General features: G+C 36.6%; 2 protein-coding genes and 1 pseudogene across 15 annotated transcripts; all 3 read right to left on the bottom strand.

The window, feature by feature from the left end:
• Positions 1–34393: 34393 nt before the first annotated feature.
• Positions 34394–35340, bottom strand: CPXCR1 (CPX chromosome region candidate 1). The gene is given in 2 exon segments (XM_026016780.1): positions 34394–34608; positions 34611–35340. Coding segments are annotated over 2 exon segments (945 nt in total).
• A 78307-nt stretch (positions 35341–113647) lies between these two features.
• LOC140596158 (cyclin-dependent kinase 2-associated protein 1 pseudogene) lies at positions 113648–114728 on the bottom strand (annotated as a pseudogene).
• A 22400-nt stretch (positions 114729–137128) lies between these two features.
• Positions 137129–287485, bottom strand: KLHL4 (kelch like family member 4). 14 transcript variants are annotated; one of them, XR_011998365.1, is made up of 13 exons: positions 286887–287457; positions 210018–210185; positions 209503–209639; positions 206102–206298; positions 199700–199912; positions 196617–196803; positions 177135–177359; positions 175359–175521; positions 173208–173420; positions 151811–151926; positions 139665–139836; positions 138305–138388; positions 137129–138182 (listed from the first exon to the last, which is right to left on the bottom strand). XR_011998365.1 is itself a non-coding variant. In XM_072745037.1 (12 exons), exons 1-12 carry the CDS (start codon positions 286922–286924, stop codon positions 138123–138125), a joined length of 1833 nt encoding a protein of 610 aa, XP_072601138.1. In that variant the 5' UTR covers positions 286925–287223; the 3' UTR covers positions 137129–138122. The 14 variants fall into 14 exon arrangements, 8 of the variants coding, with proteins under 8 accessions (XP_072601138.1, XP_025872524.1, XP_072601142.1 ...); XR_011998363.1 differs by lacking the exon at positions 138305–138388 and adding an exon at positions 205005–205064 and having other exon boundaries at positions 286887–287223; XR_011998364.1 differs by lacking the exon at positions 138305–138388.
• Positions 287486–288358: the final 873 nt, after the last annotated feature.

The raw sequence follows: 288358 nt of genomic DNA, 5'->3' as shown, positions 1-288358 counted from the left end.
TTTGTTCTGTCTTCTGGGGGAGGGGCCTGCTATGTTATTTCTCAGACACACTTGCCTGAGAAAAGCAGTACCAGTAGAGATCATAGGGGCAGGGCTTGGTGTAAACAGTTTAGGCAGCCAGTGTTGGTGCTGTACTGTTTACTGAAGTTAGTTTATGCTGACAGATGGGGAACATAAATGGTACTAGCCAGCTTCTTTGCCCTGGAGAGGAATTTATGCTTGCTGCTGTCAGGGAAGCCCTCTCAGAAAAACCTAGCCCAAATGAATATTAGGTATTTTTCAGATCACTGTTTTCACACTGTGTCCAGGTTGCTTGCCTGCCTGGAAAATTGCAGTGCACTTTGGGCTCCTTACCCCATCTAGGTTGGCTCACTTAAAATTCCCAACTTTAAGCACCTGATTTGGCTGGAGCCTTCACTAGTCTTCTGGGGCAATGTCTCGCCACACTGGGATTGATTCAAGTTAGATGCAGAAGGGCAGTTACATCAGAGTACAATGACATGGGGTTTGGAACAAAGCATACTAAAGAGCCAGTGTCCAGGTTGGCCACCTTTGGGAGGTGTCTCTGCACCTATGCTGAAAGGTGGAGGGGAAGAAAAGGTGTCCACACACTCTTTTGTCCCAGAATAGGAAATGGCACCCCTCTCTGATGTGCTTCAAGAAGAGGTAACCATCTCTTCCAGTGTGTCTTAGGTGATCCTCAGATCTTTCCATCTGTCTGAGGTTACCTGCTTGCCTTCTCTACAAGAACACTGAAATGCCTTCTGGGGTCTATATCAGCCAAGACATAGACGTCTAAAACCCCAGCCTTTGAGCCTTACTGGTGGCAAAATCTCATGAAAATCATCCCCTCTAATTTCCTCAATGTCTTTGGGGAAGTGTTTTCCTTGTGTGATCCCCCTGTGTGCTCCTCTCTTTCTCTCCTCTCTCCCTAATCAGTGCTCCTTCCCCTCTGTAGCACCCTTGACACATTTCTTCCCCACACCATTTCTCTGCACCTCCTACCTTCCATGATGTGGTCTCTTCTCTCCCTTTAGTTGTGTAGTTTGTAATGTCAATCCTCAGAATGATTTCTTGTGTATTCAGAATATTTTGATATTTATCTAGTTGTGTTCAAGGGATGATAGAAGCCTATGATCCTCTTACTAATACATAATCATAGCTACTCTCCCTAAGTTACATATATCTTAAATATATATTAAAATGAGTTTGGGGGGCATGTTGGTGGATCAGTCAGTTAAGCATCTATCTCTAGCTCAGGTTGTGATCCCGGGGTCCTGGGATCAAACCCAGAATTGGGCTCTCCATTCAGCGGGAAGCCTGTTTATCCTTCTCTTCCTCACTCATACACTCTCTCTCTCAAATAAAGAAACAAAATCTTTAAATAAAAATAACATGAGTTTTGGCACTTATATTTATTTCCTACATACCTAATGCAGTTAACCACTAATGAGGTTTCTATCAATATAAATCATTTTGTCACTTCTAGATCTTTATGTAAATGGAATAATGCAAAATGGAGTGATGCAAAAGGCAGTGCTTTTTAACTGGTTTCTTTAAACATGTTGTTTCTGAGATTTATTCATGTTGTTATATGTATCAGTGTTTATTCATTTTTATTGCAATGTAGTTATGGCTATACTAGTGTCTTTATCTAGTCATCATTTGATAGAAATTTAGTTTCTAGTTTTTTGTTATTATGAGTAAATTAGCTGCAAACATTTGTTCATAAGTCTTTTGTGTTTACCCATTTTTTATTGAGGGGAGTATAAAAGTTTTTATATGTTCCATATACAAGACTTTTGTCATATATATTTTTTATATGTATTCACTTTCATGAAGCAATTGTAATCTTGGAAAACATTAACAAACTGGTCTTGTTGAGGGTAAAGGCTAGTGTAACAGATATTTATACCAAAGAAAACCACAAGGCAACATGACATTTTCTGCATAATGAAAGTGTGAGCTTTGCTCAAGGTTGCAGGAAAAGGGGACTGGAGGGAATAAAGAAGTCATAATAAGGTAGATAATGAACTAAAAAAAAGAAAAAAAACAAACTCTCACTATTTTACCATATTGCCTGTGTTTTTTATTCCACCAAAATAAATTAATACTCATTTATCTGAATAAAACTTCTATTTATTTCATGTTTTATACTGTCCCTTCCTTTTGACTCTTTTTACAGAAGGAACAAAATGGTAGGTGCTTCTCCTACCACAAATATATATTTATGGCATAACTTTTGCCAGTGAGAAAGGATGACAATACATTTTAGAGTCAAAGACACAGACTTTAAACTCAGAAATATTGCAATTTTAATTATACTTCTGCTATCTTAGATGTGTGACTTTGTATAAGATACTCAGTATCTTTAACATCTAGGATTTCATATGTTTTATGATAAAATCATATAATGATTACATATAAAGCAGGGTAGTTTCAGGATTTAAAAATGTGTATTTATAATTTGCTTAGCTATTTTGATACATGATGATTTTTTGTCAGTTCCTTAATTATGGGGGTTATTTCATAATAAATAATATAGCTTTACATGCTCATAATTAAAAAGGTTTAGGATAGGCCAGATATTGCCTCTGATGCTATACTTCTGGCAAGGCCTCTAATATATCATCATCTTTAATTTAGAAACTGAAAGAGTTACATAACCTATAGAATTTATTCCTTTTAGTCTACTATTCACTTATTGTCAGGTTTCTTACAGTTTGAAGCTCCTTGAGGAATAGGATTTATCTTCACAGCAATATCATTGATTAATCAGCAGCAGAAGTAAGAAATCTGGCCATTTTACTCATTATTTGTTCTTTAATAATGAGACTCAATAGATATCTTTCCCTAGTTTTATTTAATTCTTATTACTTTGAGATTTATATATTTGCTTTTTTATTTGTTTATTTTCCATCTTTTACCACTGGAATATAAGCTCCATACTGCCAAGATAATTTCTGTTGTATTCACTTTCGTTTATCCAGAATAAACAGTGTCTGATGCATAGTATCACCATAGTACATATTTTTGATAAGAATAAATGATTTAATGCCATCTTCTAGAGTTTATAATAGAAAAGTCTATTAGGTAGTTTTTACAATACCTTATGAAGTTTATGAATAAGAAAATAATCCAATGAAGTAGAAACATCAGTTTATTTTGCATAAATAATGTGCTACTTTAAAATTCTCCTTTTAAAACTTGCTTCTGAGGGCAATCTGAAAAAGTACACCAAGAAAGATAGCTAAAGATTTTTTAAAATTTGTATTTATTTGAGGAGAGAGAGTGAGCAAGAGAGAAAGAGAGCATGAATGGGAGGAGAGGAAGAAGCAGACTCCCTGCTGAGCAGGAAGCCGAGTGCTGGGCTTGATCCTGGCCCTCCAGGATCATGATCTGAACCAAATGCATTTTAAAGTAATCACACTCAACAAAGGGCTGAAACTCACAGCCCTGTAATCAAGAGTTGCTCACTCTACCAACTGAGCCAGCCAGGTGCCCCACCCCCTAAGAAGGGTAACTTCAGAATATTTCCACTTTGTCTTCAATAAATATTTAATGCCAAGGGAATAATTTTATTATTTCCTATTGAGTTTTTTCCAGTGAAATTAATACTGAATTGTTTCTTTCCTCAGAAAGAAAAGGTAGCAACAATAAAAATATGGATTTATATCCCTTTCCAGTAAAAATCGTCTAAAGTTCCAAAGTGTTGGAAGAGAAGCTGGGAGTGGTGGTGTTGACTAAAATGTTCAGTGAGTACAAGAACTGTGAAACAATATCAAACTCCACTTAACCTGTGTTCTAAAGAAAAGACTTCTGGATATGTAGTTTGAAAATCAGCTGTAGTATTGTATGTGTGACCAAACCTTTAGTCACTTACTTAATTTTCCTAATTCACAATTATTTGTATTACAGACTCTTAAAATGAGTGAGAAAACCCATGGCTCTCTGTCTTTTTTAATTTAGTTAAGGAATGTTTATTTAATATACAATGTTCTTTTTAAAGAATATGACAAGCTCAGGCACCTGTGTGGCACAGTCAGTTAAGCATCTGACTCTTGGTCGTGGCTCAGGTCATGATCTCAGTGTCATGAGATACAGCCCCATGTCAGGCTACATGTTTAGCATGGATTCTGCTTCAGATTCTCTTCTTCTGCACTTTCCTGCTGTTCTCTCTCTCTCTCTCTCATAAATAAATAAATAAATAAATAAATAAATAAATAAATAAATCTTTAAAAATATGATGAGCATAATACAAAGTATTATCTATCATTTAAAGTATTGATTTTGCTCATTAAAAACTCTTACTAAACCTTCCAACTCTGAATTGAGCTTCCTGTTTTGATTCCTTAACTATCTCAAACCTTACTGCTTGTGAGCAGCTAGTCTATCCTTTTATACCTCACTCCTCAAATAGCATTTCATTATTGTTGCCCTATGAGTTAATCAGTGACACCAATAAAGATATGTCATTATCAATACATTTTATTCTCTACAGGTGGTATGTACATAGCATAGTTGAAGCTGACTAGTGATGGCTCTGTTAAGAGGGTGTGAGGAAAAAAAAGTAGTAAAAATTACTAAAATTCCCTTGGTTTCAAGGATAAGTAGAGTGTCATAGAGTGAACATTTGCATCATTAAATATACTGAAAGTACTTATCAGTGATTTTGAAGATGAAGGATTTTTTTAGCTTTTCATCTGTTTCAAACATAAGGATAAGATTATCAAATACTTTTCTAAAAACTTGCAAAATTCCTAAATTCCCTTTTTAAAATCTTTAAGCCATGTTCATCTTCTGTTTTTTTAATGTTATTTAAGAGGACATGTTCCTTTGAAAAATAACCCTGCTATTTGGTTAATTTTATATTTCCTTGATTCTTCACTCATCTTCAGTCTTTTTTCATCTCTAAACTCTCTTCATTCCTTTCTACCATCAAATATATAGTGGGCCTATGAAAACAAACAAACAACAACGACCAAAACAAAACAAAACAGAAAACATTGCTGTCATCATTCTTAATACCTAAATGTACATTTTTAAATCTATCTTCTTCCTTTTATCAACAAACATATGAAAAGAATAAGTTATACATTTATTTTACTTTAAGATAAGATTTCCATCTATGTGATTTTGAATTCTGCCTTTATCACACTTACAGAAATTGTTGTCTCAGAAGTCAGCTAGAAAACCCTAAATAAAAATTCAAAAGCCTATTCTCAGTACTTCACATAATCTAAATCTGGAATATATCACTCTAATGACAAGCCACTTTTTGAAAATTTCTTTCTCTTTACTTTCATTGACTGTGCACTCTTCTATTTCTTATTCCACCTCTAACTTGTTTTTCATTCTTCACTGACTCCTCTTTGTTCATTTTCCCCTTATATCAAAGTTGTCTTAAAACTACTGCCACAAGGTCTTTTCTTGGCCTCTGACCCCTGCCCAACCTGAGCAAAATTTCAATTGTCACATTTCTATGAATACGAATCCACATTTCCAATTCTGTTGTAAGATTTTGTCATGTATTTTCAATTGCCTTGAATACTGCCGTATTGATATTTAGATATCAGCATGTGCAAATCCAAATATATATCATTATTCTCCCAAATGTATAATTTTTATTATGTGTGTTTGTAGAACCATTTTTTTTATTTTTAAAAAATATTTAATTTTTGTCAGTAACCTATATACCCAATGTGGTGTCAAATTTACAACTCCAAGATCAGGAGTCACATGCTTTATCAAATTAGTCAGCCAGGTGCCCCAGATCAGAAATTTTCAAAGTTACAACAATATATTAATTATCTACTATTGCATCAATGGTATTTCATCTTTCCTCATAAGTTTATGAGGCAGATAATACTCTCCTTTTATATAAAGGGATGTGAATAGTATTTTATCACTTGTATATTCATATGACATTAGGTGTTAGATTCAGAATTTGAATTAATTTGTCTCAAGTACATTGCATTATGACATGTTAACTCCCAGTCATATTCAAAAATGTGGAGTTGGTTTTAGTTTTTTTTTTCTTTTCTCTGTTAGCCTCAATCCCGTAACTACACACTTAAGAAACCCCAGGAAATTTTAATTCTGAAATGTTTCATGTCTATACCTCTTTTCAATTTTTTAAAAATTTTCCTTGTCACTGCTAATGCCCTAATACAGGCCTTCATCATTTCTTACCTTGATTGCAGAAATTATGGTAACTGCTGTCCCTTTTTCAGTCTAATTACATACTCAATTATATTCTATATGGTCATGGAGATGATCCTTAAAAAATACTTTGCTGTTTGTGTCAATACATTGTTACAAGTTGCCTGAAAAGGAAAATCAGAAGAGAACATCATATTCAAGGTAATCCAAAACCTTATATCAATCTAACAATCCAATTACTATACTTGTATTTGTGTTTCCACTAAACCCATATCAGGTTATTTTTACTATTCCAAAAGGGTGGGACTTTACTTTTATCCCCCTATACCTTTGCTCATAGATTTTCCTATATATTTAATGCATTTCTCTTTGTTAAAAAATGATGCAAATCAAGAAACAGATTTACATATAAATAGGCAGTTCATTTAAAACAAAAGTTCAAAGCAAATTGATGAAGAATCAATAGTCTTTTCGTTAATGGTGCTGGAAGAATTGGATATCTCTATCCAAAATAATTAAAATAACATAATATAAGGTAAACTTGATTGAAAACTAATATTATATATACACACACTGTCTCAAAATGTTTCAGCAACCAACAATCATAAAACTAATAGAAGAAAGCAAAGAGAAAATTATGTGGCTGGATTAGGAAAATATTTATAAATATTTAACAAAATTATATTCACAGGAGAATAAAAATAAATCATGGACATCATAAAAAAAAAAAAAAAAAAAAACCTGTTCTCCAAAAGACATTGCCAACGTAATGAAAAGACAAGCTACAGGGATGCCTGGGTGGCTCAGCAGTTGAGTGTCTGCCTTCAGCTTCACGTGATCCTGGAGTCCTGGGATCAAGTCCCACATCAGGCTCCCTACATGGAGCCTGCTTCTCTATTTGCTTATGTTTCTGCCTCTCTCTCTCATAAATAAATAAATAAATAAATAAATAAATAAATAAATAAATTCTTTTAATAAAAAAAGAAAAGACACGATACATATTAGGAGAAAATATTTATAAAACATATGTCTGATAAAGGACTCATAACCAAAATATAAAAATAACATTCAGATATCAATAACATACAAACAATAAACTTACAAACAGGAAGAAATATATTAATAAACACTTAACAAAATATATGGATGGCAAATGAGCACACAAAATAATCATTTTCAGTTTTCATGGAAAAGCAGGTGAGAAACACAATGAGATATCTCTATACACCTAAATGGTTTAAATAATTTTTAATGATATACTAAGGGCTTATGAATTTATGGAACCAATCAGAGCTCTCATACACTGCATATAAAAATGCAAAATAATACAGTCACCTGAGGAAAAAAAAACGGTTGTTTCTTAAAAACTTGAACATGTACTTACCATGTGATCTGGTAATCCCATTGACAGGTATTTTCCCATGTAGAATAAATATTCTACTTCACACAAAAACCAATACAATGATGTTTATAGCTAATTTATTCATAATTATGAGACACCAGGAACAACACAAATACCTCTGGAAACCCATGAATAAATGAGTAAACACAGTGTAGTACATGCAGAGTTGAATATGACTCAGAAATTAAAAAAAAAATAAACTATGAAAAAACTAAAAAGAAAAGACTATGAATACATTCCATTGTCAAAATGCTACATTCTAGGGAAGGGCAAGATGGTGAAGTAGCTGTCTCAACTCATCTGGCCCCACAAACTTACCTAGATAACTTTCAAAATATTCCGAACACTTACTTACAAATTCGACCTGAGATTTCTTTCTCTGTTTTTTTAATATTTTATTTATTTATTCATGAGAGATGCAGAGAGAGACAGACACACAAGCAGAGGGAGGAGCAGGCTCCATGCAGAGAGCCCAGTGTGGGACTCAATCCCAGGTCCTCAGTATCACACCCTGGGCCAAAGGCAGCACTAAACCGCTGAGCCACCGACTGCTCGACTGCTCGTTGACCTGAGATTTCAAGAGAGAACATCTGGAGTGCTACAGAGAGAAAATTTTTCGCTTCTAACAAGGTAGGAAGGTGAAAAAAAAAATGAAAAAGAATAAAGTGGGGGAAGGGTACCGTGAGTAGCCCTGCTAAAGCAGAGCAGGAAAGCCTCCAGGGCAGGAAAGTTCATCCCTGGAGAAGGGAGAACTTTAAAAATCCATGCCAGAGTTTTCCCTGATGGAAAAGTGCTAAGCAGGGAAATTGGGCAGAATTGCAGGAGGGACAGTGAAGCCCGAAGATTCCCGAAGTCACTATAAGAGGAGGGGAGACCAGGGGAAATCTCAACGCAAACCTTGGTCAGATATAGGTAAAGGGTTGGAACGCTGCAGCCCTCTGGGGCATTTGGGAGAAGCCAGTCAGTTAGGCGAGGCTGCTCTGTTTGGAGGTGGCTGTGCCCCATTCCCTTACAGAGAGGCGGTCCCCTGGAGCACAGTCCAATGGCACAGGGAGCCCAAGCACACAAAGCCCATGATGCATTCCCCCTGGGACAGGCAGAAGCAAGGAGGGCACAGGACAGTGAGAACTCTCCTGTCGCTGGGTGCCCCGTGAGCTGTGCCAATCAGTGCACTGGAATCGGCCCTGGGAGCATCTAGGCCAGTGCGGACTGGGAGACTGCAATTACCCGCAGAGAGCTGGACTCCAGAGCTGGAAATCTGTTTGTCGCCATTGTTGTTTTCCCTCTTTGATTCACCTTGTGCCTGGGAGAGGCAGGGCCTCTAGGGAACAAAGGCCTCACAGGATAAACAGCTCATACTGAGTCCAGCACCTGGCAAGGGGTGGGGCATCTCTGCCTAGGCACAGAAACTTGAGAATTAGCACAGCATAACTTTCCCCCAGAAGACTAGCTGGAAGAACAAGGGAAGACCAATTTATTGACCAAGCAGCACTGGAAAGCTCCAGAACTGAGGGAAAATACTATATAAAACTAGAGGGTCCTTTTTCTTTTTTTTTTTTTTAGGTTTTTTTTTTCTTTTTCCATTCTGAGTCATTTTTTTAATTAATTTTATTGGTGTTCAATTCAATTTACCAACATACAGAAAAACACCCAGTGCTCATCCCGTCAAGTGTCCACCTCAGTGCCCGTCACCCATTCCCCTCCAACACCCGCCCTCCTCCCCTTCCACCACCCCTAGTTCATTTCCCCGAGTTAGGAGTCTTTATGTTCTGTCTCCCTTCCTGATATTTCCCAACATTTCTTTTCCCTTCCTTTATATTCCCTTTCACTATTATTCATATTCCCCAAATGAATGAGAACATACACTGTTTGTCCTTCTCCAATTGACTTATTTCACTCAGCATAATACCCTCCAGTTCCATCGACGTCGAAGCAAATGGTGGGTATTTGTCGTTTCTAATTGCTGAGTAATATTCCATTGTATACATAAACCACATCTTCTTTATCCATTCATCTTTCGATGGACACCGAGGCTCCTTCCACAGTTTGGCTATTGTGGCCATTGCTGCTAGAAACATCGGGGTGCAGGTGTCCCGACGTTTCATTGCATCTGAATCTTTGGGGTAAATCCCCAACAGTGCAATTGCTGGGTCGTAGGGCAGGTCTATTTTTAACTCTTTGAGGAACCTCCACACAGTTTTCCAGAGTGGCTGCACCAGTTCACATTCCCACCAACAGTGTAAGAGGGTTCCCTTTTCTCTGCATCCTCTCCAACATTTGTTGTTTCCTGCCTTGTTAATTTTCCCAATTCTCACTGGTGTGAGGTGGTATCTCATTGTGGTTTTGATTTGTATTTCCCTGATGGCAAGTGATGCAGAGCATTTTCTCATGTGCATGTTGGCCATGTCCATGTCTTCCTCTGTGAGATTTCTCTTCATGTCTTTTGCCCATTTCATGATTGGATTGTTTGTTTCTTTGGTGTTGAGTTTAATAAGTTCTTTATAGATTCTGGAAACTAGCCCTTTATCTGATATGTCATTTGCAAATATCTTCTCCCATTCTGTAGGTTGTCTTTTAGTTTTGTTGACTGTATCCTTTGCTGTGCAAAAGCTTCTTATCTTGATGAAGTCCCAATAGTTCATTTTTGCTTTTGTTTCTTTTGCCTTTGTGGATGTATCTTTTTTTTTTTTTTTAATTAATTTTTATTGGTGTTCAATTTACCAACATACAGAAAAACACCCTTGTGGATGTATCTTGCAAGAAGTTACTGTGGCCGAGCTCAAAGAGGGTGTTGCCTGTGTTCTCTTCTATGATTTTGATGGACTCTTGTCTCACATTTAGATCTCTCATCCATATTGAGTTTATCTTTGTGTATGGTGAAAGAGAGTGGTCCAGTTTCATTCTTCTGCATGAGGATGTCCAATTTTCCCAGCACCATTTATTGAAGAGACTGTCTTTCTTCCAATGGATAGTCTTTCCTCCTTTATCGAATATTAGATGACCATACATTTCAGGGTCCACTTCTGGGTTCTCTATTCTGTTCCATTGATCTATGTGTCTGTTTTTGTGCCAGTACCACACTGTCTTGATGACCACAGCTTTGTAGTACAACCTGAAATCTGGCATTGTGATGCCCCCAGCTATGGTTTTCTTTTTTAAAATTCCCCTGGCTATTCGGGGTCTTTTCTGATTCCACACAAATCTTAAAATAATTTGTTCTAACTCTCTGAAGAAAGTCCATGGTATTTTGATAGGGATTGCATTAAACGTGTAAATTGCCCTGGGTAACATTGACATTTTTACAATATTAATTCTGCCAATCCATGAGCATGGAATATTTTTCCATCTCTTTGTGTCTTCCTCAATTTCTTTCAGAAGTGTTCTATAGTTTTTAGGGTATAGATCTTTTACCTCTTTGGTTAGGTTTATTCCTAGGTATCTTATGCTTTTGGGTGCAATTGTCAATGGGATTGACTCCTTAATTTCTCTTTCTTTAGTCTCATTGTTAGTGTATAGAAATGCCATTGATTTCTGGGCATTGATTTTGTATCCTGCCACGCTACCAAATTGCTGTATGAGTTCTAGCAATCTTGGGGTGGAGGCTTTTGGGTTTTCTATGTAGAGTATCATGTCATCGGCGAAGAGGGAGAGTTTGACTTCTTTGCCAATTTGAATGCCTTTAATGTCTTTTTGTTGTCTGATTGCTGAGGCGAGGACTTCCAGAACTATGTTGAACAGCAGTGGTGAGAGTGGACATCCCTGTCTTGTTCCTGATCTTAGGGGAAAGGCTCCCAGTGCTTCCCCATTGAGAATGATATTTGCTGTGGGCTTTTCGTAAATGGCTTTTAAGATGTTGAGGAAAGTTCCCTCTATCCCAACACTCTGTAGGGTTTTGATCAGGAATGGATGCTGTATTTGGTCAAATGCTTTCTCTGCATCTAATGAGAGGATCATATGGTTCTTGGTTTTTCTCTTGCTGATATGATGAATCACATTGATGGTTTTACGAGTGTTGAACCAGCCTTGTGTCCCGGAGATAAATCCTACTTGGTCATGGTGAATAATTTTCTTAATGTGTTGTTGGATCCTATTGGCTAGTATCTTGTTGAGAATTTTTGCATCCATGTTCATCAGGGATATTGGTCTGTAATTCTCCTTTTTGGTGGGGTCTTTGTCTGGTTTTGGAATTAAGGTGATGCTGGCCTCATAGAACGAATTTGGAAGTAGTCCATCTCTTTCTATCTTTCCAAACAGCTTTAGTAGAATAGGTATGATTTCTTCTTTAAACGTTTGATAGAATTCCCCTGGGAAGCCATCTGGCCCTGGACCATTATGAGTCATTTTTATATCAAACTAGAAATTGCCAATATTTTTTTCTCACTTCAACTATAATATTTTACCAACTCTTCATTTTTAAGGTTTTTTTTTTTCCTTTTTGACTTTCACATTTCTACAACTACATATCTTAGATACATTTTTCACTTCTGGATTCTGTTCAATGTATTCAATTTAATTTTGGGAGATATATGACATATGAGTATTTGCTTTGTGTCTTTTTGCTTTTTCTGCCTCATTTTGTTTCACAATAGTGGAAATTAATATCTCCTAAAACATGACCAACATACACCCAGAACCAAGTGGTTCTGTTTTGGTTCATTATGTGAAATTATATTATCTCCCATTCTGCACCTCCCCTTGTTATCTTGTTTATGTTTTGGTGGTCAGTGTTGGGTCTTTATATAAGTATGGCTGGTTTATATAAATTTTGGATTGAGCATCTTCTAACATAAGGAACAAAACACTCAGAACCAATAGGATCACCCTCTAGGACCCCCTCAGGGAGACTAGATTTTCTCTCCGCTACCACTTACTCACCACCACCATCCTCCCTTTTTCTATTTCTCTTTTTCCTCTTTTCTTTACTTTTTTTTCTTTTTCTTTTTTCTTCTTCTTTCTTTTTGTTTTTTTGCTTTTTATTTTTACTACTATGATTTGAAAATTGGTTTTCACTTTAGTGGTCGTTTTGTTTTACTTTGTTCTGTTCTTTTTATTCTTTTATGTTCTGGTCTCTGACCTCTTTGGAATCATCTAGGGTGTATTTTACTTAGGTTGTGGTTGATAATTTTGACTCAGACCACTCATACAGCCACTCTCTAATAGACAAAAAGACTAAAAGGAAGATTTCACCACAAAATAAAGTACTGGAAACAGTATTCTCTGCCACAGAGTTTCAGAATTTGGATTTCAATATGGTGTTAGTAATTCAATTCAGAAGTACAATTATAAAGCTACTGGTGGCTCTAGGAAAAAAAAAGCATAAAGGACTCTAGAGACTTCCTTACTACAGAATTAGGATCTAATCAGAGCGAAATTAAAAATAAATTGAATGAGGGCGGGGCAAGAGGGCAGAGGAGTTGGGTCCCCAAGTCACCTGTCTCCACCACCTTACCTAGATAAGGTTCAAATCATCCTGAAAACCTACAAATTCGGCCTGAGATTGAAAGAGAGAATAGCTGGAATGCCACAGTGAGAAGAGTTCACTCATCCATCAAGGTAGGGAGATGGAAAAATAAATAAATAAATAAATAAATAAATAAATAAATAAATAAAAACATCCAGTAGGGGTGGGGCCCCCGGGAGGAGACCAGCTAAGGTCAGGCAGCGAGAGCCTCCAGGACAGGAAAGCCAGTCCTGGAGAAGCATGAACTTTACAAATCTTCCCAGACAGAAAGGCACTCCCAGGGAACTCAGGCAGGACCACAGGAGGGGCAGTGGAGCCCCCAGTTTCCCAGGGTCACTAACAGAGGAAGTGCAACCCGCAGGAGAGCGCACCACACAACACCCGCCGCCGAGCTCCCTAAAGGGCTGGAGCGCATGCCGGGTGAGGCCTCGGGAGTGGCTCAGGTGAGGGCTCAGGCGGGGACTCCGCATGGAGGGGGCTGAGTGGCCCAGGAGCACGATTCCAGCGGCCCAAGCCCTGGAGCCTAGGCCGCAGGGGGACAGAGTCCAGGATCCTGCACTCTCTCCCCGGGATACGGGGAGGCCTGGAGGGCACAGGACAGTGAGGACACTCCTGCCACCACCAGCCTGGAGCTGTAAAGATCAGAGACCCCGCCCCTGGAGCACCCAGGCCAGTACGGACTGGGAGACTGCAGTAGCTACTGCCGGAGCTGAATCCAGGACTGGAGAGCTGGCCGCCACAGCTGTGGTTGTTCCTCCCTGTGTGACCTTGTGCCTGGGATGGAGAGGAGCTGCCAGGGAACAGGGGCCTCACAGGATAAACAGCTCCCACTGAGCCGTGCACCTGGCAGGGAGCAGGGCAGCTCCCTCAGGTGCACACACCTGAGAATCAGCACAGCAGGCCCCACCCCAGAAGACCAGCTGGAAGGACAGGGGAAGAGCAAGTTCTTGGCTGAGCAGTGCTGGAAAGGTCCAGGGGAAGTCGAGGGACTTGTAGTGTATAGAATCAGAGGATAACCCTTCTTGTTTTTCCTTTTTCTTTTTCTTTTTTGTATTGTTTTGTGTTTTTGTTTTTGTTCTTTGTTCCCCCCCTTTTTTTCTCTTTTTTTCCCTTCCTTTTCCAAATACTTGTTTTTAGCCACTCTGCATTGAGCAAAATGACTAGAAATAAGAACTCACCACAAAAGAAAGAATCAGAAATAGTACTCTCTCCCACAGAGTTAAAGAATTTGGATTACAATTCGATGTCAGAAACCTAATTCAGAATTCACAATTATAAAGCTACTGGTGGCTCTGTAAAAAAGCAAAAAGAATTCAAGAGACTTCATGACTGCAGAATTTAGACTTAATCAGGCCAAAATTCAAAATCAATTAAAGGAGATGCAATCCAAACTGGAGGTCCTAATGACGAAGGTTAATGAGGAACAAGAATGAGTGAATGACATAGAAGGCAAGTTTATGGCAAGGAAGGAAGCTGAGGACAAAAGAGAAAAACATTTAAAAGATCATGAGGATGGGTTAAGGGAAATAAATGACAGTCTCAGAAGGAAAAATCTATGTGTAATTGGGGTTCCAGTGGGTGCCAAAAGGCACAGAGGTCCAGAATGTGTATTTGAAAAAATCATAGTTGAGAACTTCCCTAAATTGGGAAGGGAAACAGGCATTCAGATGCAGGAGATAGAGAGATCCCCCCTAAAATCAATAAAAATCTCTCAACACGTCAACATTTAATAGTGAAACTTGCAAATTCCAAAGATAAAGAAAAAATCCTTAAAGGAGCAAGAGACAAGAAATCCCTAACTTTTATGGGGAGAAGCATTAGGATAACAGCAGACCTCTCCACAGAGACCTGGCTGGCCAGAAAGGGCAGGTAAGATATATTCAGGGTCATAAAGGAGAAGAACCTGCAGCCAAGAATACTTTATCCAGCAAGGCTCTCATTCAAAATAGAAGAAGAGATAAAGAGCTTCCAAGATAGACAGAATCTGAAAGAGTATGTGACCTCCAAACTGGCTCTGCAAGAAATATTAAGGGGGACTCTGTAAAAGAAAGAGGAAGTCCAAGGAAACAATCCACAACAACAGGGACTGAACAGGTATCATGATGACACTGAATTCATATCTTTCAATAGTACCTCTGAACATGAATGGGCTTAATGACCCCATCAAAAGGTGCAGGGTCTCAGACTGGATAAAAAAGCAAGACTCATCTATTTGCTGTCTACAAGAAACTCATTTGAGACCTAAAGACACCTCCAGCCTGAAAATGAAAGGTTGGAGAACCATGTAATATTCAAATGGTCCTCAAAAGAAAGCAGGGGTAGCCATCGTTATGTAAGATAAATTAAAGTTTATCCCAAAGACTGTAGTAACAGATGAAGAGGGACACTATATCATACTTAAAGGATCTCTCCAACAATAAGACCTAAAAATCATGTATTTTTATGCTTCGAATGTGGGAGCTGCCAAGTATATCGATCAATTAATAACCAAAGTTAAGACATACTTAGATAATAATAAACTTATACTTGGTGACGTGAATGCAGCACTTTCTACAATCGACAGGTTTCTAAACACAACATCACCAAAGAAAGAAGAGCTTTAAATGATACACTTGACCAGAGGATTTCACAGATATTTTCAGAACTTTACATCCAAATGCAAATGAATACACATTCTTCTCAAGTGCACATGGAACTTTCTCCAGAATAGAACACATAGTGGGTCACAGAACAGGGCTTAACCATTACCAAAAGATTGGGATTGTTCCATGCATATTTCCAGATCATAATAATTTATAAGTAGAACTAAATCACAAGAAGAAGTTTGGAAGTATTTCAAACACATGGAGGTTAAGGACCATCCTGCTAAAAGATGAAAGGGTCAACCAGGTAATTAGGAAAGAATTAAAAAGATTCATGGAAACTAATGAGAACGAAGATACAACTGTTCAAAATCTTTGGGATACAGTAAAAGCAGTCCTGCAGGGGAAATACATCACAATACAAGCATCCCGCAAAAAACTGGAAAAAACTCAAATACACCAGCCAACCTTGCACCTAATGAAACTGGAGTAAGAGTAGCAAATAAAACCTATACCCATCAGAGAAGAGAGTCAATGAAGACTGGAGCAGAACTCATTGAAATAGAGACCAGAAGAACTGTGGAACAGATCAACAAAAACCAGGAGTTGGTTCTTTGAAAGAATTAATAAGACAGATAAGGCATTAGCCAGCCTTATGAAAAACAAAAGAGAAAAAATTCTAATTAATCAAATCATTAATGAGAAAGGATAGATCACCACCAATACCAAGGAAATACAAATAATTTTAAAAACATATAATGAGCAACTGTATGCCAATAAATTAGGTAATCTAAAGAAATAGACGCATTTCCGGAAAGCCACAAACTACCAAAACTGGAACAGGAAGAAATAGAAAAAGGGAACAGACCAATAACCAGGGAGGAATTTGAAGCAGTCATCAAAAACCTCGCAAAACACAGAAGTCCAGGGTCAAATGGCTTCCCAGGGGAATTCTATAAAACATTTAAAGAAGAAACCATACCTATTCTACTAAAGCTGTTCTGAAAGATAGAAAGAGATGGAATACTTACAAACTCGTTTTATAAGGCCAGCATCACCTTAATTCTAAAACCAGACAAAGACCTCACCAAAAAGGAGAATTAGATACCAATATCCCTGATGAACACAGATGCAAAAATTCTCAACAAGATACCAGCCAATAGGATCCAATAATACATTAAGAAGATTCTTCACCATTATCAAGTGGGATTTATCCCCGTGATGCAAGGCTAGTTCAACACTCATAAAACAATCAATGTGGTTCATCATATCAGCAAGAGAAAAAACAAGAACCATATGATCTTCTCCATAAATACAAAGAAAGCATTTGAAAACACACAGCATCCATTCCTGATCAAAACTCTTCAGAGTGTAGGGATAGAGGGAACATTCCTCAGCGTCTTAAAAGCCATCTACGAAAAGCCCACCAAATATCATTCTCAATGAGGAAACACTGGGAGCCTTTCCAATAAGATAAAGAACAAGACAGGGATGTACACTCTCACCCCTGCTATTCAACATAGTACTAAAAGTCCTAGCTTCAGCAATCAGGCCCCCCAAAAAACTAAAAGGCATTCAGATTGGCAAAGAAGAAGTTAAACTCTCCCTCTTTGCAGATGACATGATACTGTATGTAGGAAACCCAAAAGACTCCCCCACAAAATTTCTAGGACTCATACAGCAATTCGGCAGTGTGGCAGGATACGAAATCAATGCTCAGGAGTCAATGGAATTTCTACACACTAACAATGAGACTGAGGAAGGAGAAATTTATGAGTCAATCCCATTTACAATTGCACCCCAAAGCATAAGATCCCTGGGAATAAACCTAACCAAAGAGGTAAAGGATCTATAACCTAAAAACTACAGAACATTTCTGAAAGAACTTAGGAAGACACAAAAAGATGGAAAAATATTACATGCTCATGGATTGAAAGAATTAATATTGTGAAAATGTCAATGTTACCCAGGGCAATGTACACATTTAATGCAATTCCTATCAGAATACCATGGAATTCCTTCACATAGTTGGAACAAATCATCTTAAGATTTGCATGGAATCAGAAAAGACCCTTAATAGCCAGGGGTACATTGAAAAAGAAAACCAGAGCTAGGGGCATCACAATGCCACATTTCAGGTTGTACTACAAAGCTGTGATCATCAAGGCAGTGTGGTAATGGCACAGAAACAAACACATAGATCAATGAAAAAGAATAGAGCATCCAGAAATGGCCCCTCAACTTTATGGTCAACTAATATTAGACAAAGCAGGAAAGACTATCCACTGGAAAAAGAGTCTCTTCAATAAATGGTGCTGGGAAAATTGGACAGCCACATGCAGAAGACTGAAACTAGAACATTCTCTTAAACCATACACAAAGATAAACACAAAATGGCTGAAAGATGTAAATGTAAGACAAGCATCCATTAAATTCCTAAAGGAGAACACAGGCAACACCCTTTTTGAACTTGGGCCCAGCAATTTCTTGCAAGATACATCCATGAAGTCAAGGGAAACAAAAGCAAAAATGAATTATTGGGACTTCATCAAGATAAGAAGCTTCTGCACAGCAAAAGAAATAGTCAACAAAACTAAAAGACAACCTACAGAATGGGACAAGATATTGGCAAAAGACATATCAGAGAAAGGCTAGTATCCAAGATCTATAAAGTACTTATTAAACTCAACAGCAAGGAAACAAAGAATCCAATCATGAAATGGGCAAAGACATGAACAGAAATTTCACAGAGGAAGACATAGACTTGGCCAACATGCACATGAGAAAATGCTCCGCATCACTGGCCATCAGGGAAATACAAATCAAAACCACAATGAGATACCACCTTACACCAGTGAGAATGGGGATAATTAACAAGACAGGAAACAACAAATGTTGGAGAGGATGTTGAGAAAGGGGAACCCTCTTGCACTGTTGGTGGGATTGTGAACCGGAACAGCTTTCTGGAAAACTGTTTGGAAGTTCCTCAAAGAGATAAAAATAGAAGTTCCCTATAATCTAGTAATTGCAGTGCTGGTGATTTACCCCAAAGATATAGATGCAGTGAAACGTTGGCACTCCTGCTCCCCAATGCTTATAGCAGCAATGTCACAATAGCCAAACTGTGGAGGAAACCTCTGTGCCCATCCTAAGATACATGGATAAAGAAGATGTGGTAGATATATATACAATGGAATATTACTCAGCCATTAGAAACGACAAATACCATTTGCTTCGACATGGATGTAACTGGAGGGTATTTTGCTAATTGACGTAAGTCATTCGGAAAAGGACAAACATTGTATGGTCTCATTCATTTCGGGAATATAAAAAATAGTGAAACGGAATAAAGGGGAAAATAGAGAAAATGAGTGAAAATATCAGTGATAGTGACTGAACATGGGAGATTCCTCCCTCTGGATAATGAACAAGGGGTAGTGGAAAGGGAGGTAGGTGAGGGATTGGGTTACTGTGTGATGGGAACTGGGTTATATGCTATATATTGGCAAATTGAACTCCAATAAAAAATAAATTAAAAAAATTAAATGAGATAAAATCCAAACTGGATATTCTGTTAGGGTTAATGAGGTGGAAGAAAGAGTAAGTAGCATAGAAGCTGATGATAAGGAAGGTAGCTGAGGATAAAAGGAATAAAGAACAATTAAAAGCTCATGAGGAAAGGCTTAGGGAAATTAATTATTGCTTGAGAAGGAAGAATATACATATACTGGGGATTCCAGAAGAGGCTAAGAGAGAGAGAGAGGACCACAAATACTTGAGCAAATCATAGCTTAGAACTTTCCAAATCTGTGGAAGGAATTAGGCATTCAGATTCAAGAGATAGGGAGGACCCCCCCCCCCCCAAAATCAATAAAAACCGTTCAGCACCTTAGCATTTAATAGTGAAACTTGCAAATTTTAAAGATAAAGAAAAGTTTCTTAAAGCAGTGTGAGTCAAGAGATTCTCAAATTATATGGGGAGAAATATCAGATTAACATAAGACCACTCCACAGAGACCTGGCAGGCCAGAAGTTTCTGGCATGATATATAAAGAGTACTAAATGAGAAGAACATGCATCCAAAGATACATGACCCAGCAAGGCTGTCATTCAGAATAGAAGGAGAGATAAAGAGCTTCCAGGATAGACATAACTGAAAGAATATGTGAGGACCAACCTGGCTCTGCAAGAAAGATTAAGGGGGACCCTGTAAAAGAAAGAGGAAGTCCAAAGAAATAATCCACAAAACAGGAACTGAATAGGTATTACAATGCACTAAATTCATAACTTTCAATACTTACTCTGAACATGAATTGGTTAAATGATTCCATCAAAAAATGTAGGGTATTGGACTGGATAAAAAAGCAAGACCCATCTATATGCTGTCTATAAGAGACTCAATGCAGACCTAAGGACAGTTCCAGCCTTAAAATGAAGGGGTGGAGAACCATTTACCTTTCAAATGGTCCTCACAACAAAGCTAGGGTATGATCCTCATATCAGATAACTTAAAGTTTACATCAAAGACTATAGTAAGAGACGAAGAGGGACACTATATCATCCTTAAAGGGCCTACCCAACAAGAAGACCTAATAATCATGAATATTTATGCCTCTAATGTGGCAGATGCCAAATCAATCAATCAATTAATAACCCAAATAAAGAGATATTTAGAAAATAATATACTAATAGTAGAAGATTCAACATGGCCATTCTGCAAATGACAGATCTTCTAAGTAGAACATCACCAAAGAAACAAGGGCCTGGAATGATACAGTGGATGAAACAGATTTCACAAATATATACAGAACATTACATCCTAATGCAAATGAATACACATTCTTCTCATGTGCACAAGGAACTTTCTCCAGATTGGACCACATACTGGTCACAAAGTAGGTGTCAACTGATACCAAAAGATTGGGATTGTCCCCTGCATATTTTCAGACCATAAAGCTTTGAAACTTGAATTCAATTACAAGAAGAAATTTGGAAGAAATTCAAACACGTGGAGTTTAAAGATCATCCTACCAAAAGATGAATGGGTCAACCAGGTAATTAGAGAAGAATTCAAAAGACTCATGGAAGCTAACAAAAATGAAGATAAAACCAAAATATTTGGGATGCAGTAAAAGCAGTCATAAAAGGGAAACACCTGTCAATACAAGCCTCCCTCAAAAACTAGGGAAAAAAAACTCAAATACACAAGCTAACCTTGTACATAAAGAACTGGAGAAAGAACACCAGGTAAAACTTACAGCAAACAGAAAAAGAGAAATAATAAATTTTTGAGCAGAACTCAATGAAATAGAGACAAGAACTGTAGAACCGTTCAACAAAACCAGGAGTTGGTTCTTTAAAAGAATTAATAAGATAGATAAACCATTAACCAGCCTTATTAACAAAAGAGGACTCAAATTTATAAAATCACAAATGAAAGAGGAAAGATCGCAACCGTTACCAAAGAAATACAAACAATTTTAATAACGTGTTATGAGCAGCTATATGCCAACAAATTAGGCAATCTAGAAGAAATGGATGCATTTCTGGAAAACCACAAACTACCAAAACAGGAACAGGAAGAAACAGAAAACATGAACATGCCGATAACCAGGAAGGAAATTGAAGCAATCATCAAAAAACCTCCAAGACACAAAAATCCAGGGCCAGATGGCTTCCCAGGGAAATTCTACCAAACTTTTAAAGAAGAATACCCATTCTACTAAAACTGTTTCAAAGGATAGAAAGGAACAGAATACTTCCAAACTTGTTTTATGAGGCCAGCTTTACCTTGATTTCAAAACCAGACAAAGATGTCACCAAAAGGAGAATTAGAGATCAATATCCCTGATGAACACATATGCAAATATTCTTAAAAACATATTAACCAATAGGATCCCAATAGTACACTAAGAAGATTATTCACCATGACCAAATGGGATTTATCCCTGGGATTGAAGAGTGGTTCAGTATTAGTAAAACAATCAACATGATAGGTCACATCAATAAGAGAAAAAACAAGAACAATATGACCCTCTCATTAGATGCAGAGAAAGCATTTGACAAAATACAGCATGCATTCCTGATTAAAATTTTTCAAAGCATAGGGATAGAGGGGCATTCCTCAATATCTTAAAAGCCATTTATGAAAAGCCCACAGTGAATATCATTCTCAAAGTGGAAAAGCTGAGGGCCTTTCCCTTAAGATCAGGAACATGACAGGGATGTCCACTCTCCACTACTGTTCAACATAGTACTTGATGCCCTAGCCTTAGCAATCAGGCAACAAAAAGAAATAAAAGGCATTCAAATTGGCAAAAAAGAAGTCAAACTCTCCCTCTTTGCAAAGGGCATGATACTGTATATGGAGAACCCAAAAGACTCCATCCCAAAATTGCTAGAACTCATATAGCAATTCAACAATGTGGCAGGATACAAAATGAGTGCGCAGAAATCAGTGGTATTTTTATACAGGAACAATGAGACCAAAGAAAGAAATTAAGGAATAAATCTCATGTATAATTACACCCCAAATCATAAGATACCTAGGAATAAACCTAACCAAAGAGGTAAAGGACTTATACCCTAAAAACTACAGAACTTTCAGAGTTACCAAAGAGGTAAAGACTTATACCCTAAAAACTACAGAACTTTCTTCTGAAAGTAATTGAGGAAGACAAAAATAGATGGAAAAACATTCCATGCTCATGGATTATAAGAATTAATATTGTGAAAATGTCTATGCTACCCAGAGCAATTTACACTTTCAATGCAATCCCTATCATAATTTCTTGGACTTTCTTCACAGCGTTAGAACAAAGGACCTTAAGATTTAGACCCTGAAGAGTCAGACAAATATTGAAAAAGAAAACAATGCTGAAGCATCACATTGCCTGATTTCATGCTGTAGTACAAAGCTGTGATCATCAAGACAGTATGGTACTGGCACAAAAACAGACACCCAGATCAATAGAACAGAATAGAGAACCCAGAAATGGGCCCTCAACTTTATGGTTAATTAATTTTCAACAAAGCAGGAAAGAATATCCCCTAGAAAAAATACAATCTATTAAATAAATGGTGTTGGAAAAATAGGACAGCCATGTGCAAAATAATGAAACTAGACTATTCCCTTACACCATACACAACGATAAACTCAAAATGGATGAAATATCTAAATGTGAGACAAGAATCCATCAATATCCTAGGGGAGAACCCAGGCAACAACCTTTTTGAACTTAACCACAGTAACTTCTTTCAAGATATATCTATAAAGGCAAAGGAAACAAAAACAAAAATGAGCTATGACTTAATCAGGATAAAAATCTTGTGCACAGCAAAAGAAACATACAACAATGCTAAAATACAACCTACAGAATGGGAGAAGATATTTGCAAGTGACATTTCAGATAAAGGGCTAGTATCCAAGATCTATAGAGAACTTATGAAACACCCAAAAAACAAACAATCCAATCATGAACTGGGCAGATGACCTGAACAGAAATTTCACCAAAGAAGATAAAGACATGGCCAACAAGCACATGAGAAAATGCTCTGCATCACTTGCCATCAGGGAAATACAAATCAAAACCACAATGAGATACCACCTCACACCAGTGAGAATGGGGAAAATTAACAAGGCAGGAAACAACAAATGTTGGAGAGGATGCGGAGAAAAGGGAACCCTCTTACACTGTTGGTGGGAATGTAAACTGGCGCAGCCACTCTGGAAAACTGTGTGGAGGTTCCTCAAAGAGTTAAAAATAGACCTGCCCTACGACCCAGCAATTGCACTGTTGGGGATTTACCCCAAAGATTCAGATGCAATGTAACGCCGGGACACCTGCACCCTGATGTTTCTAGCAGCAATGTCCACAATAGCCAAACTGTGGAAGGAGTCCTGATGTCATTCAACTGTTGAATGGATAAGGAAGATGTGGTATATGTATACACTCCAATATTACTCAACCATCAGAAAAGACTAATACCCACCATTTGCTCTGATGTGGATGGAACTGGAGGGTATTATGCTGAGTGAAGTAAGTCAATCAGAGAAGGACAATCATTATATATGCTCACTAATACGGGGAATATAAAAAATAGTGAAAGGGATTATTAGGGGATGGGGAACATTAGAGAGGGACACAAATCATGAGAGTCTCTTAACTCTGGGAAACAAACAACGGGTTGCAGAAGGGGAGGTGCATGGGGTGTTGGGGTAACTGGGTGATGGGCATTAGGAGAACATTTGATGGGATGAGCACTGGTTGTTATAGTATATGTTGACAAATCAAACTTCAGTAAATAAAATTTTAAAAAAACCCTAAAGGCTACATTCTCTATAATTCTACTAATATGATATTCTCAAATAAACCAAACAATAGGAGAGGAGGCTAGAAAGATGTCAGAGTGAAGTAAGTATCCTAAGCTTGCCTTGTCTTATGGATGAAACTAGATACATACATAGCAGGGTAAATAACTAGAAAAATGACTGGAACACCAGTAGAACAAATTCCACTACTGAAGTAGAGAACATGCCACATACAAAAAAGGTAGGGAAGGTGAGAATGTGGTTTCAGAGCAAAAGGGAACATAGCTGTTCATTGTTGGAAGGGAGCCGGGGTTACAGAGAACAGAAAAATACAGATTATCTTAGCAAGGAGGCTGTGCAAAGAAGGCAAATCCCCATAACATGTGGCTTTAAAAGTGAGAGGGATTGAATTTTGTTATTTCTTGCAACCAGTTGGTCTTAGAGCTTGAAATTTTAAGAATCAGTGGGCTATTCTCTGACATACTACAGAGGAGGGCATTAGGAAGCTGAGTTCTTGCCCTTAAAGAGACAGCATGACAAACAGCCAGTAGAGATACAGCCTGGAAGCAGCAGTTTAAAAAATGCAGGGAGCAGATGAAAGAGAGAGTTATTTACACATTTTAATGTGTCCGAGAGAAGCAGGGGTCACTGAGACTTCTCTAGGAATAACGAGGCTACCACATATTATTTCCCTCTACAGCTCCTAAGTATAAACTCATGGTCACTTGTTGAAACTAGCATGGTGCCAACACTCACTATCTAACTTGCTTACACCAAGCCATATCACCATGCACTTTGGCAGATCCACACGTTCCAGCCATATTTGCCTCACTTCTGGCACTGAGAAGTCCCTCCCACAGAAGACCAAATCTTCTGTGCAAATCTCCCCAGCACCATTTTTCCCAACCACTGCCTTTTACAGGGCTTCAATTCCAGCAGCAGTGGTGGCAGGTGGCAGTTTGAAATCAGACTAGTTTATAACTTGTTAAAACGTGACTCCCCTAGCTGGTGACCAAACAATGCCAGCAACAGGCAAAGAGAGTCTCTGTAGACAACTTGACTCAAGGAGAAAGAAGCCAGAACTGAACAACAGGACACATTAAATACACATAGGAGACTCCCACTGAGGCACCAGATCCTGTAGGACAGGAGACGCTGCATTGCAGGACACTAGAGGACATTTTCTTCATAAGACCATTACCTTCAAGATCAGGAGACATAGATAACATTCCTAATACAGAAAAACAGATACAGAGATTTAGAGAAAATGAAGAAACATAGGAATATGCCCTAAATGAAAAAGCAGGGCAAAATCACAGCAATAGACCTAAGTGAAATGGATATAAATAATATGGCAGAAAGACTATTTAAAGTAACAATCATAAAGATACTCAGTGGACTTGAGAAAAGAGTGGAGGACATCATGAGATCCTTAACAGAGAGATACAATGATCAGAGATGAAGAACACAATACCAAATTTTAAAATATACTTGATGGAATAAATAAAAGACTAGAGGAAGCAGAGGAACAAAGTCATGATGTGAAAGACAGATTAATGGAAAGCAATCAAGCTGAGCAAATGAGAGGGACAACAAAATATGCAATTTGAGAATAGTCTTAGGAAACTCAGGGATTCCGTCAAGCATAACATTCCCCTTATAAGGATCCCACAAAAACAGAAATAAAAAGCACAGAAAAATTATTTGAAGAAAAAATAACTGAAAACATCCTTATTCTGAATAGAGAAACCAATATCCAGATTCAGCAGTCACAGAGATCGCCCACCCCAAAGTCAACCCAAGGATGCCTGCATTAAGACACATAATTAAAATGGCAACAAGTGGAGATAAAGAAAAAAATTAAAACAGCAAGAGAAAACAAGACAAATGCATACAAGGGAATATGCATAAGGCTCTCAACAGATTTTTCAGCAGAATTTCTGCAAGCAAGAAGATAGGGGTATGATATACTCAAAGTACCGAAAGGGAAAAATCTCTAGCCAAGAATACTTTATCCAGTAAGGCTATCATTCAGAATAGAAGAAGAAATGAAAAGTATCTCAAACAAGGAAAACTGAAGGAGTTTATGACGATTAACCCAGCCACACAAGGAATATTAAAAGTAATATTGTGCATGGAAGGGAAAGACAATAATGAAAAGTAAAAAAAAAAAAAAAAGTAAAAATAAAAAAATCACAAAAGCAGAAAAAAATAAATATTTCTGTAAAAATCAGTCAAGAAACTCACAAAATAAACTTATGTAAAATATGACACCATATACATAAAATATGTATGTTGGGAGTAAAAATGGTTTCAAATTTAAGCAAAAGACTCCAATATAATAAAAACTACTATTTACATAAGAAGTTATATACAAGCCTAATGGTAACCACAATTCAAAAGAAAGTAACAGATATCAAAGAATAAAAAGAATGTAATACAAGTTTTATCACAAAAGAAAGACAATAAACCATGAGAGTAAGAGAAGAAAAGAACAGAAAAAAACTGCAAAAATGCAGAGAACAAGTAACAAAATGGCAGGAAAATACATATCCATCAATAATTATTTTGAATGTGAATGGACTGTTTCCATCAAATAAAGAAGTGAGGTGACAGAGTGGATAAAAAACCAAGACCCATCTATATGCTGCCTAAAAGAGATTCATTTTAGACTTAAAGACATTTGGAAATTGAAAGTGAGAGGATGAGAAACATTTATCATGCAAATTAATGTCCAAAAGTGCCAGAGTAGCAATATTTATATAGGACAAAACAAAATTTAAAATACAGACTATAACTACAGACAAAAAAAGGGCACTATATAATTATAAAGGGGATAATTGAACAAGAAGATATAACAATTGTAAATACTTATGCAACCAACAGGGAAGCACCTAGATACATAACACAGTAAATAACAAACATAAAGGAGCCAGTCAATAGCAATAAAACAATAGTAGGGGACTTTAGGAATGCACTTAAATTGATGGACACATCATCCAAACAGAAAAGAAACAAAGAATGTTATTCAGCAACACACTCAAATGTTAGGGGGTGGGGAGTGGGAGACATCACAATTCTAGACTTCAAGCTGTAATACACAGCTGTAATCATCAAGATAGTGTGGTACTGGCATAGAAACAGACAGATAGATCAATGGAACACCATACAGAAACCATAAATTGACCCTCAACTTTATGGTCAAACACTCATTTGCAAAGCAGGAAGGAATATCCAATGGAAAAGACAGTCTCTTAAATAAATGGTGCTGGGAAAATTGGATAGCCACATGCAGAAGAATGAACCTGGAGCACTTTCCTAAACCATACAAAAAAATCAACCCAAAATTGATGGAAGACCTAAATGTGAGACAGGAATCCATTAAAATCCTAGAGAAGAACACAGCAGCAACCTCTTTGACTTCAGCTGCAGAAACTTCTTGCCTTACACGTCTTCAAATCAAAGGGCAACAAGAGCAAAAATGAACTATTGGGATAGCATCAAAATTAAAAGCTTTTGCACAGAAAAGGAAACTGTCAACAATGGAATAGGAGAAGATATTTATAAATGTCTTATCATATAAAGGGCTAGTATCCAAAATCTATAAATACTTACCAAACTCAACACCTACAAAACAAAAAGTTCTGTCAAGAAATGAGCAGAAGACATGAACAGACATTTCTCCAAAGAAGACATACAAATAGCCAACAAATACATGAAAAAATGCCCCAGATCACTAGACATCGGGGAAATACAAATGAAAACTACAATGAGATTAATACCTCACACCAGTTAAATTTTGTGAGTTCTTGTGACCACCATGGCTTAAAGTTTGGAGTTTTAAAACTCAGCAGTCTTGGCACAAGGAGAGTCCAAAAGACAATGTGCTGCTCTTAGAAAAGAAGGTGGGGTAAACAACCCGCAGCTGTACAGTGTGGGAGCACTGGCACACAGTGGAGAAGTTGTTTGTTCATCTTGGAGTGTATCCCAGAGAAGTAGCATTCATGGAGAGATCCTTCTAGGAACAAAAGAACTGGCAGATGCTATTCCTTTCACCCACCCCTCAACATAAGCACATGGCCACCTGTGTAAAATAGTGCAGCCTGGACCTAACTTGCTTACACCAAGCCACTCCCCGCCCTGCTCTGGTGAATATACCTTTCCCTGTCATATGTGCCTCAGTCCCAGTGTGGGGGATATCCCCAAAAGACTTGCCCAAAGTGCTGCCTATACAGGAGTATTACAGTCTCAGTTCCAGTGGTGGTAGTAACAGATCTCATTTCTCAAAAAAATCAGAGCACACAGTTAAAATTCAACACATTCAGACCAGAGAATAAACACCATGCACAACATGCAAAGAGGGCCTCTGCAGGTGACTGGCCTGAAGGATAAAGTGGCTAGGACACAAACAACAAAGTGCATATAATGCACATTGGAGACACTCTTGAATTTTCAGGCCTTGGGGAACAGGAAACTCTATACTGCAAGACCCTATTTCTTCTTAAGGCTACTACCTTCAAGAACAAGAGATATATCTGACTTTTCTAACACAGAGAAGCAGGAACAGAGATGTTTAGTTCACAAAATGAGGAAACAGAGGAAATTGGCCCAAATGAAAGAAAAAAACAAGGCTGGAGATCTTAGTGTAACAGATATAAGTAATATGAGTGATAGAAAATTTAAAATAATGATCATAAATATACTTGCTGGACTTGAGAAAAGAGTGAAAGACATCAGTAAGATCATTTAGATTTGTGAGAAGGGGATGGTGTGACAGTTGTTTTATCTTTAGAGTGGAGAAAAGTTAATCTGATATATATATTTTAATATTCACTTTTTAAAGTTATGTGCACTTAGAAAGCTGTACTGTTGTTTATATTTATCCAAATATGTGATCTATGATTTTCTAAATTTGTTCTAAGTTTACATTTACTTAGTAGTTATGACTTTGAGTTAGTGATTATGATTATCCATTTACCTCTCCTGTTTCTTGCCTCACAGATTTCCCAGATGGTTTACTCTTATTAAAAAACCCTATTCATGCTTTGAATTACATTCACTTTAATGCTTCTGACATTAGATCATATTATCTCTTTTTGCCTTTTTAATTGTTCTTGCCTCTTTTCCTTGTTACAAACTATCTTTGTATAGTTTAGGTTTTGTATAGACATGTTCATAGCTGTCTTTTTATAATAAGACATTGTATAGATTATTCAGCATCAATGCTACTCTAATGAGAATATATTGGAAGAATGTATTTGTTGTTACTCCATGCTGTATGTTGATATAATTACATTTTTTCCAATATTTTATTTTTAAGTGATATTTACAACTGATGTGGGGTTCAGATTCACAACTGTGAGATCAAGAGTCACATGCTTTATAAATTGAGCCAGCCAGGAGCTCTGATATAATTAGCTTTTAAGAAAAATAATTTTGAAATGTTGTTAGCAGTACAACTATACTTTCATATTTATATACATTGCATTACTATATGCTATTTATTCAATGATATTTTAAATTATAATACCTTTATTGAGAAACGAATATTGGTAATAATAAAACATTATGAATAACTCTCTAATAGGATATTACTTTCCAACACTGAGTAAAGATAAATAATATATTGCAGTGCCAAAGTTAGTAATATAATATTTCAGACTTTGGCATTAATTTTGAAACTGATTTTTCTCTACTCTCTATTAATAAGTATTCTAGCATTTTTCATGAAATAATACAAATTTCTTCCTTGCTGTTTTTGTTATTATTCTTTTTGTGACTGACAGAAATCTAGAGATTATCAAGAAAGATTGTATAAGTCATAAGACTATCCAGATGAAGATACTGTTTTCTAACATTTAATTTAGTGAGAGTTAAGTCATATTTATATTCTATAAGCACAGATTTAGAAGCAGTAACAAACATATCTTATTTCATTCATAGAAGTAGTTTCTGGTGAAGATTAGAATGGTAAACTCTTAAATTATCCCAATGTTTCTTCCATTAAGTTGTGTGTACTCACACATTCATACAAATATTTTATCCCAGTTAATGTTAAGCTTTCAACAATGTTGTGCTTTGAGTCTACTGAGTAAATAGGTATCACTTAGTTAAAAAATAACAAAATTCAGTTATCAATAACTTAATTCACTCAGCTCTCTTTCAGATATCAAAAACTATTTATTTTATCCTGCTTCAAAACAAAGTAAGCCCATCACATTTTTATCAATGCTGACTAAAGACACTAGACTCCCAGGTAAGAGACAAAACAGTATTAGTCATATTAGAGCAACATAAGCTTTATATTTGCACTATATTCCCTTGTCTCCTAAGTCACATAGGATGGATACAAAGTAGCACAAACAGATAATGTGCACACAGTGGGTTTATGTCATAAGTGAGGAACCTCAAGTTTAGGAAACACCCAAACTCAAATCTGCAACCTCATCCTTTGCCATTGAGGGATATATTATGTTTATCACCTTGGTTAGGAAAGAAACCTAATCTATCTGCCCTGTGCTCTGGGGGGTGGGGGTGGGGGTGGGGGTGGGAATGCTATTTCTAGCTTCCAAGGTTATTTGCTATATAAATGTGCGAAAAGTTATAAAGAAAAGCCTCAAGTGCCTCTTCACAAGATATAGACTGGGAGCTTATGTTCTCTAAACAAATAAAAAACAACCAAAACCTATCCACTAGCTATTATAAGCTAAGTGAACCCAGAAAAGTTTGAGGTTTACACAATTAAACCATAGGTTAATATCCCTATTTATTCAGCTCAGATAATTAGAATATAATAAGAACAAAAGAGTTAATTATTCTTTATCAAATCTATAGATAATCCTAACAACTGTTGTATAATAATTACTCTATTTTTCTTAGCAGATTAGAAGATGGAATAAATTATGGATAATTATTATCCAAGTTTTCATTTTACAAAAATGAAAGTTTATAAAATTTTTAAGAAAGTGTTAACATCATAATAGTCAAACTTTATATTAAGGTTTGTAAACTCACTTTAATATAATGATTTGATTAATAAAATAAGTAATTTTTATTTCAAATTTACAATTGAACAAATAACTACTATTTGCATTTTAGTGTAACCTATGACTTACATTACACTACCTGGGAATTTATGTTACATACCTGGGAATTGAATAATAAAAGTCTGCTTGACATTACAATCAGTTTTACTAAGTGTGAATGACTGTAGTACTGGACTCTTAGTTTATAAATCTACAGTTTGGGGGATTTCTTTTTTTTTTCCTTTTTTTATTACTATTTATTTTATAAATTTATTTTTTATTGGTGTTCAATTTGCCAACATACAGAATAACACCCAGTACTCATCCAACCAAGTGCCCCCCTCAGTACCCATCACCCAGTCACCCCCACCCCCCACCCACTTCCCTTTCCACCACCCCTAGTTTGTTTCCCAGAGTTGAGAGTCTCTCATGTTCTGTCTCCCTTTCTGATATTTCCCATTCATTTTTTATTTTTTCCCCTTTATTCCCTTTCACTATTTTTTATATTCCCCAACTGAATGAAACCATATAATGTTTGTCCTTCTCTGATTGACTTATTTCACTCAGCATAATACCCTCCAGTTCCATCCACGTCGAAGCAAATGGTGGGTATTTGTCGTTTCTAATGGCTGAGTAATATTCCATTGTATACATAAACCACATCTTCTTTATCCATTCATCTTTCAATGGACACCGAGGCTGCTTCTACAGTTTGGCTATTGTGGACATTGCTGCTATAAACATCGGGGTGCAAGTATAGTTTGGGGGATTTCATCTCCAAACTACGATGCAAGAACAAATCCCAAAATCAGACATCAGGGAAACCTATACTCTCAACCCATTTATTTTTGTTAAATGAGTCATCTCGGATTGTTTCTAGGTAAAAAAAAAAATGAGTTTACACACTAAATATACCCGTTTAAAGTGTAAATAAAATAAAATATTATTTGAGAATTCACTTTTGTTGTAATTTTAGAAGATGCTTCAGAATATTTTTCATGCTTTCAATATAATTTTTAAAATATCTTGCATAAATTAAAATAAAATTATTATCACACATTTGATGCACTTTGATTCTTTCAAAGACCTAAAATTGTTATATTTAATATGTCTAAAACATAACTTAGAAGGAATATCCAAAACATTGTTGACAAATAAATAATGTGAGGCAAATATAAAACTTTGTTTTAAGACACAATTTTAAAATACAAATATGAGAATATAATCTTAAATTCTAACTAGTCAAAGTTCAAGAACATTCAAATGGTAAAAGGCTGTCATTTTCAGAGTTCTATAAGCTTATTTATTCTAAAAATATATTCTATTCTGTGACTATATAATTTGCTGGTCTTGGTGATGTTAATATAATCTATTATTTTATATCCTAGTTACTGTGTTTATATGAAGTAAAGGTATTATAGTATATATATGTATATATTTTTTTAAATATAATGTTTTGTAAAGGAATTCTGAAAATTACTAATATAATCATAAAGAAACAAAATGCGTGTTTGGCCTTGTATCTTGAGGAAAGTCAAGTACACCTGTGAGATATTGAATTAGTTTCTAAACTTAAAAAAAGAAATCTCAAACTTTTGTATACATTAAATTGTATTCCTTTATCTTTTCCTAGGTAAAATATTGCCCTGTCTCCCTACAGAAACTGAGAATATCTTTCAAGTGTCTGCTAGAGAAGGATGTATCTATGACTTTTTAGATTCCTCTGATTTCACTACTTTGACTTAATTTTATTTTCATCTGTCATTTCTAAAATATTGGCTCAATAGATACCTTTGTATTTATGGAAAAATTTGAGTAATATCCAATGTAATTACTTTGTTCTGCATTTAAATTATGTTTTTGAAATATGTGGAGGTTTACTATGTAAAATATGAATTCTATAGATGGTAACAATGATAATGATAAAAGCTGCTTTTAAATCTGTTATTTTTACTTTATTCATAGGAAAAAAGAATAAAATATTTTTTCTATTTTTTTTTTGAAATCTATCTGATGGCTTATAGCTTATATCTTTGTAAAATATATTTTGCATTTCATTTACTCAAATGAGATAAAAATTAAATAGCATTCAGTTTTATAAATGGAGAAATATCTGATTTTGTGGTCCAAATTGTTTTAATTAGATTAATTGTCCACTTTAATTCATTGCTGACATTAAATAACTGTAACTGGAAGTAGCAAAATTACTTGCAGATTAAAAAATTTAACCAGTCTTAGATATAAGCTAAATATCCTCTGCTTTATGAGAGTTTAGAATTTCAGTAATATAGTACACTTATAGATTAAATGAATTCTATATATTTTTCATATATATGCACTTATTTAATAAGGTGTAATATGTAACAAACCTCCAATTTAAAGTAAATTCCAGCTATACTATTGTATTATAGAATAAAAACATCATGCATTTACTAAGTGTGTAGCCTAGGAAAGTTATTTAATTTCCTATAAATTGTTTCTATGCATTTAATTTTACCATAAAAATTCGCACATGTAACATTATTGTGAAGATGAAATAGTACATTTAATGCTCCCAGCATAATCACAGATAATGGGTAACCAATAAATATTAGTTGACTTAGAGATAATTATGCTATCTTTAATCCTTATTACTATACAAATCAAAGGAAATAAGAGGTTCAGGATTTTGAAGATGCAAATAGCAAAATAGTAAACTCCTTAAATATGTGTGGGCATTTGTCCATATACATATAAGCACAACGTTAAATTTGGATGGTGATATGCAATGATGAAGAAGCTCTCTGAGAAAACAATAATTACAGTTGTATGCTACAATTTTAATATTTGTTCGATTCTATGTCAAATTATTTTACTTCTATGAATTCCTTTTCACAAATTTAATCTTTATTTTGAATTTAAACATAGCATATTTATAATATTTGAAACGGTTTTTAGGCACAGGAATTTTATCTAGTTGTAAGCATACAATACAACTTGTAATGCCTTTAAAATATTTTTTATTGAATTTATGAAGAACATTTCAGATATTAAATTTAACAGAGTCTCTAGAGATATCTGTAAGAACTTTGTGTAGCTTGCCAATAGGTTTGCTATCATTGTCAGGATTTTCTGAACTTGGAATCTGTAATAGTTACAATACTCTTATCTGCAGAAATAGATATTAAGAAAGTGCAAACATTTTCTTCGTTCAATTGCTGACTCAATACAGATCAGGACCTTGATATTTTAAAGATCTGTTTGTAATAGGACAGTGTAATGTTTGTTTTTTTTTATGAGTTGTTCCTCTCTTCTCAAAGATGTTTCTTTCTTACATATCTTATTATTTTGTGTTCCATTCTGCAACTCCATCTAACACTGCTAAAAATTGTATTCATGGATTTTTTCAATGGTAGCCATATTATGAATACTTAAAAGTTAAAATTTAAAATGAATTCATCACGATTAGACTTAATTCCCATGAAAGCTGCAGGAATGTTGTCTAAATTCAACAAAATTGTTTAAACTACTACCACAAATGGAACATACATATTTACAACCATTATTGGGGTTTATAATCACAACCCTCATGTTATGGTGAGATCTCAAGTGATCCTCAAAAGCTTTTACATTGAGTGTGTTTTGAATCTGGAACCTTGTGATATAGAACACAGGCCCTAAAAAATATGGAACCCATCTTTCCCTTTAGTATTAGTTGATTTGTAAAATTTTCCTGATGTCATTCTTTCAATGAGGGGATGGTAGTAGTATACCCTTAAAGGTCTTCCAAATATTATGGCTCTCTCCTCAAGGGTGAGGAAATTTGAATGAGAAAGAAATGCTATATATTTTAGTTTCACCCACGTGGTATTTTGACAATCTGCAGCCTGAGAGAAATGTCTCCCACACAGCAGATGGAGAATCATTCTCCTCATATCATGATTGTTAATGAATGGGATTCTCCACAAAATTGAGAGTTGGAGAGGAATTTTGTAGAAATCACTTGTTTTCACTCCCACTTTCCCTGAGTGGAATCTTGTTCTGTTAGTTAAAGAATTATTTTTATCACTTTTTACTAGTGGGATATAGGTAATTCTCCCTAAGCATGACATGATCCATTTTCTAGGTATAGGGATCTGAATAAGAAGGGATTCTTCTTTTAAATGTTTTCGTTGAAGATTTTTTGGGGTTTTCTCAACTTCAAATTCATTGTCTTCTACTGCTTGATGAATAGCATGCTCCTGGGAGGTCGATGTATCTAGCTCCCTGTTCATCGGGCTGCTTTCCATATGAGAGATAATGTTAGAATCAGCAAATGAAAGCTCTGTGTCTGTACTACAGTCAGGTGGAACCTCATTTTCTGAATTTTTGAGATCATTTTCAGCTGCATCACTTTCTTCTTTAGTAGGATAAGTCATCCTGGGTTCTATTTATGAGAAAGAAAACAAAAATCTATTAAAGAATGTTCTATTCCATAAAAAGCCATTTCATAATCCTGAAAAAAGGCATGTGGATGTATTATTACTAAGCTTTCTCAGCTTTATGTATAGTTTATCACACCTTTAATGTCAAAGTCACAGACCTACAAAATAAAATAGAAATAAATAAAAACAGGGTAAATGACTCCTATTAAATACGTGTTCCCATTAGTTAGCTTTGGAACTTGTATAAACTTGGAGTAACATAAAATTTCATCTGACTAATATAGGAATACATTTTATGCACTTCAACACGTGTGATTACCAATGGGAAGCCCAGTTTCTTTCTTTTGGATAATGAATTAAATAAAATTTTAATTTAATAAGATGGATCTGAATTACTGACCTGGGATTTAAGGTGGGGCTAAAGTAGATGGCATTTCTTTATGAGTATATATGTGTAAAATAGAATTAAGACCTACATGAAAGTGAAATGTGTTAAAATTTTCCTGAAGAGCAAGCAGTTCTATGCTTTAAATTTTTCTTTGTTTTATTATTTTATCTGTTCATTTTAAACAATACCTATGCAAACAGCAACAACTATGAATTATGTAAGAGAGGAAGGTGGAGAATGTAAGAGAGTAGGAAGCTGAAGAGTTACATCTAACCCATGTCATTTATTAAAATATGACTTAAATATACTATTTCCTTTTCATTCTCATTGCTTCAGCACTAATTAAGCTAATAATTACATCATGTTTGCTTTACTGCTAATATCTCATTTCCCTGATTCAAACTTTTGGCTCATACTTCCTCTACTGTTACCTTTTTCTTTAATATATTTCACCTACCTGCTCAAACACCTTTAGCATATCCTAGTTATCAGACCCCATTCTCAATATATTATATACTAAATATATTTCATTCTTCTGTATGAGGGGACTTGGGACAATGCAATTTGGAAATTTTCTTTTTTTAAGGTTTTATTTACCTTATTTATTTTAGATACATTAAGAGTGAGTTCTAGCTGAATAAGGGGCAGAGGGCGAGGGAGACTGACAAGCAGACTCCATGCTGAGCATGAATCTTGTGGCAGGGCTTAATCTCCCGACTTAGAGATCATGACCTGAGGCAAAATCAAGGGTCAGATGCTTAACCAACTGAGTCAACAAGGCATCCCTGGAGAATCTATTTAGAATAGGAAGATAGGGTATGGCTGGGTGGCTCAGTCGGTTGGGCATCAATCTCTTGGATTGGGCTCAGGTCATGATCTGAGGGTCATGGGACTGAGCCTGAATTGGACTCCACACTCAATAGAGAGTCTGCTTGGGATTCTCTCTCTCTTCCTTCTGCCCCTCCTCCTGCACAAGCTCTTCTCTCTCTCTCTCAAGTAAATAAATTTTAAAAATAGAATAGGAAAATAGGGGCATTTTTACTGAAGTCAGTGGTAGAGAAAGGCAAATACAAGTGGACTAAAAACAAATCTGGAGGAAGTTAAGAATTAAAAAAAAACATGGCTTCTATTCTTTTTAATGTATAGTTTTTAATTTTCTCTGTCTTGCTATTCTAGGAATAATTTAAGAATAGGTCATCTGGATTTAAAGAAAGTGGTGTGAGAGGGGTTTATATTGATCCTATGGGGGTGGAGCATACTGTGCTGATCCTCAGAAGGACTTGCTTTATTGGAGATGCATCTGCAGGGCACAGGAGCTTGCTGTATATGGCTCCAGCCTCCAGTGGGTGGTGTTGTTTTGCTCACACAAGTCTACTGAAGTCTACTGATCATAGAGTGTTGCAAATCTTAGGCTCTGGGGAAATAAGATCTAGCTTCCTTTTCTGTTCTGGATATCTTCTTATATACCCACTACTATCAAGAGCAAGATTGCAACAGGATTTCCTAACAATCACATGGAAAACAAGTGTCGCATTCAAAATGACAAGAGATAAAAATTTACCCCAAAAGGAAGAAAAAGAACTAATCACTTAATATAGATACAAGTAAGATGTCTAAAGCAGATTTTAATAAAAATAATAAGCATAAGGACACTAGTTGGGTGTGAGGAAAGCATAGAAGACTGTAGAGAATCCCTAACTGCAGAGACAAAAGAACTAAAAACTATTCAGACTGAAATAAAAAAATATAAATAAAAAAAATATATAACCAAGATGTAAAACCAAATGGATACAATGGAAATGAAGATCCATGATGCAGAGGAGTAATCCAGTGTTATTAGAAGATAGGATTTTGGAAAATGATGAAGCTGAATAAAAGATAGGAGAAAAGTATTAGATTATGATTGTAGACTTAGGTAACTCAGTAACTCTTTCAAGTGCAATAATATTTGTATGATATGACTCTCAGAAGAGGAAGAGAAAGAAAAAAAGGGGTAGAAGATTTATATGTGCAAATTATAGCTGAAAACTTTCCAATCCTAGGGAAGGAAAGAGACATCAAAATTCAAGAAGCACAGACAACTCCCATTAAATTCAACAAAGCTGGCCATCACCAAGATCTTTCATAGTCAAATTCACAAAATAAAAGGACAAAGAAAGAATCCTGAAAGCAGAAAGGAAAAAAAAAAAAGTCCTTAACCTACAAGGGAGGTAAGTTCAGCTCACAGTAGATTTGTCCACAGAAACTTGGTAGGCCAGAAGAAAGTGGCATGATATATTCAACATGATGAATGGGGAAAATATGCAGCCAAGAATTATTTATTCAGCAAGGCTATCATTCACAACAGAAGGAGAGGTAGAGTCTCCCAGAAAAATAAACTGAGCCCAGTAAGAAATTTTGAGAGGATCTTTGAGAGGGAATAAATAATGATGCAAAGCAAGAAAGATTACAAAGAACCAGGGAACATCACCAGAAACATCAAATTCACAGGTAACACATCAGCAATAAATATGTATCTTTCAATAATCACTCTGAATATAAATGGACTATGTGGTCCAAACAAAAGACATAGTGTATCAGAATAGATATTTTTTAAAAGATTCATCTATATGCTGCTTACAAGAAAGACTAATTTTAGACCTAAAGACACTTGCACATTGAAAGTGAGAGGATGGAGAAATATCTATTACACTAAAAGGCATCAAAAGAAAGCCAGGGTAGCCATATTTATATCAGACAAACTATATTTTAAAACAAAGTCTGGGAGGAGGGGCAAGATGGCAGAAGAGTAGGGTCCCCAAATCACCTGTCCCTACCAAATTACCTAGATAACCTTCAAATCACCCTGAAAATCTACGAATTCGGCCTGAGATTTAAAGAGAGAACAGCTGGAATGATACAGTGAGAAGAGTTCGTGCTTCTATCAGGTAGGAAGACGGGGAAAAAGAAATAAAGAAACAAAAGGCATCCAATGGGGAGGGGCCCCACGAGGAGCCGGGCTGAGGCCTGGAGGAGTGTCCCCAGGACAGGAGAGCCCCGGCTCGGAGAAGCAGGAGCTGCACCAATCTTCCCGGGTGGAAAGGCGCCCGCAGGGAGTTAGAGCAGGGCCCCAGGAGGGCGGGGTTGTCCTAAGGCTCCCTGGGACACTAACAGACACCTGCGCGCCCAGGAGAATGCACCAAGCTCCCTAAGGGCTGCACCGTGCACACATTGACCCGGGAGCAGCTCAGAGGGGCTCGGGCAGCTCTGCTAGGGGGCTGAGTGGCCGGGAGCCAAATCCAACAGCGCAGGCCCTGGAGCACGGGGCGCCGGGACACAGCCCAGGATCCGGCCTCCCCCGGGACAGGCAGAGGCCAGGAGGGCCCAGGACAGCAAGGACGCTCCTGCCCCGAGCTGAGCAGATCAGCAGCCCCGCCCCGGAGCCTCCAGGCCCTGCAGACTGAGAGCTCCATAGTTGCTGTGGGAGCTTAATCCAGGTTTCCAGAGCTGCCGCAGCCACTGGGGTTGTTCCGCCTGGGGCCTCACGGGGTAAACAACACCCACAGAGCACTGCAACAGGCAAGGGGCAGAGCAGCTCCCCCAAGTGCTAACACCTGAAAATCAGCACAACAGGCCCCGACCCAAGAAGACCAGCTAGACGGACAAGTTCCAGGGGAAGTCAAGGAACTTAAAGTATACAGAATCAGAAGATACTCGCCCGTGTTTTTTTTTTTCTCTTTTTGATTTCTGATTGCTTCCCCCACACCTTTTTTCCCCTTCTTTCTTTTTCTTTCTCTTTTTCTTCTCTTTTTTTCTTTTTTTCTTCCTTTTTTCTTTTTCTCTTTTCTTTCCTTCTTTCTCTCCTCTCTTTTTCTCCTTTTCCCAACACAACTTGTTTTTGGCCACTCTGCACTGAGCAAAATGACTAGAAGGAAAACCTCACCTCAAAAGAAAGAATCAGAAACAGTCCTCTCTCCCACAGAGTTACAAAATCTGGATTACAATTCAATTTCAGAAAGCCAATTCAGAAGCACTATTGTAAAGCTACTGGTGGCTCTAGAAAAAAGCATAAAGGACTCAAGAGACTTCATGACTGCAGAATTTAGATCCAATCAGGCAGAAATGAAAAATCAATTGAATGAGATGCAATCCAAACTAGAAGTCCTAACAACGAGGGTTAACGAGGTGGAAGAACGAGTGAGTGACATAGAAGACAAGTTGATGGCAAAGAGGGAAACTGAAGAAAAAAGAGACAGATAATTAAAAGACCATGAAGACAGATTAAGGGAAATAAACGACAGCCTGAGGAAGAAAAACCTACGTTTCATTGGGATTCCCGAGGGCACCGAAAGGGACAGAGGGCAAGAATATGTATTTGAACAAATCCTAGCTGAAAACTTTCCTAATCTGGGAAGGGAAACAGCCATTCAGATCCAGGGAATAGATCCCCCCCTAAAATCGATAAAAACCATTCAACACCTTGACATTTAATAGTGAAGCTTGCAAATTCCAAAGATAAAGAGAAGATCCTTAAAGCAGCAAGAGACAAGATATCTCTGACTTTTATAGGGAGGAATATTAGGGTAACAGCAGACCACTCCATAGAGACCTGGCAGGCCAGAAAGGGCTGGCAGGATATATTCAGGGTCCTAAATGAAAAGAACATGCAACCAAGAATACTTTATCTAGCAAGGCTCTCATTCAAAATGGAAGGAGAGATAAAGAGCTTCCAAGACAGGCAGGAACTGAAAGAATATGTAACCTCCAAACCAGCTCTGCAAGAAACTTTAAGGGGGACTCTTAAAATTCCCTTTAAGAAGAAGTTCAGTGGAACAATCCACAAAAACAAGGACTGAATAGATATCATGATGACACTAAACTCATATCTGTCAATAGTAACTCTGAACGTGAACGGGCTTAATGACCCCATCAAAAGGCGCAGGGTTTCAGACTGGATAAAAAAGCAGGACCTAACTCTTTGCTGTCTACAAGAGACTCATTTTAGACAGAAGTACACCTACAACCTGAAAATAAAAGGTTGGAGAACCATTTACCATTCAAATGGTCCTCAAAAGAAAGCAGGGGTAGCCATCCTTACATCAGATAAACTAAAATTTACCCTGAAGACTATAGTGAGAGATGAAAGGGATACTATCTCATACTTAAAGGATCTATCCAACAAGAGGACTTTATAATCCTCAATATATATGCCCTGAATGTAGGAGCTGCCAAATATTTAAACCAATTAATAACCAAAGTGCAGAATACTTAGATAATAATACACTTATACTTGGTGACTTCAATATAGCTCTTTCTACACTCGATAGGTCTTCTAAGCACAACATCTCCAAAGAAACGAGAGGTTTAAATGATACACTGGACCAGATGGATTTCACAGATATCTACAGAACTTTACATCCAAACTCAACTGAATACACATTCTTCTCAAGTGCACATGGAACTTTGTCCAGAATTGACCACATACTGGGTCTCAAATCAGGTCTGAACCCATCCTAAAAGATTGGGATCGTCCCCTGCATATTCTCAGACCATAATGCCTTGAAATTAGAACTAAATCACAACAAGAAGTTTGGAAGGACCTCAAACACGTGGAGGTTAAGGACCATCCTGCTGAAAGATGAAAGGGTCAACCAGGAAATTAAGGAAGAATTTAAAATATTCATGGAAACAAATGCGAATGAAGATACAACCATTCAAAATCTTGGGATGCAGCAAAAGCAGTCCTAAGGGGGAAATACATCGCAATACAAGCATCCATTCAAAAACTGGAAAGAACTCAAATACAAAAGCTAACCTTACACCTAAAGGAGCTATTGAAAAAACAGCAAATAGATCCTACACCCAGCAGAAGAAGAGAGTTAATAAAGATTCAAGCAGAACACAACGAAATTGAGACCAGAAGAACTGTGGAACATATCAACAAAACCAGGAGTTGGTTCTTTGAAAGAATAAATAAGACAGATAAACCATTAGCCAACCTTATTAAAAAGAAGAGAGAGAAGACTCAAATTAATAAAATCATGAATGAGAAAGGAGAGATCACTACCAACACCAAGGAAAAACAAACCATTTTAAAAACATATTATGAACAGCTCTATGCCAATAAATTAGGCAATCTAGAAGAAATGGATGCATTCCTGGAAAGCCACAAACTACCAAAACTGGAGCAGGAAGAAATAGAAAACCTGAACAGGCCAATAACCAGGGAGGAAATTGAAGCAGTCATCAAAAACCTCCCAAGACACAAGAGTCCAGGGCCAGATGGCTCCCAGGGGAATTCTATCAAATGTTTAAAGAAGAAATCATACCTATTCTACTAAAGCTGTTTGGAAAGATAGAAAGAGATGGAGTACTTCAAAGTTCATTCTACGTGGCCAGCATCACCTTAATTACAAAACCAGACAAAGACCCCACCAAATGGAGAATTACAGACCAATATCCCTGATGAACATGGATGCAAAAGTTCTCAAAAAGATAGTAGCCAATAGGATCCAAGAGCACATAAAGAAAACTATTCTCCATGACCAAGTAGGATTTATCCCTGGGACACAAGGCTGGTTCAACACTCGTAAAAGAATCAATGTGATTCATCATATCAGCAAGAGAAAAACCAAGAACATATGATCCTCTCATTAGATGCAGAGAAAGCATTTGACAAAATACAGCATCCATTCCTGATCAAAACTCTTCATAGTGTAGGGATAGAGGGAACTTTCCTAACATCTTAAAAGCCATTTACGAAAAGCCCACAGCAAATATCATTCTCAATGGGGAAGCACTGGGAGCCTTTCCCCTAAGATCAGGAACAAGACAGGGATGTTCACTCTCACCACTGCTATTCAACATAGTACTGGAAGTCCTCGCCTCAGCAATCAGACAACAAAAAGACATTAAAGGCATTCAAATTGGCAAACAAGAAGTCAAACTCTCCCTCTTCTCCAATGACTCTACATAGAAAACCCAAAAGCCTCCACCCCAAGATTGCTAGAACTCATACAGCAATTTGGTAGTGTGGCAGGATACAAAATCAATGCCCAGAAATCAATGGCATTTCTATACACTAACAATGAGACTGAAGAAAGGGAAATTAAGGAGTCAATCCCATTTACAATTGCACCCAAAACCATAAGATACCTAGGAATAAACCTAACCAAAGAGGTAAAGGATCTAAACCCTAAAAACTATAGAACACTTCCGAAAGAAATTGAGGAAGACACAAAGAGATGGGAAAATATTTCATGCTCATGGATTGGCAGAATTAATGTTGTGAAAATGTCAATGTCACCCAGGGCAATTTACACGTTTAATCCAATCCCTATCAAAATACCATGGACTTTCTTCAGAGAGTTAGAACAAACTATTTTATAATTTGCGTGGAATCAAAAAAGACGCCGAATAGCCAGGGGAATTTTAAAAAAGAAGACCATAGCTGGCGGCATCACAATGTCAGATTTCAGATTGTACTACAAAGCTGTGGTCATCAAGACAGTGTGGTACTGGCACAAAAACAGACACATAGATCAATGGAACAGAATAGAGAACCCAGAAGTGGACCCTCAACTTTATGGTCAACTAATATTTGATAGAAGAGGAAAGACTATCCACTGGAAGAAAGACAGCCTCTACAATAAATGGTGCTGGGAAAATTGGACATCCACATGCAGAGGAATGAAACTGGACCACTCTCTTGCACCATACACAAAGATAAACTCAAAATGGATGAAAGATCTAAATGTGAGACAAGATTCCATCAAAATCCTAGAGGAGAATACAGGCAACACCCGTTTTGAACTCGGCCACAGTAACTTCTTACAAGATACATCCAGGAAGGCAAAAGAAACAAAAGCAAAAATGAACTATTGGGACTTCATCAAGATAAGAAACTTTTGCACAGCAAAGGATACAGTCAACAAAACTAAAAGACAACCTACAGAATGGGAGAAGATATTTGCAAATGACCTATCAGATAAAGGGCTAGTTTCCAAGATCTATAAAGAACTTTTTAAACTCAACACCAAAGAAACAAACAATCCAATCATGAAATGGGCAAAAGACATGAAGAGAAATCTCACAGAGGAAGACATAGACATGGCCAACAAGCACATGTGAAAATGCTCTGCATCACCTGTGATCAGGAAATACAAATCAAAACCACCATGACATACCACCTCACAGCAGGGAGAATGGGGAAAATTAACAAGGCAGGAAACCACAAATGTTGGAGAGGATGCAGAGAAAAGGGAACCCTCTTACACTGTTGGTGGAAATGTGAACTGGTGCAGCCACTCTGGAAAACTGTGTGGAGGTTCCTCAAAGAGTTAAAAATAGACCTGCCCTACGACCAGGCAATTACACTGTTGGGGATTTACCCCAAAGATTCAGATGCAATGAAACGTCGGGACACCTGCACCCCGATGTTTCTAGCAGCAATGGCCACAATAGCCAAACTGTGGAAGGAGCCTCGGTGTCCATCGAAAGATGAATGGATAAAGAAGATGTGGTTTATGTATACAATGGAATATTACTCAGCCATTAGAAATGACAAATACCCACCATTTGCTTCGACGTGGATGGAACTCGAGGGTATTATGCGGAGGAAGTAAGTCAATCGGAGAAGGACAAACATTATATGTTCTGATTCATTTGGGGAATATAAATAATAGTGAAAGGGAATATAAGGGACGGGAGAAGAAATGTGTGGGAAATATCAGAAAGGGATACAGAACATAAAGACTCCTTACTCTGGGAAACTAACTAGGGGTAGTGGAAGGGGAGGAGGGCGGGGGGTGGGGGTGAGTGGGTGATGGGCACTGATGGGGACACTTGATGGGATGAGCACTGGGTGTTATTTTGTATGTTGGTAAATTGAACACCAAGAAAAGATTAATTTATTTTAAAAAAAGCAAAATAATTGCTAAGCATTATAAAAATAGCATATAGACTAAGAACTACTTAATAAGATCCTGTATGTTTTTATTTCCACTTTCAACATACCCTTTATCTCCACTCTCAGTAGAACAATTCTCTCCAAACAATGTGCTCCACTATGCCTAGCCTGCTCTCTTCCTTTTCCTCTACCCTCTATCTTTCCATTTATACCATTTTCACAGTTCTTTTGACTCTGCATCACAATATCTACGGAACGTGGCAACCTAGCAACCAAACAGAACCCACTATAGAGGGTGGAAGGAGGAAAGAACTGAAATGGTAAACTTAGAATTGTTTTCAGATAGCAAGAAAAGAATAAAGGCTGGAAATACTCCAAGTTTATCATTCTGCCGCATCACAGATAACCTAATTACATACTATTCCTCAAACTGAAATATTGTGAAGATAGTATTTCCAGATAAAGTACTGGACACTCAGTAAAATTTGAATTTCTGATAAGCAATAAATATGTTTCTAATATAAGTGTACCAAATATAGTCAAATGTTTTGAGACATACATGTACTAAAAATATTTTATTTAATTGGAATTCAATTATCCAACATACCATAACACCCAGTGCTAATCCCATCAAGTGCTGCCCTCAGTGCCTGTCACTCAGTCACCCCCACTCCCTGCCCACCTCCCTTTCCACCACCAGTTGCTCGTTTCCTAGAGTTAGGTGTCTCTCATGTTCTGTCGTCCTCTCTGATATTTCCCACTCATTTTCTCTCCTTTCCCCTTTATTCCCTTTCACTATTTTTTATATTCCCCAAATGAATGAGACCATATAATGTTTCTCCATCTCTGAATGACTTATTTCACTCAGCCTAATACCCTCTAGGTCCATCCACGTCAAAGCAAATGATGGGTATTTGTCGTTTCTAATGGCTGAGTAATATTCCATTTTATACATAGACCATTTTTTCATTTTATACATTTCCATTCCATTTTTTCATTTTATACATTTCTTCTTTATCCATTCATCATTCAATGGACAGGTGAGGCTCCTTCCACAGTTTGGCCACTGTGGACATTGCTGCTATAAATATCGGGGTGCAGGTGTCCCAACGTTTCTCTACATCTGTATCTTTGGGGCAAATCCCCAGCAGTTCCATTGCTGGGTCATAGGGCAGATCTATTTTTAACTCTTTGAGGAACCTCCACACAGTTTTCCAGAGGTGCTGCACCAGTTCACATTCCCAAAAACAGTGCACATCCTCTCCACATCCTCTCCAACATTTGTTCTTTCCTGCCTTGTTAATTTTCCCATTCTCACTGTTGTCAGATGGTAACTCATTGTGCTTTTGATTTGCATTTCCCTGATGGCCAGTGATGCCGAGCATTTTCTCATGTGCTTATTGGCCATGTCTATGTCTTCCTCTGTGAGATTCCTGTTCATGTCTTTTGCCCATTTCATGATTCGATTGTTTGTTTCTTTCCTTATAAGTTCTTTATAGATCTTGGGTACTAGTCCTTTATCTCATAGGTGATTTGCAAATATCTTCTCCTAATCTGTAGGTTGTCTTTTAGTTTTGCTGATAGTTTCTTTTGCTGTGCAGAAGCAAATCTTGATGAAGCCCAATAATTCACTTTTTCTTTTGCTTCTCTTGCTTTCATGGATGTATCTTGCAAGAAGTTATTGTGTCCAAGTTCAAAAAGTGTGCTGCCTGTGTTCCACTCTAGGATTTTGATGAAATCTTGTCTCAAATTTAGATTTTTCATCCCTTTTTGAATTTATCTTTGTGTATGGTATAAAATAATAGTCTAGTTTCATTCTTCTGCCTGTGGTTGTCCAATTTTCCCAGCACCATTTATTGAAGAGACAGTCTCTTACCAGTGGATAGTCATTCCTGCTTTGTCGAATATTAGTTGACCATAACGATGAGGGTCCACTTCTGGATTTTCTCTTCTGTTCCATTCAACTATGTGTCTGTTTTTGTGTCAGTACCACACTGCCTTGATGACCACAGCTTTGTAGTACAAACTGAAATCTGGCACTGTGATGCCCCCAACTATGTTTTTTTTTTTTTTTAAAAATTCCCCTGGGTATTCAGGGTCTTTTCTAATTCCACTCAAATCTTAACATGATTTGTTCAAACTCTCTGAAGAAAGTACATGGTATTTTATAGGGATTGCATTGAATGTGTAAAATTGTTGGGTAGCATTGATATTTTCACAATATTAATTCTTCCAATCCATGAGCATGGAATATTTCTCCATCTCTTTCTGTCTTCCTCAATTTTTTTCAGAAATGTTCTGTAGTTTTTAGGGTACAGATCCTTTACCTCTTGGTTAGGTTTATTCCTAGGTATCTTAAGCTTTTGGGTGGCATTGTAAATGGGACTTCCTCCTTAATTTCTCTTTCTTCAGTCTCATTGTTAGTGTACAGAAATGCCACTGAATTCTAGGCATTGTTTTTGTATCCTGCCACACTGTCGAATTGCTGTATGAGTTCTAGCAATCTTTGGATGGAGTCTTTTGGGCTTTCTATGTATAGTATCATGTCATCTGCGAAGAGGGAGAGTTTGACTTCTCCTTTGCCATTTTGAATGCCTTTTATTTCTTTTTGTTGTCTGATTGCTGAGTCTAGGACTTCTAGTACTATGTTATATAGCAGTGGGGAGAGTGGACATCCCTGTCTTCGTCCTGATCTAGGGGAAAAGCTCCCAGTGTTTCCCCATTTAGAATGATATTTGCTGTGGGCTTTTCCTGGATGGCTTTTAAGATACGGAGGAATGTTCCCTCTAACCCTACACTCTGAAGAGTATTGACCAGGAATGGATGCTGTATTTTGTCAAATGCTGTCTCTGCATCTCTTGAGAGGATCATATGATTCTTGTTTTTTCTCTTGCTGATATGATCAATCACATTCATTGTTTTACGAGTGTTGAACCAGCCTTGCATCCCAGAGATAAATATCACTTGGTCATGGGGAATCATCTTCTTAATGTATTGTTGGTTCCTAATGGCTAGTGTCTTGTTGAGAATTTTTAATCCCTGCTCATCAGAGTTATTGGTATACATTTCTCTTCGTAGGTGGGGTCTTTGCTTGGTTTTGGAATTAAGGTCATGCTGGCCTCATAGAAGGAGTTTGGAAGTACTCCATCTCTTTCTATCTATCTGAATAGCTTTAGTAGAATAGGTATGGTTTTGTTAAACATTTGATAGAATTCCCCTGGGAAGCCATCTGGCCCTGGACTTCTGTGTCTTGGGTGGTTTTTGATGACTGCTTCAATTTCCTCCCCGTTTATTCGCCTGTTCAGGTTTTCTATTTCTTCCTGTTCCAGTTTTCGTAGTTTGTAGTTTTTCAGTAAGGTGTCCATTTCTTCTAGATTGCCTAATCTATTAGAGTATAGCTGCTTATAATAAGTTTCTAAAATCTTTTCTATTTCCTTGGTATTGGTGGTGATCTCTCCTTTCTCATTCATGATTTTATCAATTTGAGTCTTTTCTCTCTTCTTTTTAATAAGGCTGGTTAATGGTTTATCTATCTTATTCTTTCAAATAACCAACTCCTGGTTGTATTAATCTGTTCCACATTCTTCTGGTCTCTATTTCATTGAGTTATGTTCGAACCTTTATTAATTCTCTTCTGCTGCTGGGTGTAGGATCTATTTGCTGTTTTTCTCCAGTTACTTTGGGTGCAAGGTTAGCTTTTGTATATGAGGTCTTTCCAGTTTTTGGATGGATGCTTGCATTTCGATGCATTTTCCCCTCAGGACTGCTTTTGTGTATCCCAAAGATTTTGAATGGTTGTATCTTCATTCTCATTAGTTTCAATGGATCTTTTTAATTCTTCCCTAATTGCCTGGTTGACCCTTTCATCTTTTAGCAGGATGGTCCTTAACGCCCACATGTTTGAAATCCTTCCAAACTTCTTCTTGTGATTTAGTTCTAATTTCCAAGCATTATGGTCTGAAAATATGCAGGGGACCACCCCAATCTTTTGGTATCAGTTAAGACCTGATTTGTGACCCAGGATGTGATCTATTCTGAAGGAAGTTCTATGTGCACTTGAGAAGTAGGTATATTCAGTTGCATTTGGATGTAAAGTTTTGTAAATATCTGTGAAATCCATCAGGACCAGTGTATCATTTAAAGCTCTTGTTTCATTGGAGATGTTGTGCCTAGAAAATCTGTTGATTGTAGAAAGCGCTAGATTGAAGTCACCAAGTATAAGTATATTATTATCTAAGTATGTCTCAACTTTGGTTATTAATTGATTGATATACTTGGCAGCTCCAACATTCGGCGCATAAATATTGATGATTGTTAAATCCTCTTGTTGGATAGATCCTTGAAGTATGATATAGTGTCCCTCTTCATCTCTCACTAACGTCTTGGGATAAACTTTAGTTTATCTGATATAAGGATGGCTACCCCTGCTTTCTTTTGAGGACCATTTGAATGGTAAATGCTTCTCCAACCTTTTTTTTCAGGCTGTAGGTATCCTTATGTCTAAGATGAGTCTCCTATAGACAGCAAATAGATGGGTCCTGCTTTTTTATCCAGTCTGAATCCATGCACCTTTTGATGGGGTCATTAAGCCCATTCATGTTCAGAGTTAGTATTGACAGATATGAATTTAGTGTCATCATGATACCTATTCAGGCCCTGTTTTTGTGGATTGTTCCCTTGGACTTCCTCTTTCTATTAGAGAGTCCCCCTTAGTATTTCTTGCAGAGCTGGCTTGGTGGTCACATATTCTTCAGTTTCTGCCTGTCTTGGAAGCTCTTTATCTCTCCTTCTATTTTGAATGAGAGCCTTACTGGATAAAGTATTCTTGGCTGCATGTTCTTCTCATTTACGACCCTGAATATATCCTGCCATCCCTTTCTGGCCTGCCAGGTCTCTGTGGAGAGGTCTGTTGTTAATATAATATTTCTACCCACAAAATTTAGAGATTTCTTGTCTCTTGCTCCTTAAAGGATCTTCTCTTTCTCTTTGGTAACATTTAGTTGATTTTTAATTTCGTCATGATTAGATCTAAATTCTGCAGTCATGAAGTCTCTTGAATCCTTTATGCTTTTTTCTAGAGCCACCGGTAGCTTTATAATTGTGCTTCTGAATTGGCTTTCTGACATCAAATTGTAATCCAAATTTTGTAACTCTGTGGGAGAGAGGACTGTTTCTGATTCTTTCTTTTGAGGTGAGTTTTTCCTTCTAGTCATTTTGCTCAGTGCAGAGTGGCCAAAACAAGTTGCACTGGGAAAAGGAGAAAAAGAGAGAGAAAAACAAAAGATGAGGGAAAAAAAAAGAGGAGAAAAACAGGGGCGAGCAAACAGAAAACAAAAAAACAAGGGGGAATATCCTCTGATTCTATAAACTGTAAATCCGTCGACTTCCCCTGGAACTTTCCAGTGTTGTTTGTCAATAACTTGCTTTTCCCCTGTTCTTCTAGCTGGTCTTCTGGGGGAAGGGCCTGCTGTGCTGATTCTCTGGTGTGTGTACCTGGGGGAACTGTTCAGCCCCCTGCCAGGTGCATGGCTCAGTGGGAGTTATTTATCCTGTGAGGCTCCTGCTCAGCCCCAGGTACAAGGTGACACCAGGAGGAACAACAACAGTGGGGGGCCGCCAGCTCTCCAGCCCTGGAGTCAGTTCCCACAGTAACTATTGTAGCTCCCAGTCCGTTAGGGACCTGGATGCTCTGAGGGCAGGGTGCGACAATCTGCACAGCTCGGGCTGCCTGGTGGAAGGAGCGTCCTTGCTGTCCTGGGCTCTCCTGGCCTCTGCCTGTCCCGGGGGGGAGCGCCAGATCTTGGGCTCTGTCCCCGGCGCCCTGGGCTCCAGGGACTGCACCGCTGGAATCACACTCCTGGCTGCGCAGCCCCCTCTGCAAGGAGCTGCAGCTGGGGCTGCTGCTAAGCTGCTCCCGGGGCCCGCAGGGGTGCGGTCCAGGCCTTTAGGGAGCTGGGCTGTCGCGTGCTGTCCCCGGGGCTCAGGTCCTCTGTTAGTGCCCCTGGGAGCCTGAGGGCATCCCCGCCCCTTCTGGGATCCTGCTCCAACTCCCTGTGAGCACCTTTCAGTCCGGGAAGATTGGTCAAGCTCATGCTTCTCTGTGACTGGGCTTTCCTGTCCTGGGGGCACTTGCCGCTGTGCCTTAGCCCAGCTCCTCGTGGGGCTCCTCCCCCTTGGATGATTTTTTATTTCTTTATTATTTTTTTCTGTCTTCCTACCTTGATAGAAGTGCAAATTCTTTTCACTATAGCATTCCAGCTGTTCTCTCTTTAAATTCCAGACCAAATTCGTAGGTTTTCAGGATGATTTGAAAGTTATCTAGGAAGTTGGTGGGGACAGTTGACTTGGGGACCCTATTCTTCTGCCATCTGCCCTCTCCCCCCTAATTTAATAAATAATTGATTTTTTTTAATTTAAGAGAAAATGATTCAGGGATTAGGGAGTAGAATGCACCACAAGCAGTACAATATTCTTTCTGAATGAATTTGTGAGCAAGAGCAAGTACTATAGAATGAAAAATATATATATATGTGTATAATATATGTTATGTATATATGTATGTATATGTATATATATAGAGAGAGAGAATATATATGCTACATAGTATATATTATATATATTCTATAAAGTATCGAAGTGTCAACATGGAGACAGGGCATGACTGGTTGGGGTTTCATACTAACTTTATTTAGAAAGATCAAGAAATGAAGAAATAAGTGCAGAACCCAGAGATGGGTTGCATTTGAGCATTGGCTACTGGCATATACTGCATTTCTGGTTAAGCAGAGCATTTACAGGAATATAAAGTTTGATTTGTAGCCCTGGCATTCTGAGCAAGAGCAACTCATTTGGGTGCTAGCCACTTATTCCAGCAGCCCCCTCATCCAACCTATTGATCATTTCCTTGGTTTTTTAAGAGGTTAGGATAAAATATTCGCCTTGGGGCACCTGGGGTGGGGACTCACTCTGTTAAATGTCTGACTCATGAATTTGGCTCAGGTCATGAAAATTTTTTTTCAGGTCATGAAATTGAACTCTAAGTCAGGCTCTGTGCTCTGTGGGGAGTCTGCTGGAGATTCTCTTCATCTCTCTTTCCCTCTTCCCCTCCCACCCCATGCTCTTTCTATCTCAAATAAGTAAAATAAAATCATAAAACAATTAAAAAACAAAAACACTGGCCTTAAAACTATTGACCTTAATGTAACTGAATAACTATAGTCTCTTCAGATTTCAGTGCAATAATCACAAGAGATGATGCTATGCTGATATTCTTGGAATCGGTTATGTTCTATTATTTTTGTCATCCCAGTCAAAAAGAGGCTCTCAATCAGTTGATCAAAGACTATCTACACTCACTTAAAATTTTTGATAGGATGTAGTGTATTAGAAAGATGATAATAATTATTAACAACAAGACAATGACCATGATTTGGATAACACTACTGAGTCAAGGTCTTTATGACCCAAATGAGCTATAATCAAATAAGTCAAGAAATTATTATAAAGAAGGGAATATGTCCTTAAGCCAGCTGGCTTATGTATATATTTCTTGCAACTCTGTCTCCATTTCCCAAGCAGTATTTGTCCAGGCACAGCAGGTACTGTTGGCCATTACACATACTCACCTTAGTTCTGTAAGTAGGTAACATGGAGGAATTACATTGTCTAGAATAACATTTGCAAGTGAATCCAATAATCTTGGCTGGGCAACTATAGATTTGAAAGTGGAACCCTCCCTGTTTCCTAGAGGAAGTAGTGGGCCCCTAGGTGTTAGGGAGTCTGACACAATAGAAAGGAGATTGAGTTTTTTTTTCCCAGAGAATCAGAGGCATCTTTCCACTCAGAGAAATCAAAATGTGGGCCAAAAACCATAATGATCTTTAACCTGTAAAAATTAGAGAACAGATGGTCACAGAGGAAAAGAGGAATCAAAACATTCTTGATATAACATCTTGGGAGGGAACAGTCCATCTCAATGTCAGGTACTTCTGTTCCTACTCAATTTGGTTTTGAGGTCTCCAACATTTCTACATAATGAGATGCCATATGGAGCCTTCTTTTGTTGTGAAGTATGCCCCTAAGATCTAACAGTTTGTAATCTGGCAGTAATGTTGATACTGAATCATACTTGGTAGTCTTTTCCATTAACCTCACTTTTGTAAAAAGATCAAAGCAATAGCTGTCTACATATTTAAAAAAAAAGGATTTAAAAATGCTTATGATTAAAGATGTGATGACAGTTTATTATATTTTATTTGATTTTAAAAAGTATGGTTATGTCTATTACATACAGAATTTTAAGGTATCCAGAATTATTATTATTATAACAGGACATAATAATTTTCTAGGAATGTCATTCAATTTCTTGAATGCTTATATTAATAACAAATCTAACCGAAAGAAAACTTAGTATTCATATTTGACCATGCTTCTCAGTAATTTAACTCATCAAATAAGCCTACATATTTCCAGGTACCCTCTGGAAAACCCAAAGTTAGTTCTAGGTTATAAAAAAGAAACAACTTCCTGTAGAATCTGATTTTGAGGGATTTGTCTAAAATATCAAAAATTTAGGACACTTGATTAAGCAGGATCAGAGATCATTATCAAACAATGCTTGGTTATATAGTTAACCAAAGTGATGATAAAAATTTTAAAGATAAATATAGAAGGTAAAATAATTGTGAGTAAAACTTAATTATTTTTTCGGTTTTTTTTTAAGATTGTATTTATTCATGAGAGACACCAAGAGAGAGAGGCAGAGACACAGGCGGAAGGAGAAGCAGGCTCCACACAGGTAGCCCAATGTGGGACTCGATTCCAGCACTCTAGGATCATGCCCTGAGCTGAAGGCAGATGTTCAACTGCTGGACCACTCAGATATCCCTTTTTTCCTTTTTTTTAAAGACTTATTTTAGAGAGAGAGAGAGAGAAAATGGGAGGAAGGGCAGAGATAGAGGGAGAGAACATCTCAAGCAAGGCTCCAAGCTGAACACAGAGCCAGATGCAGGGCTCGATCTCATGCTCTGAGATTGCAACCTGAGCTGAGACCGAGTCTGAAGTTCAAAAAATTATACCACCCAGGCGCTGCAAACTTAACTCTTAATATTGAGAGGAATCGGTTTCCTTAAACAAAGACCTGATGGTAAAGGCAACAGGCATAGGAAATTATTTTGATAAACATAATTTTTTTTTTCTTTCTAGGAAGAATACTTAAGGATTTAGAAAAACCTTTCAGAATGTCTTCTTGGGAGCAGACCAATAGTCTGAGAATACTTTTTCCTTTTTGCAAATGAAGGAAAATTAAATTTTAGTTTTTCATAAGTACACATAGTTTACATAAGTACACTGATTAAAGCTTATTTTTAATGAATATTTATGTTAGAGAGAGAGCGTGCATGAGTGGGGGACTGGCAGAGGGAGAGGGAGAGAATCTTCAAGCAGACTCCCCAGTGAGCATGGAGCCAAACATGGCACTCAATCCCAAGACTCTGAGATCGTGACCTAAGCCAAAATCAAGAATTGAAAACTTTACCAACTGAGTCACCCTGATGCCCTGATATTAAAGCTTATCTTTAAAAAAAAAAAAAAACCTAATACATTTGTAGTACACTTATTTGATTTTAACCATCTTCTTTACACAAGGTCAAATTCTCTCTCTCCCTTCCAAACTATTTATATCCATTTAGTTTGTCCTTTATTTTTCTGTCTCTCATACTGAAACCCCCAATTGTTATGCTTTAGGATGAAATTACTTTTTCTCTTAAAAAAATCACATCTCTGTACCTCACACTATCTTTCAGTCACACATACAGCCTTCTTTAATTTCATACAGAATTCTTTCCCTTATTATTTCTAGTAATTTTATTCACCTATATTAATTAGAATTAACTCTTTGCTTCTGTTGTAAAAAAAATGGTCCAGTTTTATTCTTCTGCATGTGGCTGTCCAATTATTCCAGCACCACTTATTGAACAGACTGTCTTCTTTCCAGTGGATATTCTTTCCTGCTTTGTCAAAGATAAGTTAGCCATAGAGTTGAGCATCCATTTCTGGGTTCTCTATTCTGTTCCTTTGATCTAGGTGTCTATTTTTGTGCCAGTACAAAACTGTCTTGATTATCACAGCTTTGTAACACAGCTTGAAGTCAGGAACTGTGATGCCCCAAGCTTTGGTTTCTTTTTCAACATTCTTCCAGCTATTAAAGGCCATTTCTTGTTTTATACAAATATAAAGATTATTTGTTCTGACTCTGTGAACAAAATGCATGGTATTTTGATAGGGATTGCATTGAATATGTAAATTGCTCTGGGTAGCATAGACATTTTCACAATAGCAATTCTTCTAATCCATAAGCATAGAATATTTTTCCAACTCTTTGCATCATCCTTAATTTCTTTCAGAAATGTTCTGTACTGTTTAGGGCATATATCTTCTACCTTTTTGCTTAGGTTTCTTCCTAGGTATCTTATTCTTTTTGGTGAAATTGTAAATAGGATTGACTCCTTAATGTCTCTTTCTTCAGTCTCATTATTAGTGTGTAGAAATGCAACTGATTCTGTGCATTAATTTGTATCCTGTCACATTGCTGAATTGCTGTTTGAGTTCTAGCAAATTTGGGGTGGAGTCTTTTGGGTATTCTATGTACAGTATCATGTCATCTGCAAAGGAGAGTTTGACTTCTTTGTCAATTTGTGGGGGGGGGAGGGGTTGTACATTTTTATTGGAGTTCGATTTGCCAAAATATAGCATAACACCCAGTGCTCATCCCGTCAAGCATCCTCAATGCCCATCACCCAGCCACCTGAATCCCCTGCCCACCTCCCTTTCCACCACCCCTTATTCGTTTCCCAGAGTTAGGTGTCTCTCATGTTCTGTCACCCTCACTGATATTTCCCACTCATTTTCTCTTCTTTCCCTTTTACTCCATTTCACTATTTTTATATTCCTAAAATCAAGGAGACTATATAATGTTTCTCTTTCTCTGAGTGACTTACTTCACTCAGCATAATACCCTCCAGTTTCATCCATGTCGAAGCAAATGGTGGGTATTTCTCATTTCTAATGGCAGAGTAATATTCCATTGTATACATATACCACATCTTCTTTATCCACTTATCTTTCAATGGACACCGAGGCTCCCTCCACAGTTTGGCTGCTGTGGACATTGCTTCTATAAACATTGGGGTGCAGGTGTCCAGGCATTTCACTGCATCTGCATCTTTGGGGTAAATCCCCAGCAATGACATTGTTGGGTCGTAGGGCAGATCTATTTTTAACTCTTTGAGGAACCTCCACACAGTTTTTCAGAGTGGCTGTACCAGTTCACATTCCCACCAACAGTGCAAGAGGGTTCCCCTTTCTCCACATCCTCTCCAACATTTGTGGTTTCCTGTCTTGTTAATTTTCACCATTCTCACTGGTGTGAGGTGGTGTCTCATTGTGATTTTGATATGTATTTCCCTGATGGCAAGTTATGTGGAGAATTTTCTCATGTGCTTGTTGTCTTCTTTGGTGAAATTTCTGTTCATGTTTTTTTGCCAGTTTCATGATTGGATTATTTGTTTCTTTGCTGCTGAGTTTAAGAAGTTTTTTATAGATCTTGGATACTAGCCCTTTATCTGATACATCATTTGCAAATATCTTCTCCCATTCTGTAGGTTGTCTTTTAGTTTTGTTGACTGTTTCTTTTGCTGTAAAAAAGATTCTGATCTTGAGGAAGTCCCTATAATTCATTTTTGCTTTTGTTTCCCTTGACTTCATAGATGTATCTTGCAAGAAGTTGCTGTGGCCAAGTTCAAAAAGGGTGTTGCCTGTGTTCTCTAGGACTTTGATGGATTTTTGTCTCACATTTAGATCATTCATCCATTTTGAGTTTATCGTTGTGTATGGTGTAAGAGAATGGTCTAGTTTCATTCTTTTGCATGTAGCTGTCCAATTTTCCCAGCACCATTTATTGAAGAGACTGTCCTTTTTCCAGTGGATAGTCTTTCCTGCTTTGTCAAATATTAGTTTTTTTGTTTTGTTTTTGTTTTTGTTTTTGTTTTTTTGTCAAATATTAGTTGACCATAGAGTTGAGGACAGATTTCTGGGTTCTCTACTCTGTTGCATTGATCTATGTTCTACTCTTGTGCCAGTACCACACTGTCTTGATGACCACAGCTTTATAGTACAATCTGAAATCTGGCATTGTGATGCCCCCAGCTATGGTTTTCTTTTTCAATATTCCCCTGCTATTTGTTTTTTTTTCTGATTCCACACAAATCTTAAGATAATTTGTTCCAACTCTCTGAAGAAAGCCCATGGTATTTTGATAGAGCTTGCATTAAATGTGTAAATTGCTCTGGGTAGCATAGACATTTTCACAATATTAATTATTCCAATCCACTAGCATGGAATATTTTTCCATCTCTTTGTGTCTTCCTTAATTTCTTTCAGAAGTTTTCTGTAGTTTTTAGGGTATAGATCCTTTACCTCTTTGGTTAGGTTTTTCCTAGACACGCAAATTCTTGAAACATTCCATAGTTTTCCCTCTTTGCAGATGACTTAATACTGTTCATAGAAAACCCAAAAGACTCCACCCCAAGGTTGCTAGAACTCATACAGCAATTCATCAGTGCGGCCGGATACAAAATCAATGCCCAGAAATCAGTGGCATTTCTATACACTAACAATGAACCTGAAGAAAGAGAAATTAAGGAGTCAATCCCATTCTTCATCAATTTGAGTATCTTTTGTTTTCTTTTTGTTTTCTTATTGCTGAAGCTAGGACTTCTATTACTATGTTGAACAAAATTGGTGAGAGTGGCATCCTTGTCATGTTCCTGAACTTAGGGGAAAGGCTTTCAGTTTTCCCCCATTGAGACTGATATTTTCTGTGAGCTTTTCATGGATGACATTTGTGATATTGAGAAAGGTACCCTTTCCCCATAATTTGAGGAGTTTTAATAAGGATTGGGTGATATATTTTATTAAATGCTTTCTCTGCATCTATTGAGAGGATCATATTTTTCTTGTCTTTTTTTATCGATATGGTCTACCATGTTGAATATTTTATGAATGTTGAACCACCCTTGCATCCCACAGATAAATCCCACTTGGTTTACATGAATAAACCTCTTAATGTACTGCTGTATCATATTGGCTAGTGCTTGGTGAGAATTTTTGCATCCATGTTAATCAGGGATATTGGTCTGTAATTCTCCTTTTTGTGGAGTCTTTGCCTGGTTTGGAGACCAAGGTAATGCTGGCCTCATAGAACAAATTTGGTAGTATTCTTTCTATTTCTATCCTTTGAAACAACTTTAGTAGAAAAGGTATTATTTTTTTCTTTAAATATTTGGTACAATTCCCCTGAAAAGCCAACAGGCCCTGGACTTTTAATTCTTTGGAGATTTTGATCATTACTTCAATTTCCTTGTTGGTTATTGACCTGTTCAGGTTTTCTATTTCTTCCTATTTCAGTTTTGGTAATTTGTAGGTTTCCAGGATTGTTTCCATTTCCTCCATATTGCCTAATTTGTTGGCATATAGTTGCTGATAATACGCTTTTAAAAATTATTTGTATTTCCTTGGTATTTGTTGTCATCTGCCTTCTTTCATTCATTATTTCATTAATTTGAATTTTTTTCATTTTAATAAGTCTATCTAGGCAGTTATGCATCTTATCAATTCTTTCAAAGAACCAGCTCCTGGTTTTTTGCATCTGTTATACAGTTCATCTGATCTCTATTTTATTGAGTTCTGCTCTAAACTTTATTATCTCTCTTCTTCAGCCTGGTTTAGACTTTATTTGTTGTTGTTTCTCATTCCTTTATGTCTAAATTCAGTTTGGGTAATTGATATTTTCCCAGGTTTTGAGGGAGGTTTACATTGTGATGTATTTCCCTCATAGGACCACCTTTTCTGTATCCCAAAGATTCTGAACAGTTGTTCTTTCATTTTTCTTATTTTTCATGAATCTTTTTCATTCTACTCTATTTTCCTGACTGACCCATTCATCTTTTAGTAGGATGATCATTAATCTCCATGTGTTTGAGTTCCGTCCAAATGTCATCTTGTGATTGAGTTTTAGTTTCAAAGAATTGTATTCTGAAAATATTCAGGAGATAATCCTTAGCTTTTGCTATTGGTTGAGACCTGTTTTGTGACATAGTATGTAATCTATTCTGGAGAAAATTCCATGTGCACTTGAGAAGAATGTGTATTCTGTTGCATTAGGATGGAACGTTCTGTATATATTTGTGAAATCCATTAGTTCCCGTATGCCATTCAAAGCTTTTGTTTCTTTGATGATCTTCTGCTTAGAATATTTGCCATTTGCTGAGTTTGCACTGTTGAAGTCTCCAAATATTAATGTATTATTATCTGTGTATCTCTTTACTTTGCCTATTAATTTATTGATATAATTCACTGACCCCACATTAGGGGCATAAATATTCATGATTTTCAGATCTTTGTGTTGGATAGATCCTTTATGTATGATATAATGTCCCTCTCATCTCTTAGTACAGTCTTTGTTTTAAAATCTAAGTTACCTGATATGAGGATTGCTACCCCAGCTTTCTTGTGAGGACCGTTTAAATGGTAAATAGTTCTCCACACCCTCATTTTTAGTATGGAGGTGTCCTTAGGTCTAATATGAGTCTCTTGTAGACAGCATATACATGGGTCTTGCTTTTTTAACCAGTCCAATACCCTGTGCCTTTTGATTGGTTCATTTAGCCCATTCACATTCAGAGTAAGTATTGAAAGATATGAATCTGGTGTCATACTATTACCTTTCTTAAAAATAATAAATTTATTTTTTATTGGTGTTCAATTTGCCAACATACAGAATAACACCCAGTGCTCATCCTGTCAAGTGCCCCCCTCAGTGTCTGTCACCCATTCACCCCCAACCCCTGCCCTCCTCTCCTTCCACCACCCCTAGTTTGTTTCCCAGAGTTAGGAGTCTTTATGTTCTGTCTCCCTTTCTGATATTTCCCACACATTTCTTCTCCCTTCCCTTATATTCCCTTTCACAATCATTTATATTCCCCAAATAAATGAGAACATATGTTTGTCCTTCTCCGATTGACTTATTTCACTCAGCATAATACCCTCCAGTTCCATCCACGTTGAAGCAAATGGTGGGTATTTGTCATTTCCAATGGCTGAGTAATATTCCATTGTATACATAAACCACATCTTCTTTATCCATTCATCTTTCAATGGACACCAATGCTCCTTCCACAGTTTGGCGATTGTGGACATTGATGCAGGTGTCCTGGTGTTTCATTGCATCTGTATCTTTGGGGTAAATCCCCAACAGTTCATTTGCCGGTCATAGGGCAGGTCTATTTTTAACTCTTTGAGGAACCTCCACACAGTTTTCCAGAGTGGTTGCACCATTTCATATTCCCACCAACAGTGTATGAAAGATCTAAATGTGAGACAAGATTCCATCAAAATCCTAGAGGAGAACACAGGCAACACCCTTTTTGAACTCAGCCACAGTAACTTCTTGCAAGATACATCCACGAAGACAAAAGAAACAAAAGCAAAAATGAACTATTGGGACTTCATCAAGATAAGAAGATTTTGCACAGCAAAGGATACAGTCAACAAAACTAAAAGACAACCTACAGAATGGGAGAAGATATTTGCAAATGACGTATCAGATAAAGGGCTAGTTTCCAAGATCTATTACTTTTATGGTTGGTCCCTGTTTCTGCGAATTGTTTTTTGGGCATCTACCTATGCTTACATGGCCCCTTAATGTTTCTTGCACAACTGGTTTAATGGTCACATAATCTTTCAATTTCTGTCTTTTCTGGAATCTCTTAATCTCTTCTTCTATTCTCAATGACAGCCTAGGTGGATAAAGTATACTTGGCTGCATGTTTTTCTCCTTTAGTATCCTGAATATATCATGCCAGCCCTTTTTTCACTCCCAAGTCTCTTTGGATAGGTCTGCTGTTAATCTGATATTTCTACCTATATAAGTTAGGAGTCTCTTGTCTCAAACTGCTTTTAGGAAATTCTCTTTATCTCTGAAATCTGCAAACTTCACTATTATATGTCTGGGTTTTAGTTGGTTTCTGTTGATTTGGGGTGGTGGCCCTCTGTATTTCTTGGATCTGAATGTCTGTTTCCTTTCCCTGATTAAGGATGTTATCAGCTATGATTTGTTCAACCATAGTTTCTGGTCCTTTCTTTCCACATCATCTGGAATCTCAATAAGATGAATATTATTCCTTGTCAAACTATCACTATTTCCTAGAGTCACTCCTTGTTAGCTCTTGTTTTTCTCTTTTTTTCCCATCTTCCATCCTTTCCATCAACTTGTCTTCTACGGCACTCACTCTCTCTTCTATCTCATTAACCAGTTTAGACTGTATCTCAGTTAAAGTATTTCTAATTTCAGCCTGATTAGATCACAATCCTGCAGTAGGAAAATCTCTAGACTCCTTTATGCTTTTTTCATAAACCACCAGTAATTTTATAATTGTACTCTGGAATTATATCTCTGACCTGTTACTTAAATCCACATCCAGTAGATCTATGGCAAAAAGTATTACTCTGTTTCTTTCTTTTGTTGTGAATTCTTCTTTCTAGTCATTTTGTCCAGTGCAGAATGGCTGTATGAGTGAGCAGAGTCAAAATTATCAACCATGACCTAAGTAAAATACTCCCTAGACAATTCTAAAGATGTCAAGAACTAGAAAATATCATCAGTCTTGGAGATTTCCAATGCATTTGATCAGTAAACTTGTTTTTTCCCCTCTTTTTCCCAGCTCTTCATCTGCAGGAGGTGACTATTCTGCTGATTCTCAGGTGTCTGTGCCTGGGCAGAGATGTACTGCACCTTGCCATGTAGCTGGACCCAGTATAAAGCTGTTTTCCCTTTGAGGCCTTTGTTTCCTAGAGGCCATGCATCTCTAGGGTGATAGGAGGAACAAATCTCTAGCCCTGGAGCCAAGAGTTCCCCACGTGTACTGAACTGTAGTCTCTCAGTGCACACTGGACATTGGTGTGAGGGCACTGATTCATACAAATTGGAGAGCCCCTAGTGGTGGAGGAGCCTTCACAATCTTTTTTTTTTTTTTAATTTTTTATTTATTTATGATAGTCACACAGAGAGAGAGAGAGGCAGAGACACAGGCAGAGGGAGAAGCAGGCTCCATGCACCGGGAGCCTGACGTGGGATTCGATCCCGGGTCTCCAGGATCGCACCCTGGGCCAAAGGCAGGCGCCAAACCGCTGCGCCACCCAGGGATCCCAAGCCTTCACAATCTTGTTCACTCCCTGGTTCCACTTCTCCTGGAGGGAACGGGATAGTCTGCTTCTGTCTGCTGCCTCGCCTGGGGCAGAGAGCACTCAGCTGCTAAACTGTGAACCTGGTTCACTTCTCCCATATGGCCTAGGAAGGTTGCTGCATTCCAGTCCTTTACCGGGACCTAGGACAGCATCTGTTCGTGATCCAAACATGGTTTGCATTTTATGGCTCAAGTTGAACTTTCTCCTGGGTGCCCCTATTCTTACTGTATCTCCAGGAATATTGAGACTTCACTGCTCCTTCTGTGATTCTGCCTTATTTCCCCCACTGAGCACTTTTCAGGCAGGGAGGACTCTCTCACGAGTAGATTTCTAAAGTTCCCAATTATGTGCTGTACCGCTTTACGGCAGAGGCTTACAAAATCTTCCCCTTCCCCCACCATTTATCTTCTGATATATCCCCTCCTTTTCTCTTCTCTGTACTCCTACCTTATAAGAAGTGATCACTGTTCTTTCTGTAGTGTTCCAGCTCTTCTCTCTTTACATCTCAAGTTGAATCCATAAGTATTCAGGATTATTTGAAGGTTATCTAGGTAAATTTAAGGGACCAGATAAAATGAGGACCCCTACTCTTCCACCATCTTGCCTCTCATTGTCTATTTCCTCCATTTTGCTTGACTTTCTGTGTTTGTTTCTCTAGATTAGATGTAACAGCTTCTTGTTTTAAACTTGAAAGTATGGTCTTATGTATATCTATCCCCTGTGTAGAATGGTTATGCTCGGTGACTTTTACTGACTGGGTGGAGATGTGGCTGGTTTGGGATGGAGGTTCCATGGCTCTCCATGCAGTGGGTGCCCTGGCAAGTCAGCTAAGGCTAAAGCTGGTCCAAGCTGAGGTTCCCTGAGTGTCTACATGTGTCAGGCAAATTGGAAAGAGAGCTAAAGCTGAAGCAGGTGTTATCTAAGTTGTCCTAGGGCTTTCTGAGCAGAGTGGCCTGACTTGGTGGCTGGTGCTCAGGTCTGTATAGTCTGGGTGGTCCCAGGGCTTTCTGTACAACAAATATCATTGTTGGACACCTAAAACTAAAGTAGGTATCCTGGCTTTCTATGCACCAATGGTACCCTAATAGGGTAACTGAAGATTAAATGGATTCATGCAGGAGTGTCATAAGGCAATCTGTGCAGGGGGTGCCCTGGTTGAGTGTATGGAGCTGAGTCAGTTTGTGGGATTGGAAGTTCCTGAGCTCTTTGCACATAGGGTGCCCTAACACAATAGCTGAAACTAAAATATGTACAAGGCTGTGGGAAAGCCCAGGACTTTATATACACAGGACACTTGTCACAATAGCTGAACTTAAAATGGATGTAAACTGGAGTGTTCCAGTACTCTCCATACAAAGTGTGTCCTGAAGGGGTGGCTAGAGATGAGGCCAGACAGGCTAGGGGATTTGGAGCACTCTACATAGGACCCACACTGGTAGAAGAGCTAAAGCTAAATTAGGCATGACCTGGTGTGGTCCCTGGGCTCTTCATGCAAAATTTGCCATGGCAGGACAACTGAAGCTGAATTGGGTGCAAGGCAAGGTGTCCCAGAGTGCTCAGCCTACGGGATGCCCTTACAAGGTGGCTGGAATTGATGCATGCATGATTTGGTGGTTCCTGGAGCTCTCCACACAAAGGGCATCATGGCAGCGTGATTGGATCTGCAGCAGATGTCAGCTAGGAGGTTCTAGAAATCTCTGTACCAGGAATGCCCTTGCAAGCTGTCTGAAGCCAAAGTGTGAGTCTTGAGTGTTACTGGGTTCTTTATACCTTTATCATCTTAGCACAAAGGCTGGAGGTGTAGTGAGTGCAAACTGCCCTTTGGTTGCCTTGGCGGGATGACTGAGACTGGTATGGGCTAGGGGTCAGGGGCTCACTGAAACAGCAGGCTGGTTTGGGCACTGGGACTGTGCACTGGCCTATGCTTTCAAGTTGAGGCAAGACATAGACCATGTTTGTCAGCCCGTCTCACCTAGAAGGAGTTCCAGCAGCTTTCTTGCCATTTGGCAGAGTTCTAGATCTAGGATTTTCATGTAGTATTTATTCTTTTAAACCACGGCATTTTTCTTTGCCCCAGGGCATCTGATACTTGTGTGGGCTAGAGGATCCTGTGCTTGCTGAAGTGGCAGACCAACTAAGCTCTGCTCTTATTAATGTTATTAAGGTGGAGGTAGAGCTCAAATTGTGTCCTTTACCCCTCTCACTTAGTTTGAGTTTCTAACAGTTCCTTCACCATTTGGCAGAATTATAGGGCTGGCTATCTTTTACGCTAGTTGCTCTTTTAAACTTTGGCTATTTTTTCCCCTGCGTCCCAGCATATGACTGGAGCTGGTGTGGACTAGGGAACCAAGGGCATGCTGAAACTGCAAAATGGCTAAGACATCCAGATCCTACTCCAGTCTATGCTTTCAAAATGGAGCGGGAGCATGAACTGTGTAACTTTCTAGTCCTGATCTCCCTACTCTTATTAACCCAACAACTTCAATTTTGAAAGATTTTATTTCTTGAAAATTGAAGTAGAGAGTTTACACGGTCCTAAATCAATGGAAGATTTAGGTGTGTTTACTTTGGGAATTGTATAAGCTCTCATAAATAAGATTCCAGGGTAGTTGGTGGATAATTGAAATACAAGTATTTTTAATATGCTTTTATAGTGTTTCATGTATTTGAAAGAAAAAGAAAGAAAAAAAGCATATATATAGGTATTTTGCCATTGCATGGATGCTATATATCATCCCCCCAAACTGCCTTTCCAATTATTTCTGTCATATTTATATTCATGACACACATGTAATTAATTAAATGTTAAACAATTTTAATCTACTTTCTTCATTAAAAATAGTTTTTTGTGTATTTTTTATTGAAGTTCAAATTGCCAACATAGTATAACACCCAGTGACTGAAAATATTTTAAGTGTATGTTGTGGAATAGCTCCATCTGCTGACAGTTTGCAGTGCCCTGAATTCATCTTGAATCAAAATTTTACATTTGATTTTTCCAACTGGCTTAAATGAAGAATAGCTTAAATTGAAGTCTGATACTTGATGTGTATAATTTTAAATATTTGTGCATGATCATTTTGTTGGTAAAGGGAGTGCATGTCTTCTGAACATTCTACTTTCCATTTTATAGGAAAAATGCTCACTTAGTATTTGGATTGAGCCTCAAAATAAAATATGGATAATGTCTGATGTCTGACACATAAGTAAAATGCATTTGAAATGAAACATTCACAGTATGCGTATTATGGAATATTTGGAGACAGGGAACGGTTTTGTCTGGGAAGAAAATAAAATATCTCAATAAAGTGGATCTTGAAAGTGACAATTACAATGTTGGTGGACTCTTAGGACCACTGATTTTAGTCCCTATTTATCAGCCTCAAAGCACTAATACTACATTACCAAGCTCCTCATGCAGCTATGACATGTTAGCGTGCCACTTGGTGGGGGGAGGGGAGGTTGTAAAACAAGTAAAATAAAAAAGGAAAAGTTGAACTACAGGGGATAATGCTAGAACAGGTTAAGAGCAACTAGCATAAAAGGTAAAAAAAAAAAGGACAGAAATGTATTGCCAAAGAATTAAAGAAACCCCCCCTGTAAGTAGGATCAACCCTAATCCAGAGGCAGCCCATCCAGGTGCCTTCCTGAAGTTTTAGCAACAAAAAGCATTCTGTTTGTGATAAGAAAACCATTTCCCCCCACACCCTGATTGGAATGTCTCTGAATAGGTTCATGTTGACCTTCTGAGAAATCAACCTGGATGCTATGCGACTCCCGCGGTTCTTTTGTCTTTAAGCGGTTTTTTTTTTTCCTTTTACCTTTAAAAGATACCTGTAATTGCTAATCGGGGCTCTCTTCCTCCTCGGAGCCGGAGAGCCCGTTTGCGCAAACGTCCAATAAACCCTCTTGCTAATTGCATCTGCCTGTCTGGGGTCTGAGTCTCTGGGGCGTCCACCGGGACACGTTGGCACCCGTGAGCCAGGGTCCAACAGAATATGGCTCGATTTTCAAATAACGGTAGGAAAGCTAACTTTGTTAGCTACATAGTTTTATCTTCTGAGTGGTGCTGATCACTATTTGATGTATAGAAATTATTCAGTCATATCAGGTTTGGGTAAGTGAGTTTAAAATTAATTTTATACCTTCTCTGAGGTGCTTGTCAGTATTTCATGAGAAAATAAGCTCCATATAATCTGCAATGTTTGGTTCACAACCCTCTAATAAACCTTCAGATCTCAACCGTCTTCTACTGCCTCTCAGGTGTATCACTGTCAAGGGTGCAGAATAATTGCACAGGACAGTAGGGAGATGAGGTCACATTGCCATATGGATTGGAGTGAACTGAGAAAAAAGCCTTTCAACCATTTGTTACAGAATTAAAAAGAAGGAGAGGAACTCTGAGAATTCTCTGGAGAGCCTTTTCCTTGGTACTCTGTCACAGTCTTAATTTCCATGTTATATCTGAATATTCTCTGTACCATAGAATCTAATTTTGTCTTTTTCTTTATTCCTCTTTCTGTGTGTGTGTGTGTGCACATGTGCACATATATGTGTGCACACATTGAAGGCTTTCTTGGGGGGTGCATTTTGATTTATTTATTTTTATTTTTAAATTTATTTTTAAGTTTTAAAAATATTTGTAATTTATTTATTTATTTATTTATTTATTTATCAGACAGAGAGACAGAGCATGAGCAGAGAAGAGGGGCAGAGAGAGAAGCAGACTCCCTGCTGAGCAGGAAGCCAACATGGGGCTCTATCTCAGGACCCTGGGATCATGACCTGAGCCAAAGGCAGATGCTTTATTGACTGAGCCACCCAGGCACCTACATTTTTTTTTAATTGGAGTTCAATATGCCAACATATAGCATAACACCCAGTGCTCATCCCATCAAGTGCCCCTCCCCTCAGTGCCCATCATCCAGTCACCCCAACCCCCTGCTCACTTCCCCTTCCACTACCCCTTGTTCATTTCCCAGAGTTAGGTGTCTCTCATGTTTCGTCACCCTCACTGATATTTTCACTCCTTTTCTCTCCTTTCCCTTTATTCCCTTTCATTAATTTTTATATTCCCCAAATGAATGAGACCATACAATGTTTGTCTTTTTCCGATTGACTTATTTCACTCAGCATAATACCCTCCAGTTCCATCCACGTTGAAGCAAATGGTTGGTATTAGTCGTTTCTAATGGCTGAGTAATATTCCATTCTATATATACACCACATCTTCTTTATCCATTCATCTTTCAATGGACACCGAGGCTCCTTCCACAGTTTGGCTATTGTGGACATTGCTGCTATAAACATTGGGGTGCAGGTGTCCCGGCGTTAAACTGCATCTGTATCTTTGGGGTAAATCCCCAGCAGTGCAATTGCTGGGTTGGGCACCTACATTTTTAAATAGCAATTTTCCAGATAGCAAAAATGATCCCCAGAAAATATTTTAAAGAGAAAGATGAAAGGAGAAAGGGAAGAGACTACTGAGTAAGAATAAGAATGTCAGTTTTCTGCATTTTCATGCTGGCCAAGACTAGAATAAGCTTGCTTGAAGAATGTAACCACCCTCCACCATGTTTCCCTTTGTCACCTATCCCTTGCAGCTTTCTGGCCTTGGTCAAAGTGCCTTTCTTCTTCCTTCCTTTTCTTTCTTTCTCTTTCTTTCTTTCTTTCTTTCTTTCATTTTTCTTTCTTTCTTCTTTCTTTCTTTCTTTCTTTCTTCTCTTTCTTTTTTCTCTCCTTTTCTCTCTTTCTTGGAAAAACACAGATAAGAGAATGAGAAAAGGAGTCCATGCATTTTTATGTTTGTTGAAGGAATGATTTAGAACTATTCCCCCTCTTAGGTGACTCTTCACTTTATTCTTTCACTGCTTTAGCACTGACCTTAGTTGAATGTGAGGGGCAGTTTCCTGTCCTCCTTTTCCTTGACTAGAGATTGAATGATGGATCATTAACACTTTGGAGATCTAAATTTTTACATCCTCAATCTGCGATGGCACATAAATATAACTTATAGTACGGGAATTGAAAATCTGTTTTATGGTATACCATCTAGATTTTTAAGTTATGTTATTTTTATAATAGGATTATAATATTTATTCAGAATATTTGAAGTACATACTTAATTTTTTTCTGTAATACTGATGTGCATGTTTAACAGCTGACTCCTACCCTAGAAACATATAAATATTAAATAGAGAACTGGTGAATTAAAGTATAACTTTATCCCTTTATGAAGAAGACATTGTCCATCACTCACATAGCATTGGTAATTTCTTTCTTGCTCCCTCATTTCTGAGGTTTTAATTTAGTGCCATATCTATGGTAATGGGAAATGTGTTTTGAGAATTTTAGACTGTGAGAGTTTACTTTTGAAAATCATAGCTGTAGTAAATACTGCTTGAGAGTTTTCATGAACAATTATTTTCTTATCATGTAAAGTACTGAACATAATTGTTGAATATTTGTAAAAGAATGGGCAGCCTGGGTGGCTCAGCAGTTTAGTGCTGCCTTCAGCCCAGGGTGTGATTCTGGAGACCTGGGATCCAGTCCCACATCAGGCTGCCTGCATGGAGCCTCCTTCTCCCTCTGCCTGTGTCTCTGCCTCTCTCTCTCCCTCTCTCTCTCTCTCTCTCTCTCTCTGTGTGTGTGTATGTGTCTGTGTCTCTCATGAATAAAGAAATAAAATCTTAAAAAAAATATTTGTAAAAGAAAATAGCCACAAATCATAATAAAATAAAAAAAAAACAGCTTACAAAAATGTAAGTGGAAATAAATTTTTCTGTTACCACAATGAAAATATTAAATAAAAATATACAGTTTCTAAAATAGACATCTCTTGAATATTTAATTAACATATAAAAATCAGACCATAATTTCATTATATATTATAAGTGAAAATTTATTAATCCTATTTCTGAAGATACATATTCATTATCAACAAATTTTGGTGCTGAAAGTATATTTCTAGTTTTGCTGAAATTTAGTAAACACACATATAATCTTTTTTAAAAATTTTATTTATTTATTCATGAGAGACAGAGAAAGACAGAGAGACAGAGACAGAGACATAGGCAGAGGAAGAAGCAGGCTCCATGCAGGGAGCCGGATGTGGAACTCAATAACAGGACTCCAGGATCACGCCCTAGGCAGAAGGCAGGTGCTAAACCGCTGAGTCATCCAGGCATCCCACGTGTAAGTAATCTTAAGGAAAAATATGGCATGCTGTTTACATTAATATTTTTCTATTATTTTTTCCTAGTATTTATTCCACTTAACATGTTTTGTTGACTCATTAAATTTCTTTTGTAAAATGCTTTTTAAAGAGTCATTTCTTGAGCAGCCTGGGTGGCTCAGCGGTTTAGCACTGCCTTCAGCCCAGGGCCTGATCCTGGAGACCTGGGATTGAATCCCACATCCGGCTCGTTGCATGGAACCTGCTTCGCCCTCTGCCTGTGTCTCTGCCTCTCTCTCTCTCTCTCTCTCTGTCTCTCATGAATAAATAAATAAATAAAATCTTTAAAAAAATAGTCATTTCTTATTTTCACTGCATCCAGATATTTTCTATGCACAAGCAAGTATACACACAAAAATAGACACACTCACATACACAGACACATCGTGTGTGTGTGTGTGTGTGTGTGTGTGAATGTGTGTATATCTCCTTGTCTTTCTTATGAGAGAATGTCAGTATAATTAAACTAATGGAATTTTTGGGGCTAAGATTATATGCATTACTAATAATTATTGTCATGGCTAAATGGTCCTCCCAAAAATATATGTATTCCAATCAACAGTATAAAAGAACGTTTCTTTTTCACATCTTATCAAAACTGGGCATTTCATTATTTCATTACTTCAATCTTTATTAATCTCAGAGATGATCATAACTCCATGAATTCTATATGTCAGTTTCTTTTTACATGAAAAATTGTTCAGAAATGTATTAACTAAGCATTCTTTAATTTTAATCATGTTTAATTAATCTGATAAACCCCACCGGTAAGTCCATTTGCATAACAATAGATTGATAAGGAGTAGAATTTTATGTTTTCATTTAGTTTATATTTCTTTTGTATCCTATGTGCAAAATATCAGTGATAGCAACTATAAAAATATAATTTATAAAAAAAAACAATAACAAAAATGTTAGCATCATTTTTACAAGTATTTAATATTTGTTTCAGATTTGTATTAGTCTATATAATCTGTTTTATTTGAAAATAATAAGCTAACAAAAGTTGGGAAATGCTGAAAAGTTTGGTGGACTAGTTCTTCCTCAAAAGAATGTGTTAATTAAATGTTTTAATAATATTGTTTTATTTTTAATATCAAAATGTTATTCACGTTTTAAGTTTAGTTATAGGAAGGTGGCATATAAAAACCATCATTCCCCCGAACCTCAGTAAATTGTTAGAAAATGTTCAAAAGATCAGTCACATTTTCTAGTGATGTCATTTTTTAACTAATTATTTTTCAGTAAAGGTTAATAAAATCTGTCTGCCCTCTGAAGGATGGAACTATTTTTATGTATATCTAGTACCAAAAGAAGGACAACAGTCTTTAGAAAAAGATAATTGGGGTTAGAATTTGATTAGGGAGATATGCTTAAAGTGACCAAGTACACTAAATGGGAGAAAATATATAATTAGTTTTTCTCTCCTTAGTATATGTTGAAAACTAGGAACATTTATAAGATTTTCTTAATATCACTATCTTCAGAAAATTAGCATATTATTAGTCAATTGAGAAATGAAAACAGTTCTAATCAGTTCTTAGATCTCAAAAAGTACCAAGTAATTAACCATGTTTTCATTCAATATTTACTCAACAATTTTTGCGTGTTAAACATTCCTCTAGCTAATGGGGATACAACAGTGGTTATGATAGATGTAGCTCTAACCTATAGAGAGATTACAATCTAATGAAGTAAAAGATCAAATTTATGTAAAGAAATTCAGAAACTTTGCCTTAAATTGATGATGGATTTTAAAACTTAGAAAAAATAGATTAGACAACAGTTTATGTACTGTTTATGTACTAAACAATTTAGAGCAACCCTATTATTATGATGTCATTAGTATTGGTATTGGAGCAATTATGTTTGCAGGGCATCCAGACCTGTTAATTAACATTGAAAATTTTGTTAAGTGGAGATAAGACACTATTCCAAAATTTAAAATACAAATTAGACTGTAAAAATGATTAGAATAAATGAAAAATAACAGATATTTTCCTGGAAGCAGATTTTAACATGGTATTCAGAGTGAGAGTCTTTATATAAATTTGGGATAATATATGCATTACAAAGACATTTAAAATGTATAGATTTAAAAAATGTGTCCATTTCACATCTCTGCCTGAGAGGTGAGCCTGGCCACAAGGATATCAGGTATTTAACTCCACCAGGTTTGACCTTTATTATGACTGATTCCTACATATTTTTATTTAACATGTGCACCCTTTGTTCTTGCTTTTCTGGTATATTATGGAGCAATCAAATTTCTTATTAAACTGCATGAGTTATGAAACTCACAAGTTTGATATGCTCCATTTTTAATTTTTTGTACACAATTTCAATTAAATGAAAAATTACTCCTGAGACATTAAAGACAAAAAAAGGATGCCAGGAAACTAATATGTTTCTGTATCTAAAATTCTGTATAATGATTACAAATTAAACATTTTAAGAATGTTTTAAGAATTGTTTAAAAACGATTTAAGAATGTTGATGACTGGGGTAAACATATAAAAAGAATTAAATATCTATCTTTTATATTGAAAATTATCCATTTGATTCTGGGTGCATGAAACTAACATAAATAATTTGCTCTGGGAACTCCTCCCAGCAGGGTACATGTATAAATATATATGTATAAAATGTATGTAGCCTCAGATTTATATTTAAAAGATGGAGAAAATTGGTCTGATCCCAGGGGAAATTACTCTATTTACTTCAGGATACTGACACTATAATTAGAGATATCAATGTTAAATGAGAAGGAATTAGTCATAGACAAACTGTTTTAAATCTCACATTTACCTGTCGAATTTGCATGTTTACCAATAATATTTAATTTCATATAGTATTAAAGGAAGATTTAAGAACCACCAATGATAATTACTTTGTTTCTTGTTAAAAGTTTTCAAAGAATTGCAACTCATAAAGTGACAGTACTTGTGTCTGGATTCCCAAATAAAATTTATCTTTGCCAAATCCTTACTGAAGAAAAGAAAGCACAATTAAACCCTGTGCTAAAGGGAGAGTAATTTTTTTTTTTGAGGAAGACTTTAAAATATAGCAATGTTAGAAAAAGCAAGCATTTTTAATTATAGATTTTTCTTTAGAATCTTATTTTTAGATCACCTAGAAATATATATCTTCCTTTCAATACAAACATGAGAAACAATTTAGTAAAGTCTGAAAATGTAATTAGTAAACCTCAGTATTTTTTTTTGTTTTTATTTATTTTGTTAAAAGATTTTATTTATTTGAGCAAGAGCACAAGTGAGAGAGCAGGGAAGTGGCAGAGGAAGAGGGGGAAGCACTTTTCCCATTGAACAGGAAGCCCTGATGCAGGGCTTGACCCCAGGACTTTGGGCTCATGACCTGAGCTGAAGGCAGATGTTTAACTGACCGAGCCAACCAGGGGCCCCAGTACCTCAATAATTTTTTTAAATGATTTTTATATTGAATTATTACTATGAATATTTTCTTTATGAATTGTGTATATCTTTTTCCAATATTAGGTTGTTTTCCTTATGTTGAGATAATTTTAACATAAGGGAACAGTGTCTAAAAACCAGAATTGACTTATTTCACTCAGCATAATACCCTCCAGTTCCATCCACGTTGAAGCAAATGGTGGGTATTTGTCGTTTCTAATGGCTGAGTAATATTCCATTGTATACATAAACCACATCTTCTTTATCCATTCATCTTTCGATGGACACCGAGGCTCCTTCCACAGTTTGGCTATTGTGGCCATTGCTGATAGAAACATCGGGGTGCAGGTGTCCCGACGTTTCATTGCATCTGAATCTTTGGGGTAAATCCCCAACAGTGCAATTGCTGGGTCGTAGGGCAGGTCTATTTTTAACTCTTTGAGGAACCTCCACACAGTTTTCCAGAGTGGCTGCACCAGTTCACATTCCCACCAACAGTGTAAGAGGGTTCCCTTTTCTCCGCATCCTCTCCAACATTTGTGGTTTCCTGCCTTGTTAATTTTCCCCATTCTCACTGGTGTGAGGTGGTATCTCATTGTGGTTTTGATTTGTATTTCCCTGATGGCAAGTGATGCAGAGCATTTTCTCACGTGCTTGTTGGCCATGTCCATGTCTTCCTCTGTGAGATTTCTCTTCATGTCTTTTGCCCATTTCATGATTGGATTGTTTGTTTCTTTGCTGTTGAGTTTAATAAGTTCTTTATAGATTTTGGAAACTAGCCCTTTATCTGATATGTCATTTGCAAATATCTTCTCCCATTCTGTAGGTTGTCTTTTAGTTTTGTTGACTGTATCCTTTGCTGTGCAAAAGCTTCTTATCTTGATGAAGTCCCAATAGTTCATTTTTGCTTTTGTTTCTTTTGCCTTTGTGGATGTATCTTGCAAGAAATTACTTTGGCCAAGTTCAAAAAGGGTGTTGCCTGTGTTCTCCTCTAGGATTTTGATGGAATCTTGTCTCACATTTAGATCTCTCATCCATTTTGAGTTTATCTTTGTGTATGGTGAAAGAGAGTGGTCCAGTTTCATTCTTCTGCATGTGGATGTCCAATTTTCCCAGCACCATTTATTGAAGAGACTGTCTTTCTTCCAATGGATAGTCTTTCCTCCTTTATCGAATATTAGATGACCGTACATTTCAGGGTCCACTTCTGGGTTCTCTATTCTGTTCCATTGATCTATGTGTCTGTTTTTGTGCCAGTACCACACTGTCTTGATGACCACAGCTTTGTAGTACAACCTGAAATCTGGCATTGTGATGCCCCCAGCTATGGTTTTCTTTTTTAAAATTCCCCTGGCTATTCGGGGTCTTTTCTGATTCCACACAAATCTTAAAATAATTTGTTCTAACTCTCTGAAGAAAGTCCATGGTATTTTGATAGGGATTGCATCTATGTTCTCATTCATTTGGGGAATATGAATAATAGTGAAAGGGAATATAAAGGAAGGGAGAAGAAATGTTGGGAAATATCAGGAAGGGAGACAGAACATAAAGACTCCTAACTCGGGGAAGCGAACTAGGGGTGGTGGAGGGGGAGGAGGGCGGGTGTTGGAGGGGAATGGGTGACGGGCACTGAGGTGGACACTTGACGGGATGAGCACTGGGTGTTTTTTTGTATGTTGGTAAATTGAACACCAATAAAAATTAATTAAAAAATAAAAAAATAAAAAATAAAAACCAGAATTGAACACTCTTGAAACCTACTTTCAATTTGGTAGAAGTCAAAATAAAAAGAGAAATTGTCACCTATAATCTTCTCAATCCTTGAATAGCTTTAAGTCATCAGATTGTCTTCTTTCAGAAAATAGGAACATGATTCTTAAATTATGTTTTTGCTTCTTTTTAAGTAAAATCCCCTTGAGTTTAATGTGCTATTGTTATTGTTATTACTTTGTGAATAATAAGCTTTTAGATTTTAAAAGTATTGGACCCTGGCTCACGGGTGCCAACGTGTCCCGGCGGACGCCCCAGAGACTCAGACCCCAGACAGGCAGATGCAATTAGCAAGAGGGTTTATTGGACGTTTGCGCAAACGGGCTCTCCGCCTCCGAAGAGGAAGAGAGCCCCGATTAGCAATTACAGGTATCTTTTAAAGGCAAAAGGAAAAAAAAAAAAAACGCTTAAAGACAAAAGAACCGCGGGAGTCGCATAGCATCCAGGTTGATTTCTCAGAAGGTCAACATGAACCTATTCAGAGACATTCCAATCAGGGTGTGGGGGGAAATGGTTTTCTTATCACAAACAGAATGCTTTTTGTTGCTAAAACTTCAGGAAGGCACCTGGATGGGCTGCCTCTGGATTAGGGCTGATCCTACTTACAGGGGGGGTTTCTTCATTCCCTCCTCTTGTTTGGGCTGATTTTAACCTTAAAATCTTAGGGAACATTTATTTTTTCAGTTTGGAGGGCCCGACATTGTTAATACCAGAGCTTGGGTAATAGACAATTTTTCTCGGATGAACTGGAGCAGCCGGTTAAGGATGCAGGGGCCGAAAGTTAGCAGCAGGAGCAGGATAACTAGAGGGCCCATAATGGTAGAGATTAGGGTGGTCAACCAGGGAGACTGATTAAACCAGCTTTTAAACCAGCCCTGCTGGGCCTCCAGGTCCCTTTGTCTATTATTTAGCCTATCCCTGAGTTTGGCCATGGAGTCTCTGATGACTCCAGAATGGTCTGCATAGAAACAGCATTCCTCTCCCAGGGCCGCACACAGTCCTCCCTCTTTCAGGAGTAGTAAATCCAAGCCTCTCCTGTTTTGAAGTGCTACTTCTGAAAGTGAGGGGAGGGACTGTTCTAACTTAGAAACGGACTGCTCTAGTGCCCGTAGATCCTCATCTACAGCTGCCTGGAGTTCTATATAACGTCGTGAGCCCTGGATCAGAGCAGCTGCGCCAGTACCCACCCCAGTAGCGACCCCTAGTCCCAACATAACGACTAGGGTTAGGGAGACAGGTTTGCGCTGAAAACGGGTGGGATGTTCATCATACTGACTTTCTAGAGTTTCAGCAGGGTGATAGAACACCCTGGGTATGATCTGCACCATGACACAGAAGTCGTTTGAGCTATTTAGAACCTTAGCTGACACACAGGGGGTGAGGCCTTTGTTGCATGCCCACCAAGTTCCCGGCTGGGGCTCCAGGTTAAGAGTCAGTCCCTAAAATCGGGGCGGTAGTATTGCAGAGTTCCTGGTAACCCCGGGTGAGTATAGTTAGCCTTGACAGTGATGTAATCCCAGGAGGAGGAGGGCCTCTCATCCTGTGTCTCCCTAGTCTCGCACCCCATTTTTACAATAGAAGCGTTCCCCCCCTCCACAGGTGGGATTTAGCCTGCGATCTCTGTGATACCCGGGACAGACATAAAAGGGAAGAGTGCTTAGCATGGCCCTTCTGTCAGGCGTGCCACATCCTCCCCATGGGTCTAATCCCAGTCGCCCTGGAGGGCTTTCTCGGTTAGGGGCTCTAGAGGTGTCCAAGTATCCCTCTAGGTCCCATGGGCTAGGGGCCCCTATGGTTAGCTTGCATAGGTCAGGATATAGGTTAGGCCACCAGGTTCCCAAGGGGGCGGTCTTAGTTATAGACCAGACCTCCTCACCCCCAGACGTTAGTACCTGCCAGGTTAACCTTTTTGAGGGCATGAGGGTCACCTTTGGCGGAGGTGAAGAGCGCTAGGAGAGGTAGGAATATAACAACTGTCAATGAACAATTTTTGCAAGTCTTATCTTGAGCGGGTTTTGGGTGCGGTGGAGCTTCCATTGGGGTGGCTCGCCCGGTCCGTCCTGGCTGGCGTCAGCGGTGCTCGTTGATGGGGCGCGCTTGACGTGTGAGGCGTGGACCCAAGCAGCAATGCCGTCTACCTTTAAGGCGGTTGGGGTGGTCAGTAGTACAGTGTATGGGCCCTTCCAGCGGGGCTCAAGGGTCCTGGACTGATGTCTCCTGATGTAGATGGAGTCACCGATCTGGAACGGGTATGGGTCGGTTGTGTCTCCGGGGCGGTAAACAGCTGCAAGGGGTTTCCAGATCTGGCGCTGGATAATCTGGAGCGCCTTTAGCCTGTCCTGTAAACCGGGAGTGTTAGCAAGAGGGTCAATAGCAGAATCTAGTAAGTCCGTCACTGGTGGGGGACCTCCATAGAGAATCTCGTAAGGAGTTAGCCCATGGCGCGCGGGAGTGTTCCGGACTCGGAACAGAACCATAGGGAGGAGTTGGACCCAGTCTCTAGTGCCAGTCTCCAATGTCAATTTGGTTAGGGTCTCTTTAATTGTTCTATTCATTCTTTCTACCTGCCCTGAGCTCTGGGGTCTGTATGCACAATGTGATTTTTAATTTATCCCCAGTAATCTGGCCACCAACTGACTTACCTGGGAGACGAAGGCGGGACCGTTGTCCGACCCTATTACCTTGGGCAGTCCAAACCAGGAGAAAATTTCTTCTAGGATTTTCTTGACAACCACCTGGGCAGTTTCTCGTTTGGTGGGGGATGCTTCTGTCCATCCTCCTGTGGGCCTAGTGCAGCGGCTCGTGCTGTTTCATGGGTCATCTTGTTCCCCTCTGCTACTGGGTCGTTGCCTCGCTGATGCCCCGGACAGTGAATTATCTACCACGGCCGCCCCGGCTTTACGTTCACCATTTCGTAGAAAGCTACTCCCAACTGTGTACCTGGTTGCTTCAGCATCTGGCAAAGGCTGGTCCGTCAAGTCCCCTCTGGTGCCATGGACTTCAGCTAGGATCTGGTGGCAATCATGCATTACTAGGGAGGGGGACTCGGTTTCTGGAAGCAAGGTGGCCGGGTTTAGAGATGTAGCCGTTCCAAACCGTATCCACTCAGAATTCAGTAACATGGCCTGATAATGGGTGACCCGGGCGTTTGAGAGCCAACGATCAGGGGGCTGGCGGATGACTGTCTCTACGGCGTGGGGGGCCACCACAGTGAGGGGTTGGCTGAAAGTCAACTTGTCTGAGTCTTTTACCAGGACTGCCACAGCCGCTATTATTCGGAGACATGGGGGCCATCCTGCAGCCACGCTGTCTAATTTTTTTGAAAAATATGCCACGGGCCTTTTCCAGGGTCCCAGTTTCTGAGTTAGGACCCGTTTGGCTATTCCTCAGCGTTCATCAGCATATAGCGCAAATGGCTTGGTTACATCTGGGAGGCTCATGGCAGGGGCAGTCAATAAGGCCCTTTTTATTTTGTCAAAAGCCAATTGTTGCTCCTTTCCCCAGTGGTAGGGGGTGTTGGATTTCGTGAGAGGATATGGGGAGCTGCCAGCTCGGCAAACCCGGGTACCCAGAGGCGGCAGAACCCAGCACTGCCGAGGAACTCTCGTAGCCCTCTGGCATCAGTGGGTGCTGGGATCAGGGCTACAGCCTTTTTGCGGCTCTCCGTCAGCCACCTCTGGCCTCCTTCCAGGAGATATCCCAGATAGGTCACTCGTCTCTGGCCTATTTGGGCCTTTTTGGAGGAGGCCCTATACCCCAGTCCTCCCAGTCTCTTGAGCAGGGCCCCCGTACTTTTTACACAATCCTGTTCTGTCTTAGCCGCTATGAGCAAATCATCCACGTACTGCAGAAGAGCGAGGTCCGGATGGCCAACTCCGAATTCTGCCAAGTCCTGATGCAAGGCTTCGTTGAACAAGGTAGGGGAGTTTTTGAATCCCTATGGTAGCCTTGTCCAAGTGAGTTGTCCTGAGAATCCCGTCTCAGGATCTTTCCATTCAAAGGCAAAAATAGGCTGGCTTTGAGAGCTTAACTTTAGGCAAAAGAATGCATCTTTAGATAGAGCTCAAGGGTCCTTCTGCCTCAGTTAAAACTGAATGTTGAGTTCCCGTAGCAACCAAGAAGGTCACTGGTTGGCCCCCCACTTTAAGGGTTATCCGAGGCTCAGGGGGGGGTTCCTGGCCCTGACACCCCTAATCTTCATCCTCTAGGGACAGAATGGGAATGGGCTTCTTCTTAGGTCCCTGCGTTAGGCCCTTCTTTGGACAATCTTTTTTTTTTTTTTAATTTTTTTTTAAATTTTTATTTATTTATGATAGTCACAGAGAGAGAGAGAGGCAGAGACACAGGCAGAGGGAGAAGCAGGCTCCATGCACCAGGAGCCCGACGTGGGACTCGATCCCGGGTCTCCAGGATCGCGCTCTGGGCCAAAGGCAGGCGCCAAACCGCTGCGCCACCCAGGGATCCCTCTTTGGACAATCTTTAACCCAATGTCCTTTTTCCTTGCAGTAGGCACACTGGTCTCATTCAACCCGTGGTTTTCTTTTGTCTCCCAGGTCCTTACTCTGTCCTGACTTACTCTGCCCTGAGCCCTGTACTACGGTGGCCAGTATCCCAGTCAGTTCTTTACTGCGTTTCCTCTCTCTCTCTCTCTCTCTCTCTAAGTATACATACGGTAGCCCTCCATTAATCTTTCCAGAAAACCTGCCGGCGTCTCATCTTTTCCCTGCACTATAGCACGTACCTTTGCCAAATTGGTGGGGCGTCGCCCTGCCCCTTTGAGACCCGCTAGGAGTACCTGGCGATAGAGACGGAGCCGCTCCCTCCCAGCAGCAGTGTCGTAGTCCCAGGTCGGGCCAACCAAGGGGAAAACATCCTCGATTTCATTAGGCAGCTGGGGCGGCCTCCCATCTGCCCCGGGGACGTTTTTCTGTAGATGCACTGTCTCTCCTCCGTGGTGAGGAGAATCTGCAGGAGCTGATCAGGATGCCCATTGGGTCCTGGCTGAAAGACCGGGGCCTTCACCTGCAAGATAATATCAATATTAAAAGTTCCATTCCTGGGCCACCCGACGTTGAGAGTCAGCCACTCTGAGGAGCAGAAGGTGACCCATTTTCATCTTCTGACTTTGACCAAAAGGTTGTGTGCCCAGCCGGCGACTTCTTTCCAGTGATCTAGAGTGAGGCTTAAAGGGGTGGTTACGGTTTGCCCCATGGGTGTAGAAAAGAGGTGAGCAGGGAGGAGGAGGACAGGAAGAAAGACACAGAACAGACAGACGTACACAGATGACAGGACTGGCGCGGCAGATTCAGATGGGAGCGGTCGCGAACAACCACCCTCCCTGAAGAGGAGGGAGTGCCGGGGCTCCGTTCCTCTTCCAGACCACTCCGGAGTCCGACTCCGGAGGGGGCCAGGGGTCTCCGGCACGTCTGCCTCCCCCGCTGGTCCAAATACAGAATACAGAGTACAGAGTCCTGCAGGCACAATACAGACCTGGCACAATACAGACCCGGCCAGTCAGACAAACAGACGAGACAGATATGACATTTAGCGAGCTCGGTCTTACCTCCTACCGGTCTTAGGATTGAGCCTGGGGCGTCTCGGATCCCGGACGAGCCCCCAAATGTTGGACCCTGGCTCACGGGTGCCAACGTGTCCCGGCGGACGCCCCAGAGACTCAGACCCCAGACAGGCAGATGCAATTAGCAAGAGGGTTTATTGGACGTTTGCGCAAACGGGCTCTCCGGCTCCGAGGAGGAAGAGAGCCCCGATTAGCAATTACAGGTATCTTTTAAAGGTAAAAGGAAAAAAAAAAAAAAACGCTTAAAGACAAAAGAACCGCGGGAGTCGCATAGCATCCAGGTTGATTTCTCAGAAGGTCAACATGAACCTATTCAGGGACATTCCAATCAGGGTGTGGGGGGAAATGGTTTTCTTATCACAAACAGAATGCTTTTTGTTGCTAAAACTTCAGGAAGGCACCTGGATGGGCTGCCTCTGGATTAGGGCTGATCCTACTTACAGGGGGGGTTTCTTCAAAAGAAGATAATAAATCTCAGTGTAGAGCCTTAAAATTGGATTTATGTGGTGCAAACATTTTGAATTCTATAAAATAGCTTGAGATATTGTTTTATTCAACATATTGCACATATTGATCCAACAGGATGCTTGTTTGGAGATTACCTTTGCAGCTTTATTAGAACAGAATAAATACCTTTGTTTTTTAGAGAGAGTGTGTCAGGATTTTGTTTACATGAGCCACATTTATTTCATGTATACAGAATTCTCATGCTGAGGGCAATAAAGATATTCTTTAAAATACATTGGACATGTCAAATCCTCTATATACATACATATACATTCATATATACTAAAATGATTCATGGATGATATAATTAAATGAAATTTTTAAATACAAGAAAAAAATTAAAGTTAGGAGTAAGTTAAATAATTCAAATTTGGATCTTTATCCTAAGGAGGGTATGTGAATAAATTCCAAGTCAGAAGGCCAAATTTCAACAATAAAAAAAAAATTGAGAAACTAATGATTGTAAAAAGTTTCAATTCTGTATATAAACTTTTCAGCATCCACTAGGAAAATTCATAAATGAAAGGACTTTCATCTTAGAAAAAATATGTGTCCTCTGTGATATTTATAAAAACATATGGTTATTATTTCTTTTATTAATGTATCATATTAATTTATGAATATTGAAACACCCTTGCAACCCAGGAATAAAGCTCACTTGATTGTGTTGAATCTGTTTTTCATGTATTGTTGAATTTGGTTTACTAGTATTTTATTGGAAATTTCGGCATTTTTGTTCATCAGGGATATTGACCCATAATTCTCTTTTTTTAGTGGAGTCTTTTTCTGATTTTGGTATCAGGACAATGCTGGCCTCAGAGAATGAATTTGGAAGTTTTCCTAACTTCTATTTTTAGAATAGTTTGACTTGAATAGGTATTAACTCTTCTTTAAATGTTTGGCAGAATTCACTTATGAAGCCATCAGGCTTCTCTGGTGTTTTCTATGCTTCTTTCAAGCCCAGCTAATATCCCTATGAATTGTTGTTCTAAATTCTTGTTCAGATATATTGCTTTTCTGGGTTTTTTAAGATTTTATTCACTTATTCATGAGAGATGCAGAGAGAGAGGCAGAGACATAGGCAGAGAGAGAAGTAGGCTCCCCGCAAAAAGCCCAATATATGACTCCATCCCAGAACTCCAGGATCAAAACCTGAGCCAAAGGCAGACACTCTACCACTGAGCCATCCAGGGGCCCCTGCTTTTCTGTTTTGAGTAAATATCTGGCTGTGGTTTCTTCTTGATCTTTCTTTTGAAGAGAATCTCTCTGTCTTGTCATTTTGTCTAGGTTTCTGTCATTTGCATCTAATGAAAACTGCTATGTTTCCTGCTCCTGAGAGTAATCCTATATTAAGAAGGGGTCCTACATTGTCCAGGGCATGGTGCTCACAGAAGTTTTTCTGCTGTATGCTGTGTGAACTCTGCTGTTGTGTTTTGGCTGAACATTCCCAGGTCAGTCCTCTGTGGAGTTCCTCCTTCCTTGCAGTGATGAGTGTAGACCTTTAACTTGGTGTGTTTTGATTTGTTTGTTAAGATAAGCCTGATTTTAAAAATTCTTATCAAAGGAAAGAGAAAAGAGAAAGGAATAAGAAATCAAGCGGATAAACAAAAAAGTATAAGCCTGACTGTAAGGAAAAAATAAAAGTAAGAAGGAAGGAAAAAAGAAAGAAAAAAAAGCCTGACGGAAAAGAAATGAAAAAAGGAAACAAGTGAACAGATGAACAAAAAAAGTATACGCTTGATGCTAGAGAAAAAAGAAAAAACTATTATTAAAAATAAATTAATAAAATAAAAATATATACAAATAGAAAGTAAAAAAAAATGATAAAAATAAAAAGCATATGTTGGACCCTGGCTCACGGGTGCCAACATGTCCCGGTGGACGCCCCAGAGACTCAGACCCCAGACAGGCAGATGCAATTAGCAAGAGGCTTTATTGGACGTTTGCGCAAACGGGCTCTCTGCCTCCGAGGAGGAAGAGAGCCCCGATTAGCAATTACAGGTATCTTTTAAAGGCAAAAGAAAAAAAAACCCCTTAAAGACAAAAGAACCGCGGGAGTCGCATAGCATTCAGGTTATTGATTTCTCAGGTCAACATGAGCCTATTCAGGGACATTCCAATCAGGGAGTGGGGGGAAATGGTTTTCTTATCACAAACAGAATGCTTTTTGTTGCTAAAACTTCAGGAAGGCACCTGGATGGGCTGCCTCTGGATTAGGGCTGATCCTACTTACAGGGGGGGGTTTCTTCACATAAGCATGGTCCTACTGCCGCCAGAACTAAAGCTGACTCTTTGGAGCACTCCAATATCAGTAGTGTTGATGTCTGTGGAGGATCTGTCTTGGTATCATACCCGAAAAAAAATTTTGACAAGAAGTTTTTCCAGGTTTTTCTCTAAAACTATGGTTTCAGATTTTACATTTAAGTTATTAACTATTTTGATTTTATATCTGTGAAAGGCATAGTGCAAGGGTTCGATTTTATTTTTCTGCATGTGTTTATCCTATTTTCCAAGCCCCACTTATTGAAGCAACAGTCCTTTCCCCACTAAGTATTCTTGGCTCCCTCGTCAATATTAGTTGATAGTATATACTGGGATTTATTTCTGGGCTCTCAATTATGTTCAGGAATCCAGGTGAGTGGAAAGAGATGTGTGTTGAGAACATGGCACACTAGAGTTGCCCATGCACCAGTTGGGGAAATCTGCAGGTGAGGTTTTCTCCCAAAGTGCATGGAAAATTTTCATGATGGAATCCAGATTATACCAGCAAGAACTTTCTTTCTTTATTGCCATCTAAGAATATTATATGCTGATTTATCAATCTTCTACTTGCCCCCAGTTATGGAGATGCCAATTTAATACTCTGGATGCTGTGAGAGAGTAATGAGTCTCTTTGGTAGTGACCCACAAAGCTTGGTAAAACTTACATTTGCTTACTGGCTCTCCATTTCCCCTGCAGGAGAAATTACTGGTCTTGTTTGGCCTTAAGCTGTGCCACCTTGGAGGAGTGGTGATGTTTGTCCATTCAAGCTATTTCTCTTACTCATTCTTTTTTTTTTTATTGGTATATTTTTTATTGGAGTTGGATTTGCCAACATACAGTATAACACACAGTGCTCATCCGGTCAAATGCCCACTTCAGTGCCCATCACCTAGTCATCCCATCCTCCCACCCACCTCCCCTTCCACTGCTCCCTGTTCATTTCCCAGAGTTAGGAGTCTCTCATGTTTTGTCACCCTCTCTGATTTTTCCTACTCATTCTCTCACCTTTCCCCTATAATCCCTTTCACTATTTTTTATATTCCCCGTATGAGTGAAACCATATAATGATTGTCCTTCTCCGATTTACTTACTTCGCTAACCATAATACCCTCCAGCTCCATCCACATTCCAATGCATCCATACTTATATTTATTTTGCTCCAAAAGATTGCAGGGAATTCTCTTGAAATCTGAATTTTTACAAAGACTTTCTCATCTATAGATCAACTAAGTCAACATTCCACAGGCAATACTTGATGTGGCCAAGAAGGCTGGAACCGGTCCTGTCTTTGGTAGGGTCAACAGCCAATTCCAAAGTCCAGGTGCCTATTACCTGATGCACAAGGGGGTGAGATTCTGCCTGGGTCCCTTATCACACAACTACAAAGGCACTACTGTTTGTGAATGGATGCAAAATTCTTTGCTGTTCAAAAGAGGGGGCAAATTTAAAGGATGTTCATGCCAGTGTGATGCTGATGTCACATTTTCCATTCGTCTCTTACAACCTTGACCCCATTATCAACTCCTCGTTATTTCTCTTCCTGATGTTGCCAATTGAGCAGCATTAATAACCTGCACCTCTATTCAACATCTGTTAGAGTACCTTTAAATTTTATTTTTAAACACCTTTTTTTTAAAAAAAGATTATATTTTGAAGTAATCTCTATAACCAATGTGGGTCCAAAACCCATGACCCCAAGGTCAAGAGTCACATGCTCTACTAACTAGGCAGAGCAGTCACCACTATCAGAGTACCTTTTAGATTTCATTATATTTATTTATATAAAGATCTGTTTCCCTTGAAAGAGTGAGAGCTCTTTGTGAGCAAGCATTTTATCTTAGTTGTCTCTCAATCTTTAGTACCTAATACAATGTCTAGTAAATATAAAAAGGAAACAACTTTAATTGAATAAATAAATGACAACAAAACACAACAGACAATGAAGATTAGTTGAAAAAAGTTTGATCCTCATTATTTTAACAAGAAAATGACCTAAACATGAAAAACCAAATACAGCTCCCTCTTCATCATTGGACAAGAGAAAACTTGCAATCTGGAGTACAAGCACAGGATACCTCAGAGACTCCTTGGGTGTATGAATATGCAATTGAAATAGTATAGAAGCAAGAGCAAGATGATTTTTTTAATTTGTTATTTTTCCAGGAATTCTCTTCTTTCCAATATTTCTTTTGGTTCATTTCAGAAAACATCAAATATATCTTCATCAGCTAGATATTCACTGAAAACTCTAGCCAAATGACCATCACAGAATCCCAGAACATCAGTTTCAATACCTTTACTCTATTTGTTTTTCTTCATGACACTAAACATCATGTGTCATGGCACACATTTATGTTCTATCTTGTGACACTAGAATATAAGCTAAATGAAGGCAGGAAGTTTTATCTATTTCTTGACTGTGTACACCCAGTCTCTGAAACATCACCTTGGCAAATTATAGGTATTCATAAAATATTTTGTTAAAAATAAAGGAAGCTATATGAAAGAATGTATGTCAATGGGATAATGATTTTATTTGTGAAAATATAGCTTTTCCTTATCTTCTCCAATACTATTGTCTATGCATCATTTGATTTTTCTGAAATAAAGTTTTGTTATTAAATCTTAATTTCAATCAAATAAATTTTATAAAAATAAATGGCATAATATGATCTGGATTATTTAAATATTTGAGATTATGTTATAGTTTTTAAGTTAATTTCAGGCAATTAAACCTGATTAACATTTAAAAAAAATTTTAAACATTTAAAACTTTATTTGAAGGTTCAAATTACCAGTGCACAACAAAAAGAGAAAAGTTGAAACCTGAGATGATGTAATTTTGGGATTCCTTCTAAAGAAGATGTGGTATATGTATACAATGGAATATTAGACAAAGAAAGGAATGAAATCTTGCTATTTGCAATAATGTGGAAGAAGCTAGAGAATACTAAGCTAAGTGAAATAAGTTGGAGAAAGACAAATATCATATGATTTCACTGATATGTAGAATTTAATAAACAGAACAAATGATCATGGAGGGAAAAAAAGAGAGAGGAAAACCAATAACCACTCATAACTAAACAAATTGATGATGATGGGGGGATGTGTTAAATAGGTGATTGGGATTGAGGGGGGTATTTCTTGTGATGAGCACTGGCTATTGTGTGTAAATTTTGAATCATTAAATTATAAACCTGAAACTAATATTTCACTGTATGTTAAATAAATGGGATTTAAATAAAAACTTGGAATAAAAGAATTACCCCCTGTTAAAAAATAATAAAATTTCAATATGCTAAGTAGAGCATAGCAAACAGAATTGGCCAAAATAAATAAAAACTGAGGAAAAGGTGGAGAAATAAATAAAAAACAGAAAGACAAACATTTAATCAAAATGATTAAGCATACATGAACTGCTTTGTGAATGCTTTATGGTATGTTAAAGTGACCCTTACATTTTAGAGTGATGTAAAAAATACTCTAGAAATTCCTGTTTTCGAATCTTAAATCCAGGTATCTACACTTTCTACAAAGTTTCAGTTTAAAATTACAAGTCAGCTCCTTGACCTTTTCACTTGAATGGCATATAGTCTCCTAAAGGCATGCATTATTGATCTTTAACACCATCCATTTATATCAAAATTTCCTTACACCTATCAATAATATCCACTGTTTATTGCTTTTCCATCGGATATTCTTGCCCGCTTTGTCAGAGACAGTCTCTTATACAAATAGTGTTGGGAAAATTGGACAGAAGCATGCATAAGAATGAAACTGGACTACTTTCTTACACCATACACAAAAATAAATTTAAAATGGATGAGAGACCAAAATGTGAGACAAGAAACATCAAAATCCTAGAGAAGAAAAAAAAAATCCCAGAGAAGTACACAGGGAGCAGTCACTTTGAATTATGCCACAGGAAACTCTTACTAGACTCATCTCTGGAATAATGGGAAACAAATGCAGAAGTGACCTACTGGGACTCAAAATAAAGGATTCTGCACAGTGAAGGAAACAATCAACAAAACCAAAAGGCAACTTAAAAATAGAAGATACTTTCACATGACATATCTGATAAAGGGTTAGTATTCAGCATCTATAAAGAACTCACTCCTCAAACCCAATATCCAAAAAATACACACTTTTCCAAGGAAGACATACAGATGGCTAACAAATGTGAAAAAACGCTCAACATCACTCATAATCAGGGAAAAACAAATCAAAATCACAGTGAGGTACCATCTCACACAAATGAGAATGGCTAACATTAACAGCTCAGGAAACAACAGATGTTGGCAAGGATTCAGAGAACGGGGAACACTTGTGCACTGTCTCTGGGAATAAAAACTGGTGCAGCCACTCTGGAAAACAGTATGGGGGCTCCTCAAAAATTTAAAAATATAACTACCCTATAACCCAACAATTGCACTACCAGGTATTTATCCAAAGGATATAAAAATGTTGATTCAAAAGGGCATATGCATCCTAATATTTATAGCATCACTATAACTATAGGCAAATTATAGAAAGAGCTAAATGTTCATCAATTTATGAATGAATAAAGAAGATAACGTATATATAGACAATGGCTTATTATCCAACCATAAAGAAATGAACTCTTGCCATTTGCAACAATACAGATGGAAATGGAATATATTATGCTAAGCAAAATAAGTCAGGCACAGAAATAGAAATATATTATTTCACTCATATGTCAAATTTAAGAAATAAAAAAGATGAACATCGGGAAGGCAAGGAAAGCTAAATAAGTTAAAAATAGAGGGAAGGCAATCTAAGAAATTCTTAACTACAGAGAACACATTGATACTTGCTGGATGGGAATTGGGTGGGGTGATGTGCTAAATGGTTATTGGGCAGTAAAGAGGGCACTTGTTGGGATGTGCACTGGGTATTATATGTAAATGATGAATCACTAAATTATATTCCTAAGATCAATGCTACAGTATATGTTAATTAATTTGAATTTAAATTAAAAAAAAAAAAACAGAAAATTGGCAAACAACCCAATAAGGAACTAGGCAAAAGAAAGAAAGTCACAAACTTCTTTTCACAAAAGAGTAAAAATGAATGGCAAATAAACATGGCAAAAAAAGGATAATCAGGGACAAACTAGGTAATAAAAGAAGAAAAGAACACATTAGACAGAAAATATAGCACATCCAAATGCAGAAAGGAATGTGACAATTATGACAATTGAAAAATATATTACATTATCATATTCTTACAACAACATTATTTCTTTCTTTAAAATATTTTATTTATTTATTCATGAGAGGTACAGAGAGAGAGGCAGGGACATAGGCAGAGGGAGAAGCAGGCTCCATGCAGGAAGCCCAATGCGGGACTTTATCCCAGGACTCTGGGATCATGCCCTGAGCCAAAAGCAGATGCTCAACCACTGAGCCACCCAGGTATCCCAAGACATCGTTATTTCAAAGAAGGAAGAGGTAGTAAAGAGACCACCTAAATTAAAGTAAAATTTCCAAAACTTTATTCAGTATTAAATGTTGATACCAAAGAATTATAGCATTAAAATGTATATTGTTATACTAAGAACAACAAGTAGGAAAGTAACACAAAGTTACAGTCAACAATACAATATATAATTGAACTCCAATAAAAAAATAAATAAAAATTAAAAAAATATATATATAAATCAATAAAAAAAAATCCTAAAAAAGTATCTTGCTCTTTCCAGAAAGGCCAAAAAGACACATAGAGAAAATAAAATATAGAAGGAAAAAAAATTAAATAGTAAAATGGTAGACATAAGCACTTATATATAAATAATTATCACAGGGCACCTGGGTGGCTCAGTAGTTAAGCATCTGACTTTGGCTCAGGTCATGATCCCGAGCTCCAGGGATGAAGTCCTACATTGGGCTCACTACAAGGAGCCTACTTCTTTCTCCCTCTGCCTATGTCTACCTCTCTCTGTGTGTCTCTCATGAACAAATAAGTAAAATATTAAAAAAATAAAATAATTATCATAAAATTAAATGATCTAATATACCTACTAAAAGGAAGATGTTGACAGACTGGAGATTTGTAAAAGTTATGAAGAATGTTCCAATGTGTATCGTGATAATTCAAACATAAAATAATAAGTGTCCCATTTTTACAGAATATCATTGGAATGTTGGTTATATTACCAAGGTTTTGGCTAGAGTTTCATATGTGAAAAAGATATGCATAGACTCAGATATGACCAGACAGCTTTAAGGAACTCAGGTTGACTTAATGGAACCAATAGAGCCCCTTGGAAAGTTGGCCTGATATATTGCTTAAAGAATTCCCAACAACTGGGCTTAATTGCTCCCAACTGGGTGGCTCAGTCAGTTAAGCATCTGCATTTAGCTCAGGTCATGATCCCAAGGTCCTGAGATCAAGCCCTGCATCAGGCTGCCTGCTGAGTAGGGAGTCTGCTTCTCCCTCTCCACCACTTGTCCTCTCTTGTGCACATTCTATCTCTCTCTCTCTCTCACACACACACACACACACAAATAAATAAATCTTTTTTTTTAAAGAACCTATATGGTCAATTACTATTCTTGCTGCGCTTATGTAAATAATTAGAGCAAGCTTATTAAAACTGCATTCATTTTACAAATAATTAGTCCTCATTTGGCCATCTTTGACTAGAGTGAGGGTGACTTCAGAGAGAAAGATATTTTAACAACAGACCTTGTGGATGTTATATTCTAGCTCTGATTAATTATCTTTGAGTGTTTGTTGTTTTCTCATAAAACTGAGCTGGATCCTGGATTATTCTGGTTTCCTTAAATATCTGGGTGTTATTCTCCAAACTAAGGTTTCCAATCTTCTCCTATTGTCTTTTCTTTGAATCACTAAGAACTAAACCTGCCCTTTTTCCTGAAGCCCTACAAACTGAAGCTAGACAACTTGAGGAAAATTTCAGATAAATTGCTACAGCAACTCATGTAGAGACAGTATTCATGAATATCATTCTATATGTCATTCAAAAGGATCCCCAGAAACACTTAAACTAAAAACCAGAAAAAAATCCACCAGATGATCATGGTCTGCTCACACTCCATTTGAAGATGCTTTGAGCCTGACATGTAGAAATCTCACTTGCAGCATGTGGAACTCAGATACTGAGTTCATAATGTGCTCTAACCATTATAATGTTTTTTATGTTTGTTTTCGCAAAATTACCTATTATCAGATTGCTTGCCAAACTAGGCAGAGTCTATACAATAGCTAATTCCACTTGCTGCACCAAATTAACTCCTTCTCAGAGGTCAGAAGCCATATAATTAAAATCAAACAGCAAGCCAGTTGCCTTGACCACTGCATAACCTTTATCTAAGGTGACTTGGACTGGTTTACTGATCTATTCCCTTGGATACCCATTAGTATAAAATTAATTTTATTGGGATTTATAAAAGTGGACTTGACTATACTATTATCATTCCTTAAACTATATTTGGGGATAAAGTTTAATAATGCTATGTAATGCTAAACTATATAGAAAAATATCCAAGTTTACAGAAAAAGAACTATCTCTGAAACCCCTTCTATTATAACAAAGGACCAAAATCATTATAACCTACACCTTGTCAAAACCTTCCACTCCAAAGCCCCTATTGCACCCTAAATAAGCTTGGAGCAGTTACAGAAGACCAATATCCAACCATGTTCCATAGAAATGGAAAGAAGAATTGACAATGGAGGATTATAACCGAATTATAACTTGGCATGTCAGACTGCATATTGCTTCTGATTCCTTGCTGCTGTGATGTATAGGTTGAAAACTTATGCTTACCCCTGCACATAGGCATGTTACAGCTAAGATTTGCAAAAACTGCATTCTACATAAAACCTACCTCTTCACCCAAGGAGACAAGGAAATATCTGGGGTCCTCAACATCCTCATTTTTCAGAATTGAAGAATGATCATAATTCAGGGAGCAATTGAAATCTTGCCCCATTTGGTTAATGACTAGCCAAAAGTTTAAAACTTATTTTCAGAGAACTGTATCCCTCTAATTAGCTATTGCATCTTTTTATATCCCACTAACAAACTAACTTGCTGTTTCTACAGAAGCCTAGACTCAAGGTCAACTGAAATGGTTCCTCCCTACTAACAAGCAAGGCCATGAATTTCTTACCCAAGACAATGAGCCTAAGATCCCATTCAGCTTATACCAAAACACAGACCCAGCCCATAGAACCTTCTCCTTGTCCTAAGATACTGTCAGGAGCTAAATTTTGCCTCACTCTGATGTTTCCACTCCAAAGTAAATAGGTAATATATGTTACATGTGTTTGCTCAGGGTGTATAGTCCATTTTTTCTCATGAATATACATAATTTTCCCAACCTTTTTATCAAGATGTATATAAATAATTTCTTGGAATTTTTTTGGTATTGTTTACTTCAAAGTGTAGTTTTTGAGATTCTTTAACCATCCATTTATCTTTGCTCTTAATGCTTTACCAAATGCAAAACCATAAGTGGACTTACTAGGCAGGTCCAGGGCAGATAAGCAGTCACCTTGGCACCACTGGACATAGAAATATAAACTTGATCATCAACTCACCAATTATTTTTGAGGGAATATTATTGATCAAAAAGGGGAAATGATAAACTAAAGGAGATTTTCAATTTTTCATGATTGTGGGCCATGCTCCTGGGATCCTAGAGAAACTATAATTTATCATTGAACAAGGTTAAAATAACTGAGCAAAACATCACAGCATGGGCTCTAGTTTTGCCCCAAGCACACATTGTACATTTGCTTCATAGAAAGAAAGAAAACGAAAGAAAAAGAAAGAAAGAAAGAAAGAACCAACCAAAAAGGAGACTCCAAACATAAAGATAAGGGGGAAAACCTAAAACTCCTTAATTCCGATAAGTTTAAAGTGATACAGCCATGCACATATAAAATCATAGAATAACCTATAACTTTCCGGAGTGCCCTTCATCATAATGATTTGTAACTCTTTGCATAGAAACAAAACAAAACAGCAACAGCAAAGAATATATATAACCATTCACCAAATGTTTCTCCCCTAGAGCATTCTCTTTTTGTGAAGATTCTGTATCCCCTCCAGCTGTCCTAACTTGGGTTTGAATAAAGGTTTCTCTTTTCTTTTAAATAAATAAGGAAAAAAAAGCTATGTTGATTTTGTGTTAACAACAGCACTCAAGCTGAGCAGAAAAAAAGAAAGAATTTTAGTACATGAAGATAGTTCAAGGGATTTCTTGAACAATATCAACACTAATGTTGTAGGAGTCCCAGGAAAAGAATATGCAGATAAAAGGAGCAGAAAACTTATTTGAAGAAATAATAGCTGAAAATTCACAAACCTGGAGAAAAAACAAGCATCAGGTTTAGGAAGCACAGAGAGTTTCAAAAAGATGAACCCAAGGAGGTCTATACCAAGATGCATAATAAATAAAATGTCAAAAATTAAACATAAATAATTTTAAATGCAGTAAGAATCAAAAAGTAAAATAGAAGGAAAACCCTATAAAAATATCAGCAGATTTTTCATCAAAACTTTGCAGAGAATAAGAGTGTAGCATGATATATTCGAAATGCTGAAAGGGGAAAAAATCTTACAACCAAGAATACTGTACTCAGGAAGGATAGCATCCATAATTGAAAGAGAGATAATGAATTTCCAAAGCAAACAAAAATTAAAGGGGTTCATTACCACTAAGTTAACTTTACAATAAATGTTGATGGGGCACCTTTCATGGAAAAGAAAAAGCCATAATTAAAGGTCAGAACATTATTAATAAAATATGTAAAATATTGAATGCCTGGTTGGCTCAGTTGTTGAGCATCTGCCTTCAGCTCAGGACATGATCCCAGGTCTGGGGATCAAGTCCCACATAGGGCTTCCCATGGGGAGCCTGCTTCTCCTTCTACCTATCTCTCTGCCTCTCTCTGTGTGTCTCTCATGACTAAAGCAGTAAAATATTTTTTAAAAAAGATGTAAAACATAGCAACATATGCATACAAAACCAAGGGGGTAAAATAGTGTTATTTTAGTATATGCCTAAATTTAACAGATCATTAACTTAATATAGATTGCTATAGTAATTAATATGTTATATATAAATCTCACAAACCCAAAACCTATAATAAATACACAAAAATAAAGATTAAGAAATCTAAGGATAACACTCAAAAAAGTCAATGGGAGAAGATTTGAAACCTTAGTTTGGAGAATCACACCCAGATATTTAAGGAAACCAGAATAATCCAGGATCCAGCTCAGTTTTATGAGAAAACAACAAACACTCAAAGATAATTAATCAGAGCTAGAATATAACATCCACAAGGTCTGTTGTTAAAATATCTTTCTCTCTGAAGTCACCCTCACTCTGGTCAAAGATGGCCAAATGAGGACTAATTATTTGTAAAATGAATGCAGTTTTAATAAGCTTGCTCTAATTATTTACATAAGCGCAACAAGAATAGTAATTGACCATATAGGTTCTTTAAAAAAAAAGGATTTATTTATTTGTGTGTGTGTGTGTGTGTGTGAGAGAGAGAGAGAGAGAGAGAGAGAGAGATAGAATGTGCACAAGAGAGGACAAGTGGTGGAGAGGGAGAAGCAGACTCCCTACTCAGCAGGGAGCCTGATGCAGGGCTTGATCTCAGGACCTTGGGATCATGACCTGAGCTAAATGCAGATGCTTAACTGACTGAGCCACCCAGTTGGGAGCAATTAAGCCCAGTTGTTGGGAATTCTTTAAGCAATATATCAGGCCAACTTTCCAAGGGGCTCTATTGGTTCCATTAAGTCAACCTGAGATCCTTAAAGCTGTCTGGTCATATCTGAGTCTATGCATATCTTTTTCACATATGAAACTCTAGCCAAAACCTTGGTAATATAACCAACATTCCAATGATATTCTGTAAAAATGGGACACTTATTATTTTATGTTTGAATTATCATGATACACATTGGAACATTCTTCATAACTTTTACAAATCTCTTTAATTTACATACAACTTTTAAAGACAGTGAATGCGAGTTGTTTTTTTTTTTCTCTACTTCTATTTGCTTTTTCATTAGGTAGGGTATAGTAAGCTGCTATAACAACAAGTACAGCAAATGTAACACCAAAACCAAAAGGATACAAGGGTTTAAACGTGATGTCTCTGCCATCTGCAATAGATAGCTTTCTTTTTTAAACATTTTTCTTTAGAGTTAAATTTGCCAACATATAGCATAATACCAGTGCTCATCCGACCAAGTGCCCCCCTCAGTGCCCATCACCCAGTCACCCCCTTCAACTACCCCTTGTTCATTTCCCAGAGTTAGGAGTCTCTCATGTTCTGTCACCCTCACTGATATTTTCACTCATTTTCTCTAATTTCCCTTCATTCCCTTTCACTAATTTTCATATTCCCCAAATGAACAAGATCATATAATGTTTGTCCTTCTCCGATTGACTTATTTCACTCAGCATTATACCCTCCAAGTCCCTCCACGTGGAAGCAAATGGTGGGTATTTGTCGGTTCTAAAGGCTGAGTAATATTCCATTGTATACATAAACCACATCTTCTTTATCCATTCATCTTTCAATGGACACCGAGGCTCCTTCCACAGTTTGGCTATTGTGGACATTGCTGCTATAAATATCGGGGGGCAGGTGTCCCGGCATTTCTCTGCATCTGTATCTTTGGGGCAAATCCCCAGCAGTGCCATTGCTGGGTCGTAGGGCAGATCTATTTTTAACTCTTGGAGGAACCTCCACACAGTTTTCCAGAGTGGCTGTACCACATTCCCACCAACAGTGCACGAGGGTTCCCCTTTCTCCACATCCTCTCCAACATGTGTGATTTACTGTCTTGTTAATTTTCCCCGTTCTCACTGGTGTTAGGTGGTGTCTCATTGTGGTTTTGATTTGTATTTCCCTGATGGCAAGTGATGCAGAGCATTTTCTCATGTGCTTGTTGGCCATGTCTATGTCTTCCTCTGTGAGATTTCTGTTCATGTCTTTTGCCCAGCTCATGATTGGATGGTTTGTTTCTTTGCTATTGAGTTTAATAAGTTCTTTATAGATCTTGGATACTAGCCCTTGATCTGATAGGTCATTTGCAAATATCTTCTCCCATTCTGTAGGTTATCTTTTAGTTTTGTTGATGGTTTCTTTTGCTATGCAGAAGCTTTTTATCCTGATGAAGTCCCAATAATTCATTTTTGCTTCTGTTTCTCTTGCTTTCATGGATGTATCTTGAAGGAAGTTGCTGTGGCCAAGTTCAAGAAGGGTGTTGCCTGTGTTCTCCTCTAGGATTTTGATGGATTCTTGTCTCACATTTAGATCTTTCATCCATTTTGAGTTTATCTTTGTGTATGGTGTAAGAGAATGGTCTAGTTTTATTCTTCTGCATGTGCATGTCCAATTTTCCTAGCACCATTTCAATTGAAAAACATTTGGCTTAAATTATTATATTTCTGAAATCTAAAAATGCTTAATTTATAAGCATTTAACTTTTGCCAACTAAATACAGCTTTTTAAAAATTTAATTTTGGCAATACTATTTTTTTTTAAGATTTTATTTATTTATTCATGAGAGACACACAGAGAGAGGCAGAGACGTAAGCAGGTTCCATGCAGGGAGCCTGATATTGGACTTGATCCTGGCCCTGGGATCATGCCCTGAGCCAAAGGCAGATGCTTAATCGGTGAGCCACTCAGGTGTCCATTGGCAATACCATCTTGAAGTAGAAACATATCATATCCATTATAGAATACATAAATGTACAGAGATCTTATAAATACTAATATTTGTGGAGATTTTTAATGCTCCAAATTTCCAAATATTTCCTCTTTCATTTTTTCCTTTTGATGACAAACCTCTCCTACAATGTAGATTTTTGAAGAATGGCTCTCAGGTTCTTGAGAAAATAAGGGTAGAAGATCTACATAAAAAATAGAAAGAAGAAAGAAAAAGAAAGAAAGAAAGAAAGAAAGAAAGAAAGAATAAAAATCTACATCATAAAGTCACAGAGATAGTACCCAGGTTGCTCCAAGAAGGACTTCGGTTTCTTAAGGACAATATGTGCAAGCTTTTTGATATATGAGGGAAGGTTTTGGGATTAGTTAAAAGAACGGGTTGATTTTTACTTATTTGGGGGCCGGATTTCTAATTTTTCAAACATTTGTAAGAGGGAGACAATGTTTTTAAATCCCTTAAGGAGCAGGTTTGCAAGATACACTACATAAGTAACATGAAGGATAAAAATCATATGATCAGAGAAAATTATATGGTCATTTCACCAGACTCAGAAAAAATAATTGACAAAATTCAATATTTGCTCATGATAAAGACTCCACAAAGTAGGTTAAGAGTGAACATACCTTAGTATAATAAAGGCCATATATTAAATGCCCATAGCTAAATGGGCCATATATTAAATGCCCTTGATCAATGGTGAAAAAGTGAGATATTTTCCTCTAAGATCAGGAAAAAGTTAAAAATATAAACTCTCATTACTTATATTCCACATAGTACTGGAAGTCCAAGCCATAGAAATCAAATAAGAAAAAGAAATAAGAGGCATCCATATTGGTAAGGAAGAAGTTAAACTGTCACCATTTGTGAATGACATGATACTATATTTGGAAAACTCTAAAGACACCACCAAACACAATTATAAGTAATAAATTAATTCAGTAAGTTTGCAAGAGACACAATCAATACCCAGAAATCAGTAACATTTATATACACTAATAATAAAATAGCAGAAAGAGAAATTAAGAAAACAGTGATTTACTTTTGTACCAAATAGAGAAAAACACTTAAGAATAAACTTTACCAAAGAGGTGAAAGACCAGTACTATGAAAAGTATAAAACATTAATGAAAGACATTAGTTAATTCAATGTCTCACGTGTATACATTAATGATGACACAAACAAATGGAAACATATTCCTTTCTCATAGACTGGAAGAACAAATATGGTTAAAATATCTATACTACCCAAAGAAATATACAGATTCAATGAAGTTCCTATCAAAATACCACCAGCAGGGACAAAAACTAAAACAAATAATACTAAAATTTGTATGAAATAACAACCTATATAGACAAAGCAATTTTAAGAAAGAAGAACAAAGGGATCCCTGGGTGGCGCAGCAGTTTGGCGCCTGCCTTTGGCCCAGGGTGCGATCCTGGAGACCCGGGATCGAATCCCACGTCGGGCTCCCGGTGCATGGAGCCTGCTTCTCCCTCTGCCTGTGTCTCTGCCTCTCTCTCTCTCTGTGACTATCATAAATACATAAAAATTTATTAAAAAAAGAAAGAAGAACAAAGCTGGAGGTATCACAATTCCAGATTTCAAGATACACTACAAAGCTGTAGTAATCAAAATAGCATGGTACTGGAACAAAAAACAGACAAATAGATCAGTGGAACAGAATAGAGAGCTGAGGTATAAACTCGTGCTTCTATGGTCAATTATCACAAAAGAGACAAGAATATACAATTGGGAAGGATGCTGTCTTCAACAAATGGTGCTGAAAAAATTGGACAGACATGAAAAGTAATGAAACTGGAACACTTTATTACACTACTCACAAAAATTCATTCAAAATGGATTGAAGACCTAAGTGTAAGCCCTGAAACCATAAAAATCCTAGAAGAAAACACAAGTAATATTCTCTTTGGTATCTGTCTTAGGAATATTTTTCTAGATATATCTTCTAAAGCACGGGAAACAAAACACAAATAATCATTTGGGACTACATCAAAATAAAATGATTTTTTATAGCAGAGGAAACCATCAACAAAACAAAAGACAACCTACAGAATGGGAGTTGATATTTGCAAATGACATATCCAATGAGAGGTTAATATTCAAATATATATAATGAGCTTATACAACTCAACATCTAATAACAAACATCTCAATTAAAAAAAAAATCAGCGGTGGATGTGAATAGTTTTTTCCAAAGAAGTCAAACAGATGGCAGAGATGTGAAAAGATCTTCAACATCATTAATCTTAAGGGTAATGTGAAACAAAACTATAATGAGATATCACCTTATACTTGTCAAAATGGCTAAAATAAAAAAGAAACCTATAAATTACAAGTGTTGGCAAGGATGTGGAGAAAAAGGAACTCTTATACCCTGTTCATGGGAATTCAAATTTATGCAGCCACTAAGGAGAACATTATGGAGATTCCTCAAAAAAATAACAATAGAAGCACCGTATGATTAAAAAATTCTACTACTGAGCATTTACCCAAAGAAAACAAAATACATTAATTCAAAAAGATACATGCACCCTTATGTTTATTTCAGCTTTATTTACAATAGCCAAAATATAGAAGTAATCTAAGTATGCATCAATAGATGAATGGATAAATAAAAAAGTAATGGAATATTATGTTGTCATTAAAAAGATGAGATCTTGCCATTTGTGACAACACAGATGGATCTAGACAGCTTTATGGTAACTTAAATAAGTCAGACTGAGAAAAACAAATGCCATATGATTTCACTCAAAAAAATTAACAAAAAGTTGAATCAGCCATATAAATATAGAGAACAAACATGGTTTCCAGAGGGAAGGGGATGGAGGATGTGCAAAAAGAATGAAGGTGAGTGGTAGATACAGGTTTCCAGTTATGGAATGAATAAGTCATGGGATTCAAAAGTTCAACAGAGGGAATATAGTCAATAATTGCAACAGTGTTGTATAGTGTCAGATAGTAATTACAATTGGGCAGAGCATAGCATAGCATATAGAGATGTTAAGTCACTATGTGGTACACCTGAAACTAATATAACAATGTGTATCGACTATACTTAAATAAATCAATTTGCAACTTAAGTGATATTATAAATTCATCTTCTCATCTAACTACATTATCTTCAATTTGCTTCCTTCCATCTGGGCACATAGCTTTATTGTAGCTTAGGGGAGAAGGCCTAAAATAATGCCTGTCCCTGAATATCAGCTTATAATATGGTCAATTTTCCACTACAGACCTACTTAAAAAATATTTCAAATATTTTGTCAGTTTTTAGTTGGAACAAACAGCAATATTTTCAGGTTTTGATGCAATATTCCTTTGTAAAGTCTATATAAAGCCTTTTAGCAAATGTCTTCTCTTTTTTTTCTCTTTCAATATTTTGTTTAAATTCAAGTTCATTAACATATAGTATTAGTTTCAGGGGTAGACTTTAGTGATTCATCACTTGCCTATAACACCCAGTGCTCATTACAAAACCATGAAACACAGAGGAGAAATCACAACCAACACCACAGAAATATGAATAATTATAAGAGAATATTATGAGCAATTATATGCTAACAAATTAGGCAATCTGGAAGAAATGGATGAATTCCTAGAAACATATAAACTACCAGAACTGAATCAGGAATAGAAAATCTGTACACACTCATAACCAGCAAATAAATTGGATCAATCATCAAAAATTTCTGAACAAACAAGAGTCCAGGGATGAATGGCTTCCCAGGGGAATTCCTCCAAACATTTATTTTTTTTTTAAGATTTTATTTATTTATTCATAGAGACACAGCTAGAGAGAGAGGCAGAGACACAGGCAGAGGGAGAAGCAGGGACCACGCAGGGAGCCCGACATGGGACTCAATTCCAGGTCTCCAGGATCACGCCCTGGGCTGCAGGCGACGCTAAACTGCTACGCCACCAGGGCTGCCCCCTCCAAACGTTTAAAGAAGAATTAATACCTATTCTTCTGAAACTTTTTCGTAAAATAGAAATGGAAGGAAAATTCTATGATTCGTTCAATGAGGCCAGCATTCTATGAGGCCAGCATTACCTCAATCCCAAAACCAAAGACCTCACTGAAACAGAAAATTACAGGCCAATATCCCTGATGAACATGGATGCAGAAATTCTCAACAAGATACTGGCTAAACAAATCCAACAAAGGACTTCTAAGTGTGCAATTTAACCTTGGATTGATTCTTCTTAGGAGGAAAAGCCTATCTGCCTCTGAATATTGGCCCTCAGCTGATTATTTTTAATACAGTCTAGGAGAAATTCTGGTCATCTGTTTCCTCTGTCAATGGGCATAGTTTTGAAGGGTCCATCTTTCTTATCTGATAACTACAATATAATAATAGGTGGGAAGAATACCCCTTAGACACAGAAGCATATATGAGAATCCCACTGTTTTCATTAAGCTGGAAAATAGATTTGAAAGCATATAGTAAATACCATTTCTCTCAAATATATCTTAAACTTCAACTTAAAATTTCAATTAAAAGAACCTTATTTTTGAAAACATAGGTTAGCATTTAATGTGTTTATTATTATTTTATAATGGTTTTGAAATGTCTCATTTGAATTTTAATATGTGAATATTAATACATATGAACCACTTAAATAAAATCTGTTTGTGGTTGAAATGTAGCAAAATGTACACCATAAAATATGCCACTTTGATATGTGGAACTGAAGGCAATCAGTACCCAACAGAATTTAAAAAAAAAAGTGTACCTCCCCCGTGAGTGCCAAAAAGAAATTAGAAAAGGAGGTCTGTATTAGGAAGAGAGCTATTACAAGAGATAATTTTTTTAGGTCTGTTAAATCTTTCTGAATGAAAGAGGAACATTTTGTCTACCAAACATTTCCTACTCTTCCTGTGAATTGTCTTCCTCCCCTTTGATGTGCCAGACCCCTATCTCTTTCCTTAGCTATCTCTTTTCTTAGGATGGCATATAAGTCTCAATTGTCTGGCTGCCTTTTGATCTCACACTCACATTTGTTTAAAGATTTTATTTATTTATTCATGAGAGACAGAGAGAGAGAGAGGCAGAGACACAGAGGGAGAAGCAGGCTCCATGCAGGGAGCCCGACGTAGGACTGGATCCCAGGTCTCCAGCATCACACCCTGGGCTGCAGGTGGCGCTAAACCACTGCGCCACCAGGGCTACCCTTGATCTCACATTTTTAGAGGACCTTGTAAGTTTGAAATTAATTTTTCTCCTATTATACTTTTTATTACAGGAGAGTCTCAGCCAATAATCTATAATTGTAGAGAGAAAAATTATTGTCCCCCTTCACAGAAGGTCATCAATATTCCTGAAGAGTATAAAAGGTTCCTGAGACCAAAAAGTTGGAGAAGCACTGATCTTGATTGAATTTTACATTTCTAAACTGGTCAACTAGAAGAAATCTACATTTTACCAAGAAAGTGACACAAAATGGTAATAGGTTTGGAGAAGCTAGATGAGGAGTTCATTTGAGTTGCATATGTTCAGGGAGTTGACATATTCATCAGGCATTACATGATTCTTCTATTGACCAAATTATTAGTTATGGGACCTAAGAAATAAGGTTAGGTTGGGCATTTTTCACATGTGTTCTTATTTTATTAAATCTTACTAGTATTCCTTAAGGGAAAAACACAGATGAGTAGGCTATATTGAGGAAATCTATTTTTTTTATAAGAGAGTGAAAAATTTTGATACTTCCAGGTACTTTCTTCAGTGATGCTTTCTTCAGTGATGCTTTCTTCAGTGATCTTTATTCTGGGACTCCAGATAATATTTAGTCCCCACAGCTACCACTAATATAGTAAATACCCATTTGTATCCTTTTAATAATGTACCAAGAAAGGAGACATTGTTTGCAAAACCACCCATGTATTTCTAAGCTTCATTGAAACCCCATGGATCCCTTAGCCCTTGTGCAGCCAGCTTCTCCTGGACAGTTTTTAACTTTAGGCACTGTGTAGCGGGACCTATACTGGTCTTCTGAGGGAAAGTCTCACTGTACTGAGACTGATGCAGGTTTGACCCAAAAAGGCAAAAGTGCAAGAGTATAGGGGCATGGAATTCGGAGTAAAGTAGACTAAACAGCCATTGTCTACGTTATACACGTTCAGCAGCTGTCTTTGCACCTATGCTGAGGGATGGAGGGGGGAGGATTTGGTGCCCAAAGGCTCTTTTGTCTCTCAAGAGGCATCTCTCTGAATAACACCTTTCACAAATGTGCTACAAGAAGAGTGAGCAGTCACTGTCCTTGTGCCTTAGACAATCCTTAGATGCCATTGTCTGCCTCCTCCCCACCTCCCAGGTTGCTTTCCTGCCCTCACTCCATAAATAGGGCAGCAACCTCAGGGCTCTATCCCAGCCAAACCTATTGGCATTTAAAACTGCATTCTTTGAGCCCTGCTTATTGCAAAAACTCATGAAAATCAGCCCCTCTTGTTCTGCCAGCCAATGGCTTTGGGGAGTGTTCTTGTGCACATCCCTGTGCACTTCTCTCTCTCTCTCTCTCTCTCTCTCTCTCTCTCTCTCACCTTTCTCCACAACCAGGGCTCTCTCCCTTCTGCAGCACCTGTGATCTGTTTCTCTCCCAAAACCATGTCTCTGCACTTTTTACCTTCGTTAATGTGGTCCTTTCTCTCCCTCCAGTTGTGCAGTTTGGTCTATAAGTCCTCAGGGCAATTTCTTGGGTATTCAGAATGATTTGATAGTCATCTAGCTGTATTTGATGGCCGAGGCAAGCCTAGGGTCCCCTTACTATGCTGCCATCTCAGTTCACTCCATCGCCTGAAATATTAGTAAAAAACTAAACTAAACTAAACTAAACTAATGATATCATAATAAAGTCTGTAGTTTAGCTAATATTCGTGTATTAAAGATAATCTCTTAGTTTTGATAAATAAGACTGTTTTTTTTTTAAGATATTAAACAAAGGGAAGTTGAGGGAAGGGTATATAGAAAACTATTATGTTTTAAACACTTGGCAATCTAAAATCATTCCAGAAAATTTTATCAACAAGCTGCAATCTTAGCTTTCCATCTTTTTTTTGTTTTATTTTTTCTATGTTTTTCTTTTTAAATTTTTCTTTCTTTCTTTAAAAAGCCATGGCTTAAAAGAGCAACAGCCATGTAAAAGAGCCAGACCTAGGGGCATCTGAGTGGCTCAGTTGGTTAAGCGTTTTTCTTCAGCTCAGTCATGATCCTAAGGTCTTGGGATGACCCGCTCATTGGCTTGCGGCTCAGCGGGGAGTCTGCTTCTCCCTCTCCCTCTGACTCTACCCGCTCTCCCTGTGTGCATGTGCTCTCTCCCTCTCTCTCTTTCTAATAAATAAAATCTTTAAAATAAAACAGAAGGGCAACTGCCTGGCTCAGTGGTTGAGATCTGCCTTTGGTTCAGGTCATGACACTGGGGTCAAGTCTCAATCAGGATCCCCGCAGGGATCCTGCTTCTCCCTCTGCCTATGTCTCTGCCTCTCTTTGTGTGTCTCTCAAGAATAAATAAACAAAATTTTTAAAAAAGCCAGACCTAGAACTCTACCAAATGGCTGTGGTGCTACTAGAGAACTTTCAGAATAAAGGGGGGTTGATGTACATAGTCCATGCTCTACTTACCTCCTTGAAGGCACCAGTACTCCATCTAGTTGCCCTAACTATGTCCCATTGTGCCAGTGATCCTGAGGCCTAGCCCACACCAGTGCCAACTGTCCCAACAAAGCAGCCACAGGGTAGTGCACACTGGGACAACCCTGGTTAAAGCTCACTATAGCCCCAGCCTTCATACCAAGGTGACACATGTGCAAAACAACCCACAATGTTCCAGGCCCACACCACTTCAACTTTAGATGGCTTTATAGACAACTGGTGCAGAGTGCTCCCAAACCTCTCATGCGGCATCTGCTATAGATTCAGCTGCTCTCCAAGAGTGCTCACTGCTTGGAGCACCTCCCATAACCTCAGCCTGTTCTTGCATTGGTCTTAACCATACTTCTAGGGCACCCTCCATGCTAAGCACCTTGGGACACCCCTGCTTGCACACAATTCAGCTTCAGCTGTCCCTCCACTTCATATTTTGCACAAAGAACACCAGGGTCCACACTGGTTCATGCCCATTTTAGCTTTAGTTGTCCTGCCAGAGCATTGCCTGCCTAGAGCACCCCAGGACTTCTCAGCCTGTTCACCAACTCAGCTCCAACTACTCCTTCAGGGCACCATCTGTGTGGAGAGTCCTGAAACATCCTGGTTTACATACACTTCAGCTATTCTGCCAAAGTGACCTCTGTGTGTAGAGCACTGGGTACCAGTGGCTTGCACCCTCTTTGGTTTCAGATGTCCTCTCAGGGCACCCTCTGTGCATAGAACTCAGAGACCTCTCAGCCTACACCTTGCTTCAGCTTCAGCCTTCCTACCTGGGCATCTTTCACACAGAGTGCCCCAAGGTATCCTGACTGCACCCATTTCAGCTTTAGCTGTTTTGCCAAGGTGTCCTCAATAAAAAGAACCCAAGACACCCCAGCCTGCATCTACTTCACCTTTAAGTGTCCAGACAGTGTATTCACTGTTTGGAAAGCCCCAGGACCCCCAGGCTACTCCAGGCATAGTTCCAGCCAGCAACTAAAAGTCAGCAACCACACATAGTCTGATTGGACACAACCACATATGTGACCATTCTTTTAAGTTTGTAGAAGTAGCTATTCTACCTAATCTATAGAAACAAACACAAAGTCAAACAAAATGGATAGACAGAGGAATATGCTCCAAAAGAAAGAACAAGACAAAATTTGAGAAAAAGAACTAAAGGAAATGGAAAAAAGCAATATGCCTGATAAAGAATTTATTTATTTATTTATTTGTTTGTTTGTTTGTTTATTTACTTATTTATTATTTATCTGATAAAAATTTATTTTTTCTTTTTTTATAATAAATTTATATTTTATTCGTGTTCACTTTGACAACATACAGAATAACACCCAGTGCTCATTCCATCAAGTGCCCCCCTCAGTGCCCAGCACCCATTCACCCCCACCCCCGGCCCCCCGCCCCTTCCACAACCCCTAGTTCTTTTCCCAGAGTTAGGAGTCTTTATGTTCTGTCTCCCTTTCTGATATTTCCCACCCATTTCTTCTCCCTTCCCTTCTATTCCCTTTCACTATTATTTATATCCCCCAAATGAATGAGAAAATACAATGTTTGACCTTCTCAGATTGACTTATTTCACTCAGCATAATACCCTCCAGTTCCATCCACGTTGAAACAAATGGTGGGTATTTCTCATTTCTAATGGCTGAGCAATATTCCATTGTATACATAAACCACATCTTCTTTATCCATTCATCTTTCGATGGACATCGAGGCTCCTCCACAGTTTGGCTATTGTGGACATTCTGCTAGAAACATCGGGGTGCAGGTGTCCCGGCATTTCATTGCATTTGGGGTAAATCCCCAACAGTGAAATTGCTGGGTCGTAGGGCAGGTCTATTTTTAACTCTTTGAGGAACCTCCACACAGTTTTCCAGAGTAGCTGCACCAGTTCACATTCCCACCAACAGTGTAAGAGGGTTCCCTTTTCTCTGCATCCTCTCCAACATTTGTTGTTTCCTGCCTTGTTAATTTTCCCCATTCTCACTGGTGTGAGGTGGTATCTCATTGTGGTCTTGGTTTGTATTTCCCTGATGGCAAGTGATGCAGAGCATTTTCTCATGTGCATGTTGGCCATGTCCATGTCTTCCTCTGTGAGATTTCTCTTCATGTCTTTTGCCCATTTCATGATTGGATTGTTTGTTTCCTTGGTGTTGAGTTTAAGAAGTTCTTCATAGATCTTGGAAACTAGTCCTTTATCTGATACGTCATTTGCAAATATCTTCTCCCAATCTGTAGGTTGTCTTTTAGTTTTGTTGACTGTACCCTTTGTTGTGCAAAAGCTTCTTATCTTGATGAAGTCCCAATAGTTCATTTTTACTTTTGTTTCTTTTGCCTTCATGAATGTATATTGCAAGAAGTTCCTGTGGCTGAGTTCAAAAAGGGTGTTGCCCGTGTTCTCCTCTAGGATTTTGATGGAATCTTGTCTCACATTTAGATCTTTCATCCATTTTGAGTTTATCTGTGTGTATGGTGAAAGAGAGTGGTCTAGTCTCATTCTTCTGCATGTGGATGTCCAATTTTCCCAGCACCATTTATTGTAGAGGCTGTCTTTCTTCCAGTGGATAGTCTTTCCTCCTTTATTGGATATTAGTTGACCGTAAAGTTCAGGGTCCACTTCTGGGTTCTCTATTCTCTTCCATTGATCAATGTGTCTGTTTTTGTGCCAGTACCACACTGTCTTGATGACCACAACTTTGTAGTACAACCTGAAATCTGACATTGTGATGCTGCCAGCTATGGTCTTTTTTTTTAAATTCCCCTGGCTATTCAGGTTCTTTTCTGATTCCACACAAATGTTAAATTACTTTGTTCTAACTCTCTGAAGAAAGTCCATGGTATTTTGATAGGGATTGGATTAAACGTGTAAATTGCCCTGGGTGACTTTGAAATTTTCACAATATTAATTCTGCCAATCCATGAGCATGGAATATTTTTCCATCTCTTTCTGTCTTCCTCAATTTCTTTCAGAAGTGTTCTATAGTTTTTAGGGTATAGATGCTTTACATCTTTGGTTAGGTTTATTCCTAGGTATCTTATGCTGTTGGGTGCAATTGTAAATGGGATTGACTCCTTAATTTCTCTTTCTTCAGTCTCATTGTTAGTGTATACAAATGCTACTGATTTTGGGCATTGATTTTGTATCCTGCCATGCTACCAAATTGCTGTATGAGTTCTAGCAATCTTGGGGTGGAGGCTTTTGGGTTTTCTATGTAGAGTATCATGTCATCAGTGAAGACGGAGAATGTGACTTTTTCTTTGCCAATTTGAATTCTTTTAATGTCTTTTTGTTGTTTGATTCCTGAGGCTAAGGAGTCTAGTATGATGGTGAATAGCAGTGGTGAAAGTGGACATCCCTGTCTTGTTCCTGATCTTAGGGGAAAGGCCCCCAGTGCTTCCCCATTGAGAACGATATTTGCTGTGGACTTTTCATAGATGGCTTTTAAGATGTTGAGGAAAGTTCCCTCTATCCCTACACTCTGAAGAGTTTTGATCAGGAATGGATGCTGTATTTTGTCAAATGCTTTCTCTGCATCTAATGAGAGGATCATATGGTTCTTGATTTTTCTCTTGCTGATATGATGAATCACATTGATTGGTTTACGAGTGTTGAACCAACCTTGTGTCCCTGGAATAAATCCTACTTGGTCATGGTGAATAATTTTCTTAATGTGTTGTTGGATCCTATTGGCTGGTATCTTGTTGAGAATTTTTGCATCCATGTTCATCAGGGATATTGGTCTATAATTCTAGTTTTTGGTGGGGTATTTGTCTGGTTTTGGAACTAAGGTGATGTTGGCCTCATAGAATGAATTTGGAAGTACTCCATCTCTTTCTATCTTTCCAAACAGCTTTAGTAGAATAGGTATGGTTTCTTCTTTAAACGTTTGGTAGAATTCCCCTGGGAAGCCATCAGGCCCTGTGTCTTGGGAGGTTTCTGATGACTGCTTCAATTTCCTCCCTGGTCATTGGCCCGTTCAGGTTTTCTATTTGTTCCTATTCCAGTTTTGGTAGTTTGTGGCTTTCCAGAAATACATCCATTTCTTCTAGATTGCCTAATTTCTTGGCGTATAGCTGTCCATAATATGTTTTTAAAATCGTTTGTATTTCCTTGGTGTTGGTAGTGATCTCTCCTTTCTCATTTGTGATTTTATTTTATTTTTTTAAAGATTTTATTTATTTATTCATGATAGTCACAGAGAGAGAAAGAGAGAGAGAGAGAGAGAGAGGCAGAGACACAGGCAGAGGGAGAAGCAGGCTCCATGCAGGGAGCCTGATGTGGGATTCGATCCCGGGTCTCCAGGATCGCGCCCTGGGCCAAAGGCAGGTGCCAAACCGCTGCACCACCCAGGGATCCCTTGTGATTTTATTAATTTGAGTTTTCTCTCTCTTCTTTTTAATAAGGCTGGCGAATGGTTTATCTATCTTATTAATTCTTTCAAACAACCAACTCCTGGTTTTGTTGATCTGTTCCACAGTTCTTCTGGTCTTGATTTCATTGAGTTCTGTTCAAATCTTTATTAACTCTATTCTTCTGCTGGGTGTAAGATCTATTTGCTGTTTTTTTATCTAGCTCCTTTAGGTGTAAGGTTAGCTTTTGTATTTGAGTTCTTTCCAGTTTTTGAATGGATGCTTGTATTGGGATGTGTTTCCTCTCAGTAATGCTTTTGCTGCATCCCAAAGATTTTGAACGGTTGTATCTTCATCCTCATTAGTGTCCATGAAACTTTTTAATTCTTCCTTAATTTCCTGGTTGACCCTTTCATCTTTTAACAGGATGGTCCTTAACCTCCACATGTTTGAAATCCTTCCAAACTTCTTGTTGTGATTTAGTTCTAATTTCAAGGCATTATGGTCTGAGAATATGCAGGGGACGATCCCAATCTTTTGCTATGGGTTCAGACCCGATTTGTGACCCAGTATGTGGTCTATTCTGGAGAACGTTCCATGTGCACTTGAGGAGAATGTGTATTCAGTTGAGTTTGGATGTAAAGTTCTGTAGATATCTGCGAAATCCATCTGGGTCAGTGTATCATTTAAAGTTCTCCTTTCTTTGGAGATGTTGTGTTTAGAAGTCCTATCGAGTCTAGAAATCGCTGGATTGAAGTCACCAAGTATAAGTTTAGTATTATCTAAGTATATCTTAACTTGGATTATTAATTGATTGAATTATTTGGCAGCTCCCACATTCGGGGCATATATATTGAGGATTGTTAAGTCCTCTTGTTGGATAGATCCTTTAAGTATGATAGAGTGTCCCTCTTCATCTCTCACTACAGTCTTCGGGGTAAATTTTAGTTTATCTGATATAAGGATGGCTACCCCTGCTTTCTTTTCAGGACCATTTGAATGGTAAATGGTTCTCCAACCTTTTATTTTCAGGTTCAGGTGTCCTTCTGTCTAAAATGAGTCTCTTGTAGACAGCAAATAGATGGGTCCTGCTTTTTTATCCTGTATGAAACCCTGTGCCTTTTGATGGGGTCATTAAGCCCATTCACGTTCAGAGTTACTATTGACAGATATGAGTTTAGTGTCATCATGATACCTATTCAGTCCTTGTTTTTGTGGTTGTTCCACTGAACTTCTTCTTAAAGGGTAATTTTAAGAGTCCCCCTTAAAATTTCTTGCAGAGCTGGTTTGGAGGTCACATGTTCTTTCAGTTCCTGCCTGTCTTGGAAGCTCTTTATCTCTCCTTCCATTTTGAATGAGAGTCTTGCTGGATAAAGTATTCTTGGTTGAATGTTTTTTTTTTCTTTAGGACCCTGAATATATCCTGCCAGCCCTTTATGGCCTGCCAGGTCTCTGTGGAGAGGTCTGCTGTTACCCTAATATTCCTCCCCATAAAGGTCAGGGATTTCTTGTCTCTTGCTTCTTTAAGGATCTTCTCCTTATCTTTGGAATTTGCAAGCTTCACTATTAAATGTTGAGGTGTTGAATGGTTTTTATTGGTTTTGGGGGGGATCTCTCTATTTCCTGGATCTGAATGCCTTTTTCCCTTCCCAGATTAGGATAGTTTTCAGCTAGGATTTGTTCAAATACATATTCTGGCCCTCTGGCCCATTCGGCGCCCTCGGGAACCCCAATGAAATGTAGGTTTTTCTTCCTCCATCTGTTGTTTATTTCCCTTATTCTATCCTCATGGTCTTTTAATTTTTTTGTCTCTTTTTTCCTCAGTTTCCCTCTTTGCCATCAACTTGTCTTCTATGTCACTCACTCGTTCTTCCACCTTGTTAACCCTCGTCGTTAGGACTTCTAGTTTGGACTGTATCTCATTCAATTGATTTTTAATTTCTGCCTGATTAGGTCTAAATTCTGCAGTCATGAAGTCTCTTGAGTCCTTTATGCTTTTTTCTAGAGCCACCAGTAGCTTTACAATAGTGCTTCTGAATTGGCTTTCTGAAATTGAATTGTAATCCAGATTTTGTAACTCTGTGGGAGAGAGACTGTTTCTGATTCTTTCTTTTGAGGTGAGGTTTTCCTTCTAGTCATTTTGCTCAGTGCAGAGTGGCCAAAAACATGTTGTATTGGGAAAAGGAGAAAAAGACAGGAGAGAAAGAAGGAAAGAAAAGAGAAAAAGAAAAAAGAAAAAAAGTAAATAAAGCTTACCAAAGAGGTAAAGGATCTATACCATAAAAACTATAGAACACATCTGAAAGAAATTGAGGAAGACACAAAGAGATGGAAAGGTATTCCATGCTCATGAATTGGAAGAATTAATATTGTGAAAATGTCAGTGTTACCCAGGGCAATTTAAGTTTAATGCAATCCCTATCAAAATACCCTGGACTTTCTTCAGAGAGTTGGAAATAATTATTTTAAAATTTGTGTGGAATCAGAGAAGACCCCGAATAGCCAGGGGAATTTTAAAAAAGAAAACTGTATCTGGGGGCATCACAATGCCAGATTTCAGGTTGTACTACAAAGCTGTGGTCATCAAGAAAGTTTGGTACTGGCACAGAAACAGACACATAGATCAATGGAACAGAACAGAGAACCCAGAAGTGGACCCTGAACTTTATGGTCAACTAATATTCGATAAAGGAGGAAAGACTATCCATTGGAAGAAAGACAGTCTCTTCAATAAATGGTGCTGGGAAAATTGGACATCCACATGCAGAACAATGAAACTAGACCACTCTCTTTCACCATACACAAAGATAAACTCAAAATGGATGAAAGATCTAAATGTGAGACAAGATTCCATCAAAATCCTAGAGGAGAACACAGTCAACACCCTTTTTGAACTTGGCCACAGTAACTTCTTGCAAGATACATCCTCAAAGGCAAAAGAAATAAAAGCAAAAATTAACTATTGGGACTTCATCAAGATAAGAAGCTTTTGCACAGCAAAGGATACAGTCAACAAAACTAAAAGACAACCTACAGAATGGGAGAATATTTGCAAATGACGTTTCAGATAAAGAAAGGGCTAGTTTCCAAGATCTATAAAGAATTTCTTAAACTCAACACCAAAGAAACAAACAATCCAATCCTGAAATGGGCAAAAGACATGTACAGAAATCTCACGGAGGAAGACATAGGCATGGCCAACATGCACATGAGAAAATGCTCTGCATCACTTGCCATCAGGGAAATACAAATCAAAACCACAATGAGATACCACCTCACACCAGTGAGAATGGGGAAAGTTAACAAGGCAGGAAACACAAATGTTGGAGAGGATGCGGAGAAAAGGGAACCCTCTTACACTGTTGGTGGGAATGTGAACTGGTGCAGCCACTCTGGAAAACTGTGTGGAGGTTCCTCAAAGAGTTAAAAATAGACCTGCCCTACGACCCAGCAATTGCACTGTTGGGAATTTACCCCAAAGATACAGATGCAATGAAACGTCGGGACACCTGCACCCTGATGTTTCTAGCAACAGTGTCCAGAATAACCAAACTGCGGAGGAGCCTCGGTGTCCATCGAAAGATGAATGGATAAAGAAGATGTGGTTTATGTATACAATGGAGTATTACTCAGCCATTAGAAATGACAAATACCCATCTTTTGCTTCAACGTGGTTGGAACTGGAGGGTATTATGCTGAGTGAAGTAAGTCAATCGGAGAAAGACAAACAGTGTATGTTCTCATTCATTTGGGGAATATAAATAATAGTGAAAGCGAATATAAGGGAAGGGAGAAGAAATGTGTGGGAAATATCAGGAAGGGAGACAGAACATAAAGACTCCTAACTCTGGGAAAGGAACTAGGGGTGGTGGAAGTGGAGGAGGGCAGGGGGTGGCGGTGAGTGGGTGACGGGCACTGAGGGGGACACTGGACGGGATGAGCTTAGGTGTTATTCTGTATGTTGGTAAATTGAACACCAATAAAAAATTAATTTATTAAAAAAAAAGAAGAAGAAGACAACTTACTAAATAGGAAAAAAAAAGACAGCTGAAATAGCACTATTTCTATATGACAAATTAGATTTTAAAACAAAGACTATACCAAAAGATGAAGAAGGTCCTTATACCATAACAAAAGGGGACTATCCAATAGATCTAATAATTGCAAATATTTATTACCAACTTGGAAGCATCCAAATATATAAAACAACTTATAACAAACATAAAGGAATTCATTGATAATAATACAATAATAGTAGGGGCCATAAATTCTCCACTTACAGGAATGAACAGATCATCTAAGCAGAAAATCAACAAGGAAACAATGACACACTGGACCAGATGGACTTAAAAGATATATTAACAGCATTTCATCTTAAAGCAGCAGAATACACATTCTTTTCAAGTGCACATGGGATATTCTCCAGCATAGATCACATACTGGGTCACAAATCAGGCCTTAGGAAGTATGAAAAGATTCAGTTCTACTATACAGCTTTTCTGTCCACAACACTATGAATCTTGAAGTCAACCACAAGAAAAATTGACGAGGACCACAGATACATGGTGGTTAAAGAACATCCTAAAAAGAATGGATGAGTTAACCAGAAAATTAAGAAATTAAAAAAAAGAAAGAAAACACAATCATTCAAAAACTTTGGGATACAACAGTGTAGTCATATGAGGGAAGTATATAGCAATACAGGCCAATCTCAAGAAACAAGAAAAATCTCAAATATACAACCTATCCTTATACCTAAAGGACCTAGAAATGGAACAAAAAATGAAGCCAAAAGCCAGCACAAGAAGCGAAATTATAGAGAGTACAGAACAAATAAATGATATAGTAGTAACCAACAACAACAGCAACAACAAAAACAGTAGAACAGAACAAATCAATGAAACAAGAGCTGATTCTTTGAAAATTAAGAAAACTGATAAACCCCTAGCCAGAGAGAGAGAGAGAGAGAGAGAGAGAGAACCTACATAAATAAAATCACAAATGACAAGAGTGGAAATAACAATCAGCACCACAGATAAATAATTTTAAGAGAATATTTTGAAAATTTATATCCCAACAAATTGGATAATCTGGAATAAAACGATAAATTTCTAGAGATGTATAAACTACTATAACTGAATCAGGAAAAATAAAAGAAAATTGAACAAACCAATAACCAGCAAAGAATTGAGTCAGTAATCAAAAAATCTCACAACAGAACATAAGTCCAGTGCCAGATGGCTTCCCAAGGGAATTCTACCAAACATATAAAGGGAATAATAGGAATACCTATTCTTGCACTGTTCCAAAAGATAGAAGGAAAACTCCCATATTCTTTCGATGAGGCTAGCATTACCCTGATTCCAAAATCAGACAAATACTCCACTGAAAAAGAGAGTTACAGGCTAATATCCCTGATGAACATGGATGCAAAGATTTTCAGCAAATCTAATCCAACAGTAGATTAAAAGAATCATTCACCATGATCAAGTGGGATTTATTCCTGGGTTGCAAGGATGCTTAACTATTCTCAAATCAATCAATGTGATACACCACATTTATAAATGAAAGGATAAGAACCACATGATCCTTTCAATGAATACAGAAACAAGCATTTGACAAAGTACAACATCCATTCCTGACAGAAACCCTTAACAAAGTATGGATAGAGGGAACATACCTCTACATTCAAAAAGTCCGTATAGGAAAAACCCATAACTAATATCATCCTCAATGGGGAAATACGGAAAGTTTTTCCTCTACCATCAGGAATGTCCACTCTCACCACTGTTTTTTTTTAATTACTTCAAGTAATAAACATAAACAAAGGTGCAAACAATATTAGTCCATTTTATTCCAGATGTTTGGATCAATTTACAGGAAAGGCAAAACTGAAATCCACTTATAATCTTTGTAGGAATATTTTTTTGGGGGGGTTCTTGTTAGGTTAGGTTTGTCAGGTTGCTTTTTCTTCTGTATTAATAGTGTGTGCATTTTTTATACTGATCTCAAAACACTTATAGTCATGCAATCAAATGCTTAAGCACAAAATATATTCCATTAAGTGGAATCCACATGTTGCAAATGTATAAACTAAAAACAAAATTCCCAGAGTTGTATTAACTTATGCAAAGGAACAAGAAACAATCTGAGTAATGTAACTGTATTCAAAGTAAATGACAAAAGTGAGACACTGGTATCTTTGCTGTGAGATAGTTATCTTTTAGGTACACCTTTTAAATCAATACTTAAAAAAACAAAACCTGGGGCAGCCCCGGTGGTGCATCGGTTTAGTGCCGCCTGCAGCCCAGGGTGTGATCCTGGAGACCCTGGATTGAGTCCCACGTCAGGCTCTCTGCATGGAGCCTGCTTCTCCCTCTCTGCCTCTCTCTCTCTCTCTCTGTGTCTCTATGAATAAATAAATAAAATCTTTAAAAAGAAAAACAAAAACAAAAACAAAACCTGGGGGGTTCATAACTATTTAAAATGTGAATCCTAATCAACTTCAAATATATTTCTTAACCTCAGAGTCTCATGAACCACGGGAGGAACATGGGAAGGGGAAACCAAACTGTTATCTTTTTGAAAACAAGAGTTTCATTGGAACATGGGAGATGAGCTGTAATTTCTCATCTTGGAAGGAGATGGAAAACCTCCCATGCTAACAGGCAGCTAGGATCTGGCATTCTGCTCTATTTCAGCCAAGTACTCTGGAACCAGTTTTCTGGTATAAATGATGTGATGCCTCATTTTAGTCTCTCCATGGCGCTCTCTTGTTTACCACATAGGTGGGTCTAATCTTTCTCCAACTCCTCCATGATGGCCAATAGTTTAGTATATTTGCCTTGGGGTGCATGGCTGTTCCCACTTCCCTGGATGTAGACTGGAGATAGATGATGGATGGCCTGTAGTCTCTCAGCAGCTAGTAGTATTGTGAGGATGCTGCCATACTGGCACAGGGCAAGTGGACACTGCCTTCAGTATTGAGGGAGAAGGCAGGCATGTTCATTGTCAAATATGGTTTGTAAGACATCTTCTCCCTGCCAATCAGCAGAGTGACCTGAAAGGGGCTCTGAGGGCCAGTGATGATGGCAGCAGTGGCAAAGCCAGGTGGCAGCAAGGCAAATCCACAGCCCAGTGCCCAACCATGTAACCCCTGACCAGCTCCAGCACACTTTTTGTTGTTGATAGTTGGGGCTGCAGGATCAAATATTACTGTCCCTCACCCTGATACCCACTGCAGTATATCACTCATACATCAGAAAGGTTGACTCAAGGGCAGCCACAAATTTGAGCAGAGCCAGCAGGTAGGCCCTGGCAAAGGAGGCTCACCACTGTTAATTAACATAGTACTGGAAGTACTAGCTACAGCAATCAGACAACAAAAAGAAATAAAATGCATCCAAATCTGCAAGGAAGAAGTCAAGCTTCCACTATTTGCAGATGATATGATACTCTATGTAGAGAACCCAAAAGACTTCATCAAAAATCGATAGAAATGAAACACAAATTTAATGTGCAGGGTACAATATCAACATACAGAAATCTGTTGCATTTCTTACACCAATAATGTAGCAGCAGAAAGAGAAATCAAGGAATCAATTCAATTTACAATTTCACCAAAAACCCTAAGATACCTCGGAATAAACCTAACTAAAAAGGTAAAAGATCTGTACTCTGAAAACTATAAAACACTGATGAAAGAAGTTGAACATAACAAAATAAAAGGAAAAAACATTCCATGCTCATGGATTGGAAGAACAAATATTGTTAAAATGTCTATACTACCTAAAACAATTTACACATCTAATACAATCCCTATCAGGGCACTTGGGTGACTCATTGGTTGAGCATCTGCCTTTGACTCAGTTCATGATCCAGGGTCCTGGGATCGATTCCTGCATCCAGCTCCCCAAGGGAGACTGCCTCTCCCTCTTCCTATGTCTCTGCCTCTCTTTCTGTGTCTCTCATGAATGAATGAATGAATAAATGATTAAAAAAATAGATAAATAAATATATAAATAAATAAAATCTTAAAAAAATAATACAATACTTATCAAAATATCACGATCATCTTTCATAGAGCTGGAAGAAACAATCCTAAAATTTGTATGGCACACAAAAGATCCCAAATAGCCAAAGCAACCTTGAAAAAGAAAAGCAAAGCTGGAGGCATCAGAATTCTAGACTTCAAGTTTTATACAAAGCTGTAGTGGTGGGAATGCAGACTGGTGCAGCCACTCTGGAAAACAGTATTGAGGTTCCTCAAAAAATTAAAAATAGAACTATTCTGGGGTGCCTGGGTGGCTCAGTATGCTAAGAATCTGATTCAGTTTTGGCTCAGGTCACGATCTCAGTGATGTGAGATATAGAGACCCCTGCTCAGCAGGAAGCCTGCTTAAGATTCTCTTTCTCTCTCTCTCTCTCCTCCTGCCACTCACACACAAAAGCATACACTCTTTCTTTCTCTCTCTCAAAACAAAAACAAGGGGGATCCCTCCATGGCTCAGCGGTTTAGCACCTGCCTTTGGCCCAGGGCATGATCCTGGAGTCCCGGGATCTAGTCCCACGTCGGGTTCCCGGTATGGAGCCTGCTTCTCCCTCCTCCCGTGTCTCTGCCTCTCTCTCTCTCTATGTCTATCATAAATAAATAAAATAAATAAATATTTTAAAAAAACAAGGCAAAACAAAACAAAAAACAAACTACCCTATGATCTAGAAATTTCACTGCTAGATATTTACCTCAAAGGTTGCAAAAGTACTGATTTAAAGGGACACATGCACACCGATGTTTATAGCATCATTATCAACAATAATCAAATTAAGGAAAAAGCCCAAATGTCCACTGACTGATGAATGGATAAAGAAGACATATATAGGACATTTACTCAGCCAGAGAAAAAGAATGAAATCTTACCATTTACAGGGGCATTATTATGATAAGTTAAATAAGTCAGTCAGAGAAAGACAAATACCCCATGATTTCACTAATATGTGGAATATAAGAAATAAAACAAATGAACATGGCGGGGGCGGGGAACAATCCAGGAAATAGACTCTTAGTATTTAGGTTACTGGAGGAGAGATAGGCATGGGGATGTGTTAAATAGTTGGTGGGTATTAAAGAGGGCACTTGTTGAGATGAGCACCTGGGTGTTGTACATAAGTGATAAATCACTGAATTCTACAACTAAAGCTAACACTACACTGTATGTTAAGTAACTGGAATTTAAATAAAAATAGAAGAAAAAAAACGATTCAGCCTGGGTTGTAGTCATTTGAAGACTTGACTAGGACAATAAGATCAAATTCCAAAATGCCTCTTTCATATGGCTGTTAAAAGACTCAGTTCTAGGGGCCCTGGTGTGTCGCAGTGGTTGAGCATCTGCCTTTGGCTCAGTTTGTGATCCTGGGGCCCTGGGATTGAGTCCTGCATCAGGGTCCCCATGGAAAGTCTGCTTCTCTCTCTGCCTATGTCTCTGCCTCTCTCTGTATGTCTCTCATGAAAAAATAAATAAAATCTTAAAAAAAGAGACACAGTTCTTTCTCACATGGAGTTTTCTCCTGACACAGCAGCTGGCTTAGCCTAAATTGAGTGATCAAGGAAAAAGGGGAAAGTCAAAGTGCCCTTATGACCTAGCCTCTGAGGTCACACACTGTCTTTTCTGCTTTATTCTATTTATTAGCAGCAAGTCTCTAAGTTTGCATGCACTCAGGAAAGGGGAATAAATTCTACCTCATAAGGAGAGGGAGACCAAAGAATCTGTGGACATTTAAAATCATCATATGGTTTCACTCATATGTGGAATATAAGAAATAAAGAGATTATAAGGGAAAAGAGGGGGAAAGAGTAGGAAAAATTAGAGGGAGACAAACCATGAAAGAATCCTAACTCTGGGAAACAAAGGGTTGCAGAAAGGGGGGTAGTTGGCGGGTTGGGGTAACTGGGTGACAGGCACTGAGGAGGGCACGTGATGGGATGAGCACTGAGTGTTATACTATCTTTGGCAAATCGAACATAAATTAAAAAAAATGCAAAAAAAATCTTAAATAAAAATAATTCAATCCTCAGAGCCTGGCCCAGAAAGGGGACATTAGTGGGGAAAATCTGAATAAAATATATAGTTTAGTAAATAGTATTGTATCGATATTAATGTACTAGTTTTGATCATTGTGCCAAGGCTACATAAGATGTTAACATGGAGGAAATTGAGTAAAGGGTCCCATCTTTGTCCTATCTTTGCAACTCTTCTGTAAATCCAAGTATATTTCATAATAAAACCACTAAAGAAATAAAATAAGATAAAAAATGAAACCATGCTTCCAGCCAGTTACTCAGGGTACATTAAATAATCTAGCCTTTGAGTGAGAGACCTCACTGTGGAGGCTGAGAAAAAAATAAGGCCATTCCACCTCAAGTTTAGCATTAGCACAAGTACAGCCATCTTAGGCCCCTGTGAATAAAAGCTGAACTTTACCTTACTTCAGTTAAGCCCCATATTAGAATGAGAACAAAGCTCAGAATGCCCTAGGCAGGAAATCCCATATCAAAAGGACAACAGACCTCAGAATGCCCTCAGCAGGGAATCCCATATCTGAAAGACAATGGAGCTCAGAGAATCCGGAATCAGATCTTAAGAAACTGCCCCGGGATCCCTGGGTGGCGCAGCGGTTTGGCGCCTGCCTTTGGCCCAGGGCGCGATCCTGGAGACCCGGAATCGAATCCCACGTCAGGCTCCCGGTGCATGGAGCCTGCTTCTCCCTCTGCCTGTGTCTCTGCCTCTCTCTCTCTCTCTCTCTCTGTATGACTATCATAAATAAATAAAAAAAAAAATTATAAAAAAAAAAAGAAACTGCCCCCCTTCCCCCTCCTCCCCCCCTCCTTATTGGAATGGGGGAAAAAAATTCCTCCACCCCTTCTGAAAATCCCCTAGACCAGCCCATTAAAAAACCAGCTGTAACCCACGTTGAGGTCCAAGCCCCTGCTCCGCTGTGTCGGGTATACTTGGACCCAAGCTCAAGCTTGTAAATAAACCCTCCTGTACTTGCATTGGTGTCGGCTCCTTGGTGGTTTCTTGGATTCACAATCTTGGGCACAACATCACAAGAGCTAAAAGCAAGGCATTCAGGCACCCAAAAGCTAAGCTGACTCAAATTTAGGACAGGAAATTAGCTCTCAAATGGGAAATGGAATTTAATTCACCACCTTAACTAAGGAATTGATAATTGTTTAGAGCAGGAATAACAGGAATTTAGTGGACACGGAAGTGCCCAGGGAGTATTCCTACATCATACTGGGCAGTTTAAAACAGTCAAACTGAAGGAGAGGTTTCTTAATGTAGTTCTAGGATAAGTCAATAATGCCTCAGGCACTGGGCAAGGAAGAAGCAGCAATTTGACTGCCTTTATTAACTATTAACAATGGGCCTGGGGAAGGAGGAATTGACAGAGATGACTATTTGTAATATATAGATAAGCATGATATAGAGATACATATTGGGAGTCCCTCGGGGAAAAAATACAAAGAAAGAACCTTGGGATAACTGGTACGAATTTCAAAAATGGTAGTGTCCTGCTGCCTGCCCCCTCCCAGCACACACTCTGGTTTACACATAGTAGTAAAAAGCAGCAAATGATAAGAAGACGAAAGTGACTCCAAATTCCCTGTCTCATTGGCCACTGCTTTCTGTCCTGGTTATGTATTAGTAAAATATCCAACTTTATTATCATGGGAGTCGCATCCTCAGAACACCAACACAATAGGGGGCAGCAGATTCTATCACTACTGTTCAACTAGTTTTCTAATTACTGATGTTATTTCACAGATAAATGGTAGTGATTTCTATGCTTTTAAGTCTTTTTTTATCCTCACCTAAATTCAGTTCCAATACCTCTAGGCAAATCACAATTTTAATGAATGTAAACCTAGAAGCCACCAAGGGGACTTTGTAAGGAACTCGCAGGGGAAGGAGGATGTAGAGATAATGAGAGTTCACTAGCCAAGTTATATGTATTCAGGGTATATGATTTAGAAAGGTTGGTTCCTCTCTAAAAAGAAGCAGAGCTAATTGTTGAGAAATGAAGAAGATATAAACAGTATTCTAATCTCTGGAATTTACCACTTCATTAAAATAGTACCAGAGGTTTCTAGTTTGGATGGAAGGAACCTTAATTTTCGGATCCTCTGCTACACAAAGCATCACTGATGCTGCCTTATTGAAATAATATTATCTAAATATTTTTCTCTACATGATTCAAATTTAGTTGCTCGCAGTAGTATACAGAAAGCAACAATTCTGTTCTATAGTCAAAGCAGAAGGCAGAGAAAAAATTGGTGGACAATTATGAGTCTGAAAATATTTTGTGTAAGCAATGCTTTGTATAAGAAAAACTGTAAACAAATGCATTCGTATATTTTTGTGGTGATGATCACTGCTAGTGGCATATATTTTTTTCAATTAATTTAGCAAAAAAGATGCTTAAATGTTCGTGAGGTAATATATGAGAAATGAAATAAACCACACACAAAAAAACATCTAAAGCAAATTCAGACTTATGAAATCTCACTTTAAAATCAATGCTCCGGGTGCCTGGGTGGCTCAGGTAATGATCTCAGGGTCCTGCCTATCTCTCTCCCTCTGCCACTCATCCCACTTGTGCTCACTTTCTCTCTCTCTCTCTCTCTCTCTCTCTTTCTCTCTTTCTCTCTCTTTCGTGCGCGCACATGCTCCCAAATAAAAAACAATCTTTAAAAAAGTAAAATAAAATCAATGCTCAATTCTTGTCAGAATAATGTTCATTTTAGCAATTTTTTTCTCATTTCTTTTATTTCTCTCCATCCTTATGTGTCAAGTTCCTAGATTCTGTCCACTTAACTTTTAATTTAGAATCTCTTCCAGTCTCTTCATAGTTGGCTATATATCAAAGGTTATTATTTATTCCCTAGAAGATTGGGAAATTGTCTGTGAACAGCTTTATATTTAACTACATTTCTCTAAGAGCACAGGTTTTGTTACTCTTTTCTCTTGAACGTATTCTTCTCTGTCTAGTTGCTTGAATTTGGTTCCTTTTTTTTATTGTTGAAGAACTATAGTTTTTTATTCCTTTTACAATATTTGCACAGTTAATGCAATAATATTTTTATTCTATGTGATTAAGGTTGAGTCTAGAGAAAGGTGTTTCTCAGTCTCCTTCACTTTCTTCTCAGCATGATTCCTATAACACACACATATTTGCTCACTTCAAATAGAAAGATAAATTTAATGTTTTCCTTGCAAGTTACAGAGGTAGCCCTTTGGCTTCTATAGTTCTTTGGTGTAGACTAAGTGGATTCCTCATCTTTTGAAGTTATTTTTTTAAAATAATTTTTTGTTTACTGTCAGGAAAATATCCTGGCCTCTTCAAGTTTAGTGTTTTTTTCCCCTTACTTTAAAGGCAGTCCCTCCTTCCCATACAATTCAGTCTTTGAAATATGTTTGACTGTTAAACATCTAGACTTACTTTTTATTGGGAGACACAAGTTGGGGAAAAGTGTTTCAAAAGAGCTAAAAATATCCTGTTGTCAAAAATACCTTCTTTGGACTTCAGGACCTGGAATATGAGCTGTGAGTGAGTATATTTCTAAGTGCAAGATCAACTGCATTGCTCCTAAGGTGTGGGGAGGTCAATTCAGGCATTTCCTTTTCCATAGGTCCTTTGGCTTTATACACATTTAGTCATGGAGGCAAGAGGAGATATTGAGGCAAGTCAGCACTTGCTAGATATACCTGGAGGAGAAGTGGGGTAAAAATATTTATCTTACCCAACTACCACAATGAAAGCAGAGTAAATCCTCTTCTAGATCCCCTCCCCCGTTTAGGTACTTTACACTCCACAGGACTCCTTATGTCTCTCATTCACCCTCACTGACTTCTTACAGTTTGGCATTCTAGCAGCAATGAGTGTAAGTTTGAGGAAGAGCAAAGCACTTGAGCCATAGTAGAAAACATTTATCAAGGTCAATTTCTTAAATAAGCCAGATTTGAGTTCCATATTTGTTTAGCAAAAGCAGGAGATTAGATTATATAAAGGAAACATTATATACAAATGATTAGAGGTTCTTCAGAAAGACAATTTGCTTTTGTGCTTGAAGTTTTTTGCTTCAATTGTTTCTCATCATCTTTTTTTCACCATATTTGAAATGAAAATTGAATATCTTAGTTTAGCATACAAGTATTTATTTATTTATTTTTATTTTTTTATTGGAGTTCAATTTGCCAAAATAGAGCATAACACCCAGTGCTCATCCCATCAAGTGCCCCCCTCAGTGCCCATCACTCAGTCACCCCCAACCCTCCCGCCTATCCCCCTTTCCACCACCCCTTGTTCATTTCCCAGAGTTAGGAGTCTCTCATGTTCTGTCTCCCTTTCTGATATTTCCCACTCATTTTTTCTCCTTTCCCCTTTATTCCCTTTCACTATTTTTTATATTCCCCAAATGAATGAGACCATAAAATGTTTGTCCTTCTCCAATTGACTTATTTCACTCAGCATAATACCCTCCAGTTCCACCCACCTCGAAGCAAACGGTGGGTATTTGTCACTTCTAATGGCTGAGTAATATTCCATTGTATACATAAACCACATGTTCTTTATCCACTCATCTTTCGATGGACACCAAAGCTCCTTCCACAGTTTGGCTATTGTGGACATTGCTGCTATAAACATCGGGGTGCAGGTGTCCTGCCGTTTCACTGCATCTGTATTTTAGCATATAAGTCTTTTCATGCTCTGGCCTCATCTGACTTGCTTCCATCTCCAACTTCACAGCACACCAATCAGTGCACCTTAATCTCCAGTCTTTCCATACCACTTTAAATTCCAGAACATGCCATGGTGTGTCACACAATCTTCCCACATGATTCTAATACTGCCTTTATTATCCTTGTGCCTCACTTCATTACATCCATTTGTTTACATTCTACTCATCTCCTAAATTTTAGTTCACATATGGCATTGCCAGAAAGCCCTTGCCTGACCTCTTGGGGAACTGAACAATCACTCTTTCCTCCTAAATGCTCCTGTAGTAACTCATTATAATCTATTTTTACACATTTGCCATATTAGATCATATTGTCTGGTTTTTAAATGTCTGTTTTAACACATTGGGCTGTTTTAAATGTCTGTTTTTCACATTGGGCTGAGGTAATTTTTTTGAGAAGGACTAATTTACATGCTTGTCTTAATTCCACGATTTTACATATAATTAAAGTTAAAACGAATGAATACATAAGAATGTGATGTTTAATTGGAAATACAGAATATTGTAAGATCTTGAATTCTGGTCATGTTTAGAAATTTATTGATAATTGATGAGCTAGTAGATGATAGAGTTTAAAACCAATTAAAAAAACAAAACTGCATCTGTTTACTTTTAGTAACTGGATTAAACTGAGCATTTGGTGATAAATTAATGGCTTGGTCTTTACACCAAACTTTGTACATTCAGTTACAACCCATTTTATTTTTGTAAAACATTTAGAATGCAGTGTCACAGAAGCTCTCAAGAAAATTATTGTCTAGATGACCACTTCCTCTGATATATTATAACCTTCTTGAGGGTAAACATAATGCTGTGCAGTTTCTGGCAGATGGTAGATGCTTAATAAATATTGAGTAAATGGGGAGTCTAAAATCAATAATACAGTAACTACCATTTATTGAGTGCTTCTAATGTGCTCAAAATTTTCTGAGTGCTTTCTGATTGATAGCTACCATTATTTTCCCTATTTTACAGATGAGGAGGCTGAGAGGCAAAAAGAAATCGCAAAATTTTCCCAAGGTCAGACAGCTGGGGTATATACCATCCATTTTTGCTGTAGAGTCTGTTTTTTGCTACCATATATGTGGACTTCCCTGAATTAATTAAGTGTACTTTATAACTTCCATTTTTGATTAATTATGGATGAAATATTCACAATCCTGTCTGATAATCATTTCCATGTTTCTTTATAATATCTTATCACTTCATACATCACTAAGAAAAATAGGATTGTTTAGCCAATATTTTTAGAAATGTAAATGACTGAAATTATACTGTATTTTACTGTGTGCCTTGCCTTTTTATATATATTTTATTTAAATACAATTTGCCAACATATAGTATAACACCCAGTGCTCATCTCATCATGTGCCCTCCTTAATGCCCATCACCCAGTTACCCCATCCCCCACCCACCGCCCCTTCTGCAACCCTTTGTTTGTTTCCCAAACTTAGGAGGTTATCATGGTTCATCTTCCTCTCTAATTTTTCCCCACTCACTTTCCCTCCTTTTCCTTATAATCCCTTTCACTATTTCTCGTATTCCCTGTATGAGTGAAACCGTATGATGATTGTCCTTCTCCGATTGACTTCACTCAGCATAATACCCATTCATGTTGATGTAAATGGTAGGTATTCAACCTTTCTGATGGGAAAGTAATATTCCATTGTAAATATATACCACATCTTCTTTATCATCTGTTGAAGGACATTGGGGCTCTTTCCACAGTTTGACTATTATGGATATTGCTACTATGAACATTGGGGTGCAGGTGTCCTGCCATTTCCCTACATCTGTATCCTTGGGGTAAATACCTAGTAGTGCAATTGCTGGGTCATAGGGTAGCTCTATTTTTAACTTCTTGAGGAAAAATAAGTTTTCCTGTTTTCCAGAGTGGCTACACCAGCTTAACATTCCCACCAACAATACAAGAAGGTTCCCCTTTCTACACATCTTCCCCCAAATTTGTTCTTCTTTGTATTGTTCATTTAACCCATTCTCACTGGTGTAAGGTGGTATCTCATTGTAGTTTTGATTTGAATTTCCCTGATGGCAAATGATTTGGAACATTTTGTCATGTGCTTGTTGGCCATGTGTAGCTCTTCTTTGCAGAAAGGTATGTTCAAGTCTTCTGCCCAACTCATTACTGGATTATTTGTTTCTTGAGTGTTGAGTGTGATAATTTCTTTATAAATCTTGGATACTAACAATTTATCTGATATTTAATTTGTAAATATCTTCTCCCATTCTCTAGGTTGTATTTTATTTTTGTTGACAATTTCCTTTGTTGTGAAGCAGCTTTTTATCTTGACAAAGTCCCAATAGTTCATTTTCACTTTTGTTTCCCTTGTCTTCATAGATGTGTCTTGCAAGAAGTTGCTGTGGCCAATGTCAAGAAGGGTTTTGATGGATTCTTTTTTTTAAGTATTTTATTTATTTGATATATATACAGAGAGCACAAGAAGAGGGAACAGGAGAGGGAGAAACAGGCTCCCCGTTGAGCAGGGAGCCTGATGTGTGGATTGATCCCAGGACTCTGGGGTAATGACCTGACCTGAAGGCAGATGTTCAACCAAATTAGCCACCCAGGTGCCTTTGGTGGATTCTTGTCTCACGTTTAAATCTTTCTTTTTTTTTTTAATATCTTATTTATTTATTCATGACAAAGAGAGAAAGGGGCAAAGACATAGGCAGAGGGAGAAGCAGGCTCCTTGGGGGGAATCTGATGCAAGACTTGATCCCAGCATCCAGGGACAACGCTCTGAGCCAAAGGCAGATGCTCAACCACCTGAGCCACCCAGGCATCCCACATTTAGATCATTCAACCACTTAAATTTATCTTTGCATGTGCTCTAAGAGAATGGTCTAATTTCATTTTTCTGCATGTGGCTGTCTAATTTTCCCAACACCATTTGTGGAAGAGACTGTCTTTGATCCCTTGGATATTCTTTCCTGCTTTGTCAAAGATGAGTTGACCATAGAGTTGAGGGCCTATTTCTTGGTTCTTTATTCTGGTCCAATGATCTATGTGTCTGTTTTTGTGCCAGTGTCATACTGTCTTGATGATCACAGTGTTGTAATACAACTTAAAATTAGGCATTGTGATGCTTCCAGCTTTGGTTTCCTTTTTCAATATTCCTCTGGCTATTCGGGGTCTTTTGTGGTTCCATACAAATCTTAGGATTATTTGTTCCAACTCTGTGAAGAAAGTCCAAAGTATTTTGATAGGGATTGCTTCGAATGTGTAAATTGCTCTGGGTAGCATAGACATTTTCACCATATTTTTTCTTCCAGTCAATGAGCATAGAATGTTTTTCCATTTCTTTATGTCTTTCTCGATTTCATTCTTAAGTTTTCTATAGTTTCTACAGTATATATCCTTTGCCTCTTTGGTAAGGTTTACTCCTAGATATCTTATGGTTTTTGGTGCAATTGTAAATGGAATTACCTCCTTAATTTCTCTTTCTTTCAGTTTCATTGTTGGTGTATATAAATGCAACTGATTTCTGAGCATTGATTTTTTATTGTGTCACGTTGTTAAATTGCTGTATGAGTTCTAGCAATATTGGGATGGAGTCTTTTGGGTTTTCTATATAGAGTGTCATGTCATCTGTAAAGAGGGAGAGTTGAATTCTTTTTTTACAATTTGAATGCATTTTATTTCTTTTTGTTTTATGATTGCTGAGGCTAGGATTTCTAGTACTATGTTGAACAAAAGTGGTGAGACTGGGCACCCCTGTTGTGTTCCTGTTCTTAGGGGAAAGGCTGTCAGTTTTTTCCCATTGAGAATGATATTCGCTGTGGGCTTTTCTTACATGCCTTTTAAGGTATTGAGATATGTTCCCTCTATGCCTACATTTTGAAGAATTTTAATCAGGAATGGGTGCTGTATTTTGTCAAATGCTTTCCTGCATCTATTGAGATGATCATATGGTTCTTGTCTTTTCTTTTATTGATGTGATCTATTATGTTGATTTTTTACAAATGTTGAACCACCCTTGCATCACAGAGGTAAATTCCTCTTGATGGTGGTGAATAATCCCCTTAATGTACTGCTGGAGTCTATTGGAGAGAATTTTTGCATCTATGTTCCTCAGGGATATTGGTCTGTAATTCTCTTTCTTGGTGAGGTCTAACCTGGTTTTGACATCAAGGCACTGTTGGTCTAATAGAATGAGTTTGGAAGTATTCCCTCCATTTCACCTTTGAAACAGCTATTATGAGTGCCTGGGTGGCTCAGCGGTTAAGCATCTGCCTTCAGTTTAGGGCATGATCCTGAAGTCCTGGGATCCAGTCCCACATCAAGCTCCCTGCATTAAGCCTGCTTCTCCTTCTCTCTCTCTCTTTCTCTCTCTCGAATAAATAAATAAAATCTTTAAAAAAATAAAAATAAAAACGTATTATGAGCAACTATAGGCCAACAAATTAGGCAGTATGGAAGAAATGGATGTATTCCTCAAAGCTTACAAATTAACAAAACTGAACAGGAAGAAATAGAAAACATGAACAGACCAATAACCAGTGAGAAAACTAAAGCAGTCATCAAAAAAACCCAAGACACAAAAGTCCAGGGACAGATGGCTTTCCAGGGGAATTGTATCAAACATTTAAAGAAGAAATAACACATATGCTACTAAAGCTGTTTCAGCAACCCACAAAGAGGCAGCATAGAAGCTGTGGTTTGCATAATGCATTGGGAAAATGGGAGGGATATCTGTTTATACTGATTTTGGAAAGTGTTGAGGAGTTTCTCTGGGAACAATGGGTCTTGAAGAACCATTTATCTTCCCTGCCCTCCAGCGTAAACACAAGGTTACCTGTGAGAAGCAAAGTGGCAGAGACACTTGATCCTTAAACTGCCAGCAGTGTGCCTCACCCATGAGTTCTCCTCAGGACTCACCCACTCCAAGCCTACTGGCCTTAGCCCTGGACTCAGGGAAAATTTTGCTGCACATATCTGCATGCCTTGTGCAGCCATGACTCGCACACAAGCCACATGCCCCCAGCTGCAACAACTGCAACATGAATTCTTGGCCACTGTACTGCAAGGGAATAGTCTTGATAGTTTGGACTCTGTTCACTCATACAGCAATTCTGCACTGAACAAAATAATGAAAAGGATGAATTCACCACAAAAGAACCAGAGGTAATCCTCTCTGCCACAGATCTAATGGATATGGATTTAAGTAAGATGTAAGAGATACCATTCAGGATTACAATGATAAAATTACTGGTGGTTCTTAAAAAAATCATAAAAGATTCTAGAGAAACTCTTACTGAAGAACTGAGACTTAATCTGATGGAAATTAAAAAATATTTTAACTAATATTCAGTCTAAACTGGATGCTCTAACATCTAGGGTTAATGAGGTAGAAGATTTAGTGAGTGACAAAGAAGACAAGTTGATGGAAAGGAAGGAAGCTGAGAAAAAGATAGAAACAAATAAAAGCCCATGATGAGAGACTGAGATTTTAGTAATAGTTTGAGAAAGAATAATATTCATCTTATTGGGATTCCAGAGGGTGTGAAGAGAGAGAGAGGACCAGAAAAAATGTTTGAACAAATCATAGCTGAGAATTTCCCTAATGTGGGGAAGGAAACAGGCATTCATATCCAAGAGTTAGAGAGGACCCTGCCCCCCCCCCCAAAAAAACAATCAACCCCCAGGCATATAATAGTGAAGCTTGCAATATTAGAGATAAAGAGAAAATCCTAAAAGCAGCTTGAGATAAGCTATTCCAAACTTATATGGGGAGAAATGTCAGATTAATAGCAGAACTATCCCAGAGACCTGGCAGGCTGGAAAGGTCTGTATGAAATATTCAGGGTAGTAAACAAACGAACAAAAATGCAGCCAAGAATACTTTATTCAGTAAGGCTGCTATTCAGAAGAGAAAGGGAGATTAAGAGCAACCAGGATAGACAGAAACTAAAATAATATATGACCACCAGACCAGCTTTGCAAGAAATATTAAGGAGGTTTCTGTAAGTAAAGAGGGAGCACAAAGGAACAATCTGCAGGAACAGGGACTGTATAGGTAATACTATGATACTAAATTCATATCTTTCAACAGTTACTATGAATGTGAATGGGTTAAATGAGCCAATCAAAAGACACAGGGTGTCAGACTGGATAAAAAACAAGACTCATCTTGTGATATCTACAAAAGTCTCATTTTAGACCTAAGGACACCTTCAGACTGAAAGTGAGGTGGTGGAGAACCATTTACCAGGCAAACAGTCCTCAAAAGAAAGCTGGGTTAGCAATCCTCATAACAGGTAAATTAGGTTTTAAACTAAAGACTGTACTAAGATATGAAGAGGGTCACTATAACATAATTAAAGAGTCTATCCAACAAGAAGACCTAAAAATGATGAATAATTATGCTGCTAATGTGGGAGCATAATTACAGAACTTTCCTTCCAATCGCAACTGAATACACATTCATCTCAAGTGCACATGGAACTTTCTCCAGAATAGACCACATACTGGGTCACAAATCAGGTCTAAACTGATAACAAAATATTGGAATTGTCCCCTGCATATTTTCAGACCATAAAGCTTTGAAACTTTAATTCAATTACAAGAAGAAATTTGGAAGAAATTGAAACACGTGGAGGTTAACGATCATCATGCTAAAAGATGAAAGGGACAACCAGGAAATTAAAGAACTAAAAAGATTCATGGAAACTAATTAAAATGAAGATACAACCATTCAAAATCTGTGGAGTACAACAAAATCAGTACTAAGATGGAAATACATGGCAATACAAGCGTCATCAAAAAATTGGAAAAACTCAAATACACAAGCTAACCTTGCACCTAAAGGAACTGGAGAAAGAACAGCAAATAAAACCTACACCCTGCAGAAGAGAATTAATAAAGATTTGAGCAGAACTCAATGAAATACAGACCAGAAGAACTGTAGAACAGATCAACAAAACCAGGAGTTGGTTCCATAAAAGAATTAAAAAGATAGATAAATCATTAGCCAACCTTATTAAAAATAAAAGAGAAAAGACTCTAATTAATAAAATTACAAATAAAAAAGGAGAGGTCACCACCAATACCAAGGAAATACAAACAATTTAAAAAACTTATTATGCGCATCTATACACCAATAAATTACACAGTCTAGAAGAAATGGACACATTTCTGGAAAACCACAAACTACCAAAACTGGAACTGAAAGAAATAGAAAACGTGAACAGGCCAATAACCAGGGAGGTAATTGAAACAGTCACCAAAAACCTCCCAAGACACAAAAGTCCAGGGCCAGATGGCTTCCCAGGGGAATTCTATCAAACGATTAAGAAGAAACAATACCTCTTCTATTAAAGCTGTCCCGAAAGATAGAAAGAGAGGAAATACTTCCAAACTCATTTTATGAGGCCAACATCACCTTAATTCCAAAACCAGTCAGAGACCCCACCAGAAAGGAGAATTATAGACCAATATCCCTGATGAACACAGATGCAAACATTCTCAACAAGATACTAGCCCATAGGATCCAACAGTGCATGAAGAAGATTATTCCCCATGACCAAGTGTGATTTATCCCCGGGATGCAAGGCTGGTTCAACACTCATATGGCAATCAATGTGATAGATCATATCAACAAGAGAAAAATCAAGAACCATATGATCCTCTCCATAGATGCAGAGAAAGCATTTGACAAAATACAGCATCCATTCCTGATCAAACTCTTCACAGTGCAAGGATAGAGGGAACATTCCTCAGCATCTTTTTTTAAAAGATTTTATTTGAGAGAGAGAGAGAGAGAGAGAGGCAGAGACACAGGCAGAGGGAGAAGCAGGTTCCATACAGGGAGCCCAACATGGGACTTGATCCCAGGTCTCCAGGGTGAGGCTCTGGGGTGAAGGCAGTGCTAAACTGCTGAGCCACCTGGGCTGCCCCCATTCCTCAGCACCTTAAAAGCATTCAATGAAAAGCCCACAGCAACTATCATTCTCAAAGGGTAAACACTGGGAGCCTTTCCCCTAAGATCAGGAACATGCCAGAGATGTCCATTCTTACCACTGCTCTTCAACATAGTACTAGAAGTCCTCAGCAATCAGGCAACAAAAAGAAATAAGAGGCATTAAAATTGGCAAAGAAGAAGTCAAACTCTCCTTATTTGCAGATGACATGGTACTGTACATAGAAAACCCAAAAGACTTTACCCCAAGATTGCTAGAACTCATACAGCAATTCGGCAGTGTGGCAGGATACAAAATCAATGCCCAAAAATCAGTGGCATTTCTGTACACAAACAATGAAACTGAAGAGAGAGAAATTAAGGAGTCCATCCCGTTGACAATTGCACCCAAAAGCATAAGATACCTAGGAATAAACCTATCCAAAGAGGTAAAGAATCTATACCCTAAAAACTACACAACCCTCCTGAAAGAAATTGAGGAAGACACAAAGAAATGGAAAAATATTCTATGCTCATGCATTGGAAGAATTAATATTGTGAAAATATGGATGCTACTCAGGGCAATTTACACATTCAATGGAATCCCTATCAAAATACCATGGACTTTCTTCAGAGGGTTGGAACAAATCATCTTAAGATTTGTGTGGAACCAGAAAAGACCCCGAATAGCCAGGGTAATATTGAAAAAGAAAATCAGAGCCAGGGGCATCACAATGTCGGCTTTCAGGTTGTACTACAAAGTTGTGATCATCAAGTCAGTTTGGTATTGGCACAGAAACAGACACTAAGTTCAATGTAACAGAGTAGAGAACCCAGGAATGTGCCCTCAACTCTGTGGTCAACTAATATTTGACAAAGCAGGAAAGACTATCTACTGGAAAAAGGACAGTGTTCAATAAATGGTGCTAGGAAAATTGGGCAGCGACTTGCAGAAGAATGAAACTAGACTATTCTCTTACACCATATGCAATGATAATCTCAAAATGGATGAAAGATCTAAATGTGAGACAAGAATCCATCAAAATCCTAGAGGAGAAGACAGGCAACACCCTTTTTGTACTTGGCCACAACAACTTCTTGCAAGATGCATCTATCTAAGAGCTGATATCAAGATCCAGATACTCACTGACTGAATCATCCAGGTGTCCCTAGTTACTCTTTTAAACTGTGGCTTTTTACAGAAATAATAATAATAATAATAATAATAATAATAATAAGAAGAAGAAGAAGAAGAAGAAGAAGAAAACAAAAGAAAAAGAACATAAGAACAAAAAACAAAAGAAGACTAACTTAAATAATTAAAAATTAAATAAAAATAATACAATTTTTTTTATTAAAAAAACAGCTTATTTTCTGTATCCCAGCACCTCAAGTGCTGTGGTGAATTTGCAGTCCCTGGGATCCCTAAAGTCCCAAGCTCAGTGTGAGAAGGAATGTATTCCAGTTTTGGCTTTTAATGTGGATAGGGAGAGACCATCCCTGCAGCTCCTTAGATCTTTTATTTTATTTATTTATTTATTTATTTATTTATTTATTTATTTTAATGATAGTCACAGAGAGAGAGAGAGAGAGGCAGAGACATAGGCAGAGGGAGAAGCAGGCTCCATGCACCAGGAGCCTGACGTGGGATTCGATCTCGGGTCTCCAGGATCGCGCCCTGGGCCAAAGGCAGGCACCAAACCGCTGCCCCACCCAGGGATCCCTCCTTAGATCTTTTAAACCCTGTCTGTTTCTTTCTTTTTTTCTTTGCATTTTCCTGTGCACCAGCGTGAGTGAAGCTGGAGTGTGCTTGTGGATCCAGGAATCTCTGAGGTCCCAAGCTCCCTGTAGCAACTGAACTCAGCACTTATGTGGCCTGGTCTAGGATTTTAAGATGCAGTGGGAATGTAAACTGTGTCATTCTCCAGTCCCTCTGGTCTGGACAATGTTCCTGAAGCTCCTCTGCTGCTTGGTAGAGATCTGGCACTATTTCTTTATATGCGAACTGCTTTTTAAAACCAATGATATTTTTTCCTGTACCCAAAGAGAGAAGCATCTGTTCTAGGTCCCTAAATACTATCCCTCCCCACTGCTGTTCCCAGCTTTGAGGATGGTAGTTTCCTTTGTTACAGTCTCCATCACTCCAGCTATTTTCTTGCCATTCCATCTTTGGTTGTTCAGAAGTTGTTCAGTCAGACTTCATTTCTTTATCAGGAGGAATAATTTTACCAATAGATGTATTTTGGAGTGTTCCCTGGAATAGATGAGTTCAGAGTCTTCCTACATCACCATCTTGGACCAGAACTCCATAGTATTTTGATTATTGTAGCTTGTAGTAAATATTGAAATATAGAAGTGTAGAGACTTCAAATTTTGTCCAACATTTTCAGCATTGTTTTGGTTATTCGGGGTCTTTGACATTCTGTATAAATTTTAGGATAGATTTTACTATTCATGCTGAAATGTCATTTGGATTAAGAAAATCCAATTTCATTAGATCTGTAGATTGTTTTGGTTAGAATTGGTATCTTAACAATATTAAGTTTTTCAATCCATGAACAAAACATGTATTTTTTGTTTATGTGTATTTAATTTATTTCAGCCATGTTTTGTAGATTTTTGGTGTACAAGTCTTCTGCTTCCTTTGTTACGTCTAATCCTGATTATTGTTTGTGGTGCTATTGTGAATTGAATTATTTTCTTGATTTTCTTTTATGTTTGTTCATTTTTGTGTTGCCTGTGGCTGCTGAAGCTAAAAGGCACCAGTGTGAGATGGGAGCTTGGCTTCATGGGAACCTGCTGGGAGCCTGCTGTTAATAGAAGCCACCTGGATCCATGAGAGTTACATGGAGCTACCAGTGGCAGCAGGTGCCAGGATGATCTGGAGGCTTAGATTTCTGGGGTCCTGCTGGGATCCAGGTGTCAGAGAGACCACCTAGTGCATCAAAAGCTATCTGAGTTCACCAGAGCTGGTAGGTGCTGGGGGTGAGTTTGGGATCTGGGTTTCTCAGAGATCCCTGGGAGCCTAGGTGTTACAGGAGCCAGCAAAGGTCACCAGAGCTATCAGGATCCCGGGTACAACAGGAGCCTGGGTTACCAAGAGCCTGTTGGAAGTTCTGCAGTGTAAGACACCTGGAGTCATGGGAAATACTTGTGGCTGCTAGAGTAGACAGTAACCAGAGTAAGTCAGAGACCTGGACTTGTGGTAGCCTGTTGGGAGCCTTGTCATGTGAAATGCTTTGGGACAATGGAATAGGAAGGTGCTGAAGTGATCCTGGAACTGTGTTCATGGGAACTCACCAGGAACTTTGTGCCAAGGACACCATTTGGAGCTATCAGAACCAGTAGGCACTAGGGTGAGATGAGGGCCTGTGTTCTTGGGAGCCCTGATGAGCCTGGTGCCAAGGGATCCTCCTGGGGCTGCTGGAATTAGCATATGAGAAGAGGTGAGCAGTGCTCAGTTTGTGCGATCCCACCAGGAGTCCTCCTATGAAAGCTCTCTAGGGCTGTGTGAGCTGTCTGAGGCCACCAGAATAATAGGCAGGCATGGGGATGAGCTGGGGTCTGTGTTCACTGGAGCCTGTTGAGAACCTGATGCCAAAGACAACATTTCGGGCTACTGGAATTGCCTGCAGCTACTGGAGCCGAAAAGCGTATAAGGGTAAATGAGTGACCTGTGTTTGCAAGAGCCTGTGGGGAGAGCTGCAGGAGCTGGCCTGGTACTGGGGTGGGTCCACTCTGGTATCCATGGTAAAATTGGATGCTCATGTTATTCTCCTTGTCCCATGGGGTAAGTTGTTCCTCTCAATTTTGGAATGCCTGGGCTTGGTGGAGGGCTCATATGATAATGTGAATCTATCTTTCCCTCCCTTCTCAGTGTGCCTTTTCTTATTTCTGTACTTTACCCAGGTGCTGTGATCACTCACCTCAAATCTTTGCTCTTGTGAAGGTATTTTCACATATGGATAGTTGTTCAAATTGATGTCAGGGGAAGGGGGAGGAACAAGCCATAGAAATTCCTATGTTACCATTTTGCTTATATTACATTTCCCAAAGATCTCTTTCTGATTTTGTCTTTTAAGGCATATTTTAAAATAAGACTGGCTGTTCTGTGATGGCCAGAACCTCTGTGTGTTCCAATTCTGGTATAATCAGTTATGACCTGGAAACAAAGATTTAATCTCTCAGTGCTAAATTTAGCATATGGCTCTGGGACGTTTGTATAAGGGTCTCCATGAATTTAGATGAAACAAGAACTTAGAAATTCAGTTGGCCATAGTAGAGGAGAGGTAAATAACTCCTGTTCTCCACCACTTGGAATAAAATATAAAGTATATAGACCTAGATCTGATAAAGATTTCATAAACTTAACCCTAATTTATATATATACCACTGGAATCTAAAGCACAGATTCTTAATAAATGTGATAGATACTAATTTTCATTTTAGTAATGTGCTTTTACCTTTTAACATTTACTCATGTATGAGATTTTTCATATTTTGTTACATGTGCCCCCTTCCCTCATTGTTTATGTTATGTGCATATGTGTGTTAGGATTGTAACAGGAATGCAAAAAAAAAAAAAAAAGAGGATGTCAATATTACACTTGTAAAATAGGCTTTTCCCCCTAATCTGTAGTAGGCAACAATCTTGAAAAATGAATATTGTCAAGAAAGGAAAAAAATCATAACTTTTAAAAAGTTTCCTTTGACATATAGAAAGCCAGGTTGGTATAATAGGAAGTTAATGTGTATTTTCCATGGACAAGAGAGGAGATATTCTTTCCATCATCAGGTTGGGGTTTACTGTCTCCAGCAAGAGGAAGAGGAATATGATGTAAAAGGAGGTCATTATCAAGAGGAAAAGTAATTGGAAAAACTTATCCCTCTCCCTCAGACGACCATGGTAAGAGGAAGAGGACAGGATGACAACAGGTGATGAGATATATGTTTTATGGTCTTCTTTCTTTTCCTGGACTACAACTTCAGGGTACAAGTCTTATTAGAGAGCTTAAGGGAAAATCTGAAATCAGAGGAATTTTTTTTATACCCTATTTGGGAATCTAGGCAGAGACCTCTTTTCAGTGTTCCCTCCACATCAAAATGAGTCACCAACCACATGTGAGTCAAGTTGATGGATGACATAAGCAAAGGAAGGAGTCAAGTTTAGTCTCTTAGTCTCGTTAAGCTCCTGTGTGGTATTTAGATGTTTCCTGCATGCCTTATGAAAATACAGGTAAAGTAGCTGATGGTGTTGTCTAGAAAGTCATCATGATACAGGCTGAGTGCACAGAGTAGGTGATCCTGAGCAAGGTCATAGTCATTACAGAAAAATTAAAAAAGCTAACATTGTCTTTCCAATATGAGTACAGTGTCTAAATGCATCAGCCCTTCAACTGGTTGAGAAAATATATAAAAATAACTCCATTTCTTATCCTTGTTAGCTTAAACCAGCCTGATAGATAATCTCTACTACAACAAAGCACCAAGGGGATTACTATATAACTCCTTTCCCAACTAGGTTTGACTGAGGCTAGCACAGTTTTGCCTTGAGCCTCTGTATATTTCCATTCTAAACGCTCAGATTTACTTAGACTTTGGCAATCCACCTAAGCCATATTGGCCTAAGCCCAATTTTCAAATACAGTAGCCCTGGTTGATATTAATCAAAATCTGATCAAAATGAAGCAAACCAAATGGACCATCAAGAAGATACTATTCAATTTCTGCTTGCCTGATCAGACATGACTCGATTCTGGGTCTGCAGGATCATGCCCTGGGCTGAAGGCAGTGCTAAACCACTGAGCCACCTGGGCTGCCCAGAAGTAGGGAATTAAAGGTAAAATACTACCGAACTAGCTATTTTGTTGTTTCTTTAAATTAAAAAAAAAATTGTAGTGCATATGTCCTTAACACTTTCTTCTGGATGAATATAATATCAACAGATATTATCAACAGAAACCATGTATTAGTTACATAAAATATAATTATAGAATCAACCATGAATATTGAACATTTTGGTGTTGCCACGTGTTAATATTGTAGAACATCTTCTCACTTTCCTGTTCTTTAAAAATTGTGTTTTTGTTACATTTAAATTTTTTTAAAAGATTTTAATTATTTATTCATGAGAGACAGAGAGAGAGAAAGAGAAGCAGAGACACAGGAAGAGGGAGGAGCAGGCTCCATGCAGGGAGCTGGATGCAGGACTCGATCCCCAGACACCAGGATCATACCTTGGGTTGAATGTGGGCACTCAACCACTGAGCCACCCAGGCATCCCTACATTTTTTATTTAAATTCAATTTGCCAATGGAACGCCGGGACACCTGTACCCCGATGTTTCTAGCAGCAATGTCCACAATAGCCAAACTGTGGAAGGAGCCTCGGTGTTCATCGAAAGATGAATGGGTAAAGATGTGGTTTATGTATACAATGGAATATTACTCAGCCATTAGAAATGACAAATACCTACCATTTGCTTCGACGTGGATGGAACTGGAGGGTATTAGGCTGAGTGAAATAAGTCAATCGGAGAAGGACAAACATTATATGGTCTCATTCATTTGGAGAATATAAAAAATAGTGAAAGGGAATAAAGGGGAAAGGAGAAAAATGAGTGGGAAATATCAGAAAGGGAGACAGAACATGAGAGACTCTTAACTCTGGGAAACTAACTAGGGGTGGTGGAAGGGGAGGAGGACGGGGGGTGGGGGTGACTGGGTGATGGGCACTGAGGTGGGCACTTGATGGGATGAGCACTGGGTGTTATTCTATGTAGGCAAATTGAACACCAATAAAAAATAAATTTATAAAAAAATAAATAAATTCAATTTGCCAGCATATAGTATAGCACCAATTGTTTTGTTTTTAAAAATTTTTTAATGATGGTTCCTTACAGAGTTCAAAGAAGTGTTTGAGAATACTACTTTCTTTTTTTAACGATTTTATTTATTTATTTGACACAGAGACAGAGAGCATGGCAGGGGGAGTGGGAGAAACAGGCTTCCTGCTGAGCAGGTAGCCCCACAAGGGGCTGGATCCCAGGACTCCAGGATCATGACCTGAGCTGAAGGCAGGTGCTTAACTGAGGCACCCAGGTGCCCTGAGAATACTACTTTTTATACAAGTGAGGCCCTGACACTCTGAATCTGAGGTCACAGTTTGTATCAATATAATAAATATTTACTATTTTATTATATGGGTTGTATACATGAAGTAACAAATTCAATAAGCCAATATGTTAAAGAATTCTAAATCTGTATGTGTGCTTTGCAAGATGGCAGGCAGTGTAAAAGAGTAAGTCTGTAAAAATTTTAGCATACTATGATCAGCATAACATATTATGTAAATGAATTATTTTTTAGCCCTAACCCAGTAAAAGCCTTCCTGTTGGTACATATGAGGTATTATTTAGCTATTTGTGATATATTTTTGAATAAGAGAATGATGTTTTACTGAAAATTAGACTTCACGTTTTAAGCTTGAGATGTTCTCATTTATACTGTATTTCAGAAAATGGAGTACCTTTTGATTTTTGAAATAGAAAATGTTTTTAAATTCTCATATTCTTAACCTAAAAATTACCAATGATTTTACAAACTTTCATGCCTTGGTCACTATTGACTTACCCTAAACATTTTAATAATGAGGCTAAACCTAGACTATTGGATTTCCACTTATAATATCAGCTGCAACAACACATACATTTAACAGGTATATGTAATTCATGTTTGAAAACTTGCTTTGAAAAAAAAAAGTTCCTTAGACTTCAGAAATGAAAGCAATTATAACTACATGTTAAAATGATACAACAATGTTCATGTTTGATTAATAATTGAAGGGGAAAAAGTGTTTCTTCTTTTCTTCTTCCTAATCCATTTCTTGAAATGACCAGTTTCCTTCCTATCGATAAATATAGCTTTATGGCAGCTTCACCACCACAACACATGCACCAGCTCTTCCAATGTTGATAGGAACTTCCTAACACAGAAAACAAAAACAAGGAAAGAAATACTGTCTTAATGAACTCTATCTTCAGCATAAGATATATAATATACCATGTTGGAGTTTAATAACTAAGGCTATCCGGGTCCAACCTTCACCTGGTATAAAGATGGAAAATGCAGCCTGGATAATTGTCCAGTGTGGTAGAAAGAACATATTATTTAAATCATGTAGAGCTGAGTCTGAAAAAGAGATGATTTTGGTCAATGATTTTCTCATTTGAAAAATTACAGGTAATAATACTCAACCTTCAAGATTTTTGTTGGATGAACTGAGATAATGAATAAAAATAATTTGGCAGATAGTGGTTATAATTCTATTATTTATTAGTTCTCTTTCACTCTTTCCAAGGTCACACAATGAAACAGTGAAAAGTCAGGAATAGAATGTAGGTCTTTTAGCTACTGGTCTGGATTTTCAGAAAAGTAAATTCCTTAAGCTTAGACTTTTTGATTTTTGTATTTGGCTTAACAACTCCTTGTTGGCTAAAATTTTTCTTCCATTTCTTGCTGGTGCTAAGCATTGATAAAGTAAGGAGCTACCTACATGGCAGAATTTGAGTGTTTCTAAGGGTCTTAATGAATCAAATTGTTGGAGGAAAGAGATAGAAAGCCATTTTCAGCTGTCATATTAAAATATTTATTTAGAACAGTAACCAACTTACTGTGTGGAATATAGAGCAGTATGAAGGCTCTCAGTATCATAAGGGAAGGTGGAGTTAGATACAAAATACAATGTTTGCATGTTTGTGGAAATGATGAAGAATTAATCATACTTTATTTTTTATTGAGCTATCATTTAATTAACAGAACACTATTAGATATTTTGGAATAAATCCAGATTTACCACTAGAAAAAATATCAAAAGCATCACTTTTGCCCTTAGCATCTTTAGGATGTCCTTTCAGAATTTCTTCTTGTACTCTACTTAGAATTTCTTCTGTTAGATGCCCAGCATTCTTGAGAGGGTTTAATTCCAGTCTATCATTGTTCACTAAATTCCTTGAGTGACTGGTTAAGAATCTAGAGTGTTGCAATTTAAAAAATCTCTATAAAAAAGGGACTGAAAAAATTTCCCCTGGGGCAACAACCAATAAAAAGGGGCAGATATTTGTTGATAAGGACATTGCTCTTTGGTTCTCAAGTCATAATACATCCTTTGAAAGTTGGCCAGAGAGAAACATTTACATTATTGAATCAGATTCACTATACTATGAAAGGAATGAGTCCATAAATTCAGGACAATGTTCTGTTCCCTAAGTACTGATGGATCCTGCCAATGACAAATTAGATCAATTAATTCGTACTTCAGTATGGTATAGATAAGGAAAATATGGCAAACTTAACTAAAATATTGGGCCCTAGAGAAGAAGAGAATGGAATTAATTCAGGACAAATATTGTAAGGACTTTTATTAAAACCTGAAATGTACTAATTTCAATACTTTCAATAACAGTACCTCTTTCCATTCATCGTTCTGTACATCATATGATTCAACAGTATTCAAATAAGTATGTCCATCATATCCTCCAACCACATAGAGTTTGTCTCCAAGGGAACATACAGCAACAGCATCTCGAGGAACACTCAGAGGTGCCACAGTTGACCATGAATTATTTTTTGGATCATACCTTAAGAAGTTTAGGAAGACAATTAAAAGAAGTCCAAAAGTGTTAAAATAATAGGTATTAATAAAATATAAACTTATCTAAATGTGAAGAATTAAAAACAAGTTTAGTCTGACTAATAAATGTTAAAAACAAGTACATGACAAAATTCTTCTCAACCACATCATTCAAAGCATATCAAAAATTTGAGGAAATTTCACATATTAGCATCTTAACATTATGAGAAAAATGCCCCCTCTCTCATTTCGTATGCTGGTTGGAGATCTTAAGTTTTCTTTTATTATTATCAAAAGTTTTATGCAAGATGCCTTGTCTTATTCATGTGAGAGTACATTTTTCAAGTAAATCTGAATATAATTGCCTTCTTATTTTGTAGAATATAGTACCCTGGTTTTACTATTATTTGTAATTAGAATGACCATAATCTTATCCTTTCTCCCCATGAGTAATGCAATTTATCTTCACAAGAGAACTTTTTTTTTTTTCCATTTCATTTGAAGTTAACTCCTTATTTCTATCTTTTCTGTAAGCAAAATGAAAGAGAATTCATTAAGTAATAAAATCTTCTCCAGGAATTTTTTTCCTAAAATTTGAAGCTTTTAAAAAAAGGCATAACACTAAAATCTAAAAGAGGTGGACAATAAAAGACAACTAATCTAATCATACATGGATATGTTTTCTGATTTTATTTGGCCTATTTGTAAAACCCAATGAAAAACGTTTATTTTACAGAGGAGATTTTTATTTATTAACTATTACTAATTTTCCTATATTTTATTACATCTCTTATTCCTGTTTTCATCTCTTTAGTTATATTCTAAATTATCTGATCTCAGCTTCCATTTGAACATGGACTTACATCCAGTAATATTTTTAATAATATCTGAAATCAGCGATAATTAAAATAACCTCAATGTCCCATACATATTGTTGGTTGTCATGCAGCATATCATCTTCAATTCGGCTGGCATAATAAAACCCAAAACCAGAAAGCTCAGGACCAAAAAATCAATAACTGCATGCTTTAGTTAAGCTGAATTTTCAAAATATTTGGTATTGTTAATTGATGCTACCCTTGACTAACAGATTACACATATAAATTAATGGTGAACAGAAGAATTTCTTTATAGGTTTGTATCCAAACCTAACTTTCCTGTATGTGCATGATAATTAAGGTGCAAAAAGCTGTCTAGGGCAGCCCCGGTGGCCCAGCGGTTTAGCGCCACCTTCAGCCTGGGGTGTGGTCCTGGAGACCCCGAGTCTTACTTTCGGATCCCTGGTTTGGCGCCTGCCTTTGCCTCAGGGTGTGATCCTGGAGACCCGGTCCCACATCTGGATGGAGCCTGCTTCTGCCTCTGCCTGTGTTTTTGCCTGTCTCTCGCTGCCTGTGTCTGTCATGAATAAAGACAGGCAGGAACTGAAAGGATATGTAACCTCCAAACAAGCTCTGCAAGAAATTTTAAGGGGGATTCTTAAAATTCCCCTTTAAGAATAAGTCCACTGGAACAATCCACAAAAACAAGGACTGAATAGATATCATGATGACACTAAACTCATATCTTTAAAGAGTAACTCTGAACGTGAATGGGCTTAATGACCCCATCAAAAGGCACGGGGTTTCAGACTGGATAAAAAGGCAGGACCCATCTATTTGCTGTCTACCACAGACTCCTTTTAGACATAAGGACACCGACAGCCTGAAAATAAATGGTTGGAGAAGGATTTACCATTCAAATGATCCTCAAAAGAAAGCAGGGGTAGCCATCCTTATATCAGATAATCTTAAATTTATCCCTAAGAGATAGTGAGAAATGAAGAGGGACACTATATCATACTTAAAGGATCTAGGCAACAAGAGGACTTAACAATCCTCGACATATATGCCCCGAGTGTGGGAACTGCCAAATATATCAATCAATTAAAAACCAAAGTGAAGAAAAACTTAGATAATAATACACTTATACTTGGTGACTTCAGTCTAGCTCTTTCTATACTTGATAGGTCTTCTAAGCACAACATCTCCAAAGAAACGAGAGCTTTAAATGATACACTGCACCAGATGGATTTCACAGATATCTACAGAACTTTACATCCAAACTGAACTGAATACACATTCTTCTCAAGTGCACATGGAACTTTCTCCAGAATAGACCACATACTGGGTCACAAATCGGGTCTGAACCGATACCAAAAGATTGGGATCATCCCCTGCATATTCTCAGACCATAATGCATTGAAATTAGAACTAAATCACAACAAGAAGTTTGGAAGGACCTCAAACATGTGGAGGTTAAGGATCATCCTGCTAAAATGTAAGGGTCAACCAGGAAATTAAGGAAGAATTAAAAAGATTCATGGAAACTAATGAGAATGAAGATACAACCGTTCAAAATCTTTGGGATGCAGCAAAAGCAGTCCTGAGGGGGAAATACATCGCAATACAAGCATCCATTCAAAAACTGGAAAGAACTCAAATACAAAAGCTAACCTTACACCTAACGGAGCTAGAGAAAAAACAGCACATAGATCCTACACCCAGCAGAAGAGGAGAGTTGATAAAGATTCGAGCAGAACTCAACGAAATCGAGACCAGAAGAACTGTGGAACAGATCAACACACCAAGGAGTTGGTTCGTTGAAAGAATTAACAATATAGATAAAGCATTCGCCAGCCATATTAAAAAGAAGAGAGAGAAGACTCAAATTAATAAAATCATGAATGAGAAAGTTGAGATCACTAACAACACCAAGGAAATGCAAACGATTTTAAAAATATATTATGAACAGCTATATGCCAATAAATTAGGCAATCTAGAAGAAATGGACGCATTCCTGGAAAGCCACAAACTACCAGAACTGGAACAGGAAGAAATAGAAAACCTGAGCAGGCCAATAACCAGTGAGGAAATTGAAGCAGTCATCAAAAACCTCCCAAGACACCAAAGGCCAAGGCCAGAAGGCTTCCCAGGGGATTTCTATGAAACGTTTAAAGAAGAAACCATACCTATTCTACTAAAGCTATTTGGAAAGATAGAAAGAGATGGAGTACTTCCAAATTCGTTCTATGAGGCCAGCATCACTTTAATTCCAAAACCAGACAAAGACCCCACCAAAAAGGAGAATTACAGACCAATATCCCTGATGAACATGGATGCAAAAATTCTCAAGAAAATACTAGCCAACAGGATCCAACAGTACATTAAGAAAATTATTCATCATGACCAAGTAGGATTTAACCCCGGGACACAAGGCTCGTTCAACACTCATAAAACAATCAATGTGATTCATCATATCAGCAAGAGAAAAACCAAGAACCATATGATCCTCTCATTAGATGCAGACAAAGCATTTGACAAAATACAGCATCCATTCCTGATCAAAACTCTTCAGAGTGTAGGGATAGAGGGAACTTTCCTCAACATCTTAAAAGCCATCTACGAAAAGCCCACAACAAATATCATTCTCAATGGGGAAGCACTGGGAGCCTTTCCCTAAGATCAGGAACAAGACAGGGATGTCCACTCTCACCACTGCTATTCAACATAGTATTGGAAGTCCTAGCCTCAGCAATCAGACAATTACTTTTAATGTAAAAAGACATTAAAGGCATTCGAATTGGCAAAGAAGAAGTCAAACTCTCTCTCTTCTCTGATGACATAATACTCTACATAGAAACCCCCAAAGCCTCCACCCCAAGATTGCTAGAACTCATACAGCAATTTGGTAGCCTGGCAGGATACAAAATCAATGCCCAAAATCAGTGGCATTTCGATACACTAACAATGAGACTGAAGAAAGAGAAATTAAGGAGTCAATCCCATTTACAATTGCACCCAACAGCATAAGATACCTAGGAATAAACCTAACCAAAGTGGTAAAGGATCTATACCCTAAAAAGTATAGAAAACTTCTGAAAGAAATTGAGGAAGACAGAAAGAGATGGAAAAATATTCCATGCTCATGGATTGGCAGAATTAATATTGTGAAAATGTCAATATTACCCAGGGCAATTTACACGTTTAATGCAATCCCTTTCAAAATATCATGGAGTTTCTTCAGAGAGTTGGAAAAAATTATTTTAAGATTTGTGTGGAATCAGAAAAGACCCGAATAGCCAGGGGAAGTTTAAAAAAGAAAACCATAGCTGGGGGCATCACAATGCCAGATTTCAAGTTGTACTACAAAGCTGTGGTCATCAAGACAGTGTGGTACTGACGCAAAAACAGACACATAGATGAATGGAACAGAATAGAGAACCCAGAAGTGGACCCTGAACTTTATGGTCAACTAATATTTGATAGAGGAGGAAAGACTATCCATTGGAAGAAAGACAGTCCCTTCAATAAATGGTGCTGGGAAAATTGGACATCCACATGCAGAAGAATGAAACTAGACCACTCTCTTTCACCATACACAAAGATAAACTCAAAATGGATGAAAGATCTAAATGTGAGACAAGATTCCATCAAAATCCTAGAGGAGAACACGGGCAACACCCTTTTTAAACTCGGCTACAGTAACTTCTTGCAAGATACATCCACGAAGGCAAAAGAAACAAAAGCAAAAAAGAACTATTGGGACTTCATCAAGATAAGAAACTTTTGCACAGCAAAGGATACAGTCAACAAAACTAAAAGACAACCTACAGAATGGGAGAAGATATTTGCAAATGATGTATCAGATAAAGGGCTAGTTTCCAAGATCTATAAAGAACTTATTAAACTCAAAACCAAGGAAACAAACAATCCAATCCTGAAATGGGCAAAAGACATGAAGAGAAATCTCACAGAGGAAGACATAGACATGGCCAACATGCACATGAGAAAATGCTCTGCATCACTTGCCATCAGGGAAACACAAATCAAAACCACAATGAGATACCACCTCACACAAGTGAGAATGGGGAAAATTAACAAGGCTGGAAACCACAAATGTTGGAGAGGATGCGGAGAAAAGGGAACCCTCTTACACTGTTGGTGGGAATGTGAACTGGTGCAGCCACTCTGGAAAACTGTGTGGAGGTTCCTCAAAGAGTTCAAAATAGACCTGCCCTACGACCCAGCAATTGCACTGTTGGGGATTTACCCCAAAGATTCAGATGTAGTGAAATGCCGGGACACCTGCTCCCCAATGTTTATAGCAGCAATGTCCACAATAGCCAAACTTTGGAAGGAGCCTCGGTGTCCATCGAAAGATGAATGGATAAAGAAGATGTGGTTTATGTATCCAATGGAATATTGCTCAGCCATTAGACACGACAAATACCCACCATTTGCTTCAACGTGGATGGAACTGGATGGTATTATGCTGAGTGAAGTAAGTCAATCGGAGAAGGACAAACATTATATTTCTCATTCATTTGTGGAATATAAATAATAGTGAAAGGGAATTTAAGGGAAGGGAGAAGAAATGTGTGGGAAATATCAGAAAAGGAGATAGAACATAAAGACTCCTAACTCTGGGAAACGAAATAGGGGTGGTGGAAGGGGAGGACAGCGGGGGGTGGGGGTGACTGGGTGACGGGCACTGAGGGGGGCACTTGCCCGGTTGAGCACTGGGTGTTATTTTGTATGTTGGCAAATTGAACACCAATAAAAAATAAATTTATTAAAACAAGTGGCAATATCTATCTGTATACTATCTGTTAAGACACACAGGGGAAGTTTTTAAAGAAAAAGTTAATTATATAGTTTACTTTAGTTAGTATTATAATATAGTCTGCTCCAGGACAGAGGCATAGGCAGAGGGAGTAGCAGGCTCCCTGCATAGAGCCCGATGTGGGACTTGATCCTGGGACTCCAGGATCACACCCTGAGCTGAAGGCAGGTGCTTAACTACTGCGCCACCCAGGCAACCGTGAAATTTTATATTTTTCTACTTGCACGTGTAAGTGTCTATTTAAAATAGTATTACCAACATATAGTATAACACCCACTATATGTTGGCAAATCAAACTCCAATAAAAAATATATACAAAAAAAATTTTATAGAGCTCTCCATCCCCCAAAATTTATAAGCTCTGCTAACCAATACCCGAAATTCAGCAATAAATGAATGAATAAATGAATGAATGAATGAATGAATGAATAAATAAATAAATAAATAAATAATAGTATTGACACTTTAAGAAATGGGGATTATATGATTTCCCTAGAATATGAACTTTTGATTGACTTTCTACTAACAAGACAATTTTACAACTCTGTATGTGTCAAGTTGTAGAAAACTGAGTTTTCTTGTACAAAGGAATTTTGCGTAATAGAGATAGAATGAATTTCTACCATGTAGAAATGGCCTCAAGGATTAAATTTTACTCTCTAGGGATACTTGGGTGGCTCAGTGGTTGAGCATCTGCCTTTGGCCCACGGAGTGATCCTGGGGTCCTGGGATCCAGTCTCATCAGGATTCCTGCAGGGAGCCTGCTTCTCCTTTTGCCTGTGTCTCTGCTCTCTCTCTCTCTCTCTCTCTCTCTCTCTCTCTCTCTGTCTCTTATTTATAAATAAATAAAATCTTTAAAAATAAATAAATAATTTTTACTCTCTATAAGATATTAACTACTTTTGCATCTATTAACATTTTTTCCGGTATTCCTAATCGTATGTCTATTCCTGAAAGACTCCTTTGAACTAGTTTTAACATTTAAAAGTTACCACATTAATTAATGAATCATAAAATCCTTGACCCATGTTAATTTTATATTTGTGTAAAGATCATAATTATATTTTTTTGAAAATTATACTTTAACATTAGCCATTTTCTTAATGTCTTTTCAAGGAAAATACTAAAAAGGGAGATAATAATTATAGACAATATGAATCATTGGAAAAATAATACAAACAAAAAACAATATTATCAACCAACTTCTACTGAGTACTTAACAGGTGAGAGGCAATGTATAAGTTCTTTATCATTTATTATATTGTACTCTGAGATTGATACTATGATTATTCCTTTATTTTCACATGAGGAAACTGTCGTTTATGGATGTGAAATAACTGTGTTAAGGTCACATAACTTGTAAATAGTAAAACTGATGAGCATTAAGGAGGGCACTTGGTGAGATGAGCACTGATGTTATACTATATGTTGGCAAATTGAATTTAAAATATTTTAAAAACTGGGATTTTTAACTCAGATTTGTCTGTTTCTGAGACCAATACTTTTTACTAGTATGCTACATATTTTTAGTACATGTTAATTGTTCTTTTTTCCATTTTAAAAAAAATTATCTGAATTTTGAAATAACCAGTAAACTTGGAAAAGTATGTCAATAAATAATGTTAAACATTTAATTATTAGGATATGACTGTACATATTTAATTTTTTAGTCTGCACTATGAACTTTCTATATCAAAAATGTGAAATTTTATATATTTTTAAAATATTTTATTTATTTATTCATGAGAGACACAGAGAGAGAAAGGCAGAGACATAGGCAGAGGGAGAAGCAGGCTCCATGCAGGGACCCCAATGTGGGACTTGATCCTAGGATTCCAGGATCACACTGTGAGCTGAAGGCCGGCACTTAACCACTGAGCCACCCAGGCATCCCAGAAATTTTATATTTTTCTACTTGCATGTGTAAATGACTATTTAAAATAGTATTGCCGGACAGCCTGGGTGGCTCAGCAGTTTAGTGCCACCTTCAGTCCAGGGTGTGATCCTGGAGACCAGGGATCGAGTCCCACATCCGGCTCCCTGCATGGAGCCTGCTTCTCCCTCTGCCTGTGTCTCTGCCTCTCTCTCTCTCTGAATAAATAAAAAAATAATAATAAAAGGCATACCTTGGTAGAGTATTTTTAAAAAAAGTAAGCAATCCAACTGTATGCTGTCTACAAGAGACTCATTTTAGATTTAAGGAAGCACATAGGTCAAATATGAAAGAATGGAGAAAAAATCCAGGCAAATGGTAACCAAAAGACAGCAAGGATGAATATACTACTATTATACAAAATAGAATTTAAGACAAATGCTATTATAAGAGACACGAAACACATTATACAATGATAAATTATCAATTCACAAAGAACATATAAAAATTAGAAACATAAAGGGAGCAAACAACAAATCTCCTAAATATATGAAGGAAATTGACAGAATAAGAGGGAGAAATAGCTCTACAGTAATAGGGGAATTCAATTCTTTACTCTTCATAATGGATTGAATAACCAGATACAAGATAAATAAATACATGGAAGACTTGAACATTGGGGCGCTTGGATGGCTGGCTCAGTTCGGCGGCTGCCTTCAGCTCAGGTCATGATCCTGGGGTCCTGGGACCGATGCCCACATCAGGTTCCCTGCTCAGTCTGGAGCACAGAAAGAAACACTACAGTTTACAAAGGCTGATGAGCTTGGGGATGCCCTCTGAGTCAAGGGACTTGTTTGCTGCCTTAGTGAGCCCTGGGTCCAGAAGCCCATAAGAACAACGATCATGCCAGTGCAAAGAAAAAAAAAATAAACATATAAATGGCAAAGTTTTTTTTTCTTTCTTTTTTAAAAATTTTCCCCTCTTTCCTTCCTTACATTTCTTTTTCTTTTCTTTCTTTAAAAGCTTCATTTTAGAAGAGCAACTATAGGGCGGCCCGGGTGGCTCAGTGGTTTAGCGCCACCTTTGGCCCAGGGCCTGATCCTGGAGACCGGGGATGGAGTCCCACATTGGGCTCCTTGCATGGAGCCTGCTTTTCCCTCTGCCTTTCTCTCTCTGTGTGTATCTCATGAATAAATAAATAAATGTTTAAAAAAATAAAATATGTCTCTTTGGCATATTGATTATAAAAAAAGAAAGAGCAACTATAGTGGAAGGGGAGGTGGGCGGGGAGATGGGGTAACTAGGTGATGGGCACTGAGGGATGCACTTGACAGGATGAGTACTGGGTGTTACACTATATGTTGGCAAATCGAACTCCAATAAAAAAATATACAAAAAAAAAGAAGAGCAACTAGCACACAAATCAACCAGTCCTAGAATTCCACCAGATGGCTAGGGGAGCTGCTGAAATGCTCTCTGAGTGGGAGGGGCTGACAGACATAATCTATGCTCCCCTCTTCTCCTTGAAAGCATAGACCAATGCACAGTCTGTGCATTGTAACTGGCCTGCAGCATCAGTGAGCATAGGGTCCATAGGTCACACCAGCAACAATGGATATGTTGGATACTAAGGAGGCCTTATATATATATATACAACATATATACAACATATATACAACAATGGATATAATGGATACTAAGGAGGCCACATGGTGGTATACACCAGGATACCCTGGTTAGTGCTAACTTCAGCCCTAGCCTTTGTGACAATGTCACAAAGGTGAAAAGCAACCTGGAAAACTCCAGGACCATATCACTTCAGCTTCATTCAGTTGGCTTGCTAGGATACCTCTGGTGCACAGTGCCCCTGTGCTGAGTACCTTGGGACATCTCAGTTTGCACCCAATTCACCTTCAGTTGTATTTTCAGGGTACATTTTGTGTGAAGGACCAGGGGCCACTGCACTCATTTTAGCTTTCACTGCCCTTCCATGGTACCCCCTGCATGGAGTCACCAGGACCTTCCAGCATGTCCCTTGCCTTGGCTCTAGGTGACCCTTCAGTAGACTGTTTCTATGGAGAGTCCTGAAACACCCTGTTTTGCAACCATTTCAGCTTCAGCTATCCTGCAGTTTCCCTCCGTGCACAGAGCCAGGGTACCTTGAGACTGCATCCCTTTAGTTTTAACTACCCTGTCAGGGCACCCTTTGTGCAGAGAGGTCAGGATGATCTTTTCCCATATACCACCTGAGCTATGCCAAGGCACACCCTGCACAGAGTGCCCTGGGCCACCCTTGCACAAATTCCAGATTAAGCCGTAATTCCAGGGTGCCTGAACACATAGAACCCTGGGACATCCCAGCCTGCATATAGTTCAGCTTTACTTGTCCTGAAAGGGCACTTGCTGTGTGGAAACCCTCTGTACCCACAGCTGATGCCAGACACAGCTCCAGCCAATCACCAAAAGTCACCATGCACACGCAATCTACATAGTGGATAACGATAAACAAGATCATCCCTTCTAGTTTAGGAGAGATAGCTGTTCTACCTAATCCATAGAAACAAATGCAGAAAGGCAAGCAAAATGGGAAGACAGAGCAATATTCTCGCAAAGAAAGAACAAGACAAAACTTTTGAGACAGAATTAAATTACCTGGAGATAAGTGATATACCTTATACAGAATTTAAAGTAATGATCATAAAGTAACTCACTGGTCTGGAGAGAAGAGTGGAAGAATTTGGTGAGATATTCAATAAAGAGATAGAAAAATATAAAAAAGAACCAGATTTGAAGAATAAAATAACTGAAATAAAAATGCATTAGAGGGAATCAGCAGTAGACTAGCAGATGCAAAAGAACATATCACTATATTAAGAGACAGAATAATGGAAGGCCCCTAGCCTGAACAATGACAAAGAAAAAACAATTTTCAAAAATAAGCATAAGTTAAAGGATCCCCTGGTCAACATCAAGCAAACAAATATTCACATAATAAAGATTTCAGGTTTTCTTCCCACTGATACCGCTGAATAAGCATCATTAAAATCTCCCTTCCCACCATCATCATGCCTAGGTCAGAGACTCTCAAAGAACCTGAACAGTTGTGGAAGCTCTTCTTTGGAGGTTTGAGCTTTGAAATAACTGAGAAGAGTCTGAGGAGCTATTTTGAGCAATGGGGAATGCTTATGGACTGTGTGGTAATGAGAGATTCAAAACCCAAGTGTTTCAGAGGCTTTGAGTTTGTGACATATGCCACTGTGGAGGAAGTCGATGTAGCCATGAATGCAAGCCATGTCTTGCATCCACATGAGGTGGATGGAAGAGTTGTGGAACCAAAGAGGGTTGTCCTCAAGAGAAGATTCTCAAAGACCTGGTTCCCACTTAACTGTGAAAAAGATTTCTGTTGGTGGCATTACAGAAGACACTGAAAAACATCATCTAAGAGATTATTTTGAACAGTGGGAAAATGGAAATGATTGCAATCCTAACTGACCAATCCTAACTGACCAAGGTAGACAGAAAGAAAGGCTTTGCTTTTGTAACATTTGATGATCATGAGTCTGTAGACAAGATTGTCATTCAAACATACCATAATGTGAATGGCCACAACTGTGAAGTAAGGAAAACCCTATCGAAACAAGAGATGAATAGTGTTGCATCCAGCCAAAGAGGTCAAAGTGGCTCTGGAAACTTCGATGGTGGTCATGGAGGGGGTTCTGTTGGGAATGGCAACTTTAGTTGTGGAGATAACTTCAGTGGGAGAGATGGCTTTGGTGGCAGTAAAGGTGGTGGTGGATATGGTGGCAGTGGAGATGGTTGTAATAGATTTGGTAATAATGGAAGCAACTTTGGAAGTGGCAGAATCTATGTGATTTTGGCAATTACAACAATCAAATCTCAAATTTTGGACCCTTGAAAGGAAGAAATTTTGGAGGCAAAAGCTGTGGGCCCTATAGAAGTGGAGACCAATACTTTGCCAAACCACAAAACCAAGGTGGCTATGGAAGTTCTAGCAACAGCAGCAGCTAAGGCAGTGGCAGAAGGTTTTAATTACTGCCAGGAAACAAAGCTTAGCAGGAGAGGAGAGCCAGAGAAGTGACAGGGAAGCTCCAGGTTACAACAGATTTGTGAACTCAGACAAGCAGTGTGGTGTCAGGGCCTGGCTGCTACAACGTAGACATTTGTAAACAGTACTCATGTTTATGGGCAAAAAAATCTCTAGAGCAGTATTTGTGACTGACTCTGTAGAAGGTTATTTTGTTTCTGTTCTGTGGAAAGTGTAAAGGATTCAACAAAGGGTTTTAACGTAGTTATTTTGTTTGTTTCTTTTTGCACCGATGCTGTTGATCACGAAAGGTAATAGTCTGATTGATCAGGCTGAATGATTGTGTCTTTAAAAAATAAATAAAGAGGGGATCCCTGGGTGACTCAGCAGTTTGGCGCCTACCTTTGGCCCAGGGCGTGGTCCTGGAGTCCCGGTATTGAGTCCCGTGTTGGGATCCCAGGGTGGAGCCTGCTTCTCCCTTTGCCTGTGTCTCTGCCTCTCTCTCTCTGTCTCTGTGTCTGTCAAGAATAAATAAACAAAATCTTTAAAAAAAAAAGAAATAAAGATTTCAGGGATGCCTGGGTGGCTCAGTGCTTAAGTGTCTGCCTTTGGCTCAGGGTGTGATCCCAGGATCAGGGATCTAATCCCACCTCAGGCACCCTGTGAAGAGCCTGCTTCTCCCTCTGACTGTGTCTCTGCCTCTCTCTCTGTGTCTTTCATGCATAAATAAATAAAATATTTTAAAATATATAAATAAATAAAGATTTCAGAAGAAGAATAGACAGAGAAGGAAGTATAAAACTTCTATGAAGAAATATTAGCTGAAATCTTCCCTAATAAAGGGAAGGAAATAAACATTTAGGTAAATGAAGCACAGAGAGTTCCAAACAAGATGAACCTAAAGAAGTCTACAAAGTGACAATAATTAAAATGTGAAAGGTTAATAATGAAGAGAAAAAGTTAAAAGCTGCAAGATGAAAGCAAAATGTTAGGTACAAAGGAAAACTTATAAGGCTATCAGCTGATTTTTCAGCAGAAACTCTGCAAGCAGGAAGTAAGTGGCATGATGTATGCAAAGTGCTGAAAGAAAAAAAAATGTGACTACAGCAGATACTCTATTCAGCAAGTTTACCTTTCAGATTTGAAAGAGTGATAAAGAGTTTTCAAAGACAATCAGAAATAAGAGTTCATCAATACTAAACCAGCCTTACAACAAATGAAGGGACTTCTATAAATGGAAAAGAAATGGCCATAATTAAATGTAAGAATATTATGAATAAAAGATGTATAATATGACAACATATACATAAAACATGTATGAAGGACTAAAAAAAGAAGAAAGAGGGGAAAAAGTTCTTTTTTTCCTCCCTAAAGGATGTGTTTGAACTTAAATGGCCATCAAATTAATATAGATTGCTATATACATAGGATGTTATATAAGAACTTCATGGTAACCCAAAATCTATACTATATTCTAAAAAATAAAAGGAAAGCCAATTAAAACACTACAGAATTTTGTCATTCACAAAAAAAGAGAGCAAGGCAAGAAGAACCAGAGAAGAAATACAGAAACAACCAGAAAACAAATAACAAAATGCCCATAAATATATACTTATCAATATTTTCTTTAAATATAAATGTCCTAAATGCTCCTATCAAAAGACATAGGATGGCAGAATAATTTTTTAAAAGATTCACTTCTTTGCTGCCTACAAGAGACAAACTTCATACCTAAAGTTAGTTTCAGATTTAAAGTGAAGGGATGGAATAATATTTACCATTCCTGTGGAAGTGAGAAAAAAAAAAGCTGAGGTAGCAACACTATCACAAAAAAGTAGATGGTAAAAAAGAGTGTAACAAGAAAAAAGAAAGAAGGCTATTACCTAATGATAAGAGGATCAATAAAATCAAGTGTAAATATCCATGTACCCAACACTGGAGCACCTAAATACATAAGGCAAATATTATGGGGCATAGAGAAATTCATGGTAATACAATGATAGGGGGCTTATCATCCAATTTGCATTAATGGAGAGAATATCCAGACATGAAATCAATAAAGAAACAGTGTCTTTCAATGATACATTAGACAATATAAACATAACAGATATACACAGAACATTCCATCCAAAAACAACAAAGTACACATTGTTTACAAGTATACTTGGGATTTTCTCCTGAATAGATAACATGCTAGGCCACAAAACAAGCCTCAATAAATTTCAGAAGACTGAATTCATACCATGCATCTTTTCTGACCACAAAATTATGAAACTAGAAATGTTTCAAAAGAAAAAAAAAGTAAAAAAACAAACAAACCCACAAATGCATGGAGGTTAAAAACATGATACGACACAACCAGGGCATCAAGGAAGAAATCAAAGAAGAAATAAAGCAAAAATAAATGGGGACAAATAAAAATAAAAACACAATGTGTTAAAATACTTCAGATGTAGTGAAAGTAGTTCAAAGAGGAAAACATATAGCAATACAGGCCTGCATCAAGAAATAAGAAAATAAACCCTCAAACAATATAACCTTATACCTAAATGAGCTGGAAAAAAAAACAATAACAACAAAAAAATTCCAAGTTGAATAAAAGGAAAATAGTAAAGATCAGAGCAGACATAAATGGCATAGAGACTGGGAAAAAAAAAAAAGAATGAATGAAACCAAGAATTGGTTCTTTGAAAAGAATAGCAGAGTTGATAAACCCTTAGCCAGATTCATCAAAAGAAAAAGAGAAAGGACTCAAATAAATAAAATCAGAAATGAGAGAGAAGTTATCTGAAACCACAGAAATACTATATATATATATATATATATATAAATACTAGGGCAGCCTGGGTGGCTTAGCGGTTTAGCACTGCCTTCAGCTTAGTGTGTGATCCTGGAGACAAGGGATCGAGTCCCATGTCAGGTTCCCCGCATGGAGCCTGCTTTCTCCCTCTGCCTGTGTCTGTCTGTCTGTCTCTCTCTCTCTGTGTCTCTAATGAATAAACAAATCAAATCTTTAAAAAAAAAAAAGAGAAAATACTATGAAAAATTATGTGTCAGCAAATTGGACAACCTAGAAGGAATGCATAAATTCCTAGTAGCATACAATCTTTTAAAACAGAATGAGAAGGTATATAAAATTTGAACAGTCCAATTGTTAGTAATAAAATTGAATCAGTAACCAAAAAATTATTAAGGAATAACTATTCAGAATCAGATAGCTTAGTAAATTCTACCAAACGTTTATTTTTAAAAAATATTTTATTTGTTTATTCATAAGAGGCACGAGAGAGAGAGAGAGAGAGAGAGGCAGAGACTTAGGCAGAGGGAGAAGCAGGTTCCCAGTAGGGAGCCTGTTGCCAGACTGGATCCCAGGACTCCAGGATCGTGACCTGAGTCAAAGGCAGATGCTCAACCCCCGAGCCACCCAGGTGTCCCTCAACCAAACATTTAAAAAAGAGTTGATATCTACAGTCCTCAAAGTATTCTGAAAAATATAAGGGGAAAGAATGCCTCCAAATATATTATATGAAGCCAATACTATTATGATATCAAAACCAGACAAAGGCACCACACACACACACACACAAAAAAAAACAAAATAAAAGAAACAAAAACAAAACAAAACAAAAACAAAACACCTTATCCTACAAGCCAATGACCAGGAATACAGATGCAAAATCCTCAATAGAATATTAGCAAACAACATTCAGCAATATGTTAAAAGGATCATTCTCCATGATCAAATTGGATATATTCCAGAGATGCAAGATTGTTTAATATTCACACATCAATCAAAATGATACATCACATTAAAAAAACAAAGGATAAAGATCTTGTGATTGAGGACTTCTGGGGAAGATGGGATAGTGGGAGGACCCTATGCTCACCTTGTCCTATGGATACAACTAGCTAGCACCCCCAAAACCCCCAGAAAATGACCCAAAGACTGCTAGAACACACAATCTCCACAGTTAAATGAAGAGAAGAGGCCACATCAAATTGGTTAGGAAGGACAGTGATGTAGTTTGGAAATAAAGGGGCCCATGGGACTGTCCATGGGAAGAAAAGTTGCCACAGACATAGAGAGGGGAAAAAACACCCGCACACCAGGCACCCCAGACATAGGAACCCTGTATGGGGAAGATGAATCCCCATAATATTTGGTTTTGAAAATCAGAAGGGTGAAATTTCAGAAGTTTTTATAATCAGCAGGTCTTAACACCTGGAACTTTAAAAATTCACAAGATTAGGTAAGGGAGAAATAGGAGGTCAAGAGGAAACTGAGTTCCTGACCTTAAAGAAAGGTCTACTGAGATACAGCATAGAAACAGTAGTTTGAAAAACAGCTGGGATATACAGGAGGGAGATTTCTTTACTTGTCTCAGAGCATGTGCTGGAGGTACAGGGATCCTTAGGAGACTTCTGAGGAACAAAGAAACTAGCAGGTGCCATTTCCCTGCCCTAGAACCCAGTCTAGAGACACGGAAACTGTGCAAACCAGCACACTGCCAAAAATTGCTACCGAATTTGCCAACAGCATTTCCCATCTCCAAATACTCATGGGGACCTGTCCCCTCCTGCCCTGCTGCAAGAGCTTTCTAAAGTAGTTCCAGGTCCCCTTCCACAGCAGATCTGTGCAAACTTTTCTAACACTGTGGACCCCATACCCAGGTTCTCCTGAGGACCTGCTACCTCCAATATGTACTTGCCAGAGGCCATGCAAAGGAGTGCTACAAGCATGGCAGTGTGCAAACAGCAATAATAGGGGGCAGTACCACTCCAAGGTGATTCTTGCCCCAGGAGGAGGGGAATATAACCACATACACCAGTTCAACTCTGCTCAGCAGTGAGCGGTGGCAGATATCTGCTCTGACTGCAGAATCTATCCACGAATGAAAGCTTCTCATGGCATAACACAGGAAACGTGGTTTGTAGCTCAGTGATAATTCACTTCTGGCAAATTCCTGGTCTGACTCAAGCCCAAGGAGGATCCAGGTGGGGCTGCTAACAACACAGGGACCAAACCCTGCCCACCACAGGCCAAAAGAGCCATTGCAAATTCCTGGACTGAAGGCAAAAAATAGCTCAGCCACAATAGGGTGCAAACAATACACATAGGAGGCATCCTTGAAGTACCAGGTTCTGGTGCACAGAAGACATTGCACTGCATAGCACTACAGGAACTTTCCACAAGGCCACTTCTTTTACAAGGAGAAAATGTAGCTGATTTTCCCAACAGTTAGAGATAGACACACAGAGTTAGGGAAAACAATGAAGGACGCCTGGGCAGCCCAGTAGTTGAGTATCTGCCTTTGGCTTGGGGCATGATCCAAGGTCCGGGATCCAGTCCCCCATAGGGCTCCCTGTGAGGAGTCTGCTTCTCTCACTGTCTATGTGTCTCTCATGAATAAATAAATATAATCTATAAAAAAGAAAAAAAATGAGATGATAGAGGAATATGTCTCAAATGAGAGAACAGACAAAATCACAGCAAGGGTGCTAAATGAAACAGAGATAAGTAATATGCCTGATATACAATATAAAGTAATGTTCTTAAAGGTACTCATGAACTTGAGAAAAGAGTGGAGAACATCAACAGGACCTTTAAAAAAGAGATAGAAAATATTAGTAAGAACCAATTAGAGGAAAAACTCAATAAATGAAATTAAACCTATAGTGATAGGAGTAAATAGTAGATTAGAAGAACCAAAATGGGTCAGGCAACAGGAGATTAAAGTTAAAGGAATTCATAGCCACTAAACCAGCTTTACAAGAAATGTTACATGGCTCTCTTTGAGTGGAATGGAAAGTTCATAAGTAGTACTAAAAATAGTAGGAAACATGAAAGCAGTAAAATAAAAAAAATCAATGAAAAGATTAAAACATGAGGGAAGAGGAGTAAAGAATGGGTTCCAACTTAAGCCACAATCAACTTAATCTACACTGGTATATGCATAAGATGTTATATAAAAACCTAATGGCAACCAGAAATCAGAAACCAGGGTTATAGAAAAAATAAAGAGAAAAGAATCTAACTATGGCACTAAAAAAGCCAACTAACCATGATAAAAGAGAACATCAAAGAACTACAAAAGCAACCATAAAAACAAGTAACAAAATGTAATAGCTATAAACCTATCAGTAATTACTTTGAATGTAAATGGATGAAACACTCTAAAGACATAGTGTGATAAAATGGATAAAAAAGCAAGACTCATCAATATGCTGCCTAAAACAGATTGATTTCAGATTCAAAGACAAATGTAAATTGTAAGTGAAGGGATGGAGAACAATTTATCATGCAATTTGATATTAAAAGAAAGCTGGGGCAATAATACTTATATCAGACAAAATAGATTTTAAAACAAAGACTAACAAGATATAAAGATGGAACCTATAAAATTCCATTTACATTTACTTTGTTAAGGGTGTTTATTATGAATGGATGTTGTATTTGTCAGAAGCTTTTCCTGCTTCTATTGAAATAATCATGTTTTTTTTTTCTCATTTCTCTTGTGATGTGACGTATCATGTCAGTTGATTAGTGAATATTGAGCCAAATTTGCATCCTGGGAATAAGTCCCTATTAATTATGGTGAATGATTTTTTTTAATTATGTTGTAGATTTGTTTTGCAAATATTTTGTAAATAGAGGGAACATACATTAACATAATAAAGGCCATATATGAAAAACTCACAGCTAACATATTATTCAATAGGAAAAACTGATAGCATTTCCCTTAAGATCAGGAACAAGACAAAGATGTCCACTCTCACTACTTTTATTTAACACAGTAGTGGAAGTCCTGGCCACAGCAAACAGACTAAAATAAAATAAAATATATTAAAGAAAATATATTAAAGTAAAGAAGAAGTAAAGTTTTCACTATTTGCAAATGACCTGATACTACATATAGAAAGCACTGAAGACTCCACCACAAAACTGCTAGAATGGAAAAGTGAATTCAATAAAGTTTCAGGATTTAAAATAAATATATACAAATCCATTCCATTTATACACATTAATAATGAAATAGGGAAAAAAGAAATTAAGAAAAAATCCTATTTACAATTGTACCAAGAACAATAAAATAACTTGAAGTAAACTTACTCAAAGTTGTAAAAGACCTGTATTCTGAAAACTATAAAAAAATAAAGAAATTAAGGGCAACACAAACAAATGAAAATGTTTTCCATGCTCATGGATTGGAGGATCAAATATTGTCTTCCATATCCATAATACTGAACAAATAATCCTCAATTTGTAAGAAACCAAAATAGAACCCAAATAGGCAAAGAAATCTTGAAAAAGAAAACTTAATCTGGGGGTTTCATGATCCCAGACTTCAAGATATATTACAAAGCTATGGTAATAAAAACAATATGGCATTGGCACAAAAATGGACACATAGATCAATAGAACAATAGAGAGTCCAAAAATAAAACCACAATTGCGTGGTCAATTAATCTTCAATAAAGGAAGCAGGAATATGAATGGGAAAAAGGCCCTTCAACAAATGGTTGAGAAAACTGAGAGCTACGTGCTAAAAAAAAAAAAATAAACTGGACAACTTCCTTATATATAAAAATAAGGTCAAAATGGATTAAGGATCTAAATATGAGACCTGAAAATAGAAAATTACTAGAAGAGAACACAGGCATTGATTTCTTTGACATGGGCTATAGCAACATTTTTCTAGATATGACTTCAAATAAAAAATGAGCAGAAGACATGAATAGATATTTTTCCAAAGAAGAAATACAGATGTCCAACAGACTCATGAAAAGATGCTCAACATCACTCATGCTCAGAGAAATGTGAACCCACAATGAGATATCACCTCACACCTGTAAGAATGGCTAAAATAAAAAACACAAGGAATAACTGTGTTGGCAAGGATGTGGAGAACTGTGTACTGGTGGTGGAGATGCAAACTGGTGTAGCTACTATGGAAAACAAATAATAGAGCTGCTATTAAATTCCACTATTAAATATTTACCCAAAGAATACCAAAAAAACCCACCCAATTCAAACATACATATTCCCCCTATGTTTATTGCAGCATTATTTTCAATAACCGAATTATGGAAGAAGCCCGAGTCCATCAATAGAAGAGTGGACAAAGAAGATAGATAGATATTTCCAGTCATAACAAAAAATCTTGTCATTTGCAATACATAGATGGATGTAGAGAATGTAGTGCTAAGTGACATAAGTCAGTCAGAGAAAGACAAATATCATAGGATTTCATCCATATGTAAAATTTAAGAAACAAAACAAATGATCAAAGAGAACCCCCCCCCAAAAAAAACACATACTTTTAACTATAAACTAAGAACAAACTGATGGTCAACAGAGTGGGTGTGTGTACATGGTGTGTGAAATAAGTGATGGAGAGTACAAGTACACTTATCATGATGAGGGCTAAGTAAGGTATAAAATTTTTGAATCACTATATTGTACACCTGAAACTAATATAATTAATGTTATTTGTACATGAATTTAAAAGAAAATCATCTGAATTGATGCAGAAAAAGTAATACGATTCAACCTTTGCTCATGACAAAAATACTTTCAACAAAGTTAATTTGGAGGGACCATACCTCAGTGTACTAAACTCTATGAAAAACTCAGAGCTAACATCTTATTGAATGGTGATAACATTTACTCAATGGTGAAAAACCTAGAGCTTTTCGTCTATTGTAAGGAATAAGATAGAGATGTCCATTTCCACCATTTTTATTCAACATAGTACAGGGAGTCCTGGCCATAGCAATAAGACAAGGAAAAGAAATTAGAGGAATCCACATTGGAAAAAGAAGAAGCTAAACTGTCACTATTTTCTGATCACATGATACTTTAGATATCCAACCAAAAAATACTAAAAGTAATAAATGAATTCAGTAAAGTTGCAGAATAGAAATTCAATACCCCAAGTTGGTAGCATTTCCATAAACTAATAATGAAGTAGCAGTAAAAGAAATTAAGGAAAAAAAAACTCCACTTACAACTGCACCAAAAAGAATAAAATACCTAGGAATAAACTTCACCAAAGAGATGAAAGAACTATACTCTGAAAACTATAAAACACTGATAAAAGAAGTTGAAAACTACACCACAAATGAAAATATATTTCATGCTCATGGATTGGAAAAATTAATATTGTTAAAATTCCCATATTCTCCAAAGTGATATACAAAGCCTTTGCAATCTCTGTAAAAGCACCAATATCATTTTTACAGAACTAGAATGAACAATCATAAAATCTGTATGGAACCACAAAAGACCTTGAATAGCCAAAGCAATTTTGATAAAGAATAACAGTTTTTTTTTTTAAATTAATTTTTATTGGTGTTCAATTGACCAACATACAGAAAAACACCCAGTGCTCATCCCGTCAAGTGAAGAATAACAGTTGTTATTCAGATTTCAAGATATACTGCAAAGCTATAGTCATAAAGACTGTATAGTAGTGACACAGATATAGACACATGGAGCAATAGAACAAGAAAGAGAGATCAGAAATAAATCCATTATTATATGGTCAATTAATCTATGACAATGAAAGCATGAATATACAATGCTGGAAATACAGTCTATTTAAGAAATGGTGTGAAAACTGTGCAGGTACTTTTTTTGCATAGACAATTTTAAATGAATGTAACTGACCACCTACTAAAATCATATACAAAACAAAACAAACACCTCAAATAGTACTAAAGACCTAAATGTGAGACCTGAAGCCATAAAAATCCTATAAAAGAACACAGAAATAATTTCTTGAACATAAGCCTTAGCAACATTTTTCTAGATAAGATTCCAAAGGCAAGAGATGACAAGGCAAAAAATGAACTATGGGACTACATCAAGTTAAAAAGCTTTTTCATAGCTAAGGAAACCATCGACAAAACTATGAACAATCTACTATTGAATAGTAAAAGATATTTGCAATTGATATAAGTGATAAGGGGTTAATACCCAAAATATAACAATAACTTATATAACTCAATACAAATGGTAAGCAATCTGATTTATACATGGGTGGAGTACCTGAATAGACACTTTTCCAAAAAAGACATTCAGATATTCAACAGAGACTTGCAAAGATGCTCAACATCAGTAATTATCAAGGAAATGAAAATAAAAAAGAACATAATCAGGTATCACTTTACACCTGTCAGAATAGCTAAAATATAAAGACAAGAAGTACTAACTGTAGATGAGGATGTGGAGGAAAAGGAACCTGATACACTATTGTTGTGAATGTAAATTGATGCAGCCACTGCAGAAAACAGTATGGGAGTTCCTCAACAATTAAAAATATCAAGATCATATGATTCAGTATTTCCAGTACTGGGTGGAATTACACAAAGATATTTGAAATCTTTGTTTTTTTTTAAGACTGTGTTTATTTATTCATGAGAGACACAGAGAGAGAGAGACACAGGCAGAGGGAGAAGTAGGCACCCTGTAGGGAGCCAAATGCAGGACTCGATCCCAGGACTCTGGGATCATGACCTGAGCCAAAGGCAGATGCTCAACCACTAAGCCACCCAGGTCCCCCAGAAATTTGAAATCTTAATTCAAAAAGATATATGTACCCTTATGTTTATTGAATTATTTACAATAGTCATATATGGAAGCACCCTCAGTGTCCACCAATAGATGAAAGGATAAGGAAGATACACACACACACACAGAAACACACACATAAATACTGTGGAGAAAAAAAGAAAGAAAGAAAGAAGAAAGAAAAGAAAGAAAGAAAGAAAGAAAGAAAGAAAGAAAGAAAGAAAGAAAGAAGAAAGAAAGAAAGAGAAAGAAAGGAAGAAAGAAAGAAGAAAGGAAGAAAGAAAGAAGAAAGAAAGAGAAGAAAGAAAGAAAGAAAGAAAGACAGACAGAAAGAAAGAAAGACAGACAGACAGAAAGAAAGAAAGAAAGAAAGAAAGAAAGAAAGAAAGAAAGAAAGTCAGACTGAGATTGTGCCATTTGTGAAAACAAGGATGGACTTAGACTATGTGTTATACTAAGTGAAATAAGTCAAACTGTGAAAGACCAATACGATATGATTTCACTCAAATGTGGAATCTAGAATAAAATGAATAAATAAACAAAAAGCAGAATCATATCTGTAAATATATCCACTTATGGACTGAATGTCATGGAAATAAAAGTACCAACATAACGAATATAATCAATAATATTAAATAGCATTAGTATTGTAATAGTAATGAGATCTACACTTGTGGTTAGCATAGCATGATATATAAACTTGTTTAATCACCATGCTGTACACCGGAAAACAATGTAATGTGTGCCAACAACACTCAAATAAAATAATTTTTAAAATATCAAATACCCAAGTAACTACAATTCCACATGAAATGAATTCCTTAATCCAAAAAGAGCATCAGTACCAACTTTACAGCAAAAAAAAAGAGGATTTAAAGAGAGTGTTACAGACAATTGTACATCAACAATTTCCATAACTTTGATTAAATGGACACATTATTAGAAACACCAAACTTACCAATCTTGAACCATCAGGAAACAGAAAACCTGAACAGAACTGTAATTTTAAGAAGAGCAAGTCTTCTCACAAAGTAATCAAAAGTAACCAACAAAAGAAAGCTGAGGGCCACATGGTTTTATTGGTGAATTATTTCCTAACATTTATTAACACCAATCCTTCTCATCTTCAAAATACTGAAAAATACTTCTAAACTTATTCTACAAGGTAAAAATTACACTGACATCAAAGCCAAAGACACAATAAGAAAACTGCAGACTAATATCCTTAATGAATACTGATGCAAAAAATGTCAACATAACACTAGCAAACAATTCACCAGCATTATCAAAATGATAAGACCATAGTAAAGTTGGATTTATTCCTGGAATACAAGGGGATCTCATCAAAACCAATCGATTGAAACCCTTGACAGAATGAAGCAGAAAATAAAACACATGAGCATGTCAACTGATGTAGAAAAAAATGTGACATAATCCATCATATTTTTATGATGAAAATACTAACAAAATAAGGAATAGAAAAAAGAAACTACATTAACCTAATAATGGCCTTATATGGAAAAAAACAGGGCTAACATCATACTCAGTGGTGAAAAACTGAAGATTTTTCCTTTAAGATAAGGACATATTAAAGATGACAATTTTACTACTTCTATACAATATAGTACTAGAACTTCAAGTCAGAGCAATTAGGCAAGAAAAATAGATCAAAGGCATTTGCAGTGGAATGAAGAAACTACACTTCAATAAACAGAAAGATACTTTATGTTCCTGGATTAGAAGACTCAATATTGTTAGGATGGCAATATCAACCAATTCATCTACAGATTCAGTACAATCTCTAACAAAACACCAACAACATTTTTTGCAGTGATAAAAAATCCATTATAAATCCATATGTAATCTCAGGGACCCAGAATAGCCAAAATAATTTTGAAAAAGATGAACAAGGTTTGAGGACTGACACTTCCTGTTTTCAAAACTTATTATAATGCTTACTACAATGTTACAGAAATGAAAATGATATTGTACTAGCATAAACATTAAACAATATATATATAGTTTTATTGGTCAAGACAAGTAATGAGAGACTAAGTATGTGTGAATTATATAAGTCATTTATTATATATATCCACTTATGGACTATTATATATATTGATGGACTATTATATATATTGATTATATAATTATATAATCATATTTACATAATGGGAGATTATAAAAAATAATCATAATTATATAAGGGGAGATTGAGATTATATATATACTATATACTCTTCTGGTGTGAATTATATAATGTATTATATGTATTATATTACATATAATATATAATATATATATGCGTATATATACACACACACACACACACAAATACAATCTCATTACTTGACTAATTATTAGAGAAACTCATATTACATCCACAAAGAGATACCACTTAAAATACATTGTGATAACTATTAAAAACAAAACCAAAGAAAACAAACAAAACAAAAAAGAAAATAACAAGCATTGGTGATGATTTGCAGAAATTGGAACACTTTCACTTTGTTGATTGGAATTAAAAATATTGCAGTTGTTATGGGAAACAGTATGGATGTTCTTCAAAAAATTAAATTAATTGGATTTTCCATTGGAATTAAATTAATATTTTAATTTAATTAATTAATTATTAATTTAAATTAATATTTTTAATTTAATATTTTAATTGATTAAAAATTAATATTTTAAATTGGAATTAAAAATATTGCAGTTGTTATAGGAAACAGTATGGATGCTCTTCAAAAAATTAAAAATACCATTAACATTTAATCATTTCGCTGCTTAGTATTTAGCTAAAAGAATTGAAAGCAGTTTCAACCACATATTTGTGCACATATGTTCATAGCAGCAATATTCACAGTAGCCAAAAGGTAGAAGCAACTCAATTGTTCACTGATGAATGAATGAATAATAAAACATGATGTGTACATATAATGTAAATTGTTCAGCTTTAAAAGGAAAGGAAATTCTGACAGATGGTATTAACATGGATGAACTTTGAAAAATTATGGTCTAAGTAAAATATACCAGTCACAAAAGGGTAACTACTTTATGATTCCACAATTATGAAGTACCTAGAAATGACAGATTCATAGGAAAATAAAATAAAATAAATGGTATTTGCCAGTGGCTGAAGTGAGTGAGGAATGTGATTTTTTTTAATGAGTACAGAGTTTCAGTTTGAGGAGACAAAAGAAGATCTGAAGATGAATGATGGTAATGTTTTCACAGTAATGTGAATGTACTTAATGCCACTGAATTTCACATTTGAAAGTGGTTATATGATGAATTTTATGTTATGTATATTTTGGCTAAAAAAACCTGGCATAATGAAAAGATGATCAATAATTACATTGCTAATTATGGGGAAAACTGGTGTGGATAATCCTAGGATCACATATATTTGGCTATAATACATTAAGTATTTGAGGCAGATGTTTATATTTTGCATAGTGTTAAAATAAAATTTGTTCGTATTACTTAATAACCAATCTCAGGAGAAGCATTTCAGATATACACTGAATATCAGGAAGCTAGTCACTTAGTATTAAACTTTGTAAGTTTTTTGTTTTAATCCTAGTAAAATTAACATGCACTGGTATATTAGTTTCAGATACAAAATATAGTGATTCAACAACTCTATACATTACTCGGTGCCCAACATGAAAAATTTACTCTTTAGTCCCCATCACCTAATTCACTCATTCCCCTACCCACCTACCCTCTGGTAATCATCAGTTTGTTCTCTATAGTTAAGAGTCTAATTTTGGGTCTCTCTCTCTCTTTCGGTTTGCTTCTTTGTTTTATTTCTTAAATTCCACATGTGAGTGAAATCATATGGTATTTGTCTTTCTCTGACTTATTTCACTTAACATAATACTTTCTAACTCCATCCAAGTTGTTGCAAATGGCAAGATATCATTCATCTTTATAGCTGCATAATATTCCATTATATATTTATAAATTTTCTTTATCCAATCATCTGACAATGGTCACTTGAGCTTTTTCCATAATTTGGCAATGCTACTATAAATACTGTGGTGTATGTGTCCCTTCAAATCAGTATTTTGTATCCTGTGGGTAAATACCTAGTAGTGCACATATATACTACATATTATATATCTATTCACCTGGTGATGGACACTTAGACTGCTTCAATAATTTGGTTACTGTAAATAATATTACAATAAGCATGTACATCTATCCCTTTCAATTTTTTGGTATCATTTTGAGTAAATACCCAGTACTGCAATTACTGGATCATAAGGTAATTGAATTTTTAAATTTTAGAGGAACTTCCATACTGTCTTCCACTCTAGTGGCACCAGTTTGTATTCCCATTGACAGTGCAAAGAGATTCATTTTCCTTCCCATCCTCTTCAAGACTTTCTTGCATTGTTGCTTTTAGCCATTCAGACAGGTGTAAGATGATATCTCATTGTAGTTTTGACTTGCATTTCCCAGACAATGAGTGATGTTGAGTATCTTTTCTTGTATCTGTTGGCCATCTAAATGTTTTTGTTTTTGTTCTGAAAACAGTCTATTTATCTGTATGTTTTCTTTGGAGAACTGTCTGTTCATGCCTTCTACCAATTTTTAATTGGATTATTTGGGCGTTTTATTTCTGTTGAGTTGTATGAGTTCTTTATATATTTTGGATACTAACATTTTAAAAGATATTTTTAAAAGATTTTATTCATCTATTCATGAGAGACACAGGGAGAGAGGCAGAGGCATAGACAGAGGGAGAAGAAGGCTCCCTGCAGGGAGCCCGATATGGGACTTGATCCCAGGGCCTCAGGATCACAATCTGAGCCAAAGGCATACGCTCAAGCGACCCCGGTGTCCCAGATACTAACTTTTTGTGGGATATGGTGTTTACAAATATGTTCTTTCTTCAGTAGGTTGCCTTGAAGTTTTGTTGATTAATTTCTTTGCTATGCAGAAGATTTTTATTTTGATGTAGTCCCAATTGTTTATTTTTGTTTTTGATTCCCTTGCTTCAGGAGATTTATCTACCAAAATTTTGCTAAGGCTGATGTCAGAGAAATTACTGCCTGTGTTCATTTCTAGAAATTTTTTATGGTTTCATGCCTAACATTTAGGTTTTTAATCCATTTGAGTTTATTTTTGTGTATGGTGTAAGAAGGTGGTCCAGTTTCATTCTTTTGTATGTTGCTGTCCAGTTCTTCTAGAACCATTTTTGAAGAGATTGTCTTATTTCCATTGGATATTGTTTCCTGCTTTGTCAAAGATTAGTTGACCTTAGAGTTGGGGGTTCATTTCTGAGTTTTCTATATGGTTGTATTGATCTATGAGTCTATTTTTCTACCAGTAACATACTTTTTTTAAAAAAATCACTACAGCTCTGTAATATAACTTGAAGACAAGTCGTGATGCTTCCAGCTTTGCTTCTCTTTTTCAAGATTGCTTTGGTTATTTGGGGTCTTTTCTGGTTCCATATGAATTTTTGGACAGTTTGTTCTAGCTCTGTGAAAAATGTAGTTGGTATCTTGATAAGGATTGCATTAAATGTGTAGTATACACATTACAACAATTTTTTTCTTCCAATCTTTCAGCATGGTATGTATTTACATTATTGGTGTCATTTTCAATTTCTTTCATCAGTGTTATAGTGTTTTCAGAGAACAAGTCTTTCAGAACTTTGGTTAAGTTTCACTCTAGATATTTTATTGTTTTTGGTAAAGTTGTAAATGGAATTGTTTTCTTCTCTTTCTGCTGTCTCATTGTTAGTATGTAGAAATACAACAGATTTCTGTACATTGATTTTGTATCCCAAGATTTTACTAAATTATCACTTCTAGTAGTTTTTTGCTGGTGTCGTTAGGATTTTTTATATATAGTATCATGTCACCTGCAAATAGTGAAAGTTTCCTTCTTCCTTGCTGATTTGGATACCTTTTATTTGTTTTTTGTTGTCTAATTGGTGTGGCTTAGATTTCTCATAATATGTTGAATAAAATTGGTGAGAGTGGATATCCTCATCTTGTTAGAGGAAAAACTCAGTTTTCCCCATTGAGCATGATGTCGGCTGCTGGCTTTTCATATATATGACATTTATTATGTTGAAGCATATTCCCTCTAAAACTCTTTTTGAAGGTTTTTTTTTTATCAAAATGGATATTGTATTTTTTCTTCATTAATTGAAATGATAATATGGCTTTATAAGATTAACCTTTATAGTAAAAATTGACAGAGTAGTTATTACCACAAAGAAACAGAGTATTAGTGTTATCAAATTGATTCAGTGATACGTTTCTTTTTTTACATTTTTTTTATTGGAGTTCAATTTGCAAACATATAGCATAACACCCAGTGCTCATCCCGCCAAGTGCCCCCCTCGGTGCCCATCATCCAGTCACCCCAACCCCCCGCCCACCTCCCCTTCCACTACCCCTTATTCATTTCCCAGAGTTAGGTGTCTCTCATGTTTTGTCACCCTCACTGATATTTTCACTCATTTTCTCTCCTTTCCCCTTTATTCCCTTTCACTAATTTTTATATTCCCCAAATGAATGAGACCATATAATGTTTGTCTTTCTCTGACTGACTTATTTCACTCAGCATAATACCCCCTAGTTCCATCGACGTTGAAGAAATGGTGGATATTTGTCTTTTCTAATGGCTGAGGAATATTCCATTGTATACATATACTACATCTTTATTGATTCATCTTTTGATAGACATTGAGGCTCCATCCACAGTTTGGCTATTGTGGACATTGCTGCTATAAACATTGGGGTACAGGTATTCTGGCAATTCACCGCATCTGTATCTTTGGTGTAAATCCCCAGCACTGCAATTGCTGGTCATAGGGAAGATCTATTTTCAACTTTTGAGCAACCTCCACACAGTTTTCCAGAGTGGCTGCACCAGTTCACATTCCCACCAACAGTGCAAGAGGGTTCCCCTTTCTCCACATCCTCTCCAACATTTGTTGTTTCCCGTCTTGTTAATTTTCACCATTCTCACTGGTGTGAGGTGATATCTCATTGTGGTTTTGATTTGTATTTCCCCGATGGCCAGTGATGCGGAGCATTTTCTCATGTGCTTGTTGGCCATGTCTATGTCTTCCCCTGTGAAATTTCTGTTCATGACTTTTCCCATTTCATGATTTGATTATTTGTTTTTTTGCTGTTGACTTTCATAAGTTCTTTATAGATCTTGGATACTACCCTCTATCTGATGTGTCATTTGCAAATACTTTCTCCCATTCTGTAGGTTGTCTTTTACTTTTGTTGACTGTTTCTTTTGTTGTGCAGAAGCTTTTTATCTGAATGAAGTCCCAATAATTCATTTTTGCTTTTGTTTCCCTTGCCTTCATGGATGTATCTTGCAAGAAGTTGCTGTGGCCAAGTTCAAAAAGGGTGTTGCCTGTGTTCTCAAGGATTTTGATGGATTCTTGTCTCACATTTAGATCTTTCATCCATTTTGAGTTTATCTTTGTGTATGGTGTAAAAGAGTAATCTAGTTTCATTCTTCTGCATGTGACTGGCCAATTTTCCCAGCACCATTTATTGAAGAGACTGTCTTTTTTCCAGTGGATAGTCTTTCCTACTTTGTCGAATATTAGTTGACCATAAAGTTGAGGGTCCACTTATGGATTCTCTCTTCTGTTCCACTGATCTGTGTGTCTGTTTTTGTGCCAGTACCACACTGTCTTGATAACCACAGGTTTGTAGTACAACCTGAAATCCTGCCTTGTGATGCCCCCAGCTATGGTTTTCTTTTTTAAAATATTCCCCTGGCTATTCGGGGTCTTTTCTAATTCCACACAAATCTTAAGATGATTTGTTCTAACTCTCTGAAGAAACTCCATGGTATCTTGATGGGGATTGGATTAAATGTGTAAATTGCCCTGGGTAACACTGACATTTTCACAATATTAATTCTTCCAATGCATGAGCATGGAATATTTTTCCATCTCTTTGTGTCCTCCTCAATTACTTTCAGAAGTGTTCTATAGTTTTTAGGGTATAGATCCTTTACCTCTTTGGTTAGGTTTATTCCTAGGTATCTTCTGCTTTTGGGTGCAGTTGCAAATGGGATTGACTCCTTTATTTTTCTTTCATCAGTCTCATTGTTAGTGTATGGAAATGCCACTGATTTTTGGGCATTGATTTTGTATCCTGCCACCCTGCCAAATTGCTGTATGAGTTCTAGCCATCTCGGGGTTGAGTCTTTTGGGTTTTCTATGTACAGTATCATGTCATCTGCAAAGAGGGAGAGTTTGACTTATTCTTTGTCAATTTGAATGCCTTTCATTTCTTCTTGTTGCCTGATTACTGAGGCGAGCACTTCTAGTACTATGTTGAATAGCAGTGGTGAGAGTGGACATCCCTGTCATGTTCCTGATCTTAGGGGAAAGGCTCCCAGTGCTTCCCCACTGAGAATTATATTTTCTGTGGGCTTTTCGTAGATGGCTTTTAAGAGGCTGAGGAACATTTCCTTTATCCCTACACTCTGAAAAGTTTTGATCAGGAATGAATGCTGTATTTTGTCAAATGCTTTCTCTGCATCTATTGATCTTGATTCCTTTATGCTTTTTTTTCCCCCCAGAGCCACCAGTAGCTTTATAATTGTGCTTCTGAATTGGCTTTCTGACATTGAATTGTAATCCAAATTCTGTAATTCTGTGGGAGAGAGGACTGTTTCTGAATCTTTTTTTTTTTTTTTTTTGGTGTTTTCAACCTTCTAGTCATTTTGCTCAGTGCAGAGGGGGTAAAAACAAGTTGTACTGGAAAAAGGAAGGAAAATGGAAGAAAAAAAGGAGAGGGAAACAAACAAAACAAAACAAAACAAAACCAAGGAGAGGTATCCTCTGATTCTATATACTGTAAGTCTCTCGACTTCCCCTGGAGCTTTCCCGTGCTGCTTGGTCAAGAACTTGCTCTTCCCCTGTCCTTCCAGCTGGTCTTCTAGGGGAGGGGCCTGCTGTGCTGATTCTCAGGTGTGTCCACCTGGGGGAGTTTCCCCACCCCCTTCCAGGTGCAGGGTTCAGGGGGAGCTGTTTATCCTGTGAGGCCCCTGCTCCCTGGTGGCCCACTCAGTCCCAGGCACAAGGTGACACCAGGAGGAACAACAGTGATGGTGGCTAGCTCTTCAGCCCTGGAGGCAGCTCCAGCAGTAACTACCATAGTGTCTCAGTCCGCAGGGGCCTGGATGGTCCGGGGGTTGGGGGTCGCTGATCTGCACAGCTCGGGGCCACCTGGTTGCAGGAGTGTTCACCGTCTTGTGCCCTCTGGGCCTCCGCCTGTCCCGGGGAGAGTGCAGGATCCTCGGCTGTGTCCCCTGGCGCCTTGTGCTCCGGTACCTATGCCGCTGGAATCGGGCTCCTGGGACCGCACAGCCCCCTCCGGGCAGAGCTGCCACCTGAGCTGCCGCCTGAGCTGCTCTCGGGGCCCTGCAGGGCACGCGCTCCAGCCCTTTATGGAGCTCAGCCCACGGTGTGTGGCACGTTGTCCCCCGGGGCGCAGGTCCTCTGTTAGTGACCACGGGAACTTGGGGCCTCCACTTCCCCTCCTGGGATCCTGTCTGAGTTCCCGGAGAGTGCCTTTCTGTCCAGGAAGATTGGTAAAGTCCTGCTTCTCCGGGTGGGGGCTTTCCTGTCCTGGGGGCACTCGCAGCGGAGCCTTAGCCCAGTTCCTCATGGGGGGGGGAGGGCCCTCCCCCTTGGATGCTTTTTCATTTTTTTTTTTTCTGTCTTACTACCTTGATAGAAGCAAGGACTCTTCTCCCTGTAGCATTCCAGATGTTCTCTCTTTAAATCTCTGGCTGAATTCGTAGGTCTTCAGGATGATTTGAAAGTTATCTAGGTAAGTTGGTGGGGACAGGTGACTTGGGATCCTACTCTTCTGCCATCTTGCCCTGCCTTCCTGTAATATGTTTCTTTTTTTTTCTAATTTTTATTTATTTATGATAGTCACACACACACACACACACACACAGAGAGAGAGAGAGAGAGAGAGGCAGAGACATAGGCAGAGGGAGAAGCAGGCTCCATGCACCGGGAGCCTGAGGTGGGATTCGATCCCGCGTCTCCAGGATCAGGCCCTGGGCCAAAGGCAGGCGCCAAACCGCTGTGCCACCCAGGGATCCCCTGTAATATGTTTCTTAGAAGAATATGTAATATCCATATTCCCCCTTTAGTCTGTTCTCCCTAAATTCTATGCTTTGTATCACTGTTAGATCAATTTCCCCTAATCTGTTTTCTTTGTGATATTCCGCTGCCCTCAAATTTAATTGTTCCTTAACTACAAGTTAAAATCCAAAAGCTTCCACTTTGACACTCAGGCTAGTAAATGTTCTGGTACTTATTTGTGTTTTGAATTGTCCTCCCAAATCACATTTCAACCTGAAGTCTATGCTTTCATCTACACATAATTCTTCTTTCTATCCATGGTTTTGGTTGTGAATTTTTTTAGACCTGGAATTCCCTTCATTATATTGTGTAGGTACAAAGTATGAATTCTACTTCCATCATTAATTTTTTTTAAGAACATCAACTCATACTTATCTCCATCTTATGAATTATAATAACCTTACTGATAATAAATTTGTCACTTGGCCTTAGGTTAATATCTTTTAACTATTATGTGCACACATACACACACACTCTATCTTGAAGGGAATGTGAGTGTTATAGCTACAAATCATATGACTGTGTTACTGAACAAATCTATCACACTTTATCTAAATGAGTGTCTTCCATTCAAAAAAGTTGCCTTTGGAAAATTAAATGCTTAATAAAATAGAGTTATTGTTCAAAATATAATTATCATCTTTTCTGGGGAATTCTTTCTGTATACTCTTCATCCTTTGGGGACCAATATAATTTTTGAAATAGTAAACTCATATGGATTTAAGATGGTGAATAGTTTGAGTGATATAATTTGGCATTAAATTTATTTATTCTAGAATCTCTTTTATCTCATTTTATAGGGTGATTATCAACCAATTAAAGAACATTTAGAATATATTTCTTATGGTGAACCTAAAACACAACAGAAGAACCTCTTCAAAATATTTTGAGCCTGGGGGTAAGTGTGCAATTTTACAAAAAAAAAAAAAAAAAAAAAAAAAAAAAAACCTCTGAGAGGATTAACACTTATATGGAAGACTAATTTCTAGTCGCATAAAAGTCTTTCTCATTTCTGAAAAAAATAACCAAATACATACATACATACATAAGTGGAAGCATTTTACCGTTCCACACAGCCAGAAAGTCTGGAGCAATGGGTAGAGACAGGGGCATCATGACCCCCAGCAACATATAAGAATCCATTGTATGCTGCAACTCCCACACCTCCACGTCTTTTGGACATTGAAGCACATAAACTCCACTTGTTAGTGTGTGGGTCAAAGTATTCCATTGATCTGAGGCAGGAACTTCCATCACGACCACCAATAGCATATAGCCTAGGAAAAAAAGAACAGAAATGTGTGTGTGTGTGTGTGTGTGTGTGTGTGTGTGTGTTAAGACATTTTCAATTTGTGCATAAAATAAAAGTGAAAAAAATACTGTACAAATCACTTCAAGTTTATGACTCCTTTGGTATTTTGTAGTGGATGGTCTCAGTTTGCAAATGGATAGTTACCTAAAGGCACTTTTCAAGGTCTATGAACCACCCAGGCTTCATAATTTTTGTGAAAGTTTGACAAAAATAGATTAAAACATCTCATGAGAAATGAATACAGAAAAAGAAAGGAGTTACCAAAAGCATTGGCAGTATTTGTAAATTATACCTCCATAAATCTGGAAATTAAAGTAGGAAAAGGGTAGGTAGAATGTTTCCAAAGACTAACTCCAGCAACCTTATAATTTTGGCTTGGTTCAACTGCTTAGCGTTAGAATCTCTCTTATTTTTATGAACTGGTTTACTTAGTATCAAAAACATTTGTCATTAAGAAGACTAACTTAATAAACAACTAAGGGAAAAAGAATCAACAAACTGGACTTTTCCCTAAGAAGATATATTAGCTATCACATTTCTCCCATAAATTTTAGAATGCCAATTCTTATGATGAGCAATATTTTTAATCTAAATGTAGTCCTGCATCAATAAAGAAAATAAACATTTACTAAACCATATGTTTGTAACTGTCCTTCATGCTCAGTTGTCAATAATAACAAGTCATTAAAAAATTAAGTTAGTTAAATTTGATGATTTCAGTCTTTTCTGTAATAAGTAGGAGATTGTTCCTAAGTAACCTTACATTGAGGTCAGGCCAAAGATAGTCAAATTTTGGAGTATTTTAAGCTCTAAGACACTGTAAGCATGGGTAACTTCTTAAGTATAGATGTTTCCTACTTCATGCACAAGATACTATAAACCATCTGTGTTGAAATTTCTACTGGGCCCAATTACATGATGAGATATTGACTTTGTATAGAGTCAGTATAGACACACAAAGCTGTCTCCTGCCACTGATCCATCCCAGTATCTGAAATTGTCATCATTCAAGTTCCTCTTATATGCTGGTCATTGTTTCCAAAGGTACCTTTTCAGAAATGGCATAATTACCTTGAATAAGTAGCAATTCACGATCTTAGCAACCTTTAATGTCATTGGATTTTAATATATTACCTTGCTTTCATAGGCAAGTGCTCAAGAAGGGGAAAGTTTCAGAAAGATAGGCCTTGGTATAATTATAAAGTTGGGAACTCTGAACACTCAGGATAGTGAATGATAAAGAATAAGGGTAGCCTGGGTGGCTCAGCAGTTTAGCACCACCTCCAGCCCGGGGCATGATCCTGGAGACCTGAGATCGAATCCCACATCAGGCTCCCTACATGGAATGGAGCCTGCTTCTCCCACTGCCTGTGTTTCTGCCTCTATCCCTCTCTATGTCTCTCATGAATAAATAAATTAACTCTTTAAAAAATAATAAAAAGACTTGCCTTAATATAAGACTAACCAAAATTTTAATAAGTCATGATGTAAAAAATGGTAACTTCTCAAGGGTAAAATTGGAACTTTTTTGCCTATAAAAGCACTTCTTAGATTTAATATGCTCACAAGTCACTTGAGGATATTTTTAAAATGCCAATTCTGATTCATGAAGTCTAGTTTGAGGCTAAAATTCAGCATTTATAAATAGATCTGAGGTAATACTGATGCTGCTCATCCGAGGACTATGCTTGAGTAGCAAGACAATACAGAATATTTAATTAAATATTCAATTTAGACAAGCATTTTCTATATACTGAAGAGAAAGTTCCAACAAAGGCCTTTTGTTACTGATTACTAGAATGTCCTGGTCATTGAGAATGCTTATTGATTAATGGATCATATCACTGAAGTGTTGTACCACATGACCTCAGAGTAAAGAGCATTCATGTTTGGGTTTACTCACTTATTATTTAATGCAACAACACCAACTGTGCTTCTGGGAGTTGACATACTGGCCACATAATTCCACTGATGTCCCTCAGGGTCCCATCTTTCTACGGTATTTAGATAACTCCATCCATCATGACCACCTACAGCATACATTGGTCCTTCAAGTGTGGCTACACCTAAAAGATTAAAAATAGCATGAGATCTCACCTAGATATATCACACATAATGTTTTTTTTCATTTTCCAAGCTACTGGCTGCTTAAAAATTGTTTTGTTTCTTAAATTATTTTGTATATACATTATAATTTACTAATCTTGATATGAAACTAAACATGGTCTCTTAACCCTAAGAAATTTTCAGAAATAGCTACTGTATCATGGGAGGGTATCATTGTTGTAATGCTGAAGTTAAAGGAAGTAATGGAACACACCATTTCTGGGGATGTAATAGAAAATGAAAACTAATTTTTGGGGGGATCATTTTGACATCAGTTTTTTAAATATAAGGGATAGATGAGACATCTATACTGACTTTTAGATAATTCATAGAATTGCAGACTAACTGTGGTAGGCCTTTCCAATCCCTGCTTTTTTTTTATAGTAATAAAAATATTCCCAGGAGATAACAAAATAAACAGGGACTTTTTTGAGGTTTAATTAGAAATTTGTTCCATTACATACTATGAGTAGCCCCTATCTAACTGATTCTCTGGGAATTCACATAACTCGTCTTTTCCACCATCTCAATCAGCATCACAGTGGTATAAATTCTTCACTTCTACTTTCTTGGTAATATCAATTAGATTTTGAAAACTTGCTGTCATTTCTCTGTGAGATTCTTTTTCTAAACATTGTCTAGGAATCACATTGACACAACTGAGCTGAATAATTATATAGTTTATCATTTGACATAGACAGTTTTTAAATATTTTTTTTTTTTTGGAAAAAACAATACCAGTCCTGAATCTGCCACTTTTTAGCTGTGTAAGTCAGTTCTTTGTGTGTGTGTGTGTGTGTAAGTCAGTTCTTAAAAATATAAGGAAATTATGCTTTTACAACAAACTCTATGATATTGAAAATTTGTGGAGGCTTGTATGAAGAAAAATGTACCTTGACAAATATTCAGGAGAATCAAAGTTCCCAACTGTTTGAGAAATCTCCACTTCATCTTTCTTAAACTTGGGAATCTCTGGCTCAAGTATAAGTTGCTCTCAATTAAAGTAGTTTTTTCTTAATATTCCTGCCTTGGACCTGTATCCCAAGGCTTTTGCTGAAATACATATTTGCCTCTTATGGGAAGGGACACAGTTCATCAAATTAGAAACACAATGTCTCTCCATTATCAAATGCTCCCCCCCCCAATTTAGTTTAGAAGAAAACTCCCTATTGTAGTTTTATGTTCCTCAATGGTGTACTCCTTATAAAACTTTTATCCTTCCTAAATTGATACCCTTTAAAATACATTTGAAGGGATGCAAGATTAGCATATATGATATCTGAAACAAGAAAAAAGTTTCACAAGCTTTTACCATTTGCTTAAACTTCTCAGCATTTTAGAGACATTCTGACTAAGGGTTTGGCTAAATCCCAATAATGTGCACTCAAGGTGAGCACTGGGTGATGTTTGGAATTGTTGAATCACTGGATTGTACACCTGAAACTAATATTATACTGTATGTTTACCATTATGGAATTAAAGTAAAATCCCAATAATAGGCAACTGTATTTAATTCTTTAAAAGCTCTACTAACGACACATTCTTTAGAAACTATACAACAGTAAGCTCTTACCTAAGCCATGCCTATGTGTTGACATGGGAGGCATCACAGTCCAGATTTTGCCAACTGGATTAAAACATTCCACAGTATTCAAAGTTTTTAAACCATCTCTTCCTCCCACGACATAGAGCTTATTATCAATAACTGCAACTCCAAACTGAAGCCTACGGCCACTCATTGTGCCAATATGTAGCCAGCTGTTGGTTCTGAGATCATACTTTTCAATTGTAGTGGTACCTTTTAAAGGGATATTGAACAATGGAAAAATCGCTTGTATAAAAATTTTAATTGGCATCATTCAAGTTATATTTATGTACCTATAATTTATAGAATAGAATCAGTGATTGCAACTCAAATTAAAGTAGCCTAATGATTCTCTAACCTGGCTAACAAAGAAAAGGTAATATTTTGCTATTACTGGATCTAAATGGAAGAGTCATAATAAAGCAATTTATTTAATATATATGGTTTGTATCCTTGTAATGGTCTCTTGGCTATACTATACTTCTAGTATTACTAACACAAGTGTTTAACATACTTTTCAACAAAAAATTACCTTAGAATCTATTACCCACCCTTTACACACCCATTATCATTTTAATTATTTATGGTCATTCAATATATGAATGTATATCATTTTATTTTATTCAATTTTGAGCGTGTGTGTTGATTTAAAATACAAGTGACTAAAGAAACAAGAATGAAAATTCCTTTTAAATGATGTTGATTCATACAATTTTCCATGATGGTAAAATGAAGGATTATGATTAAAATAGATTAAGAGTATTAATTATTATAATTAATAGTGCGGTTCTATCAACCTTGGGTGTTTATACAAGTTCAATTTTACAAATTGTCACTTCTTCATAAAAACTTGAGAATTTTTGCATCAATGTTAATCAGCAATATTAGCCTGCAGTTTTCCTTTTTAGTGGGGTCTTTATCTGGTTTTGTTATCAGAGTAATGCTGAACTCATACAGTGAATTTGGAAGTTTTCCTTCCTTTTCTATTTTTTGAAATAGTGTGAGAATAGGTATTAACTCTTCTTTAAATGATTGGTAGAAGTACCCATGAAGCCATCCAACCCTGGAATTTTGTTTACTGAAAGAATTTGATTACTGATTTAATTTCTTTGCTATCAGTCTATTCAAGTTTTCTATTTCTTCTTATTTTGGTTTTCGTAGTTTTTATGTTTCTAGGAATTTATCCATTTATTCAAGGTTGTACAATTGTTGGCATATAATATTTCATAATACTCTTTTTTTAAGTTTTGAATAAGGTGCTCTTTTTTTAATAAATTAATTTTTTATTGGTGTTCAATTTACCAACATACAGAATAACACCCAGTGCTCATCCCATCAAGTGCCCCCCTCAGTGCCCGTCACCCATTCATCCCCACCCCCCGCCCTCCTCCCCTTCCACCACCCCTAGTTCGTTTCCCAGAGTTAGGAGTCTTTATGTTCTGTCTCCCATAATACTCTTTATAATTGTATTTCTGTGGTGTTGGTTATTATTCCACCTCTCTCGTTTGTGATTTTGTTTTGGTCATTTCTCTTTTCTTTTTGATAAGTGTGGTTAGAGGTTTATCAATTTTATTTTTTTTTCAAAGAACTAGCCCTTGGTTTCACTGATTTGTTCTATTGGTTTTTTTTTTAATTTCCATATCATTTATTTCTGCTCTAATTTTTATTTCCTTCCTTCTGCTGGCTTATGTTTCATATGTTGTTATTCTTCTAACTCCTTTAGTACATAATAAATTGTCATTTCTGTAAGCAATGCTTTTTACCAGTCATTCACAATAGGTGTTGCTATTTTTTTTTTTTTAGTAAAAGTTGATATTACACAAGGAAGTTTCTGACAAATAACCAAGGTTGGAAATAAAGATGTATTATTTACACAAATAGTGTACCTAAGACAGCTTTAGACAGATTTAGGGAATTTCTTTTTTTTTTAAGATTTATTTATTTATGAGAGAGAGAGAGAGAGAGAGAGGCAGAGGGAGAAGTAGGCTCCATGCCGGGAGCCCAATGCGGGACTTGATCCCGGGAGCCCAGGATCCCTCCCTGGGCCAAAAGCAGGTGCCAAACCACTGAGCCGCCCAGGGATTCCAGATTTAGGGAATTTCATCACAAATATATAGAGCCAATCATAGGAATAAGCAAAAACCACTTTTCAGTTGTTATTCTTCTGGGCAATTTGTGGAGCATTAGTTATGCTAAAAATATGTTTACATCTGAAGTGTATATACTGGTAAATTATAATGCTATGGTATGAGATCATACTAAGTCAAAATTTAAGCAAAGTATATTGTATCAATGGCTATTTCTAAAAGTTTTTCTAGGTATATTGGATTAGTGAACAGAGTGTTTAATTTTATTTGTAATTTTTTATCTTTTCTGATGAATAGTGAACTGTTAAGTATTTATGTCTCGAGTTTGGATTTTCATGATAAAAATTGTGTATAAACAGATACTCATTATCCTTTCTCTTTAATCTCTCCATCTTTCACTGATAGATGGATTTGGCTGAATACTGTTTTACAAATCAACAATTGCTCTACTGACTGCATTTATTACTGAGAGATCAAATAACATCACTTAGAAGAATATCTTTTCTACACTAAATAACTCTGGATGATACTATTAAAACTGGAATATCTACAAACTCACATCAACTTTCACTCTGTCAAAAGTTCATTTTTTTCTGAATGTTTTCATATCTTTCTACTTTCTCATTCCAATCTTCCCAAATTTGTCTTCCTATCCACTTCTTCCTACTTTAACTTTTTATTTCAAACTCTTTTCATTAGTGAAATTTACCAAAACGCAAATTTAGAGATTAGGAAATGAAGATTAGCCTGCTCTATTACTAAAATTATAGAAATACTAATAGTGAAGTAATTAGTCAGGAAATTGTACAAAGCTATATTAATCAAGTGTATACAGAAGATTAACACAAAAGAATGTAGAAGTCTGTTTTATGCCAAGTTAAATTTTTTCTGGACATTAGATTAAATATAAAAGATAAATATATCCCACATCACTTATTTTTGTCTGTGAACATATATGACTTGTAGTTCTATAACTTGAATTCTGAAGATTTCTTCAGCTCATTTACCTACCTCCACTTTTGCTTCAACTACTCAAAATGTAAATCCCCTAGCTGGCCTACTATATAAGCTCTATATTTGATAGGAAAACTCAAATTAGATTTTTTTTTTTTTTTACTGACGTCTCTCCTTAGGACTCATTTTTATGAATTTTCTGTGTATATAGCTCTTCTTCCCTAAAGCATTGCAACTATTGTTTTTCAATTCATCTCTAAGTTCCTATTCTACCTTCATTTATATTCTGGTCAAGAGGAAACAAAACCAACTTAACTTTGCAGACTTGATGGGAAAATGATAGTTCCTCTAGTTGTAAATACATCTGATTCAGTGATTTTCTCCATCTATTTTCAAGATGATCTAAAAATAACTATGCTAGTCTTTCATTTATACCATGCCATACTGACTCTCAGAATTCATTGTTTTAATAAATGAAAAGGTACATACCTTTATGTACAAAAGCCCAAAGTTTACAATTTGACCATCTTAAAATTTTGACTCTGTGATTATAATTACAACTTTCTGATGATTCCTTTAATATACATGGCAGGAATTATAGTAAACCCGAGCCACTTGTGTGATGCCTGTATTTAGCAACTAATTCCAAGTTAACTGTATGAGTCAAAAAGAAAATTAAAAACTGAAGAAGTACTGCCTTCTTCAAACATCAAAAGGTGAAATCTAAGAAAATTTCTATAAAAAAGTGAAATAACACACTGTAAGAAAAAGCACACATATTGAAACTATTTTAAGCTTTATGAAAGAATTAAAATAAAATATTTATATAGATATATTATTATAGATTTATATAGATATAATATTAAATAAATATTAATTAAAATATTGATTTAAATAGATATATTATTATAGACTTATATAGATATAATATTATTTCTTAAATGTTTTGCTACACTTAGTGTTATTTTTCTTTCTTTCCTTTATTTCTTCTCCTTAAGTGTTCCACCTGGCTTTTCAACAGTTTCTAAGACTCTCAGAGAGACAGGTCAGTTTTGCTGTTGTTGCTCTTTCCTCTAAAATAGTGGTAGTAGAGCAAAAAGGATCATATACTTTGAGTAAAAATTCCAATTCCAGTGTTTCTAGATGCTGGTCCTTCAGTTGGCTATGTAACCTCAAGAGCTGCATTTTCCTCATCTGCAAAACAACAATACTATTTTGTAGCATTATTGTGAGGATTACAGATTATGTTTGCAAAATGCCAATGAAGGATTAGGTACTCAAAAATAATTGTTCTTTACTATTATTGTAGTTGTCTGCATCTATTCATAGGGCCTTTTATGTCTCCACACAATAGGTACCAATGAAGTCTCAAATGAAATTTGGTTCCTTCCATATGAAACTGATAACAGAATAAAAGGGATTATAGGTTCACATTTCAATCATTCTTTTTTCTTAAAGGTTATTTATTTATTTATTTATTTATGAGAGACACAGAGAGAGAGAGAGAGAGAGAGAGAGAGAGACAGGCAGAGACACAGGCAGAGGGAGAAGCAGGCACCATGCAGGGAGTCGGACCTGGGACTCGATCCCGGGTCTCTGGGATCACACCCTGGCATGAAGGGGGTGCTAAACCGCTGAGCCACTCGGGCTGCCCCATTTCAATCATTCTTAAAAACATGATAAGGAACTATAGATACCTATTACTATTTTTTTATAACACATTCATTTTGTAATATAACTTAAACAGCAGGAAGCCAAAAATAGCAAAAATAGGGAAAAAATTAAAAAACACAAAATAGTCCAATTTTGCACCTTGCAGGTTAGGATTTTTTTAAAATTTTTTTATTAGAAACTAAGGATAGGTCAGCCCTGGTGGCCCAGTGGTTTAGCACCGCTTTCAGCCCAGGGCCTAATCCTGGAGTCCCAGGATTGAGTCCCATGTCAGGCTCCCTGCATGGAGCCTGCTTCTCCCTCTGCCTGTGTCTCTGCCTCTCTTTCTCTCTCTCTCTCTGTGTCATGAATAAATAAAATAGAAAAGAAACTAAGGATAATTATGCTTGCATTTTGCATTTAGTTCCCTTTAAATTTAAATATCAAACTAGACACCTTTTAAAGTGTTGTTAATCTTCATTCTAGTCAATAAAATACAAGTTATCAGACTTGCAATTAATTATAGTATTTCACTATATTTGTTATTTTCTTTTCTTTTTAAAAAGAAAAGAAAATAACAAATTTTTATTTTTATTTTCTTTTCTTTTTAAATTTATTTATTCGTGACAGACACAGACAGAGAGAGAGAGAGAGAGAGGCAGAGGCACAGGGAGAGGGAGAAGCAGTCTCCACGCAGGGAGCCTGTCATGGGACTTGATCCCGGGTCTCCAGGATCAGGCCCTGGGCTGAAGTCAGCGCTAAACTGCTGAGCCACCGGGGTTGTCCCTATTTGTTATTTTCTGAAGAGCATTATTTCTTTGAAGCTACTTTGCTACTTTATAAATGCTTGCATTTGCAAGTTCTTGTTTTATAGATTTATCTATTTATTTATTTATTTATTTTATGATAGTCACAGAGAGAGAGAGAGAGAGAGGCAAAGACATAGACAGAGGGAGAAGCAGGCTCCATGCACCGGGAGCCCGACATGGGATTCCATCCCGGGTCTCCAGGATCGCGCCCTGGGTCAAAGGCAGGTGCCAAACCGCTGCGCCACCCAGGGATCCCATTGTTTTATAGATTTATGATTAATTAGCTATTTCTTATACCATCTTTCAACTTCCAGTTACACATATTAAATTAAAGAATTGGTTTCCAGTGGCACAGAACTTTCACTTTTGGATTATTTTCTACAAAGTACCAAATAACATTTCTATTCATGATTTGGCAGATTTTAAGCTGGTTGAATTTAATTTCTACAAGCCCAAGTCTTAATTACAAAATCCTTGCCTTGTTGTTTTGGAAATGTGGGTCTACAAACTAAAAAACCAAGCCAAAAAAGGCAGAGATGTAGAAAAGCAGGTTGTCCGAGGGTTTAGGGTACACACGACGGCTTCAGAAAGTTGTTCCTATTCCCTTTGATGAAATTCTTATGTAAAATGGGCGGGGCAAGATGGCAGAAGAGTAGGGACCCCAAGTCACCTGTCCCCACCAACTTACCTAGATAACTTTCAAATCATCCTGAAAACCTATGAATTTGGCCTGAGATTTAAAGAGAGAACAGCTGGAATGCGACAGTGAGAAGATTTTGTGCTAACAAAGTTGGAAGAAGGGATAAATAAATAAATAAATAAATAAATAAATAAAAGAATCCAGTGGGGGAGGGGCCCCACGAGGAGCCAAGCTAAGGCCAGGTGGTGACTGCCTACAGGATAGGAAAGCCCAGTCCTGGAGAAGCAGGAACTTTACCAATCTTTCTGGATGGAAAGATGCTCTCAGGGAACTCAGGAAACACTCCAGGAAGGGCAGTGGAATGCCCCAGGTTCCCAGGGTCACTAACAGAGGAGGTATGCCCAGGGGGAGAGCGCTCCACAGACAGCAGGCCGAGCGTGGTAAAGGGCTGGAGCCTGCGCCTGGCAAGACCTCGGTAGCAGCTCAGGCAGCGACTCAGGCAGGGGCTCCACACAGTGGGCGCTCCATGGCCCTGGGAGAATGATAGCAGCAGCACAGGCCCCAGAGCCCAGGCACTGGGGGACACAGCACACGATCCTGTGATCTCCTTGAGACAGGCAGAGGCAGGGAGGGTACAGGACAGTGAGGATTCTCCTGCAGCTGGTTGGCACCGAGCTGTGCAAATCAGCATCCCCCATCCCCGGAGTATCCTGGCCAGTGCAGACTGGGAGACTGAGGTAGTTACTGCAAAAGCTGACTCTAGGACTGGAGAGCTGGCCGCCACCAGCAGGGATGTTCCCCCTGATGTCACCCTGTGCCTGGGATGGAGCAGGGCCATCTGGGAACAGGGGCCTCACAGGATAAGCATCTCCCACTGAGCCTTGCACCTGGCACAGGGCATGGCAGCTCCCCCAGAAACACACACCTGAGAATCAGAACAGCAGGCCCCTTCCCCAGAAGACCAGTTAGAAGGACAGGGAACAAGCAAGTTCTTGACCAAGCAACACTGGAAAGCTCGAGGGGAAGTCGAGGGACATACAGTATATAGAATCACAGGATATCCCTCCTTATTTTTTATTGTTGTTCTTGTTCTTGTTCCTTGTTCTTTGTTTTTTTCCCCTCTTTTTCTCTTTTTTTTCTTCATTTTTCCAGTACTACTTGTTTTTAGCCACTCTGCACTGAGGAAAATGACTAGAAAGAAGAATTCCCCACAAAAGAAAGAATCAGAAACCATACTCTCTACCACAGAGTTACAGAATTTGGATTATAATTCGAGGAGAGAAAACCAATTCAGAAGCACAATTATAAAGCTACTGGTGGATGTAGAAAAAAGCAGAAAGGATTCAAAAGACTTCATGACTGCAGAATTTAGATCTAATCAGGCCAAAATTCAAAAACAATTAAATGAGATGCAATCCAACCTGGAGGTCCTAAGACAAGAGTTAATGAGGTAAGAGAACGAGTGAGTGACATAGAAGACAAGTTGATGGCAAGGAAGGAAGCAGGGGAAAAAAAAGAGAAAAACAATGAGAAGATCACGAGGAAAGGTTAAGGGAAAGAAATTACAGCCTCAGAAGGAAAACTCTATGTTTAACTGGGGTTCTAGAGGGCGTCGAAAGGGAGAGAGGACCAGAAAGTGTATTTGAACAAAACATAGCTGAGAATTTCCCTAACTTGGGAAGGGAAACAGGTGTTCAGATCCAGGAAATAGAGAGATCCCCCCCCCCAAAATCAATAAAAACCATACAACACCCTGACATTTAAGAGTGAAACTTGCAAATTCCAAAGATAAAGAGAAAATCCTTAAAGCAGCAAGAAACAAGAGATCCCAAAACTATATGCGGAGAAGTATTAGGTTAACAGCAGACCTCTCCACAGAGACCTGGCAGACCAGAAAGGGGTGGCAGGATATATTCAAAATGAGAAGAACATGCAGCCAAGAATACTCTATCTAGCAAGGCTCTCATTCAGATTAGAAGGAGAGATAAAGAGCTTCCAAGATAGGCAGGAACTGAAAGAATGTGTAACCATCAAACCAGCTCTGCAAGAAATATTAAGGGGGACACTGTAAAAGAAAGAGGAAGCCCAAGGAAATAATCCACAAAAACAGGGACTGAATAGGTATCTTGATGACACAAAACTCATATCTTTAAATAGTAACTCTGAACATGAATGGGCTAAATGATCCCATCAAAAAGGCAAATGGTTTCAGACTGAATAAAAAAGCAAGACCCATCTATTTGCTATCTACAAGACACTCATTTTAGACCTAAGGACACCTACGCCCTGAAAATGAAAGTTTGGAGAACCATTTACCATTCAAATGGTCCTCAAAAGTGAGCAGGGGTAGCCATCCTCATATCAGAAAAATTAAACTTTATCTCAAAGACTGTGATAAGAAATGAAGAGGAACACTATATCATATTTAAATGATCTATCCAAAAAGAGGACCTAACAATCATCAATATTAATGCACCTAATGTGGCACCTGCGAAGTATATCACAATTAATAACCAATTTTAAGACATACTTTGATAAGAATACACTAAGACTAGGAGACCTCAACATGGCACTTTCTGTAAATGACAGATATTCTAAGCACAAAATCTCCAAAAAACAAGAGCTTTAAATGATACACTCGACCAGATGGATTTCACAGATATTAACAGAACTTTCCATCCAAACGCAAATGAATACACATTCTTCTCAAATGCACATGGAACTTTTTCCAGAATAGACCACATCCTGGGTCACAGATCAGGTCTCAACCAATACCCAAACACTGGGATTGTCCCTTTCATATTTTCAGCCCATAATGCTTTGAAACTAGAACTCAATCACAAGAAGAAATTTGGAAGAACCTCAAAAACGTAGACTTAAAGAGCATCCTGCAAAAGATCAATGGCTCAACCAGATATTAGAGAAAAATTAAAAAGATTCATGGAAACTAACGAGAATGAAGATACAACTGTTCAAAATCTTTGGGATACAGCAAAACCAGTCCTGAGAGGAAAATACATCTCAATAGAAGCATCACTCAAAAAACTGGAAAAAACTCAAATACAAAGCTAACCTTGCACCTAAAGGAACTGGAGAAAGAACAGCAAATAAAACCTACACCAAGAAGAAGAAGGGACTTAAGAAAGATTTGAGCAGAACTCAATGAAAGAGCGACCAGAAGAACTGTGGAACAGATCAACAAAACCAGGAGTCGGTTCTTTGAAAGAATTAATAAATAGATAAACCATTAGCCAGCCTTATTAAAAACAAAAGAGAAAGGACACTAATTCATAAAATCACAAATGAAAAAGGAGAGATCAAACCAACACCAAGTAAATACAAACGATGTTAAAAACATATTATGACCAGCAATATGCCAATAAATTAGGCAATCTAGAAGAAATGGATGCATTTCAGGAAAACCACAAACTACCAAAACTGGAACTGGAAGAAACAGAAAACCTGAACGGCCAATCACCAGGCAGGAAATTGATGTAGTCATCAAAAACCTCCCAAGACACAAAACTCGGGGACCAGATGGCTTCCCAGGGGAATTCTATGAAATTTTTAAAGAAGAAACAATATATATTCTACAGAATCTGTTCAGAAAGATAGAAAGAGATAGAGTACTTCCAAACTTGTTCTATGAGGCCAGCATCACGTTAATTCCAAAAGCAGACAAAAACCCCACCAAAAAGGAGAATTATAGACCAATATTCCTGATGAACACAGATGCAAACATTCTCAACAAGATACTAGCCAATAGGATTTATCAGTATATTAAGAAGATTATTCACCATGACCAAGTGTAATTTATCCCCAGGATGCAAGGCTGGTTCAACACTCATAAAGCAATCAATGTGATAAATCATATCAACCAGAGAAAAAACAAGAATCACATGATCCTCTCAGTAGAAGCAGAAAAGCATTTGGCAAAATACGGCATCCATTCCTGATCAAAACTCTTCAGAGTGTAGGGATAGAGGGAACATTCCTCAGCATCCTAAAACCCATCTACAAAAAGCTCACAGCTATTACCTTCCTCAATGGGGAAACACTGGGAGCCTTTCCCCTATATTAGGAACACGACAGGGATGTTCACTCTCACCACTGCTATTCAACATAGTACTAGACTCCCTAGCCTCAGCAATCAGACAACAAAAGGAATTAAAAGGCATTCAAGTTGGCAAAGAAGTCAAACTCTCCCTCTTCCCGATGACATGAGACTGTGCATAGAAGACCCAAAAGACTCCACTCCAAGTTTGCTAGAACTCATACAGCAATTCGACAGTGTGGCAGGATACAAAAACAATGCCTAGAATTCAGTAGCATTTCTATACACTAACAATGAGACTAAAGAAAGAGAAATTAAGGAGTCAATCCCATTGACAATTGCACCCAAAAGCATAAGATACCTAGGAATAAACCTAACCAAAGAGGTAAAGGATCTATACCCTAAAAACTAAGAACACATCTGAAAGAAATTAAGGAAGACACAAAGAGATGGAAAAATATTCCATGCTCATGGATTGGAAGAATTAATATTGTGAAAATGTCAATGTTAACCAGGGAAATTTACACATTTAAAGCAGTCCTTATCAAAATACAATGGACTTTCTTCGAGAGTTGGAACAAATCATCTTAAGATTTGTGTGGAATCAGAAAAGACCCTGAAAAGCCAGGGGAATATTGAAAAAGAAAACCAGAGCTGGGAGCATCACAATGCCAGATTTCAGGTTATTCTACAAAGCTGTGATCATCAAGACAGTGTGGTACTGGCACAAAAACAGACACATAGATTAATGGAACAGAATAGAGAGTCCAGAAGTGGACCCTCAAGTTTATGGCCAACTGATATTCGACAAAGCAGGAAAGACTATCCACAGGAGAAAAGACCGTGTCTTCAATAAATGGTGCTGGGAAAATTGGGCATCCACATGCAGAAGAATGAAACTAGACCATGCTCTTTCATCATACACAAAGATAAACTCAAAATGGATGAAAGATCTAAATGTGAGACAAGCATCCATCAAAATTCTAGAGGAGAACACAGGCAACACCTTTTTTGAACTTGGCCACAGCAACTTCTTGCAAGATACATCTACGAAGGCAAGGGAAACAAAAGCAAAAATGAATTATTGGGACTTCATCAAGATAAAAAGCTTTTGCAAAGCAAAAGAAACAGTCAACAACCTACAGAAAGGGAGAAGATATTTGCAAATGACCTATCAGATCCGCATCACTTGCCATCAGGGAAATACAAATCATAACCATAATGATATACCACCTCACACTAGTTGAGAATGGTGAAAATTAACAAGACAGGAAACAACACATGTTGGAGAGGATGTGGAGAAAGGGGAACCCTCTTGCACTGTCGGTGGCAATGTGAACTGGTGCAGCCACTCTGGAAAACCGTGTGGAGGCTCCTCAAAGAGTTAAAAATAGAACTACCCTTCGACCCCGCAATTGCACCACTGGGGATTTACCCCAAAGATACAGATGCAATGAAACGCCAGGACAGCTGCACCCTGATGTTTATAGCAGCAATGTCCACAATAGCCAAACTGTGGAAGGACCCTAATTGTTCTTCGAAAGATGAATGGATAAAGAAGGTATGGTGTATGTATAGAATGTAATATTACTCAGCCATTAGAAATGACAAATACCCACCATTTGCTTCAACGTTGATGGAACTGGAGGGTAATATGCTGAGTGAAATAAATCAGTCGGAGAAGGACAAACATTATATGGTCTCATTCATTTCGGGAATATAAAAATTAGTCAAAGGGAATAAAGGGAAAGGAGAGAAAATGAGTGAAAATATCAGTGAGGGTGACAGAATATGAGAGGCTCTTAACTCTGGGAAACGAACAAGGGTTAGAGTAAGGGGAGGTGAGCAGGGGCTTGGGGTGACTGGGTGATGGGCACTGAGGGGGCACTTAACGGGATGAGCATTGGGTGATATGGCATATGTTGGAAATTTAAACTCCAATAAAAGAATTTAATAAATATAAATAAATAAATAAATAAATAAATAAATAAATAAATAAAATTCTTTTGTGGAATCATTACCTTATTCCAGGTTTATACATACATACATTATCAGTGTTAATAGCTTTCCAATTGGTCTTAATGGTTAACTTACTTCAAGCTTATGCATTTATTGTTTGCTAGTTTGAGTCCTAAAACCAACCCAGTTTCCTTGAGATTTTGCAGACCATTGACCTTGAGGGTTGAAGGGCCACACTTTCTGAAAAGATAAGGCCTGACCACATTTGAAAACAGCTGCCTCTGATGCCAGCAAGTTTGTTCAAGTTCATGTTGACATGCAATTAACTGCTTGAGCACCAGCTTCTCCAGCACATAGCCCACTATTTCCCACACTTCCTCATTAAAACTCTGTGGCTTCAACTGGACTGGGAAGATGTTCTTAGGGACATTAGTCCACTATCTTCCCAAGTTTCTAGCTTCCTGAATAAAGCAATTTTCCCTTCCCACCATTACTTTTCTCTCAAATATTTTTTTTTTAAGTGATGAGTGGCCAAAAGTTTTTGGAAATGGTTCTTTATCTGGTAAGAGATTTTGATGAGCTAGTCAAGAGTTGTGCTTCCAATATGTCCAGCCACGCCCCCTTGGGATTCCTGGGGTGGAGCAGTTGGCTCAGACAATGCCAGGACTTATGCATTTATTTCCCAAGCCAGTGGCTATGATAGTTGGAGCCATCTGCTCATGGTTAGTGAGTCCTGGGTGGGAGACTTTGACAGATTTTCTCAAGCAGCTGCCCAAACTCCTTTTGTTTCAAGGAGGCTCCCTGTCTTCTCCAAACTGGTATGGACTGCCTACTGTGGTTTTTGTTGGTGGAGAGGAAGCATGCATCTGTTTATCTGTTTGAGCTGAGATATCAGATCAAGTCAGTTCACTGGCATGCATCCTGGCGTCCTTTTTCTATGCCATCTAGGCTTTTAGCCATTTCAACCTTTATGGGTCAATCTCTGGTACCAGTGGTAAGAGAATTGGCTCATAAGTGACTCCATACCAATCTGTCCTTGAAGGAAAAGAATCTCTCTGTCTCAGAAGTACTTTGTCTGTTTTAGGATGGAATAATACACACTGGAGTGGGGAAACCTGGGTGGCTCAGTGGTTTAGCGCCTGCCTTTGGCCTAGGTGTGATCCTGGGGTCCCGGGATCTAGTCCCATGTCAGGCTTCTGCATGGAGCCTGCTTCTCCCTCTGCCTGTGTCTCTTCCTCTCTCTGTGTGTCTCTCATGAATAAATAAATAAAATCTTTTAAAAAAAACACACACTGGAGTGAATTCTGTCTGATTAGCAAACATACAGTTATGATTTCATATCCTAAAAAATGGTATTTTATTGTTAATGCTTCTGGGAATATGTATGTTTTGAACTTGAATGAAAAACACCATCAAGTGAATGTCTAAATTATTATGCCATTTTGTAAATCAGAGTTATTTTGTCAGAGATCAGATAAATGGGATGAAATTCCCCACATTCAGGCTTTTATATTACTTCATAATAAAGATGCCTCACAGGAAGGGACCCAATTGATGGTGCAGAGAGATAAAGAGGACAAAAATCTAAGATACCTGACCTTTTTTTCCAATAATCAGAATAATAAAGAAAAGGAGGAGGAATACAGTCAGATACTGGAGATCCAAGCTCCACCTGCCCAAACACAAACATCAAAACCAATGCCCTACTCACTCCCGGCTTCTCCACCTCCACCAGAAAGCTGAAAAGCAGAGAACAGGAGAGAAAGACAGGAAATAGAGATGGAGAAATGTTAGTCCAAACTTAAAATCTGCTTCTGGCCTTGCCAGCAGCACCCCTACTGTCTCTTCCTCTGCCTTCCCCCTCCTCCTTTTATTCTACCACAATGGATACCTCTCACTCAGTGGCTCCTATACCATCCTTGGTACCTTCAGCATCATTGACTCCTGCTCCTTCTATCCTCACTATTGAAGAAAAAAAGCACCCCAAGCTGTTCAGCCACCTTCTTATGAGATTCAAACTGGAACAACTCCTAAATCAGCAGGAAGGGGCCCAAAGGCTCCCCTGGACTTAAACTGCCCATTTCAGATTTCCCCACAAGAACCCCCGATAAAATTGACAGTGGGGAAAAAACTAATTGACCTTTTAGTGGACAAAGGTGTGATGTATTTTTTTATTAAAGCTAATCAAGATTGATGGCTTCATTAAAATAGACACATCAGGACGCCTGGGTGACCCAGTGATTGAGTGTCTGCCTTTGGCTCAGGGCATGATCCTGGGGTCTGGGGTTCCAGTCCCACATTGGACCCGCTGCAGAGCGCCTGCTTCTCCCTCTGCCTGTGTCTCTGCCTCTCTTTGTGTCTCTTTTGAATAAATTAAAAAAAATCTTAAAAAAAAAAGACAGGAACATCCCTGGAATTCTGGTCCAACTCTACCTCCCATTCAGCCACTACCCAACAGTCATCCACCTTGCCCAGATATGGTGACTGTGTATTTCCAAACATCTCCTATATCTCTGCCTCTCTCTGTGTGTGTCTCTCATGAATAAATAAATAAAATCTTTAAAAACAAATAAATAAAATAGACATATCTTTTGGACTTATCATCATCAAATATAATACAGATAATTAGCTTTTATTCTACCTGAATTTATTAAATTCACATTGTAATTGTTGCAATTTGTTGACAAAATGACCTAAAATAATGACTGATTTTTATCTAATGAAGTTTACGTGGGTAAATGTTGAGAATAAGTAGGTTGAATAGATAAAAGCGTGTACAAATAAAATTTTATTAGCTTCCAAAATCTTCAGTAACCTGAAACTTTGAAGTTTTGTTAGGTTAAATAATAAATTGGCTTAGTTTCTTAGGATATTCAAGTCTTTACAAAATAAGACAAAATATGTTAATTGTTTAACATTAATTACTAAATACAGGTTTATCTGATTTTGGCTTCTTATTACAGAAAACTAAATATACTTGGGTCTGCTAATAACTATGTCTTATGCTTTATTAAAAAGTTGTACTATAAAAAATCACATTCCTATAAAATATAAAATGTATTCACAAATATACCAACCTAAATAATTCTGGTCTAATAGTTCACAATTTGTTGGTTACTACTGAGTTTTCACTGGAGAAAGTTTTCTAAGAGTTTAAGTTCTGATGAATGGAATTGAGACTGCTGGAAATGATAAGGAAAGTAACTGTATATAGGAAAAAAGGAGATGTATAAGAAAGGTATGAGGAATAAAATGCATTTTTGTTGAGGGAAAGAAAGTATTTTTTCCCAAAATGAGATTGGCTATTTATAGAGAGGTGAGGCTTATGAAATAATTTGAGTTAAAAAAGAAATTGTAGGAAGGTTATAAAGGGGAATCTTTGGGAAAAACTATGCATGGTCAGGACTCACTAAGATTGGAAGAAATGAATTATTAAAATATCCTGATATAAGATTGGAATTTGTTTTTTTCTCTGGAAATTGGCTTAACTTTGTTAAAAAGACAAAAGCTTCTTTTATATTTGGTATGTTCTTGATAAGAAATTATAAACAAGCTATTTTATCTTTATCTGCCCAGAAAAACAAGGTTTCCCTGTTTTTATTAGGTCTTTGATTACTAAATCTTCTCAATATTTAAAGAAGCTGTTTTGCTAACAACCAAGTAACCCTCTGTTTTTTGCCTTTGGGATCTTTTATTGTCACCTTGGTTAAATACATGATAAAGTATTAAAATTTTATCGTGACCTATGATCCTATTTAGGCATACCATTTAGAATCTTCTGAGGTTCTTAACAAACTTCCTAAAAATTCAAATTCTAAATAATCTTGACTAATTAGGTTTGTTTATTTGGTATGTTAAGTTACATTGGAAGCATTGTCAAACAATGCTTAATTTTATGTCAATTTTATTTATGTCAAACAATGATTAATTTTATGAGGTTATATTATGTGTGTAAATGTTATGATGGTTCTAAAAGTTATGTAAAATTCTTAAAGTTTTAATATGTCCTGATATAATGTCATTACATGTAATTCTAATTAGTAAAACATTGTGTGCCACAGAAATAACTGGATTTCCTTGTCAACCACATTATAATAAAGTCTTATCAGATTTTTAAACATGGCGATTTTTTTTAAAGAATCTTTTTAAAGATTTATTTATTCATTCATGATAGACACACACACACACACACACACACACACACAGAAGCAGAGACACAGGCAGAGGGAGAAGCAGGCTCCATGCCGGGAGCCCTATGAGGGACTCGAACCCGGAACTCCAGGACTGCGCCCCGGGGCCAAAGGCAGGCACCAATCTGCTGAGCCACCCAGGGATCCCCCAAACATGGCGATTTTTGAGTCTTTTGTCATTTTCAGTTATTCTGATGCTCTTGCAAAATACATTTCAACTTCAAGGAGATTCATGAAAAGGATTTTTGACAGAAACAAGTCTGATACTTTTAAGATCATAAAACTATAACAATTTCCAGAACTAATGGAAAAACTGCATCCAAACAGAACAAGAATTAAAAACATGGGACTAAATAAATTTTAAAAGATGATTATATTTTTATAATTCTTATTTAAAACATTGCTGTTTCTCTAATGTTTGCTCTCCCAAATTTAAGAAAGCTTTTTCTCTTAAGATATCTATGACTTATAGAAATTTGATGAAAATATTCTTTTGTAAACAAACTGAAATACTTATTTTTTCCTTACCTGATCCCTGAGGAATTTGGAAACTGTCAATCAGTATTCTTTCTTTTATGGCAATTATCATTATTTGCATATATTCAATGAAAATTGATACTCTTTTAACAAGACACCATTGGAAACATCGGTTACTTTACCAAGGCTTTAAGTGGAATGCCATATTTAAGAAAGATACGCAAAGATTCAGTTATAACTAGATCATTTTAAGGAACTCAGGTGGACTATATGGAACCAATAAAGTCCCATGGAGATGTTGGCCTGGTACCTTGCTTAAAGAGTTCCCAGCAGTCATACCAGGTGAGTCAGAAATGTCACTTCCCGGAAGATGCAGGAACCTCAATATATTTCCAAGACCTCAGGAAGAGAAGAATTCAGCCAAATCTGCAGGTATTGTAGGCAAATCTGATGGCATATATTTGACCTGGCTTCTGGCCTTGAGAGGCTATTGGAAGTTTAATCTAAAATTCCTTGTAAAAACTTCTGGCAAAGCAGGTTTTAAAAGAATCTCTATTGTCAATCACTATTCTTGCTGTATTTATGTAAATAATTATGTAAAATGTTAATTAAATTTATTAAAACTAAACTTATCTTACAAACAAATCAGTCTTCATTTGACCATCTTTGACAGGAATGAGGGAGACTTTAGAGAGAAAAATTATATTTCAATAACACACTTTCATAGATGTAGATTCTAGTTCTGAATAATTATCTTTGAGAGTTTGTTATTTGCTTATAAACCTGGGCTGGAACTAAGTTCTGGTTTCTTCTAATATTTGTCTGTGACTCTCCAAAGTAAGGTTTCCAATCTTCTCCTATTCTCTTGTCTTAAAATTAATTAAGAACTAAAACTGCCTTTTTTCTTGAAGCCCTGTAAATTGAAGCTAGGCAACTCAAGAGAAACTTCAGTGAAATCGGCACAATAGCTCATATATAGTCAATCTTCATGCCTGTTGCTCTATGGGCCACTCAAAAAAACCACTAGAGACATTTGAACTACAAACCATAAAAATCTACCAGATTGCCAGTGCTTACTCCCACTCCATCTGAGGATGCTTTGAGCCTGACATCTAAATGTCCTCTCATTGGGAGCATTTGGGACTCTGATATTGGGTTTATAATTTGCTCCAAGCATTAACCTTTGTTTTTGTTTCCATAGAATTGCCTCTTATTAATTTCTTAATTGCTTGCTGCACAAGCCAGAGTCTATATAATAGCTAATACCACTTTCTGTACCTATATTAACTCCACCTTAGAAGTAAGAACCCAGAGGGACAAAATCAGGCAGCAAGCCACTTGGCTGCAATAGGCCTTTGCTCACAACATTTCATTTTTCCAAGGTGGCTGGGACTGGTTTACTGATCTCTTTTTCTTTTATACTGATCTATTCTTTTGGTATCAGATCAATTTTAGAGGGAATGATAAAATTTGACTTAACTCTACTGTTACTAGTCCTTAGACTATGGGATAAAGTTAATGATGCCATGTAGTGTCAAACAATATAGAAAAATATGCAATCTACGGGATAAGAAACCACCTCTATACTCCCTCCATGAGAACAAGGTAGCAAAAACTACGTCCTGCACTATATCAAATTTTTCCATTCCAAAGCCATAGTCTGTCCTAATTCAGTTTGGAGCAGTTACAGAAGATGGACTTCTACCTATATCCCATAGAAAGGAATGAAGGATTGACAACGGGGATTTATAATAGCACTCCTGCTGGTCTTAAGGGTTAAATTATTTCAAGATTATGCACTCCTTGTTTATTGACCTGTGTCCCTTTGTTTATAATAGAGTCAACCTATTTTCCTTGAGATTTTGTAGATCATTGGCCTTAAGGAATGAAGAACCAGACTATCCCAAAAGATAAGGCCTGATCACATTTGAAAATAGCTGCCACTGATGCCAGCAAGTCTGTTCAAGGTCAGGTTGACATATGATTAACTGCCTGAGCACCAGCTTCTCTTGCACTCAGCCCCAACCATTTCCCAAACCTTCTCCTTTAAAACCTTCTGGGTTCATCTTGACTGGGAAGGTGGTCTTGGAGACATTAGTCCACCATCTTCCCACATTGTGACTTTCTGAATAAAGCAATCTTTCTTTTCCCACAATTACTTATCTCTGGATATTGATTTTCACACAGAAAGCAGCCAAACCTGAGTTTGGAACTAGTTTTTTATTCCGTAACATCAATACATCAAGATTCTTTGTAACGGGTCTTTGAGCATCTAACAGGAACTTGGAGCAAAGCTCCTCTTCTATTTCTAACAACAAATATGCTTTTTATACAAATTTGCTAAACCCTTCCAATTATGATAAACCTGAAGTAAGTTTTCCCTGAAAACATCTTATATTGCAAAGCACATACTCAAATTTAAAAATTGCTGCCATAAAATAAAAGTACCTAGTAAGAGATAACATTAATTAAAGGATTATATTCCATAAGGTAAAAAAAGAAATTTGCAAAATTTCATAAAGTATGCTATTTATGAAAATGAGTTTTACATGCACAAATTTAAATATGCCTTTAATGCCACCTTCAAAACTTGGGGGTGTTGACAATATGTCTTCTTTTTTGAATATTACTTTCTAATCATTATTGTTACCTTTCATAGAATCCATGCCTCCCACAGCATAAAGTGCTCCTACAGTTGATTTTCTAGGCTTTGTCCGAGGGCTTTGCATCATAGGTCTTTTCTCAGGTAAGAGATGATACTTCATAGCTTCCATTAGGAGCTTCTGACATTCAAGATCACCAGTAAACATGGAGCTATTTTCAAGATCCACCAGTAACTGAAAAGTAATGATTCATGGTATATGAAGTAAAGAATCCACCACTAAAAAGAGCATATGTTTGCTTATATAACTTTGGAGAAAACGTGAGCTAATTCAAATGTAAAAGTGTTTGCATTTTAAATTGCTTAGTAACATTTTTATGTCCACTTATGATGTAAAATGGTTAAAGATCTCATGGTAGTAGCTACTGATCTGTTCAGATTTATTTGATATATATTTTTTCAATAGATACTCATAGAATAACAAGAAGTGAGAGTGAAAAGACACTCATAAAATGGGTCCCCTTCAAGGGACTGGCTATGTCTACACAAAGTAGGCATCTTTCAGTCTACTGCATGTAGCTAATCAAGCAGTTATTGGTGAACTAAGAGAAGTTGGTATAAACATGACCAGTTAAAATAAAGTAATATCACCTATAAAGAACTGCATCTTTATCATTAAGTCACTTTTATAAGTATTTTGAAAGTGGATGTTTTTTTATCTATACTGTACATGTGAATATCAGAAAAGAATATGTGTTAATAATTAGGTAATATTAGATGATAAATGCTTTATGACCATCATTGCCTGGAAGACAATAAGACCTCAATTGAATGGGATAAAATCTAAGTAAAATATTTTTCCTGGGGTGAGCTGAGGAGACTCAGAGCCTGTTTCAGAATTTTACCAAGGGTCATTTATATTGGTTCATTGGAGTTTTGGGTCTACAGTATCATAGGACACTGAAAAGAATTGTAAGCAGTTTGTTGGAGTGGAAATGCTAATCTCTTCACATAAAACTTCCCTGAGGTTTCCTGTTCTGCAGTACTTAACCCTAGCTTAGTTTTCATTCCACCTGTAATCTCTTATGGATTACTATTTGACTTGGCTGGTGAGACCCCAGGCATTTCCTTAATGCATATGTTGCTGAAATTTTATTTGAAAACTGGGCTATGTAACTTTTTTTTCAAAATATTCTTCAGGCATTTACCATCATTCTCTTCATATATTTCATTTCTAGAATATTTGTTAAAGTCACTATTAAAATTATATTGGAAGGTCTATTTTTTGTATGATATTACCCATCACTAACATTACTAGGAAAAGTTCACAGAAGTCCACACTTTAGACCTAAGACATATTCAGGGGTGGGAGGCCAAAGACCATTGTTTGTGTGCTTGTGCTGGAAATTTCTTCTTATTCCAATAAAGTAAGAGAAGCTAAAGTAAGCAGTTTGCTGAAATAACATCATATAGACAAAGCAGTGTAAAATTAAGGACCTCTGATCCTTTACACCATTGTGTCTCAGTTTTTATGCATATCTAAGAATCATCTGGAGAACATATTAAAACACAGATTCCTTGGCCTCACAGCCATAAATTGTTTCAGTAGGTCTGTGGTGGGGGCCTAGGAAACAGAGTTTAAAACCAGCTTTTTCATTTGGGGAATATAAAAAATAGTGAAAGGGAATATAAAGGAAGGGAGAAGAAATGTTGGGAAATATCAGGAAGGGAGACAGAACATAAAGACTCCTAACTCTGGGAAACGAACTAGGGGTGGTGGATGGGGAGGAGGGCGGGGGGTCGAGGGGAATGGGTGACGGGCACTGAGGCGGACACTTGACGGGATGACCACTGGGTGTTTTTCTGTATGTTGGTAAATTGAACACCAATAAAAATTAATTTAAAAAAAATAAAACCAGCTTTCAGGCAATGCTATGCTGCTAGCTCAGGGCCATTTTGAGTACCACTGCCTTAAAGAATCTAATAAATCATATTAGAACCTCTCATGAGAATAACACATATAAGTGTATACACATTCACACAAACATAAAATTTCCAAAAATTCTGAACCTTGGGTCTAAAATTACACATACATTTTAATGTTTCTCTTTTTGGTGTTACTATTGCCTTGCCCTTCGAATAAATTTGCTATACCCAAGAAGGCAGTCAGGATTCTTTCACTGCATGTGGATAGATTCTTAAAAGTAAATATGTAGCTCCATGGATTTAATTAACAGATAAAAGTTAAAAAAAGTAGAGAAAACATTAGCAAATTAATATTCTATTTTTAATATTAGCAGTTTGTTGAAAGTGAATTAATTTTAACGTTTATGAAGTTACTAATACACTAAATCTAGATGAAGCTCCTACTTACAATGTGGATGATGTTTGATGATATCAGTCACAGGCTATATAATATATGAAATGTGCGTATGTGCAATGTATCCATATATATAGAATACAATCGATACCTTCTATTGATAAATTTGCTACAGAAAAAAAATCACCAATGGTAGAAGTATATAGTGAGATTGCACTCCAACTTCACTAAACTTCACTTACTAAAACTCAGTATGAGATAGGTCAATCCCAAACCATATACAAGGGTGTTTGTGTTTAGAATAGTTTATACTATTATCCTACAGCGTGTATGATGAGGGTGCCATTATAATGATTCTGTAGTGCATCTGAAGCTACTATAGTATGATTTCAATCATAGCAGCTAATTAATATGTTAATAACTATTAACCAGATTAGACTAACTCCTTGCTAAAGTCTCCTCTGGGATGCTACTATACTGGTTATTATCAGCTTACCTAGAAGGTGGTCAGGAAAAGAAAAAAAGAACCTAGTAATTTTCTCTTCTTTCTGCTTCTTACAAGTGCTATTTGGTGAGAGAGGAAACTGAAACTAAAGAGTATGCTGAAATGTAGGGAATATCTGTACTTTTTTTAATACTTGTTTTCTCTCTTCATCATAAATAGTGCTATTTGAAGGCTGGATATGTCTTTTTGTGAAACAATGTACATTCCAGTTAACAGAAATTCTCAGAATAAAATAATACAAAAAAGGAATGGATTAATGCCTAGTGGTAGTTTAGAATTATATGTTACCTGGGTAAATTTTCATACCTGTGGTGGAAGTAATGGCAGCCTGATATAAGAAAGCAACATCGCTAGGTCCTGTTGTCTAGCCTGAACATCATGCCCCACCCAGTGCATTAGAGCATGGAATATTGTTTCTTCATCAGGCACATTAATGTCATCACTGCACAGAAGTTTTGAAATTTCATTAGCTGGAAGCAGGAGGAATTCTTGGTTCTTTATTACCTCAATGAAGTGTTCCTAGAAAAGAAAGATCTTTTACTGAAACTTTTACTTTAGAAATATCTTAACAAAATAAGCATATGAAAGCATTTCACATTGTTGAAATTAAGAAAATATGAGAGAGACAGATATATGCATTTATAACAAATAGATGTCATTGCTGCCTGTGAAAGAGGGTAAGGGGAACCTTCTGAAGCTGAGGAGCAAAATGTTTCCACTGAGAATTATTTATTGAACACAACAAAAGGGCTTAACTGTTTCACAGGCCACATGGGTAGTGTTCGAGTTGTTACAAATGCTTTTTCTCTCCAAGCTGTTGTAGGTAGCAACAACTTATGACCCCAAAAGTGACTGATTTTGAGTTGATCTTTAGCAAAAAACCTTAAGAGGAAGGCTGGAAATTTTCAAGGTAGAGGCTATGTTAAATACCTGGGAAAGGTAGCTTTGTGCATTTGAGGGGGCAACATATTGAATTCCTTTGAGATGAGATAAACAGATTAATGAAAAACTCTTCTCTTATGGAAAAACATGATCTTTTATTAACCAAGGCAAATATATATTTTACAATGGATAATATACAAATTTAGGACAATCTAAAAGGGATTCCGATGGAGTTATATTTGGGAGGGAGGTGTTGGGGTTGTCTTTCAATTATTATATATTATTACTTAATTCTCTCTTTGTCACAGGGTTATATTTTATGAAGTATCAAATTTCAGGCCTCTGTATTTCAATTTTTTCATGAAAATACCACTATATTTTTCTTATTTATAATGTTGCATATTTTTCTATGACAACACAGTTATCATTCACAACATTTTTCATAGTAAAAAAGGCTCAAGTTCTAAATGTGAAAAAATATACTTCCAAAATGGAGATAAACTTGTCTAGTTGGTAATTTATTTTGTACAATAAAGAGATAATCTTGAATCAGCTTAAAACAGCCTCTAAATAAATTGGGGGGAATCTTGGATGAATCTAATCACTCCCTCAGCTCCACTCAGAGTTTAGTTATTTTGGAAGTGCCTTAGCTTAATAGTAAAATTATTAATACAAAAACCACTATTTGATAGCCCCATCAGGGAGCTCTAATACCATAAATTCCAAGCTAAACTGCCTATTTAAATGAAGAGCCCTTTTGTGATTAAGATGAACAATTGAGAGAGGATGGTGTTTTTATTGTAACCAACGTCCCTGGTTGAAAACGCTCTCACTTACAGCAATGTAATGCAACTAGTACTACAAATAATAATACATTAGATTTATACAGTACATCATACTTTCACAAACATTAAGTCAAAAAAATCCAGCCACATTAAGTCATCACCAATGTGATCTTGTGGGAGGTCAAATTATTCTGATGAGAAAACAGGCTATGTGAATTTTTTGGTTTCCTGTGCAATAAATGACAAAGTATAGACAAAAACCTAAGTCTCCAGGTCTACTCCATTTTGTTCAACACTGTGACTGCCTTTCATAAGTGACACAATTTTTATGAATGGGTTAAGAAAAAAAACATAAAACAGTCTAAAAAATGTGGTTACCTATTAGGTCATGTATGTAAACTCTGAGAGTTTATATCATTATGTCAATATGATAAAAGACCTTATATTCCATTCTCCTATCTACTCCCCAATGAAAGAAAAGAAAAATAGTAAATGAGACTGAGAGATAGAGTGAAGGAGAGAAAGAGATTGGCTCAGTTGTAAAACCTACTCAATAGCTAATGTGGATCATAGAAAAATCTATCAAATTTGGTTATGCATTTGAAAAAAAGAAATCACTCAAATGATGTATATGATGATCACATTTATAGCAAGCAATTAGAGTTTAGGATAGAATTTGTTATGGCTCCAGAGAAACTTCCTGATGAGAATATTAAAATTGTTTGGCAATATAGTAACTTAGTCTAAATAAAAAATTAATATATTGGTTTAAATGATCTACATATGATACTTCATTATCCACTATTATGGGGAAATATTTAGTTAAGCTTAATGATTAATTTTAAATTGTTTTATTTTGGAATTATTTCGTTTCCAATTTCAGGGTAAACACTTTCTTTTATGTACCTTCCCAAGAGGTTTGATATTTATTTTTTAATTCACACTTACTTTGTTGTTAAACTTACTAAATGAGCGTACCATACTTGCTGAGTGTTTCATCAATGCAGATTACTATTTATAGAATTATGATGGCTAATTTAATGTGTCAACTTACTTACCCACGGAATGTCTAGACTTTTGATCAAACATTATTCTGAGTGTGTCAGTGAGGATGTTTCTGAATGAAGCCCATTCTCATTAGGGAGGGAGATCTGTTATACTCAGTCTATGATTCAAAGGTTTGTAATTGAGTCTTGAGAGATTAACATTATTCTTAAACATTAAAACTATTTGTATTTTATAATACCAATACAGTATTACAAAAGCATTATGATAGCAAGATCTTTGCTTACCTCGCTTCATTTATACTAGATACTAAGACAACTAAAGAAAGGGAGCTAAGTAAGACAACAGTATTTTTGTGCACATCCTACTTTAACACTCAGTTTCACTCACATAATAAGAAAAGGAAAACAAGTCACTTTGAGCAACAAAACATAATTCAAGCTGTTTATCAGAATGTGTTCTGTCTGTGAGAGTAAGATACCAGATAAGAAATTTAATATTTAGTTTAAGAATTTAAGTAAATTAACAAGTAGTTTTAATGTTTGGCTTTTGTGGTAGGATTAATCTTTGAACTATACAACTGATGTTCCTACAGACTATATGGCAACTGTATTTAGCACATAGGAGTATATGTAATACAGTTAGATTACATATATTAAAATATCAGGCCATTATAATATAATTCTCCCCATAATGGCATAGTTTCAGGACTTTGTTTAAAACTTCTAATTTGGAAAAATAACTAGGGATGGGAAAAAGGAGAAAGTTTTTTTTAAAGAATTTATTTATTTATTCATGAGACACACACACAGAGAGAGGCAGCGACACAGGCAGAGGGAAAAGTAGGCTCCCTGGGGGGACCCTGATGTTGGACTTGATCCCAGGATCATGCCTTGAACAGAAGGCAGAAGCACTCAACTGCTGAGCCACCCACGTATCCCAAGAATCTGGAGAAAGTTTTGCTAAGCAAATTTAAAGAATTCTAATATTATAAAGTTGAAAAAATTAAGATCTGTATGAAATTCTAGCAAAATATTGTTTATATGCATCTCAATTCTGAATTCATATTGTTAGTTTTAGTTTTACATGTGATTCTCTATTGTTTGCTTTTATATATCCGTCTTTTATTTTTAAATCTTAAATAACTATAGCAATTTTTGTAGTTTGAAATATTTAACTCTTTGTTTGGGTTTCACAGAAAGAGCCATCTGATATTTTTCCTGCTTCAGATGTTCAAAAGTTCATTTTCTTTTAATCATGGAATTATTAACATTAATGGTAATTTAATATCCTCTGACTACTTTCTCTTGCCTCCCTACAGACAATATATAATATATATTTCACCTCACTGTCACTTGACTGAATACAGATAGTCTTATCCAATGGATGTTTTTAAAGAATTAACACATACAAACATGTTCAGTTAATTTATTATAATTACTGATAGAATTGACAAGGATTTTAAGTTAAGTTTAGTCAAGTTAAAGGATTGAACTTCAAATTGTTTTTAACCGAAATAGATATTTTTTGTTACAACATAAAATATCCATTCAGGGGATCCCTGGGTGGTGCAGCGGTTTGGCGCCTGCCTTTGGCCCAGGGCGCGATCCTGGAGACCCGGGATCGAATCCCACATCGGGCTCCTGGTGCATGGAGCCTGCTTCTCCCTCTGCCTGTGTCTCTGCCTCTCTCTCTCTCTCTCTGTGACTATCATAAGTAAATAAAAATAATAAAAAAAAAGATTTAAAAAAAATATCCATTCAGAATTGACTGATTTTGATAGTGCTTAAGCTCTTCTAGTTAACATTGGTATATTAATTAGTCTTGTCTTATTGAAAGTTATTTAACTTTCATTAGAAATCATAATGTATACAATTATAGAAACTTAAGTTCTAATATTACAAAAAGTCAGGGACAAAGAAAGAAATACACTGATTTAACAATGAGCAGAAGCATGAATAGATATTTTTCCAAAGAATACCTACAGGTGGCCAACATACACATGAAAAGATGATCAACATCACACATCATCAGAAAAATACAAATGGGGCAACCCTGGTGTCTCAGTGGTTTAGCGCCAACTTTGGCCCAGGATGTGATCCTGGAGACCAGGGATCGAGTCCCGCATCAGGTGCCCTGCATGGAGCCTGTTTCTCCCTCTGCCTGTGTCTCTGCCTCTGTGTGTGTGTGTGTGTGTGTGTCATGAATAAATAAATACAATATTTTTTAAAAAGAAAAATACAAATGAAAACTACAATGAGATATCACTTGTCAGAATGGCTAAAACTAATAGCACAAGAAACAAAAGATAATGGTGAGGATGTGGAAAAAGGGGAACTCTCTTACACTGTTAGGGGGAATGCAAACTGGTACAACCACTCTGGGAAAAAAGGATGGAAGTTACTCAAATAGTTAAAAATATAACAGCCCCACCATCCAGCAATTGCACTACTATGTATTTACCTAAAGAATACAAAATAAACCACATCTTCTTGTGGTTTATGTATACAATGGGATATTACTCAGCCATTAGAAATGACAAATACCCACCATTTGCTTCAAGGTGGATGGAACTGGAGGGTATTATGCTGAGTGAAGTAAGTCAATCGGAGAAGGACAAACATTATATGTTCTCATTCATTTGGGGAATATAAATAATAGTGAAAGGGAATAGAAGGGAAGGGAGAAGAAGAAATGGGTAGGAAATATCAGAAAGGGAGACAGAACATAAAGACTCCTAACTCTGAGAAACGAACTAGGGGTAGTGGAAGGGGAGGAGGGCGGGGGCTGGGGATGAATAGGTGACGGGCACTGAGGGGGGCACTTGACAGGATGAGCACTGGGTGTTATTCTGTATGTTGGCAAATTGAACACTAATAAAAAATAAATTTATTATTAAAAAAATAATACAAAATAATAATTAGAAGGAATACACGCACCCTAAAGTTTATAGCAGCATTATCACAACTGCCAATGGAGAGATCCCAAATGTCCATCAGCTGTTAAATGGATAAATAATAAATTTATATATATAACTCGATATGTATTATATATATACACACAATGAAATATTACTCAGCCATCAAAAAGAATGAAATCTTGCCATTTGCAACAACGTGGATGAAGCTACAGTGATGTAACAGACTCTTGTTCTGTAGAGAACAAACTGATGATTACTAGAAAAGAGGTGGGTGGGGGATAGGTTAAATAAGTGATGAGGGTTAGGAGTGCACTTGCTGTGAAGAGCACCAGGTACTGCATGTATATGTTGAATCACTAAATTGTACACTTGAAACTGATAGTGCTCTGTATGCTAACTGAAATGTAAATAAAAACTTAAAAGAAATCAGGAATAATATATTTTCCTAATACTGTGGATTCAAATTGAAATATGTGCTTGGCTCAGGGGTTTAGTGCCTGCCTTCGGCCCAAGGCGTGATCCTGGAGTCCTGGAATTGAGTCCCACATCAGGATCCCTGCATGGAGCCTGCTTCTCCCCCTGCCTGTGCCTCTGCCTCTCTCTCTGTGGGTCTCAAATGAATAAATAAATAAAATCTTTTAAAAAAAGAAATATGTACTTATATGCTTTATGTTTTGCAGTATTTTCATTTCTCCAAGCTTTGAGATTTAAGTACACTTTTTCAATTTACAAAATGAGAAACATTGTTTTTCATTGTACTCATTGTTTGAGTACAGCTTGAATTATATGAATAATTTATAAATAACTTGCACATAATGGATATTAGATAAAAATTTTGTCTGGTTCAAATTATATAATTATATAAATTTTTATCGGTCTTTAATTTTATACCAACATTAGAATCTTTACTTTGCAAAGGCTGTATATATATATATATTATATATATATATATATATATAATATATATTCTATAGTATATATACACACACTTATACATTATATATTGATATACACATATATGCACATGTACACATATATATTAGTAAAGAAATCAGTAAGTTAGCTATTGGGTTAGTATAACATTATTACAAGTTAATTTGAAGCAATTGATTTTACCATTGTGTAATTATGTGCCACACTTAAGAGCTCTGTACAACCCTGGGCATCTCCAAATGACCGAATCCCTAAACAGTTTGATGGATGGAGCTGCTTTATGAGATAATTGGAGCAGACTTCAATGACTTGAGTCAGCTGCAAGAGACAAGCTGCAGCCAGCAAATTTTCAATAGTATCTTCTTTTAGCTGCAGGACACCTAGATGGTTTGAAAAAGTAAAGAATGATTATATGTCCAATAAAGTAAGACACAAATGTGCTCATTAGGTGAACTTTTCAATTTCTGTCATTACTAGGGCCATCTTTTCTAGGGCATAGCATTCACTATGGGAATACCTTTCAAGGTCGCCATATGCAAGGAAGTCCATAAAAACACTAATAAAATGGATGCAGGGAGCCAGGCTAGATTATCAAATGTAGCAAAGGAACAGTGAACACCATTATTGCAAAGAACAGTAATATGTTATTTGTCATCTTAGACCTGCCTCTAAATCTTACATCAAAAACTGTAAATACTATGACTCAGGGAGTATTATATCATATTGTGTAAGGACCATACAATTGCCCATACACGTAACTATCATTTGTAGGGCAATAATTTTTTTGATAAATAAGTAGATCACTAAGATTATATGTCTATATTTTTGTGTTTGTGTCTGCATTTATTAGCTGATAAGGATGAGTTTACTAAGGTATTATACCTGGAACTAACACCTGGCATTGTCTCAATTAAGAAAAATAATATTGCCAACAGTCCTCAAATAAATGTTTGTATGATCATTTTCTTAGATATAAAAAAGTGACTCTGTTTGAAAATATCGATGAAGAGATTTTTTTTTATAATGAGATCAGAGCTATTTATTTCCTTTATATTGAGATATTATATATATACACACACACATATATATATATATATATAAATTTTCAGAGGAAGCATTGTTAATGACTTACTGCAAATGTTGTAAGTTATTTTCATAAGTTATATTCCTTTTTTGTTTTAGCCAACCTATATGTAATTTTAAAAAATGATATTTCATATGGGACATATATACTATAAACTATTTCCTTATATTTTTCCTTGTAAAATGTCTTAGTATGGATGCTACATGGTTTCATATGCATAAAGAAAAGAGAAATAGAGACTGTGATATGCTCTGTATTTGTTTCAACCTCTAAAATATGGTGCAAAAGGGTCTCATCCATCAGCAGACTTTTTTGAGTTGTTTTTTTTTTGTTTCTTTGTTTGTTTGTTTATTGTCATAGATTTTGATGAGAGACTGCTGCATGTATCTCATGAGACCCAGAGAAGTTATAGACTATTCTCAGATACATATCTAAAGATTCACCTGCTACAGACATTGAAATTTGGCCTGATTATTAAAAATAATATTCATTTTTAATGAACAAAATCATAAAGCTCCTAGAAGAAAACAGTAAAAAAAATTCCTTGACATTTTTCTTGACAATTTATTGGATAATAAACCAAAAGACAGGCCACAAAAGCTAAAATAAACAAGTGGGACTACATCAATCTAAAAATCTTCTGCATAGAGAACGAAATATAAAATTTATTGAAAAGGCAATCTGCAGAATGAGAGAAAAATATTGCAAACCATATATCTGATAAGGGGCTAATATCTGAAATATATAAAGGACTCCTACAATTCAATAGCACAAAAGCAAATAATCCAATTAAAAAAGATCAAGTAACCTGGATAATTTTTTTTTCCAAAGATAACATACAAATTACCAATAGGGATATGAAAAGGTGCTTAATATCACTAATTACCAGTGAAATGTAAATCAAAATGCATAGCTGTTAAGATGGCTATTATCAAAAAGATAAGGTATAACCAATGTTGGTGAGACTTTGGAGAAAAGGAAACCTTTATGCACTATTTGTGGGAATGTAAATTAATAAAGCTTTATGGAAAATGATATGGTCATTCCTGAAAAAATTAGAAAATGAAACTACCATATGATCCAGCAACCATAATTATTTATACAAAGAAATGAAATCAGGATTTTTAAGATGATTTTATTTATTTATTCATGAGAGACAGAGAGAGAGAGAGAGAGAGAGAGAGAGAGGCAGAGACATAGGCAGAAGGAGAAACAGGCTTCGCGCAGGGAATCCAATGCGGGACTCGATCCCAGGACCCCAGGATCACACCTTGAGCCAAAGGCAAACACTCAACCGCTGGGCCACCCAGGCATTCCTATGAAATCAGGATCTTAAGAGATATCTGCATTTCCATATTTGTTGCAGTATTATTTACTATTATTATTTACTTATTATTTACTATTATTATTTATTTGCTAAGATATGGAAACAATCAAACAACCTAAATGTCCTTCAAAGGTTGAATGAATAAAGAAAATGTTTATACATTTTTTTTCTCTGATTTCACAGAAATGGCAGGTACATTGGTGGTTGCTAGTGGCTGGGACTGGGGAAATGGGGAGGTTTAGATCAAAGTGTAAAGTTTCAGTTATAATAGTTCTGGTGATCTAACATATAGTATGCTGTGTTTAGTTAATAACATGGTATTGGGTACTGTATACTTGAAACTTGTTGAGATATATCTTAAGCATTTTCACCACAAAAGGAAATTAACTATTTGAGATAATGTACATTATTATCTTCATCTTTGTAAACATTCCACTTATATATGCATAGTAAATTATCACATAGTATACTTTAAAATATATATTTGTCAATTGTCCCTCAAGACAGTTGGAATAGATAAATACTTCTAATCCCCTAAACTTATCTTGTTACCTTTGCCTTATAGTTTGAGTAAATATGACTTTATTATTTCAAAAGAAGAGACAAAGTCTTTAATATAGACATGGAATACTACACTTCTAGTTTTACAAATGAGAATGGGGGCCATATGTGGCTCAGCTCGTTAAGCATCCAACTCTTGATTTCAGATCAGGTCATGATTGCTGGGTCTTGAGATAAAGCCCTGCATGGGATTCTGTGCACTGAGCATGGAGTTTGCTTGAGATTCTCTCTCCTTCTCCCTCTGCCCCTCCTCCCGCTTGCACACACTTTCTAACTAATAAATAAATAAATAAATAAATAAATAAATAAATAAATAAATCTTTTTTAAAAATGGGAATGTACCCACACCATTCAGGAGAGAGACAGACATGTCCTTTTGTGTTAAAATAGCTTTATTCTCTCATGGTCAAAAATTTTATGGCATATTATTCACCTCTTATTCTTTTATACTACTGAATTTAGATTTTGATTCTGCTCCTTACTACCTTGGGAAAATTACTTAACTAGTTGATCCTTCAATTTTCTCATTTCTAGAGTAGGAATAATAATAATGTAGATTATCTTATATAGGGCATTTGTGATGATTGATTGACTTAATACATTTCACTTTACCTGTGTAAGCATACTGCACCAAGGAATTAAGTGCATTAGGATCAATTCCTTCCATCCTGACCTCTTCTTGTTTGGCTTCAAGCACATCATTAGTAAACATTGCAGCAAAATAATCAGACACTGCACTGAGAACCAACCTTGAAATAGGAATGTTTCATAGGAACTTAAGTTAGTCTGTAGTTTCATCAAAAACATGAAATACAATCAGTAAGTTTGTAACACTGCTGAGTTTGTTATCCACATAAATTTTTCACAGTAAAGTGTAGTGAAATTTGAAAGGTAAATTAAGTAAGTTGATTTTCTTTTGAGGATTTGTGCTGTTTTAAATCAATTTCTCTAAAGTTTGGTTCTTCTAAATATCACACAGGGAAATGGAACATATATACTAATACTTTTTCAATGTAGGAAGATAAAAATATATTTTCTTCAGTGTTCTAATTTGTTTTCAAAGGACCAATTCATTCTCATTCACGTGCTATATTCACAAAATGATCTGTCTGCATAAGGATGCTTACCGATGGGCTGGGATTCGGAGGTGTCCAGCAATAAGTAATACATCACACAGCTGTTCCTCTTTCAGGTAGTTCTCCATTTTGTGAAGAGTTTGCTCTGCGTGGTTTACAGCATGGAACTGCTCCTCGGACCTGCTGACATTCATAGCTTCAGGATTTTGTGTATCCAATCTGAAAGGGGAGTAAGAGGGAGAATATGATTTGCTGAGTGTGAAAATGTCCAGCAGAAATTTGGGCACATCAAATTCTAAAAGAAATGTACTGGGTTAAAGTAAAATTTAAATTTGCCCTCTGATCCTAAATATTTCAGTATGATTACTGTCTAGCTTCCCATTAAATTGAAATGTGATGGTTCATATTTATACTTAGAATGGAATCATAAATGTGTATAGTACCATTGTAGGACTAGTGGTAATTTTTACATGCATAAACATAAACTTAAATATGCCAGCTTCTTTTTTTGATTTTTATTGGTACCACAGTTATGTAATTAGGCATAAAATTGTAGGGATGATTCAAAAACTTTTCAAATTTGATTATGTCCTGAAGCTTCTCCATGGGATACTCATTATACATCAGAAATATTTCCTAAAGAATTTCAAACTTGAGTTCATAACATTCTTTACAAGGTCAGTGCCGTCAAGAAAATATACAATTTCCATATTTTATATATTTTTCCAGATTTATTGAGACATAATTAACACATAACATTGTGTGAGTTTAAGGTGTACAGTGTAATGATTTCATACATGTATAGATTGTGAAATTATTACCATGATAAGGTTAGTAAAAACGTCTGTCACTTCACAGAGTTACCATTTTTAATGAGTGTGGTGAGAACATTTAAGATCTAGGGTCTTATCAACTTTCAAGTATACAATACAGTATTGTTAACAATAGTCACAAGGCTGTATATTAGATCTCCAGAGCTTATTCATGTTTTTTTTCCCAGACCAATGGATTTTATTTTATTTCTTTCCTATTTTAATTTAAATTCAATTAACCAACATATAGTAGTACATCATTAGTTTCAGATGTAGAGTTTAGTAATTCATCAGTTGCATATAACACCCAGTGCTTATCAACATACCCTCCTTAATACCCATCATCCAATTACCCCATACCCCTGCCCACCTCCCCTCCAGCAACCCTCAGTGTGTTGCCTATAGTTAAGAGTCTCTCATGGTTTTTCTCCCTCTCTGATGAATTCCCATTTAGTTTTCCCTCTCTTCCCCTATGATCCTCTGTACTGTTTCTTATATTCCACATATAAGTAAAACCATATGAGAATTGTCTTTCTCTGACCACTTTCACTCAGCATAATACCCTCTAGTTCCATCCACGTTGATGTAGATAGTTGGCATTCATCCTTTCTAATGGCTGAGTAATCTTCCATTGTGTATATATATGCCACATCTTCTTTATCCATTCATCTATTGATGGAAATCTTGGCTCTTTCATCTTCTAACTGGAAGCTTCTACCACTTGACTATTTAGGCAAATATGATGACTTGAATTCACAATGATGCAAGTTGTCTTCATGTTTTCTCAGCATCACACAATGGTGGAATTTAAATACTAACACAAGCATATAGAAGCTTATGATCAGTAGAAGATTAAATCCTTAATGGTTGGATGAACACAAATACTTTGCTTATGGTCTTTGTTTCTTTTAGGCATCATTTTACAATCATTAGTTTTAGGTTCCCCCACCCCCAATTCAGCCTGTGTTTCTCTGAAGACAATTGGGCCAGGGTGACGTTATTCTCTGTTTAATTTAAATAAATGATTCATCTCTGAATCTACTTTTTTGTCTCTGAATCTTCTTAACCTCTAAAGACTCTTTGGGACATTCAGTCACAGTATTACATGGATAATTAGGTTGGCATGGTATGAATATCCTTAGAAATTGTCTGCTACAAAATGTGTTTGTTTTTGAAAGGAACAATACTTTTTCACCATAGGTTAAAAACATCCAGGTTCCCCTTAACTCAGTTACCATAATCTTTTCTCTGCTCAAATAATGGTTTGGTTTACATTGAGTCAATCAAATGTTCAATGTCAATGCCGTATTATCTTAGCATTCCTCATGTATATTCCATCATTTATTGCAGAGGAGCATATTCTAAAGCAGGAATATATTTTGGGAAGTTCTGGCCAGGAAATAATATTATTCTGTGAAATTTCATCAGCCTAATTTGGTTAAGGACAAAAAAATCATCTTTAATTATTAACTATTTGGGGATGTATTTACTTGGGCATGCAAATTTATTAGATATCTGCAGTATTTTTTATGATTAAAATACAGATTTTTAGAATCTAAAAATCCTATCAATATGAACCATGCATAATTTTGTTATGTTTCCAAATACAAAGGCAACTGCATCTTGTGTCTCATTAAGAAATAAGAAATTAGGGGCATCTTGGTTGCTCAGTGGTTGAGCATCTGCCTTCAGCTCAGGTCATGATCCCAAGGTCCTGGGATCAAGTCCCACATTGGGCTCCCTGCAGGGAGCCTGCTTCTCCTGCTGCCTAAATCTCTGCCTCTCTCTGTGTCTCTCATGAATAAATAAACAAAAATCTTTTTAGAAAATATTATAAAAAATAAGAAATTAATATTCAAAAAATTGGCTATATCAAACTATAGCATCCAAAATATAACATGCATAGTAACCAAAATTATAAAATATTAAAATCTGTTCTTGATCATCACCTAACCAGAATATAATAAAACAAGCCAAAAAAGCATACCAACAATTAAAACTAAACTTTTGAAAAACAACCCAATCTGAATAAGTTCCCAGAGCTCATAAACTACAATTCTCTTGTCTCCATTTTAGATACTGTAATGTCAGGTCAGATGTTATAATGGAAGCCAATGCATTAGAGAATGTTCTTCCCTTTTCATTATTGTATGGTATATAGATGGTGACAAGAGAGGCAGCATGCTGAAATGGAAAAAAAAAACACTAAAATACCTAGATTTAGTTCCTGCCCTTGTACATACAAGCTGAATGATCTCGGGCAACTCACTATATCTTTCTAAGCTTTAATTTTCTCCTACGAAATGGAGATAAAAATAATACTAATACCAATACTACCAAAAGTAATGCTTATGTCACAGGGTTCTTCAGATGATTATATGAGAAAATGTACATAAAAATTTCTGTACATTTTTGTAAATTTGTGATATAATCAGGTATATATGATTACAATAAGTTTTTATGACTTGAGGCTTTTATATGTAATGTTAGTGATAACCAAAAATGAAATATCTATAGAATATTCACAATTAAAAATGAGGAGGGAATTAAAACATTTCAATTCAAGAAAATCAACAAGTAGAAATAAAGGCAGTAATGGAACAAATGAAGAGGTTAGTACAAGATATATAGACTTCGGAATAGCAAAATGGCATTAAATAAGAAGTGAAGAAATCTGACTAAAGTATGGACTTTAGTCAATAATAATACAGAAAAAAATTTTCTGTAATCTTATGTTAAGTTCATCCTGACTACGAAGATGTAATTATTTCCATAAATATATTTAAAATGTTTTTATCTGGAATTGTTATTCATTAATTAATAGACTACAATTTTTAGAACAGTTATAGAATTGTAAAAAAATTGAGAAGTAGATAATTCTTTACTTGGGTGTCATAATTATGGAAGAGTGTACTGGTAGCAAATAGGTAGAGACCAAAGATACTAGTAAACAACATATAATGCATAAGACAGCCCTTGACAATAATTGTCCAGCCCAAAATGTCAATATTTCCAAATTTGAAACACTCTGGTCTACCTCTTAATCCTATAGTTAGCTTTTTGAACCTTTGAGAGCAGAGGCTATGTTTAAAAAAATTTAAAGGATGAACCTAATAAATATTTTGTACACAATGAACATGTAATCACTGATTTCGTATTTAAGCCTAATTTCAGTGACTAAATATCATACATTAAAGTTTTTTACTATGGCAAAATGAATAAATTTATTGAGTTTTGAGAATGAGGAAGAATATTTGGACTATCATTACAAAGAACCTTTATAACCAAAAAACTAATTGTTTTTTAATTAATTTTTATTGGTGTTCATTTACCAACATACAGAAAAACACCCAGTGCTCATCCCGTCAAGTGTCCACCTCAGTGCCCGTCACCTATTCCCCTCCAACACCCGCCCTCCTCCCCTTCCACCACCCCTAGTTCGTTTCCCCGAGTTAGGAGTCTTTATGTTCTGTCTCCCTTCCTGATATTTCCCAACATTTCTTTTCCCTTCCTTTATATTCCCTTTCACTATTATTCATATTCCCCAAATGAATGAGAACATACACTGTTTGTCCTTCTCCGATTGACTTACTTCACTCAGCCTAATACCCTCCAGTTCCATCCATGTTGAAGCAAATGGTGGGTATTTGTCGTTTCTAATTGCTGAGTAATATTCCATTGTATACATAAAACACATCTTCTTTATCCATTCATCTTTCGATGGACACCGAGGCTCCTTCCACAGTTTGGCTATTGTGGCCATTGTTGATAGAAACATCGGGGTGCAGGTGTCCAGACGTTTCATTGCATCTGAATCTTTGGGGTAAATCCCCAACAGTGCAATTGCTGGGTCGTAGGGCAGGTCTATTTTTAACTCTTTGAGGAACCTCCACACAGTTTTCCAGAGTGGCTGCACCAGTTCACATTCCCACCAACAGTGTAAGAGGGTTCCCTTTTCTCCACATCCTCTCCAACATTTGTTGTTTCCTGCCTTGTTAATTTTCCCCATTCTCACTGGTGTGAGGTGGTATCTCATTGTGGTTTTGATTTGTATTTCCCTGATGGCAAGTGATGCAGAGCATTTTCGCATGTGCATGTTGGCCATGTCCATGTCTTCCTCTGTGTGATTTCTCTTCATGTCTTTTGCCCATTTCATGATTGGATTGTTTGTTTCTTTGGTGTTGAGTTTAATAAGTTCTTTATAGATTTTGGAAACTAGCCCTTTATCTGATATGTCATTTGCAAATATCTTCTCCCATTCTGCAGGTTGTCTTTTAGTTTTGTTGACTGTATCCTTTGCTGTGCAAAAGCTTCTTATCTTAATGAAGTCCCAATAGTTCATTTTTGCTTTTGTTTCTTTTGCCTTTGTGGATGTATCTTGCAAGAAGTTACTGTGGCCGAGTTCAAAGAGGGTGTTGCCTGTGTTCTCTTCTATGATTTTGATGGACTCTTGTCTCACATTTAGATCTCTCATCCATTTTGAGTTTATCTTTGTGTATGGTGAAAGAGAGTGGTCCAGTTTCATTCTTCTGCATGTGGATGTCCAATTTTCCCAGCACCATTTATTGAAGAGACTGTCTTTCTTCCAATGGATAGTCTTTCCTCCTTTATCGAATATTAGATGACCATACATTTCAGGGTCCACTTCTGGGTTCTCTATTGTGTTCCATTGATCTATGTGTCTGTTTTTGTGCCAGTACCACACTGTCTTGATGACCACAGCTTTGTAGTACAACCTGAAATCTGGCATTGTGATGCCCCCAGCTATGGTTTTCTTTTTTAAAATTCCCCTGGCTATTCGGGGTCTTTTCTGATTCCACACAAATCTTAAAATAATTTGTTCTAACTCTCTGAAGAAAGTCCATGGTATTTTGATAGGGATTGCATTAAACGTGTAAATTGCCCTGGGTAACATTGACATTTTTACAATATTAATTCTGCCAATCCATGAGCATGGAATATTTTTCCATCTCTTTGTGTCTTCCTCAATTTCTTTCAGAAGTGTTCTATAGTTTTCAGGGTATAGATCTTTTACCTCTTTGGTTAGGTTTATTCCTAGGTATCTTATGCTTTTGGGTGCAATTGTCAATGGGATTGACTCCTTAATTTCTCTTTCTTCAGTCTCATTGTTAGTGTATAGAAATGCCATTGATTTCTGGGCATTGATTTTGTATCCTGCCACACTACCAAATTGCTGTATGAGTTCTAGCAATCTTGGGGTGGAGGATTTTGGGTTTTCTATGTAGAGTATCATGTCATCGGCGAAGAGGGAGAGTTTGACTTCTTCTTTGCCAATTTGAATGCCTTTAATGTCTTTTTGTTGTCTGATTGCTGAGGCGAGGACTTCCAGAACTATGTTGAACAGCAGTGGTGAGAGTGGACATCCCTGTCTTGTTCCTGATCTTAGGGGAAAGGCTCCCAGTGCTTCCCCATTGAGAATGATATTTGCTGTGGGCTTTTCGTAAATTGCCTTTAAGATGTCGAGGAAAGTTCCCTCTATCCCAACACTCTGAAGGGTTTTGATCAGGAATGGATGCTGTATTTTGTCAAATGCTTTCTCTGCATCTAATGAGAGTATCATATGGTTATTGGTTTTTCTCTTGCTAATATGATGAATCACATTGATGGTTTTACGAGTGTTGAACCAGCCTTGTGTCCCAGGGATAAATCCTACTTGGTCATGGTGAATAATTTTCTTAATGTGTTGTTGGATCCTATTGGCTAGTATCTTGTTGAGAATTTTTGCATCCATGTTCATCAGGGATATTGGTCTGTAATTCTCCTTTTTGGTGGGGTCTTTGTCTGGTTTCGGAATTAAGGTGATGCTGGCCTCATAGAACGAATTTGGAAGTACTCCATCTCTTTCTATCTTTCCAAACAGCTTTAGTAGAATAGGTATGATTTCTTCTTTAAACGTTTGATAGAATTCCCCTGGGAAGCCATCTGGCCCTGGACTCTTGTGTCTTGGGAGGTTTTTGATGACTGCTTCAATTTCCTCCCTGGTTATTGGCCTGTTCAGGTTTTCTATTCCTTCCTGCTCCAGTTTTGGTAGTTTGTGGCTTTCCAGGAATGCGTCCATTTCTTCTAGATTTCCTAATTTATTGGCGTACAGCTGTTCATAATATGTTTTTAAAATCGTTTGTATTTCCCTGGTGTTGGTAGTGATCTCTCCTTTCTCATTCATGATTTTATTAATTTGAGTCTTCTCTCTCTTCTTTTTAATAAGGTTGGCTAATGGTTTATCTATCTTATTAATTCTTTCAAAGAACCAACTCCTGGTTCTGTTGATCTGTTCCACAGTTCTTTTGGTCTCGATATCATTGAGTTCTGCTCGAATTTTAATTAACTGTCTTCCTCTGCTGGGGGTGGGGTCTATTTGTTGCTTTTTCTCTAGTTCCTTTATGTGTAAGGTGAGCTTTTGAATTTGAGTTCTTTCCAGTTTTTGAATGGATGCTTGTATTGCGATGTATTTCCCCCTCAGGACTGCTTTTGCTGCATCCCAAAGATTTTGAACTGTTGTATCTTCATTCTCATTAGTTTCCATGAATCTTTTTAATTCTTCCTTAATTTCCTGGTTGACCTTTTCATCTTTTAGCAGGATGGTCCTTAACCTCCATGTGTTTGTGGTCCTTCCAAACTTCTTGTTGTGATTAAGTTCTAATTTCAAGGCATTATGGTCTGAGAATATACAGGGCACTATCCCGATCTTTTGGTATCGGTTCAGACCCGATTTGTGACCCAGTATGTGGTCTATTCTGGAGAAAGTTCCATGTGCACTTGAGAAGAATGTGTATTCAGTTGAGTTTGGATGTAAAGTTCTGTAGATATCTGTGAAATCCATCTGGTCCAGTCTATCATTTAAAGCTCTCGTTTCTTTGGAGATGTTGTGCTTAGAAGACCTATCTAGTATAGAGAGAGCTAGATTGAAGTCAGCAAGTGTAAGTGTATTATTATCAAAGTATTTCTTCAGTTTGGTTATTAATTGGTTTAAATTATGGCAGCTCCCACATTCGGGGCATATATATTGAGGATTGTTAAGTCCTCTTGTTGGATAGATCCTTTGAGTATGAGATAGTGTCCCTCTTCATCTCTCACTATAGTCTTTGGGGTAAATTTTAATTTATCTGATATAAGGATGGCAACCCCTGCTTTCTTTTGAGGACCATTTGAATGGTAAATGGTTCTCCAACCTTTTATTTTCAGGTTGTAGGTGTCCTTCTGTCTAAAATGAGTCTCTTGTAGACAGCAAATAGATGGGTCCTGCTTTTTTATCCAGTCTGAAACCCTGCGCCTTTTGATGGGGTCATTAAGTCCGTTCAGGTTCAGAGTTACTATTGATAGATATGAGTTTAGTGTCATCATATCTATTCAGTCCTTGTTTTTGTGGATTGTTCCACTGAACTTCTTCTTAAAGGGGAATTTTAAGAGTCCCCCTTAAAATTTCTTGCAGAGCTGGTTTGGAGGTTACATATTCTTTCAGTTCCTGCCTGTCTTGGAAGCTCTTTATCTCTCCTTCCATTTTGAATGAAGGCCTTGCTGGATATAGTATTCTTGGTTGCATGTTCTTTTCATTTAGGACCCTGAATATATCCTGCCAGCCCTTTCTGGCCTGCCAGGTCTCTGTGGAGAGGTATGCTGTTACCCTAATATTCCTCCCCATAAAAGTCAGGGACTTTTTTTCTCTTGCTGCTTTAAGGATCTTCTCCTTATCTTTGGAATTTGCAAGCTTCACTATTAAATGTCGAGGTGTTGAACGGTTTTTGTTGATTTTAGGGGGGGGATCTCTCTATTTCCTGGATCTGAATGTCTGTTTCCCTTCCCAGATTAGGAAAGTTTTCAGCTAGGATTTGTTCAAATACATATTCTGGCCCTCTGTCCCTTTCGGCGCCCTCAGGAACCCCAATTAAACGTAGGTTTTTCTTCCTCAGGCTGTCATTTATTTCCCTTAATCTATCCTCATGATCTTTTAATTGCTTGTCTCTTTTTTCCTCAGTTTCCCTCTTTGCCATCAACTTGTCTTCTATGTCACTCACTCGTTCTTCCACCTCGTTAACCCTCGTCGTTAGGACTTCTAGCTTGGATTGCATCTCATTTAATTGATTTTTAATTTCTGCCTGATTGGATCTAAATTCTGCAGTCATGAAGTCTCTTGTGTCCTTTATGGTTTTTTCTAGAGCCACCAGTAGCTGTAAAATAGTGCTTCTGAATTGGCTTTCTGACATTGAATTGTAATCCATATTTTGTAACTCTGTGGGATAGAGGGCTGTTTCTGATTCTTTTGTTTGAGGTGAGGTTTTCCTTCTCGTCATTTTGCTCAGTGCAGAGTGGCCAAAAACAAGTTGTATTGGGAAAAGGAGAAAAAGAGAGAGAAGGAAAGAAAAGAGAAAAAGAAAAAAGAGAAAGAAGAAAAAAAAGGGGAAAAAGAGAAGAAAAAGAAAAAGAAAGGAGAAAAAAGAAAAAAAAGGGGTGGGGTGGGGTGGGGGAAGCAATCAGAAATCAAGAAGAAAGAAAAAAAAAGCACAAAACAAAACAAAAAACAAACAAACAAAAAAAAACACGGGGGAGTATCTTCCAATTCTGTATACTTTAAGTCTCTTGACTTCCCTTGGAACTGGTCCGTCTCCTTGGTCTTCTGGGGGAGGGGCCTGCTGTGCTGATTCTCAGGTGTTAGCACTTGGGGGAGCTGCTCTGCCCCTGCCTGGTGCAGGGCTCAGTGGGGGGTGTTTACCCCGTGAGGCCCCGGGAGGAAGCCACAGTGGCGGGGCGGCAGCTCTGGGACCCTGGAGTCAGCTCCCGCAGTAGCTCCGGGGCTCTCCGTCTGCAGGGCCTGGGGGCTCCGGGGCGGGGCCGCTGATCTGCTCAGTTCCAGGCAGGAGCGTCCTTGCTGTCCTGGGCCCTCCCGGCCTCTGCCTGTCCCTGAAGGAGGCCGGATCCTCGGCTGTGTCCCGGCGCCCTGTGTTTCGGGGCCTGCGCTGTTGGATTCGCGCTCCCGCCCCGCAGCCCCCTCCGCGGAGCCGCCGCCCAAGCCCCTCCGAGCTGCTCCGGGTCCCGCCGTGCGCGCTGCAGCCTTTAGGGAGCTCGGCGCACTCTCCCGGGGCGCAGTTCCTCTGTTACTGTCCCAGGGAGCACGAGGGCATCCCCGCTTTTCTGGGGATCCTGCTCCAATTCCCCGGGAGGCCTTTCCGCGGGGAAGGTTGGTGCAGCTCCTGCTCCTCCGGGACGGGGCTCTCCTGTCCTGGGGACACTCGCCCCGGCCTCAGCCCGGCTCCTCGCGGGGCCCCTCCCCCTTGGAGGCCTTTTGTGTCTTTATTTCTTTTTTCCCCGTCTTCCTACCTTGATAGAAGCGCGAACTCTTCTCACTGTAGCGTTCCAGCTGGTCTCTCTTTAAATCTCAGGCCGAATTCCCAAAAAACTAATTTTTAAACCAAAGTTTTTAGGTCAATTTCAGATTTATATAAAATTGATATGATAATAGAAATTTGCATATCCATATTCAGTTCCCACTATTATTAATATATTAATCAATATGATACTGCTTTGTAATTAATAAACCAACAATGGTACATTATTATTGACTAAAGTCCATACTTTAGTCAGATTTCTTCACTTCTTATTTAATGCCATTTTGCTATTCCAAAGTATATATATCTTGTACTAACTTCTTCATTTGTTCCATTACTGCCTTTATTTCTACTTAAATTGATTTTCTTGAATTGAAATGTTTTAATTCCCTCCTCATATTTAATTGCAAATATTCTATAGATATTTCATTTTTGGTTATCACTAACATTACATATAAAAGCCTAAAGTCAAAAATTTATTGTAATCAGATATACCTGATTATATGACATAGACAATGATTCAATTAAATAGAAAACCTATTTCATTACAACTTTGCTCATCCTTTTTTTGTTATTGACATCACAAATTATATTTTTATCTACTGTGTACCCATTACCATAGATTTATATTCTTTTTTTATGGTTCAGATTCATAAATCCTATAGAAGAATAAAGAGTGGAGTTATGGAGAGTAGGGCAAGATGGCGGAGGAATAGAGGTCCTCAACTCCCCTGGCCCCACCAACTCACCTGGGTTACTTTCAGACCATCATGAAAACCTACGGATTCGACCTGAGATTTAAAGAGAGAACAGCTGGGACACTACAGAGAAAAGGATTTTCGCTTGGAGCAAGGTAGGAAGGTGGAAAAAAAATAAAAATGAATTAAGTGGGGGAGAGGCCCCATGAGAAGCCAGGCTAAAGCCTGCAGCTAAAGCCTCCTGGACAGGAAAACCCAGCCCCCGAGAAGCAGGAACTTTAAAAAATATGCACCAGATTCTTCCCGGACAGAAAGGCAGGGAAATCTAGCAGAACACCAGGAGGGGCAGTGGAGCCTCCAGTTTCCCGGAGTCACTAATAGAGGAAGTGCACCCTGGGGTAAAGCACGCCACAGTCTGTGGGCCGATCTCAGTAAAGGGCTGAAGTGCATGCCTGGGGGGCAGCCAGGAGGAGCCGGTGGGTCAGGTGGGGGCTCCGGATGGAGGGATCTGTGCCCTGCTGCCTTCAGGAGCTGCGTGCCCTAGGAGTGCGATTCCAGCAGCACAGGCCCCAGATCCCAGGGCACCAAGCAGAGGTAGGCCACTATACTACACTCCCCTCGGGACAGGCAGAGGTGGGGAGGGCACAGGACAGCGAGGACTCTCCTGCCGCAGGGCACCTCCAAGCTGTGCAGACCAGTGCTCTCCCCCACACCGCTGGCCCTGGAGCATCCAGGCCAGTGCAGACTGGGAGATTGCATTAGTTACTGCGGGGAGCTGACTCCAGAGCTGGAGACGTGGCCACTGCCAGTGTTCTTGTTCTTCCTTGTTTCACCCTGTACCTGGGAGAGGCGCGGCTGCCAGGAAACAGAGGCCTCACAGATAAACAGCTCTCACTGAGCCTGGCACCCACCAGGGAACAGAGCAGCTCTCCCAGGTACACACACCTGAGAATCAGCACAGCAGGCCCCTTCCCCAGAAGACAAGCTGGAAGGACAGAGGAAGAGCAAGCTCTTGAACAAGCATCACTGGAAAGCTCAAGGGGAAGTCAAGGGATTTACGGTATATAGAACCAGAGGATACTGCTCCTATTTTTATTTTATTTTCTTTCTTTTTCCAGTACAACTTGTGTTTTTTTTTTAAGATTTATTTATTTATTTATTCAGAGAGAGAGAGAGAGAGGCAGAGACACAGGCAGAGGGAGAAGTAGGCTCCATGCAGGAAGCCGGATGCAGACCTGATCCCGGGTCCCCAGGATCACACCCCAGGCTGCAAGTGGCAATAAACCGCTGTGCAACCGAGGCTGCCCCATCCAGTACAACTTGTTTTATATCAGACTGTAAATTTCCCATTTTTTTCTTTTCCCACCTTAACTACAATATTTACCACCTCTTCATTTATAAGATTCCTCCTTTTTGACTTTCATATTTCTACAATTATAGGACCTAGGTATATGTTCCACTTCTAGATGCCCCTCAACATACTCAACTTAATTTGGGGAGATATAAGAGATATGCTGTTTTGTTTTGTTTTGTTTTTTGTTTCCACTGGCTCATTTTGTTCTACAATGGCGGAAGTTAATACCTTCTAAAACACCAACCAGAACCAAGTGGTACACCATGCTGGTTCATTTTGTGAGATACCTCATTCCCATTCAGCCCCCCTCTTTTATTTCATTTATGTTGTGGTGGTCAATGTTTGGGGGCTTCAACAAGTATTCCTGCTTTATATAAATTTAGGGCTGAGCATCTTCTAATATAAAGAAATTAATATACTCAGAAAAAAAGAGGATCACCCTCTTGAACTCCTCAGGTAGACCATGTTCTCCCTCCACTACAACTTTGTCACCACCACCATCTCCTAGTCACCCCCCCCTTTTTTTCTTCTCCCGTTTTTTCCCCTTCATCCTTGGGATTCCTAGCCTTTTACTTTTTATACCTTTTCCAAAAAATTTTTTTTCACTTTAGTGGTCTTTTTCTTTTATTTCATTCTGATCTTTGTTTTCAATTTCTGGTCTCTGACCTTGGCAGAATCATCTAGGGTGAAATTTACTTAGGTCATGGTTGACATTCTTGACTCAGCCCACTCATAGAGCCACTCTGCACTGAGCAAAATGACTAGAAAGAAGAACTCACCACAAAAGAAAGAATCAGAAACAGTACTCTCTGCCACAGAGTTACAGAATTTGGATTGCAATCCGATGGCAAAAAGTCAATTTAGAAGCACAATATAAAGCTACTGGTGGCTCTGGAAAAAAAGCATGAAGAAATCAACAGACTTCATGACGGCAGAATTTAGATCTAATCAAGCTGAAACTAAAAATCAATTAAATGAGATGCAATCCAAACTGGAGGTCCTAACAACAAGGGTTAATGACGTAGAAGAACAAGTGAGTGACATAGAAGACAAGTTGATGGCAAGGAAGGAAGCTAAGGAAAAAAGAGAAAAACAAAAGACCATGAGGAAAAGTTAAGGGAAATAAATGATAGCCCCAGAAGGAAAAATCTACATATAATGGAATTCCAGATAACGCTGAGAGGCACAGAGGGCCATAAAGCATATTTGAATGAATCATAGCTGAGAACCTCCTAATTTGGGGAGGAAAACAGGCATTCAGATCCATGAAATAGAGAGGTCCCCTCCCCAAAATCAATAAAAACCGTTCAACAACTCGACATTTAATAATGAAACTTGCAAAATCCAAAGGTAAAGAGAAAATCCTTAAAGCAACAAGAGACAAGAGATCCTGAAATTATATGCAGAGAAATATTAGAATAACAGCAGCCCTCTCCACAGAGACCTGGCAGGCCAGAAAGGGCTGGCATGATATATTCAGGGTCCTAAATGAGAAGAACTTGCAGCCAAGAATACTTTATCCAGCAAGGCTCTCATTCAGAATAGAAGGAGAGATAAAGAGCTTCCAGGATAGGCAGAAACTGAAAGAGTATGTGACTACCAAAAAAGCTCTGTTAGAAATATTAAGGGGTACCCTGTAAAAGAAAGAGGAAGCCCAAAGAAATAATCCACAAAAACAGGGATGAGTAGGTATTATGATGACACTATATTCATATCTTTCAATAGTAACTCTGAACATGAATGGGCTAAATGATCCCACCAAAAGATGCAGGGTTTCAGACAGGATAAAAAAGCAAGACCCTTCTATTTGCTGTCTACAAGAGACTCATTTTAGACCTAAGGACATCTCCAACCTGAAAATGAAAGATAGGAGAACCATTTACCATTCAATGGTCCTCAAAAGAAAGCAGGGGTAGCCATCCTCATATAAGATATATTAAAGTTTATCCCAAAGGCTGTAGCAGAAGAGATGAAGATCCTATATAATATTTAAAGGATCTATCCAAAAAGAGGACTGAACAATCATGAATATTTATGCCCCTTAATTGGGAGTTGCCAAGTATCTCAATAAATTAATAAAGTTAAGATATACTTAGATAAGAATACACTAATACTGGGAGACTTCAAAACGGCCCTTCCCGCAAATGACAGATATTCTAAGCACAGCATCTCCAAAGAAACAAGAGCTTTAAGTGATACTCTGGACCAGATGGATTTCACAGATATGTACAGAACTCTACAACCAAACGCAACTGAATACACATTCTTCTCAAATGCACATGGAACTTTCTCCAGAATAGACCACATCCTGGGTCACAAATCAGGTCTTAACTGATACCAAAAGATTGGGATTGTCCCCTGCATATTTTCAGACTATAATGCTTTGAAACAAGAACTTAATCACCAGAAGAAATTTGGAAGATACTCAAACACATGGAGGTTAAAGAGCATCCTGCTAAAAGATGAAGGGGATCAACCAGGAAATTAGAGAAGAAATAAAAAGATTCATGGAAACTAATGAGAATGAAGATACAATCATTCAAAATCTTTGGAATACAGTAAAAGCAACCCTAAGAGGAAAATACATCTCAATACAAGCATCCCTCAAGAAATTGGAAAAAAAATTCAAATACACAAGCTCATCTTGCACCTAAAGGAACTGGAGAAAGAACATCAAATAAAACCTACACCAAGAAGAAGAGAGCTAATTAAGATTTGAGCAGACCTGAAAGAACTAAAGACCAGAAGAACTGTAGAACAGATTAGCAAAACCGGGAGTTGTTCTTTGAAAGAATTAATAAGATAGATAAACCATTAACCAGCCTCATTCAAAACAAAAGAGGAAAGACTCTATTTAATAAAATCACTAATGAAAGAGGAGATATCACAACCAAGGGAATACAAGTGATTTTAAAAACATTATGAGCAGGTATATGCAAATAAATTAGGCAATCTAGAACATTGCCTAATTAGGCAATCTACAACATTAAAAACATTATGAGCAGGTATATGCAAATAAATTAGGCAATCTAGAAGAAATGGATGCATTTTTGGAAAACCACAAACTATCAAAACTGTAAGAGAAGAAATCGAACAACTGAACAGGCTGATAACCAGGGAGGAAATTGAAGCAGTCATCAAAAACTTCCCAATACACTAAAGTCCAGGGCCAGATGGCTTCCCAGGGGAATTCTATCAAACGTTTAAAGAAGAAACGATACCTATTCTACTAAAGCTGTTCTGAAGTATAGAAAGGGATGGAATACTTCCAAACTCATTTTATGATGCCAGCATCACCTTAATTCCAAAACCAGACAAAGACCCCACCAAAAGGAGAATTACAGACCAATATCCCTGATGAACACAGATGCAAAAATTGTCACCAAGATACTAGCCAACAGAACCCAACTGTACATTAAGAATATTATTCACCATGAGCTTATCCCCGTGATGCAAAGTTGGTTCAACACTCATAAAAGTATCAATAGAGCTACCCTAGACCCAGCAATTGCACTGCTGGGATTTACCCCAAAGATACAGATGCCATGAAAACCCGAAACATCTGCACCCCGATGTTTATAGCAGCAATGTCCACAATAGCCCAACTGTGGAAGGAGCCTCGGTGTCCATCAAAAGATGAATGGATAAAGATGTGGTTTATGTATACAATGGAATAGTACTCAGCCATTAGAAACGATGAATACCCACCATTTGCTTCACTGTGGATAGAATTGGAGGGTATTATGCTGAGTGCAGTGCATCAGTCAGAGAAGGACAATCATTATATGGCTTCATTCATTCATGGAATATAAAAATTAGTGTAAAGGTTTAAAGGGGAAAGGAGAGAAAATGAGTGGGAAATATCAGAGTGTGACAGAACATGAGGGACTCCTAACTCTGGGAAACGAACAAGGGGTAGTGGAAGGGGAGGTGGGCAGGAGGATGGGGTGACTGGGTGATGGGCACTGAGGGGCACTTGATGTAGTATAACTGGCTGTTATACTATATGTTGTCAAATCAGATTCCAATAATAAAATATAGAAAAAAGTGGAGTTATGTGTCAATATTATATTAATACTTGTTTTTATATTTGCCATGCATCTATCTTCTTTGTTCTGAGAACATTATATTTTTGTTTGGAGCTACTGCCTAGCATCTTTTCAACTTTAAGTATTTCCTTTAATATCTCTTTTTGGGCAGGTCTAATGGTAATATACTGTATTTATTTAGGAATATCTTAATCTGTCCCTCATTTTTGAAGGACAGTTTTGCCAGATATAGAATTCTCAGTTCATTTTCTTCAGTACTTTATACCATCTAAATGCTTTTTCTCTTACAGGATTTCTGCTGATGGAACCACAAATGATGTTATTGATGGTTACTTATATGTTATATGTGTTACTTATACGTGATGAATCACTTCTCTTGTTATTTTAAAAATGCCCTTTTATTTCTGACAGTTTGATTACAATGAGTCTTCTCTGGTTCTCTTGGATTTATACTCTTGCATTTCATTTAGATACTTTCTTTCTTTCTTTCTTCTTTCTTTCTTTCTTTCTTTCTTTCTTTCTTTCTTTCTTTCTTTATATTTTATTAAAGTATAAGTAACATACAGTGTATATTTTTCAGGTGTACACCACAATGATTCAATAATTCTATACATCACTCATTGTTCACCATGAGTGTAGTCACCATCTGTTACCAAACCACATTATTGCAATCATATTGCAATATGAATATATTGCAATCATATCACATATATTGCAATCATATTGAATATATTCCCTATATTTTTCATTTCAGTGACCTATTTATTTTATAACTTAAATTTTGTATCTTTGATCTTTACCTATCTCATTCATCCCGCACCCACCTACCTTCTGGCTGCCACCAGTTCCCTGTATTTAAGCATCTGGATATTTATGTGTCTATCTTTTTGAATTTTTTTCATTTGAGTATGTTTGATACCAAATCTTATCTTATTTTCAGGCATACAATATAGTGATTTGACTTCTCTATATGTTATGCTATGATCACCAAAATTGTATCTTCCATCTGTCACTATACATTGCTATTAAATTATTAATGACTATATTCCCTATATGTACGTTTTAATCCTGTGACTTATTCATTCCATACTTGGAAGCTTCTATCTCTGATTCCCTTCATCTATTCTGCCCACCCCCTACATGCTTTTCCTCTTGCAACAGTTTGTTCTCTGTATGTATAGATCTGATCCTGCTCTTGTTTATTAGTTTCTTTAATTCTGCATATAAGTAAGATCATATGGTATTTGTCTTTTTCTGATTGACTTATTTCACATAGCATTATACCCTCTAGATCCATCTATGTTGTTACAAATGTCTAGATTTCATTCTTTTTTACGGTTGAGTGATATTTCACTATAAATCTGATATATATATATATATATACATATATATGATTTCACTATAAAACTACTATAACAAGTAAATGAATTCAGTAAAGCCACACATTATGAAATCAATTTACAAGAATTGGTTGCATTTTTATATAAAAAGAATGAAGTAGCAGAACAAGAAATTAAGAAAACAATCTTGTGAATTGCAGTAAAAAGAATAAAATACCTAGGAGTAAGCTTAACTAAGAAGATGAAAGACCTGTATTCTGAGACCTATAAAACATTGATTAAAGATACTGAAGATGACACAAATGGAAAGATATCCCATGCTCATCTATTGGGAGAACAAATATTATTAAAATGTCCATACTACCAAAATCTATCAATGCATTTAATACAATCTCTATCAAAATATCAACAACTTTTTTTTCACAAAACTAGAACAAATAATACTAAATTTTGTATGGAACCACAAAAAAGTCAAATAGCCAAAGCAATCTTGAAAATGAACAGAACTGGAGGTATCCCAATCCCAAATTTCAAGATATAATATAAAACTGTATGGAAATGGCACAAACATAGACACATGGATCAATTAAAAAGTCAAAAATAAAATACCATATAATGCAATAATTCTGCTACTTGGTATTTACTCAAAGGAAATAAAAACACTATTACAGCATTATTTACAATAGCCAAGAAATAGAAGCAACTATAGTGTCCATTGCTAAAGGAATGAAATATATATATATATATGAAATATTGCCATTTGCAAAAATATGAATGTAGCTAGAGAGTATTATGCTAAGCAAAATAAGTTAGAGAAAGATAAATACCATATGATTTCATTAATATGTGGAATTTAAGAAACAAAATAAAAGAGCAAGGGGAAAAAAGAGAGGGAGGCAAACCAAAAATAGACTCTTAAGTATAAAGAACAAACTAATAGTTATCAGAGGAGAGAGGGGTGGGTGCATGAGTTAAATAGGTGGTGGGGAATAAGGAGTGCACTTGTGATGAGCACTGAATATTGTATGGAAGTGTTGAATCGCTATTGTGCACTTGAAACTAATATTATACTGTATGTTAACTAACTAGAATTTAAATAATAACTTGGGGCAACTGGGTGGCTCAGTCAGTTAAGCATCCGACTCTTGGTTTCAGCTCAAGTCATGATCTCAAAGTCCTGAGATCAAGCCCTGTGAAGGGCTCCCCACTCAGGGAGAGTCTGCTTTCCCCATCCTTCTGTCCTTCCCCCCACTTGTGCACTCTCTCTCTTGTGTCTCTCTAAAATAAATATATAAATCTTTAAAAATAAGTAAGTACTTAAAAAATAAAAGCATGTGTAGAAGCAGAAAATTAAAAAAAAGAGAAACAAAGCAAATGAACAAAGGGAAAAAAAAGACAAACAAAATTGAGACTGTTTTTTTTTTTAATTTTTTTCTTTTATTATTTATTTATGATAGTGAGTGAGAGAGAGAGAGAGAGAGAGAGAGGCAGAGACACAGGCAGAGGGAGAAGCAGGCTCCATGCACCGGGAGCCTGATGTGGGATTCGATCCCGGGTCTCCAGGATCGCGCCCTGGGCCAAAGGCAGGCGCCAAACCACTGCACCACCCAGGGATCCCGAGACTGTTAAATATAGATAAGAAACTGGTGGTTGCCACATGGGAAGTGGGTTGGATAATAAGTGAAATTGTTGAAGACTATTAATAGTACACTGACTGTGATGAATACTGAGCAATGTATAGAATTGCTGAATTACTATATTATACACCTGAATCTGATAAAACATTTATATCAGTTATACTGGCATTTGATAAATAAATATCAATCAATCAAAGCAAAAGCTTCTTCATGAGGGTAGACTGGGCACTGAGTCAACTGGCAATTGCCTTATCTGGTACCCCTTATAAACCTATTACTCTTCAGAGTTGCTACATATTGGGAGACATAGCAGTGTATCTACATTTATTTTATAATAATTGCATACTTTTTAGTTACAACCATGGTGCAAGTTCCCATGCAAATACAAAATAGATTTTATTTTTGTCTACAGTTATCTGAAGAGGAAGATTTACACATCCTCATATATTACCAATATAAGAGGTAAAAGAAGAAGAGAAAAAGAGGAAGAGGAGGAGGAGGAAGACATTGTCTATTGAGAGTCAGTTATGAGCCAGGCAATACGATTTATATTTCTTTGTATATTAATCCATTTAATATTCACAGTGTATAAGTTAAATGTTATTCTCATTTTTCAGATATGGAAACTAAGGCTCATAAAGATTTTAAAATTGTACAATATTGCATAGCTAATAAATGAAGAGTTGGGCATCAAGCCAAGATCTATCTGGCTCCCTTTTTTCTAGTATCTTGCAATATCATTTATGTACTTATATTGAACATTTAATTTATAGGATGTCAGAAGCTTTATGTTGTCTTCTAAGCAGTTGTAATTTATGCTGCCAAATTCTAAAGAAAATGTTAAATTTCAGAAAACAGTTCTACAACTTCTATAATTTCAGAAATTATTAAACTTCATAAGCTTCTTAATTCTCTTATTACACTGATATAATGTGAGGATTACAAATAGACCTGGAAATCACATTTTTAGCTCAGGATATTTTGAGGTAGGAATAGGAAGACAAAGGATTTGGGGGTTGATTGGCTTATAAGTCATTTGAGAAGTGCCTTAGTTTCCTTTGACTGACCTACTAATTTTAGCAGTTTTAAATCCTTTAATTTTAGAACTTGTTTCAGGAAGAGAGGGATCTTGAAGCTATGTCATTTACTATTCTCTTAAAAAAATCTTATCTATGGATATTTTTAGATTAAAAAAAAGTCTATCTTCTTCACTACCAGATTTTAGTGAAGATACATGGAAGGAGGAAATGTGTTTTTTTAAATAATATTTCCAGATTGGTAATGAGGTGTTTTGATTTTTTAATTTATATTTTTAGGATCCTGTACCAAATACTTGATTTGTACTATACTTGAAAAACAGGAACTACAAGAAAAAATAAAAGCACAATGGTCTTTCTCTTAATCTACTAGTGTTGGATGGCTTTATTGCCTATATGGTTTCTTCGAAAATGTAAGTCATCCAGTGTTCTCGTCTCTTTTTTCAGTCCTACTATTACCAAACTCAAACTAGAGTTGTTAAAGAGGTACTGACAGAAGTAGAAATACTAAGTTGAAGGGATCACACTCTCTCAATGACTTAAGAATGCTATATTCAAAGCAGTACAGGTAGTACAATCCTTTAAGCCCATGACTGACACCCTGAGATCATATCACTGTTTTGTTTGCTAAATATATTTTTCATATTTCTAAACCACTTACAGGGTCAGGTGGATCTGATTACATGTTTACTTCAGATATTTTAAATACTCAGGGCCTGATATTATAGAATGGAAATATGAGTGGTACTTTTTAGAATGTTGTATGATAAAATTAAAAATGTAATTCATATATGGAACAATTTTGAAATAATCGTAATAGTATCATAATCGTAATTGTATTTCAGTTTTCAAAGCTGGATTAAATTTGAATCTAAAACAGCAAAATATAGATTGGAGTTGAATATTTTGGGGGGATTTTTCCCTATTCATAGTACTTTCAGTAAGAAGGGTGTTCAAAACAATACATGCAATAAAAGTCTCAGAAAGCAAAAAGCCAGCAATACAGACATATAAAGATTATAGGGTAGTTCTATTTTTACTTTCTAGGGAAGCTGCATACTGTTTTCCACAATGGATGCACCAGTTTGCATTTCCACCAATCATGCAAGGGTATTTACATTTCTCTACATCCTTGCCAATACCTGTAGTTTCTTGTGTTTTTGATTTTAGCTATTCTGACAGGTGTGAGATATCTCATTGAAGTTTTGATCTGCATTTCCCTGATGAGTGATATTGAGCATCTTTTCATGTGTCTGTTGGTCATCTGTATGCCTTCTTTGGAGAAATATCTGTTCATGTCTTCCTCTCATGTTTTAATTGGATTTTTTTTTTTCTATGGTGAGCTGTATAAGGTTTTGTTGCTGTTGTTTTGTTTTTAGAGAAACAGGGAGCATGAAAAGGCAGAGGAAGATAGAATTTTCAGCAAGCTCTACACTCAGCATGGAGTCTGACACAGTACTCTATCTCAGAACCCTGAGATCATGACCTGTATAGATATCAAGAGTTGCACAGTTAACCAACTGAAGCACCCAGACACTTCAGAGTTGTTTAAGTTCTTTATATATTTTGGATACTAACTTTTTATAAATAATGTCATTTTCAAATGTCTTCTTTGATTCAGTAGGTTGCTTTGCAATTTTGTAGACTATTCCCTTTGCTGTGCAGAAACTTTTTACTTGAAGTAGTCCATATACTCTGTTTTTGCTTTTGTTTCACTTGCCTCAGGAGATGTATGGTATGTTACCAAAAGTGGTGAGAATAGGCATCCTTGTCTTGTCCTGACTGTAGGGGGAAAGCTCTGTTTTTCACCATTGTTTATGTTTACTGTGGGTTTTTTTTTTAATTTTTATTTATTTATGATAGTCACACAGAGAGAGAGAGAGAGAGAGAGGCAGAGACACAGGCAGAGGGAGAAGCAGGCTCCATGCACCGGGAGCCCAACGTGGGATTCGATCCCGGGTCTCCAGGATCGCGCCCTGGGCCAAAGGCAGGCGCCAAACCGCTGCGCCACCCAGGGATCCCTTACTGTGGGTTTTTAATTAATGGTCTTTATTATGGTAACATAGGTTCCCTCTAAACCTACTTCCTTGAGAGCTCTTATCATAAATGAATGTTGTAATTTGTCAAATGCTATTTATGTATCTACTGAGATAATCATGCAGTTTCTATTCTTCCTTTTTTTGATGTATCACGTTGATTGAATTGTCGATATTTAACCACACTTGCATACCAGGAATAAATCCCACTTGATTGTGATGAAGTTTTTTAATCATATTGTTGGATTTAGTTTGCTAGTGTTTTCTCGAGGATTTTTGTAGCTATGTTCATCAGAGATATTGGCCTGTAGTTCCCTTCTTTGGTGGTGTCTTTATTTGGTTTTGATATCAAGGTAATACCTCATAGAATGAGTTTGGAAGTTTTTCTACTTCTTCCTTTTTTGGGGAATATTTTGAGGAGAACAAATACAAACTTTTCCATAAATGTGTGATAGAATTCACCTGTGTAGCTGTCTGGTCCTAAACATCTTTTGGAGGTGTTTTTTTTTTATTATTAAAAATACAATCTCCTTGTTCTTCATCGGCCTGTCCAAATTTTCTATTGCTTTCTGCTTCAATTTTGTCAGGTTAAACATTTCCAGGAATTTATCCATTTTATTTATTTTGTTAATATTTTATTCATTTATTCCTGAGAAACACAGAGAGAAGCAGAGGCAGAGGGGAGAAGCAGTCTCCCTGCAGGGAGCCTGATGTGGGACCTGAACTCCAGGATTATGCCCCGAGCCTAAAGCAGATGCACAACCCCTGAGCTACCCAGGTGTCCCAAATTTATCCATTTTATCTAAGTTGTCTAATTTGTTGGCATATAGGTTTTCATAATATTCTTTTTCAATTGTTTGTATTTCTGTGGTATTGGTTGTTATTTCTCCTCTTTCACTGGTGATTTTTTTTGAGTCCTTCCTCTGTCTCACTTTTATGAGCCTGGCTAGATGTTTATCAATTTTGTTGATCTTTTCAATGAACTGACTCCTGTTTCCTTTGCTTTGTTCTATTGTATTTTTAGTTTCTATATATTTTATTTCTGCTCTAATTTTTATTATTTCCTTCCTTCAGCTGTTTTGGGGTTTGTTCACTGTTCTTTTTCCAGCTCCTTTAGGTGTAAATTTAGGATGTTTTATTTGAGATTTATCTTGCTTCTTGAGGTGTGTCTTTATTGCTGTATATTTCCCTCTTATAACCGCTTTTGGTACACCCCAGAGGTTTTGTATTGTTGTGGGTTTTTTTTTTCATGTACTTTTTAATTTCCTCTTTGATTTCTTTGCTGGCTTATTCATTGTAGTATATTATTTAACTTCCATGTATTTGTGGCCCTTCCAGATTTTTTCTTCTGATTGGTTTGTAAATTCATATTGTTGTGGTTAGAAAAGATGAATGGTATAATATCAAATTTTTAAAATTGTTGAGGTCTGCTTTGTAGCCTAATATATGATCCATTCTGTAGCATGTTCTTTGTGATAAGAATGGGTATTCTGTTTTGAGGTGGAATATTTTCAATATATCTGTTAAATCCATCTGGTCCAGTACGCCATTCAAAGTCACTGTTTCCTTGTTTATGTTTGAATAATCTGTCCATTGATGTGAGTATGGTATTAAAGCCCACTATTATTTTATTACTATCAATTAGTTCCTTTATGCTTGTTATTAACTGTTTTATGTATTTGAGTGCTCCCATATTGAGTACATATGTATTAACAATTATTGTAATATCTTATTATATAGATTGTCCCTTGTATTATCATATAGTGTCCTTCTTTGTCTCTTGTCACAGTCCTTGTTTTAGAGACTATTTTGTATGATGTAAGTATTGCTACTCTGGCTTTCTTTTGGCATCCATTTGCATATTAAATGATTCTCCATCTCCTCACTTTCAATCTTCATGTGTTATTAGGTATGAAATGAGTCTCTCATAACCACCATATGGATGAGTCTTGTTTTTATCTACTCTGTTATCCTTTGCCTATGATTGGAGCTTTTAGTCCATTTAGATTCATAGTAATTATTGATAGATATGTGTTTATTGTCATTTTGTTACTTTTTGTTGGTGTTTTGTAGTTTTTCTCTGATACTTTCTTCTTAGTCTCTTTCATAGTTTGTTGATTTGTTTAGTGATATGCTTGGATTTCTTACCCTTTATGTCTTGCATATCTGTTACCCTTGTCCATTCTGTTTATATATGTAATATCTCCTACATATAGCAGTCTGATGGTTGCTTAATTTTGAAACACTCTTTACTTCTCTCCCCTCTGAATTTCAGATATTTGGTATCATATTTCACATCCTTTTATTTTGTGCTTCTCTTGACTGATTTATATAGGTATACTTAATTTTTTTGTGTGTTTTTGTGCTTTCTATTCTTACTTTTACTTATTTTTTCCCCTCAAAGAATTACCCTTAACTTTTCTTGTAATGCTGGTTTAATGGTCATGAATTCTTTTAACTTTTGTTTGTTTCAGAAAATCTTTTTTCCTTCTATTCTGAATCACAGCCTTGTTGGATACAGTATTATTTCCTGCAGATTTTTCTCTTCCAGCGCTTTGAACAATTATGCCTCTCCCTTCTGGACTGCAAAGTTTTGCTGAAAAATCACCTGATAACCTTATATGGTTTGCCTGTGTTCTTTTCTCTTTCAACATTTAAAATTCTTTATCACTATTTTTTTGTCATTTTAATTACCATCCATCTTGGTATGGAGTTCATTGGGTTGCATTTGTTGGGAGATTACTGTGCTTTCTGAATCTGTATTATTTCCTTCCCCAGATGGAGGAAATTTACAGCTATTATTTCTTCAAATACATTTTCTGCCCTTTGTTCTCTTTCTTCTCCTTCTGGGATCTCTATAATGCAAATGCTATTATACTTGATGGAGTCACTGAATTCTCCAAGTCTATTTCTTATTACACAGTATTGTTTGTCTCTAATCTGTTCGGCTTTATTGCTTTCCATTATGCTATCCTCCAGGTCACTGGTACATTCCTCTGCTTCCTATATAGCATATTATTTATTTCATCTATTGTATTTTTATTTTCATTTTTTTAATTCTTCATCTCTGATATGCTATTTTTAATTTTTTTCTAGAGTCTCACTGATGTCTTTCACATTGTTCAGAAACCATTTTCTTTATGATCATTTCTTCAAATTCTGTGTCAGGCATATTACCTATTTCCCTTTCACTTAGATCTCCTGTGCTTTTATCTTGTTCTTTAGTTTGGATCTGTTTCTCTGTCTCTTCATTTTGTGTACCTCTCTGCATCTTTTTCTGTATGTTGGAAAAGTCAGCTACATCTACTGCTTTTGATAGCGGTGTCTTTATGAAGTGGGGGGGGGTCTTACAGTGCTCTTCAGTGCAATGTTCCCCATTTACCAGAACTTGGCACTTCAGGAGAGTTTCCTATGTGTGTTGCTTGCATCCTGCTATTTTCTCTTGGTTGCTTTTCCTTTTAGTTCAGATATCTGAAATAACTGTACACCTTTTGTGTGCTTTGCTTGCTCTCTGTGCTGTTAATGTAATCCAGTAGGGAAGTTCTGTGGGGGTATGACTGCAGAGGGTTTGGGTGTGGGATATTATTGTTAGCAAAATTTACACTGAGCTGCTAGTCCTAGACTGGATCTCCTATAGCCCAGTGGCTGCTGGGAGTACAGCATATAGAGGAGATGGTGGTGGTGGCCAGGGATGTAAGATTTCTCTTCACATGGTGAACTGGTGGCTGGGCACAGTGCATACTGTCATTATGTGCAGAAGCTGAGCATGACATCTGTGTGCTGAGTGGCTGGGCAGGACTCATGCAGAATTAGCAAAATTTGCACTGAACCATTAATCCTAGCCAGATCCCTGGAAGTGTGGTGGCTGCTGGTGGTGTGGAACAGAGGCAGCAGCTGGGTGGGGTGTGCAGGGCCTTAACAAAATTTTTACTGACCTATGGTCCCTGACATTAGACATGTAGTGGATGTGTCCCCAGTAGAACTTGTGGGTGGGGTCCACTGCTAGCAGTTAGGTAGCAATTGTCTCTGCAACACTGCCTCCTATAGGTAGCACTGTGTTTCTGCTGGGAAGCAGGAAGAAAATGGCATCAGTCAGCTCCTTTTTCCCTGAGGTGTATCCTAACATCCTCTGAAATCCATATAGACACATCTTCCTCTTTTTGTAGGCTGTGATTTCTATGTTGCCTCTCCTCACGCTGTTGTCTCCTTAAGGGCAAGGTCTCTCCTTGCTCTCTCCATTCACCTAATACTGAGTCAGCTGTCTTTTAAATATCCAGGCTCCAAGTCCCACTGCTTATACAAAAACAGAATTCAGCCCCATTAGTTTTTAAGGGTAGACTTTAAGGGGATTTCTTTTCCCATTGTGGGATCCCTAGTGCTTCCCCTTTTCTGTGCCAACAGCTCCTTCACTCCAGTAGGCAGCTTCCAATCCCAATTTCTGCCTTTCCTAATCTCTCTGATGTGGATTCATCTCTACATTTATCTGTGGAGTTTGTTCTGTCAGTCTTTAGGTCATTCTCCAGTTTATTTTATTTTTTATTTTTTTTTTAAGATTTTATTTATTTATTCATGAAAGACACACGGAGAGAGAAAGGCAGACACACAGGCAGAGGGAGAAGCAGGCTCCATGCAGGGGGCCCAATATAGGACTCGATCCTGGGACTTGATCCTGAGACTCAATCCTGGGACTCCAGGATCACATCCTGGGGTGAAAGCAGGCACTAAACCGCTAAGCCATCCATGGATTCCCCCACTCTCCAGTTTAGTTACTCAGATGTGAGTGATATCTAGTTGTAAATGTGTGACAACGTGAGTTTAGGATCCTCCTACTTTGCCATTTTCCCAAGCCTCCCTTGTCCCTAAGATATTGATCAATGCTCCCATTCTCTACATCATGTATGATAAAACTCATGATTCTTTCCTATATGCTAATCTATAACCTTTTGAGATTTTACAAGATGTAAGAAAAAGCATATAACCTTGTAAAAACTGTTCATTTTCCAGACGACTTTCTTCCTTCCCTTTGAATACCATGTTTCCTGGGAAGCTGTCTCAACTTAGGCTTAATTACAACTCTTACTTTTAGATTATAAGAGGTTTGTTTACTTTGTGTCAGCATTTCTTGGCATAGTCAGCAGGATATCAGAAAAAAGAGGCCCTTTGTGCCCCCTCTGACTTTACAGCCCTTCACAGATGTTATCAGTGTGTTCTGATACCTGGACCTCCTAAATTTGAGTTGAAGGTCCTGACTTTTATTTGGTCTTTTGAGGATTTCAGGTAATATTTTCTAGTTGGGAATAACCTAGAGGGGTTTGAGTTGATGGGTTGGTTGTTTTAATTTGGCATTATACTAACAGATGTTATTAACATAAGGCTTGGAAAAGTTTTCTGGCTAGAAACCTTAGAGATTGAATCATTTGGCTCCAAAGAGAAGGGGCACTTGCTCCTGGCTGAATGACACTTTCAGGTGAATGAAAGCCTTGCATAAGTGTCCGAGGATATTTCTGAAGACATGTCGCAGTTCCATGGAAAGTTTTTATCTCATAAGATAACTAAAATTGGTTCATTGAGGAACACAGACATAAGGATTGATCCTCAGTGCTCCAAGACCCATCGATATTCTTAAATCTCACTGGCATAAGCCACAACACATAAAAGAGTGTACCATGGCTGTTTGGAAATGACACTCAGAAACAGCACCTTCTCTGGGCACCTGAGTGGTTCAGTCCATTAAGCATCTGCCTTTGACTCAGGTAGTGACCCCAGGGTCCTGGGATTGAACCCTGCATTAGACTCCCATCTCCATGGAAAACCTGCTTCCCTCTGCCTCTGCCTCCTCTCTCTCTCTCTCTCTCTCTCTCTCTTTCTCTTTCTCTCTGTCTTTCATGAATAAATAAATAAAATATTTTAAAAAACACAGCACCTTCTCAATCCACTACACTTACCATCCTTATATTTTATTCAAGCCTTATTCTGAAACTAACACTAAAATAAATAGGGAATTGGGCTAAAGCCCTGCAGATCCTGGAAAACCAACATTCACTGACAGGAATTATGGCAGGCTCTATATACAACACATATGGAGCCTCTACTTGAAAGTCCTTACTTAAATGCGAAAATTGAATGATAACCTGAGTCCCAGATGGCCCAAATAGGCTTATTTTGACATGTCTAAGTTAGTTTTCCTGAATGCACAATTAGAGAAAGCCAGCTATAAGATTAAGCAACTAGAAGCTAGGAAGCTATTTGGCCGTCAGCAAAGTCCCTGAATTTGGGAGGAACCAATGCTCTTGGAGGCACTTGACTTCATTTGGTTTATTTGTTGCTGCAGCTTTGGGCATTTTTAGACAAAACTGGTCATATTAGATTGGAAAATGGCTAATTAATGTATCCATAAATTATCATGCTATCTTCCAATTAGATTTGCTTTAATGAAAGAGAGATATTTGGAAATTTAACCCTTAATGTCTTCTCCACAACATTCTCCATTAACATTCTCCACAAATGTTAATGAAATAAATGCTAGATTTGTTTGTTTCTTGTTCATATATATGAGTCCATGTGTTTTCTAAATGTGAGATTTTTTTTCTACCTCTGGATGGTACTGCTAAAATTAATTTGTAAAGGAGTTCTATTTAATTGGTTTAAGGCAAGCACTTATAGAATTTGGCATTCTATAACTCAGAAAAATAGAGACTAATCCAAATGTTTCTTTTTTTAATTCACAAGATATAGAAAAACATACAATTATTAAAATAAGCTAATGGGGTGCCTAAGTGGCTCAATTGGTTGATCATCCATCTCTTGGTTTTGGCATATGTCATGATCCCAGGGTCATGCAATAGAGCTGTGTTGGTCTCTGCACTGAGTAGGGAGTCTTCTTGACATTTTTTTCTCTCCCTCTCCCTCTGTCCCTCACCTTGCTCATGCTCTCTCTCTCTCTCTAAAAGAAATAAATAAATCTTCAAAAAGTAACAAATAAATAAATAATGAAAAAACAAAACAAATTCACATTTGTTGGTTTAATTAAAATAGACATGTCTTGGGCAGTCCCAGTGGCCCAGCGGTTTTGTGCCGCCTTAGGCCCCGGCCTGATCCTGGAGACCCAGGATCGAGTCCATGTGGGGCTCCATTCTTGGAGCCTGCTTCTCCTTCTGCCTGTGTCTCTCTCTGTGCCTCTCATGAATAAATAAATAAATAAATAAATAAATAAATAAATAAATAAACAAACATGTCTTTAGATTTATCATCATTAAATATAAATCTATTATTTTACCAAGGTCAAATAAGCTTATGTTATTTATCACTTGCAAATTTTCAGATAAAAATTACTTTTAAGGATACTTGATTTTGTCGGTCTCATAACGTTTTCATGGGTAATTGTTAAAAGCAAATAGGTTAAATAAATTAAAAGGTTTATAGTTTTCAAAAGTTTGGTCACCAAATTTTGAAATTTTGCTAAGTTAAATGATAAATTCATTAAATTAATTGTATATCTAAGTCTTTTCCAAATAAGATGGAATACTAAAGCATTGATTACTGTATGTAATTTTGTCTGTTTTGGGCTTCTTATTCCAGAGAAATTGAGGGTTTGTTGATAAACTTGCTTTGTAGTTTTGTGAAAATTGTACTATGGAGGGAAAAAAACATGTTTTCTAGAAATTAAGAATTGTATTCATGTGTTCATGAATTTCCAATCTAAAAAATTCTGGTTTAACAGACAGTGCACAATTGGTTACTACTTAGTTTTTACTAGAAATTAAGGATTCTAAGTACTAAGAATTCTGATAAATGTAATGGAGAATAATATAAAATGACAAGGGAAACAACTTTTTATGCAAGAAAAGCAAAATATATCTTTGATACAAAATAAATGAGGAATTCTCATTTATTCCTCATATTATTCCTCATATTCCTCATTTATTCATGAGAATACATTTTTGTTGAGGGAAAATAGTAGTTTTGTCCTAAAGTGAAACTGGTTATTTAAAGAGAGAAGGCTAAAAAAAAAAAAATAAAAAAAAATAAAAAAAAAATAAAGAGAGAAGGCTTAGGACAAAACCTGAATGAAAAAGAAAGTTGTAGAACGTTTGTAAAGGGAACTATGGAAAATAATTTTATGTGTGGTCAGGACTAATTTGGAATGAATTAATTTTAAAAGTACACTAGTATAAGATTGAAATTTGGCCTTTCAGTTAAAGAGGCAAATTTTATTGGATTGTTGGCCTGTTCTTAATAAGAAATTATAAACAAAGTTTATTTCTTTTCTTTATCTGCCCAGAAAACCAAAGTTTTATTATTTTGTCTTTATCAGGACTTTGATTACTTAAGAAAGTTAAAATTTCTCAGCATCAAATGAGCTAGTTTTTTACTAACTACTATATAACTTTGTATAGAGTCACTTGTTAGCTTGGTTAAATAGATAATTAAAAATTAAGTTTTATGGTGATCTGTGATCCTATTTAGATATGTGCTTTAAAATCTTCTGATATTTGCTTTAACAAAACTTACCCTAAATTCAAATTCTACATGAAGTCCTTTTTGACTAATTAGGCTTATTTGGAATGTTAATTACATGGTAAGCATTATCAAAAAGTGATAATGAAGCTTTTTATGTTAAATTTTATGAGTAAATGCTATAATTGTTTTAGAAATTATATGGGAGGGCAGCCCGGGTGCCTCAGTCATTTAGCGCTGCCTGCAGCCCAGGGTGTGATGCTGGAGACCTGGGATCCAGTCCCATGTCGGGCTCCCTGCATGGAGCCTGCTTCTCCCTCTGCCTGTGTCTCTGCCTCTCTCTCTTTCTCTCTCTCTCTCATAAATAAATAAAATCTTTAAAAAAAAGAGATTATATGAGATTCCTAAATTCTTAATATGTGCTGGTATAAGGTTGTGACTCGACATTCTAATTATTGAAACACTGTGTGTAACAGAAATAACTGGATTTTCTTATCAACTGCATTACAATGAACTCACATCAGATCTTTAACCATGTCCATTTTTGAGTCTTTTTCTTCATTTATAGTTATTGTTCTGATGCTCTTGCAAAGTGTGCTTCAGCCTTAAGGGGATTCATGAAAAGGACTTTTTGCAAATACAGGTTTCTGATACCCTTAAGACTATAAAACTAAATTGGGTACAAATTTCCAGAACCAAAGGGAAAGCTGCATTCCAATGGAACAAGAATTAGTAATCTGAGACTGAATAAATTTAAAAAGATGATTATAGTTTAAACAACTTTTATTTGAAATATTGCTGGTCTTCTAATGTCTACTCTTCCAGATTTAAGGAAACTTTATCTTAAGATAACTATTACAGAAATATGGTAAAATATTCCTTTGTGAACAAATTGAAACATTTATCTTTTCTGCCTACCTGAACTCTCCAGAATTCAGGACTCTCATTGGGTATTCTTTCTTTCATAATAATTATAATTATTTGCATATGTTCAATAAGAATCTGTCATTCTTCTAACAGGACACCATTTGAAACAGTTATATTACCAAGACTTTGATTGAAATGTCATATCAGAGAGACACCCATATATTCAGATACAACCATACAACGTTAAGGAACTAAGGTTGACTTTGTGCAGCCAGTAAAGGCTCTTGATAATGTTGGCCTGATATCTTGCTTATGGAGTTCCTAGCAGCCTTACAAGATGAGTAAAGAATGTCACCTTCTGACAGGTGCAGGAACCTAAGAAGATTTTGGGGAAACTTGAGAAACAGGATTCTTCCAAATCTACAGGCATTGAAGATAAATATGATGGCAAATATTTGGCTTGGCTTCTGGCCTTGAATGATTATTAAAGATTCAATCTGAAATTCCTTATATAAAGTTCCAGTAAAGCAAATGTAAAAGATCTTGTATATGCAAGCATACAGAGAAATGGGAACCCTCTTACAATGTTCATGAGAATGCAAACAGGTGCAACCACTGGAATACAAAATAGAGATTCCCCCAAAAAGTTAAAAATAGAACTACCCTACAATCCAGCGATTGCACTACTAGGTATTTGCTCAAAAGATAAAAAAGTACTGATTCAAAGGGACACATGTACTCTCATGTCTAAAATAGCATTATCAATAATTGCCAAATTATGGAAAGACACCAAATGTCCTTTGACTTATGAATGGATAAAGAAGTTGACTTAGGAATAGATAAAGAAGATAAATATATATATTATACTATATTGTATAATAGTATGTTATATATTATAAATATATAAACATATATAATTTTATATATAAATTATGTATGTAACATATAATTTTATATTATATATAATATATTCTAAAAAAGAATGAATCTTGCCATTTGCAATGACGTGGCTGGAGCTATAGTGTATTATGCTAAGCAAAATAAGTCAGAGAAAGACAAATACCATATGATTCCACTCATATATGGAATTTAAGAAACAAAATAGATGAACGTAGGGGAAAAATGCGAGTGGCAAACCATAAAACAGACTTTTAACTATAGAGAACAAACTAAGTGTTGCTGAGAGGAGGTGGGGGGATGGGCTAAATGGGTGATAGGCATTAAGGAGGGCACTAGTGATGAGCACTTGTTGTGACTGAATCACTGAATTCTACTACTGAAACTAATATTACACTATATGTTAACTAACTAGAATTTAATAAAAACCTGAGACAAAAAATAAAATAAAAATAAAACAAGACAGTAAACTACTTTTGTGCTTTCACTGCCCCTTTTATTACATACTGAAAAATATTATGATTACCCATTGATATAACTAATATAATTCCCAGTACTACCCTAGTACTTTATTATGAGTATAACCTATATAATAACTTTATGACATTTTGGACATATTCTAATGGTCCTTAAGCTCTGGTGCTTATATATTACAAAGGACATCTATTAGGAAAAACCTTTCAAGAAGTGCTACCTAATTCATATTTAATGTGCAGTATATATAACACTCAACAGATCAGCCATTGTGTCTCTACAAACTTAGATGATAATTCATTAAGAAAGTTTCCCAGGTACAACTGGAGAAATCATTGGCAGTTTGTCCAACATGCCAAAATATCCCATGTATTCACAAAAAAAAAATGTTTTTGTGGATGGAAGTAAGGAAAAATTTTATTTTATTTATTTATTTATTTATTTTAATATTTATATTTATGATAGTCACAGACAGAGAGAGAGAGGCAGAGACACAGGCAGAGGGAGAAGCAGGCTCCATGCACCAGGAGCCCGATGTGGGACTCAATCCCGGGTCTCCAGGATCGCGCCCTGGGCCAAAGGCAGGCGCCAAACCGTTGTGCCACCCAGGGATCCCAGGAAAAATTTTAAAATGGGTATCAAAGATGCTCCTTTAGGAGTGGTTTGGCGGATTCAGTAACCTCCTATATCTAACTTTGCCATACAACCGGGAAGATTCTGTGGCAATTATGGGTCAATGGCCTTCTTTATTACCTGCAGAAACCCAAAATGTACATCTCTCCTTATCTGTGGAAAATCAATAAAGACTTCTGTAACTTACATAAATGTTCAGTTGCTGCCTTGGTCCCCAAATGTATGGCCAATCAGACTTAGGACATTTCTCAACGTCAAAATAGGAATAAGAACAATTGTAAATACCACTAGACTTCTTCCTTTTGGGGAAGATGGACCTTATTAGCCAATTATTCTCACTAGATTCCGATATTTACTGACATATGCAAATTCAGGCAAAATATATGGCTATGCCCTGAACAACAATGGAACCCGAACCCACTCCAAAGTGGCCTATAATGGCTACACCTAACAAACTAACACATGGTATATGGAAAAAGGAAGATTTTGGAGGGGAATTTATACAAAACATCTCTGTAAAACTCCTTGATTTATTTTGTAACCAGAATACTTTCCATCATAATACTACTGCTTTATGGCATAATACTGGCTTTCCAACTCAAACAGAATTGCCTAGTACTAACAAAAATTATACTAATATTGATGTCGATGACCAAATTTTTACAGAGATAGAATTAGAACCTCCACATGATGTAATATATATGGAAACTAATGAGAGAAATTGTTAGATATAATAACAGAAAAACTAATTGCCATATTAAACCAATCAGCTCAGACATATCACAAAACACAACTAACTAAAGGAGATAAACAGATATTCAAATTCAAGAGTACAAAATACTGCTAATGAATTTTTGAATATTTTCTCACCTTTCTAATTCTGTGCCAACTTCCCATTGATTACTTTAAAAGTTATTGATTGGATTTTTATTACTATTTCTGATTTTTATGCTATAAATGCTACAAAAATGCAAAGGCAAAAAAGTACACCACTTACCACAAAGCACACGTGCTATGTTTTCATGATAATTTGGTCTCACTGTAAAAATATATATTATTCTCTATCAAAGGCCACACTGCTAATCCCCTGATGTAGACTCCTAAGTGACCTAAATTGGGCCTAGCATTGAAGGATATGATGGACCCAGGGCAGAAAAGCAATCACCCTGGCATCAAGGGACAAGAAGTGATCATCAATGCTTTCTATCAAAAGATTATTGTTCAAAAAAGGGGAAATTATGGGACAAAAACTCTCTGAAGGCCCGATATACAGTGGAAGCCATATTAGATTTATTTCTAAGTCAACATGACTGTATATAAACTTTGTTCAAACCAAAACGCCTGATTTGTAGTCCACCATGAATGCATTGTACATTTGCTTTGTGAATGAGTAGCCTAAAGAAAAAAACATTTTGTCCTTGAGATATCAATCAATGCTCCTACTCCCTGCATTCCTTTATGATAAAACTCATTCCTGCCCATATGCTAATCTATAACCTTTTGAGCTTTTATAAGATGTACAAAAGCATATAATCCTGTGAAAACTTGTTTTTCTATGAAACACTTTCTTCCCTGTGAAGAGCCTGTTTCCTGGGTAGCTGTCTTAACTTGTGCTCAAATAAATATCTCTCTCTCTCTCTCTCTCTCTCTTTTTTACTTTTAGAGATTCTAAATGGTTTGCTCATTTTGCATGGGCAACAGTTTTAAACTATATTAGAAACATTAATTTACAAACAAAATATATAACCCTAGCATGCACAAAGAACAGTTTGATGTACTCATTACAAATAAGTATTGCATAGATATTCAATTAGTATTCCTACTAGGTCATATGCATTTGAAATAATTTTTATTTCTTTTAAAAACAGTATAAATATCAGAATCCCATTACTATAATATTCTATCTCCTAAGACTAGTAAGTAAAAAGAAATCAAATTTGAATGAACAGATTTTTCTACACAAGGAAAGCATTATAAAGTTAATGCTCTTTTCTATGGAATGATTCTTCTGCACCAAATACCGAATGATGGGAATAAGTCATTTTCTTAATACTTGTGGAAAATTATATGTAAAATACCAATTCATTCAGTTCAGCATATACTTACTGAAAGCCTGCTTATTGTACAAGGCACTATGCTGATTATAATGCACCATAAAACATGTGAACAGCCCACCAATTTCTATAGAAGGTCTATGGTCAGATTTTCAAGAAAGTTCACAGACTAGTGTTGTCCTGTATTTATTTCTACATATACTAAAACAAATATGGACCAAAGGGGAATACTGTTGCCTTGAACTAACCACTACTCACCCCCTTTTCAGATGTATTCTATATGCCTAAAATTATCAAAATTAATTTTACTTACTGAATTTAAGTTAAACTAACTTTTTCAATATTGAGAAGAAATTCAAGGGGAATAAGGTTAGACAAAAGTTAGGCCTGGAATTGTCATGGTACCTTTGAAGAGGATTTATACCAGAAAGGTCTGTTAACACTTGTGCCACCTAGAAATATAAGCAGATACTTAGACAAATTAATTGTCTAATTATTAGGCAAATTAATTGTCTATTATTTTTCTTCACAGGCAGGTAAGGGGCAGGTATGAAAATTTCAATTCCTTATGTTAAGGCAATCTTATGTTCTGAAATGAATTCTAGATATAGTTCAATATGAATAATAATCATAGTTAACATAGAATAATCACTTCCTAAATTACAGCTACTTATCAAAGTAGTCTTTATAAAGTAACTCATTTAATCCTCTCAACAACGCTATTCTTATACTAATTTCAATGATAAGGAAGCAAGCTGTGTGAAGCGGGTAAGTGAACTGCTGGTCATAAAAAGGCTAAAAGTGGGAAATGCATGCTTATATATTCAGGGGTATTATGCTCAGGTACCTCATATTCACTATAGGATAATGAATGAGGCTATTTAAGACTTCAGACAAGGATATAATTTAGACTTTATCCTTCAACTAAGGGGATTTTTCAATAAATGACATAGTCTGAACTGTTGGGGTAAACTGTTTTAAATCCCCTCTACAGATCATGAGGACTGTACACACATATTGTTCATAGCTACAGGGTCAGAATGTATAAGTAAAAATTTCCAAGTGACTCGCTCATCATTAAGCCCTTAAGAAAAAGGCTTGAAACTCTTTCACTGTGTGAAGGGAAGTTAAAAAAAATAGCATCAAGTACCATCTAAGAAGGAGCCCAAAGAGACAAAAAGAATAAGGAAAATCAGTAATGGCATTTTATTGGTTCTCTAGAACAGAGATAGACCTAAAACCATGGCAGTAAAGCGTTAGTTCTTTTCTATTCTTTTTACCTTTTATCTCTATGACTTATTCTTTCTGTAACTCAGAACCTGTATCTGCATCTCTACTCCATCCATTTTGCCTATTTCCTAACCCTCCGTCCCTCTAGCAAAAACCAGATTATCCTCTGTATTTACAGGTCTGTTTCTGCTTTTTGTTTGTTTATTAATTTGTTTTGCTTTTTAGGTTTCACATACAAATTAAATCATATAGCATATGTTTTTATCTGTCTGACTTGTTTCATTTATTTCATTTAGAGGGTATAATGTTCTCTAAGGCCATCCATGTTGTTGCAAATGGCAAGATCTCATCCTTTTTGCTGGCTGGATAATATTCTTCTGTGTGTGTATGTGTGTGTGTGTGTTTCACTTCTTCTTCATCCATTTTTATATATCAGTAAACACTTGAGCTGCTTTCATATCTTAGCTTTTGTAAACACTATAATAAATATATGGGTGCAATTATCTTTTTAAATATCTGTTCATATTTTCTTCACGTAAATAGCCAGTAGTGGAATTACTGGATAAAATGGTATTCCTATTTTTATTATTTTAAGGAACAACCATATTGTTTTCTATAGTGGCAGTACCAAATTACATGACCAGTAACAGGGTACAAGTGTTCTGTTTTCTTCACATTCTCACCAACACTTGTTGTTTCTTGTCTTTTTAATTCTAGTCACTCTGACAAATTTAAGATTATATCTCTTTGTGGTTTTGGTTTCCATTCCCCTAATGGTTAGTGATGTTGAACATCTTTACAGTTATCTCTTGGCCATCTGTATGTCTTCCTTGGAACAATGTCTATTTAGGCCATCTGGCTTTTTTTTTTTAATTGGATTGTTTTTTGTTTTGTTGTTGACTTGTATAAATTATTTATTTTGAAAAAAAAATAAATTATTTATTTTGGATAGTAACCCCTTACCAGACTTATTGTTTGCAACTATCTTCTCCCATTTAGTAGGTCATCTTTGTGTTCTGTTGATGTAAAAGTTTATTGTTCTTTTATTGTAGTCTCAATATTTTTGCTTTTCTTCCTTTGCTTTAGGAGACCTCTCTAGAAAAATGGGACAAAGAATGTCAGGTAATTACTACCTGTTTTCTTTTAGAAGTCTTAAGGTTCAGGCCTCATACTTAGGTCTGTAATCCATTTTGAGTTTATATTTGTATATGGTGTAAGACCGTGGTCCATTTTCATTTTTCGCGTGTAGCTATCCAGTTTTTCCAGAACCAGTTTTTGAAGAGACTATTTTTCCCTGGTATATATTCTTGCCTCCTCTCGTATAGACTAGTTGATCATATAAGTATGGGTTTACTTCTGGACTCTCCATTCTGTTCTATTGATCTATGTGTCTGTTTTTGTGCTAGTACTGTTTTGATCATTACAGCTTCATAATATATCTTGAAATCTGTATTATGATACATCCAGTTCTTTTTGTTTTTTAATTGCTTTGGCTATTTGGGATCTTCCCTGGTTCCATTTAAATTTTAGCAGTGCTCTAGTTATTTCAAAAATGCTGTTGATATTTTGATAAGGATTACACTGAATTTGTAGATCACTTTGGGTAGTACAGACATTTTATCATTATTAATTCTTCTAAGCCATGAGCATGGAATATCTTTGCATTGTTTCTGTTGTTTTCAATTGTGTCATCTATATTTTATAGTTTTCAGAGTACTGGTCTTTAACCTCTTTGGTTAATTCTTAAGTATTTTACTCTTTTGGTGCAATTTTAAATGGAGTTTTTTTTCTTAATTTCTCTTTCTGCTACTTCAATATTAGTATGCATATGCAACTGATTCTGGCTATGAATTTTGTTTCCTCCAACATTACTTAATTCATTTATCATTTCCGTTATTTTTCTGGCAGAGTCTTTAGAGTTTTCTATGTAGAGTATCATGTCACCTTCAAATAGTTACAGATTAACTTCTTCCATGCCAATTTGGATACCTTTCATTTATTTTTCTTCTCTGATTGCTGTGGCCAGGACTTCTAGTACTATGTTGAATAAAATTTGTGAGACATCCTTGCCTTGTTCCTTATCTTAAAGAATAAGGTCTCAGTTTTTCACCATTGAGTATGATGTTAGCTGTGGTTATTATATATATGCCTATATTATGTTGAGGTATGGTCCCTCTCAACCCACTTTGTTGTGAGTTTCTGTCATGAACAGTCATTGAATTTTGTCAAATGGTATTTATACATCTATTGAGATGATCATATGATTCTTATCCTTCATTTTTTTTGATAAGGTGTATCACGTTGATCAATTTGCAAATACTGAGCCAGCATTACATACTCAGAATGTATTTCACAATGATCCTTTTCATTAAATTGTTGAATTCAGTTTCCTCATAATTTATTGAGAATTTTTACATCTATGTTCATCATGGATATTGGCCTCTGGCTTTCTTTATATGTGGTATCTTTGTCTAGTTTTAGTATTGGGGTAATGTTGGGCACATAGAATGCAATTGGAAGCTTTTATTCCTCTTCTATTTTTTGGAATTGTTTGAACCTAATAGGTACTAACTATTATTTAAGTGTTTGGTAGAATTCATCTGTGAATCCAACTGGTCCTTGATTTTTGTTTGTTGGAATTCCTTTGATTACTGAATCAATTTCATTACTAGTATTTTGTGATGATTTTCTATTTCTTTCTGTGTCAGTTTTGGAAGATTGAATGTTTCTAGAAATTTAATTACTTTTAGGCTGTTCAATTTGCTGGCATAAAATTTTTTATAGTATTCTTGTATTTTTGTATTTCTGTTGGCTTTTTTTAAAAAAAAATTTTTCTCTGTTGGCTTTTGTATCTTTGCATTTCTGTGGTGTCAGTTATTTACCTTTGTTTAGTTTCTGATTTTATTTATTTGTGCTTTTTATTTATGACTCTTTCTAAAGATTTATCAATTTTGTTTATTTTTTTCAAATTATGAGCTCTTGGTTTATTTATCTTTTGTATTATTTTGTCTCTATTTCATTTGTTTCTGCTCTGATTCTTAATATTTCTTTCTTTCTGCTGACCTTGGGCTTTGATCTTTTCCTATTCCTTTAAGTTTGAGATTATTTGAAATATTCTTCTTGAGGTAGGCCTATATCACTATAATTTTCCATCTTAGAACTGCTTTCACTGCATCCCAAATAGTTTGGAACATTGTGTTTTTTTTTAATTTTTTTAAATTTTTATTTATTTATGATAGTCACACAGAGAAAGAGAGAGGCAGAGACATAGGCAGAGGGAGAAGCAGGCTCCATGCACCGGGACCCCGACGTGGGATTCAATCCCGGGTCTCCAGGATCGCGCCCTGGGCCAAAGTCAGGCGCTAAACCGCTGCGCCACCCAGGGATCCCGAACATTGTGTTTTTATTTTTACTTATCTCTGTGTATTTTTTATTTATGATCATTTTGTTGATGCATTAGTTGTTGAGTATCACATTTTTTTAGCCTCCATGTGTTTGTGTTTCCTACATTTTTTTTCTTGTGATTGATTTTTAGTTTCATACTTTTGTGGTCAGAAAAGATGCATGGTATGATTTCAGTATTTTTAAATTTATTGAAGCTTGATATGTGGCCTAATGTGTGATCTGTACTGGAGAATGTTCCATGTTCACTTAAAAAATGCAATCTGTTATTTTTGGTTAATGTCCCCTAGTATATTATTGTATTACTATCAATTCCTCATTTTTTTAAAGAATTTTTTTATTTATTCATGAGACACACACACGCACACACACACACACACACACAGAGAGAGAGAGAGAGAGAGAGAGAGAGAGAGAGGCAGAGAGGCAGAGACACAGGCAGAGGGAGAAGCAGGCTCCATGCAGGGAGCCTGATGTGGGACTCGATTTGGGGTCTCCAGGATCACATCCTGGGCTGAAGGCGGCACTAAACCACTGAGCTACCCGGGCTGCCCCTCAATGTCTCCTTTTATGTCTGTTAACACTTGATTTATGTACTTAGGCACTCTAATGTTGGGTGCATAGATACTTACAATTGTTATATCTTCCCTTTATCATTAGGTAATAGCCCACTTTGTCTCTTGTTAGAGTGTTTGTTTTAAAGTCTATTTTGTGTGATATAACTATTGCTACCTTGACTTAACTTTTGCTTCTATGTGCATGGTATATCTTTTTCCACACTTTCACTTTTAGTCTGTATGTGCCTTTAGGTCTGAAGTGAGTTTTTTTAAACAATATATAAATGGGTCTTTTTTTTCTAAACATATTCTGCCACTGTATGTTTTTTGATTGAGTCTTTTAGACCATTTACATTTTCTGTTCCTTCATATTCTCTTGCTCTCTTTCCTTGAGATTGATGACTTTCAATAGTGTTATGCTTGATTTTCTTTCTTTTTATTTTTTGCATATTTATTATAGGTTTTTGGTTTGTGGTTGACATAAAGTTCATTTATAGGATCCTAAATATATAACACTCTATTTTAAGTTGGTGGTAACTTAAGTCTGAAAATATACTAAAATTCAGTAAAGGCATTTGTGTGGGTTGCCATATCATAAACTTTAGGATTATTCCTTTTAGAAGAGCTAACGCAATACAGAGAAAGTATTTTAAAAAATAAAAAAACAGTGAATAGAAAATTGGCCTGTACACTAGACTGATGATTTTCAAATGCCAATCATATTTATTCAGTGGAAATATTATATCAGTATCACTTGGTGAACTTTTTAAACAATATGGACACCTGGGCCACAACCCCAGAAATTCTGATACACATCTATATTGTACAAATATCATTGTTATCAATCGAACTTGTGAAATTCTGTATGATAATTAATTCATAATTAAATTCTATGATAAAGTACAATTTAACAAATATTTTTTGAGCACTAGGATACCTAGGCAAACAAGACAGGTGGAATTTCATCTCTCATAGAGCTTGCATTCTGGGGTGGGTGGGGGTTAGGCACACAAATGAACAAATAAATAAACAAGAAAATTTCAATGGTGACTAGTTTTGTGAAGAAAATGGAACAAGGTGATGATGGATAGAAAATGAATGGACAGGTGGGAATTGATTAGTTGATGAAAGGAACATAAGGATCTGAAGTACTAGTAGCATAGCTGTTGGTTAAATAATAAAGATCCAGTATTGGATTTAATTTCTATAATAAAGATTGAGAAACTGACTTCATTTTTATTTTGTGTAGGAGCAATCATAATCTGTTTAGAAATAGATTGCAGAAATGCCTCTCGGAACCTTAAAAAATAGGGATCAACACAGAGCCTTCAATATACCTGATAATTTTAATATATACTTGGTTGATACCCCAGAGCATTATGTTATAAAATACTTTTGGCTTAAAAATTGTAAAGGTGGGGTGCCTTGGTGCCTCAGTCAGTTAAGTATCTGCTTTTGGCTCAGGTCATGAACCCAGAGTCCTGGGATTGAGCCCTGCAGACTCTTCCTGCTTGCCCCTCTCCCTCTGCTCCTGCTTCCACTTATTCTCTCTTTCAGATAAATAAGTAAAATATTTTTTAAAAGTGTAAAAAAAGTCCTTAAAGAGTATGAATATGCCTTAATATTCATGTATATAACATAGCAAGCTAGCAATCTCAAGGGATTGCATGATTTGGGCAATTACACGAGGGTTATTTACTATTGTCTATTTATGTATTGAAAAATGTATTCCAAATGCAACAATATCATTAAAATATAGTTAATGTAAACTTTTCTTTGTGACAACAGATAGGGAACATATTAATCTGATTCTTCAAGTCAAGCCCAATTTGTGAAGAAAGAAAAAAGTCTTATTATAAATGCGATTAATGTTTCACTTCCTATTGTAATTAGTGTATGTGTATCCAGTTCAGCAAATGTAACTGATGTTTTTAAAATGTGTTAAAACAAATCCTTATTAAAATAGAATTTTTAAGAACTACTAATGCCCATGTATACTGAAAGTGTTTAATCGGTCCATGAATAATTCTAGTTTATAGAATCCAAAGCTAATAAGAATTCAAATCATACTTTAAAAAATCAAATTCTGTTTTTAATAATTTCCATAAAAAATAAAACAGTGATGACTAAACTAATACATGAAACAGGAAAATTGGCTTTCCATTAACAGTTCAAATGTTAAAAAGCCCTACTAAATTAGATGACAACAATCGCCTTACGAATCAGTAGAGTGTACTATGGTTGACAAAATAGGCTAATACAGTCTTTGGACACTTTACTAGAAGTTTCCTGATACAATGGTGGGGACAGGTATGGGTGATAACAGACGTATTGGATTCTATATTGGTCAGATTAGGTTTGCAGTTTTAAAACTAATTATAGTTACTCTCCTCTTAATGAATGATATTGAAATTGGAGTATATTTGTAAGAGAATATCTTAGATAATCATGAGTCTAGAAAAACAGGTGATATGAGGAAAAAGAGTTGTAGAATGTAAGGCACATATGGTATGTTCTATAATTTCAAAGAAGAGATCATTGTGGGCTGGAGTGTTCAGGGAAAGCTTTAAATAAAAGGCAAAATCTAATATTGGATTAAGAATAGAATTTTAAAAAATAGTGTACTGGGGAGAGGTAAATATATAGAATTAGCAATTATTGGGTTTCAGTTCTATTAAACTTAATTTGGAGAGCTGAAAAGCAACTATGATAGCTGATCAGTGTAAATTACTGAAAACATTTTCTCCAGGCAATTCTGATATGAAACAAATTCATCTTAGACAAGGACTATGTATTAAATGGAGCATTAAAATGTTGGTATGACAATTTTGGAATGAAGGTCTGAACATAGAAACATTCATTAATAAAGCTAAAAAGAAATCTATGAGGTAGTGACAAACATCAGAGTCTACCCTTTATGTGAGATTTCTACAATTCTATGACATTATTAAGTAACTAGAATCTTTTGTTTTCAAAGACACAGTGACAAATGGTAGCTAATCTTTATGATGATGTTGGTGATCAGCCTCACATTTTATCCGTTATTAGTAAAAAGAAAAGATTGTGTGATGTTCCTTGCTGTAGTTCTAGAGATTTGAAATAATAAATGAAGGGACCCCTGAGTGGCTCAGCGGTTGAGCGTCTGCCTTTGGCTTAGGGCGTGATCCTTGTCTGGGGACCCAGTCTCGCAATGGGCTTCCTGCAAGGAGCCTGTTTCTTCCTTTGTCTATGTCTCTGCCTCTCTCTCTCTTTCATGAATACGTAAAAATCTTTAAAAGAAGAAATGAAAACTGAAATAAAATGATTTTTGTGTATCTGTATTTTAAATAAATAAATAATTAATTAAGAAAAAAGGGGGAAAAAACCCCCTAGGAATACAAGGTAAGAAAGCCTTAAAATGAACCATCTTATGATGAATGTAGTTTCCTTTACTTTAAAGAAAATATATTTAAAATAAAATAAACTATAATTGTGAGAATTGTATTCCATTATAAAATTTTCTTAGACGTTTTTCTAAAGTAACTTAAAACTACTTTTTGTGGCATCATTTTTATCTGTCATGAAATCATTAGAGTTGTGGTAGTGTTATAGAGTCCTTTACAACTTAATACAAAACATTGAACAGATGCATGGTGATAACATTTGCTAATTCTTAAGAAAAAAATATTTTCCATGTGAATTCTCTAAGAAAAAAATATTTATTTCTGTAAAATAGCCAAATAATATATCTAGTTCATGAGAAAACAATGATAACTGGCCTTTATATATTGTATTGACTGAACCCTCATGAGAAATCAAAGGCTTTTTAAATATCATCTTTTAAATTATGGCACTTGACATTTTTAAAATACTGTTATAAAGTTACACACTAGGAACTTTCAGCAATAATTAAGATATATGGCATTAGATTATAATAGACAGGTCAGTGCACCCTAAATGTTAAAACACCTAGGATATGCTAAAATATTAGATATGCTTAGCATTCTTTTTTGGTGTTACTGAGGAATAACAGACAAAATTGTAAAATATTTTAAGTGACCATCATAATGATTTGATATATGTATACATTGTGAAAGGGTTCCTTCCCTCCATCTAAATCACACATCTATCACCTTACATATATATTTAAAAATTAATTATTTTTTTAAATTTTATTTATCTATTTTTTATTGGTGTTAAATTTGACAACATATAGAATAACACCCAGTGCTCATCCCATCAAGTGCCCCCCTCAATGCCTGTCACCCAGTCACCCCCACCCCCTGCCCACCTCCCTTTCTACCACCCCTTGTTCGTTTCCTAGAGTTAGGAGTGTCTCATGTTCTGTCTCCCTTTCTGATATTTCCCACTCATTTTTTTCCTCCTTTCCCCTTTATTCCCTTTCACTATTTTTTATATTCCCCAAATGAATGAGACCATATAATGTTTGTCCTTCTCTGATTGACTTATTTCACTCAGCATAATACCCTCCAGTTCCATCCATGTCAAAGCAAATGGTGGGTATTTGTCATTTCTAATGGCTGAGTAATATTCCATTGTACACATAGACCACATCTTCTTTATCCATTCATCTTTCGATGGCTATTGTGGACATTGCTGCTCTAAAAATTTATTATTTTTTGATGATGACATTTAAGTTCTATTTTATTAGCAAATTTCAACTATACAATATGTTGTTATGAACATTAGTTACCATGTTAAATTAGATCCTTAGACAATATTCATCTTATAGATGGACGTTTGTACCATTTTACCAACCTCTTCTGATTTCCTCCATGCTTCAGTCTCTGTTGAGCACTTTTCTACTCTGTCTCTATTCCTTTTTTTTTGAAACACTATATTTAACATCTCTATTTTTTTTTTCTGATAATGGAATCATGCCTTGCTTCATTTGAAAGTTGCCTTCTGACAAACATTATATGTTCTCTTTCATTTGGGGAATATAAATAATAGTGAAAGGGAATATAAGGGAAGGAGAAGACGTGTGTGGGAAATATCAGAAAGGGAGACAGAACATAAAGACTCCTAAGTCTGGGAAATGAACTAGGGGTGGTGGAAGGGGAGGAGGGCGGGGGGTGGGGGTGAGTGGGTGACGGGCACTGAGGGGGGCACTTGACGGGATGAGCACTGGGTGTTATTCTGAAGTTGGCAAATTGAACACCAATAAAAAATAAATTTATTATTAAAAAAAAAGAAAGTTGCCTTCCTCCTTTTGGCTTATATCTTTACATGTTTATTTTTGGCACCTTTATTTCCAGCTATATTGAGATATAATTGACTTATAACATTGTGTAACATCTTATTTATTTATTGAAATTTATTTATTTATTTATTTATTTATTTATTTATTTATTAGGGAGAGAGGAAGAGAGAGGGAGAGAATCTCAAGCAGACTCCATCTCAGCAAAGCCTACCAGAGGGCTTGATCCCACAACCCTGAAATCATGATGTGAGCTGAAATTAAGAGTCTGCCACTTAACCCTCTAAGACACTCAGGCACCCCTAAAATTGTGTGCCTTTAAGGTATGTAATATGAAGGTAAATACACTTATATATTGCAAAATGATTAGTGTAATAGGGTTATTTAATACCTTTATCACCTCACATAATTATATTTTTTGTGATGAGAACATTTAAGATCTACTCTCTTAGAACTTTATAGTATATAATACTGTATTGTTAACTATAGTCATCATCCTGTATATTAGATCCTCTGAACTTATTCATCTTATAACTGGAAATTTGCACATTTTGACCAAAATCCATTTTCCCCACCTCCCAGCCCCTTGCAAACAACAATCTATTAATCTACTATCATTTTCTAAGAGTTCGGGTGTTTTTTAAGATTTTTAGACTCCACATTTAAGTGAGATCATACAGTTCATCATTATCACAAATGTCAGTGTTCCCCCTTCTCCATGGTTCAATAAAATTGTGTGTGTGTATATACATATAAATGTTTAGAAAGAGTATAAAACTATATATGCATTATGTGAAAAAATATTACATTTTCTTTATTCAGTTATCTGTTGATGGACACTTAGCTTGTTTCCACACCATGACTGTTGTGACTAATGCTACAGTGAACATGGGAGTACAGATATCACCTCAAGATATTGATTTCATTTTTTTAAAGATACATACCCAGAAGTGGGATTTTTAGATCAAATAGTTCTATTTTAAATTATTTTAGGCAGCTCCAAACTGATTTCTATAATATCTGCACGATTTTACACTCCCACCAAATATGCACAAGGGTTGCCCTTTCTCACCATTCTTACCAACACTTGACATCTCTTCTGTTTCTTATAATAGCCATTCTAATAGGTGTGAAGTGATAGCTCAATGTGATTTTGCTTTGCATTTCCCTGATGATTGATGATATTGAGTACATGATGATATCATGTACATGTGGACCATTTGTGTGTCTTTGTGAAAATGTCAATTCAAGTTCTCTGCCCATTTAAAAAATCAGACTATTATAATTATTATTATTATTTTCATTGAGTTGTATGAGTTCATATATTCCAAGGTTTATTTAAATTCCAGTTAACATACATTATATTAGCTTCAGGTATAGAATTTAGTGATTCATTACTTACATACAATACCCAGCATTCATCACAATCAGTGCCCTCTGTAATATCCATCACCTATTTAACACACACTCCCCACTTACCTCCCCTCCCGTAACACACAGTTTGTTCTCTAACATTGAGAATTTTTTTCCTGATGAGACTCTTTTTTCCCCTATGTTGTTCTGTTTCTTTAATTCCACATATGAGTGAAACCATATTGTATTTGTCTTCCTCTGACTGACTTATTTCACTCAGTATAATACTTTCTAGCTCCATCCACCTTGTGGCAAATGACAAGATTTCATTATTTTTTCATTATTTTTGGCATATATATGTATATATATATATGTATATATAATTTCTTTACCCATTCATCAAAGGACACTTGGTCTCTTTCCATAATTTGGCGATTGTTGATAATGCTGCTATAATCATCAGGGTGCATATGTCAATTTTTAAAAAGATTTTATTTATTAATTCATGAGAGAAACAGAGTGGCAGAGACATAGCCAGAGGGGGAAGCAGGCTTCCTACAGGGAGCCCGATGTGGGACTCAATCCTATGGTATCATGACCTGAGCCAAAGGCAGACACTCAACCACTGAGCCACCCAGGTGCCCTGCATGTGTCACTTTGAATCAGTATATTTTAATCCTCTAGGTAAATACCCAGTAATGCAATTATTGAATTTGTAAAGTAGTACTATTTAACTTTTGAGGAACATCCATACTGTCTTGCAAGTGGCTGCACCAGTTCATACTCCCAACAGCAGTGTAAGCGTGTTCCCCTTTCTCTGCATCCTCGCCAACACCTGTTAATTTTAGACATTCTGACAGGTGTGAGGTGAAATCTCATTGTAGTTTTCATTCCTATTTCTGTAATGTTGAATAACTTTTTATGTGTTTGTTACCAATCTATACATCTTCTTTGGAAAGATGTCTATTCATGTCTTCTTCCCATTTCTTTTTTTTAAGATTTTATTTATTCACTAAAGACACACAGAGAGAGGCAGAGACATAGGCAGAGGAAGAAGCTGGCTCCATGCAGGGAGCCTGATGTGGGACTCAATCCCATGACTCTGGGATCACAACCTGAACAAAAGGCAGATGCTCAACCACTGAGGCACCCAGGCATCCTGCTTCTGCCCATTGTTTAAATGGATTATTTCTTTTTTGGGTTGAATTTGATAATTTCTTTACAGATATTGGATACTAACACTTCATTAGTTGTCATTTGAAAATGTATTTTCCCATTCCAAAGATTGCCTTTTAGTTTTGTTGGTTGTGTCCTTTGCTGTGCAGAAGATTTTATTTGGTTGAAGTCCCGAAAGTTCATATTTGCTTTTGTTTTCCTTACCTCAGAAGACATAACTAGAAAGGATTTATTATGGCCAATGTCAAGGAGGCTGCTGCCTGTTATCTCCTCTAGGATTTTGATGTTTTCCTGTCTAACATTTGGGTCTTTCATCCATTTTGAATAATTTATTTGTATGAGTGCAAGAAAGTAGTCCAGGAGACTCTTTTTCTATTGGATATTCTTTCCTGCTTTGTCAAAAATTAGTTGACCATATGATTGTAGGCTTTCTATTCTGTTCCATTGACCACATTGTTGTTTTTGTGCTAGTACCATACTTGTCTTGATCACTACAGCTTTGTAGTATAACTTGAAGTCCAGAATTGTGATGCTTACAGATTTGCCTTTCTTTTTCAAGGTCGCATTGGCTACTCAGGGTCTTTTGTGATTCCATACAAATTTTAGGTTTGTTTATTCTAGCTCTGTGAGAAATGCTGTGGTACTTTGATATGGATTGCATCAAATATGTAAACTACTTTGGGTAGTATAGACATGCTAACAGTATTTTTTCTTCCAATCCATAAGCATGGAATGTTTTTCCATTTCTTTGTGTCATCTTCAGCTTCTTCCATCAGTGATTTATGCTTTTCAGAGTACAGATCTTTTACCTCTTCAGTTAGGTTTATTCTTAAGACATTTATTATTTTTGGTGCAATTGTAAATGGGACTGATTCCTTGATTTCTCTTTCTGTTGCTTCATTATTGGTTTACAGAAATGCAACATATTTCAATAGGTTAATTTTGTATCCTGCAACCTTAGTGAATTTGTGTACCAGTTCTAGTAATCTTTTAGTGGAGTCTTTTGGCTTTTCTATACAAAGTATCATGACATCTGCAAGTGATCAAAGTTTGACTTCTTCCTTGTCAATTTGAATGCTTTTTATTTCTTTTTTATTGTCTGATTGCTGAGGCTAAGACTTGCAGTACTATGGTAAACACAAAGCTTGAGAGTGGACACCCCTGTCTTGTTCCTGACCATAGAGGAAAAGTTCTCAGTTTTTCCCAATTCAGCATGTTGTCGTCTGTGGGTTTTTTCTATGTGGCCTTTATTATGTTGAGGTATGTTCCCTCTATCCCTACTTTGTTGAGGGTTTTTATCAAGAATGGATATGGTACCTTGTTAAATGTTCTTCTGCATCTATTCTACCTTCTTTTATTAATGTGGTGTATCACATTGATTTGCAAATATTTAACCACACCTGCAGTCCAGGAGTAAATCCCACTTGATTGTGGTGAATCATTCTTTTAATGTATTATTGCATTAAGTTTGCTAGTGTATTCTTGAGAATTTTTGTATCCATATTTATCAAGGATATTGTCTTGTAGTTTACATTTTCAGTGGAGTCTTTGTCTAGTTTTGGTATGAGGGTAATGCTTGTCTCATAGAATAAATTTACATATTTTTCTTCCTTTTCCATTTTTTGAATAGTTTGAGAATAATAGGTTTTAACTCCCCTTTAAACGTTTTGTGAAATTCTCCTGGGAAGCCATCTAGCCCCGAACTTTTGTTCACTAGGAGATTTTTGATTATTGATTCACTTTCTTTGCAGGTTATCAGTCTGTTCAATTTTTTTTAATTTCTTCCTTTTTTCAGTTTTGGTAGTTCATATGTTTCTAGGAATTTGTCCTTTTCTTCCAGGTTTCCAATTTGGTGGCATATAATTTTTCACAATACTCTCTTATAATTGTACTTCTCTGGTTTCAGTTTTTTTTTTTGTCCTTTCTCATTTGAGATTTTGTTTGTGTCCTTTCTCTTTTCTTTTAGATAAATCTGGCTAGGTATTTATCAAATATATATACATATTGAATATATATATATATATACACACACAATGAATCAGCTGCTGGTTTCATTGACCTGTATTTTTAGTTTTTTATAATTATTTCTACTCTAATCTCTATTATTTCCTTCTTTTGCTGGCTTTTAGCTTTTTTCTTATCCTTTTACTTGCTCCTCTAGGTATAAGGTCAGGTAGTTTGAGATTATTTTGCTTCTTAAGGTAGGCCTCTATTGCTAAATACCGTAACTTCATGATGACTTCCACTGCATCCCAAAGGTTTTGGAACATCGTGTTTTCATTTTCAATTTTTTCAATGTATTTTTAAATTTCTTCTTTGATTTCCTGGTTGACTCCTTCATCTTTAGTAGTCTAGTGTTTATCCTCCATGTATTTATCTTTCCAATTTTTCATGTGGTTGACTCCACTTTCATGGCATTGTGGTCAGAAAATATGCATAGTATGATATCAATCTTTTGGTACTTCTTCAGGCCTAATTTGTGACCTCATATGTGTTCTGCTCTGGAGAATGTCCCATACACACTTGAGAAGAATGTGTATTCTGCTGCTTTAGGGTGAAGTGTTCTGAGTATACCTGTTAAGCCTATCTGATTCATTGTGTCATTCAAAGCCATTGTTTCCTTGTTGATTTTCTGCTTAGATGATCAGTTCATTGGTGTAAGTGGGGTGTTAAATTCCCCTACTCTTATTGTATTATTTCTAATCCTTTATGTTCCTTATTAATTGCTGTATATTTGGGTGCTTCCAAGTTGGGGGTATAAATATTTACAATTGATAGATCTTCTTGATTCATTTTCTTCTTATTATGTTCTGATTCCCTTCTTCATGTCTTGTTACAGTCTTTGGTTTAAAATCTAGTTTGTCTGATATAAGTATTGTTACTCAGGCTTTCTTTTGACTTCATGATAAATGGTATTCTCTTCCTCACTTTCAATCTGCAGGATACTTAGATCTAAAATGCATCTCTTATAGGAAGCATATAGATGGGTCTTTTTTTAATCCACTCTGGTAGTGTATGTCTTTTGACTAGAACGTTTAGTCCATTTACATTCAGAGTACTTATTTGTGGATATGTATTTATTGCCATTTTGTTACTTGTTTTTTCGTTGTTTCTGGAGATTTTCTCTGTTTCTTTCTAGTCTTTGTCACTTTTGGTCTTTTCCACTCAAAGCATCACTTTGATATATCTTGCAGGGCTGCTTTAGTCATCATGAACTCCTTCAGTTTTTGTCTGGGAAACTCTGTCTCTCTGTTTTGGATGTTAGCCTTTCTTGATAGAGTATTCTTGTTTGCATAATTTTCTCATTCAGCAATTTGAATATATTATGCTACTTTTTTCTTGCTTGCCAAGTTTCTGTGGGATGATCTTCTGCTAGTCTTATGAGTCTTCCCTTATAATTTAGGGGCTTTTACCTTGCTGCTTTTAATACTATCTAAGTATTTTGTGCAATTTTAACGACAATATGTCTCAGTGGTGCCCTGCTTCTGCTGATTTTGATGCATTCTCTGTGCCTCCTGGATATGGATGTCTGGTTCCTTCTCCAGATCAGGGAACTTTTCAGCTATAATTTCTTCAAATTAACCTTCTTCTCCTTTTTCTGTTTCTTCTTTTTCTGGGACTCCAGTGAGACAAATACTATTATATTTGATGGGGTCACTGAGTTCCCTAAGTCTATTCTTATAACTCATAATTACTCCTCTCTTTTTCATTCAGTTTCATCATCTTCCGTTAGTCTACCTTCTATATTACTTATTTATTCCTCTACTTCCTCCATCCTTTTTTTAAAATATAAAAATGCTTTTTTGGTATATTTTTATTGGAGTTTGATTTGCCAACATATAGTATAACACTCAGTGCTCATCCAGTCAAGTGACCCCCTCAATGCCCATCACCCTGTCACCCCACCCCTGCCCACCTCCCCTTCCACTACCCCTCATTCATTTCCCAGAATTAGATGTCTCTCATGACTACTTCCTCCATCCTTGTGATCTCTGCATCCAGTCTTTCATCAATCTCAATTATTGCATTTTCATTTCTGACTGATTTTTTTTAAGTCTATCACTTTGGTAAGGGTCTCCCCAATGTCTTCCATTCTTTTCTCAAGCCCAAAAAGTATCATTATGATTTTGTTTTATTTTTTTTAAGATTTTTTGTTTATTTATTCATGAGAGACACAGAAAGAGAGAGAGGCAGAGACACAGGCAGAGGGAGAAGCAGGCCCCATGCAGGGAGCCCGACCTGGGACTCGATCCCAGGTCTCCAGGATCACACCCCGGCCTGCAGGCGGCGCTAAATCGCTGCACCACCGGGGCTGCCCTATGATTTTGTTTTAAATTTGCCATCAGGCATACTATTTATATCTGTTTCAATTAGCTCTCTGGCTGTGAACTTTTATTGTTCTTTCTTTTGGGATGAATTCTTCCAACTGGCATTTTGTCTAGGTCTCTGTCTTTTTCTGTGTGATAGAAAATCTTGTTATGGTTCCTGATGCTTTGAGTAATGGCTTTATGAAGAAGAAGTAATATAGTTCCAGGGCCTGGTGCTTCACGGAGTGTCTCTTGCATGTGCTGCATGCACTCTGCTGCTGTGTTTTGACTGCTCTATTTCTCAAGTTTCCGGAGGTCCTCTTTGCCTGCAAGGGGCAGTGTTTGGACCTTGGCCAGAGTGTGGCAAGTTTTAACTAGATGTGCTCTACTCTACTTCCTAAGTGAGACTTGATACTACTTACAGAACTGAAGACTTGTAGAGCTCTATGTTTAGTAGATGCGGTGCTTGCAGGGGCTTGCGCTGGTCTTCTAGGGGACAGGCCCACTGCCCTAGTCCTCAGGCTCATTTGACTGAGAAAAGCAGTACCAGCAGAGCTTAAGGGGGTTGACTTGGTGTAACCAGTTTAGGCAGCCAGTGGTGGAGCTTGTTGGTTTACTGAAGTTGGTTTATGCTGAGGGAGAGGTGAGGAAATGGTGACACCCAGCTCCTATATCTCAGGAGCAAAGCATCTGTGCTTGCTCCTCTCAGGGAAACACTCAGAATAATGAATAATTTCCTCTCATGGATCCCTGGTATTTCTCATATTGCTGTTATTTTGTTGTCTGTCTCTGGATTGCTTGCCTGCCTAGAGAAGTGTAATGCACTTTGGTCTTTGTCCCAGCTAAGTCTGCTGACATTTAAAATTCCAAACTTTAGGTATGTATTGTGGTGAGGGCCCATATTGGTCTTCCATGGGAGGGTCTCACTATACTTGAAAGGATGCAGCTTTAATTGAGAAGAGCAGCAATGCCAGAGAATAAGAGTGTGGGATTTGGAGCAAAGCATGCTAAAGGGCCAGTGTTCAGTTTAGATGCCCTCAGCCGGTGTCTCTGTGCCTATGCCGAGGGACAGGGGGAGTGAAATATCACCTGCTGGCTCTTTTGTCTCCAGAGAAGTTTCTGTGAATGTCACCTCTCACAGATGTACTCCAAGACAAGCAAACAGTCTCTTCCTGTATACTTTAAGTGGTCTTCAGATCTTACAGTGTACTCCAAGGTTGCTTCCCTGCCTTCTCTCCAGGACTAGGGAAGCAACCTTAGGTCTCCATCCCAGCCCAGCATGCTGACCTCTAAAACTCTAGTCTTTGAAACCCACTGGTTGCAAAAACTCATGAAAATCAGCCTCTCTCATTTTCCCAGTCAATGCCTCTAGGGAAGTGTTCTCCTTGTGGGTATTCCTGTGCCCTCTACTCTCCCTTTTCCCTCTCTACAAGCAGGGCTCTCTCCCTTCTGTAGCACCTGTGATCTACTTCTCCCTCAAACCATATCTCTGCCCTCCCTACCTTCCTCAATGTGGCCTCTTTTTTATCTCTAGCTGTTCAGTTTGTTCTATCAGTCCCCAAGTTGACTTCTTGGTTATTCAGAATGATTTGATGGTTATTTAATTATGTTCTAAGGATGAGACAAGACTAGGATCCTCCTACTATGCTTCCATCTTAGCTTTCTCTATGAGTTATTCACATATTTTGGCTATTTATCTCTTATCAAATAAGTAATTTGCAAATATTTTCTCCCATTCCCTCGGTTGTCTTCATTGTGTCGGCTTTTTTTTTTTTTTTTTTTTGCTGTTTCCTTTCCAAATTTAAATAAAGGCTTTCTTTTAAACAAGTGAAAACTACATTAGTAAAAGTATTACCTGAGTCTTGATAAAGAACCCAACTGAGATTATTTTGATGATGTGATTATAAAAATTATATTAGAAAAATTCCATAAATGTATACATATCCATGTTTCTGTAAATTGGTTATCAATGCATAAAAACTAAATAATTTCAGTGAGAAACCTATGTATAATATATGTATTTCAATAGTAGTAAAATGTTGAGTATATTTTAATATAAGGTTCTAATTTTTAAAATGTGCTGTTAATTTCTAGATTTGTTCTTGATAACATTTATCTCCTATTTTTAAAAGTTTTATTTATTTATTTACTTGAGAGAGAGAGAGAGAGAGGGCATGCACAAGCATGCATGAGAGAAAGAATGCACAGAGGAAGAAGGAGAAGCAGATTCCCTGCTGAGAAGCAAGCCCAATGTGGGACTAGATTCCAGGACCCTGAGATCATAACCTGAGCTGAAGGCAGATGCTTAACTGACTAAGCCACCCAAGTGTCCCTCTCCTGTCTTCTGGATATTTTCAAATATACTCTATCTCAGGTTTAAATTAAATTAAATTAAATTAAATTTCTCTCATTTGCTAACATGGGTTTCCAGAATAGTTCTGTTTACAAGGTAACATGTTCTAGTAATTGAGGCAGTAGATAGAATATGACAAACTTAAGAATTCATTATGGTGAGGAAATGGAGAGAAAGGAACACTTATGCACTGTTCGTAGGAATGTGAATTGGTACAGCCACTTGGATAATGGTACAGAGATTTCATAAAAAATTATAAATGAAAATGGTCCAATAATTCCATTACTGGTATTTACCTAGAGAAAATGAAAACACTAAATCAAAAAATAACTGCACCCGGGCAGCCCCGGTGGTACGGCGGTTTAGCGCCGCCTGCAGCCCAGGGTGTGATCCTGGAGACCCTGGATCATCGAGTCCCACATCAGGCTCTCTGTATGATGCCTGTTTCTTCCTCTGCCTGTATCTCTGCCTCTCTCTTTCTCTGTCTCTATGAATAAATAAATAAAATCTTAAAAAAATAAATACATAAAAAATAACTGCATCCTATGTTGATTGTATCCTTATTTATAATAACCGAGTTATGGAGGCAACATAAATGTTCATTGATAGATGAATGGATAAATATATGTGAGATATATACATATATAATAAAATATAATATATAGTGAAATATTACACAGCCAAAAAAAGAATGAGATCTTGATATGTGCAACAACACGAATGGGCTTAGGGGATATTATGGTAAGTGAAATAAGTAAGGAAAAGGTAAATATCTTATGGTTTCACTCATATGTGAAATTTAAAAAACAGACAAACAGCAGAATCAGACCTATAAATATTGAGAACTGATGGTTGCTGGAAAGAAGGAGGTGAAGGGATAGGCAGAATGGGTTTAGGGAAGTAGAAGATTCAGGTTTCCAGTTATGGAATAACTAAAACAAAGGAATAAAAGGCACAGCATAGGGAATATAGTCAATGATATTGTAATAGCATCGTATGGTAAGTGATGGTAGCTACCCTTCTGTGAGCATAGCATAATGTGTAGAGTTGTCCAAGCATTACATTGTACAGCTAAAACTAATATTACATTGTGTGCCAAATATATTCAAATTAAAGACAAATAATCCATTTTGATACATCATTGCCTTATTTGGATTATAGTAAAATTTAACCTAACAACATACAGAAAATAGGATCAGAAGCCTGCAAATAAACAAGATCCTAGCTGAACCTAGTAGCAGAGAAGCCAGGACTATTTATGGCTTAAGAGAGGACAATGACTGCCTTGAAAAAGAGGAAGTAATCTCCAAAAAGAAATGTGGAGATTAGTGAAATGAATAAAGGCAGAATATTTGGCCCATGCATTTTTCTAGTCCTCCTCAAATTACACTGCCTACATAAGGGGCCACCATGAGGAGTCCAGAGGCAAGACTGAAGCACTAGGCTTTAAAAGCAAATGTTGGAGGTACACTCTCTTTTGGTATCTAGACTTTACCTTAACATAAACATATCCCTAGTATAGAGAAACCGTTTATTTTATGAAACTACTAGGCACCTAATTATTGCCCAAAGGAATAAACATGTCAAATACACACACACACACACACACACACACACACATCCTATGCATCCGTAGTTAGCATTCTGGAACTAAGGGTACAGTTTTTTGTTTTCTATTCCTAAAAGTGTAGTTTGGGTAAGCAAGCTTTACTAATTTAGTTACAGGATACTAACATTATCTATGGCTTATTTTATTTTATTTTATTTTTTTTTTAAATTAATTTTTATTGGTGTTCAATTTACCAACATACAGAAAAACACCCTATGGCTTATTTTATATGTCACTATTATATCACTTATTACATTTCATCTTGCTGTATACTTATGGGTATACATATTTTATGCTCTCTGCTATAATGTAAGCAATTGGAAAGTAGTTGTTTTATACATTATTCTCTCTGTCAAGGTACTTCAGCTATATTATGCATTACACATATTTATTTAGTGTATTAATTAAATAGTAGTTTTAGGGGAATTTTAACTTTTATGAAATTTTTGTTTTCCAGATGTGAAAGTTTTTTAGAGTAATATGCTTTTTTAAACTTCATTTTCTGTTTTGTATCAGTGTAAAAAACTTGCAGTCAGAATTATTTAGCTTCTTTAACAGTAGGGAGAACACCTTTGCAAAAAAAAATGAATCTAAAAACAGTGTAAAATAAAAACACTTCGATAAAGTGAGCAAGACTCAGCAGCAGGAAGGTTCAAGGGTCAAAGTACCTCAGCTGAAGTCAACATTACAGAATTTTCTTTTCTTTTCTTTCCTTCTTTTTAAAGAAAATTTTCCCTTTATGTCTCACTAAGTGCTTCTAGAACAAGAATTGACAAAATACAGTTAGTGAGCTAAAAATGAATTGTACATTTTTAAATAATTAAAAGATTAAAAGGACACAGGAAAATTATGTGTAATTGCAAATTCAATGTCCATAAATATGTTTTTATTTATGTGCCACTTATTCATTTTCATGTTATCTGTGCTGCTTTCATACTAAAGTCAGTTGAGTAGTTGCAACTGAATGGCCTGAAAAGCTCAATATATTTACTCTCACTGTACAGAAAAAATATATTTAACCCTACTCTAAAATATTCACTGCATTCATTTCCCACAATGTGCTCCTAAAATGTCCAAAAAGGACTTAAAAGTTTTTATTATATTATATGTTATATTTTGTTAGTCAATTTTACCAAACCCAATTAGCACAATAATGTATTAAAACAGATTATTAAATTTCTATCATTCTATTCATTGCTTGAATTACTACAAAATGTTACCTGCTAAACTTTACCATGCTATTCACTTCAGCAAATGTGGGAAAGATGTTTGTAATTGACTCAATTATAAAGATACATGGAAATCTCCTCAGATTGGAAATGAAATGAAGAAATTGGTAAAATAATAATGACTTATTATAAAATATTACTGAATAATTAAGCAATACAGTTTTTATCACAGATAAGAAACTATAGTACACTTAATAATCTGCATAAGATGAATGAAGTATGATGAAAATTGTTCGAAGATGTAAAATAATGATGTTAACATTTATTGAACACTTATATGTGAGGCATCATTCCAATAAATTTATATGTATTACTTCAATTATTCTTCCATACAGCTATATGAAATAGGTGCACATCGATTTCTCATTTTAAAAATGAAAGTAAACTGAGGCACAAAGGGGTTAAATAATTCACTTGAGGTCATGTAGGTCCATAAAGAGCTTTTATTTTTCCAGAGAGCAATGGGCATTTTAAGTTGGTTAGTATGACTTGAAGATATCTTCTATTGCTCATATCAATTGATTATATCTTCCATATTTTAGCAATTTCATCAGTGTGTTTTTTTCATTACCATTAATTTTCTAAAGCAAATAATGTCTAATATTTTGAGCAAAATTTTTTGAGCAAATTTAATACAAACTGATTCTTATAGGGATAACAAACCCTAAATTACAAAGACACACTTTCCTGTCCATAAAAATCATCAATTATTCTTTGCAGACAGCAGCATAAAGCTGATCCAGAGACACAAAGACAGTGTTTTGTATTTTGCAAAGCAGCAAGATAGTATATATAAATTTAGGTCTGAACTTTCCATGATTTCTACTTAAAATTCATAGAAATTGGCAAATTTTCATTGCAGCTTTTCAATTATAGCTCAATCTGAAAATCAATGAGGTATATTTTTATAATAACACTATTTTAGATGTTTTGTAGAGAAGTGGAAAATTATGAAAAATAATAAAGAATAATGTATTTAGTATTGCTGAAGCCCTCTAAATCATTATGTGAAAATCACATACATCAAGAAAAACAAAGAGAAAGAAATTAACATGAGCATGATATTTTGCAAAAGACATCAAGACTTTCCACATATGCAGGAGACATAAAAGGAATTGAAAACTTTGGTAGAAAATCAGAACATATATTATATTTAAAGAAAAATGATGACAAAAAGATTGAATTGAGAAAAAATAGTTTTATGTCTTTCTTACTAGCCTCCAGTAAATTCAGCAGATACTGGATAATGATGAGAAGGTCTCAGGAATAGAAGATTCCACAGAAACCAGCATGAAAACATTCTAAACTAAATATGACTCAAGGTTTTAACATTACTAAGGACATGTCTGTATCATAATATTGTACATTCATATGCATATAAATAATATATATTATACAGAATATAATATTACATATTATATATATTACAGAATATAATATGTATACCCTTGGTTCTTTTTAAGTTTGCTAATCTCATTAAAATGACAAGTTCCTGTATCTACTGTACAGTACTTCCCTTCTAAAACGTTAAAGCATATTTCAGCCATAATTATTCACAAAATATGAAAATAAAATGAAGAATCTTCTGTAGTTTGTTTTGTTTTAGTATTTAAAGAGTCTATGCCCTCTAATGAAATCTGAGAAAGTCAAAGATTTTGGCAACAGTCTCCAGTGAGAGAAAATTCAAATACAAGATTAAGTGCAGCTTTTGGATTTCTGACTTTTGTCTCTCTTCTTTCCAAGAAATAAATCCTTATAATTTAAAAAGAGGGGGTTGCCTGGGTGGTTGAATCAGTTGAATGTCAGACTCTTGGTTACAGTTTCATGGTCTGATGGTTGTGGGATCAAGCCCCATATCATGCTCCATGCTCAGCGTGCAGTCTACTTCAGATTCTCTCTCCTTCTGCTGATCCCCCCACTCATTCTCTCTCTCAAATAAATAAATAATAAACAAACAAAATCTTAAAAAAAATAAAAAAGAGAAGGGCAAAGGAATTGGGGTGAAGGATGTAGAATTAGTTGAAACTCATTCAAAACAATATAAATTATTTTGTGTGGCAGAATATGGTTTCCCCTATATTTTATCTTGGGACTTCTGTGGGTTACCACAAAATAAGTCTTCCTTAAGGGAAAACAATAAAGTTAACTCAAATTCAATTCAATTTGATTTCCCAAAGTTTATTAGTATGAATTTACTAAAGAAAATTAAAAATCATTGGCTCTTTTAATTAGATGTTGTAATTATAGTAATCGTCCTCCAAAAAATTGTCACTCTCTTGGAAGGCATTTCTGTCACCTTAGCTATTGCTTTTGCTCTGCTAATTATTTAACTATACATAGCAAAAATTATTGAAGTAAATATGGCAGTTTCCAGAAGTAAATATCAATAATCATCATAGTTCATATCCAGTTATACAGGTATGATTTTCATGATATAGATGATTCCTGACACAACTCTGTATGCAACTCAATTCCATACAGAAATTCCTACTCCTGTTCATCCTTTTTTGGAAAGGAATCAAAATAGTAAAGAAAGAAAAAGAAGAGTTAGAAAAAGGAGGAAGAAATCTCCTGAATAACAGGAGTTTTTGATGTTGCCTATATCTAGCTTAGAATGGAGATTTGTAGTGAGAGTCTCAACCTGTTATTTCCTACATTATTTGGAGCTAAGTGCATGCATGTCTGTGACTTTTTTTTTATGTCTGTGACTTTCTAGCACACCAGACTCACTTACTTAAATTTGTGCCTCAATGAACATTTTTAAATAAAGTATCAAATAACTCATCTAAGGTAGTCTCCTATTTAATTCTTAGAATATTTGACATTAATTATAAAACCCATATCAGAATAAAAGTTCCCCATATCCTCCCTTTTCTGGCCATGTGTTCTCTGTTTTAATTAAATCAAAATATAAATTAAATTATCTGGTGGTGGATACTGAATAGCTACATTTTTAATAAGCTCCCCAGATCATTCTTGAGCACAAGGAAGTCCAAGACCTTATTTAGCACTATCAGGAAAGTGAATTGTCCCAGTAGTAATCCATTTAACTAGTATCTAAACATGATATGCCTCTATCACTCTGATACAACTTTTTTTTTTTAATTTATTTATTTATGATAGTCACACACACACACACAGAGAGAGAGAGAGAGGCAGAGACATAGGCAGAGGGAGAAGCAGGCTCCATGCCCCGGGAGCCCGATGTGGGATTCGATCCCGGGTCTCCAGGATCGCGCCCTGGGCCAAAGGCAGGCACCAAACCGCTGCACCACCCAGGGATCCCTCTGATACAACTTTTATAACCTTACAGATTTAGCAGGGGCTGTTTATCTAACATTGGCTTTACATTCTTAATTTTTTCTGCCACCTTTATCCCAGATTCAGACCTCTGGTTTCGTGACCTTGGCAAGGCAAGCAGACTATAACCCCCAATTCAAGCTCCTTTTATTTAATGACCTCTTTTTAATGTTCTTAGTCCTTTGATTATATTCTAATTTTGGTTAATTTATTCATTGTAAGACAGCAAGAAGCTCTTAAATTACTTTTCCTTGTGAAAAGATGTTGCAGATACATTTTGGAGGTGAAAATAATAAGGGGTTATTATGAGCAATGGGGAAATTGAGTCAACTTTAAGGTCTAAGTTCCATCTTTAAGGAGGTGGGTTCCATTATCACAGTGGCCTTGCTCTTATGATAATTCTTTCCTTGTACTTAGTGAAATTTATCATGTAGTATCCTGGTTTCCTAACTAACCTGGAATAAGAAGTGCTTCAGGATTAGAGTACATAAAGTGTACTGACCTAGAGGTTTTATAGTTGGATTTTACTTCTCCAGAGAAAATGAACACCTTTAATTGCTTACCAAAATATTTTACTATTTTATACATTTGAGTATCTCTATTTCAATTAAAAAAGATTAAAAAAGGTATGGTTTCATGTCTCTAAGTGTTTTATAAGATTATCAGCTACATTTAGCCTTTTTTATATAATAATACTATCATGACTGTTCTGCAAAATTACAACTTTCTCAAGCATATGTACTCTATATTTTAGCTTTCACATATATAGAATTTAATAATGAAAGTTCAAGATTAATAAAACTGTCATAAGGAAAAACAGCAGGGTTTCTTTGATTGATCTTATAATTAATTTTTTATTGAAAATCAATATTTTTCTCTTCCAGTTAAGGTATTATATTCTTCAATACAACAGCAATTATACTCAACATGAATATACTAAAACTTGTCTGTTTTTTGATTAACATATCATTTCATGGAATCTTGAAAAAAGCAAATGACATGTTAATAGATGATACAAACATCTCTCATTTATTACATTAAAAATTGGAAATGTGATAATAGATAAAAAGTATTTTTTTTTGATAAAAAGTATTTTAAATTATCAAAAGAAAATATTTATAGAAAGAATTTGTCTCAATTAAAGCCACATATGAAAAAGACACAACTCACATCACAGTCAACATTAGAATAATATATGTGAATGCTTTTTCTTTAAGATCAATAAAATGTAAGGATGCCTATTCTCATCACTTCTATTCAACATCATGCTGGTACTTTTAGCCAGAGTAATTAGGAAGAAAAATAAATAAAAGTCATACAAATTAGAAAGGAAGAAGAAAAATTGTATTTGTAGATGTCATGATCTTATATAATCATAAAAACTCCTCAAAAAAATGCCTACTAGAACTAATCAATATATTTGGTAGAATTGCAGAATACAAAATCAACATATAAAAATCAGTTGTATTTCTATATATTAACAATGACTTATCTGAAAAGAAGTTAAGAAAAACAATCTCATTCGGCACGTGGAAGGCTCAGTTGGTTGAGTGTCAAACTCTTGGTTTCAGCTCAAGTCATGATCTTGGGGTCCTGAGATTGAGACCCACATTAGGCAAGTCTGCTTGAGATTCTCTCTCTCTCCCTCTGACTCTCTCCCCACTCATCCTCTCTCTCTCTCTCATTCTCTCTCCAAATAAATAAATAAATCTTAAAAAAAAGAAAAACAATCCTATTGACAAAAAGATCAAAAAGAATAAAATATTTAAGGGTAAACTTAACCAGAAAGTGAAAGATTGTATGGTGAAAATTACAAAACACTGATGAAAGAAACTAGACAAAAATAAAAGAAAAGGCATCCCAGGTTCACGGATTGAAAAAAATAATAATATTGTTAAAATGTCCAAAGTATCCAAAGCTATCTACAGATACATTACAATCTTTATCAAAATCTCAATTCCTGGGGATCCCTGGGTGGCTCAGCAGTTTGGCACCTGCCTTCAGCCAGGGCGTAATCCTGGAGACCCGGGATCAAGTCCTGCATCGGGCTCCCTGCATGGAGCCTGCTTCTCCCTCTGCCTGTGTCTCTGCCTCTCTTTCTCTTTCTGTGTGTCTTTCATGAATAAATAAATAAAATCTTAAAAAACAAAAACAAAATCTCAATGCCCTTTTTATAGAAATAGAAAAAAATCATAACATTCATATGAAACTATAGAAACCCCAATAGCCAAAGCAATCTTGAGAAAGAAGAAGGCATCACAAAGCTGAAGGCATCACATTTTCTGAATTCAAAATATACTACAAAGCTATAGTAACTAAAATAGTAGTGTATAGGCACTAACTGACATATGGACTTACAGAACGGGACTAAAAAGCAAGAAAAAAATGCATTTATGGTTAGCTGATCTTTGATGAGGGTGTCAAGAATATACAATGGGAAAAAAAAGAATATACAATGGGAAAAGGACAGCCTCCTGAATAAAACTGCATATCTACATGCAAAAGAATGAAATTGGACCTTATCTTACACCATACACAAAAATCAGCTCACAATGGATTGAAGATTTAAATGTAGTGCCTGAAGCTGTAAAACCCCTAGCAAAAGAAAAGCTTCAAGAGAATTGTCTTGGAGATGATTTCTTGAGTATAATACCAAAACAAGCAACACAAGCAAAAATTGATCAGTGGGAATACATCAAACCAAAAAGCTTCTGTACAACAAAGCAAACTATCTAGAGTGTAAAGGCAACTAATAGAATGGGAGAAAATATTTGCAAACCATCCATGTAATAAGGGGTTAATAACTAAACTATAAAAGTAACTCATGCAATTCAATATAAATGTAACTTATACAATTCACTAGGAAAGAAACAAATAGTGTGATTAAACAATGGGCAAAGTATTCAATAGACATTTCTCCAAAGATATACAAATAGCCAATAGATACATGAAAAAGTGCTAAAGGTCACTAATCATCAAAAAAATAAAAATCAAAGCCACCTTGAAATATCACCTTGTACCTCTTAGAATGGCTATTATAACAAAATAAAATATAACAAGCACTGGTGAAGATGTGGAGAAATTGGAATCCTTGTACAATGTTAGTAGAAATGTAAAATGGTGCAACTGCTATGGAAATCATTTTGGAGTTTCCTCCTAAAAACTAAAAATATAACTATCATATGATACAGAAATTCCATGTCTCAGTATATATAAAAAATCAAAATTAGTATCTTGAAGAAATATCTACATTCCATTTTCATTGCAGCATTATTCACAATACCTGAGGCATAGAAATAACCTAAGTGTCTCACCAGAAAAATGCATAAAACAATGTGGTGTATACATACAATGGGATATTAGCCTTAATAAAGAGAGAAATCCTGCCCTCTGCAACAACATGGATGAATCTGGAGGACATCATGCTAAGGGAAATAAATTAGTCACAGAAGAATAAAAACTACGTGATTTCACTTATATGAGGTAAACAAGATAATCAAACTCATAAAAATAAAGTGGAGTGGTGGTTTCCAGAACCTGGGGGGAATGGGGAATGGGGAGTTGCTGTTCAACAGGTATAAAGTTTCAGTTATACAAGATGAGTAAGTTCTAAAGATATGCTAAACAACGTTGTGTCTACAGCTAACAATATTCTATTTATGCACCTAAATTTTGTGGAGAGAGTAGATTTGTTTTGTTTCAAATATTTTATTTACTTATTCATGAGAGACACACACACAGAGAGAGAGAGAGAGAGAGAGAGAGAGAGGGAGAGACACAGGCAGAGGGAGAAGCAGGCTCCCTGCATGGAGCCTGCTATGGGGCTCAATCCTGGGAATCCAGGATAACGCCCTGAGCCAAAGGCAGATGCTCAACCACTGAGCCACCCAGGCATCCCAGAGAGGGTAGATATTATGTTAAGTGTTCTTACCACAATAGAAATAAAATAAAAACTAGAATACTTTTATAAAAAATAATGATTACTTATTAAAATATATTCATGAACTGTCTGGAGTCCTGGAATCAAGCACATTGATTAACATATCATAGTTTTTTTAGATTTAAAAATCATAAGTAGATATTCCACAGGTCATGTTGAGTCCTGTATTTTCTTTTTTAGAATTATTTGTTTTAGAAAGAAAGGGAGTGCTAGAGGGGGAAAGAGAGGTAGAGAAGCAGACTCACTGCTGAGCAGGCAGCCCAATGTGAGGCTTGTTCTCACAACCCAGAGATCATGACCTGAGCTGAAATAAAGTGCTGGACACTCAACCAACTGAGCCACCCAGACACTCTGAGTTCTATATTTTCTATTTTTATCACCACACTTTTTTCCTTAAGGTATTGTACCTATTAACATTCTTTCTTTGCTACCACTCATTACTTTGTTCTTCCTGTGATACGGAACTATTTGAGAGGAGAAAAACAAATAGAACTTGTTCCTAAAAGTATTCAAAAACACAAAATAGTTCAGCAAATTATTGGGGGTTAATTTGCCTTGACCTCTAAGATAAAGTCCAGAGTCCTTACTATGCCTTTTAAAGCCTACATAATCTATGCCTGACCTTCATTTCCTGCCTAGTTTTGTGCTATTCTCCAATATATATAATTCAATTCAACCAAAGTTAAATCTATCTTTTGAGTATACTTTCAACTTTCATGCTGCAGTGCCTTTTTGAAAAAAACTCTGTATTGTTCCTCCTACCTAGAATTCATTCTTTCCTATATCTGTATCAAAATCCTATCCAGTCCTTAAGATTCATTTCAAATCATCTCTCCTCCATGAAGTATTCTAATATTACTCTGATCAGACTTATTTCTTGTCTTTGAATGCCAATAGGGCTCAGTCATCAAGCAACTTAAAACTGTTCTTGTAATATACTCCTTTTTTATGCCCTTGAAAACTTTTAAGTGAATATACTTTATCTCCCCAACAACATTATAAGCCTTTAGTGGGAATGAGTACATATTGTTTATCTTGTAATCCTTATAGAGCCTTAAAAAAACATAATGCATACAGCAGGGGTTTAAAAAATATTGAATGAAGGAAACAATAAATTAATACCAACGTCTTAGTTAAGGAACTGGCTGGTTGAACGTTACAACAGACTTCAGACTAAATTAGTGGTGTTGCCTAAGTTTTTATATGACTATTACATATGGAGTTGTTTTTATTAGTGTTATTATAACTACATCATAATCATTAGCCATAAAAGGACACCTAAATGCCACTTGTGCTCACAGCAGTGAGTTTTTCAGGGAAAAGGTGGACAAAAGATTTAACAGTTTCTCTTGAGTAAGCTATTGGTTGTATGGATAAAAACCAATCAATCATGTTAAGGACTTTCTAAACATATTTCCAGGTATAATGTATGGCTACTGAAGAACTAATAGAAATAAGGTGTAAGTAGGTTATGAGGTCTGTATCTTGAATGGGAACATTTGAGAGCATGGAAGAGTAAGTCACTTTAATTTTAACAGAATAAGGAAGTTTAACCAACAGTAACAAAGGATTCTCATATTTTCCCCCAGTGATTAATTTTTAACTAAGTTTTTATTTTAATTCCAGTTATTTAATATACTGTTATATTAGTTTCAGGTGCACATTATAGAGATTCAACAATTCCATACATCACCCAGTGCTCACAACAAGGACATTTTAATCCCTATCACCTATTTCACCCATGCCTCCACACAATTTTCCTCTGGTAACAATCAGTTTGTTCTCTATAGTGAAGAATCTGTTTCTTGGTTTCCATCTCTCTTTTTACCTTTGCTTATTAGTTTTCTTCATTAAATTCCATGTAAGAGTAAAATCATATGGTATATATATATATATATATATATATATATATATATATATAGACTGATTTACTTGGCTTAGAATTATACTCTCTACCTCCATTCATGTTGTTGCAAATGACAAGATTTCATTCATTTTTATGGCTGAATAATATTCATATTTATATATGTATATATATATACATACACATTACTTGTTCTTTATCAATTCATCAATGGGTGAATTGGATTTCATTATTTGGCTATTGTAAATAATTCTGCTTATAAACATAGAGGTGTAGCATTCTTTTGAATTAGTGTTTTTGTATTTTGGGGGTAAATTCCAAATATTATGATTACTGGATCAAAGGTACTTCTATTTTTAACTGTTTGAGGAATCCATACTGTTCTCCACAATGGCTGCCCTAGTTTGCATTCCCACAGGAGGGTTCCTTTTTTTCCCCACATCTTTGCCAACATTTGAGGTTTCTTGTGATTTTATTTATTTATTTTTTATTTTTTGGCCATTCTTACAGGTGTGAGGTCACAGGTGTGAATATCTCATTGTAGTTTTTATTTACACTTCCCTGATGACGAGTGAAGTTCTTTTTTATATCTCCTTTAGTTGTAATGTTAGATTGTTGTTTTTAATTTTTTCTTGCTTATTGAGATAGGCTTATATTACTATTGATTTCCCTCTTAGAACCACGTTTTGCTGCATCTCAAAGGCTTAGGACTATTTTGTTTTCATTTTCATTTATTTCCATGTACTTTTGTATTTCTTCCTTGATTTTTTTTTTTTTTTGGTTGACTTATTCATTGTTCAGTAACATGTTATTTAACCTCCATGTATTTGTGGTCTTTCCAGTTCTTTCTTTCTTTCTTTCTTTCTTTCTTTCTTTCTTTCTTTCTTTTTTCTTTCTTTCTTTTTTCTTTCTTTCTTTCTTTCTTTCTTTTTTTCTTTCTTTCTTTCTTTCTTTCTTCTTTCTTTCTTTCTTTCTTTCTCTTTCTTTCTTTCTTTCTTTCTTTCTTCTTTCTTTCTTTCTTCCCTTTTTGTTTATTTGTTTGTTTTTCTTTTGGTTGATTTCTAGTTTCATAGTGTTGTGGTCATGAGAGATGTGTGGTATGACTTCAATATTTTTTAATTTGTTGAGTGGCCTAATTTTTGTGAGTGGACTAGTTTTGTGGCCTAATATGTGATCTATTCTAGAGAAATTCAATGTACACTTGAAAAGAATGTATATTCTGCTATTTTAGGTTGGAATACTCTGAATATATCTGTTTAAACCCATGTGCTCATTTGTGTCATTCAAAGTCATTGTTTCCTTTTATATTCTCTGTTTAGACTATCTGTCCATTGACATAAGTGGGATGTTAAAGTCCCCAAGTATGCTTGTGTTACTAACTATTAGTAACTCTGTTAATCCCTGTTTTATGTACCTAGGTGCTCTCATGTTGGGTACATAATCATTTACAATTGTTATATCTTCTTTTTGGATTCTCCCCTTTATTATGATATAGTGCCCCTGCTTTATCTCTTGTTACATCCTTTGTGTTAAATTTTGTTTTGTCTGATATAGGTATTGCTACCCTGGCTTTCTTTTGACATCCATTTGTATAATAAATGTTTCTCCACTCCCACACTTTCAATCAGTAGGTGCCTTTAGGTCTGATATGGGTCTCTTGTCAGCAGGATATAGATTATTCCTGTTTGTTTGATTTTTTTGTTTGTTTGTTTGATTTTTAATCAATTCTGTCTCCCTATGTCTTTTGATTGGAACATTTAGTCCATTTATATTCACAGTAATTATCAATAGATATATGTTTATTGCCATGTTGTTACTTTTTTGTGGTTGTTTCTATAGTTTGTCTCATTCTTTCTTGCTTCTTTTTCACAGTTTGCCGGGTTTCTTTAGTGATGTACTTGGATTCCTTTCTTATTCTTTGCTTATCTCTTACTAGTTATTGAACTACAATTACCATTAGTTGGTATATAACATCCTCTACAATCTGTGTATATTAATAGTTGCCCTGTCTTTACTCCCACCCCCACATTTTATGTATATTGTGTTATATTTTATATGTTTTTATTTTGTGAATCCCCTGACTGATTTTACAGATAAATATATCATATATGTATATATACACATATATAAATATGTATATATATACATACTCACATTTATGTTCTTTTTCCCACTCAGTTCTCTTTAATATTTCTTGTAGGTTTGGTTTAGTGCTTATGAACTCCTGTTGTTTCTGTTTCTTTGAGAAACTCATTTTTCATTTTACTATTTTTTTTTTTCTGAGAAACTATCTTTTTGTTTTCTATTCTAAATGATAGCCTTGCTGGATAGAGTATTTTTGGCTGCAGATTTTTCTCTTTAAGCACTTTGAATATAACATGCTATTCCCTTGTGACATGCAATATTTCTGCTTAAAAACTTACAGATAGCTTTATGTGATTTTCCTTGTATTGAACTCTTTTTTCTTGTTATTTTTAATTTTTTATCACTAATTTTTGCCATTTTAATTACTTATGTCTTGATATGAACCTCCCTGGGTTGATTTTTTGGGGGATCTCTATGTTCCCTGGATCTGGATATCTGTTTTCTTCCCCAGATTGGAGAATTTTTCAGCTCTTTTTTCAAATAAAATACCTTCTCCCTTTTCTCTTTCTTCTTTTTCTGGGTTTTCTACAACACAAATTTTTTTTTTCTTTTTTTTTTTTTAATTTTTTTTTATTTATTTATTTATGATAGTCACAGAGAGAGAGAGAGAGAGAGAAGCAGAGACACAGGCAGAGGAAGAAGCAGGCTCCATGCACCGGGAGCCTGACGTGGGATTCGATCCCGGGTCTCCAGGATCGCGCCCTGGGCCAAAGGCAGGCGCCAAACCGCTGCGCCACCCAGGGATCCCCACAACACAAATGTTTTTATGCTTAATGAAGTCGCTCAGTTTTGCAAGACTATCCTCCATTTGCTTATTTTTTCCTCTCATTTGCTCAGTTTGGTTACTTTCCATTGCTCTGTTTTATAGGTCATTAATTCATTCTTATGTTTCATCCCCTCTGCTATTTATTCTATCAAGTGTATTTTTAATTTTATTTATTGTGTTCTTCATCTCTGATTGGTTCTTTTTTATCTCTTTGTTAAGGGTCTTACTGATGTCCTCTACTCTTTTCTCAAGTCCAGTGAGTATCTTTATGATCACTGCTTTAAATTTTCCATCAGGCATATTATTATATACATTTGTCTTAGGTTTCTTGCTGTGAATTTGTTCTATTATTTTATTTGTGATATATTTCCCTGTCTCCTCATTTTGTATAACTTTCTGTGTCTGTTTCTGTGTGGCAGGAATGCCAGATATGTTTCCTGATCTTGAAGGCAATGGTCTTATGGAGAAGAGTTGCTGTAGCAACCTCCAGTTCAGTGTCCCCTACTCCCTAGGACCTGGCACTTTAGGAGTGACTCATGTGTGTTTTGTATGTCCTGTTGTGTTCCGGTTGTTTTTGCCTTCAGTCTGGTTATCTGAAGTCTTTTCACCTGTTGTAGGCAGTGTTTAGTCTCTAGTAAGTGTGGGGTGCATTTTAACAATGCATAGAATAGTCTGCTTGCTAAACCTGGAACCCCCACTACCAGTATGGGTTGGACTAAGTGGCTCTGCACAGCATGTGTGGTCGGGGCACGTATTGTTACAAGATGCATCTCAGGCTTCTGCAGCGCCCACTGCTGCTGTCACAGTTAATGCTATGGTGACTGTAGCCACCAGGTCTAAGGCCCCACAAAAGGCATGGGTCAAGAGAGGGTACTGGTAAGGTTTGTGCTGGTATTTTGGGGAGGGAACCCATGGCCCTGGGACTGAGGAAAGGTGATTGAAAAGGGTGAATCAGCTGAAGGGTCAGGAGGTCAGGGCTTTGTGTGAGCATGTTAGGTAGTGAATGTGGGCACAGTGCTCATTCCTAGAGGTGGCTGTGTGTTTACCCTGAGGGGCAGGAGGGGAAATTGCTCCCTACCAGCTACTTTGTTCCTAGAGGGTCTCTCCGATATCCTTATCTCTTCTGGGGTATGCTCTGCAATGAGTAAGTCACTCTCCCTCCCATGTGACCCAAGTATTTACCTAACTACTGGTTCTATAATATATCTGCTCAGGGTGTTTGCATACTGCCTCTTTATGGGCAGGGACTCAGCTTCCTAAGACTCTCAGAGCTCTTCCAGAGCCAAGTTCATTGGTTTTTAGAATTCCAGGGTTTAAGTCGTACTCATTGTAAGAACTCATGATATTCAGACACTCTCACTTTTAAAGCCACATGTTATGGGGGTTTGTCTTCCCTGTGAGGTATCTCTGGTGTTCACTTTCTTGCCTTTCACCATTCTCCTGGCTCCCTCCTGTCCAGAGAGGACCATAGTTCATGTAGACCTCAAATGACATCTCCACCTTTCCTATCTTCTTTAATGTGACCTCTTCTCTACCTTTGGTTGTGGAGCTAATTCTGCCAATCATTGGGTCATTTTCTGGATTGTTTACAATGATATGTTGTCTAGTTGCATCCATGGGATAAGAGGAATTTAGGGTCCTCCTACTCTGCTATCTTCCCCTATCTCCCCTACTTCTGATAGTTTTAATAAACATGATCACTGGCATTGCTCTCTTCCAGTGTCAATTCTAGTAATATGTAAATATTATATCTATATATTGGTTTGGAAAATACGGTATTATTTTACTATGTTTCAGAGTAAAATCTCATGTAATGCTTTTTGTTTTAAATTTCAGTAATACCTGTTTCATCCTAAAATATCAGGTATCTGAAAACTACTTGATTTCAATGTTGTCACTTTAAGTTACCTTATCTTACATGGTTCTTTTTAAGCATATTTACAAAAATCATATTTCTTGACCACCAGGGTTATGCATTTTCCATTCTGTTTAGTAAAATTAAAATATGAATGGAATAGTTTCACCATGAACAGAATATATTAATGGCTGGGGCACCTGGGTGGCTCAGTCAGTTGGGCATCTGACTCTTGCTCTTGTCTTAGGTCTTGATATCAGGGTCATGAATTCAAGCCCTACATTGGACCCCATAATAGGCATGGGGTCTACTTAAAAAAAAGGTTTTAAAAATTAGAATATACCTAATTGTTATATTTTTCATTTTAGAATGGAGGGTTATTTTTTATATATAAGGAAGCTTGTCTTGATATGTGATATTGAGAGATAAACCATAGACAGCAATGTAAAGAGGTGAGGGGAGAAAAGTTTATGCTTCATTTGAAAGCACCAGTAAATATATGCCATTTCATTAATATCTATGGTGTACTCAATGATTAAATTTAAAAATACTATTAGTTTATTATTATACCCAAGTATGATCTTATTATTTGCTATGCCCTTAAAAATTGGTTCACACCAAATGATAACCACAATCCTTATGATCAGGATAAAACTAGAAATTGCATATAGCTTTTAGATGTTCTCATAACTTTAGCTGCCTTCCATACAATGCCTTTAGGATATTATCTTCTTACCAATGTATAGGATTTTTGCATGGAGGAGGTAACAGCCCACTGCTTTTGATTTAATACCTTTTTAATCAGTTGCCCAAGAACAAAACTAAAGAAAATAAATAAGTTCTTACAACTGGGTGGTCTTCTAGTATTGATTATTGGAATCTATATACTAGGATAGCACTTGCTAAAGTGTTGTGCTTTTTTACATAAAAATTGCTACAGTCCAATAATTGCATAGAAAGTCTCCATAAACCCCATTCCCAGTTTCTACTATTATTATTTTATAATAGTATGACACTTTTGTTATGATTAATTAACCAATATTGACACATTATTATTGGCTAAAATGCATTCTTTATTCAGATTTCCTGTTTTTACCTAAGGTATTTTTTTTCTCTTCCACATCACATTTGTCATGTCTTCATAGGATCTTCTTGATTGTGACAATTTCTCAGACTTTCTTTTTTTAAAATTTATTCATTCATTTTACAGAAAGAGAGAGAGAGAGAGCAAGTGAGGGTAGTGGCAAAGGGAGAGAGGATCCTCAAGATGACTCCCACCTGAGCATGGAGTCTGATGTGGACCTCCATCTCAGGACCCTGAGATCATGACCTGAGCTGAAACCGAGTCAGCCACTCAACTGACTAAGCCACCCAGGCATCCCTCAGACTTTCTTTTTTTGTGTGACATTAATAGTTTGAAGATTACAAACCAGGTACTTATTAAATGTTCCTCTATTTGGATTCATTTGCCGGCTTTTCTCGTAATTAGACTGGGGAGCTTATAGGTTTTGTGGGAGAAAAGGACAGAAATAAAGTACCATTCTCATCACATCATACCAAGGGTATATACTGTCAAAATGACTGAGTACTCCTGTTGTTAAACTTAATTACCTGACTGAGGGAGTATTTGTCAGGTTTCTCTACTGTAAATTTACTCCCTCCCTCACCTCAGCAGTTCTATACTGTATTGCTTTTAACAAAGAAGTCTATGTACAGCCCACACTTAAAGCACAATATTTCACCCCCACCTCCTTGAAGGCATACTATGTACATAAATCATATGGAGTTTTTCTGCATAATACATATGTCTCTATTCAATCACTTGTTCAAATCGATATAGACTTATGAATATTTTTTACTTTTGTTTATAATGAAACAATATTTTATTTTGTTGTTAAAATCATTCTGGCTTTGGTCAATGGGAGCTTTTTCAGTTTGTTCTTTTGTCCCTTTGATGTGACATAGCCCCCATCATTATTTTTTGAGGGCTTTCTTACTTTATGGCACCACAAAATGTTCCAGGTTTATCTTGCAGATTATGACATTACAACTTGAGTTTGATTGTTTTTTAATTCGGGCCTTATTGTTCCCCATTCTTCCACCTTGATTTCATTTTTTTTATCTTTAAATATGAATTTTACACTGATATGCATATAACACTACAAGCAATTTTTCCTTACAAATTCATAGGAAAGACATCAATAAGATTATTATTAAGAAGATGTCTTACAAAAATCAGAAAAAAGACAGACAAATTTAAACAATAAACTTTAAAGTATAAGTGACTGGACATTTATGAGCTGTGTTACAGTTTGATATTAATATGTTGTTCTTGAGGTCACATATTAAATAGTACAACACATTTTGTCTTTTAGTTCTATTTCCAAATGCAGAAATGAAATAGTTGCCTTTCAAATATCAGAAATAACAACTATAGACATGCTTAATCATAATATTTAAAGGAATATGAACCTAACATATTGTTAGATCTCTAGATGGAAAGGAGTCCCCAATTTTTCAAATCTTAAACACATTTTAGTTAATTTTAAGTTAAATGAATATGCAATACTACACTGATAGAAATGAACCATGAGAACCAAGGTACCTCATTCTCAAGAATGAGGTTGTAAGTAACAAAGATTTAAAATCATCCAATAGTTCCATCACTAAAATTGTTTGGAATCATTGCACTAATATTAAATTATTTGTTAAAATGTTCTAAATTTAGTAAAATGATTAAACAATTTCTATAATTTTGTACAGTACATTTTAAACCATAGGCAAAGGTATTTAACCTTAAACTTTCTATAAACTACAAATTGTAGTTTGTTCCTTATTTCCTTTTTAGTAATAGTTTCTACTGAATAATGCAGTATAAAAAAATTTGCTAAGTGAAAGACATCAGATTGAGAAAAACAAATATGTGAATCTACTCATTCACAATTAGAATCTAAAAACAAATGAATAAACAAACAAAAATCAACATATGTCTTATAAGAAGCATGATCATAACACACAGTTGAAATATTTGTTCTGGCTTTTGGAATGCTAAGGATGAAATAATGAAAAGAAAGGACACTTAAGGTAGTTGTAATGAAGCAAAAATGTAGAGTTAGTAGACAACTAAGACAAAAAATGATAATGACTGGCTATTGGTATGTGCATATTTACAATATGGGATCATAATACAGTACAGTTCCTAAAGGAAGTACATATTTACAATTCAAGTACATTGGAATATATTTGGGTTTATAAATATTCAAACCAATATATTAATATACCTATTTACTTTTTTCTTTCTCCAAATTTTTACTTAAATTCCACTTAGTTAACATACAATATAATTAGTTTAGGTGTAGAATTTAGTGATTCATCACTTATGTACAACTTTAACACTTTGGATTTAATATCCAATAGGAATAATTGTAGGTTATTCAATTATGTTGCATGTTAATAATTTAGTCCTACATCAGGCTCCCCGCAGGGAGCCTGCTTCTCCTTCCCTATGTCTCTGCCTCTATCTATTTATTTATGAATTAATAAATAAAATATTTTAAAAATTGCAACCTACTAACTCAGAAGTTATATAGCATTTTCTTGGGTAATCACAAAAATATCTAGGAAAATTAGTATATACACTATTTCTTAAAATGTCTGTATCATGTTCAATCTAATATTATACTTAATGTCATTTCACAAAGTCTTGTGCATGTTTACATTATAACAAGAAGACTGAGTTCCTACAAAAGCATCATTTTGCACAGTTGATTGCCATTTCTCATGTTATGTTGCTTTTTCTACTGATATTATGTTTTGAACTTATGGAATCAAAGAATTGTCAGGCAGATAAAAAAAAAACAAAAAGAAACCTTTTTTGGGGGGAAAAAGAAACCTTATATCTAGAAGCACATTTACCAGTCCTCCGTACTTATATAGAGACACAGTACAGGAAATAAATAAAGATTATTTCCAAATAAATAAGCATAGCTTCATGTTGAACTATTATATAATTTAAAATATATCAAAAATATTTATTTTCCTATGGCTCTTTCACACTTCAATTATATTGTCAAGGTCATCAGTTGTGTATACATATATATGGGGAAAATAAAATCTGGTATGAAGAAAGAAAACAAGTAAGAAACTACTAGGTTGCTACTTTGGACGAGATTAGAGTACAGAACATAATTTTCTTCCATTCAAACAGTACTAGTAGACACAAAAATAAAGACAAACTCAAATATTTTATGAGCTATACTGTCATTTCTTATTTCCTTTAATGTCCTGAAATAGCTGACATGTTCTATTTCCTATGTTCAGATATTGCTGCTATAAGCACCATTTCATTACTTGCTTTATGCAAAATATTTTCATGATTGTAAATTACCTATGAAATGAATACTACTTAAAATAATTATCAAATGCCAAATTAAGCTGTTCTTTACTATCACATAAAGATGATGTATTTATTGGGTGTAAATACAGTAACTGTGTACTGAGGAACAGATAAGAATATGCTGAGCAATGAGAGCTTTTGTTTTGTCAGAACTGCCCTCACTGAAGTCAGAAAGAGTTCCTATTTATGTGATTTATTACACTGGCACAGAGAATCACAAGTATATAAACATTGAAGCCACAGAGGATATTTCCAAAATTTAGTAATTATAATAATCATCTCTTATTACTAAAACAGAAATCCTAACAGAATTGGAATGGAATCCGAAAAGTGAACTCACAACACTAAAACATATTTCCTGTTAATTATCAAAACATATGTGAAATTACTGCTTTCCTTTATAGACTTAGAGGAGGGGGTTTCTTATAAACCCTGATTGGCTACTTACAAATTCAGATAATTATAGCACTTTTATTTAAACACTAAATGCTAGTTGTAGAGAATAAGTTAACCTAGTCTACAGTTTTCAGTTATGTGACTGAAAACTCCTACCTTGTTGTAGAATCTTCTGTATTATCATCAGCAATCATCTCCAAATCTTGTAAGTGTTTCTCACAGTCTTCTTTAAACAAATTCTCTTCTGAAACTGATTTAGGAGTATCTTCATTTGCTCAAAGATGTTCTATCAGGTTTTGTGAGTGCCAATTCTGAAAGGCTCTTTGATGGTCCGGCCGGTCCTGGCACTGGTGTTAGTATGTTGGGGTGGAAAGGATTGTTTCTTTTTTTTTTCAGTCTGTTTCTGTCCTGAGCATGGTTGTTCAACCTGCCCTGAACCCAGTTCCCTCTATGCTCATATCCTTCCTGTTGAAGGCAGTTAGTTTACAGTGTTGGGCGACCCTTGAGAAGAATGACTAAATCACCACCAGTGCAGCCTTAGGATCTGTTTCACATGAAACTATTTCTTGCCAGACACTGACATTGTTGCAAGAGGAAAGACAAAAGCCTTCTCTTACCAAAAGGAAATGGGGCCTTTGTTATCTCCTGTTTCTCTGCCTCTTCTGCAGAATTAACAAAAGCTTAAGCGCTGAGCGCAGTCTTTCTTGCTTTCCTCCCTTCCCCCACTGCCTGTGGTGCACTCTAGCTTTCTAGTTGAAGCAGAGAACTGAAGCTAACAGTGTAGATGGGAACTCACACTGACAGGATGATGAGATCAGACATTAATGTAAATCAGTTTAGCATAGGAAAGCAGCTACCACAGCACACTGCAGCTGCTAGATTTGCAGGCTCACAGCCCTCCCACTCACTTGCAAATATCTAACCCAGCTTCTTACTTACCCTAAATACAATAGTTGTGGTTTAAAAGCAGACAAGTAAGCAAAAGCAATATTTAAACTCACTTCCTGGGATCCCTGGGTGGCGCAGCGGTTTGGCGCCTGCCTTTGGCCCAGGGCGTGATCCTGGAGACCCAGGATCGAATCCCACATCGGGCTCCCGGTGCATGGAGCCTGCTTCTGTCTCTGCCTCTCTCTCTCTCTCAATCTCTCTCTCTCTCTGACTATCATAAATAAATAAAAATTTAAAAAATAAATAAATAAACTCACTTCCTTCTATATTCCCTCTACTCACCCCACCCTCTGCCAGATTAGCCCACTTCTGAGAATATGCCACTTTGTCCTAGAATAATTTGTAACAGGAGATTCATGATGATCTTTTTTCAGGTCATTTTGGAAATTTTTATAGGGTTCATTAAGGGACAACATTTTGTCATCAGTCCTCACATGCAGGTTTATAATTCACATCAGTCCTCTCATGCAGCTTTGTAGCTATTTTCACAAAATATCTAAAAAATGTTAATGGTCTTACATTAATATTTGCTTAAAATCCTGAACAGTTTCAGTAGAATAAGAAAGTGTTGGTTACCCATCACTAAAGACTCCCACACCCCACTAGCGAAAGTATTAATAGTATTTTAAGTCTATACCTGAAGGAAGAGAGCAGCGTTTTTCTAAGCTGGTTAGGTTAAA

This window comes from Vulpes vulpes, chromosome X, assembly GCF_048418805.1.
Source record: "Vulpes vulpes isolate BD-2025 chromosome X, VulVul3, whole genome shotgun sequence".
Taxonomy (NCBI): domain Eukaryota; kingdom Metazoa; phylum Chordata; class Mammalia; order Carnivora; family Canidae; genus Vulpes; species Vulpes vulpes.
The sequence above is the reverse complement of the archived record's forward strand: the minus strand, read 5'-3'. Positions and strand labels throughout refer to the sequence as shown.

What these genes read in the sequence shown, in the direction of transcription:
- KLHL4 (XM_072745037.1), bottom strand. Translation starts at nt 286,924, where the DNA reads ATGATTGCTGATGATAATACAGAAGATTCTACAACAAG. An exon ending in GGTGCAGTATGCTTACACAG is followed by an intron (nt 206,299 to 209,502) that starts GTAAAGTGAAAT and finishes CAAACCATCTAG; the next exon opens with GTGTCCTGCAGCTAAAAGAA. An exon ending in GTTGTTGCATTAAATAATAA is followed by an intron (nt 173,421 to 175,358) that starts GTGAGTAAACCC and finishes TTTTTTTCCTAG; the next exon opens with GCTATATGCTATTGGTGGTC.